At 38.8% G+C, this 288,358-nt stretch overlaps 3 protein-coding genes across 25 annotated transcripts in view; 1 reads left to right on the plus strand and 2 right to left on the minus strand.

Annotated features, from left to right (window-relative positions):
- The window catches only part of LOC117435676 (rho GTPase-activating protein 21-like), a 97,148-nt gene extending 95,879 nt beyond the window's left edge, over positions 1-1,269 (plus strand). For all 9 annotated transcript variants that reach the window (XM_059019793.1, XM_059019794.1, XM_059019795.1 and 6 more), the window contains one exon: positions 1-1,269. This exon is cut by the window's left edge and continues 1,475 nt beyond it. In XM_059019793.1, the coding sequence (XP_058875776.1) occupies positions 1-211 (211 nt within the window). In that variant the 3' untranslated portion in view covers positions 212-1,269.
- Positions 1,270-13,392: 12,123 nt separating this feature from the next.
- Positions 13,393-234,713, minus strand: LOC117435469 (sickle tail protein homolog). Of its 15 annotated transcripts, none has more exons than XM_059019803.1 (21): positions 234,336-234,713; positions 115,474-115,739; positions 73,059-73,254; positions 69,010-69,208; positions 66,077-66,170; positions 50,585-51,423; positions 47,905-48,009; positions 47,357-47,406; positions 41,996-42,129; positions 39,970-40,145; positions 32,103-32,239; positions 31,688-31,835; positions 30,308-30,851; positions 29,842-30,049; positions 27,537-27,694; positions 26,137-26,289; positions 25,699-25,818; positions 18,574-18,654; positions 16,769-18,439; positions 15,932-16,063; positions 13,393-15,070 (listed from the first exon to the last, which is right to left on the minus strand). In XM_059019803.1, the coding sequence occupies exons 1-21, from the start codon at positions 234,406-234,408 to the stop codon at positions 14,549-14,551; spliced, it is 6,006 nt and encodes a 2,001-aa protein (XP_058875786.1). In that variant the 5' UTR covers positions 234,409-234,713; the 3' UTR covers positions 13,393-14,548. The 15 variants fall into 15 exon arrangements, with proteins under 15 accessions (XP_058875786.1, XP_058875785.1, XP_058875783.1 ...); XM_059019802.1 differs by lacking the exon at positions 234,336-234,713 and adding an exon at positions 173,759-174,199 and having other exon boundaries at positions 41,996-42,126; XM_059019800.1 differs by lacking the exon at positions 234,336-234,713 and adding an exon at positions 173,759-174,199.
- Positions 234,714-256,254: 21,541 nt separating this feature from the next.
- Positions 256,255-259,837, minus strand: LOC117394255 (OTU domain-containing protein 1-like). The gene has a single exon (XM_033992366.3). It carries the CDS (start codon positions 259,366-259,368, stop codon positions 257,995-257,997), a length of 1,374 nt encoding a protein of 457 aa, XP_033848257.3. The 5' UTR covers positions 259,369-259,837; the 3' UTR covers positions 256,255-257,994.
- Positions 259,838-288,358: the final 28,521 nt, after the last annotated feature.

The raw sequence follows: 288,358 nt of genomic DNA on the forward strand, positions 1-288,358 counted from the left end.
AGGGTCCAAGCCAGAGATGCCTTTATCTGTTCAGGAAGATGCAGACAGCTCTAGCAGTGTAGCTCAGATCAGTAGGCCATCTCTATCAGAACAACTGAACGGTGACAGTCGGGACAAGAACAAAACAAACTTAAGCCCTGCAGTGGACGCCCATCCTCACAAATTATCTGGCGCCCAAGTGGTTAGGTCACGGTTCTATCAGTATCTTTAAAAAATAAATAAATAAAGAAACAACTCTGTGTGTGTGTGTGTGTGTGTGTGTGTGTGTGTGTGTGTGTGTGTGTATGTATGTGTATATATATATATATATATATATATATATATATATATATATACACACACACTCTATAGACTCTATAGCTAGTTGCTTGTAATAATTGTATTTTTAAACTGTAAATATTTATCTCTGTACTTGAACTGTGTATTTGGGTTCCTGTTTTACAGCCTCTTTAAAGGCTGGTTTCTGTGCTGTGTACTGTGGAAACTCTTTGCAGTGCATTGTGACAGCCAGACATTCTGTGCTCGTAAAATTAAATAAAATATCTTTTATATGACTTTAAAAATAAAAATGTACAAAGCGAGTGCTGAACAACACTTCTGATGCAATATTTCTGTATTAAGGTTTTACCATTATCGACAACTAGCGTCATAATGCAAAAAAAAAAAGGAAAAAAAAACGATATTCATCAGATCTTACAGATGTTTATTCACAAAAGAAAGTGCCTCATTATGATTTGGTTCTGAGATAGTTAGGGTGCCATATTGTCTTTTGCTCAAATATTTAAAATGTACTGTGAATGACTGACTGAATTTTATCTACAGCTCAGTTTTCATGAAGACAGAGTTCAACACAAGCCGAATCAGAGCTTCCATTCTGTAGGCATTCCACTTGGGTCTTAAAGGGTTTTATATTCAGAATTATTATTATTATTATTATTATTATTATTATTATTATTATTATTATTATTTTTTTTTTTTTTTTTTAAATGAGACTTGAAGTTTTTAATATTTCTGTAAAATAAGTAACTTTAATGTACATATTTCATGTCTTCTTTTATTTTCCCCTCAAAGGCCAGATTTAATAAATGTTGTAATATAGGCATGTAGATGGTGGACCCTGGAAGAACTGGTCATTTGATCATTTTTCTTCATCTCTGAAACTGCATGAATAAATGTGTCCTGAAACTGGACATTGTATCATGCCTGTGTACAGCCATGTAGGGGGGAGATGCCCCTAAAACACTGGAAATAAATACAATCTTTCTGTGATCTGTTTTGTTTGGGTATTATGTTGATTAAGTTTAAAAAATAAAAAAATAAATAAATGTATCCAAAACTTCCAAATGTTGCATTAAAGGTAAATGCCCAAAAAATATATTGGTAACAAGATGAAGGGGATCGTACAGAAATATGAACTGAAAGAGAACAGTATAAGCAATACCTCTGAATCCCCATTCTTCATTTCCAAAAGTCTGATCGGAACAGGCAGACATTCTCTTTAATTGGGTGTTTTCTTTTTTCTACAGATCAAAACTGATACGACTTATTCCTGTGTTTTTGTATATTGAGATCAAATACAGGAAAGGTGATATACATATATAAGCACACTTCTGTCATTAAATCAAACGCCCTGTACAAACCTGATCCCAACGATGACTGTATATCAAATGTTACATTATTGGAATATTACCAATACCAACATTAAATAAGCCCTCATGGTCACAGGTGCTTGCTAATCTTTTTAAACAAATCAGCCTCCAGTACATTGCAACACCAATGCCCTATCCAGGCTCCTTATAGTTGTTTTCATTTACAATCTGTTTATTCTGCATTTCTTAGGCAGTGTGGATATGGTTAAGGTGACTGATGACTGCTTGGATTAATGTGTTTCTAAACAAGCACATGTCTAGAGGACACATGCCTCCCCAAATTGGCTTGGGTTTATAATAAATGCCATTGTTTGCATGCACAAAACATCACATCCAATACTGTTGACACAACAATCAGTAACACGTTGCAGACTCTGTGGGTCAAATGCAACGAACTGAAAGCAGTACTAACTGGGGATGATCCTGTGGTTAGTACGCAGCTCCGTACTAAACTAGTATGCAAGTTAAATACCAATTGCAACGAAGTTGGCGGTTGAAGTTAGTCCACAGCTGCGTACTAAAAAAGGTCTTAATTGCAACAAAGCCAAAAATAACTGCTGCTGCCCTCTAGAGGATACCACGTAAGGGACTAACATTAGTCTAACTCTTGCTATGGACTAAGAATTTTAGTTTTGTACTAAATGGAATAGTGGAAGACATGTGAAAGTCCCAGAATGTACTGGCAGTTTATTTTTGCTGAAATAATAATGTGTGCATATAATATACACATATATACAGTATGTCGTCACTATATTTGAAGCATATGCTGCCTGTACGGATACGCTACAATACTGTTAACTACTAATAATGAAGGAAGTTGTCGGCAGCATTGGTCTTGCATGTAGAGCCTGTAGTATGCGCTAGTAGGTTTCGCATTTGAGAGACGTATTTATTTATTTATTTATTTATTTATTTATTTTTTTTTTGGGGGGGGCAGCAAGTCTTTTCTTTCCCTTTAATTTGAAGGGACTCGACACTGGTGGTTCTTAGGGGCGAGCAGGTATATTGAGGAGTAGGGACACAGTGGGTAGAATGTGAGTTAAGTGTTATTTTACGTAGTAGGTCCTGGAGGCACACTGAAAAATAAAATAATCAGTGCTCTTCTCAGGGTGTTTTTAGAAGTGATTATCTATGATACTTCTTTGGAATACCACCTCTTCCCTGTTTTGTACTTGTTGTGGTCCAATGAGAACGGTGTTGTTACAGCCTGTGTGTGTTGACCACGGTTATCCTTTACTCCCTTTAAAACAGCCTGGGCCCCACCGCACGAGCTGCAACTGTCTGTATCATGTATAAAGCTAATGTTGTAATCAAAAACAGAATTCAAAATTAAACCAGCTTTGCTAATTTATTTCATGGCATTGCACTTGGTTGAGTATTTTATAGTCTGTGTGCCCTGATATGGTGTATTTTACCTTGCATATATATCTTAAATAAAAATTTTAAAAAATATTACGTGCACACATATAAATATAAGTTAGAGACGAATTAATATGTATGTATAAATGTCGGCCTATTTGTAACATTGTAAAAATGATTACTTGGCTCATAATATTGTAAAATACATACATTACTGGTACAAATATTTCAAATGTTCTGATTCAGAGCCATCCCGCCTTGCACCGTGTCTGGCTCCCTGTAAAAGGATAAAGCGGTTCCCTTTCAAGTCGAAAATAACCATCAAGGTATGGGATATTGCCGTTAGGCAATAGGGATTGGCTGAGCTTTTATAGCAAAGCTGCCGATAGGCCTCTGCGTGAGCTGCCACGTAAGCCCGCCCCCTTGGGAGCTTCCTATACGCAGCACGCAGAGACTCTGTTCCTCTTTTGCCTTCAGCATATGTAGGACATTGAGCTGGTAAGTTTTCTCTCTGAGAGATTTACATCACTGATTGTACTCGTCAGCCTTGAGCTTGAGAAGCTGGCTACCGCCCCTTCTCTGAGTTGATTTCAGTGTTAGCTCTACTGAGCATTATATATATATATATATTTATATTATATATTGTTTTCACCTTCACGCTTTGCTTCGGCATTGCGTTCTTTCCGCGTTGGCTCTCCGTCTTTCTTACATATTAATATTTTATTAATATTGTTTAAATTTTTTGTTATTGGGTTTTTGGCATTGTCTATTCTCCCCGTAGGTATAGAATAGAGTTTAGAGGACACGTTGCGCGCCTGGCTAGGCCACGCACCTCGACGCTCGGCGCATCGACGCCTCGTCGCTCAGCGCACGCACCTCGACGCTCTGCGCCTCGGCGCTCGGTGCATCGACGCCTCGACGTGCGGTGCACGCTCCTTGACGCTCGACGCTTCGGCGTTTGGTGCACGCTCCTGACGCTCATAGCTTCGATGCTTGGGCGCTCAACGCAACCCATCGACACGCGACGCTTCGGCGATCGGGGTGTCTAAGAATGTCTGGGTTCCATCGTTGCGTCACCTGCGAGGCAAAATTGCCGACGAACGACCCGCATGAGGACTGTGTGGCATGCCTGGGACCAGAGCACGCCACGTCTGCCTTGGCAGACAGATCGTTTTGTGCATTGTGCGCTAATTTTCAGCCGCACACTCTTCGCCAGAGGGCGAGGAAAGCGGTTGGGAGCCACTCCCCCTCCTCCGGGTCGTCTTACACCCTGTCTGTCTACAGCGACTCCGCCCGTCAAACTGTGGATATCCAGGAGACCCTCCCAGCTTACAGCTGGCCAGAGATCCCCAGACCATAGACGTGCTCGGGAACGCTCTCGTAGCCCGTCTATCCGACCCTGAGGCCCCTCCCCTCGCAGGGAACACCCTCGCCGGTCACGGTCTCGCTCCGTGTCACCCCGCCATAGGGGACGCTCCCGTTCCCCTCGTCAGGACAGGCGTTATAGGGACAAGTCAGGCGTGGCAGAGCTCACGTCAAAGATGTCCCAGTTTATGGACATGATGATGGGTCAGCAATTGCTGCTCGTGTCTCTGACAAACATGGCACCATGAGCCACTGACGCACAACTCGGGCCAACTGCCAATCAGCCGCCGTTTCTGCCACAGCCTCCAGCTGCCCAGGTCGTCCAACAACCCCAAGGGGTGTGGGACGTAGATGCCATCTCAAGGGATGCTTCAGAAGGGGAGCCTCTCCTTGAGGAGGACAGTGTGGAAGCTGAACTGCCTCCCAGCACTCAGAGCAAGACACTGAGTTGGAGGTGCTGGACACCAATGATCCCTTGTGGTCACTGGTGGAGCGAGCAACTCGCCACCTGGGGATTGAGTGGCCAGCCATGGAATTACCTCGGCGGTCACTGTTTGAGTCGCCGTCTGTACGGTCTCCACAGCCCAGAATGCTCCCAGCCTTCCCTGATTTTATTAAGGAGGTACAGTCCACCTGGGCCCAGCTTCTTCACTGGCAACTTCGCGGAAGGCTTCCGCGTTTGCCATGCAGGGAGCGAGTGAGGCTGGACTGGTGTCCTTCCCACCAGTTGATGCTGCCTTTGCAGCCCTGGTTAGAACGCCGACGCTCTCGGGTCTAGCTAAAGACCCTGCATGTCCTAACAGACAGTGCAGGACCATGGAGGTTCATTTAAAGAAAGGTTATTCAGCGGCTACAGAGGCAGTTAGGTTGTCCAACGTGGCCAGCCTCCTTTCAGTTTACCAGGCGTCGCTGGTGAAGGATCTCCCGGAGCACCTATCGGTGTCTCTGAGGGCGGAATTGGCATTGGTCGCTCAACTCCTAGTCAAGATAACCCAGCTAAATGCACGGGCTCAAGGCAGGAGTATTGCATCCCTGGTAGTCGCCAGAAGGCAGCTCTGGCTCTCGCAGGCGAGAGTTCAAGAGCCTGACAAGGCCCCATTATTAGATGCTCCCATTACACCGGGGCACACGTTTGGCCCAGCGGTTGAGGAGATGCTACAACGCTCTGCTAAAGCCCGGGAGGCATCTCAGCAGATGGCGAAGATGTGGCCGCATAAGCCCTTCCAGCCTAAGTGCCAACAGGAGCACCAGTGGCGTAGAACACCACCGCAGCACCAGCCGCGGCCACGGGGTGCCAAGACCTCTCCCTCAAGTACAGCAGCACGCGGTCAACCTCCATTTGTAAGACAGCAGCACGGAGGGTGGCGCCCTCGTGGCTCTGGCCAGGCTCCTCGCGAACGAGCGCAGCCGAAACAGCCCTGAAATCTCCAGGCAGCTGTTAACCCACCCCTACACTGTCCCACAGCTCCAGTTCTGGCAACAATGCACCAACGACATCTGGGTGCGCAAAACTATATCCACCGGGTACACCCTTCAGTTCCGGTTAAAGCCTCCCCCTTCTGGGGAGTGGTTGTAACTGCAGTGAAGGACTCTGTTCAGTCCTCAACTCTGAATGTGGAAATACAGGCATTGCTCAAGAAGTGTGCCATTCAACAAGTTGACCCTGCTCTGATCGACCAGGGGTTCTATTCCAAATACTTCCTGGTGCCCAAAAAGAGCGACGGGCTCCGCCCTATTTTAGATCTGTGAGTACTGAACAAATACCTGCGGGTGTTATCGTTCAGGATGCTTACGCACAGGCACATCATCCAGTCAGTCCGACATGGCGACTGGTTCACCACCGTGGACCTGACAGATGCGTACTTTCACGTTCCCATCAGCCCGGGTCACAGGAAGTATCTGCGTTTCGCATTTCAGAGCAGGGTATACGAGTTTTGTGTCCTTCCATTTGGCCTGTCTCTAGCTCCTCGAACCTTTTCTAAATGTATGGATGCCATTCTAGCTCCCTTGCGGGCTCAAGGCGTCCGACTGCTGAACTATCTGGACGACTGGCTCGTCTGCGCGCAGTCGAAGGAGCAGTTGGCACAGCACACAGTGATGGTTACAGACCATCTTCAGCGGCTAGGTCTGAACGTCAATTCAGAAAAGAGCCGCCTCGTGCCGAGCCAACTGACGAATTCTTGGGTCTGCATCTGGACTCAGTGTCTATGGAAGCGACCCTGTCGACACAAAGAGTTGCCTCGCTGGAGCGGTGTCTCTCCCTATTCAGGTTGAGAGAAACAGTCAGCATGGAGCTGTGTCAGCGCATGCTGGGGTTGATGGCTGCCGCCTCGCAAGCCCTTCCTTTGGGCTTACTACACCAGAGACCTCTGCAGGCTTGGTTCAATGCCTTCGCGTTGCATCCGCGGAGAGACAAACACCGCAGGTTGAGGGTATCCCGAACCTGCTGGGAAGCACTGCGCTGGTGGAAAGTTCCGTCGAACACCCGCCAGGGCGTACGCTTGGGTCCCATCTTCCGAAGGGAGGTTATTAGACCGACGTTTCCAACCAGGGTTGGGGAGCAGTCTGGAATGGGTCAGGGACTCGCGGAGTGTGGTCAGAGCGGTGGACCTCGCCCTTCGGGACTTCTTGCCAGTGCTTCTAGGCAAGCATGTGTTAGTGCGGTCAGACAACACCACAGTTGTGGCGTACATCAACCGCCAGGGCGGCTTGCGGTCCCCCGGTCTTCACCGGATGGTAACACAGATGTTGCTATGGGCACAACCGCGTTTAACCTGTCTGCGTGCGGTTCACCTACCGGGCAGAGTCAGTTACGCAGCGTATCTCCTATCCAGAGGAGGCCCTCTTCCCGGCGAATGGCGTCTTCACCCTCAGGTGGTAGAGCTCATCTGGGAATGGTTTGGCACAGCGCAAGTAGATCTCTTTGCTTCGCGAGAGACCACGCACTGCCCCCTATGGTTCTCGGTGAAGGACCTCGACAGCCCCCTAGGAGTCGATGCACTGGCTCACGAATGGCCACCAGGGCTCCTATATGCACGTACAAATGGCAGTTGTTTCAGGATTGGTGTCTGGCAGAGGGCCACGACCCAATATCCTGCCCTATGGCAGTGATATTACATTTTCTACAGAAACTGTTAGATGAAGGGAAATCTCCCTCTACACTTAAAGTGTATTTAGCCGCCATATCGGCTTGCCATGTACGCATTGACGGTTTATCACCAGGTTGCCATTTTCTTGTGTCTATAAAAACTGTGTTTTTGCTGTCAGTGGTATCAGCCAAACGCGTGAGCGAGTTACATGCACTGTCAGTGCATTCATCATGTACTCGTTTCGCAGGAGACGGTTCTAAGGTCTCCATGCGCCCAAATCCGGCCTTTTTACCCAAGGTCATATCCCCGTTTCATATGAACCAACCAGTCGAGTTGATGGCGTTCCATCCTCCTCCTTTTTCTTCCCCAGAGGAAGAACGGTTACACATGCTCTGCCCTAGAACAGTTGTTCATATGCCATGGTTCTAGGACTTTGGGTCAGCCGTTGTCTAAACAACGCTTTTCCCACTGGATAGTGGATGCTATTAAATTAGCTTATGAATCTGCAGGCCTTCCGCCACCAGGGCAGTTGAAGGCGCATTCCACTAGGGGTATGGCGACATCCTGGGCCCTCTTTAGAGGGGTGCCGTTGTCTGACTTGCACGGCAGCCAGTTGGGCTACACCGCATACTTTCATGAGGTTTTACCGGTTGAACGTACTGGATTCCTCTGCTCCACTATTTGGAGCATCTGTGCTACACTCTAGGACGCCTCAGGATGCGGACGTATAGAGTGGTTGACAACATGGTGTTGACTATTCCACCTTAGGACAGGTGTCATTGCGAGCATAGACGCTGAGGCGCAGCTCCGCATATGCGTAGATGTACTGCCTACGCAGTTGCGTTATGACGTAAGTCTGTCCTACTGCCAAGAATCCTCCCTCGCGACGGCTTGGGTACACTGTTCCCATACCTTGATGGTTATTTTCGACTTGAAAGGGAACGATAGGTTGCGGATGCAACCCCGGTTCCCTGAAAGAGAAAATAACCATCAAGCCGCGAGGTCGCTCCGGAAGCCTTCACGGCCTGAAGAGCAAAAGAGGAAGAGAGTCTCTGCGGGCTGCGTATAGGAAGCTCCCAAGGAGGCGGGCTTACGTGGCAGCTCACGCAGAGGCCTATCGGCAGCTTTGCTATAAAAGCTCAGCCAATCCCTACTGCCTGACGGCAATATCCCATACCTTGATGGTTATTTTCTCTTTCAGGGAACCGGGGTTGCATCCCCAACCTATCGTTCTGATAATGAATGAATGAATGAAAGCATGATTTAGAGCCCCCTTCTGTTCCTGTTTGGTAACAACAACAATGCTTTATCCTTAGTACCGTACTAAAGCTTGGGATCAGCTAGTCTCCAACTTTGATCCGCTTGTTTTTTTGATGCAATTGGTACTAACTTAGTACGCAGCTGGTGATGATCCCGAGATAGTACCGTACTAACTAGTAAGCAACTTAGTACGCAGCTCCGTACTAACTCTGCAAGTTCGTTGCAATTGACCCTGTGAGACTAATTTGACTATTAGTCTTGGATTCAACACCTGTTGATCCTCCATGCTGATACATGAGAAATAAAATAAAATCATGCATTTTTAATTCCGTTCCAGTGTACCTTTTTAAAACCCCTGATTAAGATATTTGAAGTTGATGGTCAGAGATAAAGGATAGCTGAATACTCTTCTGTGTGCCAGGCATAACTGAATTTAATCCTACTCAGGAACTACAAAAACAATAAGGTAGGTGTGGGAACTTCTGAGATGTTTTCCAGATGTATCCCAATCTGTGCTTCCGTCATTTGTTCACTGCTGCTACTTTGTGGTTGCCGTGGCAACATATTTATCCTCAACACCCTTGAGCATGCAGGACAAGGCAGGCAGGAAATAGAGGTGGTTTGGTCCAGTGAAAGGAAGCCACAGCCCAGCCTGGAATTCCTATCAGTGGATTAAAAAACGCTGTGGGTAAACAAGGGGGTTTTAAATAACGCTGTGGGTACACAAAGAACACAAGCTCAACCATTTTCCACAGGGATTGGTGTTTTAATTATGCGATTGATTGAATTTATCTCATAAGCTTCAAGGCCTTTTCAGATTACAATGCAAGTAAACACTGGTTTGTATCGATTCACACTCCGTCTTATGTACTATCAGTAGAATTAAGGTGGAAAAGAATAGTTAGATATTAACCTTATTTTCAACAACAAAGCCTACTTTCATATTCAAAGTGATGAAAGTTGACCTGCACTTTACAAACTGTTATTTATCTATGAAGTCCCATTTAAATTATTATTATTATTTGTTTATTTAGCAGACACCTTTATCCAAGGCGACTTACTGAGACTAGGGTGTATGAACTATGCATCAGCTGCAGAGTCACTTACAAGTGCGTCTCACCCGAAAGACGGAGCACAAGGAGGTCAAGTGACTTACTCTGGGTTACACAATGAGTCAGGGGCTGAAGTGGGATTTGAACCAGGGACCTCCTTGGTTACAAGCCCTTTTCTTTAACCACTGGACCACACAGCCTCCGTTAAAACCTGATAAACATTTAATATGCTTTAGCCTCTGTGATTAATGTGTTTAAGCAGAGGGAAGCTTCCCAATTGCTGTACTGTACCCATGGAACAATTTTGACATGATAAAAACAATACATGTTTATCTGTCTTTTTGTACCAATGTTTTGTTGGTATTACACGGTTACACTTTTTTGTTAAGGTTTGCCTATGGTACTTTTTAATGTATTGTTTCACTGCTGCAGTAAGAAATTGGAGTCATTGACACAAGTTAACTCAAACATTATCAAGGGTATTTAATTGTAGTACAATACCTGCTTCCCCCTGCATTGTGTTTATATTTCATACTACAGTACTGCACTCTACTTAGTGTCCCAGGAAGACTGGCAGCTAAACACTGCCATCTAGTGTAAAACACAGGGATGTGCCTTTATAAAACTTGATTTACTAACTAACATTACTGTGAAAACAATAATTGCCTCTACATTTATGAGCATTCACATTTTCCATATAGTTTCAAACAATTGTCTAGCATATTAATCTTTAAACATGTCATATACAGTCAGGGACGTGCAAAGGGGTTTTAACGGTTCAACTGGACTTGGGCCATACAAAAAAAAAAAATTATTGATTTTTTTGGCTTTGTTTTTTTGTTCTTCCTCACTCTTTTCTTCCGTGGTGGGGTCTGGGTGTTGGATTTATTATTATTATTACAGTTTATTCCTTATGCACTGTTCAGAAATGGAAACAGAATGGATTGTTCAACAGCAGTATTAGTGGCAGGCTGGCTTGTGCACACTTTCTGCCGTTGTTCAGGCCTCTGATAGTTACTCCAGTTTGGTCATCGTTGGGTTCGTGTGCTTTCACTGTATTGGCAGAGGCCCATGTGTTATAGTAGATAAGCAATCAACAGCCATTGCTTGTGTGTTTTTTCATGTCAAAGCCTATAAGTGTAAATACAGTATGTAGTGCACCCCACCTCAGGTGACTGACCATACATAATATAAATAAAAAAGGTGTTATCCCAAAATGTCCCACCTTTAACAGTGGTTACTCACACAGGACTCCCACAGCTTTACTTGCACTGCTCCTGTACCGCAGCACGCCTTCATCAACTGAAAGCAATCAGTCTTCAGTCTCAGTGCAATATTATTTCACTCTTCATGCAACAACGTTGCTGCTTGGTTGTAGCGTTGTGTTTGAAATCTGCATCCCAACACAACGTTACTGGGATAGCGACAAACTACAGATTGCATGTGATCTCACTGTTACATCCTCAGCAGGTTGCAGGCAAGTTCAAATGTATCTGAAGCCAAACCATTTCTGATGATGGTCTCAGGCAAGATGCATCATATCACTAAAATAATGGTTCAAGTAAGGGGACTGGCTACTAGAGTTAAGAAACCCTGTAGCTTGTGGTTACAGGCTGGAGCCCACGAGGTGGCAGTATAAGCGCGCACACACACACAACAAAAACCATTATAGCTTTTTAATAAGATTTTACTCTTCTAGAAATATAGGACATTAGTATGCAACTTAACAGGCTATAAAAACACAGAATTACTCAACAATTACTTTAGACCATATTGGTACTGGTAGTAATTCAATTGCATTCCCAATGCTTGTAAGTGGGTCAGAGACAGATGTTAGTACAGTATGTACAGTACTTGTGAAGGGTTGCATTTCATTAGACGTGAAGAGTCAGTTTTTAACCACTGGCCGGTTTCACAGACCCAGATTAAAAGCTAATTAATGTTCATTTTGGTAAGGTAGTCCAAGTGCTACATCAATGGTAACAGCTGCTCCCACTTTTGTTCCCACTTCTTCTGTCCTGTGTATTTTCCAGAGAATAAGACGGCACACTGAGGTTAACTGCCCTGCTTCTTTACTAGGAGTACCACAGGATTCTTATGATTTTAGCCTCATATGAAAAGACAGCGATAACACTATGTAACACAATTTTTGTTCCTGGGTAGTAATTGTTATTTCCTAATTGCTTATGCCTCAAAAGTATAGAAAATGGCTATTATTCCCCACAAACTTTGCTTTTGTGACCAGGACAGTGATATTTTGAAATTTACCTATTTCCAATGAGAAAACGGGCGAATTTGTGTCTTTTCGTTCACATAAAGTAAGAAAAAAACAACATATGAATCCAAATTAAGATGTATTTATACTAAAGTAATACAAAAATGACTACAAAAGATTTAGAAGTGAGTAGTTTTTCGAGATTTACGATTATACTGTAAATCACTTTCACGAATCAGCCCCCAAATGTAGTCTCCCATCATGTTCTCGTTATACTGTCCTTCACTGACAGCTCATCCAGGAGCCTCAAAGCCGTGCTGCTCCATAATGGTAACAAGTACCCGTCTCTTCCCCTGGCTCACTCGGTGCACCTCAAAGAGGATTACAACAGCATCAAGACCTTGCTGGACGCCTTGAAGTATGATGAGTACGGCTGGGACCCCCGGAAGGTGCTGATGCCACCACTGCACATTAAATTGGGCCTTATGAAACAATTTGTCAGCGCTCTAGATAAGGAATCGGCAGCCTTCAAGTACCTTCAAGACTTCTTCCCTAAGCTGTCTGAGGCAAAGGTCAAAGCCGGTGTCTTCGTCGGACCACAGATAAAGAAGATCCTGGAGTGCAATGAATTCCCCAAGAAGCTCACTAGTAAGGAGAAAGCGGCTTGGAACAGCTTTGTCGCAGTGGTTCGGGGCTTCCTGGGCAATCACAAGGCCGAAAACTATGTGGAGCTGGTTGAGACTCTGGTGAAGAACTACGGCACAATGGGCTGTAGGATGTCCCTCAAAGTCCATATCCTTGATGCTCATCTTGATAAATTCAAGGAGAACATGGGAGCGTACTCGGAGGAGCAAGGCGAGCGCTTCCACCAGGATATACTGGACTTTGAACGGCGCTACCAAGGACAGTATAATGAGAACATGATGGGAGACTACATTTGGGGGCTGATTCGTGAAAGTGATTTACAGTATAATCGTAAATCTCGAAAAACTACTCACTTCTAAATCTTGTGTAGTCATTTTTGTATTACTTTAGTATAAATACATGTTAATTTGGATTCATATGTTGTTTTTTTCTGACTTTAAATGAACAAAAAGACACAAATTCGCCCGTTTTCTCATTGGAAATAGGTAAATTTCAAAATATCACTCCTGGTCACAAAAGCAAAGTTTGTGGGGAATAATAGCCATTTTCTATACTTTTGAGGCATAAGCAATTAGGAAATAACACTTACTACCCAGGAACCAAAAAAAAATAAAAAATTTGTTACACGGTGTTATGGAAGCACAGTTCCCCACCACTAGAGGGCAGAATTTCCCTCAAAATAACAAAGAATTAAAGACCAGAATCCTTGGTCATATGACACTCACAGAAAAAAAAAATAACATAAAACAAAACACAGATTTACAAGCATGCAGCCCTTTATTTTACCATCGCTTCACAATTATCGGTTTTCCATAGAGCTGTATTATACAACACGGTTTACTGCTTTACAAAAAGAAAAAGGAAGAAGAAAACCCATATTTACAACATATCTCTGTGCAAACATCATTTACCTCTTACATCAGCAATGTTCACCTCATCCACAATATCAGAAAGGCATGCATAGAAATAAACTTTGATATGTTAACAAAACTATACTAGGTTTCCCCAGGGTTATATATGCATTTATATACACATGTCTGCTAGTATGTAAAGTACTATCGTTTAGTATATATTTAAACATCAAGAACCATTGACTGCAGTTGCACAGATTAAAGCTATTAAGGTAATGGTTGGGAAATAGCCCAATTTAGGTTCAAAATTAAAACACCCACACAACGTTTTTATTAATAGAAGCTATAAGATGGATATTAGGTACAACATAACTTTGGCAGATAGGCAGTATAACTACTGGAAACAGAAAAAGGGAGATCTGCCTCATTAATCTAAGTATCATGTATACTTTTAAACAAAGTAAACAGGCAGTGCATAGGAAGCTTACCACAAAATATTTTTCTTACTCAGACTTGAAATACCAGCACTTCTTAAATGGATATTTCTAATGTTTATTTTTGTATTTTTTTAAGATCTAGCATTAAAACAAAACACCACGACGCTAGCAAATCAAAGACTAAAACTAAAATCAAAAGTCAAACTAAAACCTAACCCATCTTTTAATATTTTCTTTTTTTTATTATTATTATTTTTTTCACATTGTTTTCATACATGATACAAACTTAAATTAATGTATACTCTTTCCCCAACACGTCAATTAAAAAATATATTCAATCTTAACACCATCGAAAAGAAACCTGTAACCACAAAAACATTGCTGTACAATGCAGAACACATTTACTTTAACCCCTGTTAAGTAAACGCAAACACTGTTTTTTTTCTGTACAGGTAGTAATAGACTTACTGAGATCTGGAAAACGGGTATGTTGCAGATGTTAAGCAAAAATAAAGATGTCATAAAATTAAATAAAAGCATGTTGATGCAGTATGAAACCAAAGCAAATAAGAACAACAACAACAGTAATACAATCAATGGACATTAAAGCAAGCCCAGTGTATTAATTAAGTGTGGTTTTGGGCTGATTCCTTGGCAGATGAAGACGATGGAGTGGGCTTCCCGTTCTGCCCCTTGTAGCTGATGAAGCTGGGTGTGTGTATGGTCCGGATGCTCTTCACACCTTGACTCAGGGAGGTGGAGGAGACTGGGGAAGGGGAAGAGGAGGAGGAGGAGGAGGAGGAAGGAGGTGGCCGGCCATTTTGAGTCTGTGGTGAGATGGAAAGACTTTGACCTTTCCCAGTGTGAGTGGGGCTCTGAAGCCTCAGAGAGCCGTTAGAGCCAGAGGGGATGTGGGAGGATGAGGAGGGGTGATGGGGAGCAGAGCGACTGGCATGGGGGTTCAAGAGGGTAGAAGGAATGGAAGACTTAGAGGAAGAGGAATTAATAGGGTTAGTGCTGTCTGAGCTAGGAGCAGACGCAGAGCTGCCTTTCCCAGAGTTAGGGGAAAAGGCTGGGATCTTAGAAGCAGGTAAAGTAGGGGAAGTAGCTTTATAATCCCCACCAGCTTTCTTAGCACTTCCGTTAGCCTGCAAACAAAGATGGCAGGAGACACGGTTTGTCAAAAAAAAAAAAAATGAAGAAATAAAAAAGAAACATCGTAAACCACAAAGGGCCTGCGAAACAGGTCCGCCAAGAAAGAAAAAAAATTACACTAAACTGACATTATTAAACAAGGCCTTCACATAATTTAGTAGACCTGATGAAACCATAATTAGGGAGTGGAAAGAAAGAGAGGGGGGCAAGGCAGTGGGAAGAGTCGCTGCAGTGGGGAGGGTTGCTGCAGTGGGGAGGGTTGCTGCAGTGGGGAGGTTCCTGCAGTGGGAAGAGTCGCTGCAGTGGGGAGGTTCCTGCAGTGGGGAGGGTTGCTGCAGTGGTTGCCCCTATATTAGTAATGGTGATTGCCATGCTCTGGGGGGTGTAGATGAATAATGACAGCCTGGTGAGAATAGTAGATCATTATGTCTGGTTCAGTAATTAGTACAGGTGTGTTTAGCCCAAGCATTCTATAAGCAGGGTACTAAGGCACAGAGAGGGAACGTACTAGGAACGATGGAACGATCTAGGAACACAGCTTTTGATGAGATTTGATTTTTCTTTCCCGTTTAGTTAAGATGCAAACATGCACCTGTGGTGATGGAGATGTTACAGAAATGTTAAATCAGAACTCTTGAAACATGCCATCCAAGCCAATGAAAAAAAAAAAAGAAAAAAAGAAAAAAGGTTGGTCTACTTAATTCCATTTAACAACATGCTCAGCCTTTGGTTTCTTTTTAGGTTTAACAACTCAAGCTATTCCACTTTTTATCATCGTCATATTTTCTTTATTTCAGTATTTTTGTAACACAATTTAAATGTCCTTTTCAAAGACTGGTCTACAGTAAAACTACCTGTCGGAACTGCCTCTGGGGGTCCTGGAGCTTCTGTTGTGTTCCAGCTTTGTCTGGGCTCCCTGGCTGCTGTCTGGATTTTGAAGACATTGGCACTGGCATCCTGCTGGTTGATGAGATTGTACTGCTGCTCTGCAAAAATTCAAAAACAAAAATAATTAAAAATGACACTGGAGACAGAAGACAAAAAGATACCCAAACCATTCATTTTATGAGTTGATCCCGACTATAATACACCACACCGGAATACAGCATGCATGCAACAGTAACCCAACATTCAGAAACAAAGACACCCACTGAACAAAATAGATTTTATTCAGCCCCCGGCTTCATCCCTTGGGAACACCAATCACAGCGTCACTTCTAGAGCTGGCCTGAGAAAGGTTCAGCGATGAGCCTGCTGTCAGGTGGGGGTAGGGGATGTGATTGGCTGAATGATGCCAGGTACTGATTATAAGATTATTTGGGAGTATTTCGAAAGAAAATGAAAGCCACAAATCAGGGGCGGTTCATCCAGTAAATCAACTGCTTTCCCAGGAAAACCTACATGCTCATTAAATAAATAAATAAATAAATAAATAAATACCAGTTAAAGTCAAAATTACAGCCTGAACCCGAGTTAGAGTTTTAGCCAAATCAAAATACAGTATAGCCACTGATAAATGCCAGTTCACAATCATGACAACAACCATAAATCACACACCAAAGGGTTAAAGCATCAGATTCCCAGCTTTTCCTAGCACCGGCAAGATACATTAACCGCTGAGTCAGCTGTTAGAAAATACCCAAAAAGAAACCAAGCCACCTGCGCGAAGCAAGAAGAGCTTAAAAAGAGACCTGTTCACAGGTGACGGGGGTGGTGATGGCTGAAGGCCTTGGCAATAGCTGTGGTTTGGACTTCTTCCACTGCAGGCCCTTTTGGGTATAATAGACTGGAGTTGCCGACTCCTGGACAGAACCAAGCTCCACCTGCGGCTCGGCTTGTTCTGCGGATTCAGCTTTCTGAAAAGAGAAGGTTCTAGATTCCTGCAGTACAGTTTCTTCAGGCGATTTGGGACCCATCTCACTTATTGTCGTTTCCAGCTGTTTAATGGTTTGCTCCAGGCTGTCAAGGGTCTTGTATGTATTCTTACGAATTTCATCAGTCCTGTACTGAGAATTTGAAGATGCCTGTTGTACTGTGGTAATAGTTTTGGTAGTGGTGGTGGTGGTTTCGTCGTCTTTGGACTTTGACCTAATTTCAAATCTCTTGGCTTCCTTCTGCTGTTTTACGGTTCCGTCCGGCTCCTCCTCTTCTTCATAAACCACCACCTGCAGCGTTTTCTTGCCAGTCTTTGTACCTGTGCGAATGGCTTGAGTAAGAGCCGCCAACTGCTTTTTGGGGAACTTGAATTTGAACTTTTTCTTAGCGTCTTGCTTGCTGCCATCTAGAACATCAGGCTTTGCTTCTGCAGCCGACCCTCCAGGAGGCTCTAGTAAATAAGCATGATCGTGTTGAAGACTGTTATAGCTGTCAACGCTTGATACTTGATCTGCTCTTTCCACTCGATCAGCTCTGCTTTCGAGAGAGGCCTCCTTTCTATCTGAATCGGTCTCCTCAGCTTCCTCATTTTCCTCGTCGATCCTTTCCTCAGCCATCATCCTCTCCAGCTCCTCTTCAGACTCAAATATAGTGGACAGCCTCTTGTAAGCTGATCGGATATCCATTGGCTCATCGAATATGATGATGACTGGCTTCCTGTCCAGGCCGGCAGCTGGGTCTTCAGTATCCAGCGGCCCGTGGCTGTAATCCTGGGTCGTCATTTCCCTGTTACCATCAACGTTTACAGTTTGTACATTTTCTCCCTTGTTCTTTACTATTTCTTGACATTCTCCGCAGGAAAGAGCCTGCACCTCTGTGTCCGTGATCATGAATGCTATGTTATCAATGGGTGTAGGGCTTTCTTCGATAGGAGAACTAGGGTTAGGGTCTGCATCCTCAGAATACTTGATCTTTACCTTAGATGATTTGGATCTGAGTACTACCTGTTCACTGTGTCCATCATCTTCTGTCCATTCTTGAGGGGACTCGAGAATCACAGGAGCCTCTTGGTTTTTGATTAAGGAGTCCAGCTGGCTTACAGACATTTCTGTAGGCAAAGGGCTTGCATTATTTGTTTCAAACTTCTCTGTAGACACTTTTATCATGGCGTCTTCAATGCTACCGTTCTGTGGTATGGTTTTGGTTGGTTCTTCTTTCTGATGGTAATGGATAGTTTGCATTTCTTGTTTTTGTTCCACATCGGGTACTTCCTGCTGGGTTTCAGTATAGGAAATCTGGGACTGATGTTGTCTATCTGGGCAGTTCCCTTGGCTTTCCACATATGAACACTCTTGCAAAATAAATGGTTCGTTAACCACAAACTGATGGTTGCTTCCTGCAGTTCCATCCGTATTGGGTTCCTTTAGCTGCTCCATTTGTAGTGAAGGGAGTTCATTTGAAATCTGTCCAGTGACATAATATATAACCTGTAAAAAGAAACCAAAACAAAGGTGCTTAGTTAAACACGGTTCTTTTGTGTAGGGCAAGATGAAATCTGCATCAGATAAACAAACTGCATCAGATGCTGCACAGCATGTTCCAGAGACTACTTTACACCTACCCCACAGCTATCCAGCGAGGTCTCGTTGCCATTCTCATCAGTGTCTGTTTGTTTCTCTTCACCAAGTATCTCCATGCTCTGCTAGGACAGTTCATGAGGAGAACATTATTGCACAATGGCTTCTGTGCAAGACCCAAAGGATTGCAGCTTTTAAATAAAGGGTAAAAGTGCACCTGGGGTCTCCAAGAAACATTGTGCAATAAAATCCTTGTAACACACCTCAATAATACATTTTGGATGTATTGAAATACAAGGTTTAATTTAACATAGCATTACAATAGTTCTAAAAAAAATGAGATCATTATTTATTTATTTCCAGTGCATACAGCTATGACCAAGAGTGTTGCATCACTCTATATAATTAACTAATTTTGCTTCATAAAGTCAAATGAAACCTGCTGAATAAAGTTACATTAACATATTGAAAAACTGACAAATTGAAAAATGTGACATTTCGAGATCTAACATGAAATGCTGTACTAATATTATGACCTTTGCGATATCACTGTAGTTTCTTTGACTACATGATGCTAAATAAAAGATTTAAAATGATGTTCATATAGTTTTTTTCTATTTTTAATGAATGTCTCACTCCTAAAATTCTAGGTGATGCAAAACTTTTGGCCGTAGCTGTACACTGAGGGGGTTACTTTTAAAGCTTGGTAAAATGTTGCGTAAATGTCATTCTCAACTCTACCTACACATTGTGCTTATTTACTTGAACACAGTTACACTGATCTTGAAATATAAAAGCAAAATGGATTTATGCTAGGTGAGTACATTTACTCCACTTTTCAAGTTTGTAAATAACCCCCTTGTACAGTACAGGAATGGAAAGAAGACTCCAATTCCATAGCAGTTTCACCCTTTCCAGGTTTTACTACGAGCTTGATTAGCCACTGTTCATAGGTAGCAAGCTCAGGTGTGTTCTATTAAACTCATAGTAAAACCAGGAATGGAACAGGAGTCTTCTGTCCATCCCTGCAGTACATCGATTGGAATCATATTACTGCATTTAATTTAGCGAGAAGAAAATCACCTCATTAGGGTCAGTATTTACACATTCAATTCCATCTTGACTAGATCTACATGACTACTGATGTGACCTGCTATCTATTGTTGTAAAGCAGGGAGGAGTTAATTAGCATGATTACTGTGCTTTAAAGAACCTCTATTTCCTGGATTATGGGTTATCAGGAGGCATCCAATGATTTAGTGAAACACTGATGAACTTTAGTTCTACAGTCTGGGGGAGGCAACTATATCGCAAATTTAATGCAGCTTTATATACGTGCAGATTTGATTGTAGAAACTGTTTTCACCTGAATTAAAAAAAAAATAAATGATACAGACATTAGAATTTGTTTTGCAGCAATCAAATAATTATTGCTATCCCCTAAAACACCAACATTAAAAGCAGCCCAGATGAAAAATAAATAAATAAATAAATAAATAAATAAAAAGGTTAGGTGCATCAATTCAAGATCCATTGCCAGCATTAAATATAGTAACAACATTCTCTTTTGGAAAAAAAAAAAAACATATAATGAGGAGACCAAGAAAGGTTAGAAGTACAAAGCTTGCATATTTAAGAGCTACAATATTACAATATTCAAATCGTTATCTACAGTCAACATTTCCATTTGTCAATTTCACAGTCTAAATTATTTTGAATCAACATAATACATGAAGCAAGAGTGCAACATCTCTTTCCCTCACATGTTCAGTGTGTCCAGAATGTCAAAACAAGCGCTCCGTCATGGAAACTTGTATCAAACGACCAAAATGTGTCCAAGAGACTACTGGCCCAATTCAATGAACATTTAGTTGGAAAAGGGTTTTCATCCAAAACTATTAAACAAATGCTCAAGAGTCTTTTTCAACGGCTTTCTATGGGGAGATTTTTTTTTTTAATTATTTGATTCAGTAAACAACATTAGCACTGATGAATTGAAATGAAAAAAATCAAAAGAAGGGATTGCTAAACCATAGAGTCACTGCTGCTGATCAGATCAGCGCCTCGGCCTCATCGATTCATTGACTCTGCAACGTTCTCATCCCGTGGTAAGCGACGTAAATGCAGTCAGCCATTCAGCGCCTCAGTTTCATGTTGCGTGTCAGTTACCATGGTAACCCAGACCGCTTTACGAGGCTGTACTCGGTGCTGCTGTAGCTTTCAGCCTCGCATTATTCTTTGCAACCTGACAGCTTCTTCCGCTGCGCTTTCACGACTACAGAGAGTTCTGCTCAAACCTTTGCATCCGCAGTGTTCGCGCCATTGCGCCAATGTCCCGCTGAAATTCTCTTAACGGGCCCGTGTGTCCCCCTTCTCTGACCAGACGCAATCAATATCGATACGCAGTAAATGAATGTATTTTGTATTACCATGACATGTCTGACGACAGGCTAATCTTTTTTACTTGTTTGTTTACACTTGCGTTTTCATAATTAAACTCCTGTGTTTTATTCTCCAGTCAGTAGAATGCGCTCACACAACCTCCCTGGTTACAGTCAGTTTCACAGTAATTTAAAGCTTGGACGACAACATCAGGCTTGTTGACAACATAGCCCAGCGCAAATATAACCTCGTATCCCTGTTACACCCGATCATTACTTCTGGAAGAATATGTAATAAGCTTCGGCAGTGACTGCTGAAATATAGGTTATTATAGTTGTGCTTAAAAATACTGTGTGCAGAAGATTTGTGAACCGAAAACGCATCATTAACTAAAAAAAAAAAAAAAGAATGCCGACGGTAAAGTTATAAAATATGTTAAATGTATCTTTTCTATGACCAAAAATGCTAAAATTCAGGGCCAAAATTATTCCGTATGTGTTAAGCACCAACTGTCACTTGACCATTTCGCCAGTAGGCGTATTGTTATGCGGTCTAGTTTGACATGCCGTTACGTCTGGTGTGAGCGTAGTAAGAGTTTTTAGCTTTCAATCCAGTGAAAAAATGTGGATTGTTTGCTCAATACCCGTACATTACTAGCAAAGGGCGATCAAGACGAAATACCATAAATGTCTTGCGACTGAAGCTCTCTCCAATTTCCCTGCCATTATCAGTGATTTGTGTGGTAACAAGCAGGGACATCCATCACATTGATACTAGGTAAGCGTTTTATTATTCTTTTTTAATTAGCATCAGTACTGTACGTTTTAGTCACCAATAATTTAAAAATGCCAGTAATATGTTTTCGTATTGAGGTCAGCTGTAGAGATGTGTGGATAGTGAACTTTTCTTTGCCTTCTTTTCTATAACTTTATCATCAGTATAAATACATGATTGCGGTAAACTTGTGCGCGCGAATTAAAAAACAAAACTGTTAGCTAATACTGTAAAATGTCGCAGAAGAAAATCCACTAGTTTTTTCAGCAAGAGTGAAATAGAACAAACAGAACAACAAGTTGTAGAAAATGAAGACTTGGATTCGGAACACCAGAAAAAAAAGAACAAAGCTCACATGCGTCAGATAAAAGAAAAAGAAAACAAGCAGCAAAGTTTCAGCCTTATTGCAAAACTCTGTTTCCATGGGTTGTATATAATATTCTAACACTGTTTTTTTTTCTTTTTATTGTAAAAAGACATACATGGTATAAGTAATTCATAATGCATTCTGTGTCTGTATGTAGCTTTTCAGGGCAAAAAAATCTGGTTCTTGAGTTTTAATGTTCTAAAACTTTACAGCTGTAAATTACCAATTTATTTAAACTGTAGAGCATTATTAAAATGGTTTAATTAAATAATTGTTTTGGTCAATACAGTGATTTAAGGTATAACATAAAAAAAACAGGATTCATAACACCCTTGAAGACTTGAGCTGTGCGCCAGTAGTGACTACTGAATATCTGGAGTGACTAATGTTTTTAGAAAGTATTAGTTACTAGTGACTACAAAAATTTAGAACCCAGGGGAAACCCTGATTACAACAGAACCTAAACCAGAGCAGAGCGCAGCAGCGATCTGGATTACAACAGAACCTAAACCAGCACAGAAGCGATCTGGATACAACAGAACCTAAACCAGCACAGCAGCGATCTGGATTACAACAGAACCTAAACCAGCGCAGAGCGCAGCAGTGATCTGGATTACAACAGAACCTAAACCAGCGCAGAGCGCAGCAGCGATCTGGATTACAACAGAACCTAAACCAGCGCAGAGCGCAGCAGCGATCTGGATTACAACAGAACCTAAACCAGCGCAGAGCGCAGCAGCGATCTGGATTACAACAGAACCTAAACCAGCGCAGAGCGCAGCAGCGATCTGGATTACAAAAGAACCTAAACCAGCGCAGAAGCGATTTGGATTACAACAGAACCTAAACCAGCGCAGAAGCGATCTGGATTACAACAGAACCTAAACCAGCGCAGAGCGCAGCAGCGATCTGGATTACAAAAGAACCTAAACCAGCGCAGAAGCGATCTGGATTACAAAAGAACCTAAACCAGCGCAGAGCGCAGCAGCGATCTGGATTACAACAGAACCTAAACCAGAGCAGAGTACAGCAGCGATCTGGATTACAACAGAACCTAAACCAGTACAGAAGCGATCTGGATTACAACAGAACCTAAACCAGAGCAGAGCACAGCAGCGATCTGGATTACAACAGAACCTAAACCAGTACAGAAGCGATCTGGATTACAACAGAACCTAAACCAGCGCAGAAGCGATCTGGATTACAACAGAACCTAAACCAGCGCAGAAGCGATCTGGATTACAACAGAACCTAAACCAGCGCAGAGCGCAGCAGCGATCTGGATTACAAAAAAACCTAAACCAGCGCAGAAGCGATCTGGATTACAACAGAACCTAAACCAGCACAACAACGATCTGGATTACAACAGAACCTAAACCAGCGCAGAAGCGATCTGGATTACAACAGAACCTAAACCAGCACAACAACGATCTGGATTACAACAGAACCTAAACCAGCGCAGAGCGCAGCAGCGATCTGGATTACAAAAGAACCTAAACCAGCGCAGAAGCGATCTGGATTACAACAGAACCTAAACCAGCACAGAAGTGATCTGGATTACAACAGAACCTAAACCAGCGCAGAGCGCAGCAGCGATCTGGATTACAAAAGAACCTAAACCAGCGCAGAAGCGATCTGGATTACAACAGAACCTAAACCAGCGCAGAGCGCAGCAGCGATCTGGATTACAAAAGAACCTAAACCAGCGCAGAAGCGATCTGGATTACAACAGAACCTAAACCAGCACAACAACGATCTGGATTACAACAGAACCTAAACCAGCGCAGAAGCGATCTGGATTACAACAGAACCTAAACCAGCACAACAACGATCTGGATTACAACAGAACCTAAACCAGCGCAGAGCGCAGCAGCGATCTGGATTACAAAAGAACCTAAACCAGCGCAGAAGCGATCTGGATTACAACAGAACCTAAACCAGCACAACAACGATCTGGATTACAACAGAACCTAAACCAGCACAGAAGTGATCTGGATTACAACAGAACCTAAACCAGCGCAGAGCGCAGCAGCGATCTGGATTACAGCAGAACCTAAACCAGCGCAGAAGCGATCTGGATTACAACAGAACCTAAACCAGCGCAGAGCGCAGCAGCGATCTGGATTACAAAAGAACCTAAAACAGCGCAGAAGCGATCTGGATTACAACAGAACCTAAACCAGCACAACAACGATCTGGATTACAACAGAACCTAAACCAGCGCAGAAGCGATCTGGATTACAACAGAACCTAAACCAGCACAACAACGATCTGGATTACAACAGAACCTAAACCAGCGCAGAGCGCAGCAGCGATCTGGATTACAAAAGAACCTAAACCAGCGCAGAAGCGATCTGGATTACAACAGAACCTAAACCAGCACAACAACGATCTGGATTACAACAGAACCTAAACCAGCACAGAAGTGATCTGGATTACAACAGAACCTAAACCAGCGCAGAGCGCAGCAGCGATCTGGATTACAGCAGAACCTAAACCAGAGCAGAGCGCAGCAGCGATCTGGATTACAACAGAACCTAAACCAGCGCAGAGCGCAGCAGCGATCTGGATTACAAAAGAACCTAAACCAGCGCAGAAGCGATCTGGATTACAACAGAACCTAAACCAGCACAACAACGATCTGGATTACAACAGAACCTAAACCAGCGCAGAAGCGATCTGGATTACAACAGAACCTAAACCAGTGCAGAGCGCAGCAACGATCTGGGAAGTGGAAATGTTAAAAAGGTGCAAGACAATCAGAACCAATTCTGCAAGAAAATTTGTTTTCGTTATTTAATTGACAAGATCCTTGATGCCTACAATATCATCAATTCCATGAATTCTTAGGCCTCCTCCTGGTAACAGCAGGGTCAGTTCCAGCTCTCCCATGTTTTTTTGTTTTGTTTAATAATACAGTATTGCTGCCCTGGATTTATAGCCCATGTAGATAAAGATAAACTGCCCTCATAACAAACTCACTTGTGTTCCCTAAGGGGAATAGTTTCAAAACTTTGAGTAGATTCACTTTCAGTTTCTTTAAAATACAGATATTATTTTCTTTAGTATTTTAACATTGAGGTTATGCTTTGCTCGGTTACGTGATGATGTTTTATTAGGCCTGAATAAAATCTAATTAGATTTTTTATATTTATTTATTTTTTGTTCGAGAGCAAATATTCACCCTAAAAATGATCAAGCTTTGAAAATACCCTCCAAGTGGAATAAGATAATGAGGTCTGTGCTGCTTACAATACTGCACAGCTCAGTCAGTGGGTCAGTTTAATTAAAGGCAACAAGGAGCATTGTTGCCTTTATCGGCCTTTATCGGCACTGGCTTGATTGATTTCATTCTGTTGCTGAATTCATCACATGCTTTGAGTGGGTTTTACCAGGATCCCTGTCAGTTCTGTTCTAGATGTTTGACACGTGAATAATGTTTCCTGCAGAGTCAGGTGTATAAATATTAATGAAACAGAAAGACAAAAATAACAACTAGCACCAAGCAAATCGACACATTCAAAAGGACAGAGGTTGCAGAGTGAGAGAGAGGTAAAGAGTTCAAAGAGTGCGTGACCGGTGTTCGAAGCAGAAAGGGAGTTGAGCCAGGCGATTGTGGCAAGCTCTACAGAGCCACACATATTACCTTCTTTTCTTTGGGTGATATTAAGGCCCCAGGCCTTATCTCTCTGACTTGGGTTTCAACTCTGGGATGCTCAACAATACTTTTTGTCCCTACATCCATAAAAGTGCACTTCTGGAAAACCTAAGAAATCAAAATACACTAGGGATTAGCACTCTGAAATAGTTTTATACATGTTTATATATATGAAAAAAAAGAAAAGTCAACATTGCTTGTTTTATTTCCATGCTGAAGTAGTCACAATACTGTCTCCATAATTGGACAGTACCTCAACTGCAACTTTACAGCAGGAATTCAAAAGGTTAAGGATTAAAGTTCCTTATTTGTAAACCCCACCACACACCTATTGCTTTCCTCCCACACACACACTGTTTCAAATACAGACAGAGGGGTCCTTAACTAATGAAGATCACCCTGCTTTTCCAGGACAGCTGTCCTTACCTGCAGCTCCGCCATGATCTTGTCTCCCTCATCTTCCTCCTCCCGGCTGGATGAGGCAGCGATGGGGGGCGGCATTTGTGGCGGTGGTTTGCTTTCGCTCGGACTTCTGGGTAATTTGGTCTGCTGAACTTGTGCTGCTGCTTCTTCTGCCTCCTTTGAAGGAAACAAGACCAATTAATTATAGATTTTTACAGTTCCTTTAGCTAAGCACAATTATGTTTACAAGTTTATAACTAAGCCACTGAATGTTGAAATGTATTTGGAATACGTTTTACCAAAGCCATTGGAAAAAGAGCCCTAGTGTGTAGCTCCAAAAACGGGGTGCCTAGAAACACATCTAAAGTGGGCAAATTGGGGTCCTTTTAGGAGAGTGAGTTAATGTTATAGGACTTTATACATCTTTAGGTCTTTTTTTCTAATCAAGTGTCATCTATATCAATCTACATCGCATGGCTTGTTTCCAAGGAGACCATGTTGAGCCATGTGAAATTAACTATTTGCTCAGCTGACTGAATTTATTCTCAGCCGTGTGCTCTCACAGTATGCTGTGTTGCACGATTCAGCCAGACAACATTTCCAGAACCATTCGGACAGTATGTCAGGGGCATCGGTTTAATAAATCCTGCTCTTGGAGTCAGACCTTTGCTGTGCACTTACAGCTGAGCACAACAGCCCTATTTGTACTTCCATTCATTTGAGATGTTTTAGATTTGTCTTTAATATCTCCTCTGACCTTGCATGACTCCATTGCCATTGATTTTTTGCAGTGATTTATATTTTGTTAAGGCACTGAAACAAAATATTTCACACCTGAATCTGTTTCCAGGTCTTCCAAATCTCTGCATGTCTTTGAAACAAAGCCTTGCACTCTCAAAACAAAGAGGATTTACTGCTATCATCTGTGCAAGTACATGTTATTTGAATGTATCGCCTTTTTTAGGTAAATGGCTTTAATGGAAGACACAACTGAAGTTTCTTGTGCATTGCTTATGGTGCCATTTTAGAGTCTATTACAATCACATCTCGTCATAGAAGTGTGTCATCTCAGGAGTGAATTGTGGTACTGTGGTTATCTCTGATTAAACGTGACAAGGAAACACATATCCCAGAGCTGAGTTGAACGAAAGGTCACATTTATGTGACAAATCAGTTGCATTTGTTAGTTTTACAACACATTTTCATTGTCAGTATATGGCCTCGACATTTTCATAAATTGGTGTGTTCTGATGTATTTATACCTTCCAACAAATACATTTTAAAGGTAATTACTCATATATCAGCACAGCCCTAGTGGACATCAGGGATCTTGCATAGTTTAATCTCTCCCTAATGAGTGAAGGTATACAGCATGTCTAGAAATATTTTTTAACTAGAAGTAATGCTACTGGAGGTGTGCATACCTGAGCACTGACTGCCTCCTGCCTGGTGGTGAATATCACTTCTCCCGATCTCCCGGTGGTCAGACCAGACCCTGGAGGATAAGTTCTTCGAGGAGGGGGAGGAGGAGGGGGAGACTTCACTGCCTTCTCGATGCCTAGCTCTGTGTGTGGGGCCTCCTCTGCAGCAGACAAACAAGCACGAGCGGGGTGAGAGAAAGACGCCAAAGAAATGTTGTAAAAAGATAGTGCTGAAGCAGCATTTGTAAGGGGCTCAAAATGACCTGGAGGCGGCAATACAACCACAGGAATTTGGGGCAGTGTTTAACCAAGAATCAGGTGACTACAATGGCATTCTAATAGGGTGACTTTACTGGGAATTTGAGTGCAAGGAATGTATTAGTTACAAAGTCATCACCCTCCTAAATATTGCGGAAGCCCAGCAGGTGAACCTGAACCCGACTAACCAAGAGCGTGTGAAACTGACATGACTTTGTGTTGAAAGAAGGTTTCAAATGAATTCTGGTTCAGTGTTCCGCGCTATGATACAATATATAGTTTGCAACCCATAGGATGGTAATACATATATGGTTAAGGGGGATTCGGGAGAGTAAAAAAATGACTGCACTTGGAAAGGTGGGTCAAAAATAAAATACTGCAGTATTTGTTTTGATCTCTTAGAGCAGCAGTTGAATTGCACTATTGACTGTCTCTGGCAACTGGCATTGCTGGCCTTTCTTGGACATTTTTTTTTATTTTGTTTTATTTTTTATAAATTTAGTCGTTGCCAATGATTTTTACTCAGTTTTCTCCCCAATTTAGAATCGCCAATTGTGTTGTTATTAATCCTGGTTCAACGCTGCAACCCCCTGGCGACTCGGGAAATGGCGGCTGACACACGCGTCCTCTGAAACCGTCATTTTTCGCACTGCGGATCCACAGTGAAGCCATCAGACCTGTAGTGCCGGAGGACAACACAGATCGGAATGGCTCCACTGCAGACCCACAGGCGCCCTATCAGCCACAGGGGTCACTGGTGCGCGGTGAACCGTGGATTGCCCTGCCGACCTAAGCCCTCCCTACCAGGGCATCGCTCGGCCAATTGTGCGCAATGACATAGCCTGGATTCAAACCTGTGATCTCCTGGCTATAGGGCGCATCCTGCACTCCACGCGGAGCGCCTTTACTGGATGCACCACTCGGAAGCCCATTTCCTGGACATTATTAATCGAACTGTAAGTTTTGCTTGTGTTTGAATGATGATTTTTGTAGTTTCTTTGCCACAAGCCAAGTTCCTGAGCCGGAATAATAAGCCCCCTGTGGAGAAAGGCAGATGGTGCATTACCATGGAGCGCATGGGAGTAACTACTGTAAATGCTTTTGTGGCTGTGCCACAATATGCAATTGTAAGTTTAATTAATTGAGATTCTTCATTTCAGCTATTATGGCTCAGGAACTGGGGAGTTCCCAAGAGCCACAGACTTTCCTAGTTACTTTTCCCAATCAAGTCTGTTTTCTAATGAAGTACTGCAGATTTTAATAAATATATTTACTGTAGTTTACAAAATCCTTGTGTGTTGCTCGAGGGACAGAAACGTCACCATTCCAATGTTAAGAGCACTACACAATCAACTCCGTTCCTTTTGTCTTCACATGTGCACCTCAGTGCAAAAGAACCCGGTTCACTTCAAAGGGACTCTGTCCTTTTTGCTGGTTCACTTCAAATTTTTTTCTGAACTGACCGTGATTTCACATTGTACTGAAACAAACTAACCAAACTCGGTCCTTTTGCCGAAATGGGCTGAGACCACTGCTTGAGAAGGACTGAGTTTGATTAGAATAAAACAAACACTAAAAGGGACCAAGTTAATTTGGAGTATTCACACATGCTTCCAAAACTAACCGAAGCACACTCAGTTAGATAAAATCAACCCAAACGAACCAAGTTCGAATGCACCCTTAGATAGGGTATGACCTTAACCAAAAGTAAATTTGTGGAAATCCCTCCAGCAATGCTCCCTGACCTGGATCAATAGAGCTTACTCATCAAGCTGTGTTTGATGATCCTCTGTAGCTGTTACCTTCCCTCTGTTACTATATAGACTTAATGCAGACCTATCAGGAGCAATCTTCTGGAATAATTACCTATGGTTTCATTTACAGATTCTACAACTAGTCAGGCAGGCATTTACATTCCTCTCAAAACTAACAAACTGCTGCACTGCACAGGTAATCAGGTGACATGTCATGTGATTCAGTTTTCTTTTTACATGAGCTTCAAGTATTGGGCCCCAGTTGCACCATGCTTTGGGTCCTGCATAGTTCTTACCAGCTTGCGGCTCCAGTATGTGGAGTGTATCCACTTCATCAGGGTTGGGTGGAGGGGGCAGCGGGGGAGGTGCTGCCTCTTGCATCACTTCCAAGCTGGGGATCCCTTTCATCATGTTGGCCTGAGCCTCCTGGAGGAGCTTCTCAAACTGTTTCCCATCATAATGACCCACATTTAGCCTTTTCTCTTCCCATTCCTTTTCTGCTGCCTGTTTACAAAACAAACAAAAAACAACAACAAAAAATCTTTTCATTAATACTTCCAGTACTTTTATTGTTTCCATGTATTCCTTGGGACTTCAGTTATATGTAACACCATGAGATTCATTTGAACGAAGTGTTGCAATCCTCCCTATAAAAATGGCTCCGATTTATTTTTGCCAGATGTAAAATTATTATGTAAGAAAATAACAGCATGGTTGCAAACATCAATGAGATGTGGTAAAACAAAAAATCGACAAAGTTACCTCAATAGACACGACTCGGTTTCTGTTTCTGGTCCTGCTGGTTTGGATTTCTTCAACCAAGAGGCTTTGCGTGGTGGATTCGTTGCTGATGTTCATCGCCTGGGCTGCCTGTTCTGGGTTGGGGCTGGTGTGGTTCTGCTGCAGGATAGCGGTGCTGCTCTCCTGGCTTTGCTGCACAGTGACAGGGGTGCTCTGCAGGCTCTGAACCACCATGGGTGAGGAGTGCAGGCGCAGGGTCGGCGTGGCTGGGGGGCTCTGGGAGTGGTGCAGCAGGGTGGCAGAGTGCTGGGACTGTTGTATGACCACTGGGGCACTCTGGACTCGGTGGATCACCATTGGAGAAGTTGGCATCACCTCGGACTTGGTGGAGGAGCTCTGGGGCTCTGGCAGAGCGCTTGGTGAGTTTGGCTGAGACAGTGTTTGAATGCGCACCCCCTGCTCCTGGGGTTGCATATTCACAGTGATCGGAGCTTCAGATTCAGTGAGACCCACAACATACTCTGTGATTGTGGTTTTTGTAACCTGTGCCGTTTCCGTGGCACATCTGTGTGATTTAAACCAAAACAAAAAACTTTTTTAGAACTGATGCATATCCTATAGCTGCTCGCTCACAAACCTCAGGCTTGCTTTGCATAAAAGCACTCACAGTAATTCTCTGGAAAGTAATTTCATTTTCTCTGTCCGCTGGTCATGCAGGAATGAATTTCCATGTCACTTAAAATCACCAGCTCTAGAGACAAGCCTGCCGCAAATTTATTTAACAATGATTGCTGCTGTAAATAATGTTTTCATCACAATGTACTCTGGCAAAATCAACCGAGAACCCGTTAACCGTATTGTGTTTGTGAGGCAACCGCGTGCAGCTGGTTATAACTCACTGCTGATGGCAGGATATCTACGCAAACTAGATGCTGCATCTCAGAAGCCTATTTCCTCTTCTATAAATGAATAAATCAATTCCTAAAATGTACTGAAAAATGATAGAATCTGCAAAGTGATAGGCTTTTGAAAGTATGCATAATAAAATAGCAGTCAAGACTGTCATTTTTATCATCAAATCACTCCAAGTGATAAAAAAAAAAAAAAGGAAACCAGAATTCTGGCTTATTTTGCCTGTATGTTAACCACAAAAATATAAATGTTGCCTTTGTCTTACATATATCAATTCACATCCATCCATCCACATAATGCAGGTAATGACTGTGCTTCTTCTACTGCACTCGTCTCTTTAAAACTGTAACTAAGGCATACCATCACTGAACTGCAGGCAGCTTTGAACTGTAGGTACAGGGCAGGTTACAGTTTGAGGTGGAGGGCTTCCCTCAGCTCTGCTGTTATTTTCCACATGTTACAACAGTTGAGACACTGTGAGTGGGTTACCTTCTCAAACCCGTGAGTGATTCAGTCAGGGTCTTCACTCTCTTCAGCAAGCTGTCGAGCTTATGAGGCTCCTCCTTCAGAAACCTCACTGCTTCTACTTCCACACGCAGCACGGCCCTCATCTTGTTCTGCAGCGTCGGAAACTCTCCTAGAATGGGTGGGAAAGCTGCTGAGTCAGCAAGGCTGGGCTATACTGGTTTCAATATACAAACCAGGGCGTGCGGATAAAAGCAAAGAGGAAAATTCACAGCTAGGAGTGGCGGATTTAGCAAGGAATGGTACCCCATTATCCACGAATCCACAAATTTATGTGTTTATCTGTAAACGGCCTACTGGAACTTCAGAAATCTGTTTCTAATACATACTGTATATACGTACATGATTCTTGGTAATATGCAATCAAACACAGACTAACCCTTTAATCCTGCCAGTGATTCCCCCACTTTCCTCAGGGAAACAGCCCCGTCTTCCACATCCTTCAGGGTGACGGCTCTGTGCACAGTGGCAGAGGTCGAGTCTCTGTGCAGCTCATCCACGTATCTCTCCAGATTGCTAGTTAAAATAAGAACCGCAATCAGCAACACAGCCTCACATACGTGACATGCAACAAACAGAATGCTGCTGGAGAAGAGATCAATAGAAACATGTGTGAGTGATACATCATCCATTCAATGGGTCACATTTAGCGGACTAGTTTATCTGAGTTTTTCAAACTCTTTACATACTGAAAATTGAGAAAAATGAAATGCAGTATAGTTAGGGCTTCCGTTTTTTGGTTTTTATGAATTTTATTTTTTGGTGCCTTTTTTGAGCTATTTTCGAGTTTTCTATAAATACAGGGATTTCACTTTTTATATACTAATTGAAATTATTGTTTTCAGTTACTTTCCAAAATTCTTGAGCATTTTTTTCTGTCACAATATGTATAGTAACTCTACAGTACCTGCACACTTCAATTGTACCTTTGCTGTCTACCGCAACAAAATCCTCATGGTCATGGGCACATTCTTCTGGGGGTTTTGTGTTTTGCAAATTGTGGTAAAATGTCAAAAACTGCTTATTCTGTTTTAAATGCCCTGAGGATGTAAATGCTATGTACAGTAATATAGCTTTAAATCTCGCGAGCAAACATGTTACAATCCTCCAATATAAATGTAGGATTTTAAGAACATAAGAAGAACATAAGAAAGTTTACAAACGAGAGGAGGCCATTCAGCCCATCTTGCTCGTTTGGTTGTTAGTAGCTTATTGATCCCAGAATCTCATCAAGCAGCTTCTTGAAGGATCCCAGGGTGTCAGCTTCAACAACATTACTGGGGAGTTGGTTCCAGACCCTCACAATTCTCTGTGTAAGAAAGTGCCTCCAATTTTCTGTTCTGAATGCCCCTTTACCTAATCTCCATTTGTGACCCCTGGTCCTTGTTTCTTTTTTCAGGTCAAAGAAGTCCCCTGGGTTGACATTGTCTATACCTTTTAGGATTTTGAATGTTTGAATCAGATCGCCGCTTAGTCTTCTTTGTTCAAGACTGAATAGATTCAATTCTTTAGCCTGTCTGCATACCTGGGATGCAGACAGACCCGGGATAATTCTGGTCGCTCTTCTTTGCACTCTTTCTACAGCAGCAATATCCTTTTTGTAACGAGGTGACCAGAACTGAACACAATATTCTAGATGAGATCTTACTAATGCATTGTAGAGTTTTAACATTACTTTCCTTGATTTAAATTCAACACTTCTCACAATATAGCCGAGCATCTTGTTAGCCTTTTTTACAGCTTCCCCACATTGTCTAGATGAAGACATTTCTGAGTCAACATAAACTCCTAGGTCTTTTTCATAGTTCCCTTCTTCAATTTCACTATCTCCCATATGATATTTATAATGCACATTTTTATTGCCTGCGTGCAGTACCTTACACTTTTCTCTATTAAATTTCATTTGCCATGTGTCTGCCCAATTCTGAATGCTGTCTAGATCATTTTAAATGACCTTTGCTAGTTCAACAGTGTTTGCCACTCCTCCTATTTTTGTGTCGTCTGCAAATTTAACGAGTTTGCTTACTATACCAGAATCTAAATCATTAATGTAGATTAGGAATAGCAGAGGACCTAATACTGATCCCTGTGGTACACCACTGGTTACCTCGCTCCATTCTGAGGTTTCTCCTCTAATGAGTACTTTCTGTTTTCTACCTGTTAACCACTCCCTAATCCATGTGCATGCATTTCCTTGAATCCCTACTGCGTTCAGTTTGAGAATTAATCTTTTATGCGGGACTTTGTCAAAAGCTTTCTGGAAATCTAAATAAACCATGTCGTATGCTTTGCAGTTATCCATTTTCAATGTTGCATCCTCAAAAAAGTCAAGTAGGTTAGTTAGACACGATCTCCCTTTCCTAAAACCATGCTGACTGTCTCCCAGGATATTGTTACCATATCGGTAATTTTCCATTTTGGATCTTATTATAGTTTCCATAAGTTTGCATATAATAGAAGTCAGGCTTATTGGTCTGTAGTTACCTGGTTCGGTTTTGTCTCCCTTTTTGTGGATCGGTATTACGTTTGCTATTTTCCACTCTGTCGGTACAACCCCTGTGTCAAGAGACTGTTGCATGATCTTGGTTAGCGGTTTGTAAATAACTTCTTTCATTTCTTTGAGTACTATTGGGAGGATCTCATCTGGCCCAGGGGATTTGTTTATTTTAAGAGCTCCTAGTCCCTTTAACACTTTTGCTGTCTCTCAGTAGTTGGGATGGGTTTAAAGTATTCAATGCACCAATCAATGCTACATACAAGCCAGGATCCAACTGCACTGGGAGTTTTTTTTTTGTTTTCTTCACGAGGAAAAGGTTAAAGTCAACATGAACTGAGAAACCATTTCCAGTGTTTTCCTGGTGTTTAATGGATATGCACGATTTCATTTTTTTGTATCGGGGGTGTTTTATTGTTTAATCGGTTAAAACCAAAAATCAGAAGCCCCAATTATTAGGGGTGCAACAATTAATCGATGCATCGATTATTGATCATCTGTCCTTAAATTTCCAGAGCTTCAATTGCATATTAGTGAATCGATGCATCAAATTAGAACCCAGTTTGAAGTCTCCTGTTGCCGGCTTGCATTAAAACCTTGAGTGTGTGAGAGTGCGCTTCTTTTAGTGCTAGTATGGTAGATTAGTGCGTTGCTAGGATACACATTTTAGGCCTCTACATTCGCACTGACAAGCCAAATCAGAAGTAGGCCTATATTGTATTCACATTTTCTTGATTTAAAAATTAAGGCAGATAGAAATGACTTCTGTTAAAATATACAGTAGTATTTTTTTATTATTATTACAATGTTAATGGGACATCTGATACGGACGCACGCATATTCTTTTCAGTTGTTAAAAAGTCCTTTGTATTTCTTTTTTTTATAATCGGAAGTATTCTAATTTGAAAATAAGTTGTGCCTGTTTGTTTAACTATTATGCACAACAGTGTTTTTAGTTATAGTTATTTTCTGTTAAAAACAAATGCTTGTTCTTTATTTTGAAAAATAAAATGTCAATGCATTGATTAACGTTAATAAATGTCTATACGATAATTGAATATGAAATTAGGGTGTCGATTGCACTACTAGTAAGCATCGTTTAAGGCAGGGTTTCTCAAACTCGGTCCTGGGGACCCCCTGTGGTTGCTGGTTTTCATTCCAGCCGAGCTCTCACTTACTTAACTATACTCTTAAACAGTTGTAGTTCAAGTTACTTTTCAAATGTTACAGCTAACTTGAAATATGCAACTGTTCAAGAGCTGACAACAAGTAAAAAGGTCTAATTAAGCAAATGATCAGTTCAATTAAGGGTCTTGTTAAGTAACTGAGAACTCGATTGGAATGAAAACCAGCAGCCACAGGGGGTCCCCAGGACCAAGTTTGAGAAGTCCTGGTTTAAGGTATCATAAGCAGCAATACTTGAAGATTGCAGGTGTTTTATTTCAATATGTAAATGTTATAATACTTACTAATGCATCTAATGTACAACATTATTTAATTAGCTTTCAATTACCAGATCTATGAGTAACAGATTCCTGCACAATACCTAAGCATGGCTCTTAGAATGTGTACTGCATGCTATTCCACAGAAAAGCCTCAAGAGGGCAGTATGTGTTCATTTGGCGTAAATTAAGAGATGATGTGGCTGGTTAGGTTACTCCAATACCAGTAATCCTGCAAAAATGTATGTTAAACATGTGTCTTTTTTCATCAAAAGTGTAAACAATCCTTTAAAATGATTTAATTGTAAATACAGTGGTCAGTGGTATATTGCTGTAACATGTGCTGTCATGCCTGCTTCAGTGAATCAACATTAGCATGCATTGTTTTCATACAAGACATGCCAGCACAGCTAATAAAGCCTGGGAGTCTAATAGAAGAAGGCAACACAATCCAGGATACCTGCTGGTCTCTTTTGGTTTTGTTTTGTTTCCTTCTAAACTGTTGATTTAAAAAAAAAAAACAGCAATATATGTCCGCAATCACCAGGAACTGAGGTTGTTGTAAAGTAGCATCAATTATCTATTTTACGTGAGAATGACTCAAAAAACAAAGAGGGAGACTGAGGAGGCAGGTGTTCAAGAGGACACAGAATGCTCACTGAAACCAAACACCCCAAAACAAAGCACAAGCGGAAAGACAGCCGATTTGACCCTTTAGTGTGATCATGCCTTTCCACTAATATGCACCCCTAGCTGTTATAACAGATACACGGAGGGAAGGGGTACACGGTTATTTCCTTAGCACTGGTCTGCTGGTGGGAGGTGATATTGCCTTGGTAATACCATTTTGTAAAGTGCTTTGCTCAGTACGGTGAAGTGTCTTAGTCTACAGCAGTGGTTCTCCACCTGTGGTACGTGTACCAGTACTGGTACGTGACAGGTTTGCAACTGGTACACACCGGCAGCTGTTCTTTATGATGATATGATTCCTCAACCACAACACCACTCCCTCAATCGCACCATTGGAATGTATCACTCTGTTTGTACCACTGAATCACAGAGAGATGAGAAATTAAGATGAGAGGTATTTGTTGTGAACGTTTCAAAGTTACTGATGGGGAACAAAAGCAGCCACTCATGTGTTGTTGATTGTGGTGAACAACTCCTAATTAGATGATGCAGTCAGATTTTCAGTGAGCAAACCGGTTTGTAATGGAATGGGGTAGGTCTCTGTTTTACAACAGCCGTTTAAGGTTGCACATAGTTACTGGTACACCTGGTGGTCTCTGCTGGAAACACTGGTACTGGAGATGAAAAGGTTGAAAACCACTGGTCTACAGGGTCAAAAATCAAAACATAAACAAATGTTGATAGCTGTCTATGCTGAGTTTGCACAAGGCACTACATGGGGCTTATCTGGAAGCTAAACCCAGTCCCTGAGAAATTCAAAACACAAGGACATTTTGATGAAAGAATGAAAACAGGTTGTACTTTTTCAGAGATGACAGTGAGCCAAGTTTTCACTAAAAAGTACACATTAAGCTAGTAAGAAATAGCTGCCAAATATGACACACTTCAGGACATTTATTCTAATTGTTAATAAATGCCTACATGGTGCACTTTGGTTGGAATACAGACAAACATTTTGTGTTAAATAAAACCCAAAACATTTCAGCTTTGAGCTAGAGATTAGATTCCAGCTTCAAAACTAGTCCTGGCACTGCATTCTTCTGTGTTTCTGGATCATTGGTGCCAACACTGATAACACAGAGGTTAGTCTTATCTGTCAAAATGTATTGTTGCATATTTCAGTAGTGTATCAGAAACACACTCTCCCTCTGGAAATACACAAATCCCATTTGTTATTCTTTTCAACAAGCCTGGCCAAATGTGAAACCAGAGGACAAAAGTTTTGCCGATGGCTTCTGTCGGTGTATTGGGAATTGATGACTGATGTTTGAGTGCGTCTATTTTTTTCGTATTTATGTCTTCAATATTTGGAAATTGAACTGCAGTTATCTGTACTTTTACTTCTAGGTTCTACTTTCCAGGGCTCAGGAATAATCAACCCCTAGCATGGTCAAACCTTTTTTTTTCTTTTCCAAAGAACTTGGTACCCATTTAAAATCATCCAAGCCTTGGTTGCACAATAGTCTCTGCATATAGGAACACCTCCTAAGAGAACACTTCGCTTAAGGGAACAACCCTGTGGTGAAACTGATTTTTCCCATTGTAAATGCTCTGGCCAAAGGAACAGGAACTTCGCTTCAAAGAACACATTCTTGGCACTGATAGCGATTCGTTCACAGCGTATACAGTACTGTTTTGTAAAAAAGCGACTTGTCATCACGAAAGTGTCTTCAGGGACACTGATTGGTTTATTAAATCTCATCAGAAACGCCATCATATCATTGAATTGTTTTGTACTCTGATTTCCACGAGTGCACCTCATCGCTACAAAATGACATGCAAACAAACTGCAAATGCGCTGCTGTTTCTCTTGCTACACAAAGTTGGAAATTGTTCGAGCTCTTGAAAAAAACCTGAATCAGACACAAGTCGCCAAGTAATTTGGTGTTTCCTGTTCTGCTGAGTTGCTTCACCATTCTGTTAAATAACGTGCATGCCTTGTAAATTGCTTCTGCATTTTGTAACATGTGTAGGGGTGCTGTGATAATTTAGTTTATTAACGTTAAGTTAACCCTAAGTAGCTTTTTTTTGCCTTTCCAGAGGTGATTCATTTATCCACTTAATTACATACATAACAATTTTGTGAAATGAGCGAAAAATCAGGTTTCTAAATGGTAGGGCGGCGGTATTAGGATCCACTGCTGTTTTTATTAATAGACAGGTGTAAGTCCCACCTGTCTGAGGAATCTCTGTGTATATACATTTCCCATGTTAAATCATGTGCATCTGCAAAAAACACTTTTAGACAGTGTTGCCTATAAACATAATGTAGTACAGTGCACTCCATTTATAAGAATCACATCCATCCTGGATGATTTGATTCTTATAAGCGGTTGATTCTTAAAAGCGGACCAATATGATTACTGTGGTGAAGTGCTGCACAATCAGTATGCTAGTTTGAGAATGAAAGCTTTGTTCCCTGCAGTGTAATGGGTTGACCACTAGATGTCATGAGTTCCCGCAAGTATGCGCAGGGACCACAAAAAGTATTGTTTAGTTAGTGCTCCAACTGAAAGCAAGGTTTATTTTGTTTGTTTTATTAGCGGTTGTTACACTAAGAAAAATAAAACCAGCACCGGTTTTAAAACTATATATCAAGACTCCAGCCTGATCATTTACACTGCCCTCGGCCACGTCACATTACAATTAGAAAAAGCGCCTCCGCGCGTCAGCAGTTTAATACAGTATACAAATGTCAATGGTGCTCAATCACTGAGGACAATGCATCAAAACAAGTCCTCGTGGGTAAGTAACTTGTTATGATCACGATTATGTTTACTCAAACCTGCAGAATCCTATTTTACTCTAGTATACTTGAGAAGCAATCGTCTCATGAGGGTGCCTAGTTTAACTGCTCTGCGGTGTTACGTGTAATGGCCTTTGAATTAAAATGACATTACAGTACAGTATTTTACTGTCAGGACTACCACTGCAATTAAGCATCTGTGACTTACTTATATTCTGTTGTGATGCAAATCTCAGTTTTTCATTAAGCGGAGATGCAAAGCTCTGCATCTGCTCCTCCGCAATCCCACTCCCTCTACATGAATAATGACACTTCCTCAATATCACACAGTAACACTGCTGTACTCGGTATGTATTCAATGAATGTGTATTCACTTTATTGAAACACATTTTCACTAACAGAGAACACAAAAAAACATACCTGCACAATGTAGTGGTGTGGTAATGTTTGATTACAAACAATGCAGTGTTTCCTGTATCACTGCACGATCCACGCGGAGTACCTGCCTAATCACACGAGATGTGATCAAATTCAAATTCAAAAACAGCTTTTATTGGCTGTACACGTCATTGCACTTGATCAAGTACTGTATTACATGTAGTCAGTTTGCCCAGAAATTATTAGTGGATTGCTTGATTCTTACAAGCAGAGTATTTTACATTGGTTGGTATAGGAATGATTTGGTCCCACGGTTTTGATCACTATATGCAGTTGATTCTTATATCAGTGATTCTTATAAACAGACTGCACTGTATTTTGTATTGTTTTGTTTCACAGAATGTAAACATTATAGAAAGAGAAAGATTAGACAGGGAAAAAAAATTAAAAAGCCAAGAGAAGGAAATAGACAATGATTTGCGTGGAGTGTTCTTACCACAGCTGTGTGACGATCTTCTCCTCCTCCCCCAGATATCTCTGCCTCTCCTCCTCCACCACCACTCTCTGTCTCTGCACAGGGTCTTCCAGTCTCTTTACCACCTCCAGCACCTTGCCATTGATCTCTGACTCTGCTCTCTTTAGCATCACCCGCAGCGTCTCCTGATTCTGCAGCTGTCAATCACGCAAACACAGGCCTGATTCAGACGACAGGCCAGAACACTGCCTCTCTGTCCAGGGCAAGGCCGGCCCCCCATCCTCCCCCCACCCCGCCCTGTCCCGCTCAAATGGCCTTCTGTTATTTTTATGTGATCTAGTTACTTGCTGTTATTTTCTTTTTTTCACAGAGAGAGGCACAGTTTAAACTCCATAAAGTACTTTCATAGATTAAAAACCAAACCAACAAACAAAACCTGACAGAAATGGCTTGACAGCATTAAGGTTATTTGTGCCTTAAGTGTCAAACCCATTCTGAGATTAAGAGTCTTGATAGAGGGAAAACAATGCTCGCACAGAATCGAATGATTCATTTATTTATTCTGCAACTCTAATTACAAGGAGTTGCAGGGCTTGTAACAGAATCATCCATACCTCACACCTTTCATGTTCCAATTTAGATTAAATGTGTCATTTTATTTGCTCTCTATCAAGTTTTAATATGAATATACACCCCTTTAAATGAATATTGGGGCTGATGAATAAACGCATAACAGGGTAGGGCCTTATACCTCACTTGGACCTGCTTCTTACTAAACTCTCTGGTGTCCCTGAATAGATAGTTATCAGCTTTTCAATGGCATTGTAAAGTTGATAACCTTTATTATCATTAATCTTGGACCCACATGCTGTAAAGTAGTGAAATGAGCAAACCCTACTGTACAAACCCTACCCAAAGTCATTTTGCACTCCTGGAAAAAAAAAAGAGACAATTTTGAGACTTTATGATTTTCTTCCAGCACCATTGTTATGTTATTCTTTTCAAGGGGAAGAGGTCTAACTCAAATCATAAAAATGTAAATTGACAATATTTTGAAAAGATCTGGAGTTTAATTAGCTAGCGGTTACAAGCTGCTAAAGGCACTTGTGCTAAAGCACAATTAATAAAACCTGGTCAAAAGCCATGAAATAAACATTCTTCAAAAGAAATGAATAGCTCTTAAAACTAAATTAGCCAGCTGGCAATCCATTGTTTTATTCACAGCTAAGAAAGTTAAATAGCTGCAAGCGATTTACAAATATAAAAACAATTTCATAAATATTACACACAAATGGAAAAGCAAAGATTCCCTGAAGGCATTCTGTCTAATTCAATTACCTTTCTTAATTAAGTCCTGGATCCAGTCCATTTTATGCATCCTCCTTATTTCATTTTGCAGCAGAGTATACATTTGCTAATATTAAATCTCCAAAGCAATTTTAATATCATTTTGCTGCTAACCTTCCAGCTACACAGTGCGTGCAATAAATCACTGGTGACAGTAAGGTTGTCTCAAATTTCTACTCATGTTCTCAATTTTCTTTAAAACATAATTTGTAATCCTTATGTACTACATTGTAATGTGACGGTTACGCTATTCAGAAAATTGATGGCACTGATTTTGATTTCCAGTTTATAGAAGCGTATGAAATATTTACTACAAATTTATAGAAATTACATTTTTCAGTCCTCGTTTGACAGACTTACTAGGAATGTAGCCTAAGACACATGGTAACTGCTGGCCTCAAGTAAAAGCTTCAATTAAATAATGGTGGGGCAAAGGTACCCAGCCTCCAGATGTTGTCAAATGTGAAAAGGTTGTGTTTAGGTTGACAGAACGTTTTTTTAGGTCATAAAAGGTCTGTCCTTGCATTCTATCAGTGAATTACGGTACAGAAGGCAAACTTTTAAAGACAACAACTTTGTAATAAAAACAAAAATCAAACCCACACAGCCCAAGAGGAAAAGAGAAAGCCTGGATGTGAATCTGAAAGAGAGACCTCTGATAGATGCCGCAAATAAAGAAGTTCTTGTGAGACGGTGGTACCTGCAGCTGCCTCATGTGATGAAGCTGGAGACGGAGGTCAGAGACGTTCTTTCTGAAATGCAGCAGACTCCCCTGAGCTGGTGCACAGCCCCCGGCAGGAGGGAGAGTGACTGCTGGGATACTGCAGACTGCTGCTGGAGGGACACAACGGCAACAGTGAGGAAAAGAAAATCCCTACAATTGTGTATTCATGTGCCTGTACATACAGCAGTGCTGGGGTTAAAAATTAGTTTCCTAATGGAACATTGCTTAACCCTGTCCAGTGTCTTGGTGCAGCACAACTTTGATTTATATATATATATATATATATATATATATATATATATATATATATATACACACATACACAGTGCAGAGAAAAAGTTTGTGAACCCCTTAGGATTTTCACATATTTCAAACCTAAAATGTTGTTAGATCTTAATCCTAATAATAGATAAAGATAACCTGATTAAACAAATGACACAAAACAGGATACTTTTTCAACATTTATTTATCCAACATTCAATATTCATGTGTGAAAAAGTATGTGAACCTTTAGATTCAGTAACTGGTGGCACCCCCTTGAGCAGCAATGACTTCAACTAAGCGTTTCCTATACCTGTTGGTCAGTCTCTCACATCGGTTTTGAGGAATTTTGGCCCATTCCTCCTTACAGAACTGCTTCAACTCGGTGACATTTGAGGGCTGGCTTCCTTGCATGGACAGCTCGCTTCAGTTCCTGCCACAACATTTCGATGGGGTTTAGGTCTGGACTTTGACTAGGCCATTCTAAATCGCAGAATTTCTTCTTCTGCAGCCATTCTTTTGTAGATCTGCTTGTATGTTTAGGATCATTGTCTTGTTGCATGACCCACTTTCGGTTTAGCTTCAGCTCACGGACAGATGGCCTGACATTCTCCTCTAGAATCTTCTGATACAATGCAGAATTCATGGTTGTGTCAATGATGACAAGCCGTCCAGGTCCTGAGGCAGCAAAGCAGCCCCAAACCATCACACTCCCACCACCATGCTTGACGGTTGGGATGAGGTTCTTCTGTTCGAACGCAGTGTTTGGTTTTCGCCAAACATAACGTTTCTCATTGAGGCCAAAAAGTTCTGCCTTTGACTCGTCTGTCCAGAGAACATTGTTCCAGAAGTCTTGTGGATCATCTATGTGCTCTTTGGCGAACTTCAGATGGGCAGCAATGTTCTTTTTAGAGAGCAGTGGTTTCCTCCTGGCTATCCTTCCATGAACACCATTTTTGTTCAGTCTTTTTCTGATAGTTGAGTCATGAACACTCACATTTGCCAAGGCAAGTGGCCTGCAGATCCTTGGATGTTACTCTGGGGTTCTTTGTGACCCTTGGTGATTTTCTGGTTTGTTCTTCAAGAGATTTTGGTAGGATGACCGCTCCTGGGTAGAGTGACTGTGGTCTTGAACTTTCTCCATTTGTATTTCTTTTGATCGTGGCATGACATGTTTTCACACACCTGTACGGTGAAGACCAAACTCACAAAGTTTCTGATCTTTATATAGGGTGGGGCCTCCCAAACTCACCCCTGAAGATCTGCCTAATTATTTAAACACCTGATTCTAATTATCCCCTTAACCCTTTGCGGTCCATTTATTCAGCGCATCTCAGACGCGTCAGGTCCAATTTATTTCCACACGCACAGTTTATTTTAGACGCACTGTTTAAAAGTATTTTTTTCACAGTAAAACAGGTTTAAAAAGGCACTGCATATCAACAGGACAGTACTGCATCTCCAGCCCCGCCCCACCCCTTATTTGCTGTATTTTTCACATACCTCTACATAGTAGTGCATACCGATTAAATCATCTCCTGATCACTTGTTTTATCACCAAACTCCTCAATAATGCGATCCAAGTCATTATTTTATTACTATAACATCTAAAAAAACTCTGCAAATGTCTGTGATATTCTCTGAGCGCTGGATGCAGAAGCAGCTACCTTGTTTGTTTATGTCCGTGTTATCTATGTGGTGTCGGGGCTATCTGTATTCATGAGATACGCCCCTTTTTTTCGGCTTCTCTCGGCTCTTTGAATGGTTTTCTCTGCTTTTTCCGGAGGAAAAACGACTAGACATAGGACTGCAAAGGGTTAATTGAGCTGATAAAACCAGAGGTTCACTTACTTATTCACATACCCTGAATCTTAATTACTCATTGTTTGTCTAATTCATACAACATTTTGTTTCAAAAGACATGGAATTAGTTAATATAAACCCTATTGGATATTTAAGAAAAAACTGATTTTGATTCAAGAAGGCTATCATGGTAAAACTATGGAATTTCCATAATTATCATTGGGGTTCACAAACTTTTTCTCGGCAGTATATATATATATATATATATATATATATATATATATATATATATATATATGGTTTCTTATGAGCCCAGGGACTCCCGATGTAAATTAGCTTATAGTTAAGTTTGGGTACAATACATCTTGTGACTTGTCATGAATGTTAGAAATTGTACATTGTCCCTATTAAATAAAACATCTGATGATGTCCTAGGAGTTTTCACTGCAGGGAATTTGTAACACAAACAGTTTTATCTTCACATGGTGGCAACGCAGTACAAGAGTTAAGCTACTTCTGTAACTTGCATGGCTGTTGAGTTGTGAGTTGTACTGTTAGTTATGCTCACATTAACATGGGATTCTTTTCTGCTTGTAACTTGCACAGCTCTGCTGCTGTGTTCTAAACTGGGTGGGACATGAATCTCAATGGGCTGCTCGTACACTAGTGTGCAAATGTATTCCAACACCCTGTTGCTTTAGTAGTTTATTGGACTCCATGCTGTTATTGGATGCCGAATGTGGCCATACTAAATATCATCACTAAAGACACTTTTAGACATAGCGGTAACACTTTATTAAGGTGCTGCTTATTAATGTTTTATAAATATATAACATATGCTTAATAACTATGTTGTAGAGTGTTAATACAGCATTATAGATGGTTTATAACCATGCAATAGCCATAGATGGAATTACGTTTAAACATCCCAAAGTACAACAGGTGGCTAAAAACTGTCCCCTTTATAAAAACGTAAATTCCGTCTATGGCCATTGCATGGTTAAACATCCCAAAGTAGAAAAGGTGGCTAAAAACTACCCCCTTTATAAAACTGTAATTCCATCGATGGCTATTGCATAGTTACAAACCATCTATAGTGCTTTATTAACACTCTATAACACAGTTATTACGCATATATGATATATTTATAAAACATTAATAAGCAGCACCTTAATATAAAGTGTTACCGACATAGCTGTGTTTTTAGTTTCATGTAAGAGGAGTTTGCAAAAATGCATAACTAATTTCATAGTAAATGAATACGTTTTGTGTGCAAAGCTCAATAAATGACCAATATTGAGGTGATCTAATACATTTGCACACTACTGTATCTAAATATATAAATATAAGCTTAATCAACTAACTACATGGAATCGTCACTTTACAGCACAATAAGGGGTGCTTCTTGTATATGAATTACCATAAACTTATCATTTTTATCCACACCCAGATTTAACGAATGTCAGTACTATCTTCTTGAGTGCAATGTAACTGAATAATGAACCAATAGCTATAGCCAGCAGTAGTCTGATACAGTTATGTCACCACAGTATGAACTTTGCAAAAATAGCTGAAAAAACATAAAAACAGCATTCCTTGGGATCATAAAGTGATGCTATCCAATATCCTTCATAATGAATCTGGCATTCAGCTAATGCTTCAGGGGGACTTTAATATAACTAACATTTGTCAGCATAGCCAGTATGGGCAAGTACAACTCAAGCTGCTTCTCCCAACAATGTAAATGAGCTTCTGATGTGGTCTGGGTATTAGATACGCTATTATAAAAAGGGATATCACAGCAGGAACACAGTCTATGATCCATTAAGTGGCACGTCAAGACCTCTGTGTGTGTTTGTCCAGGGGCATGGTCCAGTAATCACACATACATGGCTCTTTTTTAATGGATTCCAACAGCATTAGAGCACCTCAGAGAATTGTTAGTATGCCCTCTGACTCTCTTAGAATGCACCTCAATGACAGGCTTCAAACTGTAAACACGTATTTCAAACAAGGACAAGAGTAAGCAGTGGGGGTTGTGGCATCAGTTAAACTGTAGCAAGACACCACACTATCTGAAAATGTTTTTGTTTTTTTGTATTCATATTTTTTATTTTCTGCTATCACTGTCTGCAGAGGGAATGTTCTGAGAATCCCTTAGGCTTCAGAGTTCATAACCTTTAGCTCATCTCAGTCGATCAACTATTGTATCTCCCAATCTAGGAGAAGTTTCTAGAAAAAAACAGATAGGGTGGCACTGCCAAGCCTGAAAAGCAACTGGTAAGACTGAAAACAGACTGCCATGTTAATCACCCTCTCCAACACACTCAAGGAGGTGTTTCCACACTTCAACACAAAGACAGGCTGTACTGTACACTTCAGTATCATTCAATGTCTAAAACAAACACATTGCTCCCAGAGCTGGACCTTACTAAAAAAAATACCTTTTTTGTTCCTTACGAAACATTAGGGGGTCGTTCCTGCATATAACCTCATTCACTGTTGCTTTATTTGACTTAGAATAGTGCAGTGTTGCAGGTATCTCCTTTTCTGAATTCAGTTTCTATAAAATTAACATGTTAAGTTATTATATATATATATATATATATATATATATATATCTTTTTTTATGTGCTAATGTGTCTCCTGTTGCGAGGCAGCAGAATGACGTTGAATCTTTCTACTTTGGGAATTACACTTTTAGGTGTCGTCTGCGTGCTGCAAGGAGAGAGTCTTGTGAAAAGAAGACTTAAAACCAGCTGGATACTGGAAGATGAAAATAGTGCTGGAATTGCAGCACTGAAAGGGACCCTACAGATAATGGGTATTAACTGGATGCATTACATTGAGGGGGTGTCAAGTGTATGAGTGCCATGTGGTGCTTTGATTAAGAGGCTCTTACTGTTGGGGTGTTTCTATGATGTTTGATAGACACTTAGCCGTTACAATGGGGAGAGTAAGAATTGGGGGCACCTTTTAGAGATCTATATTTAACTTTTTCAACACTGAAGACCAGAATAAAGGTACAGTCTAAAAGAATATGACTCTACTCTGGTGAACTGCTCTGATGTCCATATGCCTATGCGTATTATCATTTGTGTTCCAGTGCATGACAAACTATTTTTCCTTAGCACTGTTGCATTACTAGACAGACAGTTTTTTTTAGGTTGACAATTCTAAAGGATGAGCAATATTATTTGTACAGCAGGTCTTTCTCAAATTCCTAAACACTCAAGATTGAATCAAAGGATATCCAGCATAAGACAATCTTACCTCCACTGCTTGTGCTGTTAATGAGGGAGGCAGTCTTCATGGTGTTCTCACTGAAATACAATATATTGACAGTTAATGATTATCAGAACTGTGAACCGATTAGAGTTCAATGAGTCTGATTCATTAAATGCAAATCATTGGCCCGCTTTGCAAAATATTAGATGTATTTAAAATGAATGTCACTGGCATTGCCCATGAGCTGCCCAAATATATATAGCCCCTTGGTTACCCATGCATGTAATTATTATTATTATTATTATTATTATTATTATTATTTTTTTTTTTTTTTTTTAAACACGTTTGCTGAGCTTGCAACCAAAGCTCACACAATTTATTTTCTACTGCTTCTGTGTCACAATTCCTCTTCTAAGTCTATGCCTGTATCTATTAGAAACGCTAAACGAAAGAGAGTACAGGGTTCCTGTCTATATAACAAATGGCTTTGTACAAACTGCACACCCTTTTCCCAGATGTATCCATTTTCTTCATTTAAGGTCGGAAAAATAAAGAACAGCCCATTTACTAGATGGTACTATATTTCGTCATACCTTGAAGCTTCTTTGGCACTGCTGGTATTAGGCCCCTTTAAAAGTGCAGACTGAACAAGTCCAGTCAAACTGGCAATTTGCTTCTCCATGGCCTTCATTCTCTCTCTGCAGTAAAATGAGGAAGCAGTTAGGTAACTCCTGTAACTTACCTGCAGCAAAATCTTAATGCAAAGCAGATGAATTAGGAACAGGACAGGGGCACTGATTTTCAGACTGACGTTTAAGATACGTCAGATACGTAAGACGTTTAAGATAATGCTCCCTGCCTACTACTGTACTTGGTAGTAACTGGCAGTGTCTCATAAAGGTCACGGATTTGACCATTTAAATTGTACTTACGACTGTTTAAAAAGAAAGGTTGATATTTTAAAATGCACATAAACTGAAACCACTTCCAGGGTCTTGCATCATTGAACATTTATTACGAGTGACTCATATCCTACAGGGGGCATGAGTGCTGACAGTTACTTGATATGATACCATTCTGCTGTGGAACCACAAGATACCTGGGTTCAGCTCGGGTGCAGTTTCATCCCCCGCCACCATATAAACACACAATCTCATGTGTTACCTGTATTTTTCTATCAATTATTGTATCCCTGTTTTTTTTTTTGTTTTTTTTTTAACCAATTTTCCCAATTTACCAGAGGACTGAAGGTCAGTGGGAGACATCTGTACCCGATCACCTTTTTTAACCTTCCCTACTGAAGCAACAAATGTTATTAAGCTACTGAACTCTGGATGTCCTGGCGACTGAATTCTCAAGTTCAAGTTCATGTCCAGGCTTACTAATACAAAGTAATGTAAGCTCCCCTAAAATCGTGCAAATGCAATATTTTCAGAGAGGAACAAAATCAATTCAATTGTTATAAAACTATCAAGGACAGTAATTGCACTGCTCTGTCATGCAAGGACAGTAATTGCAATTGTATCTTTTATGAGTTTCTGTCCACCAAAAATATTAAGCAAGACATTTGCCCAACAGCGGAAAATCTGAAAACTAGGTAGACATGTCTCTGATAAACTAAAGATTCACTGATGTTCTTTTAATTATTCCACAGTTATTCTGATTCCACGGTTCATTTCCAAATGTTATAAATAAAACCGTTTCTCCATTTCATGATTGTTAATCTAAAAACTACTTTACGGTTGCAATGAATTATCGTTTCTCATGTCTAAACCTGAATTCTTTTCTACACAGCGTTTTACTGACACTTGAAAGAAAGCAGTGTTTTAGTCAATGGAATGATTAAAGCTAGAGACATAGGCTTCTGTAGAAATTCCTTGTTCTTACGTTTTAAGTACCAGAAAATGAAAAGGCTTCCAAGTATAATTCTCTGTCTGTTTTAACTGCTTGCTACTTCAAAACAGAATTTAATCTTTGCCAGCCTTTAGCAAGGAACTCATGCATATGCAAGCTAACGTTTTTACTTTGAAGCAGTAGACTGATGGCTGTTTTCTCTCATGTAGTTTAACAGTGCATGTAATTACCTGCCCTTTCTTCAGAAATATTGGCTTTTCTTTTCTGTAAGACTGTAACAACTGCAGATTTCAACACAATGTTTTTTTTTCTGCCCACTTTCAGTAAATGACATGCTTACGTGCACAGATGAAAGTAAGGATTTTCAACAAAAAGGGCTGAGAACTGAGAACACATTCTCAATGTTGTATTTTAGGAAAGGGTAACGTTTAGGACAGCAGTTTAGAGTGAAACACATCCCATGAAGACTACATTTACACAATACAATTAAGGAAAAGACTTCAAAGCTAACCTTATTTAACCTGTTTTTCTATTACCCTTTTAGTGAAACCTGAAAAACCCACTATTTATATATTTGTACAGTTCCTGATCACTTCCATCACTCTTGACCTGGTTAGAAGTAATCAGCAGAGGGCTTTATGAAATGACTAAAGAGCTGTTTGTACACTTGGTTCTGAAAAACCTTAAGACATTTATTTCTAACATTTATCCCACAAAATTGTTCTGAAGTACCTACTTGTCAATATTTATTTTGCTGTAGATGAGAATTTGGCTACTCTTGTCCCCCTTGAAATAAAAGCCAATAATACAAAACTCAGACCAAGGATACATGTCTCAGACCATTTCCTATAAATATTTGTTCTGAACTTGGTCAAAAAAGCCACAGCTTTGTTAAATGACTTCAAAAAATTATAAGATATGAATAAAAACGCTTAAAAATGAAAGAGCTAAAACAGCGATTGGGAAATTACTTTCTTGTCTGATCCTTTTCAAGGTTGGCCCACGATGACACTTTTTTTTTTTTGGAGTGGGGGCACAGCTGATTGAGTTCAGGCTGAGAAGATAAAGTAACTTGCCTCCTGGGTTTCACAGTAAAACAGTGGCTAAGCAGGGATTAAAAACCAGGATCATAAGCCTTTAACTACCGTATAACATTTGATTACACTGCCAATGTCATATTGATGAGAATCAGTTCACCCTTGCACAAATATTCAGCAAAATACCTACACTACTAATCCTGAAACATTCCACTCCAAGTAACTGTGTCCAAAATACTAAATTATACCTGCACCACGTACGAAGACTGCGTTCGTATCCTTGTCTTCATACAGAATATATCAGATGACAAATTAAACTGACTATACGGTACAGTATGTGTAAGTCGTACCCTTCATACAAGCTACTACTTTATAACCTTACCTAGTTTTAGGGTCACTAGGTGATGGAGGTGGGCCATGTCCCAGCAACAGCTTGTCTCCTGGCCCTGATGCCAAGTCGAAAACAGGCGAGGTCATGGGGCTCCGTGCCTTGGTTACTGTTTCTATGGCAACCGACGTCCCGGGTTCCTTCTTGAAGGAATGGCGGATGGGAGACGATCTGTCGAGCTGAACGGTCTGAAGAGGGGGCACGTGGGCATTTTGGGCTGTATGAATGTCCATCATCCTCATGTCAGTTATTCTGTGGGGGGAAGGGGGTGGGGTTTTGGAGCCTAAAGTGGGCAAATGGCTGTCTGCGTACTTCCTTGACTTCTGCCTGTACACAGTGTGGTGCTCCATCATTTCCGTCGCCATGGTAGCGCTGGAGTAAGAGCCTGTTGACCTGATGGAGCCGCGGTGATAGCCCATGGAGTGGTCCTGCACGTCCCCCGGATGGCCACTGTGGGAGGAGGCAATGCTCAGCCGACCCTCATGGTGCATGTAAGGGTCTGCATACAGGCCTTCACTGCGCATCAGTGCAACGTTTTTATTGCCCATATCCTCGTCAGGCTTGACGTCCCTTCTCTCCAGAATGGCACTTGGGCTGGGCGAGATAGACCTGGAGGGAGGCACGCTGGACAGCCGGTCCCTTGGGATTGTGGCACTGCCTGGCAGGACCATGGTACGGGGCCCACCGAATGGGATCCTGGAAGGCGAAGGGGGCATAGAATGGGCAGCAGGAGGAGGCAGCGAGCTGGGGATGACATGAGGGGGTGGGGGGCCCATGGGTTGACGCATGGTATGCTGGCCTTCCCTAGTAGTGTAGACTATTTCTCTGTGTATCTGGAATAAAAAAAGAAAAAAAGAAAAAGAGATAGATAGAAAATCAACAAGTATTCATTGCAGCTTGTTTACCCCAAAACAAACATCAAGCACCTTCATTTCTATCCATTAATCCTACATTCTCCCAAGTTTCCACAGGCAAATCCAGTGTGTTTTGTAAATCCCCCCCAGTCTCATTACAGTCAGATCAGAAAAAACAAAGCCTACTATCTTGTATAACTGTGATGTTTACTTTGAACCCCATTTTTGGCAGGAACACGGCAACATCAGCAGATTACAAATTACCTTTATTTGTTTTTATTATGGTGGACAAAAAATAAATATTAGATATGTACCTTGCTGAATTCTTTTGAGGACGAAAATTTGCCTACAAGCATTTTTCGAGCCCTTGTATTAGAAACATATGTCTTCAATTTGTTCCTAAAACAAAATTTGATGCGAATACAGGATATTCACACTGGGTCACAGAAAAGTTATACTGTACTTTTAAAGAAACGTATTAGTTTTTTTTTATGTATTTAAATATAACCACATAGATAGAACATGCAGCTGTCTTCCCTTGAGGCAGCAATGTGCCACTAAACTGATTTGTTTGGGCATTACCCAATTGCAGAAACACCCCTTGTAAAAGTGTACAGCTGCAACGTATAAATCGCATGGCAATGCACAATCAAGCATTGGGATAAAAGACCAGTAAAAACATGGTAATTGGCAAGACTAGTTTGCAGATTTGTATCTTAAAATTTAGACAGAACAGTTTCCCTTCTTCAGTGTAGTGCTGAGACCTGCATCCTGCTCCACAAACAACCTTTTACAATCACTTACTGGAATATATTGTTTTCCTGGCTCATATGTATAGAATTCTGCCTCTTTAACTCAGATCCCTGCCTTTCTTCACTCTAAGCCTGCCAACACAGAAGCCTTGGTGCACCTTTTACGGTGTGCAGCTTTAATTTTCCGAAGTGGTGGCTTCTATCTGCCTAAAAGAGGGTGGCTGATATATTAGGGACAGGCTCAGGGTTAGGATTAGATTAAGGTTTGAGGCCATTGTTCGACTCAGAAATGCAAGCTTTAGGTTGTTTTTAAAAAAAAAAAAACTGGTTTGTGTTTCTTGTAGAATGTGACTGATCTGATCCACCTGATAAGGAGATGTATGGAAACCACCAGCTCATCAAACAGTGATGGGAGTGGCCTTTTAAGCAAGTAGAAGGAAGCATTGTAATGTTTTTAAATGTCAAGGACTACTTGCTTGTCTGTCACGTGTGCTACGTAGCATGCACCTGTGAGTAAATAAATATAGCATCTATCATGGCATGTTCTTTGTATCCCTGATAGACCCTGAGAGAAGGCTGTTAGCAGGTGCTAGTTTGGCAGATACCATCACATTCATGGAGAACAAAGCTGCAGATTTCCACCTCCATATTCCATGAAGGAATCTGAGGAGGCAATAATGCAGGAATAGTCCTGCAATCTTTAGAGCAATGTAAACACCTTGGTGGTGCTATGACAGAGCTTTGTTTATATATACACCGTGCAACAATTATTATTATTTTTTTTGTTCCTGGGTAGTAAGTGTTATTTCCTAATTGCTTATGCCTCAAAAGTATAGAACATGGCTATTATTCCCCACAAACTTTGCTTTTGTGACCAGGACAGTGATATTTTGAAATTTACCTATTTTCCAGAACATTCCAGATAGATTCAGTGCTGAGTAAACTTGGAGTAACTTCTAGAACTTTCTAGAAATTTCCAGTAATATAAATAGTAGTATAAATACAGGAGCCTTAAGCCCACCAGTTCAGTTTAGTTCCAGCTGCCTAAGTGGATACATATCTGCATTTTTCTGAGATGGCATCAAGGTCTAGGAGACTTCAAAATGGTGGCATTCTTGATGGGTCTCCAAGGCGGTTTTACCAAGTTTCCCTGCTATCTTTGCCTTTGGGACAGCAGGGACACCAAGGCGCACTACCACAGGCGGGACTGGCCACAGCGGACCGAGTTCTCTGTGGGGAGGAACAACGTCAAGTGGGAGCCACTGGTGGACCCCCGGAAGGTGCTGATGCCACCACTGCACATCAAATTGGGCCTTATGAAACAATTTGTCAGAGCTCTAGATAAGGAGTCGGCAGCCCTCAAGTACCTTCAAGACTTCTTCCCTAAGCTGTCTGAGGCAAAGGTCAAAGCCGGTGTCTTCGTCGGACCACAGATAAAGAAGATCCTGGAGTGCAATGAATTCCCCAAGAAGCTCACTAGTAAGGAGAAAGCGGCTTGGAACAGCTTTGTCGCAGTGGTTCGGGGCTTCCTGGGCAATCACAAGGCCGAAAACTATGTGGAGCTGGTTGAGACTCTGGTGAAGAACTACGGCACAATGGGCTGTAGGATGTCCCTCAAAGTCCATATCCTTGATGCTCATCTTGATAAATTCAAGGAGAACATGGGAGCATACTCGGAGGAGCAAGGCGAGCGCTTCCACCAGGATATACTGGACTTTGAATGCCGCTACCAAGGACAGTATAACGAGAATATGATGGGAGACTACATTTGGGGGCTGATTCGTGAAAGTGATTTACAGTATAATCGTAAATGTTGAAAAACTACTCACTTCTAAATCTTTTGTAGTCATTTTTGTATTACTTTAGTATAAGTACATGTTAATTTGGATTCATATGTTGTTTTTTCTGACTTTATGTGAACGAAAAGACACAAATTCGCCCGTTTTCTCATTGGAAATAGGTCAATTTCAAAATATCACTGTCCTGGTCACAAAAGCAAAGTTTGTGGGGAATAATAGCCATTTTCTATACGTTTGAGGTATAAGCAATTTGGAAATAACACTTACTACCCAGGAACAAAAATTGTGTTACATAGTGTATATATATATATATATATATATATATATATATATATATATAAATATATTTATATTTTTATAAATGTTATGTTTATATGTTTATATATATATATATATATTAATCCTTTACTACCCAGAGTATGTTCCCATACCCATTTAATGTCAATTTTCTCAATGTCAAATATTTTAGACACTGGGCAGCAACGGGTTAACTGTGTTTCTTTTGAAAATATAGTGCTTTTTAAATGTTAGCTTCATTACTCACCTAACCAAAGCAAGGATTGTAATTATACTGTAATGATGAGTTGTTTCATTGTAGACAAATTACTAGTAGTACATTATTTTATTATAGACAGGACAACATCAATTTCCATCTGCCTCCAGGTATTTCCTAGATAACTTTCTGAATCAATTCCATTCTGCATGAACAGCCACCATACATGTTGACTGTAGCACTGGATGACAATATAACAAGCAACCCATCTGAAGTATAGATATGTATGAAAGTGTGATTCCTGTGCAAAATGTTTACACAGCAATCTATATACCCATTAGACAAAACAAATTACGCACATATAAAAAGATGACTGTGCTCAGATTTCTTTATGATCAATTTCTCACTCACTCATAAAAGGAAAAAACACCACTCATAAAAAAAAAAAATAATTTCAACCAGCACAAGAGTAAAGACAGAGCCCATTCCCTTCCTGTTTTCCCCAGAATACACCAGTGTAACTGTTTTTATACTTTTCACTCACTGAAATAATGCTTAAAGAAGGTTGCAGCAGGGCGTTAGCAAGCCCTGCTGATTAAATGTGTGTTTATTTTAGAACAGGGTTTCCCCCTCCGCCAGTGTTATTTTGTATTTATTTGTTTGTTTGTTTAGTTATTGTATTTATATGACGGCGAAGCGCTGCGTATTTTGTTATTGTTTTGTTCGTGACGGTGTAGCCGAATGTTTTGTTTTTGTGTAGTAGCGTGGAAGGGAAGCCCCATCCACACAGTATTTAATAAACTCGTGCAGATTGTGGCCGAGGGGTAATAGACTAATTACTAGCCAGTTAAACCCCTCGGCCACGCTATAAAAGCCTGCAACTCTCTGCATTCGGGGAGAGAGTAGAGAGAGCGAGAGGAACAAGAGAAAAAACAAAACTTAATAATAATAGACATAGGAACAGTGAAGGCAATCTGCCCAGCCTGACCTGTGTTTTATTTATTGTGTTTGAGATTTATTTTTGTTTACCTTTTTTATTTCGCTCTGTGAGCACAGTGTTTTTGTTAAAATATTTGATTTATTTTTGTATTTAAAAATAAAACGGCAAACGCCGCCTTGAACTTCAGTACTACTGGTGTCAGTGCTTTAGTTCCTGCTTCTGCTGTGACGTCACCGCCCAGCCACCCTGTCACAATGGTCTTTTGTGTTTTTCTTGAAATCAGTGGTATTGCTAGCTTTTGTATATTCTTTTTTAAATGGCAATACAATAAAACACATTAACAATTAGCTACGTAGTAATGAGTAATAAAAGCAATGCAAACCCTAAAGTAGTTAGACTTTTTAGTGCAATTTCAAAAGGTATGTTTTCTTTAAAAGTGTAGTAGTTATATATGTTTACTTCTCCGTGTGTGAAAGAGGAGAAAAACAAAACAAAATAAATCCGGGAGTCCACGCCCCACATCTGCATAATGTTTACAAACCACAGAAGCCTCTGGCAGATCCCCCCCATGTTTATTCAGTGTCTCATCAGAAGATAAATAAAAGTGTATTAGTAAAATGAACGTCTTTACTTTCGATTGACCATGTTTTATTATGTTTAGTTTGTTAATGTTCATGTATGATCTACCATTTCCAGAAATACAAGTCTACTAAGGGGGCATGGGGGGGTGGGGATGTATTATATATCTCTCACATAACTTTAAAACTTCCCAGGGCTATATTTATAAGACCATGATAAATTGATTTTAGGTGAGGAGAGGAAAAACTTGCTACTCAGATTACAATACTGAAGTAACACTGAGAAATACTTCAGGTCTAAACATCAGTCAGGTCTTTTGGTAATACTACATATGCTGCCATTGAGAGCTGTTTTAGTTAAGAATGAACTACCAAAGATAAACCTACCTTAAATATTCAGGTTTTTCTCTCGCCTTATAATTCCCTACATTTATGTTGTTCTCCTTATTCTGTATGAGTTTGTGTCTCACTGCAAGTGACAGAGGCATTGTCTGAAAGACAGGTGCAATCAGTTCTCTTGTTCTCAATTCTGTTCTATCAAACAATAGGCTATTCTATAGTTTGTACACGAGATGAAGCTGCATACTTTCCATTCCTAGGACACGCTTATTGTAAACAGATGTAACCTGTGAAGGGCTGGGAGTCTTTCAACTTTACCAAGTAAGAATTCCTATAAAATATGGAGTACTTCATCAAAATACACTATACCTGAACTATGCATTTCTACAGATATACCATGGTTTAACCTTAAAAGGTAGGGCTAAACAGGCATATCTGGTTCATTAAAAGATGTTAAAAAAAAGTAGCACACCATACCAGGAAGGCATCTGTTTTATATTTCGCAACGTTGTGATTTTAACAGCCAATTGCATACAAGCATTCCATTTCTGAGCACAACACTCTGAAGACTTAGCTTGTCTTGCTAAGGTGATGTGTTATTAGGAACAGATTTGAGAAGGTATTTACTATTTGTTTGGTTTTTCTGGCTCAAACCTTACACAAGCTTAGCAAATCTGGCAATAAGAAACCCTGGAATCCAACACATTTACAGAACAAAGAAACCAATAAAGCATTGTAGTATCTGTCATTAATAAAGTCGATCGGTAGACTTACTGCTTATATGACCCATAAAGCCAAATATAGACTGCTGGGTATCTTACAGCCAACCAGGACACCTGTTTTGCCTGCTGTATGTCACATCACAAAGACACCTCATTCACAAACATATTCCCTGAAAGACCCCTCGAAATTCCCTTCAACTGCAACAATCGTCCATGTATCTCAGCTATTTAACAGTATTCTCTTTATAAACCTTTCCCCCCAATGAAAAATACAATTGTTTAAAAGAAAGGTTTCTTACCAATAGAAAAACATGAAGTTCTATGTATAGTAACAATACATCAGTACTCTATTAGTAAGAATTACAAGACATCGTCCATATAACTCTATAATATGATATATCCTTGAGATAATACTCAAGCCAAACAGGATAGGATGTGCTACTGTATTCCTTTACTGTACAATAAACCAAACAACCACGTTTGCACCACTGATAATAATGGCAGGCTTAAACATGCAATACCCAGTGGTGTATGTCTACTATGCTACAAAATCACTGAATACTAGCAGTGCAGATCAACTTTACTATTTTTTCATGTAATAGGAAAAGCTCATTTTGACAATCAAATTATGGTGAAGGACTTCAACTGGTACACCATCCTATAACTGCCATGGGAGTGATAATGTCCTTGGCTCCAACAGGTCTCCAGCACTATCCTCTCCCTCATGCAATTACCGGAATGCCAAGACAAGATTACTGCTCAAGCTGCATTTGCCAAAAACTTATTTTTCAATAAATCATTATCCTCGTTAAAAACGGCATTGCCTGCAAATCAAAAGCAACATCGATAATGCTGCAGTGTGTGACTTTAGTAATCAATGCTTGCAACAAAATAATGTCTTGCACCATCATAAACTTTGATGATACTGAAACCATTTCTATTGGCAACATGGAGCGGTCAGGCTAATTGGGTTCGCTCACGGCAGAGCTGTACACAGAGACCACAAGGTCACCTCTTTGTGCAATACCAGCTGCTTCCACTCACTGTCTCCATAGTGTGTGCAGAGAGGCTTGAATGTGAGTCTTTTGGAATGCTGCTGCGGCGCTGATAACAGACCTACCTCAGTGCAGTAAACAAACATGTTCACACAAAATCTTTGCAAAGTAAGAGAAATGGCGATGTTGAAAGAACAAGGACCTATTTTCCCCCCGATACAGATATATATATATTTGTTTTGCGTGTTTGTGGATCAGATTCAGAGTCAAGCGCCGTTAGGAGTATGCAGCCCTGGTAGACACCTTGCTGGCCATTCAAGCCACACTGAGCAGCCCCATCGTGTGCCACATAATAATTTGAATGGGATTTTTTTTTCTTTTGCACATTTTCAATGAATCACTTTTTTTTTTGTTTGCTTTTGGTCCCTTTTGCATATATGGCCATAATTCCCTTATTTATTACCCAATTTGTTCATTTTTTTTGTCCATGTTCCCTACATGTTGAAGTTTCATTGTACGCTGTCAGATTTGAGCTGGCCATGCTAAAATATTTTCTACAAACAATAATGTTTTTTTCTAAAAAGCATCTCTCTTTTTTCTGTGTGTTTTGTTATCTGTATTGAACAGGGTGAGTTTCAGACTAATTCACTTTTTTTATGGAAGCCTAGTGTGTGCGCATTCATTTCATGTATGCCATGTACCTGTAACCTTTATAGTTAAAGAGTTATCGGCACAAATCTTACATTAAAAAACAGGTGAAAATGGCTCAGACCCTAAAGGGTTAAATATTTCAACTATAAAATCACATCAATATTGCAGCTTGACAGTTTATGATTATTAGTGCGTGTGGGTGAACAGATTATGCACAAGGACATGTTTTTACTGTATTGCTGGAAGAGTTAGTCTCCTATAAGGACCGGCATATTTAAAACAGATGCAGCTTGTATTCCTGTGACAGAAATTAAAGTGTTTTCATGACAGACACAAAAAAGTCAACTTGGCTGCTGCTAACACAGCAGGGTCTCCAGTTTCACCGTTGTGACAGTCTATAAATATCTCTCTTGAGAAGAGAGCTGTGATTTAAACACTTATTTTGTTACATCCACATGAAAAAAAAGAACTGTAGGTGAAACTGGTATAAACCAATGTCAAGTGTAGCTCAATCTGTTTCACAGACCCAGATTAGAGGTAATCTGGGTCTGTGAAACAAAATTTAGGAGAGCGTTATGATCATGACCTCAGATAAAATAAACAAACAAAGATTCTGTGCAGTAAAAATGCAAATAAAAAAAAGACCAACATGTTTTTTTTTTTTTTTTGCTGAAATAGCTAAAGACCTGTAATTACTGTAAGTGAAGTTGGAGCAGATCTCTGGACTGGACGGGTAGAGAACAGGCTTACAACATTGCTTTTTATACAGGCTGAGCCTCTGGGTGGGGATTCCCAGTGTTTGATAATGAATAATGTACTGCAAGCGTTTGACTGGCCCCATGCCTGTCCTGCATTTTACTGTTTAAACATGAGGGAGGCACTGCTCATTACCACATAAGGGCTTCTATCTGGGTGCTGTTTTAGAGAAAAAAATAAACACTTAATTTAAGCCTGCTGGTTAAGACTAATGTAGAAAAAGTTCAAAACCAAGCTTTCCTCTGCAAATGTCCATCTTCTAATGATTAAACCATAAAGGAATGTGTAGCAAATGACCTTTGGACTTTCATGAAACACCTTGTAAAAATGTTCTGCAGTGCAAGAAGGTTTTATCAGATAAAAGTGGCTTGGTATTGCACTCACCTGGACTGGATTAGTGGGAAAAGGGCATGGTTCCGCAGGATCCTTTTGTTCCGACCAATAAACATGCATTTTAACCAGGTTTACAGTTTAGTATCTACATCAAGCTATGCTTCCCCAGCATATATAATTTGTCTACAAACACACTTAAATAACAGAATTACCACATCATATTTTGACCCTTTTACCAGAAAACAACAGTGTGCAAACTATTTGTGATAAGGAACAGACAGCATTCGAAACCTGCAATTTCTGTTTGAAGCTGAGATTACGGTTGTTTACATTTTCTTTAAAAGGTTAAGTCTGGTGCATTCATGAACCTATTCCCACCCAAGCCATGGTGCTTTTAAAGATTAAGCCCATTCCCACCACCCTTCTAGACAAAACTTTAAAGTAACATCTCATAACAGCCTATCGGCTAAACATGTAGAAATCCTCCTTTTTCTTTCATTGTCATCTTATTACTATTCTGTCTCCTTTCTTTTACAAGATGTACATATTACGATTTCTCCCTTGATATTACGTTGGTCAGTCACGGTTATGCTCAAACTATTTTACTCATTATAATGCTGTGGCATGATAATTTTAATTGTGCAACAAATGCTTAAGAGTAGCAATGTGAATAAACCAAGACTGTCATATGTCCCCACCCCCCACATTTGTCATGAATGTCCCCACATTTTACTTGCATGTTGTATTTGCAATAATATTTCCACTTTCCTTTCCTGGTATTAAATGATTGCTTCCTGGCTCTATACAAGTCCATGCATTTAAAACAGCTTTAATCTTTTAAGCAAAAAACTAAAAATCACATGAATTCCAACCCACTGCTGACCAATTAGATCAAACCCTTGAGAAACCACAACAACCTGGAACCTTCTTACTGTTTGCTTGTAAAGACAAGCTGCCTGAGGCCTATCCCTGGCCAACAAATGATTCAAGGAAATACATCACATATACATATTCCAGCAATCAGCCTTTGCAATTTCCTGGTATGTGTTTATGATTACTTTCCTGTAGGGGATTTAAACCATGTCACAGGATCAGATGGTTCTTAAGTTTCTTATGATAACCCTCCTCCCTGATGACTTTTACAATTGTTACCACATCTTTATTAATAGAATCCACACACAACACATACCGTACCATCAGCCCATCACACAGCTACTCATCCACAGCATTTTGACTGGATTGGATTATAAAAAAAAAAAAACATTTAATGGGAAGACATAAAGGCAAATGAAAGGCAGCTGGAAGACTAGGGTTCGTCATAAATTTCTTGATAGAAATACCCATAATGCCACTAACATTAGGACAACCTTGTTTCTAGTAATCTTGATCTTTAAAACCATCTGTGTGTTTTGGGGGGTGGATCGGGGATGCTTAACCAGATTGTAAAAAAAAAAAAAAAAAAAAAAAATTATATATATATATATATATATGAAGATTTATGACGTCACAGAAACCCTAGTTTAAATTATTTTCCTGTAACTCACTGAAGCCCATCTATTATTATATATATATTATATATACAGACGTGCTCAAATTTGTTGGTACCCCTCCACAAAAAACGAAGAATGCACAATTTTCTCTGAAATAACTTGAAACTGACAAAAGTAATTGGCATCCACCATTGTTTATTCCATATTTAATAGAAATAAGACTTTGCTTTTGATTTTTTATTCAACAGAATATTGTAAATAATAAAACAAATGAAAATGGCATGGACAAAAATGATGGGACCGCTAACCTAATATTTTGTTGCACAACCTTTAGAGGCAATCACTGCAATCAAACGTTTTCTGTAGCTCTCAATGAGACTTCTGCACCTGTTAACAGGTAGTTTGGCCCACTCTTCCTGAGCAAACTGCTCCAGCTGTCTCAGGTTTGATGGGTGCCTTCTCTAGACTGCAAGTTTCAGCTCTTTCCATAGATGTTCGATAGGATTCAGATCAGGACTCATAGAAGGCCACTTCAGAATAGTCCAATGTTTTGTTCTTATCCATTCTTGGGTGCTTTTAGCTGTGTGTTTTGGGTCATTATCCTGTTGGAGGACCCATGACCTGCGACTGAGACAGAGCTTTCTGACACTGGGCAGTACGTTTCGCTCCAGAATGCCTTGATAGTCTTGCGATTTCATTGTGCCCTACACAGATTCAAGGCACCCTGTGCCAGGTGCAGCAAAGCAGTTTTTGTTAATTGTCTTATTGTTTAGTTTAATTGTTTTATTATTCAATTATCCCCTGCACCAGGTGCAGGGTATTTAAGAGGAGCGGTTAGACTGCTAAGGGCTGCTGAGTAGAAGGAGGCAGAAGGAAGGTGCTCTGCTTCCGAGCAGTCCTAATAGTAAGTGCTGTGTTAAACCTGTTTGGTTTGTGTTCTGTGGTGCCAGGTAAACGGCTTAGCCGTCCTTCAAGTTAGTCAGGGAAATTACCTGTGCAGTAAGTGCTCCAAATCGGAGTTAGGTGTTTGTTTTGTTTTGCTGTATTTATTTTTGTGTTTATTAAAATAATAGCGCGACAGCGCGGAAAACTCCATTTCTGTGTTTCTGGGTCGTAATTTAAACCTGTGTGAGCAGCAATCCTTTTACATATGATGGCAGAGTGTGTGGGCACCCCTAAGACTCAGAAGATGGATTTGTGGTACCTGGTGGAGCAGATCACTAGGAATGCCATTGCTCAGAGAGAAAGGAGCGGGAGCCAACCGAGTTGGAGCGGTTGCTGCAGGAGTGGGAGCAGGCTAACGCAGCTCCGCAGTCTCTCGAGCCAGAAAGGGAGGAGCTGCTACCGCCGCTTCCGGAGCCCAGAGGGGAAGAGCCGCCGTTTCCGGAGCCCAGAGGGGAGGAGCCGCCGTTTCCGGAGCCCAGAGGGGAGGAGCCGCCGCTTCCGGAGCCCAGAGGGGAGGAGCCGCCGCTTCCGGAGCCCAGAGGGGAGGAGCCGCCGCTTCCGGAGCCCAGAGGGGAGGAGCCGCCGCTTCCGGAGCCCAGAGGGGAGAAGCCGCCACTTCCGGAGCCCAGAGGGGAGGAGTCGCCGCTTCCGGAGCCCAGAGGGGAGGAGGTGAAGAGCATACCTCCACCACAGCCCCGACCACCACCCCTACGGTCCAGTCCGGCGTCGCTGCGTCCACTCCCTCGCCCCTTGCTCCTGGACACCCTGTCGGTTGGCCTGGACCTCCCTTCACTTGACCTAGAGCCCAGGAGTCGGCAGAATCGGTCACAGTTCTCCACCTGGTCCCCTGCTCCGCTCCTCCCGGACACTAAGACGTCGCTGCGCTGCTCCCAGACGTCTCTTACGCTCCCCCTGGTCACTGCTTTGTTCCCCCTTGGTGACCGGATGTCGCTGCACTGGGTCCCAGCTGCAGACCTCTGCCTGCTGCTGCAGCCTCTAGTGCCCCGGTTGTCGTTCCGGTCGCCCCTGAAAAACCGTTTGGGTCCATCGTCGCCGGTGCGCGGTCCTTACCTGGCTGGGCCGGGACATGGACCGATCCACCCTCAAGTCCGCCCGTGGAAGAGGGCGAAAAAGGACATTTATGGACTCGAGGGTGGGTGGCCGTCGAATGGCCTGTGTCTTGAAAAGACAAGGGGGGGGATATGTAAGACAGCGGGTTGTGTGAGACAGCAGGGAGGGGGTTAAAACCTCCCTGCGAGAGAAACATGTGCGGAATGCACCTTTTTGTTTGATTGTTTCTGCTTATTCAGTTTTTGTTAATTGTCTTATTGTTTAGTTTAATTGTTTTATTATTCAATTATCCCCTGCACCAGGTGCAGGGTATTTAAGAGAAGCGGTTAGACTGCTAAGGGCTGCTGAGTAGAAGGAGGCAGAAGGAAGGTCGTCTGCTTCCGAGCAGTCCTAATAGTAAGTGCTGTGTTAAACCTGTTTGGTTTGTGTTCTGTGGTGCCAGGTGAACAGCTTAGCCGTCCTTCAAGTTAGTCAGGGAAATTACCTGTGTAGTAAGTGCTCCAAATCGGAGTTAGGTGTTTGTTTTGTTTTGCTGTATTTATTTTTGTGTTTATTAAAATAACAGCGCGACAGCGCGGAAAACTCAATTTCTGTGTTTCTGGGTCGTAATTTAAAGGGGGGAGGAAAGATTGCAGGAACAATGTTAATTCTATTGGAATTCACATAGAAATATAAAGGCCGCTACACACCAGACGCAATGCATTTTTTCATCGAGTGTATTTTTGCAGCGACATGACCAAACACACCTGAAGCAACACAGATGCGATGCGACAGATTGGAAAACTGCCAGAGCTATAAAACTATTGCAAATTGCTACTGACAGAAATATGATCAAGACTGGTACATATTCATCAACATGATGTGGAAATTATGAGTGTCTTCTCTGACGGTATTTCAACATATATACGGCAATAAATCATACATATCAAGCTGATCCAGTTCCTTCAAAATGCACACCCGTATATATTATCTTTCACCTGTGTATCTTTATAATTGCAGTTATCTTTGTCATAAAGTTCTGGGTATTTTTCCACGGCAAGTATTATTTTCTCCCCCATCATTTTGGATACTGCGTCACCCTGGCCGACACTAAGCTGCTCTCCGATTGCTCAATTCCCTACCTGTCATGAGAAGAAATTGCAAAATATAGGATCAATCCTGGTGTCGCCCCCGCGTTGCCTGAGGTGTGAAAGATACTTCTCAGAAGTACAGGTTTTATTCATGTTGTCGCACCGCAGCACATTTTCCCTTGTCGCATTGCATCTGGTGTGCAGTGTCCTTTACACTCAATTATAAAGCTTTGGAACACCATGAATCCTGTAACAGTTTTTTTTCCGTATTAAACAGTAGTATATGCATTATTTTAAAAGGTATTGTCCTAGGCACATTACATACATATCATAACTATGAAGGTTATGTTGGACTTTTTTTATTCTTCTGCTCAAAATCATAGCACACACTGTAAAAAGGTTGCTGTATACAAATTGAGCTTCCATGTGTGGTTTGCTTGACAGGGCCACTTATTTATATCAGGCTAGCTCTTGATATTTACAAACATTACTGCACAGCTACAGCTCATTGGTGCCAGGTCTAAATGAAAGCAATTACATAATATAAAGTTAATATGTAACCAGGGAACACAGAATACCAGGTTCAATGGACTATTTTTCAGAAGTTACTTTTTAATTAGCCTAAATTCTCAATCCAATTGTTTTACACAAGTGCACCATTTTATTATTAAAATCAAAACTAAATGAAAGACTGTCTGCTCTCTAGCAGCAGTAAAGGAAATACAGCAGCTTCGAGCTCTGAAGAATATATTTTCAGATATCGTAGTGTACTCCCAAACCTGTAAGAGCCCCTTTCTACTTCTGTGAAGAACTTCCCTTTCTCTCTGCCAGCCACATCAAAACAATTCTGCAACTCAAACAGGTGCCTTGGCTTGCACTCTGCTAAGATTTCTAGGCTGTGCTGTTATAGGGAAGAAAATGCTCATTAAATACTTCGGTAGATTTCACAAAGATCAGAGTACAGAGCAGAAAGGGTACAATTCCAAAATACACTGATTGCAGCTGACAGGAATCCCTCTCCCCCAAAGAAATCAAAAGAAAGGAAAAAAGAAAAATGCAAACACATGGTTTGGAATTGTGTTTGGGTCTGACCAAAGCCTATGGAACCTCCCAATATATTTTGCACTGGTTTTATTTTGAAAGGCTTAACAATGTCAAATAGAACAATGTATATTAAAGCTGGAAAACGCAAAAAATAAAGCTTGTTTCACCAAATGCTTAACACTTGACAAGAGAACACAGTAGTGTGGTCAATGTGGCTGGGTAAAGCTGAATTCTCATATATATCTGTGGGGCCAGGATGATGTTCTGACATTTGAATTGCAAACTCATTTAAGAATCAGAAAGGTGCTGCAGCTTGACAGAATCACAACGAGATAAAAACAATGAGGTTGGCATTTCTTATCAGGACTAAAGAAATCGTGTCTCATGGAAATTGAACCTATGGCCAGTCAGGTGGCTAGAGGATACTATACTATACATATCATAACAATGAAACGAAAGACTTTGTTTGTGAAAAGTAAGCAGACAGACAATCACAAATGGAAATAGGACAAAAGAAGCATTTACATAAATGCAGTCCAGAAGAAATGTCAAACCAAAAAGAAAAAAAGAAAAAAACAGCAAGAAAATCATATTTTACCAACAGTAAAATAGAAGAGTTGCTTAGTAATTAGTGAAGGCCTCCGGTGTACTCACCCTCACGTCTCCGTTTGCAGGTCTGGGATTGTGGTTGAACGCATGGGCAGGGTCCTTGTGGTAAACCTTCAGGCAGGAATGGTCTGTAATGTTCCTGGAATCAAGGACATCAATAACTATAGAGGAGGACAGCTGCTTGATTTGAGCCATTTTTGGTAGCCTATACTTCTAATCAGACACATGCATTAAGGAGGAGGAAAGGTCAAGTGTCACAAAAATGCATGACTTGAATTCAGGGAAAACCTCCAGCTTCAACGAGAACAATTTATAAAACCACCTCTGATTAGCAATGTGCTACATGGCTGTGAGCCAGTGTGGAGGTATTGTGCAGTATTGTAATCCTCAGCTCCAGAAGTGTTATCAAACCTAACGCAGCCACAGGAAATAGAAAGGCAAACACCAAAGCAGACATAAGCACTTTTGTATATATATATATATATATATATAGAGGCTGGCAGTCTTCCAGTGTCCTCACAAAAGGTTTGATTTAGTTTTGTAATACTCAAGGTAAACAAGAGTCACTGAATGATTTTTTTGTTGCAAACAACTAATGAGGCTTTATTTAGATACTAAAATATAAAAGGTGGTGTAGCAGTTCTTACACCAGCACTTACACCAGTACTCTGCACGTGAACAGTACCGCAGCCCCATTAGACATAAAAACCACAAAAGCACTAGGTATTAAATATCCTGCTGTTTTATTTCCTTCACAGTCCTGAAGGGGAGAAGGTTGTTTCAACGGTAACTACTAAGACAATGCCACATTTAAACACAATGAAATCAGATTGATCATTATAAAACATCATGCTAACATTTGAAGATCTGTAAATAATAAGATAAAAAATAAAAACGAATTAAAAAAAAGAGCTTTCAAATCAAGAAGTCAACATTGAGATGTAATAATAATGAACCTCTGTAGGGTTTTACCTTGCAGTTAGGTATCAAGACATGCTCAGACTGGGCTTACCTTTTAATAACAAGCACGTTTAGATGTATCCCAACAAATCTTTTTAACAACAGAGACTAGCCTTGGAGAAAGCAGCTGAAGGGGAGGCTGCAGCTGCACTGTGTTTCCATCGGACTGTATGTTACTGTCAATGACTGGAACTGATCGGCAGTGTACAGTTATTCCAGGTGCGGCCAGAAGCTTTTTTTATTTTTTAAAAGTGAAGTATACTGAAGCATTAGAGGGCTGGTCCCTTCTTACTAACCGTATATTAACCAACAGCAAGGAAAACCCAACCAGCCAGAACATGCCACAGTGCATGAAGCCCAACCCTCAGCACAACATCAAACACAGACTTCCTTTCCCCCTTCGTCACATACTGGCACAGCACGGGGAAATCGCACCAGTCTGGAAACAAATACACTAGATTGTTAAACACCCATTTGAAATAATAAACACATTTCAAGGATTGCTAGAATGTATTTTTGGCCATGCTTTCAATTAAATATTGGTCCCAGTTCAAAAAAGCTTAAACTTAATAGATAAATAGACTGAGAAGGGATTTGCAAAGGCTCATGCTATACAGCAGTAATGACTATTGTCTCTTAATTCACAGCTCCTTGCAAATTAGTATTTCACACGAAGACGGTGGTATACTTGTACATTTCTTAAAAATGTGTTTGTTGTAGAAAACTACGTAGCCCCTGCTTATTTCTTATTAGAAATATCACGTCATGTTCATACGATCCCTAAGCACGTCTTTCCTTCTCATAGGGGTAAACTGTATTATTACAATGTTCTATTTTAAACCCCCTTTTCTTCTCCTATAAACTAATGCCACAAGCAGAGGCAGAACTTCAGAAACTGAAACGATTTCCCGCTGGAGTAATACAATGCTATCTGGGCTGCCAAACCGCCTGTGAATGTTGACAAAAGCAGACTTCACAGGTTACTATGGTAATGCTATGGCTATGGCAAGATCAAAACTTGTTTTGTTTATTTGTTTAATTTCAGTTTGATTGCTTTGCATTTGTAATGGTTGCGTTGCTTCGTATTTTGGTTTTGTTGTTTGTTTTACTTTTTGTGTCTAGGACTTGAAACCAGCCTCTGGTCTCAATGATTTTTATTTCCAAGTAAATCTTTTAATAAGGCGTGCTAACCCTTATCACTTGTCCCCACGCTCTTGTAAATGAAGACATGTTAGCTTGCCTTCATTTACATGTTAGCTTGAATGCAGTAAACTGAGCTCCCTCACAGTAAATGACCGGGCACAAGACAGCAGCAGCAACTTAAACAACTAAAGAAAAGTGGGACCAGTGATAATGCTGCTAGTGCTACAGTAGTAGGAGGTAAGAAAATAGGGTTTCAAACTCCTATTAAGCAAATTAACAGATGAACGAATAGCCTGAAATATTCAGGCTTTCCAAAAGCAAATTAAATCAGAGCTAAACTGTCTCTCATGCACTGCCTACATGGGTTTTGCATGGGTTGCCTGCAGCGAGTGGTGGATTATCCAGTGAAACAAGACAGACATCTCCAGCCTACCCTGGGGAGATAATTGCCACTGAACTTGTCCATGTTAGAAAAGATAAGTGTACCACCTACACCCTTGGGCTTGTGTTAGCTATAAATATGATCATGGGAAAAACAAGCCATACCTCCAATTAATAATTTACAAAGAACAGTGCTATTTAAAATTAACCCCTTGGACTGTAAACAATTCCTTACATAAATACAGCCCGAGAAAAAAAAAAGGAATTCATACAATCAATACAGTGCAGTCTCAGGGCTTGCTTAAGAAGATTTGGCAATGATCCAGTATTTAGGCAAGGCAGAAAACCTTGAATGTGCACAGATGCATAAGAGAGGTCAAATTATTTACAGGTTTCTTCCTCTGCCGACACATGTCATTCAGAATAATCATCAATCTGAAAAGAAAAGGCTTCTGTGTACATAAAGAACCAAAATTTAAAATGTACTCGCGTACCTTACGTCACCAAGTTCGTAGTACATTTTCCGCGCATCATCCTTGATGTATACTGCTACATTAGGAGACTCCAACATCTTCATGTTGAGCTGTTGTGGGAAGGCACTTACAAAGAGGGCACGGATTGTGTCCCCACTCGTTATTTCATTTGGCATCCTTATCTGTTTGGTTTCGTCTCCATATTGCAGATAAAGCACACCTGCAAGAGAAGAACAAGGCAACTGATTGGTTAGTGTAACGACACACGGCCAGGCATTCTTTTATCTTATCATAGTGTGCTGAATCATGGGCCTATAGAATGTACATGACGTTAGGATTTTCTGGTGTGACATGATAAGCCTGATTTTTGAAGTAAAAACGTTTGCCTAGTTTTTTAAAAAAGGAAAACAAGAAAAAACTAAAACTGCTTAAATTGCTTGTAGGACCGGTTCAAACAGTTGTTTTAAAAAACCCTTGTGGCTGGTCTTATGGACCCTAGAAATGAGTGTCTTGGAAGTCTCTTGTATTTTTCTTTTTGCTTTTGAAATATTCCTCTTAGAAAAAAATGGTTCCAACTGTCAATTCGGTCAGGAAAGTTAATGACAGAAATAAAAACGCAGGGAATGAAATGGTTCCAGTATCAGGAGATACAATTCCCTGTAATAATGTGTACACTTCAGTAACATGGCCTTCTCGTGGCGTAACAGCAGTCAGCAGTGTTTTCTCATGGTTTTTTGTTTTTACAAAAACAGATGAACCCTCAGCCCACCTGTCTCACCCACATATACACAATAACTTTTTTACTGTAAACACATTTGTCTAGTTACGAGAGGCTATCATTTTACACCACAAAACAGAGCGATTCACTTACAAGCAGCAACAGCAAAACACACAACCACTCTGTGTGATTGACACCAGCTATATCTAATCTAGGAAAACCCGCCGCCAAGATCCTGAACAGATTAAGGATGAACTGATAACATTTGTAATCCACCTTCAGAATACAGTATATCCCAGTATCATTATTGTCCTTTGAGCAAATTGTTCTAAAACTTGAATCTGCTGCCACAGATCTATGGCTTACTCTTTAAAATCAAGGGGATTTAAAGTTGAAATGTCAGCTACATTGAAATTTTGGATTGAAATGTACAGTACAGCAAATCCTGATAGCATCCTTGGTTACTTTGTGTGATTCTTGCTTGTAAACAACTGGAGTAATTCGATAACAGTTCCTATTTATATTTAGCAAGTGCTGCCACTGTTGAAAACACATTCTCTCTAGCAGTGTCTTACTCATTCACCTTAAAGTCACACCATTAGATTTTGTAACAATCATTGACCCATTTTCTTGTTTAAATTTTCTTTGCTGGTTTGTGAGGTTATGTAACCATTTCTAAGGGGATTATTCTTCAGAGCTCACTTAGTATCGGGGGGGGGGGGGGGGGATTGTTATGCTTGTGGATTACTTGGACAGCCTAATTTCAAGGAAATTAACACAGCTCTCCATTAAAGGTCATACAGTATCTTCTGTAGAATATAATCTGGACCATCTCATATGTAATATGTTAGGTTGTGGCAACTGTATGACTGACCAAGCACAATATGGTGCTCAGGCGAAATCCATCCCACATTTCCCTACCAGACAGACAGCAAATTTACATTGCCTCCTATATTCCCATTTAAATAAATACATAGGCTGAAAGAGAATTAGAAGCCACCTACTCTAAATGCAAATCACAAAGCTCAGGCCTTCTCCTCAGGCCTTTTTAGCCAGGCTTGCGGCCCGACTGGTTAGGTGGTGCCACCCACATGAATAATTAGCTGTCATTGCATTATTGCAAAGGTGTAAATTAGACTGTCAGCAGCCTCAGTCCTTCGCACTAGCCGTTTCTTTTTTTATAGCATTGAAACGCATTGAATGCGTCTACCCACTCCATTCACACCGTGGTAACGTTTCTAACCAATCGCATTGGTTGGGGTGGGCGGGGTATCATTTTAGACACTGCAGCTTGTGGAAGACTAAAATTACTTCTTTTTTTTTAATAGCGGAAACAAGCGTGAAAATAACCAAACCAAAAAAAACTAAGCAAATTATGAAACATGTATAGAAAGTGAAAAGGAACAATATGATACAGCAAACAAAAATAAACAAATCAGAGGAAAGACAGGAGGGGGAGGCTGGGGAGCCTGTGCGAAAAAAACAGAAACTTCGTTATCGTGGGTATGATGTTACACGGGAAAAAATGGAAATGGCTTTTATACAGCACTGAATTAGGTGGAATGAGGCCAAAAACACATACAAAATCAAAAATCTTCGAAATTGAAAGACTGACTTCTAAATTTAATAAATGGTTTTTTTTTTATTATTAAAATTTGTACTAAATAAAAGTATGTTTCATTATTTAAGGTAATATGGTCCATGTAAAACGTATCTGACATGTAAACACACATTTTGTTCTGTTGAAAGTGTTAATGGCTGCTATAGAAACCTCCTGGGGAGAACCCTGTCAGCTGAGAGTAAAAGCAGCCCATGTGTAACACGAACATCCATGCAGTGTACTTCTTTTAACCAACAGATATACCGTTAAACTAAAAGCAGCATACTGTAACAACATTCCGCATGATAACACAACCCAAATTCCAGCCTGTGCCGGTAACAATAGCCCATGCACACCTAGCAGAGGCTTGCTCAATGGCTTTGCTGCCTTCAGAATCCTCTCTCAAACAAATATCATGTTACATGTAATTGCCCTTTTTAAAAAAAGTTATACTGCAATTAAAAGTTACCTCTCCCTTGCTTATTTGTCTTTATGACTTTATTAGAAATCACACAGAATACTGAATAGCTGTGCTCCACCCAACAGCTGGCATGGTTTGGCTTCTCAGACCACAACATGGTCTCATTTGAAGAGATTTTTAAAACCCCAAAAGTAATTACTAAAGCTACGGTTTACAATTTTAGAAAAACAAACTATGAAAGTATGAAACAGAGACTAACAGAAGTAGACTGGAGTAAAATAGAGAAAACATCCACAGAAAAAGGATGGCTGTTTTTTTAAAAATGTAGTACTAGAGGTGCAAAACAATTACATTCCAAAAGTAGACAAATCTAAAACAAAATGGCCAAAATGGTTTAATAGATCAATTAGTCAGTGTGCCTACTTTATAAAGAGCCAGAATACTGAAACCCTATATTTTTCTTAACATATATTTAGACGTTCAGAATTATGATTTGACTTGCCAGTTTGTGGATGGCTCAAGGAAACAAAATGCATCAATGCAGCCAATCAACAATGTATGTGGCACTTTTAATAGGTCTTGAATGAAACAAAAAACTCATGATGAATGTTTTTTTTGGATGACTTATTTTGTTAAGCATAAAGATGGCCAAGGCTTGTTTGGACTGCGTGTTTTTAGGTGTGTTTGCAGATTTATGCAGAGGAGACGTGTGTGTGTGTGTGTGTGTGTGTGTGTGTGTGTGTGTGTCTGGGAGAAAGAGACAGAAATAAAACTTACTGTAAGCCAATGGTTAACATTAGTGCTCTAATCTGAGCCAGAACTTGTGAACGCTTGTCTTTAATTTGAATACAGAAGCTAGCTTGTAATTAATTGTATATGGTAGCATTCCCTAATCTTCAGCCTTGGTGAGCATTGGTAGAAGAGAAAATGAACACTTACATATGCATACTGTAATTGACTAAGTTCAGATAAAGAAAATGCTTCTACAGTATATAAAACAGGATTCATTACTAACATGTCCAGATCAAACAATATGTACCATTCAAACAAAGCATTAGCAGTTCTAGTAGTCATAGTTGTATCTGTATCATGGGAACTAAAATGTATGCCTGCAAAACCGAACAAATGTCTCTCAGCGTTATTGCTTAGGTGGAGCTTGAACCAAGGGTAAAAATAACGAACACACACAGGATCATTTGACAGGGTCTGCATAGAGCACGCAACCGGACAAAAGCGATCTTCATACTGCATCATGTACGACTTATCACCCATGGTGAAAGTGAAAGAAAAAGCCATGGGCTGATATTATTGGAATATGAAATGCACAGTACCTAGTGATCTGTCCTTTGTCTGGTTGGTTGACCTCACCACCGGGAGGCTTGCCCTTGAGCGACTGCCCCTAGTGAAAGCAGTTGGGGCCTCTCCCTCAGACATGACTTCCAACGACTCCTCCGAGACGACCAGCTGATGCTCGGCCTGATCTCCAGGACCAGGCTGCGGGCTTTGGGAGTGCTTCGGGCTTATGATCTGGAGAGAGAGGGAAAAATGAAGGTTTTAGTCTTAACAGCACTACAGCTCAATACAGACATGCGTTTGTAAGATCAGCACTCACACAGACCTCACTCCTGTGCATTGGAATATAAACTGGATATACTTTCAATGAAGTGTATATTACTGCATATGCTGCATCTTGGGATTTGACCTACAACTGAAAACCCTCTAAGGAGTAACGCAATCCTATATTCTACTGCATGCTGCATTGCTCCATGTAACAGACATCAAGCTGAAGATGCATTCCTTTTGTCTGCAAGTTATATTTCTTCTAATGCAAGGACTGCTCTTACACGCGCTTTCAGCATTCCATTCAGGCACATGTTTTAAATTAACACCATGCACGCTGCCTACCAATACAGCTGATATCCACTGCACTTATGTTTTTAATTTACATTTTAAAAACTAATGAAAGAGATGCCAAACCTAGCACAATGCATCAAGGAGGTTATTCAAGTTCTCATAATATACAGGGCTCATAGTATCATAGCATTTTCCTTCGTATCTACTGTAGGTATTTTCATTTTCAACTTTCGCAGCACAACCTGTGATGTGAAAACATATTGTTTTCATTGTGTTTGCTTCTTTCGTTTGGTTACTGAAGTGAGCATATGTCAACTCATTAAACCTAATATACATGCTCCATTTCACTGGCAACGAGCATGTGGGTGAGATTGCTTGAGCATACAGCACTTTGAAGAAAATACTAAAAAAAACAACCGCTACGAAATAGAAATGAACAAAATCAACACAATGATACATAGGGCCCGTAATCTATGATGACATCACGGTCAAGCTAACAACATATAAATATATATCATTTGAAAGAGCACTACTTGCGAAAGAGTGACTTTTTAATTCTGCCCTGGAATTTGGTCAGGAAATATGTAGGACACATTTTTGAGTATCAGAATCTGGGGGAAATACAGACAAACTTGTCCTCCTGCCACAGAACATTTTTACAAGTACATATGTGAATTGTAGGTCAAGGTAATGTACTTTTTCATTATATTGATAGCTCTAATTTTGTATTTACAGCTGTGGTGAGGATGTGTGTTACTATAATACTTGTATAAATGGGTAGTTGTTCTTGTCTTTTTGCTCTATTGAACTAAACATATTCTCCAGGGCACTTTTTGTCATGTGTTAATTCAGTACAAGTCACACAAAAAAATGAAGCGCCTAAATACATGCAGTACAATGCTGAGGTTATTAAATAACGTGCAAGAGGTCATTGAATGTGGAGATAAGAACTTTGAAAGGGCTTTAAACTATAATGCTCGATGCCCGATAAAACAAACGACTACACAAGCCTGTGTCGACGGCTGTGTCAGCTTGTTAGGATTTCTCAACCGCTTGGTTTTTGAAGAGTGCAATGCTGCGTGTTGAGAAGGGCACTGCTGGAGTGCTGGGAGGTTAGCTGGGATGCAGAACAGAATAAAGAGCACACTCAACTGGGAAAGGATGCAGAGAAGAGAAATGATGTACTAACTCTTTGAGATGACTCGATTTTCATCAAGTACCTTTGCATGTCAAGCTCAGAGTGAAGCGAGGCCAACATGCACTGTAAGACCTAATAGATGGTTTCAAGCAAAAAAATATATATATATATCAAAAAATATATAACAAAGATACAGTGACTTAAAAACTATTCATATCTATGTCTCATTAGTTTAACACATGACAGTAATTTAAATGGTAGCCAAGTAATAGTGTTACTATAACGCTATAATGTTTGCCTCAGAAACATTCAAAATCCTAAAAGGTATAGACAATGTCGACCCTGGGGACTTTTTTGACCTGAAAAAAAGAAACAAGGACCAGGGGTCACAAATGGAGATTAGATAAAGGGGCATTCAGAACAGAAAATTGGAGGCACTTTTTTACACAGAGAATTGTGAGGGTCTGGAACCAACTCCCCAGTAATGTTGTTGAAGCTGACACCCTGGGATCCTTCAAGAAGCTGCTTGATGAGATTCTGGGATCAATAAGCTACCAACAACCAAACAAGCAAGATGGGCTGAATGGCCTCCTCTCGTTTGCAAACTTTCTTATGTTCTTTCTTATGTTCTTATACATAAACCACCCCAGTCCATTCTCTGTGTACAAGTGCATCAGTATTTTTGGAAGCCATCACATATATTAACTTTGATTACAAGTACAAATGGTCTTCAATACTTTATTTTAATATAAAATGTTGACGCTTCCCCTTTATTTTTTAGTGGTAAAAAAGAATGAGCACCTCTATTACATCAACAACATAAGAATTATTAATACAGTACATTTCCAAACTATTATTATTATTTAAAAAGGTAATACAGAAAAAAATGGCTAGAATGGATCAAAACTAGCATAACTTTAAAAGTGCAGCAAAAATAGATGAATCCTACAGTAGCTACTGGACGGTTTGGTGGTTCACAAATTATATATACTTAAAGTATCAACTTAAGTAACAGAGACAAAATAATAAAGAAAACTGATTGAAAGTCAAAAAAACCAACTTTATATACTACTACATATGCATCATAAATTGTGAGGTAAATAATCTAAGAGCACACGTGTTTGGACAAGAAGTCTTGGTGAATCTCTTTCATGTTATAACACGAAGTTCTGAAGTGAAATGATACAAGACTTAGGGAGCCATTTCCAGTGTTTCAGCACAAAGCTGTTCTGGACTGTCAATCATCCTGGGGGGGGGGGGGGGGGGGGCAACTCCTGCAAGATCAAATCTATCCTTCAAGAATGGCTGCATTTAAATATTTAAAATAGAATACCACAGTTAGATCGTTTTGACAAAACACTGAAAACATGTTGCCAAAGAATCATCAATATTATGCCAAATGACTAACATTTTTTTTGTTTTGTTTCCACAATCATACATTGCATAACTGATCTCCAGTAACTGCTGAGCTTTTACTGTTCAGCACAATCTGCCACTTATGTCAGCAGTTCCTGTCTGCATTTAGCTTTGCAGAAATCCAGTTTACTGTATTTGTGTGAAACAGACATCAGGAACAATGGCCTGCCTAAAACGTGCTATCTGACAGAGATACAAAACCAGACAACACCAATGATCCTAATCATTGTCTGACTCTTGTTAATTGGTCTCATCTTATTAACTCTAGATGCAGGTTAGTACTGAGAATGATGGACAGGAAATAAAAATGCCACACTGTAAAATGGATTTGCCTTCATTGGAAGCTTATGAACTCCAAGATAAGCCGCACTGTATGCGATAGCTTTGTATATAAAACACAATAAAGCTTATTATTCTTTGAGCCTTCAGGGCAAGGAGTTGACTGGTGGATCAACTTGCAGAGATAGCAATTTTGAAGCAATCAGTGGTTTCAGCAGGTGATTTGTTTCCTTACAGTCGCACACAGTAAGCTACACAATGAGAAAATGGAAAGCTCCATTCCCAAGTTAAAGTACAGATCCAGTACTTCATGTTAATGCAGAAAATGACACGCAAGTTCAATTTACTGTATCTAAAGATGTCAGCTCTGGGTACAGCCCACCAAGCTGCAAAATACAGGTTAGGAATGTAAGAGTACAGTATGCAATATATCCTATGCATGCTTCCAAAAGTGGCGACATCCAGATGAAAATGCATGTTTTCATGACTGTAAACTAAAACGATACCTTAAACAACTGACATGACAAACCCTGTCAAGAAAACTACAATTCATACGCCATGACACCAATTCGTCTCACTTTCGTAGTCAACTGGATTTATCTTTAGCTCTCACACGGCACAGAGGCACCTCTTGTCTAAAAGATATTCATCTAACCCGACCCAGGTTAATGTCAAGGGAATTTTGTTGTTCTATTCCAGTACATACATTTGTCAGATTTTTTTCTAAATTTTCAGAATAGGGACATAGTGATGTGCTTTCCTCAGCTTTCTGGAGAATATGTAAATGTTTATAAAACACAAATAAAAATATGGTGTTAAATCAAATACGATGCAATCATTACAACCTTGTTTTACACTACAGCAGATCTTCTAGATGCTATTTAAATGCTGGGAATTACAACAGCACAGTGCATGTATTGGCAAGGACATGTTTGTTTGGGTCATGCTGTAAGATGCTATTTTGTAGTAAAAAAAAAGTGAGAAGGAGCACGCCCAAGACCTCACTTATGTGGGACACAATCATGAAGTGGAACAAAATTTATTGGATATTTCAAACTTTAACAAATAAAAAACTGAAAAATTGGGCGTGCAAAATTATTCAGCCCCCTTAAGTTAATACTTTGTAGCGCCACCTTTTGCTGCGATTACAGCTGTAAGTCGCTTGGGGTATGTCTCTATCAGTTTTGCACATCGAGAGACTGAAATTTTTGCCCATTCCTCCTTGCAAAACAGCTCGAGCTCAGTGAGGTTGGATGGAGAGCATTTGTGAACAGCAGTTTTCAGTTCTTTCCACAGATTCTCGATTGGATTCAGGTCTGGACTTTGACTTGGCCATTCTAACACCTGGATATGTTTATTTGTGAACCATTCCATTGTAGATTTTGCTTTATGTTTTGGATCATTGTCTTGTTGGAAGACAAATCTCCGTCCCAGTCTCAGGTCTTTTGCAGACTCCATAAGGTTTTCTTCCAGAATGGTCCTGTATTTGGCTCCATCCATCTTCCCATCAATTTTTACCATCTTCCCTGTCCCTGCTGAAGAAAAGCAGACCCAAACCATGATGCTGCCACCACCATGTTTGACAGTGGGGATGGTGTGTTCAGGGTGATGAGCTGTGTTGCTTTTACGCCAAACATAACGTTTTGCATTGTTGCCAAAAAGTTCGATTTTGGTTTCATCTGACCAGAGCACCTTCTTCCACATGTTTGGTGTGTCTCCCAGGTGGCTTGTGGCAAACTGTAAACGACACTTTTTATGGATATCTTTAAGAAATGGCTTTCTTCTTGCCACTCTTCCATAAAGGCCAGATTTGTGCAGTATACGACTGATTGTTGTCCTATGGACAGAGTCTCCCACCTCAGCTGTAGATCTCTGCAGTTCATCCAGAGTGATCATGGGCCTCTTGGCTGCATCTCTGATCAGTCTTCTCCTTGTATGAGCTGAAAGTTTAGAGGGACGGCCAGGTCTTGGTAGATTTGCAGTGGTCTGATACTCCTTCCATTTCAATATTATCGCTGCACAGTGCTCCTTGGGATGTTTAAAGCTTGGGAAATCTTTTTGTATCCAAATCCGGCTTTAAACTTCTCCACAACAGTATCTCGGACCTGCCTGGTGTGTTCCTTGTTCTTCATGATGCTCTCTGCGCTTTAAATGGACCTCTGAGACTATCACAGTGCAGGTGCATTTATACGGAGACTTGATTACACACAGGTGGATTCTATTTATCATCATTAGTCATTTAGGTCAACATTGGATCATTCAGAGATCCTCACTGAACTTCTGGAGAGAGTTTGCTGCACTGAAAGTAAAGGGGCTGAATAATTTTGCACGCCCAATTTTTCAGTTTTTTATTTGTTAAAAAAGTTTGAAATATCCAATAAATTTCGTTCCACTTCATGATTGTGTCCCACTTGTTGTTGATTCTTCACAAAAAATTACAGTTTCATATCTTTATGTTTGAAGCCTGAAATGTGGCAAAAGGTCGCAAAGTTCAAGGGGGCCGAATACTTTCGCAAGGCACTGTAAGCTGAAATATAGTGGTACAGCTCTGGCCACAAGTTTTGCATCAACTTATAGAATTAGCAAATTTTTCTTTATAAAGTCGAATGAAACCTGCTGAATAATGTTATGTTAGCATATTGAATTACATACTGCTATGTAGGTTTCCCATATAGTTAATGAAAAACTGAAAAATGTGAAAACATTTTTTTTTCTCAATCCTAAAATTCTAGGTGATGCAAAACTTTTGACCATTGCTGTACATGTGTGTAAAAAGACAAACTATTGTCATCCATACACCAATTGAGCATCTATTGATTACCTTGTATTGGTTTAAAATGAATACAGTACAGGCTACAGGCGATGTCTGCGTGTGGCATCATGATGAATTATTGCAAAGCAATTATAAAGTGGGGTATTAAAATACCACAGTGCTACATAGGTCAGCATCAATGTAATGTTAAACAAACAGCTTAAACAAAGCTGTTCCTTGGGGGCAAATTCCCAACCATTTGTACATGTGCCTTGATTGAAGTATTGCGAATGGCTCTAAACACTGACATTGGAACCAAGACTGCTACTGTTAGTGGCTCACAGAATGTAGGGATAAAGATCTGAAACTCAAGCAGTCCGTTTTTATTATTGTGAACTAGTTAAACAATATTGCAGGACTCCCAAGCAAATCTTGCGATAGTCTTCACAAAATAAATCTCAGTGTTGGTTAAATACTGTCAAAGGAAACAGAAATTATTACACTAAACTCATTTGAATCCTTTTTCTCATATGACCTCGGGTCAGTGACATGAGAGATCGTAAACCTGCTGACATTACTAAGAGCTGGTAATATTGCTCATAGTGTAGTTCATGACAGGAAAAAAGGAAATCACTGAGCTTCAAGTCAATAAGAGTGGGGTGTTCCAAAGTCCTCATCTTTTGATGAAATAAAAATATTAGCATATACAAATATATCCAGAATAATATTCAAGTCACAAGAATAACAAATACAGCATTTGACTGGAAAAAAAAGTTAAATGTTGTGAGTTTCAAAAAAATAATGTGTACATTGAACAGTAAGCTAAACTTCTCTTCTGCAGCTGTTACGGTTTAAAGTGACCTAACTGAGCGAATGCCACTGGCCACATTTTACAGGAGAGCTGAAACACTGTTGCTACTGTTAAATAATAATAATAATAATAATAATAATAATAATAATAATAATATCTACCTGGTATTGTACAGCAGTTGTTCATAAGCAGAAACAATTATGTAACTGCGATATATAAAATATCACCACTGTCCAAATTTAAAAATCAGTCCTATTTTGCACCTTGGTAAAGTGCTGGTAAGTCTCTTTAGTGTGTTTTTGTCTGTAGAGGTAACGATGTGTACCCTATCTTACCTCATTAAATTAGGGCCATTGTGGGAATCTTAAGTAACAACTCATGTCTTCACTATCCATCACCTTTGGGTTCAAACCTGTAAGTTATACAAAATATCAGCTTGCATGAATTCTGTAAAGTGCTGCACATGTGTTATATGCATGTCAGTGACATGCTGTACAATCCACACCACAACTGTAAATTTAAAATTAAAGCTCTCAGTAACATTAAAACATTGATTGCTATGACCTACATTACATCCACAGTATGCACATGTAAAAAAGAATGTGACACACAGATGCCTTCGTATACTTCCAAATTCTATTCATACAAAGTCCAGAACAATTTTCATCACAAATCTCCCCACCCGGTCTAATTCATTGTCTTTAGCGCAGCACATTTTTTTTCCCTAGAGTAGCCCTCTTAGGAGTCAATCTTATCAAGAAAACCTCTTAGTTTTTCTTCATCTTTTAGCCATCCACACAATGTAGATTCTGTAACATTTCTATCTTTTGAAACTGCTGCTTGAGTTTCACCTTTTCATACTCTGTCCATTGCATCGAGTTTCATTTTAACAGAGAAAGATTGACGTTTTTGTTACTATCTGCCATGCTTCGTACTGTATATCTGGAACGTTCACCCAACGTTGCATTATGGGGGAAATGGGAGCCACGACCTTACCGTGTTGTAACCGATTCCGGTTATAGTTTTTCATTAAGTATATGGAAAACTACAAAGTGGTATGTAATTCAACATGTTAACATAACATTATTCAACAGGTTTCATTCGACTTTATTGCCCCCCATAATTATCAAAAAGAATAATTATTGAATCGCCTGTGTTTTTTTGTAATACCACATTTTGGGGCGATTTCTTTAAAGACGCTATCTGTTGTAAATTGTAACAGCTTTTGCCAAACTGTAGTGTAGGCAAGACTGAGATCATTCTGTGCGTCTTTTTGCTCCAAGTTTACAAATGTCGACATACACCTGACCCTCTGTTTTCTATCGCTTCTTTTACAAACATCTCATTTTCTGCTGCAGACATGTTTAATATTTTCATCATCATTTCTAGGCATGATCTCTGGCCACTGTTTTTGCCTACACCATGAGCAATAAGAATTGTCTCTCTTTCTGTGCAGCTACCTCAGGAGGGTATCTGATATTGGACTGCCATTCTGTCTGCTTTACTATTAATAATAATAATAATAATAATAATAATAATAATAATAATAATAATAATAATAATAATAATAATAATAATAATTACTTAAATTACATATGAGGAGCATAGTACAGCTTAAAACAATATGAAGAGTTTGGGTATGTACTTTAGATACCATCGCATGCCCTGAAAGACTTAAGCATATGCAAACAGGTATCTATTTTTTTTTACCTAGTTGGAGCACTATCAAAATCAATTATTTCATGCAAGCTGGGTAAACAAAAACATCACAGACATTTATTTTGATCTTCATTTTTTGATGATTGGGATGATAGTGACAATGAAAAAGAATACTGGTAAAGTTAGACAGACCGCATTTTCAGTGCATTTCTCTTGGGCTATTTATTAATTGCCTGTTTGAGAGGCTTGATTTTTTCATAGAAATTACCGCTGGGTACTTGCTTTATTGCTCCTATAAAGTGCCTTGCAGTCGGTCAACTTAATTACATGCTTTTATATCCTTACCTTAAAAGAAAAAAAGACAATAACAGTGACTTTCAGAAGTGATCTAGGATTCTTGCACAGTAAATAAACACACATTATCATTCCCCTTCTTGAATGCAGTGTTTTGTACTGTTACCATACTCTTGCTTATCTCTTCTGTGTAACTATTCATTATATTTACCGTCAAGTTAGCAGAATGTTATCATCGCTACAGCTGGCTTTTCCTTGTGTCGCTGGAAAACGTCCTCATTCTGAGCAACAGATTCAGTTGTCCTGCTTTTTGCTCAGCAGTACAGATGGCGATAAATAAAATAATGTGAGATCAGGGTTCACATCCTGCAGAATAGGCTCAATTATCAGGTTTGCTTGGCTGCTCCCCAATGCAATGTGGCCCCAGGTTGTTGACAGAGTGTCACAATATAAGCAGGAACTGGACAAGAGTGAGAATGAACCCAACTGCATAGCCAGCAGCGTCAGTCAGAGAGCTTTAGAAAGTTATCAAACTTGTCATCAACAACTATGGTGCCAGCCAAGCTTCCTGGTGGCTCCTGAACTTCAAAAAGTAACCGTGGGTACTTTCCGTAAGGAGTGACATTTTTCCTAAAGCAAGAATTGCTTCCTCTTCTTCTCCTGTTCTTTAAAAAGCCACCGTCAGGTCACTGCAGGCAGACTGTTAGCCGACCCTGGTTTTAGTTAAAAGTAGATAAGCGCTTTGCCTGGCACCACAGTGGGATTATCTGCCTACTGCAACAATGCCAGTAGTTTAGCTGCCTAATTAATCCTGCAAACTGGGGCAGGGCGTAAAAGGAAACATCCCACCCACAACTCCTGATTGCACTCTCCTGCTCTTCCTTTATTTATCAATGTTAAAAAATGGATAAATCGGGACAAGAGGTTGATCTGACCAACAGCTGCCTTCGCCATTCCTATTCATTTATTTGTAATTGTATTACAAGATCGGTTCAGACACACTGCGATCACAGAATTACTACAACACAGAACATAGTGGAACTTAGTGAATTACTACAACACAGAACATAGTGGAACTTAGTGAATTACTACAACACAGAACATAGTGGAACTTAGTGAATAACTACAACACAGGACATAGTGGAACTTAGTGAATTACTACAACACAGAACATAGTGGAACTTAGTGAATTACTACAACACAGAACATAGTGGAATTTGGCGAACTACTACAACACAGAACATACTGGAACTTAGTGTTTGTGTAAAGCTGAGGGAACACAGAGCCACTTTGTGGCTTGGAACCTGGTTTCAGTTTCAAGCCACTGCATGGCACACCAGGGGAGACTTTGGGTTTGATACAGCAACATTTCCTCAAACTTGGTCTCCTGGAACCAGGTTTCAAGCCACTGTTCCTGAAGAAGTGGCTTTGTGTTCTCTCAGCTTAAGGGCTGGAGAGTCACAGTCACTCAAGTCCTCAACTTATATAAACCAATTAATGACAAACACAGCACTGGGCATCTCTTAACAGGATGCCTTTCTTATCTAGGTCTTATCCTGGTCATCTGCATTTTTTACTAAGTTTACAACACACAGCACCACATTTTGAAGCAAGTGCACCTGCAAAGCCTGTCTAGAGGAGTACAAAAATGGTAAATGGATAAAACACTTTGCAGAAGCTCACAGCAACACTGATTAGTTCTTGGTATTTTTGTACTGCAAAACTTTTTGTATACCTTTGCTTCAACATAGGGCCTATGATTTTATTATAAACTTTGTCACCTCCAGTAACACTTAAGAATTTGTGATTCTTGGTCATGCTTTCACACTTTTAATATCCTAAGCTGTGATATATTTAGCACAGATAAGCTCTGCACTGATAATTATAGGCCCTGATGCACACAATTGGCCTCAAAACTGACAATGCAAGACAGCTCTGCAATAATGAAGAATTCTGATTAATACTGTAGCTATTGAACAGTGGCGATGTGATGTCTACAAATTTGATGAGGAGCCCAGTGCTGTTGAAACAGTTTGCTTTTAAAATCTTGGTCAGAGAGGAAATGATAAATGTGACCTTCAAAAGTACCACTGCCACTGCAGTTTCTAAAACCTTCTATGCCATGTTGCTGAAAAAGCATCCCCTAGTAAGCAACACCTAACAGATCAAAAAGAACACCTAAAAGAACAAAAGGAAGGCAACAAATACTACAAGAAAACCTACACTCCCCTGGTTAAATACAATAAGATTAAGAAACAAATCCCAACAGAGGATTTTCAAGAGGTAATACGGGGGACTTCTAAAAATTGCAGGGAGCACCAATTACAGAAACAAAACATGCAGAGCACTCATAACCAGTACAGTTTTAAAGGTTTGGCCTCATTCCTCTCCCCGTGCACCCCACTTCAACCTGACTTGGTTGTTAGTGGAGAAGACTGGTTCAGGTCAAGCAGAGAAAAACGAATCATAAATAGTGCTGAATTTATACATGTAGGTCAACCCAGTGTTAGAGATAAGTAAAATTATGATATACGTGTACAAATGAAGACCTCTAATGGAAAGTGCCTGCACCTTATAAAAATGAAAAATGGGATTTAACAAAAGCAACCAAGTTTTTATTTTTTTATTTTTATCATTATACTAAAAATGCAGTTATTGGCTGCAATACAATTTAAATAGTGATGGCAGCACATCGCATAAAGCATTTTACAGTACAGGCATAATATGATGCTAAAACTGCAATGTGTGTAATCTTTCCAGAGACAAAAGACTTGTAATACAGCAATTCCTGCTGAGATAATTGCCACACATTCATTCTGAATTGTCAGCTTGAGTTGTGCTTTTTTTCTTAAAATCAGAAAACAATGAACCAGCTATGCAAGTTCTCAAATTTCATCTGAGTTTCACACTTTCTTTTAAAAGACAGTTAGCAGACATCTTATTATAGGTATGTTCCAAGCAAATTGAAGTGTCTGGGGCTTTCAATACAGTAGTATTCACTGAAATCAATGTTAACAAGTGTTGATTTGCATTCATACAAGCACTCAAAACTATTCATTTTAACTTCAACCTTTGACAGCAGTAAAGCTTTTAAATCTTACAAAGGACACATCAACACAAGGGCATTAGATTTAATGCTGCAACATGATGAGCTTCCCTTTCCTTTTTAAAAATGTGTTTAGTGATGTATTTGCAACAGAAGACTTTCAAACAAGTTTGAACCCACATCAGGGAATGCAGGCGATAAGAAAAACAAAAACCTTAAATATATTAAATATTGCTGCACACTTTACAAAAAACAGAAGTGTACATAACTTGTAAAAAGTGAAGCAGCTGTTTTTATTTTGTGGCGATGTCTTTGCAAAACAAAAGCAAATGCTTTCAGTATATCTAAAATCAGACTTTCATTTAAACATCAGTAGCAGAAATAGTATTATTAGCGAAGATTAACACTAGAGAACCTACAGAAAGATCTTCAACAAGACAGAGTTGATATTTTACAATACAACAGATTTTCATAATGTAGTATGCCTTTTATGAGCAGAGTGTGTCATGGGGCCAAACAATAAGACAGGGGAAAAAAATGAAACATCAGCTACTGTATTTGTCTTGGATAGGCCTGGTACACAAAAGTGTGTACTACATCTAACAGGTTTTTTGTTTTTTCTTTAACAAGTTGGACTTGAAGACATTCGTGCAGTTATATTAAAGGATTGTCATGTGCTGCATTCACATTGCCTACATTGCGTGGTCTAGTGGTTAGAGAAACGGGCTTGTAAACAGAAGGTCCCCGGTTCAAATCCCGGCTCAGCCACTGACTCACTGCGTGACTCTGAGCAAGTCACTTAACCTCCTTGTGCCCTGTCTGTAAGTGACTCTGCAGCTGATCCATAGTTCACACATTCTAGTCTCTGTAAGTTGCCTTGGATAACTTAATAACTTAATACCTGAAAGTAATCAAACTCACAAAACTGCCAGCAAGTAAGACAACCAACCAGCCGAACTCCTTGCAATCACAACAGGACCTGGTTAATGTGAAATCAGGCCCTATGCTGAAGGTATTCTGTCCCATGTCATGGCTCTAAGTAGGGAACAGTGTCTGCAATGACCTGTCATGGGGTTCAACACACATCATTCCACCTTTACAAGCTGATATAACATGTACACACAATGTTTCTCTTTTCTACACACCAAGCTGTCTATTACCATACCTCATATTGCAGCAGTTAGTTATCACAGGTACCTATTATTACAGGCATTTTATTATAAGCACATTACCACAAGAAACTTCCAACAAAACTGATAAGCTATTCCTAAGGCTTTCTTCACGTTCCTTCACATTAGCAACAAGACATATTGCCTTGGGACACTCCACTACAGTGCCCAATGCAGTCCAGCGGGCAGGATTACCTGCCTGCTCTTACTAAAAACGTATGGGCTTTGTTTTCATGAGTTTACTATCTGAGCTTTACCTGTGTAAGAGAACAAGGGGTCGCAGTAAATCATATACAGAAACAACATCTTCCAGATGCGCCGTGTCAAGCTTTGCCAGAAAACAAGTCATTGTGCATTTATGTATTCCCCTTGAACAACTTTGAAGTGAAACATGTACCCCAGAGCTGTACTGTGCTAGAATACCAGGTGTGTGCTGGCAAACAGATGGTGCATAGCTGACAAAGCTAATACACATGAATCGAAAGCACCTGTAACTGGGTGCATGCTTATTTACAAGGATGATTTCAAACCTTTATGTGAACCTCAGTATCACTGATTAGTAACACCTTGCAGAGCAAATTTCGGAAAGTTAAAGCCCTCTCTGCATAACCTTTGACTTCATTTCTAAAACACTGATCTTTCATAAATGAGGACAGGTGGAACTCATCAGATCTGGGTTGGAACTTCTCAAAGCTGGATCTACATTCGGTTTGTGTGTCTCAGTGACACCAATAGTCACAGAGCGTTCTCGCTCTTGGACATAGTGTGCTTCAGTGTGCATTAAGCGATTAAAAAAAAGCAGGCAACACCCGACTCCTAGTGAATATGGTGAGTTTATATTTTCAAAAGTCAAATCACTTCAAAAGGTGTGACAGGCGGTTAGACTGACATGTCTCTGCTTGGACGCTGCCACGCCTTTGTAGCTGCAAACGAGATTAAACAGGTTTCACCCGAGGCTAGACCAGAGGTATATTGGCTGCATATGCTACAGCTGAGTAAGGGGCTTGGCTACATCATATAAGAGAGAACAGAGAATTTATTTAGGAGTGTTAATACTGCAGCACAGGCAGAACAATAAAACTAGTTACTTTGCCACTCAAATATGCAATCACTTACCTATATGACTACAATAAATTAGCATTTTTGGCAGCATGATCTAATGTACATTTTAGGACACACAAGCTTCTCAAAGTTCATCATAGTTTGTTTTCATGCACACTTTTATGTTCCATACCTTTTAGTAGCATCTATCACATTCTAAAAGGTAGTGTACTCAATTCTGCAAGACGTTTCCTGTTTTCAGCTCTAAAATATACTGGGAATGTGCAATGCTGTAAATGTACCAATTAGACAGGTTTAGAGAAATTGTAGAAATGTATCAGCAACATAATCTAGAACACAAAATAACTGTGTCACATTATTTAAACATGAATAATGTCAAAGTAAGTTCTTAAGCTTTAACTAATATTCTATAAAAATAAAAATAAAAATGTAAAGAATTAAGACACAAAACCTCCCTTTCAGGCACACACACATGATCTGAACTGACTTTTCAAAGGGGAGACTCCTCATAACAAAGAGGCAGGTCTTTCATAACTAAAAATAAACACAGAACATCCATCTTACAGCAGACATTAAAAGGTACCCTGCTGCTAAAGTCTCTGCTGTTCGCACCTTATTTTGAAACACTTGATCATGTTTATGAAGGAAGCTGACCGCCCTTCCTGCTTCTGAATGATTTCACTCTGACAGATCTTAATATCAGCAAATCTCTGATCTTCTTCTGTGCTGCTGTCACACCTTGCAAAGAGGAGCACTACCAGTAATGGTGCCAGTGGACACAGATCAGATAACACAGTGTTAATTTAACTGCTCCAACTTGCAACATAAAACCTTGCACTGGTTTTATGTTGTTTTTCTGCAACATAATAAACATTTGTACAGAATTCTGCTCATTAACTTCACAGACATTTCATGAAAAGAGCTGTTAGGGAAAAGGTTAAGAAAGTGTCTGAATGACGCAAATCGAACTCTGTTTAACAGCACGATCAATCATTGATCTGAGCAGGATATTTATGCCGTGCCAGCCCAAGACACTCATTTAAAATCAGTTCATTTAAAAATAAGTCAGATAGTTTAGAAACACTGTTTCAACAATCCCTTTTCTTAACCAAAAAAAATCACCTGAGATGAAACATGACTTCTAGTGCATTTACGCTTACAAATGTCTTTTCACATTATAGAACAAATATAAAAAAGTATTTTGGAATCCAGTCTAAGTTTTTGGTTCTGTTGTTCGATCCCAACTTCCTGTTGCTGTTGTCTTAGCCTGTTTGACGCTGACAATGTGGGCATTTGACACGAGTGTACGTGGCAAACGTGAGCCATCTTTGGGACCACTGCCTTCACAATAAAAAAAAAACCGACCAAACAAGGTATAAATGGAAGTGACATGTGGAACCAAACACACTCTTAGGTTTCAAATAGTAATAGTAATTCTTATGCCGATACATTTTCCAAATCAGTCCAGTACAAAAGCACAGATTGACGTTTTTAGACTTTAGCGTTTCTAACACAGCACTTATTCCACTTTTCTGTAAGAGAAATCTCAAGGCTAATGGTAAATGTATCTATAAACAAAAAAAGTTGAAAATATTTGTTATAAAAGACCAATGGCCTTAACTGAGGCCGGAGGCATTCCAGTGTAGATATTGTTTCCACAGCACAAAGGATTCTGAAAGCTGTGCTACTGAGCGTGTGAGATCCCATTAAATCAAAGCTGTGGCGAGCCTTCACTTCGCAGCTTCACACCACTTTAAGAGTGTTCCAATACATCTTTTACAAATCAATCAGAGTGACGATGGTGTGCAGTTCTGATGCGCTGCCAAGACAAACAAATAAGATGAAAAACAAAGGTGTATTAAAACACTGGGGGGAAAGAGTTAAACTATAAAGATATTTTAGGTCAGAGGCACAAGAAACAGCCTGCCTTTTGTGAAGGGATATACAATTATTAAGGTGGTAGACAAGTTATCTGTAAACTCTAATTTCACTTTACTGGCAAACCCTTATTAAGGCTGGTCAGAAACGGTTACCTTACTGTAGGCCACAACAATTTAACCTACATTAACCAAGGCACGTTTGGGAAGACACTAGTGCTGTGTTTCAATACCAAATATTGGTTATGCCCAAGCATGTCAGTCCATTCATGGATTTAGTGGGATTGCATTGACATTACTAAATCACAATATTTCTTTCTTAACAGACAACAGAGGTGTGTATGGACACCAAAAAGCCCATAAAGCTTCATTTAAGGAATTGAGCTTGACATAAGCAGCTTTAAAAGCAATGGGAATCAGCACAAACAATGCCATGATTTCAAATCTTGCCTATACATGTCACTAACTGTTACTTCATACCTGATGCAAATGAGTCAGTGTGTGAACTCTGTTACTCTCTGGCTTATATACAAGATCAAGGACCCAATGCACATGAACCAAAACCGAACTACGCTACCAACCACAGTTAGAGCAATTCCAGATTCCATGAGAATTGAGCTAATATGGTACCTTTGTAATAAACCTCTGTCATCTTATTCCAGCTTGACTGCATCCCATCATGTTACATCTCACTCTTCTCTGAGCAGCTTGGGGGAGTTCACAAGGCTTGAGTAGGCAAAGTCACATTTCAGTGAATGTGATCGTTCAGGGGTTTTCAACCGGGGGTACGCGTACTCAAAAATGCACAAAAGAAAATAATGTTTTTGAATTTATTTTTTTAACAGTATTATATAGTATCTCTAAACCACTGTGCATGAATATTACATTTTTGTTTAGCAGCTCAAAGAGAACTGCAGTTAAAATTAAAAAAACACAGAATATATCACGTCTGTACTTACGCATGCATGGCTTCGATTGAGTGGACAGGATTTCCATTAGGGTGGGTGAAGCAGGCGTTTGGCGGTTGTGTCTATGGACAGCGCTCTGTGCTGCTCATGAACTGTTTTCAACTTCTTGTATAATTGAATACTAATTATTATGAATATTATTTAGTCATTTAGCAGATGCTTTAATCCAAAGCGACTTAGAGACTTGGGGGTGGACCTCCTGGTAATAAGCCCCTTTCTTTAACCACTGGACCACCAAGCCTCCTAATTAGTGAAGCGCAATCTTTCTGCATTTTTTTGAAGTACAGTGTAAATGCTCAGGTAAATATAACTATTAATCATAATACTCGTACTTTGACGGTTTTTGTTTTATTTATCAGGCACGGCTGCATTTTAGTAACAGCAATAGCGTCTGGTTGAATTTGGTTTCAGTGTTTGATGAAATGGATACCTTGCTTACTTGAAAAACAAAGGAAGAGCCTACAGAAAATGCAAAGCAACAGAAAGTTATATTGAATCCCTTTGGATATTTTTTATGTTGGCTTTAATAAAAATGTTTATTACAGTTTTATCTTGAGGTTACTGTTTTTGATATTGTAAACATTTTAAATGGCACACATAATTATTGCGAGATGGGAAGTAAACGTTAACATAAAAAACATTTACAATGCACCCTATTTTGTATTATTTATACTAACTTTGCCGAATATAAATGTAAAAGTTTCCTTTCAAAAAGCTATTGCTGAAAAAAATGCTTACATATTAATAGAAAAATGTATTTGTAGATTTATATGCAAGTCTCCCATCTATTACTGAGCAGCTTTAACCCTTCAAGGCCCTGCCTTATCTTAGCGCCGTTAACATATGCTGTCGGAGATCACATTGCAACCTCACAGGACTCCTAGGTCCCAGCCTGAGGTAGTGTATAAATATATGCAAAAATAAATAAATTAAATGCTTGTCCTGTTCTCATGTATACTCAACAATGGAGTTTATTCTTCAGCTTGACAAAAATAATTCAGGACTGAAAGGGTTAATCCCACTGACCCATGGAAGCTGAAACCGATGCACATCAGCTAAAGTCACAGTGTAGATATTCCTCTTTACATATATCTTCATTTTCAAAGCTTTTGTTTAATTCAGCTATAGCAAAAATCGTCTACGCTTCTATGTTTCTTAGCTCTAGGGCCATGTATAATACAATAGATTTTTTAGATCCCCCCCTATGTTTCTCAGTGTATTTTTTTTTTTAATGGGGGATCAAAGAACATATTTAACACATCACTACAGTTGAATAACTTTGCTCTCCAAACAGACAGGGTTCTTACATTCCAACATCCAGGCTGTAGATAATTCCAAATCAGCTACACGGACTGAATTCAGATAAACTCATTCCAGTTACAATTCAGAAAAGAAACACTAAAGCAATGTTATATTAGTAGCTTAAGATTCAATTTAAAACTCACCAATTGTAACAGTATTTTCTATACTTAATGCAAATCCCAATCCCAACAAGCAATGTAATGCTTTCCATTCATTTAAATGGTCTATAAGAGATTCTGGACTATGAGAAGACTTTCTTCCTCCCTCCACCCCTCACCCCTTTTCCCATCATAACTACAAAACAGCTAGGACCTGCCTGTGCAAGCAGGCTGCTTTGTAAAGCCAATGCACATCATACTCATACAGATCATTTGCAGTCCAATGCATTTCCTATTGTGGTAATAATGTGTATGTGTGGCCCTAGCCTCGCACTCTGGGGGCAGATTCACAAAGCACTTCTACCAACAATATCAACCCCTTCCAAAATTCAGCAGCCTGTTATTTTCCACTTTCTCTTATTAGGTTGTGTTGAAAATCACCTTCCAAGTTACATATCCCAGTTTAAGGGAGGTGGAGTATGACAGCGTATTATTGTTTTTACCTTAACTCATTTAAGTAAAGCCTTATCATTTCAGCAGAGTGGAAAACATGGTCCAGTACTTCAAGACAGAACGGTATCGTTTAAAACATAAACAGAGTTTCTACATGATATTAGTATAAAATGTATTTATTTTATAGAATTAAACTACGCAGATTGTTACCTGTAAGTGGTTTGTGAATCTGTCCTGTCTGTATTGAACTGGCAAAGTCTTACAATTTTTGTTTTTTTTTAAAAATCAGATGCCTATTACGTCAAACTAATAACTCTGATTGAATGTCTTTGTGACCCTAGTTGCTAAACATGAATATATAACGAGCAGCTCAGTCAATGACCCATATTTGTATGGAATTTCTCATTTAAAAAAGTTCAAAGCAAAAGTCTCAATGTTATTCTTTACACAACTTGACTAAATTAGTGCTACGTACACCCAGTGCTCTTAGGTGTTTTAAAGAGGAAGTAGGTCTGACATGCATGGGATTTGAAACTATAAACTATAACCTAATTTGGTAAAACATTAATAAATATTGAAATTAATACAAAAATCAATACATCAGTCTTTTCATTTTCATTAAAAATAGGAGGCTAGAAATCCTAAGTAGAAGGCAGGGGGGTATGGGGGTCCTCCGGCCAGGGCAGATACAGGAGCAACGCCCACCACCAAAAACGAATTTCAGGGTTCTGCAGGGGTCTAAATCCTAAATCTGTCCCCAATAGGGACCCATAATTACAAGTAATTACAAAATTATTTATTTATATTAGAATTTTAAAATCTTAAACTTGTCTTAGCACACAGTAAATTTCAAAGTAAGCAAAGTCCACATATTTAAGCAAACTGTTGGTTTTGCAATAATTTATTACACAGAAAAAAGAGGTGAAAGACAGAACCAGACACCAAAGAAACAGAAAAATTATATTTCAGGCACAAAAACAAACAATGGCGGCGTTTACATGCACAAGTCATGCCAGTTTTCCTCACGTGTTTGTGATACTTTTCAGGAAATGCGTTGCTATGCAGTTCTGATTTAGGGGAAAAAAATCGGCAGTACCAATGCATATTACTCCATTCATAGTCATTTAGGGGAGGGGATATTTAAATGTCTGTGTCTGCTTACTAAGTAGGAAAAGAACGACTCTGAATATCGTGAGGAGAGCTTCATGCGTTGCCATGAAGATAAAAACATTTAACAAAAAAATTAAACCACGTGTTGTCGCCCACATTCAAAATTATGCCGCGCATTAGCTACTTGTTTGTCTGGTTACCTTTCCAACACACACACACACACACACAAAATTAATTTCTACAAATTTTACTACTTAGAATTTATATTTGTGTGTGTGTGTGTTACATCTGAAAGTTACATTTCATTAGAACCACCTTTTAGAATACATGTTTTTATTTTGAATATAACCTGCACTATTACATTTTTTTATATATATATATATATACACAATTCCTTTGTTTTGTACAAGGTAGGAGAGATTTCATCTTGAAGCTAGCCACATCTTGAAGTAGTGCTTTATATGTGGCAAGTTAGAAAATAAACCCTTTTATGTTTAATTGTTCATTTAAATATGGCGTTTCGGCTGTGCAGATGCTTGATATGATGTGCTTGAATAAAACTTTTGAGTTGTATCCAATAGTTTGTCTTTCATTTTAATACTGATGGTGTTTAAAATGTACCTGCGGTTGTAGGTATGAGTATAACCGCAGCGGTTCTAGTGTTGAAGTCGTCCATAAATATACAGTGTGTGTGTGTGTGTGTGTGTGTGTGTGCGCGTGTGCGTGTGCGTGTCTATGTTTTGTATGGCCTTTCTTCTGGAGATTACGTGATATTAAGTCAGAAGAACTGGCTCTTGACTGCTGAAACCTCGTGAGCCACAAGCACGATTCCTGCTCCGGTTTACATGGGTTAGTACAACTATTTTTATCGAGAGAAAGCAACTGACCTGCCCTTAAAGTCGTGCTGCCAAAGGACGTTCTTTTGCTGTTTCACAATGGATTTGCATGACAACGTCACACAGTCATGACTGTAGAGTCGATTTTCAAGTGCATGTACACCAAGCCAATGTCACATTATATAGATACCATAATACCAAGTGAGACACAAGAGAAAAATGTGAAGCAATTTGTAAATTAAAGACAGACGATAAGAAGCAGTAGTAATTGGTAGTAAACTTGAATACAGAAAAGGTAAGCCATTAGCTGTGTTTTGTTTTCGATTTTTTCTTTTGCATTTTATACAAAGAAAAAACACAAAAACAACACAAACAAGAACAAGACCAATTTTAAGTTTGTAAAAATATTCATGGAACCAACCAGTCTTTACATTTATTTTTAGTCTTCCAAGATTCTGAGTATACATACTTTCCCATGTCGCCGTTTCTCATTACCTACTGAGTCCGATATTGCGCAACTGCATTAATTAATAAACAAATAAATAAATAAATAAACACATTTAAAAAAATGCGCTTACGAGAACTGAGATTTCAATCACTGTTTATTTTACTTTTCAGAAGTTTGTTTCTGTTGCACTTTCTGCAAACAATGTGATTTCTACAGAAAGTTGTATATTTTTCTTTCGTTTTTAATATTCTTTTCAATTCTGTTAACTGTTGTTTCATTAAAATAAAACACCAAATAACACTAAATAACGTATTGGCATTTACTTGAACAACATGGTTTGAAATTAAAAGTCCAGTACATAAATATCAAGTAATAGGTATATGAAATGGAAAAACATGGAAATGACTTCTCAAATGGAAAACAGTAATGCTGAAACGGAAAATCACTTTGGTTTACAAATTTCTATACACAAATGGTTTTGGATATTTCTTATTCATTTTTATCAATACAGATTAACACAAACCGACATACCACTTCCTTAGGAGATTAGCATGAGCTGCTTTAGGAAATCTGGAGAAGCTTCCCTTTTTGGCTGGTGCTTGCAGTCTGCCACAGAACACTGCAACACACGGCTTAGTGTATTAAATTCAAGCATGACTACTTACTGTAGAAATCACATTGATATTTATGTAGGACCCTGGAAAATGGTCAAAGTTATTAACGTAGATTGCATACTCTATTTAAGACTTTAAATGTAATATTGTTGCAGCAAAACGTGTCGCCACGAGAGGCACTCAGATCGGTGAGCCAACTCTACAGCTGGTGAGTGTGTAGGAGTAAGAAGTTTCAAAGTGAAAGCAAATGCAGAGTTAACCCATTCATCAATGCCTACATTTTTATACTGTGTATCTATGTTTGCACCATGCCTTTTAGCACCCTAAAGGGCCTGGACACACCAGAGTTTCACGTCGCTTTTTTTCGTACCCAGGCATCAATTCCCTTTCCTGGGTTAAAAAAAAGTACTTTCTAGCATTACATTTAGCTCACCCCCACTGTTGGTCTTACCCAATACAAAGAAAATATGGCTGTTTTGGGAAGACATAGAAAGAAGAGATTCATACTGTACATAAGTCTGAACATACATTTCCATTTGAACTTCTTAAAAAGATAACTAGTCTTCTAAAATAAAGAACCTTTGTCTTTAATCATCTTTAGCACTGTGCAATCACAGAATGTGCTTATGCGTATTTGTACGTGTGCGTGTACTTTTTATCTGTATATACATGTTGTGTGCAAACAGTCAATATTATTAGACCACAAAAATACGCAGCAAAATATCTCACCGGTATATCTTGTAGGTCATATAGGGATATTTTTCGTTTAATAAAGACTAGATCCGCAAAAATAAATAAAACAATCAGTCAAATTAATTAATTGCGCAATGCAAATATCGTTTCCTGAATTAATTGTTTATGCTAGGTTTCAGATCGATATTTTAAGTCACTGCATAATACATTTTACAATGCTATAACATGTGTTACATCTATATTAAGGGGAACGGGTCATGTCATTACTTAGCATGGGAAGGGGGAGTGAGTGAATGAGTGGGGAGAATGTGTGTTGCTGTTTTCAGGGGTTGTAGAACATGGATGTGACTGGTTGACAAGCCGGACAGAGGCGGGAAACGACGGGAGGTTATAAAATAAAAGGGGGTGCATGAGCCTGGGAACTGGAGACAATTTAGCTCTGAACTTTAATCAGAAACTTTGGGTGAGCGAGCTGTGCGGGTGACTGAGCGAGCGTGTGAGCTGTGACCGGACAGACTATGCAGTGAAAATGCCAAGACTAAAACGTAGGGTTTTTATTTTGGTGCCGTGAATTCTGGCCCCTGACATAAAACAAACATTTTGAGAATTCAACACCGTCTCCCTGAGTACTACTTCCTAAACATGAAAACGTTGCAATATACTAAATGAAAGGATCAAGCTTATTATGATAGTTTGCAAAATCAAATGAAAGCGTTCAATACAATCAGGATAATAAATAATCATTATTAAAATCTTGTTTGTCTAGTTACTTGTTAAAAACTGTAACTGTAAAAATGTTGTGAAATGGCAGTACATGTTATGAGAATCACATCCATACCAGATGATTTGATTCTTATAAGTGGACCGATATGATTACTGTGGTGAAGTGCTGCACAATCAGTATGTTAGTTTGAGAATTCAAGCTTTGTTCCCTGCAGTGTAATGGGTTGACCACTAGATGTCATGAGTTCCCGCAAGTATGCGCAGGGACCACAAAAAGTACTGTTTAGTTAGTGCTCCAACTGAAAGCAAAATTTATTTTGTTTGTTTGTTTTATTAGCGGTCGGTTCCCCACCGCACTGCAATAAAAATAAAACCAGCACTGGTTTTAAACTGTAAATCAAGACTCCAGCCTGATCATTTACACTGCCCTCGGCCACGTCACATTACAATTAGCAAAAGTGCCTCCACGCGTCAGCAGTTTAAATGCAGTATACAAATGTCAATGGTGCTCAATCACTGAGGACAATACATCAAAACAAGTCCTCGTGGGTAAGCAACTTGTTATATGATCACGATTATGTTTACTCAAACCTGCAGAATCCTATTTTACTACAGTATACTTGAGAAGCAATTGTCTCGTGAGGGTGCCTAGTTTAACTGCTGTGTGGTGTTATGTGTTGAATTAAAATGACATTACAGTACAATATTTTACTGTCAGGACTACCACTGCATTTAAGCATCTGTGGCTTACTTATTTTCTGTTGCGATACAAATCTCACAGTTTTTCATTAAGCGGAGATGCAAAGACCCACTCCCTCCTCCTCCTCATCACCACCGCGCCGCAATCCCACTCCCTCTACATGCATATCACACAGTAACACTGCTGTACTCACAATGTATTCAATGAATGTGTATTCACTTTATTGAAACAAATATTCTCTAACAGACAAGGATATTTCTGAAATGTAACCTGCAAGACTGGTGCTTCCCACTCAGCGACAAGTTACACAAAGCTCACATACAAGCAAAACAAACTTCGGCAGCCATTGAGAAACATGGGTTGACTGTAAATTCTGTTTTGTTAAATTAGTGCACATCAACAGAACTTACCACAATTATTATTATTATTATTATTATTATTATTATTATTATTATTATTATTATTATTATTTATTTTTATTATTTTTTTATTTTATTTATTTAGAATCTCTAATTATTTTACCCCCGATTTTCCTAATTTGGAATGTCGAGTTATTATTTCTCCTCACCGCGACGATTCCCCACACAGCTCAGGGGACCCAAAAGCTCCACGAGCGTCCTCCCATCTCACAGTCCAAGCCGGTTTCCTTTTTGCACCGAGGAACTCAGATGTCAGCAAGCTACCGGTCTCTAGAGGACAGGGACCAACCCAGCAAATCTCTCACTTGGCCTGTAGAGGTTGCTGTAGAGTAATGAGCAGAAACTGTATCTGCCAGTTCCCACCTCCCCAATCCCAGGAGCGCCCAAGCCAATGCAACGTTCCCCAAGAGTCCCCAGCAAGGACCGTCACCTCGCAAAGCCAGGATTCGAACTGGCGACCAACCACAATCTTTGAAAAATAAATCATTACATTCCAAATACTGCCTTGACTTCTAGCCAGTCGAACCGATACTCTGATACTCACCGGTACGGAGTACCGCCACGTCTCAATTTCAAATATTTGAGTCCCGCCACTTCTGAATTTAAAACATTTGAGTAGCACTTTGGCGCTTATCACTGACTATCTGCCTGTTTTCTTTTCCAAACTGTCAGCTGCATTTATGTGACTTTCTAGTTGTTACTTCGTTGTCCCAGCAGCAGCTGCAAGATTTACGTCACAGCAGAGCATAGACTGCAACTCCCAGAGTGCATTACAAAACAACTGAAACTCCCAGAGTGCATTACAAAACAACTGCAACTCCCAGAGTGTATTGCAAAACAGAGCGGGGGAATTTATTTTGAATGGTCCAGGTCAAGTCGCGATTAGATACTGATTAGATAAGATGAGCTGGACAGGGAGAGAGGGAAAGAGAGACAGCTGGACAGGGTGCCTGAGAGACAGCTGGACAGGGAGACACATAGAGATGGAAAGGGAGACAGAGAGAGAGAGAGAGAAAGAGAAAGAGAAAGTTGGGCAGGGAGACAGAGATAGAGGTGGAAAGGGAGCCTGAGAGTACTGGGAGTACCGCCACTTTTTTCCATTTCAAGTACTGCTGGTAGCCACCAGATGTGAAAACAAAATATTACGGCTCCTCAATTGCAAAAAAATGTGCATTTCACATTTTGAAAATATATGGGCGTTCTACCTTTTAAAACGGTAAGACTGGGTAGAATAGTGTTCGGGGTGTGCAGTAAAAACAAAAGTGTTGGGTACAGGCTGAAATGCAAATCTTCTGACAATTACACAGCCACCTGCACAAGTGAAAAAGTTTTGTTTTTTATCTCAGAATATTTGGCTATGAAAGCAACGCAGCAATAAATTAAGACTGTTTTGATATTGAAATGCCTGGCTCATTCGCAACATGCCAGGAAAGTCGTTGGTAATTCAATACCTTTTTTGTTTTTGTTTTTGTTTTTGTTTATAGCAAGCTTATATCACCCTGAACACAAGACTACGCTTGCCTTTCCACCTAGTGTATAATCACAGTACAGTTAATACCTACAGAGAATCGCTCACTCTGCCACTAATCCCCCATAAAAAAAACATTCAAAATACGATGCCAAATGATATGCATGCTCTTTCTTCGTCATGTAAGAAGCAAAGTACATGGATTACACCTCTAAGATGAGAACATTTGTATTGTGTTAGTGCAGAGGAATACTAGAACAGTGAGCACTGAAATGGGTCTACATGCACGTAAATACCATACGAATGGAAAGAATGTGCTGTGAAATCTGAATAAGAAGATCTACTAATACCAACTAGCTATGCTGTGCAAAATTCCATAGGACCACTATAGAAAGTATTTAAACATACTGAAAATTAATCCAGCCCTCTCCCTGAACAGCCTCGTAATGTAGTTAACAGAAAACTATGACAGCCTTCAAATAGAATATCACAAGAATGTACAGTATTATAAAATACACACACACTAACACACACACAAACATAGAATACTGTGACAAAAGCACAGTGATTTATATCAGTTAAAGCACTTCATACAACACATCTGACAAAGTTTAGACTAGTCTACAAGGCAAGAACATACTACTTACAATACTGCTTTGTGCTCATTACAGTAGCTGATGTCAAGTAGCAGCGTTTATAGTACCCCAAAGAAATGCACAGCATACCTTATGCCTGGAAGAACACCAACTGCTATGTCCTTGAAAGAAGTGCACCATATGAATAAAAATAAATAATTTGCAACTTCAGCATAAACCTTTAAAGTCCCACCTGACAACACTGCAGTTCTCAAATCCACTATATTGAGTCAGTGTATAGAACTGCAAGTTATTACTCGGTTCGTGGATCAAATTGTGTTATGAAAGACCTTACACAATTCTGATATGCACATCAGCGCATTAACCTTGTCAATGGCATACGGTTTGATTTTATGTAGTAATTCACTTCCAAGCAGTACAGTCTGACTTACAGTAAAAAATATAGCATAATTGTATAATTACCACCACTACTACTATGACTACTACTAATAATAATATGTTGTATTTATTATTATTAACAAACAACAATAATAATAATAATAATAATCAATTGTATTATTTAACATTCTGTTATATTTGGGCAAAACTCTAGGGCCTTAAATACCAAAAAAAATGCCAACATTTTCTGAAACATCTGTCAAATACGTTGAAATCTATTTGAGTTATGACATGGATACATTAAGGACTAAAAAGACTGAAGTTTATTCCTGGGCCTCTTTTGTAGGGAAAAAAAAAAACTCCCACTAAAAAACTGCACAGTGCTAGTTCAGCGGTGTGCAATTCATATCGCCCGACGCCCGGGACAACATGTTTTGCTGTTCTACTTTACCCATTGGACAAATAGTTTTTATTTATTTTTCCTATGTTCGTTCTGTTGCTAGAAAGACACTCCGGGTATATTTCTAGAGAGCCACGCAAGTTTCTGAAGACTGAACTGTGGAAGTCTAGCACCGAAGCACAAACAATTTAAAAAATGTTTACGTCTCACCCCTATCGCTTCTGATTGGCTAGCTGTGGAAGAAGCTGATCTTTTATTGGTTACAAAGAAACCCAGACATGGCTGCCTGGCAAGGCAGACTAATGTTTTTAACTTAAGGTATTATTTACGTTTTTTGTAAATTAGTAAATAATTGATACTGCTTTCTTAATACATGAACCTGACATTTAAATGGCATTATAGGGCAAATAGGAGGCATGACCGTACCGCCTTATAACCTGTTCCGCAGTATAAAGGACCACCTTATAAGGTGGAGCACTGTAGTTGGCAATGATGTTGTATCTGTGATGCAACAAACTAAAACACCTGTACATCAGAAGTTGGATTCAGGCAGAAGCTATTATTATTATTATTATTATTTGTTTATTTTGCAGACGCCTTTATCCAAGGCGACTTACAGAGACTAGGGTGTGTGAACTATGCATCAGCTGCAGAGTCACTTACAACTACATCTCACCCGAAAGACGGAGCACAAGGAGGTTAAGTGACTTGCTCAGGGTCACACAGTGAGTCGGTGGCTGAGCTAGGATTTGAACCGGGGACATCTTGGTTACAAGCCCTTTTCTTTAACCACTGGACCACACAGCCTCCTCTATTCTTATATTTGAATAACTCCCAAGCGTTGCTTATTATAGTTCTACTTTAGTATGTTATTAAATTTACTAGCAAATGTGTTCTAAACTGCACTGAATGGAACATTTCCTTAAAGTATGTTATAGATGTGTTGAGATGAGGTGGGGTGGGGTCACAGGGAACCTTTTGTGTATCTTGAAGAATTTAGTGAACCTGTCAAGCCAGAAGGCTAGATCCATGTTCACTGTTAAATAAAATCAAAATCCTACAAGTTATATTCTACTGTGTGTTTGTTTTGTGTGACAGTGAGGGGGCAAGTTGATTTTTCTAGCATTTTGTCCCTTGGACAACAATTCTTTTTTTTTGTTGTTGTTAATTGTACACCCCTGATAATTAACATAAACACTTACAAATTATTACTCTAACATCTAAACATGTTAATAGCTCCATAACGGGCATCCAGGTTATATTTGATTTAACACTAGAAGTATTTATTTAGCTCCAGGAGATGTGCAACTTCAACAGGCAATTACACATACCGTATAATAATTCTAACAGAAAAAAAAGATTGATTTTGGCTTTTTTAAATCCACAAACTGTAAATTACACCTCCCTTTAAACAACACGTTTGGACAAGTATAAATAGCTAGGTAAATTATTCACTTTAGCTAACCACCTTTAAAATGGTTAAACTGCGGCTACCCATTATCAATGCTGCAATCAAATGTTGCTTCTGATTATCTACTTTACACGTATTTAAAGGACTATATGTCAGATGTCATTGCCATCAAATATGTGCCATTTGTGCTACAGCTGAACCACCCCCCAAATCCATATCCCCTTTATATGCGTATCCAAACCATAACGAAAGAACACACTGTATCACATTGCATTGCTAAGCAGCTCTTTACCTAGCTGTTGTTTGCGCAGGCTGTGATTGATTTCATTAGACATTAAGGTGTTTACAAGCCTCTGCTTTATTTTGTAGTACTGCATTTCTCAAATCATCATGTTGTTTTACTGCTTTATTTATTTATTGTTTAAAATAATTAGGGCTTTTTTAAATTTACTTAAAAAATTAGAAGTTTCAGTTACAAAGAGGAACAATCTTAAGATACCGACTTAAAACGATTTCAGTCGTATGAAATGTTTAACTTCTGAAGGCACTCGGGCAAAGCTGATGAACCATCCAGTCAAACTCCTCCCTCAGTCAACAACTTCGCATTTGAAGAGTCTCAAGTAATCACCGAGCAGCGTCGATCTTGCCTGGTTGTCTTAATGATTACGTTTGACCTGTTAATACCTTTATTTATTAATCTGTGAAAATAGATGAACACAGCATGTCTGCAACACCACAAAGCCTGTACAAAAAAAATGAAGCTGTGTTTCAAATGAAAGTATGACGACTTTAACAATGTTCTATTCAGGACATTCCAGAAATTAATAATTGGGACCCCGCTGCGATGATCAAAAGTGTAGCGTTTTTAAACAATCCCCCATAGAAATCTGGCAGCACCAGTACACACTATAGATTAATAAATTAAGAGGTATTAACAGGTAAGCCTTAATCATTAAGACGATCAGGCAAGATAGACGCTCAACTGAACAACAGAAAATAATAATAAACAACACAACTCCACCTTTCTGCCTGGAATGTCTTCAGGAGATAGTGTACGCTTCCTGCACACGCAAATTAGAAACTTATCCCTAACTGATCCAGTTTAATTGTGTTTTAATCAATATCTATATCTATATCTATATATATATATCTATATCTATATATATATATATATATATATATATATATATATATATATATAATTTAAAAAGCGCCCACATGTACACACCGTCAACAACAGCCAAGCTACATTTCACTTTACCTCGATAGCAGATGTGCCGTCAATACTGTAGTTTCTTAAAAGCTCCCTTCCTTTACACTCATAAACAGCTGCGGAGATAATGATCGTAACTCTGTTCTCGATGTTTTGTTGGTAGGAAATCAGCTGTATTCCAGCACAAGTAAGCCTGGGATGAGGTGAGTCTACTCCATGCCTCAACTACATTTGTTGCTTCCTTACTTTCTCTTTGAGTGGCACGCAGTTATTTGCATACAGATCTCAGGCAGCCTATGTTACTCCTAGCAGCCATCCACATGTAAAATGAGCTGCGCTAGCCATGACATCAGGAGATCTCCATGGTTACGTAACTCCGCCTCGCTGCATGGCAAACTTACCTGTCAGACTCGCAGCGCGGCTTCAGCTGAGTTTAGATCTCGGAGCTCGAGGACTGAGCACTGAACAGCGCTTTCCTTTCGGTCCGTGTTTGTTGGGAAGTGTTCCTTCCTTTGCAAAGATTAAATCACCGTGTAAACTACAGACATGATAGCCCTGTGAGAAATAGTTTACAATAGCCTTCTTATTCTAATGTTTGTTTGTTTTTTAAATCAGTAATATATGACAGTAGTTGAGACTTAAATAATATTAAAACATGCATGTTTATCATATTTACGAAATAAACTTTCTTTTCAAAATATTTCTTTTCAAATTTTAGTCGTTAAAAGAGGTGTTGTTTAAAAAATGGAACAGGTTATTTAAATATGAGGTCATTGTTTGATAAAAGTATAAAAGCGAGTTTGTGCAGCATTAAACAAATTCATATCCTGCCAACATGTACCTGCAGTAAACGTTTTGTCATCAACATGACAGTGAAATGTTTTTTAATCTGCCTGTGCTTTAAAATACTGTCACACATTGGCTTATTTTGTGACAGGACCTGCTTGTCTTTACAATTTTCCTTCCCCAGCTGTCCTCAATCCAGTTATCTAACCAGCGGATTTAATTTCATTACACACTGGTTAAGCTGTCTTCAAATTAATTTAAGAGATGTAAAATGTTAAAAGATGTACTGCCCCTGACAGACTTTACATTGTTTTAACCCATAACCCTCCTGGAGATGAAATCCACTTATAAATAACCACTGTTTGTATAATGACACAAAGCAAAACAGCCCTTTTTCAGACTGGTTTGATTGAGTTATCAAGGGTACTATCTGCAGGGTCATACTTGCTGTCAAAGAAAGCCTTGTTATCAGTTGTTAACTGCTGGCATCAAATCTTGGCGACAAGGCAAACAAGGATTAAGCAAAGGTTGTCTTTGTGGAGCAGTATCTTTCTCTGTCTCTCACTTAGTCACACTGGAGATGTTCTACAGGTTACACAGTATTGCTGTACATACCACATACAGGAAATGCTATTCTGCCTTGGGTTTCAGTGAAACCAGTTTGTGCCCTTTAGTTCAATGCTGCTACCAGAGAAGAGAAAGTAACTGAACATTCCAAGTTATTAGATTTGAAGTAGACACCGGCTGATCCCTGTGCAAGCGCAGTCACTACCACACCCTTCCTCGTTCACCTGCATGCATACACAACTTCTTGCCTTTTGGTTGACCTTGTAATGCCCTTTATTCTAAACCGACATCTGCATTCTATAGAAACGTGTGCAGCTGTCATCTTGGCGGACCACACAAAAAACAGTATAGCTTACTGAAAAATAAGCACATAAAAAATAAAATTACTATAATATTAAGAATAACCGTAGACTTACCTTTCTTTGTTTTAATGTGATGGATGGGCCGGCCTGTTTCTGTGAGCAAAGTTATTTTAAAATTGGAGTTTTAAAGAATGGTTCTAGTCTACTTTTCATAACACGAATTTACAGGGGAAAAAAAACGGATTCTATGCTTCAGTGCGTAGTTCGGCTGGTCAAGAGTAGGCTACTCAATGTGTTAGCCTCCGTGCTGCTCGTCTCAATCGCTAAACAGTGCTGATATAAACTGCAATGATAGTCTGTTAGTGCAAGCATTTAAAAATGCCAATAATGTATTTTTGTAATGCGTGGATAGTGAACTTCCTGTATCTTTTCATTATCAACAAAAATACATGACTGGCATTTTTAAATGCTTGGCCACTAACAAGGCAAACATTGCGGGTTATGTCAGCCCTGTTACAGAGCGATTGAGACCTGCATGGAAGCTTCATTCATTTTAATTAATTACAATACATGGAAACATTGAAAACCTCCAGTTTAATGTTTACAGCAAACTTTGTTTGAAGGACTGTGTTTTTTTTTTTCTCCAAAGCGCAAGTATATATAATAAAATTGTAATTATTTTTTTTTAAATATAAAAAGTTATTTTTTTTTTAACTGTATCTGTTTTATAAGCGGGATACACACTCTAGGGCTTGTGCGTTGTGTTGCATTAACATATGGCTCTGCTTCGCTTCGTGCCTCCAACCCAAATACAGCCGTATGTTAATGCAACACAATGCATGCCTGTTGTGTGGTAGTTTACAAGCTCCTGTATTGATTGCACATGACCGCAATACACAGAAACTCCCCAGTAAAGAATACATTTCCTTTCCGTAATTATGTAACCTTTCCATGGAACACCTGAAGGGAGCCGGCAGACCACAGATTGAGAACCACTGCACTAAAGGATTCGCTCATGTAAACCTGCAGGAGGTGGGTCTCTCTAAAATGGGAATATGAGAAACAGGTAAGGTAAAATGTTTTACAATTGAAAAACAGTGCTTGTACAACACTATGAAGGTTAAACTATGATACAGTCTTTAAATGTCACAGATACAAAATGCAAAGCTTTAAACATGCTCATTTATCAATTATAAAACAATAAATGCACATGTCTTTGATTACAAAAATAACCACCGGCAAAGTTTATAGCTCAAAAGCCTATATATATATATATATATATATATATATATATATATATATATATATATATATATATATATATATATATATATATATATATATCTATACAGTGCCGTGAAAAGGTATTTGCCCCTGTCTGATTTTCTGCATTTTTGCACATTTTTCACATTGTATTTGATTAGATTTTTTTGTCGGTTGTAGTAGTATATAGAGGGAGTCTGAGAGAAAAAATGACACAAAAGTTTGGTGCTTCTTTCATTTGTTTGGTGTGCAAGGTAATCAAAGATGCAATCTTCAGGTGTGAAAAAGTTATTGCCTCCCCTAGTTAACTTAACCCAATTAAAGGGATAATTAGGGTCAGCTGTTTGAGTACTTTGGTTAACAACCAGGCCTGATTTGGGCCAGCCCTGCCCAATATAAATCTGACTAACTTTGGCCCTTACACATGTTCTAGAGGCACATCATGCCACGAACAAAAGAAATTCCTGAAGACCTCCGGGAAAAAGTTGTTGATGTCTATCAATCTGGAAAGGGTTACAAAGCCATTTCTAAGGCTCTGGGGCTCCACCGAACCACAGTCAGAGCCATATTGTCCAAATGGAGAAAGTTTGGGACAGTAGTGAATCTTCCCAGGAGTGGCCGTCCTGCCAAAATCTCTCCAAGGCGTAAAATCATCCAGGAAGTCACAAAGAACCCTACAACAACATCCAGGGATCTGCAGGCCTCTCTCGCCTCGGCTAAGGTCAGTGTTCATGACTCCACCATCAGAAAGACACTGGGCAAAAATGGGATTCATGGCAGAGTAGCAAGGCGGAAACCATTGCTCACTAAGAAGAACATGAATGCTTGTCTCAAGTTTGCCAAAAAGCACCTGGATGATCCTCAAGAGTTCTGGAACAATGTTCTATGGATAGATGAGTCAAAAGTGGAACTTTTTGGCTGACATGGGCCCCGTTATGTCTGGCGAAAACCAAACACTGCATTCCACAGTAAGAATCTCATACCAACGGTCAAGCATGATGGTGGTAGTGTCATGGTTTGGGATTACTTTGCTACATCAGGACCTGGTCGCCTTGCCGTCATTAAAGGAACCATGAATTCTGCTCTGTATCAGAGAATTCTACAGGAGAATGTCAGGCCATCCATCCGTGAGCTGAAGCTGAAGCGCAGCTGGGTCATGCAGCAAGACAATGATCCGAAACACACAAGCAAGTCTACATCAGAATGGTTGAAGAACAAGAAATTTAAAGTTTTGGAATGGCCTAGTCAAAGTCCAGACCTAAACCCCATTGAGATGTTGTGGCAGGACCTGAAACGAGCAGTTCATGCTCGAAAACCCACAAATGTCACTGAGTTGAAGCAGTTCTTCATGGAGGAGTGGGCCAAAATTCCTCCGCGGCACTGTGAGAGACTAATCAGTAACTACAGGAAGCGTTTGGTTGCAGTTATTGTTGATAAAGGTGGCGTAACCAGTTACTGAGTCTAAGGGGGCGATTACTTTTTGACACGGGGCATTGGGTGTTGCATAACTTTCTTTACTAAATAAATGAAATATGTATCACATTTTTGTGTTATTTGTTCACTCAGGGTCCCTTTTATCTAATATTAGGTTTTGGTTGAAGATCTGTTAACATTCAGTGTCAAAAATATGCAGAAATGCAGAAAATCAGACAGGGGGCAAATACTTTTTCACGACACTGTATATATGAATCAGTGATCAGAAATCCTGGCCTGTATGGGGCTCCCGAGTGGCGCATCCAGTAAAAGGCGCTCCACGTGGAGTACACAGGATGCGCTCTATAGCCTGGATGTCGCCGGTTCGAGTCCAGGCTATTCCACAACCGACCGTGGACGGGAGCTCCCAGGGGACGGCACTCAATTGGCCGAGCGTCGCCTGGGGAGAGGGAGGGTTAGGTCGGCCAGGGTGTCCTCGGCTCACTGCGCAACAGCGACCCCTGTAGTCTGGCAGTGCGCCTGCGGGCTTGCCTGTAAGCTGCCCAGAGCTGCGTTGTCCTCCGACGCTGTAGCTCTGAGGCGGCTGCACGGTGAGTTCGCAGTGTGTAAAGAAGGGGGTGGCTGACGGCACACGCTTCGGAGGACAGCATGTGTTCATCTTCGCCCCTCCAGTCAGCTCAGGGGTGGTAGCGGTGAGCTGAGCCTAAAAAATAATTGGGCATTTCAAATTGGGGAGAAAAAAAAACAACTAATTGGCAAAGACTAAATTATTTAAAAAAAAAAAAAAGAAATCCTGGCCTGTGATTGCTTAAAAACCTCATCATAGGAGGAAAAATAGATTGAACTATTGCCCTAACATCCTTACAACACTGGTCAATAGTCTCAGTCTGCCATGTGATTGGTTCACATCACTGTCAGTCCCGCCCCTTTTCAAAGGAACGCCTTTCTTCCCTGCAGTCTTCACAAGAGTAAATGGCTAAACACTGATTCTGTGAGTTAACAAAAAATTAATTACAAAAGAAGGATGCTCCAAAAACTAAAATGGTGATTAAAATGTCACTGTCACTGTTTTCTGACTTTCTGAAATTCAAACAAATTCAACTCGATGAAAACAAATATGACGGGTGGAATATAAACTGGATTATGCAGCAGTCAGCAAACCAGACAGAGACAGAGAAAAACATTGCTAACTATACGGTATGAACTTCAGAAACATTTTCTGTTATTTATTTGTTACTGTATTTATTTATTTACGTATGCTGTATCAGCTATATTTAAACAAAATATATAAGTCAATATTTATTTATGTATGCTGTATCAGCTATATTTAAACAAAATATATGTCAATATTAATTTACGTATGCTGTATCAGCTATATTTAAACAAAATATATAAGTCAATATTTATTTACGTATGCTGTATCTGCTATATTTAAACAAAATAAAGTTGTATTTACTATCCAAAATTGCCTCACTTATTTTCTTGACTGACTCATATATTAAATATGTACTGCAAACTCAGCCATAGTGGAAAATGAAATGCCCCTCGGGAAGACAGTTGTTACCTCCAGGGTGCAATGCCCCCAGCCTTAAATACTAGTGTATATAATGTGAAGCTATCACCTTGGAGTGTCTGGAGTTACACTTTCATGTGTGGCTTAATGGTCAGAGGTTTCTCTAGTAAAATGTTGTTAACAGCACACCTATTACATTAAGTGGTACCCACATGCTGTTTTGTCTCACAGAAGTAATCCCGTTGAAAGAAAAATGCTATTGTTGCATTTCCTAAAATAGAACTTTCTTTGGCGGTGAGCTGGACAATATTTGGCTATTGACTTTGACTAACTTGCGGATTTCAAAGTACCTGTAATGTGTACGCGTGCATTTGTGCACATCTCATATCATAATGGACGCTTAACTACACAAGCAGAGTCCATCTTTACAACATAATCATTTTAATGACAGAATCTGGAATACTCAGAAGAGCTGTTCTATATTATACTTGATTTGTTCAATTATTTAATCAGCAGCAGCAGGTGTGTCGGCCCCCCGCCCCCCAGGGTTTTAAAATCCATTTGACCTCTTTTTAGTGCAGTTTACCGCTGGTGCCATCTTTCTTGTGTTAGATATGTGTTTCTTGTTTGTGAAACACATTTTTTTTTAAGTACAGTGCTGTAGAAAAAAATATGAAACTCTTCTGCTATCCAATCACTGCCTTTGTGGTAGGTCAAATGACTCGATGGCTGCTAGACCATTGGAGTGAAATTGAGCTACGATACAGGAAGTGATTTTGTACCATGAAGTCATTGTTGTTGTAAAAGCTGACATATTTGAAATTGGAGTTCAAAAAGTAAATACCCTAAATATCTTCAATAGAGGAAAAGGAAGGCCAGTAATAATTCTGTTACTGCTAATAAGAAAATTGATTTTCAAACATTTGGTTAGCACTCATTTAGCGTATGAAAAACAAATGCAGGTCATCTGTTGAGGTGACAGTACAGTACAGTAGATGCCCTTTTCAGCCTTGTATCGATACAAAATATTGCTTTTTTGTTTGGTCAAAAGCCCTATTCTGATGCACATCATTTGGTTCAACAAACAAAAATGACTCCTGTCTTGACTGAAAGAAACTATTTTATTTTTTCTTACAGCATAATTAAACATATCCCTCTGAAACTTTGACAGATCTTAAGAGGAATAAAACAGTAAGCATGTAGCATAGATAATAGGGAGCTTACACTTTAATTAAATATCATAGTAGACAGCACAGAAATACCTGCAAACGCACACAACCCCAGGTGCAAACTATTCCTGGGCCACAGTCCTTGAACAAAATGAATTCCTGAACACAAAGCTGAAATCAGGGCACTATACAGTAGGACGCCTACGACCATACTTGATTTCAGGATTTCTGCTTTCCAATTGCTCTGTGTAATAACCTCTTATGCACTGATGAATTCTAAGTAGACGGTCAGCACTCATGCTTGTCCTGAAATAACAGCACTTACAACCACTGTCAAGAGGAAGATAGTTTCGTTAGGGCCTGTGGTCAAAATAGCTACGTGCAGTGAGCGGTCCTTGTTTAAAACGTGGGTAGCAAAAGTACATATCAGTATATGATGTCTGTGTATGGGATCTGCACAGGCAGAAAGATCTTGACTTTTCATGTTTAAATTATTCAATTATTCTATGCTTAAAAAGAATTCCTCAAATAACAAAGTTACACAAGCCTGAACCATAGGGTGGAACTGATGTATGCTGCTTTTACTGGAACAAAATGAAGACTCATAATGTTTTGCATTCAACAGAGCAAATCCTATCTGAAACACATTTTTTCCCTTGAGGGATATGAGTTTGTCTCTTCTTTCCACAACATTTTCAAACTCAAACTATTATTGAAACACCGGGGATCAGGAGTTTAAACACTTTCTTTTAGAAACTACCGTCTCAGTTTGGCTGTACCAGATAGCTCAGCAATTAACCTTTCAGATGAGGTCACCAGTATGCATTTTGGGCATTCCTCTGTGTAACTATAAACCCCAAAAGAAATACTGGAAATGTAACCTAAATAGCAGTATAATCCCAGATGTAGGACGTATCACACAAAAGCTCTTTTTACATTAAACGTTAGTAAAGGCCTTGTAACCAGTAGGTCCCCGGTTCAAATCCCACCTCAGCCACTGACTCACTGTGTGACCTTGAGCAAGTCACTTAACCTCCTTGTGCTCCGTCTTTCGGGTCAGACGTAATTGTAAGTGACTCTGCAGCTGATGCATAGTTCACACACCCTAGTCTCTGTAAGTCGCCTTGGATAAAGGCGTCTGCTAAATAAACAAATAATAATAATAATTAAATCATTACATTTTTAGAATAAAGCTGTGAAATCTATGGGGTATGAGAAGTTACCCTGGCAAAGTATATATGCATAAGTAATAAAATATACACTCAGCGATCGAAGGGGATACGGGCAGATTTTATTTATCTTTTTTAGACCAAATTACTTGGTGTATAAGGGACTCTGAAACCCCATACATTTACATTATTAACTATTAATTACCGGTACTAATTCCAAAACATTTGTTTTTAAGAAAAGTGGTGCAAACTTTGAACCTGAGCAAGTCAATCTGCCCCATGCTAGCACTTGCTTACATTTCCTGTACTAGCTTACATTTCCTGGAATGGGGTGCTGTATTTAGACAGATTGCGGCAATCCGAATACCAACATTTATGACAAGAATATTAATAGGCACACGACCCTCATCCTACTCAGACTGAGATTTGTATACATTTTATCTTGCCAAGGTTAACTTAATCAGTTTCTAAAATTCTAGGAGTCAGCCAGTGTCTGAAAAAGCAAAATACAGCCTACGTGACAGCTTTATTAGTGAGATCATGCAGCCACTGAGCTGTGCAGCATATGCCCTTTTGAAACATTTTAATTGAATGAAGAAAGAGGGTTGCAAAAAGATTAAAATTAAGAAGAAAACAAATTGAAGAATACCACAGTCAAATACTTAACCCCTTACAAGCAACTCTTTTTCTGGAATTGTCTGTCTTGTTTTAAATTGACTTATTCATTGAATGCCTTAAGTGCAGTTAGCTTTTGAATGAATTAAATCTGAGTTAGATGTTTTTTCTGTTGTTTAGGTAGAGTGAAAGGAAGATCAAGCGCTCTGTACTCTGAATACGTCAACACCAGTGCCTAAGAGAATGAAAGCATATTGAACATAGCCTTTGATTTGTGTCCTTCAAGAACCCACAAGGTTATTCTGAAAAGTTTTGCTTTTCTTTTTTTGTCAAGAATCATGTATGTTTCAGCAGACATATTTTGTTTTAACTTTAAATTCATATTACAGTGAAGCTATTGATACTGGTGGACACATTGCTGAGTGAGGAGGGGTAACCACATAAAACAAATATTAATAGTACGTAGTTCAACAAATAAACTTCAATGCAGTTAGAAGTATTCCATTATTGGCACAACTATTGCACAGCACATTAACACATCTCTTCTATGCTATGATTAAGACCCCATTTACATTCTGAGATGTAATTGTAATTTTAATAACTAACATCTAATTTGTGTATAGCAACTGTAACTATTAATATAGTAACTGTGTTCTTGCCATGCTAAAGTATTCAGTTTATTAAAGCAGTCAACTAATTTTACACACTATACATAAACAACATACAGCAATAAATAGTCATTACAATGCTTCCATTTCTACCCCATGGTTTATGTAGCATGGTAACACATATATTAAACAGATATCTTTGTATCTTTAGTCATTTACTGTTAGCAAATAATTACTGTGAGATAGTGTAGTCCTGTGTGAAGAGGACTACATCTCCCAGAAGGGCACAGCCTTAATTTGTTAATTGTTTAATTTCATTTGGTAATTGATTCATTGTATTGTTTGATTGAATTATTATTTGTTAATTGTTCTGGCAGTTGGCCTTGTTATTGTGAATTGAGGCCAGCTGCCAGGTATAAAAAGAAAGCAGCCAGTCTGCTCAGGGCTGCTGTGTGAAGAGCCCGCTTGAGAATGCTTGCAGGCGTACAAAGAGAAAAGGTAGTGTGAAACCTTTTGTGGAGTGTGCTGTGTAATATTGTGTTTGTTTTGTTTGGCAACAGGAAAACAGCTTCGCTGTCCTGTTTTTACTTTAGGTTCCTGGGTTGTGTTTAGTTATTGCTCGATTAGAGCTAGGTGTTTTTTTTTTTTGTTTGTTTTTTTTTTGTGTGTGTTTATTATTAAAATATGGTGAATGTGTGTTAAAAAAAACCTCAATTTCTGTGTCCTGGGTCAATTTTTAAAGGGGCGAAGAACCCAAGTGGGTGCAAGTCTTTTACATTACTTAGAAAATAGACCAGAAATGTTGTTTTTGAAACATTTCCATCTATTTTCCCATTACAACTCCCACACAGAAACACCCATTAGACATGGCTGATGTTGAATTTAACATTTTTCAATGACAAAACATTGCAGGGATGGTGGTTAGAACAAGACATTGACCGGGAAACTGAAACAGAAACTGTAAGATTTTTTTTTTTTTTTCTGTTTTGTTTTTAAATTGATTAGGTTGTGGTTTTAGATCAAATCAAACTATCATCAGTAACATTTTTGTTAAAATATTTAGGGCCGTCTATTACGTGACTTTATGGCTATAGTATAAGTTGGAGTTCTATGGCCCTATTCAATCTTCCAAACCTCTTCTGCTAACATTAGGCTGAAAACACACGCATATATAGATTGTGCCTTAGAAAAATGTAATTGATAGAGAGCAATAGATGAGTGACATAAAATGATTTCAGTCCTTTTTATTACTATGTCGCATGAATGTCATCTTTAACCATGTGTATACCCAGTTAAAAATATTTATGTTTTTTCCTTTTTAAATGAAGGCATGAAGGTGATTTTTTTTAAACCATATGAAGCATCCCATTGAATTCCGATAATTGTAGATGCTTTCTTAAATATGTATGAGCAACAAAATGAGTCTGAAGCTGAGATCTGAATGCTTTAAATGCATAGTGGTAAATATTGTTCCAAGTTTTATTCATAGATATTGTTACTAGAGAATGTATATCAAGTTACGCAGCAAGAAATAGCTCTGAATAAAAGAAATAAAGACCTTAATGTCACTGAATCCCGCCCAGCCTGTGCTGCATGTTAGCACACGGTATTTGTATTATGCTCTCATGGTCATGTATGTTTGCAGGACTATCTCTATTTCCTGGCACCAGACTATACAAAAACATTAGAAATGCTTGCAGTAAAACCCTGTCAGTAAGCTAAAGGGTGAACCATTACAGCAATGCAATGCGTTTCAACTGTTCGAGGGACCCTTCTTCACTATTACTGTCTCTGAATGATTCAGGGAAGTGGAAACCACCTACTATACCAGCCCACTACCAAAGTTAGTCTTGTAACTGAAACTGTTTTGCAACAGACTGATGCAGCTTTTGTAACGCCTTCATCATTATTATTATTATTATTATTATTATTATTATTATTTATTTATTTCTTAGACGCCCTTATCCAGGGCGACTTACAATCGTAAGCAAATACATTTCAAGTGTTAGAATGCAAGAAATACAATAACTTTTGTTCAAGTGTGACAAACCACAATTCAATAATATATTCATCATAATTTTCTTATTTCGTTTTTATATATATTTTAAAACTGTTTGTGTGAACTCTATGGAGTTTGAGAAGTTGCACTGCTACAACTTTGGGGGGGGGGGGGGGGAAATATATGCATTATAAAATAGATACATACAGAGGAAACATGGTACAATTGTGCACACAGTGACTGAAGGGGCTATAATTGAGCAGCACGTAATTGACTTCAGTTTGCTTAGTGGTTATAATCCCAAGTTTCCTTCATGGTTATAAAATCAACATAAATCTGAGCTTTTTACTTTGAAAAGGGGGGTTTTAATACTTTTGAGAGGCAGTTCATGTACACAAAATTATTGCAGTTGTTTCCAATTGTGTTTCCAAGGTAAAGTACAGTGTTTGATTTTAAGTAACCTTTTTATTGTTGACTTTTACCCATTTTTAAATGCCTTACCGCTGCAATGCTCAACACCTTACCAATTAAGAGGGCTGACGATCAACAGGCGACCAGCCAATTGCCTCTTTCACCTTTGTAACAAATGTTACCAAGATACATAATCATGGAGGCAAGGCTCAGCTGCTTGGCCAGCAGGGGTAGCTAAAATGTGATGTGGCAAACTATCCCCAGATGATTTCCCTCCCTAACCCACAGGAGAGTAAAGGCCATTGAAGCAGTATTTTACTGAACCCTAGCATTCAGCCTCTGGGCTAGTTCTGTTGCTCTAATCTGTCTGATTTCTCTTGCTATGGATTAATTTAAGCAGAGATGTCAAGAAAACTTACAGCCCTATAAACTTCCATGGCATATTCATAAACAATTACAAAAAATGAAGAATCCTGATTAAATTCTTTCTTCTCTCTGTGCCTCTCAGAAACAATTGCTAAATATATATATAAATATAATGTTAAAGTCTGAGGCTTTTTTTATTGCATTACTTATCTACTGATAATTGTTATCATACCCAGAAGAGAAATAATGGATGGATGGTGCTTTAAAACCTTGACTTTATCAGGAACTCCTCCATACTCCTGAAAAAACACCAGACCAACCTAAAGATAAACAATGGAACAGCTTCAAGTGTCCTACCTGCTCTCTGAGTCGCTCTTGGTGACCCGAAATGGCTGATGCGTGATGTGGATATTTCTGTTTCAAATGCTCTAGAAAAGCCTCTCTTTTTCTATCCATGTCTGAGGTCTGCATTCCTAGTATCTCTTTGGAGCTCCTTGGCCCTCCTACTGTGTGTCTTCGTGGGATATTCCGGGCAGGTTTAGTGTTCAAAGCACTGCTCTGCTTTTTGCTGAGGTGTTGGGCATCCTCTGGTGATGTTACTCGTAAATTACTGTTCCCTTGTTCTGTAACAGAAAAAAAGTTTACTGAGGATTTTACATGATTCTAATTAAACAAAAAGAAACCCTACACCCTGTGTCTGAAAAATGTAAAGATAGCTGGAATCCGAAGGGAACCCCAGAAGACCATAATCACGTACATTACTGCAAAGTTACTGCCAGCAACTCCTACCACCCTGTGCAACTCCCTTCCAATCACTGTGTCTCCTCTGGGTGATGAGATCAGGGTAATATTCTCCCAGGAAATTAAACTGACATAACAAGGGCAAACTGATAACAGTTCATTATATGTTTATAGTTTTACAAAGTGCAGTCTCATATCAAAGGAATTAGCATCAAGAATTATCTTGGTTTATTTGACAAACCAATCCCTCAGGGGTAGACGACCTCCAGATCTTTGTTTCAACCATGTCCTTATAACTTGAACCAATAATTTCTCCGACCAGGTCCTAAAGTATTTAACTATTTTTATTAAACATTAAACCTGTCGTGGAACATGGAACTTAATAAATACTGGTGCAATTTTCAAGTGGATTATTTACAAAGAAACATCATGTTTTCAAGATCAGTCCATTCTTTAGTATCAGCGATCATTAAGCTGAATGGTGGGAGTATAGAAACCACAGAAGGAACAGTGGTACATAATTATGGAACACGACTGCAACAGACTAACAGGGGACACAATGTTTTAAGATGTATTGTTGTTTATCCATCACCAAGGTCTGTGTATAATTACCAAAGTAAACAGAATCTGGGCAGAGTGATCTAAAGATAACAATGCAACTGAGGGAGAGGGCATAATAAAATAACACTTTCAAGGATTATCGTGTGCCAACTATTTCATGAGTCAGAAGGTCAATAGTTTTCTCATTATAAGAGTCCACAATGACAGGCTTTAGTGTTCATTTTGTTGTCAAACACAATGAAATACTGGTTGGGATTTCCTTTCCTAGTTTGCTGCTGGGAGCGACCAAAAGAAGCTGACACTGACCTGCTCTACATCATTTCAATTTCTTAACTAGACCTATCTTTGCAGGTAAAGGGAGGCTATGATGAGGTTGTGCAATGCCCTGGTGAGACCATGTACATTGGACACACGTTGAGGTTGTGTGGAGACAAATGCAGGACAGAGTGCAGAAGGCAGTTCTTTACACAGAGTGTTGGGTGTATAATACGTTCTTTGCAGCTTATTCAAGAGCCGTCTGGTTGCTGTTCTGGGAAGTTCTATGGGCCCCATAACCTCTCGTTCATATCTTTTTTATGTTTTTATGTTTGTAATATTGGAAAAGTTATGCATTTTCCACACAATTTTACTATCTACACAGGCATTATAACGAGAAAAAATGCATTCACAAAGCTGTATATATGTGTGTGTGTATATATATATATATATATATATATATACATACACATATTCGCTTAGCATGTTACAACAAAATCTGTTCCTGGCCTACATGCAGTTTTTTTTTAAAAAATCTGTATCTGTTACAGCTTGTTCACTACAGGTACTTCAATGTCAACAATGCAGTTAAGAGTTTCTAATATTGGTAACTTGTGTAATAAAATCAGCAAACTAAACACATTTTATCCCAACTCTGCTGTTTCCATGTGCCATCTTACTTGATCCTTCTACTTCAAAGATACACATTTGAATTTGAATCTGCATATCTCAATGACCTGGTAAGCTCCAGGCTGCACCTTGAGATTTGCAGATACCTGTTTTTATTTTTTATTTGTTTTGCTTTGTTTTATTGAAGTATGTGGGTGGTGCAGATCTTTTGTAATACGGTATGGACCATTAATCTGGAATGTCCTTCCTTGAAAACATTGTTTGTCTGCTGCTGTGTTCAACAATTCAAGACCGACCACACGTGTATATTGTGCAGCACACAGGAATATCCCCTAGAAAGTGTCCTGAGGGCATCAGATGATTCTTAATGGTTAGGTTTAGGGTTAGTTATTGGGTTTGAGGTTAAGTTTTAGAGCAGGGGTTGCATAAGGTTAGGGTTGGGGTTGGGTTAGGGACAGGGTGCCTTGATTTCGTAGAGTTGCCGAGCTCTGGAAGTGAAAGGTGGGAGTAAATGGCAAATGCCCTCGAATCATCTGATGCCCTCAGAACACTTTCTAGGGGATATTCCTTTATGCTGCTGTATATTGTAGCTTATCTGTATTCTTACTTTAGTAGAATGAACCACATCTTGTTTTCTATATGCATTCACAGCCCTGTGACAGAGGTCTTGCTACATGTGATGATGGGAGACGTGATTTTGATGATTGATTGAATGATCTGGATGACGTGGATGTGTGTTCGTTGCTTGATTGACGGGAGACGCAGACTAGAAGGTTGTGATTGACAAGCCTCACAGGTGTGCAGGTTTATTTTACGTAGTACAGACAAACCCCACGTGACGCTACCAGCAATGGTAGCTCACGGGGGACATATGTCCTGGTGTACAAAAGGCAAAACAGACACTGTATAAAATAAACTGTCAAATAAAAGGTGCTGTGACGATGGCTCACGCTACTCCGCTAACAAATGGAGGTCCCGCTTCCACACCTGTCTGCTATACTGGGTGGGATCTACTATCCCGAAACTAACTCCCTGTCCCACGGGCAGTTCACCCAACTCCAACCTCATATACACACGGTCGTTGGCGCATTGCAGCATCCTTCACCTCCCGACTTCAGAATATGCACACAATCGCCTTTAGAGGTGGTCGCTTCGTTTCCTGAACCCAGTCATTCAGCAGCACAGACGGACCGATACTTCGGCAGCAGTAGTGCTCTGACCTCTATGGCTTACCGCAGCCTTGATCTGTGTAATCGGGACCCTTTCGTTCCTGGCGCTCCGCTGCACCACGCCCACCTGCTGATTAGAAGCTCGCAGCTGGTCAACAAACACACACGCTGCTCGGTCCAGCAGCTATTAACACAGCAGCCAGGCTGCTACACACAGAGCGTCAGGTTCCCCATTAAAACTAATCCCGTTCTTATTTACACAATCACAACACTCGTATGTACAATAAACAACTCAGAAGCCCCCTCCTTATTGCATTGCCCTAGCCCTGCCACAAGCACCATTGGTGTAAGGTAAAGTTTGTAACTAAAACATAAAAAAGTATTTCATATGAAATTTGACAGCAATTAACTAGTGCTTTTAAAACTATAAACCCTTCCATTGAAGTTTTTGTCCCAGTATAATCCCTACTTGGAGGGAGGGAGGCTAGCGTACATATATACCATACATCACAGTGGAATGGGGGTGCTTAGATATAATTTTACAAGCCAAGCAATGTGCCAGGGGCCATGCTATACACTTTAAGCCAGAAATCAGCAATAATACATTTTGAGAGAGTCAGGCAAGTGGCTTGACAAAACAGGTTTGTTTCAGTACTTCAGTATTCCTGGATGAGCCTGCCTCGTTAGCTCATACTACATTTTTGCATGTACATGGGCTGAATTAAATATTGAGCTATATGTAGAATGTCTAAAATGAAAGACAACACAAAGATAATGTTTAGCTACCTTTCTAAATAAGTTATAGAACAGACAATGGCAAAAATAACATTATACAGTATTAGCATAATCTGATTCAATCTGATACAAAAAAAAAACTAAATAACAATATTTAAACTATTATGATGTTGATATTTGCAATTATAGGCTACACCATTATATGTTAACTTTGTTAAGTAAAATAAATAAATAAACAAATACATAAATAAATAAAATACCCCCCCCCCCCCGCCATCCCCAACTTCTCTACCACCATTCAAAAGTGATTGGTCCACAGGCAATATCTTAACCTATGACCTTATTGAAGTTAATAGGCATGACTGCTGCTGACTACACAGAGCTGAGGGCACTATGACTTAAATTACTCCCACACAGTAATGATATTCCTTTTACTTAGGTAGTCCAAAACCATGTTGATGAACCTATTCATTTCAACTTTAATTAAAAGGGAATTAAAGCCGAATGGGACTGTATCATAACAACTGCTCTTGTTTGAAACAGTAAAGGTCTGTAGCCAGGATTAAATGAAACTGACTGATAGTTTATCTCCCGAGGCAACTGCTAATGCCAAACAATCATCATTGGAAATAGCCTCCTTGCTGTGCAGTGGGTACAACCAAGACAATATTCTATTCCTTACAATGGTGAGAGGCATAAGCGTCAGCCAGATTTCTGGATAAGTGTGTTGAGTGGACCTTTACTAGCACCCCCCCCCCCCTTCTGCCCCTTCTCCCCCATCCCACCTTGTTACCCTGGCTAAAACAAAGCTGGCTACTTGTCTTCTCTCCCTCCTAGAAAATCTCCCATCCCAAACTCCTTTGTAAACCAAGAAGAAAGAACCAAGATACAGTCTAAAGTATAACGTTAGACACGGCAAGCCTACAGAAAGATTTTACTTTTTCCTCCTTTGAGGCCAGTCTGTTAGGTATCACATTGCAGCAGGCGTTAAATTTACATGAAATCTATATACCATACCCTGGTCTGCAGTTGGTATTGAGTACTACAAAAAAAAAAAACTTTCCCTGGAATGATGGCTCATTTTCAGTCCCATTTTTAACACACAAACGCACCACTGCCTGCTTTCCCACTACGTTCCCCGACAGTCTATTAAATAGTAAAGAAAAAAAAGCAGTCAAGGCCCACGCTTACAGCAGCTCAATACTCTGGAGAGTACGTCGCTTACCTTCAAAAAGGTCGGCTGTCTGAACACATCAAGCTCTCCTCAGATGTTTGGGCTGAATTTCCTTCCATTGGTTATTGGCAAAAAGAAAAAGAAAAAACAAAGAAAAAAAAACAGTCTGCAAAAGATTCAAAGCTGAGTTGCCAAGGAAAGGTTTCACAGCATCTACCCCATGTACAATGCCCACTGGGGGCTTTCAAAGTTAACTGCATTCCTCAGCAGCGAATGTCTACCATTGAGCAGTAATGGCACACAGCATGACTGGAGTCGTGGGCAGAGCTTTAAGAGTCTATTGCTAAAATGGTCCCTGAGCTGCTCTGTGAGGGCCCCAACAGGTGTCAGTCTGTGATGCAGAATCTAGTTGGACTACTTTTTCCACTGAAATGCTGTAGTACCGAGGTCATTGAGCTGGCACACAATTAGTCTTATGAGCAACATTCATGTGTGTATGTATGTTTCACTTAACATATGGTGATTCAATGTCGGGATCATGACTGCTTGTATGGTTATGGTGAGAGTGGTCGCTGGTCCACAGCCTGTTACAAGGAGAAGAAGCCACCGCCCTCTGAAAGAGGAACTGATCTGGCAATGCCAGGTCAGCAGGGTGGACCATGAGAAAGCCCTTCCCCCCCAAAAGCCGAACACCGAGCGGAACCGCCAACTCCACTTAAGTGAGAGATGGAGAGATGGCCCCCACTCCAGGCATACTAGCAATATTCTGTTTGACCGAATAGATATCAGACTGATATCTGATAAGGTACTGGTTAATGTTTATGTAGTGAAGCTCAGGTAATGACTGCTACAGAGGGTATTACTGATCAAACTCAGTTAATGACCCTGCTGGGGGTATTACTTCTGTTATAAATGGCGAGCACAAAGCAACAAGGTGTAGCAGAAAAACAAATTCCTCCAAAATAGAAAAACTAACCAAACCAAATATATAGATTTCACGTTTAAATCGACTATGTTCACCAAAACTGCAAGAACCTGTTCGTGACTGGAGAATTTCACTCTCGGGAAGAAGGAGTCCCCTAACGGCAGAAACTGACAATGGCTCAACTTACGATGAAAAAAGGAAGGATAGAACAATCAGTCTCATGGTTTAAATGTGCTATCCCATGATTCAATGCGCGTATCACTACGGGTGCCATTGGTGGAGGGCAAAGCATATGACAGACAGCAGAAGAAACAGACTTTCCTACAATTTCAAATTTTGTAATATAATTTATTACCAAAATTGCATAGGGAAGTATTGCAAGCCAGAACGTGTATCCATGCTGCCATAATTAATGTAGACAGAGCAAACTCAGTCGTAAGCGTAGAGGTAATGAAACACCTCAGTAAGAATGAATGTGTTGCTACCAATTCTGGAGCCTGAATGGGTCAGTGGGGTTGATGCAACAGGCTTGGGACTGTACAAACAAGTTAAAGCACAACAAAACACAGAGCATGGCGGAACATATGCGGCACTGTAAAGCCGAGAGAGTCATGGTGAGCCCCCAAACAAAACGCATGTAGACAAACCAGGGCGAACCGCTCCTACAAAGTTTCTCACAACCAAAGCACAGAAAAATAACAATGTAAGCAAAACCCTGGCGATGCAAGGGTAAGCACGGACTGCAGACACAAAAACGACAAGTGGGATCTATTTTTTTTTTTATCGGTAGCGCAGTTGTAGGGTTAGAACTGGGATTGTGATGGCAACGCCCAGGTGAGTTTTCCAGAGATTTATATAACATACGAGGAAGCGATCTGATGAGAGAACAATTATTCAGAGATCCTAATGAGAGAGCAATTATTCAATAATCCCTCCCCCGAATTTCAGCCTAAGCTTCTAATGTAACATGAAACATAATATGACCTGTATGTGCAGGTGCGCAGTGAGAAGGGGACACAGCTGTGGCAGTAATTAAAATGCTTTGAATTAATTTGTAAATCCTGTTTAATGAACTATTTAATGAAATAACTATTGTAATCAATTAATAAAACTAATGGACGAACTTGACCGCTGTTTTAATAAAAAGGAGAACATTCTGTCTAACTTCTCTGGTCTCTACAAATGCACTACACTTTGAACTGCAGTTGTCATTAATGTGGTCTCACAAGGTCTGCAGAGCTGGAAGTAACTCAATATGTCATTTTGTTACTCATATTTATAATTTAATCTATTAAAGCCCTGATTATATCTTAGGGGAATCATAAATAGTACAGACTAGTACTGCTTGGCAAAGGAATGAACCTGAAAAAGAATTATTAGAACACTCCAAAAACAATGGCATTCTGGTACAGATGACTAATTCTAGCTAGTGACTTTCTAATTATACCATAAAAACCTTGGAGCCTGTAAGTGGGATAGCATGTAATGCATATTTACTATCCACTGGGGATCTGCCACGGTATACCGGTATACAGAAGCTTGTCTAGACTGTTCACATGTAAAAACTGGTAACAAAAGTGGCACAATCCTTATTTATTTTTGTTTAACTGCTTAGCAAGACATAAAATGATGGCCTGCTGGTAATTACTGGAAAACGCTGGAATGTAATGCTGCCTAATTTCTCCTCATCTTTCATGCCTTGTTGTGAGGCACAGTAACACTGTATTGTGTGGAACGCAATGAGATTCAAGGTTTACTGCTTATAACAGATGAGGCACTTCATGTGGTGGAAAAGTTTAACCCTACCGCCATACAAACTGCTGAAATAAAAGGTTCTCTTTTTCGAAGAATAAACAGATGTTCATATGCAGTATGACACAAACGAGCCAAGTGCTATCAGATGCCACATGTTAGTGTGGGTTAATTTGGAGAGCTGTCAAACAAACGTCATTGCAGGTTGATTTGTACAAGTTGTTGTACTTGCTTGCACATGTTATATCAGCTGAGAAAGTGCATTCCATTTGCCGTTCCATCAGAATGCAGTCAGGTGAAACGGCACTCTGGCTCGGTCCAGCCATTGTTCCTACTTGTCTATTGCATTTTTACTGAACCTCACTTCTTAAAATGTACATACTTGTATTGGCATACCATTGCTAAAAAAAAAAAAAGAAAAAAAAAGGATATGTATATTTTGAAGAAGGGACAAACACATCACAAACATACAGAGGAATTTACAAAAAGGCATCAGAATTCAATTTCACAGAAACAGAGCTCAGGAGACCCTGAAGGTGAGTTAGTACAGTCAGCACTCAGTTATACAACACTCAATACCCTGTGTTACTATATCTAATCCTAATTCTAGCCTCAAATCTGTCCAGGTACTGAACCTCAAACCCTGTAACCCAGTAGCACTGACACTAACCATTAAGGTATTTTGCTTTTCGTGTATGCCTCTGAAATGTGTTTCTATATGAGATAACTTTTTATCTCTCTCTCTAATTGATTTGGACTCTTATGAGCTACTTTTTTTTCAATCCTTATCTTTTATTTATTTGCTGCTCCCAGCAATCACATGTGTCGTTCTATCACTAACTGGTGCCATTGCATTCATCTAGAGCTGTTCAATCGCATTACAGGAGCTAAATATAGAAAGCCCTTCATTTCAATCTGGGTTGTTAATGGCAGTTTTTAGTTTCTGAGTAATGCTGTAACTTGTGGCTGATGCACTCCAGCTCTGGTGGTTGATTCTGACTTCAATCCCTATCTGCCCAGGCGTTTTCTGTTTTTTTGTGCTGCACTTTTGACCTTGCAGGTGGCATAACGTGCAACAAACTTGAGCAGGGAAACCAGCCATGAAGATAAGATGGTAATACACCTTTCTTGTGTTCTTTGGAAGAATCCCATTTAAAGACTTAAACCTCAAACTAAATGGTGGTGATGACAAGGCGATTACTGAGGCCCATTGTGTTGAGTGACAGATAGTAACTGCTTTCACACCCTGCCCAACTGAAGGAGTGGTGCCAGACAATTTAGCATGTGCTACACAATGGGAAACGCTTGAGGTCTTGACCAAATAGATAAGACATGGTGATGAAACCTTGCTTGATGCAAAGAACAATACCATTAGCATCACTCTACTCTGATTTAAGCTTCTACTTAAAATAAAATGGAAACCAGTTGCATTGATGATTAAAAGCCCATTTTGTTAAAGATACACTTAATTATCTGAGACCTAGATTTTCAGTCCAGGTCCCAGTGAAGCTACCATAAAATCCAGCATGGTTTCATTTCTGCTGACCAGAGCGGTCTCTCAAAAGTATAGGAACATGAAGTTCCTTAGGGCTGTGTTAGCAGAGTTTACTGTACTTGTATTGATGACTAACAGTATGTTTTCTATGTAGGCATCTAGCTTTTTTTTTACATGAGCAACCTATCAGTTATACCTTGACATGAAAAACTTGCAGGTACAGTCTTGTAATTTGCCAAATATAAAACCACCATATGTTTGAGGTTATCTTAATTTCAAAAGACTTTGTGGAAAGCAAAATATAACATAATACAAAGACTTTTTTGCTTGGAAGAACCTCAAGGGTATTTAAGCTGTTTTCTATTTATTTTGGTTTTACAGTAGCTGATACACTGAAAAAATCAACAATTATATATATATATATATATATATATATATATATATATATATATATATATATATATATATATATATATATATAATGTAATGAGCCCTGGGCTCTTTGTCTGCTGTTGGCGATGGCATATGTTGCTATTTCACTTTAACCCAGTATGGTATAAGACGTACATCTTTACATTAAAAATATACATTAAAAATATTTTAAAAGGTGGACAGGTAATATGTATTGGATTATGTCACAAACTGCAGTATAACACCTATATTCTGGTTCATTACTACATTTGACCTTTTATTGTGTCTTTTTAATAATTTATAGTGTTTGGTTGTGTTCCAACCACCATTTTCTTTTAATATTAGGCACATATGAAATAACATTATATCCTACCATCAGAAATGCTGATTCCCTGGCAAAGTTTGAGTCATGGCTGAAGGCCTATTTGTTGGAGTGTTAGGGTTAGGGCTCCCAGGATACTGTTACCATATAGGTAATTTTCCATTTTGGATCTTATTATAGTTTCCATAAGTTTACATATAATAGAAGTCAGGCTTATTGGTCTGTAGTTACCTGGTTGGGTTTTGTCTCCCTTTTTACGGATCGGTATTACATTTGCAATTTTCCAGTCTGTCGGTACAACCCCTGTGTCAAGAGACTGTTGCATGATCTTGGTTAGAGTTTGCCAATGGCTCCCTGACCACTGTTTTAGTTATTCTGTTTTCGTTATTTGAAAAGACTAAATCAAGGCATGCCTCCCCTCTAGTCGGTGCCTTGACAAATTGCGTTAGGAAGCAGTCATTTGTCATTTCCACCATTTCAATTTTGTCTGTCGTGCTCCCCATCAGGTTTTCCCATTTTATATGAGGGAAGTTGAAATCCCCCATTAGTATGGCTTCTCCTTTGTAACAGAACCATGGTTACAGTCTTCAGCATAGAATAGAAAGGATCACGACTGGTGGCAAATATTGAAAATAAAAATCCAGCTTGAAACTTAAACAGCATAACTTATAAGAACAAACACAGAACACAAAACCTTGCTTATCAGCAACTGACAGTTTTTTTTTTCCTCAGCGCCAAATTAAGATGTCCTAAGTGGAAGACTGCATCTAAAAATAACTGAACTCCTGGATACAATATATCAGATCAAGTATGCTGTGGAAAATGCCAGAAAATCAGTTTATATTGCATTTAAACATATTTAAAGTAGAATAAAGAGGGGGATGGGGAGCTAAATATGTTTTGTTGACATAAACAGCTGCTCCACAGATCCGCCTATTCACTGAGCCTGAATCCCAGTAGCTTGGGTTACTAGTTTCCTGCCAATGAAATACATTTCCTTTTAGGAAGCCACTCACTTTGTGGAAAGCCCCAGTGAATTCAGCACCATAAACTTCAATTTTAGCTGTATGGTCTGCTAATCTCTTCCTCTCTCTCTCTCCCACAGAAATTCTCACAGTGCTAAACAGGAGAGGAGGTACAAGGATTGCACTGTCAAATTGTCCGACATATGCGTACAAGCTTTAAGGCAAGCAGCAAACAGGATATCCTTTGCTCCTCATCAAAACACAGTTGTGAATTCCAGTGCTGTTATGACTGATACATTTCCACATTAGGTCGCCAAGTTAAAGTGAAACATGGAAAGTAGCTGGTGACAAGCATAACAAGTCAGCTAAATGAAGAAGCTGTTGGAAACAGTATAGATTAAATAAAATTCAAATAAATGTATGACTGACATACAACAAAATATAGCCACACGACTACACTGACTCTATTCAACCTCCAAAGGTCTTTTGGAATTTCCTTTCCATGCCCTGTCTCCCTATGGATCTCCTATCAATCAAGTGATTATATCCAGCGTGCCAACATTAGACAAACTAAAACATCCTTCTTCATAATTAGCTGTTGATTTTTAAGAATGTACGATTAAAATATTGCTTTAATGAAGTATGTTTCTTTCAAGCCATGAAAGCAAGCATAGAAAATAGCACCACATTCAAGCTAAGAATGACTTAATTTGTTTATTTGCTACCCAGAGAAGAAAGAGCTGAAATGAATGAATAGGCCAAATTTCTATTGACAGTCCAGCCACAGATATGTCTCACAAACTGTGCCCACAACATGAGTACCAGTGCAGTCAATTACATCTGATATCAGCCGTGCTACTCTCTGGGACAGCTACAATATGATTGTTTAATAGAAGGAAATGTTTTACTTTTATTTGAAAGTTAAGTTCAGTGATGGACAGCCCATTCTTTGTTGAAACTAAAACGTTTCCAATCTAGCACAAACAGAGTTTACTTTTTTGGCTGGTTTTCTTCTTGTCTCCTCTGCTGAATTAGTGCTTAACAGCTGATAGATTAAAGCTGCTCTGAACAGATGAGAGCATTTAGCTGTAACTTTGCTTAAGTGTACATGAGTGACTGTGATAAGCCAGGTAGTTGTTGTGCAACACTGGGTTAGTAGGTCATTGCTGCCAGGATATTATGCCCGTTGTTTGCCAGGTTATTTTTGTCTGGATTAAAATGAACCAATGCAAAGATGTATAGGTCTAACTAAAAAAACCCCAGTATAGACTAGTTCCAGGGTTAAGAAATAAACACTTGGGACACAATGGCTCAGTGTGGTGGATTTATTCCAGTCTATCTTTATGCAATGGCTGCTAGCATAAACACCCCTACTAATTGAAAACATCTTTACAGCTGACCTAAATGTTGAAGGTTAGCTAGCAAGTGTTAATGGGTTAACTTATGTATCTAGCAGAAGTTACAAGCCAGAGCCTTTTAACCTTTCGACACAAACTGTTACTGACAGTACTACACTACATTATTAATCCGAATGCACAAAAGCTGTTTGTTAGATTTCGTGACTGGAGCAGTGCCAAAAAAGGGTACGCTTTCAGAACCCGCAGATTACTTGTGTGACGGAAAGAAAATCTATTGAAGATTAACATGTAGTCATTTGAATGTAGGGTACAGTAACAATGTAACTGCAGATCTGAATGGGTTTTGCTTTCTTAGGTAAAACTTTCAAGAAACAATAAAAAAATAAACGTGACCTCAGAATTTATGATTGCGTGTTTAAAGTTATGGTTGGGTTGTGCTTTATCAATTTGTATCCTTCTTTAATTGTTTACCACCCAACGTAGCATGATTGCATTTGAATTGAACCTGTTTAGGAGTGAATGTATGGCTAAGGCAGGAAAAGCACATTTCATTGCTGACTGCATTTCAACTGAACCCGTTTAGGAGTGAATGTATGGCTAGGGCAGGAAGAGCTCATTTCATGTTGTCATTGGCAGGCGCACCCCAGCAGGAGCAATAAGCCAGCCTGTGGGAGAACAGGAAGCCTGCTGGGATCCCTTGCTCTCTCCATCTCTCTGAATTTCAACATGAGCTTCACTGCCTACAATAAACTTAGATCAATCAACTTAGATTAGCTACTCTAACCTTAACCTCATTAACCAAAAGGGGAGGGGTTAGGTCGGCCAGGGTCTCCTCGGCTCACCGCGCATCAGCGACCCATGTGGTCTGGTCGGGCGCCTTGCGGGCTTGCCTGTAAGCTGACCAGAGCTGCGTTGTCCTCCGATGCTGTAGCTCTGATGTGGGTGGGCCTGCAGTGTGTAAAAGAAGCGGTCGGCTGACGGCACACGCTTCAGAGGACAGCGTGTGTTCGTCTTCGCCGCTCCCGTCAGTGCGGGGGTGGTAGCGGTGACCTGAGCCTAAAAAAATTCCAATCATTTTCTCCCCAATTCCAAATTAGGGAGAAAATGATAAAAACAGTTTGCGACTACTAAAATTAAAAAAAAAAAAAAAAATTACCAACTTCTAAAATGTTTTTTTTAAAAATGAACAATAAAAGCAATAAGTATCATTATCAAAAATAATTTATTGTTTAATCTCAAATTTGTACATTGTTAATACATTGTTAGTACATTGTTAATACAAAATACACCAAGAGGTTTGTATCTGGTCTACTTTCAGCATGCTTAAAATTTTCAAAACTTTTAAAAACGTAATAACTGCATTAAACAAATATGCATTACATATAGGCCTATGTTAAATTATGTTTTCTATTATTATTATTTATTAATCCTGAGAGTCACGTTCATCGGTGTCATTTATTAGCAGTTCATTACACTCAAGCTCCTCCTCATCTTCCTCAGCTTCAATTTCAATGACAGAGACCCGGCGTTTATTTACATTATTTGCCAGCAGACCCGGCGCATATTGGAGACCACATCTTAATGTACACATACAAATCCACAATGATTGGGTTAGGAGCTGAATCTCAGAAATACAAATAAATCAGCAATATTCATCAAATGTGCCCAGCATACTGCAGTGCTGCTGAGTAAAACAGCACTAAGAAGTGGACAATGCATAGCCAACAGAGAGGACAGCAACATGTTGCTGTGCAATACAACAGTGGAACCAAGCACTCAAAGCTGGTGTTGGTTCATTGACCACTAATTCAAGCGCTGTTTTCTGAATGGCTTGAGGGTTTTATGGTGCGTGTTCGAGAAAACAGCTGCGCGTCTTGCCCCCTCACAACTGGATCCCTGTGTAATTAACAGCATCTTTATACTGAAGAAAATACAGGCCCACCTTCCATTGCCACTTTCAGAAGTTAGAAAGGGGATTACGGGTGTCTAAACAAGCAAAATGTTTGGCTGAGTTTATTCAACATTTTCTCTCTTTCATCATTTCTGCAGAAATGTTTTACATTATAAGAAACATCAATAATGAATGATCTGCCTGATATCGTGTTAATACTTCAAAACAAACAGGTTGATGCTCCATTTTAAAAACAAATGAGGGGACATGCACACTTCCCCTGGGTACAGACATCATTTACCCAAATGAACATTGTTACATCTTTTTAATATCAAATACATCAAGTTTGACATACCAGAGATATATGATTTTTCTGTACTAAAACAAATTCCTAAGGATTTGAACTGTGCTGTTACAGTAAGAGTCTGTGCTGTATTACAACAATGAGGCCGCAATCACACAGTAACTGAGAGAAGAACCACTGTCCCAAATGAGACAGGGCTGTGCTAGAAAGAAGAACTCTATAGGACAGTTGTAGCACAAGTCTACTTCAAAAGGTCGTTGAGATAATGGCAGGCACCACATTGGTAACCTTTTTAAAATGAATTTGATATAACAACTTCATGACAATGGTAGGAACCAATACACACAGATCCACTACAGTACGGTGACACCACATCAATACCTTTCAGGTTTCAGGATAACTCTGCAATATTTGTTCCAAATCCATTGTGTTCCCCTTGCTGGCAATGCTGTGGTCTGCTGACGGTTCTGTTGGGGTTTCTGTATGGTAATTCTCAGAACTGTGAAATTATAATGGGATCAAATGTAAGGGTACAGCCTTTTTCTTTATCCCTCCCTCTCAAACAAGGCTTCATCTTTGACAAGTGCAATGTGCCGTTAAAGCCTGTCTCTTTTGTTCTGCTTTTCTCTGCTCTAAACACGTCACTCAGATTGCATGAATTGTGAATCATCCCTTCTTATGTTCTGATGATTTGGGACAGCTCATTAAACGTAACCCCACAGATACAGTATGAGGGATATTTCTGCCATGGTATTATAAAACTATTTTTAAGGTGGGTGCATTTTTTTTTTTTTTTTGCTGCAGTCTAAAAGGAAAATGTATGAGCAACGTTGAGTACTGTACATATATCCACTGCATACAGTATAAACTTGTAATGCCCTTGCATTAACCCTCCATAACCACACCCTGCCTATGCTTTACCTATGCAGTATCAATAGGGGCGCTTTACCAAGGCAGCATTCTGCAGTAGATTGTTGTAAGGGCAGTTTCCTTTTCACATTTTTTTTTGGTGAAAAGATACTTAAGTTAACTTAATGGATATCCATAACTTTACCAATTGATCCAAAATAATATATATATTTTGAAGTTGGGGACATCAAAAATCATCTTTTTAGTCAATGTCCAATAATAAAGATGTTTTCAGACCTTAATTCATATCACACATCAGGTATACATGCTGTATTCTTTAGGACCTAACCTTTGTGACATCATCACAAGGTCATGGCTAACAAACCCAACTGCACTCTACAACAGGTCTGAGAAATGCATGCCTACAGTAAAGCAAGAGGATGTGTGTTCAGTGTGCTATCAGTAAAATGTTATGCAATTAGTTATGAAATTAGTCATAAATTCATTAAAAAAAAAAAAACCTTTGCAGGCAAAATAAATGTAATTGTACCTTTACATATACTATAAATTTGAAAACTGACAAAATAATTGATGCTCACATCTGATGGATCTTCAAGTTCTAAGCCTCCTGACATAAAACAAAGCTGACAGCACTGTGATGTGTTCGAAACAAAGGCTCAAAGGAACAGGGGAGTCAGGGAATCGTCAACTGTCCATTTGGCCAGTCAGACTGTTTATTTTAGAAACTGATATTTGTGCACCCTTGCATGGACTTTTATATATTCAGAATGCCTGTTTGCATACTTGGGAGAGCAGCAAAAAATATAAAATCAAAAAAGGAGAAGTTGCAGCTACTTAATATCTAAAATGGAGAACAGAAATGTGACTCCAGACAGACAGCTACATGCCTGAATACAAGCTGCACCTGCCTGACACATGTTAGCTGATGAATATTTTGGGTTTTTATTTTCCAGGTGTACCTTCCAACTCAAAAGTTTTGCTGCAGTAAAACACTATCAATCTAAACAGGGACATTCAGCCCACGTTTAAAAAAAAAAGAAGAATAAATAAAGAGGAGGAATTATGTTTATTTAAGCTCTTTGTGTGTGTGCTACAGGCTGTAAAATAAGATGGCTGTGCTGTCTCTATCTGAATGCAGAAGCCTAATTATCTGCCTTATGATTCCAGAACACTAGAAGTGGGTGGTTAGGGTCTAACTTTTGCAAGGCGAGCTACGTGTATTAGCGACAATGGGGGAAGTAGTTTAGTCTAGTGGTTAAAGCAAATGAACAATAACCAAAAGATACTACAACCACTAACCTTGGTCACGTTGTTTGAACTTAGTGGGCTTGAATGAGTAAATGAGTGAATGAATAAACGAACAAAGCAACTGGAACCACTCGAAACTGCTACAGGTTTGAATTGCAAGAGTGTTTCAGTATGGGAAAATCCAAACATGTATATGAAGGAATTTCATATGGGATAAGCAGTGCTTAAAGTGGAAATTTGGAGCGGGATGGGGGGGTCGGGGGAGGGGGAGGGGGGCATTTGCCTAACCCACTAGGTCAGGGCTTCTCAAACCTGGTACTTAGGACACCAGTGTCTTCTGGCTTTAATTCCAACTGAGCTCTCAATTACTTAGCTATACCCTTAATTGAACTAATAATTTGCTTAATTAGGTTGTTTTAACTTTTCTCAGCTCCTATGACAGCTCCTAATAACACATTCAGAAATAGGCCAAAAAGGCTAAAAGAGGAGACTAAATCGCAGACACACTGAAGTCTGGCCAGTGTGAGTGTCTGTAAAGAAACGTTGATTCATGTGAAATGAATCCCTAATATCACCCAAAGTGATACATTGCATGGAATACTGAACAAACAAGGTGGTGTACCGGTAACACTTTAAAATAAGTGTCTGTTCATGATTAGTTCATGTGTATTAAGGGAAATGTTATAAAGTCATGAAAAGTATGTCATGAAGTCATGCTTGTGACTTGAATTCAATAGGAATTTAATTTGAAATCAGTAGGAAATCATGTGTTAGTTACTTTGGACTTACAGACACTTATTTTAAAGTGTTACCGTGGCGACAATCTGTTAAAGTTTGAAATTCAACAGAATACAGCTACACCTCATCTATTCACAGTAATTCTGGGGTCCTTTGCGCATTAAGATACATGCATATCCATATGGACGCACATCATGGCTGTCACTGATAATTGTACCCTGGCAATTGTACAAAGAGTACATTTCAAACCATTCCTGCGTTTAGTTTTCTGAGTAGGAGCGGTTGAAGCTGGCACTATAATTGTATTATAGGGTGTACTGCAAATGTCCAATATCAAAACAACTTCAGCCTGGTGTCAGAAAATGACGATGTATCGGGTAGAAATGGTTGTTGGAAAGAATAGGGCAGATATTGGCATGTACTGATGAAAATATCGAGGCAGGTGCAATAACTAACCTGCAGACAATTCGTCATCAAATCCTACACACCTATATATCAATACCAGTGGCAGTAATATATCAGTAGCAGAATAAGACGTCAGCTTCTCTTAGCATTTGTGAAATTGGTTTAGACATTTTTGAGAATACAGTACATATATCGAGGGGTTTGTTATAGTGAAAGGACAAAATGATTGGAGTAAGTTAATGAGATGAGATTGTGAATAAAAGTAGAATTACATGTACCTGTTCGTCACATGTATGCAGTATTCGCTTTGCTTTATTCTATTCTTTAAATAATCTATTCTTTAAACCTGAATCGAAACCAAACTTTTACTCTAAATCAATCCAACATGAAACGATTCAAAGGGCACCAAATCTTAAATATTTAGTTTGGTTTCAATCCAACATGCAAGTAATCCCAAACTGAAAGAGTTTCTCTTCCAAATCAATCCCACATGAAAAGTTTGAAATATCAAAGTTCATCAGATGCTTGAGTCAGGTTTTTCTTTTTTCTTTAATCAATTTTGCTTTGCCGCGTCTGTTGCATGGTAGCTAAATGAGCCAAAAAGAGTGCTTTTTCCCATATTTTCTGACAAACAATATTCACAGCAGATATAAGAACATAAGAACACAAGAAAGTTTACAAACGAGAGGAGGCCAATCGGCCCATCTTGCTCGTTTGGTCGTTAGTAGCTTATTGATCCCAGAATCTCATCAAGCAGCTTCTTGAAGGATCCCAGGTGTCAGCTTCAGTATGCCTGTGTTGCTACTTTTTTCAATCGATCAATAATTTCCAGCTTTGTTGCAATATAAAATTATTTTTGTTTTGAAGACATAGTAACACAGTGCGCACTGTTTTATGACAGTGAAAAGTTAACTTCCCTGTAGTGAAAAATCTATTGTTTAGTTGGGATCCAGGTTCATTACAGCCGAAGGTTTGTTATTATGTTATTATTAGGGCGTTATAGCGAGGGTGTGTTGTATTACTGTATCACTACTGCTTCTTCTCCATTCTAAGTTGACTCAAACGTGGCAGACCAGTTAGTAGATAATCGAATGCCCCAACGTATTGTCCCGCCCTTCCAGTATGATTGAAGCTAATGAGAAATATCAGTGTGAAAAGATTGTGCCAAAATGAAAAACGAAATAAATGAATAAATAAATGTATGTAATGTATTTCATTTATTTATTGATTTATTTCATGTTTTATTTATTTATTTATGTATTTTCGTTTTTTATGTATTTATTTATTTATGTATTTTGGGTTTTTTTTCTTATTTATTGATGTATTTAGGCTTATTTTTTATTTATTTATTTATTTATTTATTTATTTTTATTTTAGACCAAATTATCCTCCATAGGTCTTGCTGCATACTGAATGTTAACAAAAACTATTGCATAGTTTCTCTTAACAATATAAAAATCTGAATGGGTAACCACGGCTTAGCATGGGGATTTGCTGTGTGGGCAGCACTAGGAAACTGCTGATGGATTCATTTCTTTTGAAACTTGTAAATGTTTGTGTCCGTGTTTGTAATCGACACACAGTTACTTCAGTCCAAGGACAAGACCTTGGAATCATTGGAAATGCTGGGAAGAACGAATCATTTAACATAACTAGAATTCAAAGTAATCTTGATTTGTGTGTCAAGGGTATCACTTAACGTTTGCCCAGGGATGTAACAACAGCAACAACAGGCTCTTTCCCAGTTGATTATGCATGTCTACCAACTTACCAAGGACAAAGTACATGGGAATGCGTTATTTTGAGTGGCATGAAGAAGTATGTCTTTAATATGCAATTACCATTTGCTGAACTTTAGTTACCTGTTAATACACAGTCAATAGACATGACATGCATGTGTGTGTATCAATCATTAGAGCTTGTATTTCACATGTATGTTGAGTATGATTTTTGGTAGGTTCCTGCTCCAGTAAAAAGACATACGGTACAAAGACTGGTATGCAGCATTGCTGATATTATTCTATAAGCTATCCACACTACATAAATAATGTGCATTTAAACCACATGGTTGCCATTCACAATCATGTTTGCAAATGTGAACAGGGTATTAGCAGATTTACATAGCAGTCTTTGTACTGTATATATTTCTATACTGGAGCAGAAAACTACCAAGTCTCAAAAAGCATACTCAACATACAGTACATGTGAAATATGAGCTTAAACTGCAGTCTAATGATAGAAATAAATGGCAAATCTATTGACTATGTATTAACATTTAACTAAACTTCAGGAAGTGGTTAATATATATATAATTATACACACACACAAAGTAGAAAGCACTGTTAAAAAAACATATATATATATAAAAAAAACTATACTACAAAAAAATCTGTTCCTTCAAGGTCCCAGCCTTAAGAATGTATTTTTAGTCACTAACTGTAGGTGAACCAGTTTTGAAAATCTTAAACATCCCTGCTGATTCAAGTGAAACACAGCCCCTGCATGCCTGCTTCAATGGTGCTGTTTTCTCAGTGCCATCTAGTGTTGGAAAGGTACATTCTGGGGAACTGTATTTGGTCATTATTGCAAATAGCAAGATATTATTTTTATATCAAATTAATTGAGTTCTCCACCACGATTCATGGACAGGAAAGTATAGTATACATTACGTTGAGAAGCGAGTGAGAGAAGACAGCAGCTATATGTGGTACAGATGAAATTCCTTTCTGTTTGACAGCTCGTGCTGCGGTTTCCCGTAATAACCAGCCGGTTGAAAATTGTTCACCACTTATTATATAAAGTGAATATAGGTTATTATCACATTCATATAAGAGCAACATTCGATTGCCTGCCGCTGGGATAGGCGAAAGTCAATTTTGAATATGGCACTTTTGTTTTACAATAAACAAATGTAATTAAAATAGGCATTTTTAGATTAACGCACTGGTGTTTTTAATTTACTGTTTAACGTCAATGTGGGTGAACCCTGAAGGCACTCTCTTCTTTCACAATACTATATTGGGCTCATAAAATAACACCATCTCTGTATCTTGTTAAAATCCTTGACCGCTCTGCACGGTCTTTAAGAAATGACTGAAACTTGATGCAATGCATCTGGGACTGGGCAGACCCCTCAGGAAAATCAATTAAATGTATGCAGTAGCAAACCAGCAAAATCAACTGACTCAGTGTCCCGGATTGTGAAATTTATGATCTACAGGAGTAAAAAAATAAATACAAATTACTGCATGTGCTCGAACACACGACTACAGCCCTATCAAACGATACTGTAAAATGCTACCATTTAATATTGCCTGATTGTTGACATAGATCAGACACTACATATATAACCAACCTGTTTACAAGGCTTGTATAAAGTTTTGCTGGCATATCAACACATGCTGTATCTTACCTGGCTGATGTAGGGTGCTGAAGTTTGGACTGGCACAGAACATGGGGAACACAATGTGGAATATAGACAAGAGGTGCTGTTGGAGCCAATATATGCATATCACTTGGATAATAAACTATGAATAGATATAAAGCAGTGAGTTTGAGGTCTCAGTGCATTCATTCAGCATTGCTCCCCTGGTGAGCATTCTTTAAAATTCACGATGGCTATTTCTATCAGTACTAACATTTTGCCCTCATCGTCAGCTAGACAGCCGCATGTGTGGATCTGCAGTGTTGAAAATGTCGGGGAACCACTTTAAATTAAATAGACTTACAAAATGTATTCTTTAAATAATCTTTGTGGACAGATCTTTTAACTTGAAGTTCAAGCAGAAAAATGAAATTTGTCACCAGCACTAATGCATGCTTAATGAAGCACATACAATAAGTAAATGCCATTATTATAAAATGCAAATACTTTAGGTTCCTGGGCAAAACACTGTGGACAAACTTCTACTTTTGTATGTAACCAGCAACTTGCACATCATTTTCTGGATAATTAGCATTGCAAATGCTTAAAGTTCATGGACTCTTGCACTTTGTAAACAGGACTGTTTAATTAGGAGAATTCATTAATATAACCGAGTGCTTTAAAAAGTTGGCAATCACATACATGTTTTTAGACACTCTGAAAATGCATTCAGATTAAAGCCATCTAATCTATCAGAGCTATGCAAAGAAACTAGGACACATATGCTATCTTCAAACAGCCAGGCCCTTGTACATGTTATATCCTGACATCTTCTTAATCGACCCACATATGGCTGCTGTTAAACTGACATGGTGCCCTGGCTCAGTTTTAACATCGAGTCGTGACAAAGATTTGTCGCTTGGCGGGAGTCAAAGGTTACCGATTCACAGCTGGTATCCTGAATCCAAGATGCCCCACTAATCTACCACACAGGAGAGGAAGAAAAACATTTAATACAATGCTGGTTGTTATTTCATATTTGTCAATCCTCACTTCAACTGGCAAGAACAGACAAGCTGTTTCTTCACAAAAAAAGTCACAATGTGATCTCTATATTATCAAAGCATTTAATCAAAACAGTACAAGTAAGACAAGTGGATAAATAAAAGTGAAGCACGCCAACCTTATTAAGATAAATCACCTGTCTGCTCTCCATTCCTTTGCAGGGGAAAACTTGTTGACATGAGCTGTGAACTTCATCATTGTGTTTAAGCACTTCTTTAGGTGAATATGTGTGTGTGTGTGTGTGTGTGTGTGTGCATGCGTGAGTGTGTGTGTCTGTGCGTGTGAGAGTGTGTGTGCGTGTGTGTATGTATGTGCGTGTGTGTGTGTGTGTGTGTGTGTGTGTGTGTGCATGCGTGAGTGTGTGTGTCTGTGCGTGTGAGAGTGTGTGTGCGTGTGTGTATGTATGTGTGTGTGTGTGTGTGTGTGTGTGTGCATGCGTGAGTGTGTGTGTCTGTGCGTGTGAGAGTGTGTGTGTGTGTGTGTGCGTGAGTGTGTGTGTGTGTGTGTGCGTGTGCGTGTGCGTGTGTGTGCGTGCGTGAGCGTGTGTGTGCATGCGTGAGTGTATGTGAGACATATTTCTTAGGGCCCAAACTATTTCCGCCTGTTATTTTACTGTTGATAGATTTGTGGCTATAACTCTTTAACTATAAAGGTTACAGGTACATGGCATACATGAAATGAATGTGCACACGCTAGGCTTCCATTAAAAAAAGTTAAATCGTCTGGGTCACTGTTTAGTACAGATAACAAAATCAGAGAAAAAAAAAAAGACACTTTTTAGAAAAAAACATTATTTATTGTTTATAAAATGTATTTTAGCATGGCCAGCTCAAATCTGACAGTGTACAATGAAACTTCAACATGTAGGGAACATGGTTTTTTTTTGTGTTTTTTTTACAAATTGGATAAAAAATAAAGGAATTATGGCCATATATACAAAAGCAACCAAATTAACAATTGAAAAAAAAATAAAATAAAAACGCATTCAAATTACATCCCAGGGACCCTGATCATGTGGTGCAAGATGGAGCTATTTACTGCGGCTGAAAGCTGTGCAAAGTAGCAACCCTGGCAACCTAACCCTAACAGCGGATATGTCTCATGCATCAGATCCACAAACACTATATATATATATATATATATATATATATATATATATCGGAACCGAGGTAGGTTTGTCTTACAGTGCAGTGGTTACATTGCAAAACACTGACGTTCACGGCTCGTTTTGAAGCTCTGACTCTGCTCTTTCGAACGGTGCCCTGCCAGCAGGGCTGTCTCTTACAGTGCCTGAGTAAAAAGATTTAAGGGCCAGGTCGTTGGCGGGATTTTTAACATTAGGCGGACTCTAAAGAGTTAAAAAGTGAGAATGTGTTAAAACAAACCACCCCTTTTTTATTCAGTATATCATTCTGCTTTTTATTTCAGATGTAACGGCGCAGGCTGGACGCACCACATGCAAGCGTTTAAACCACAATGCAAAAGAGCCGGGCTCGTCTGCATTGTGGATTTAGAGCTTTTAACCTCATCAATATCTCACTGACAGGGGACTGGACAGAATCCGTAAAGGCTGTGTATCACACAACACTGCCCATTACACATACTAAGGGAAAACTCCAAATATCAAATTAAGTACAGCTTTCGGTAAAAAGAATGGGGAAGTTTGTACTGAGATATGAAACAGATTTTTGCAACAGTCTCTCCAAACAGTGGGATCTGATAACTGGCAACTATAAAATCCTGCTTCAATATCTCATCCTCATCTCAGACACTGGCTGACTCACAGTGGGATAACATGGGTGGGTTGCTGCACTAACAGCACCTCTCTCCACACAGCTGGGAAAGAACTCTGCATAGGAGGTCACCGCTGAACAGGAGCAACCCTGAAACACGCAATCATAAAACGTTGTATTACGAAGTTAAAACTTTTTTTTTTTTTTTTTAATTGACGCAAGGTGGTTGTATCATTGTCGTCATTAGTATTTATTCAAAGCTTCCTAAACGAGAGGATCAAGCTGTTACTAGCCTCGATTGAGCTTCACAGTGGAGCCTAATCCCAACCTTAGCTGAGCAGGAAACACTGACGAATATCATCCTTCCCTTTAGGACAGGCCTTACTTGGCCCAGTCAGTCTTCATGTACAGTAATCCTCAAATTGTTACCGTAGTAATGTTTAGCAAATTAAATCAGGTTTTTCTTAGTCTTAACCACAATGCACACGAGCCGGCTCATCTGCATTTGTGGTGATAGTGTTGTAGAACTTTTAACCTCAGTTCACAGACAGGGAACAGAATCCGTAAGGGCAGGGCATCCCAAAACGTTACATTCGTTTATAAAGATCTTAATGTTTAACCCTTAGTTCAAAACTAACAATGTTCGTTAACAGTTAATAAACAATAAAAAAAAAGTGGCCCTTAAGCCCTTAATTACTCAGAATTTGATGTAGACCCTGCTTGTTTAAAAAAAATAATAATAATTTTCCACAGGTTTCAATTCCAGAACATATGTAAATATCTTGGGTTTCTATTATATTAATCACTAAAACACATGTTGTAATTACTTATTGTACATTTTGTCCTCGTGTTGATTTTGGTAGTGCGTTAGGAAAACAAGGGGGACAAAATAAAAGCAGCAAGAACTGTGTCAAAAAGGCAGGTCTCGCTGACGCAACCATTATTGTTCAAATTGTTTGTGTGTCCCTCACATCCTGTGATTATTTTGGCTGAAACCCATGGAATTCTGTGCTTTCCTCACACCCAGGTGTAAACCAAAACAAGTTTACTCTTAAAAAAAACAAAACCAACTATTGTATATAGTGGTTTGGTGTATTTTTACAGATGATATAGTTAGAGAGTCTGCACAGATATGATAAAAATGAATTTAGAAATCTCAATATAAGAGCAAGAGAAAGCAGAACTACTCAGAATGGTTGCAGTCCTCATAAAGCAATTTTAGTTACACTACTGCAGTATATATGTTTTACCATTGTATAGTATATTTTTCTGAGGGATGAGCTATTTCAATGCTTACACTGTGTCAGTCTAACTTAAAGGGTATATAAGGACCTTTTTATTTTATTTACATGTTCCCACAACTGTTTAAGTAAGGTTTGTGTATTGTTTTAATTATTATTTTTTTTAGATCTTGACCACTTTTTTCACGTTTAAATTGAGTGCTCTCTGGCTGTTTCTGTTATAGCTACAAGATGGCCTCTGATGTATTTCTCAGAACTACATTGCCCATTATTACTGGTAAATCCATCTCAGTTACATATGTGAGCAGAGGATGATGGGAAATGTAGTTTGAGTGGTCCATGCAGGTCCACGTGAAGCCATCTTGGAGGCAGTGGAATGCAATTTAAAAGATTAAAAAATGATCAAAATGTAAATAAAATAAAATAAAACACCTTATGTAAACAGTTGTAGCAACACACAATAAAATAAAAAGGTCTTTATATACCCTTTAAGGAGTAAGTAGTGGGGTTCTTTAAATGGTATTGCTGCTGTTTAAAAAACGTACCTGCAATATTTTCTTGACAACTTGTTACACTTACATACCTCACAACTTTTGAAAATCGGTACCATCGTGCAGCGGTGGGTGCTGAATTAAGATATATACATACCATTTTTTATAGTTTCCCCTGTTGGGAGAGTGAGCCATCGGGGGTGGGGTGATGGAGTGCTGTTGAGCAAGCAAGCCGGCGGGGGGCAGGGGCTGGTGGTGTTCAATTAAGATATATACATAGCTTTTTTTACTGTTTCCCCTGTAGAGCAAGCGAGACAGCGAGCGAGTGGGGCACTTGTTAGAGAACATTTACTTAATGTTATAATACATTACAATTGGCAAATCTACAAAATGGAGAGTTTCTTGAGTCTCATCGGGAGACGGGAGAATCATTCTCTGAATCGGGAGTCTTGGCATGTATGCACTTGTAACTTTAAAGTCTGTTTCACTGGGACTTGAGATCTGCCCTCCAAATCACTGCAGGAAGAGCAACTAAATTATATATATATATATATAACAAGTGCTCTGGCTTTTCTTTTCCATACCACATCATTTGATCGTTATTTCTGTTTTACCTGTTTGACAATGTGGGCGATAATCCTTATACTATCAGTGCACTAGCATGGCTATTTTGAAAATAGCTTTGAAACAGACTTTAAAGTGTAAACAGTTGTCAGGATGTTTACAATGAAAAGAAAAAATACAGGTACGTTATTTAAACAGTTGTAGCAACATGTGGGGACATGAATTGCTATATTTTTCGAAACCCCACTACTTAGGCCTACTTTAACTGTCTGTGACAGGGTGGCTGAGTCGGTGACGTCACGGCAGAAGCAGGAACGTAAATAAACTGACACCAATACTGCAGTTTCAAAAAGAAAGACGCGGCTGACCGCTGTTTTATTTAAATACAAAAATAAATCAAAGGTTTGAACAGAAACGAAACTTGCTCACAGCAAAATAAAAGGTGTAAACAAAAGGGCGGCAGGGCGGCAAAGGCAGCAGGGCCTCCTCCCTGTCTGGCGGCGAAGGCGGCAGGGGATCCTCCCCTGGCTGCGAAGGCGGCAGGGGCTCCTCCCCTTCTGGCTGCGAAGGCAGCAGGGGCTCCTCCCCTTCTGGCTGCAAAGGCTGCAGGGGCTCCTCCCCTTCTGGCTGCAGCAGGGAAACCAGCAGGCATGCTACCTGTGCTGGTGGCGGCGATGGAGGCGGAACCAACAGGTACTCTACCTCTGTTGGTGGCGGCGATGGAGGTAGAACCAGCAGGTATTCTACCTCTGCTGGTGGAGGTGGAACCAGCAGGAACTCTCCCTCTGCTGGTGGAGACGTGGGCTGTAGACGTTCGGCCTTCCCCCTTTTGAGCTGTGGACGCACTGACTCCTTCCCCTTGTCTCCTCTCCTATAGGTGTAACTCCGCTCTTCGGGGAGGGGGCAATTAACTGGAAAATGCCCCCGCTCTCCAGAGATGCAACAACAGTAGGTTTTACTTATGCTGTGGAGGAGGTCTTCTCAGCTGATCTCCTCCTGTGCCTGCTGTTGCTGTTGTCTGCAGCTCTTCCTCCTTCCCATCCTCTTTCCTCCCATTCTCCTTCCTCCCCTTCTTCCTTCTCACTCCACAAGTAATAATCGAAAAAATGAAAAACAAAAAAAACTGCAGTACCCTACTTCTGCCTGAGTCTAGGAGGCGTTGGTGATACCACCTGGACACCACGAGTCGTCTGACGTCAGGCCAGAAGCAGGAACTAAAAACAAACTGACACCAGGCACTGCAGTTTCAAAAGAAAGACACGGCTGGGCGCCGTTTTATTTTTAAATAACAAAAATAAATAAAATATTTAAACACAAAAACACTTGCTCAAAGGGCAAAATAAAAATGTTAAACCAAAAATAATCACGGGCAGTCACTGTTCCTGTATATATATATATATATATATATATATATATATATATATATATATATATTTAAGTTTCGTTTTGTTTTGTTTTGTTTTATTTCGTTTTGTTTCTTTCTCTCTCGTTCCTCTCGCTCTCTCCGCTCCTAACACACCCACCACGAGTGCAGTGAGCTGCAGGCTTTTATGCAGGTGACCATCTCCCGATTAGCAACAAAATTAATCAATTAATTAATTCGGGAGATGGCCATCTTCTGCACGAGTTTATTGATTATTCCTGGCAGAGGAGGAGCACCAATCTCGCCTCTGCCAGAACACGTTTTAAAATAAACAAAACCGCACGGTTATTCCGTCATCTATAAATAACAAAAACAATAACAAAATACGTGGCGCTTTGCAGTCATATAAATACAATAACACAGCGGTACGCCGCCACAAATACAATAAATAAATCATAACAAACTAATACAAAATAACACAGGGGCGGAGGGGGAAACCCCGTTCTATAAATAAACAAAAAACAGTTACACAGCAGGGCTCTCTACCGCCCGGCTACACTGTCATTTAGTTTTTATCTGAAAAACAATTTTCTTGAAATTGCTTCTGTAAAGAATAGATACTTTCAAACATAGAACATTATACTTTCAATCAATAAAGGCTGTATGACAGGGTGACCAGACGTCCCAGTTCAGCCGGGACAGTCCCGGTTTTCCATCAAAGGCCTTTGTAGCTGTTCAGTATGTAACACATCAACAACGTCAATAAAGAGAGCTTGACACAGTCAGTAAGGAAAGAAAGAAAGAAAGAAAAATGCCAAAATATAAATGTATTTTAATGATTTAATTGTATTATTATTATTATTATTATTATTATTATTATTATTATTATTATTATTATTATTATTCAACTCAATATAAAAGTCTGCAACACATATAACACAATATGGCTATTTAAACTAGCCACAAACTATACACCCAGGAGTGTACTGAAATTAGCTAGCTGCTTAAAAAAAAAAAAAAAAAGATAATACTAAGAGTGAAAGGATGGCTATTTAAATGGTTTAATTAGTCTTATCAATTATTTAACAATGTGTCCCGGTTTTGAACTTTGAAAATCTGGTCACCCTACTTCATGGTGGCCTCAATATTTCAGACAAAAACAAATGGGAGTACAACAATCTAGAAATATTAAAGGGTACATAAGGACCGTTTTATTTTATTTTCCATCATCCTCCTGCTCACATATGTAACAGATGGATTTAACAGTGAGCAGGAGGATGATGGGAAATGTAGTTCTGAGAGGTCCATGTGGTTATATGTGAAGCCATCTTGAGGCAGGGAATGCAATTTAAAAGTTTAAAAAAGTGGTCAAAATGTACCAAAAAATAAAAATAAAACAATACACACACCTTACGTAAACAGTTGTAGCAACACATGGGAACATGTAACACAATAAAATAAAAACTTTACTTTTAAAATAAAAACAGCAGAAAGGTCATTGCTATTTTTTTTTTTTATCAGAAGGTGAACTTTCAGCAGATAAAATGGTACAGCTATCAAAAGCAATGAGTGCCTTTTACTGTACAAATGCCGTTGCAAAATATGATTGCATCAACATTTAAAAAATGCCAACAATCTTGTAGTAGGGGCAATCCAATTACATGCATTAGGATTAGTGTTAAAAAAAAATAAAACCACCCAAACTGGCATCTACTGATTTTCTTCTTCTCTGCAATAACTTTTTTACACATTTAATAAATATTGCTTAGCAGAATTATCCCAGTCGACTGTTCATGTTGTTTCCATAGTCAGTCTTCAATAGTCAAAGGTTCTATTGGACCCCTGCACAAATATTAATTTAAAAAAAATACACATTTTAAGAAATGACTTGTCCTAGGGAGCTCTCTGAAAAATACCCTGCCCTAAAGGATTGCTTCACAGGAGGGGGACCAGCAGAGAACCTTCACTGCAAGAATATTGAGGCAAAATTACAGACACACTATCATGACTGGCACAGATATGTGAAAATCTTCTGTAATCACGTTAAAGACTGAGCACAGTGTATGCAGCTCTTGTATCTCTAGTTCCAGGACAGTATTTTCACTTTTTTTTTTTTTTGTTTGACTGTTTCTTCACAGAAATGTAACCACCCATTACAGGCAGTTAAACTGGACCTTTGTTAAGAAGCTGGAATTAAATTAAATGCTTGGAGCAACAATTATTCACTAATAAAGCTCACGGAGAGAAAAGCTACAGTAGCAGGTATTTTCAGTGCTCAAAATAATAAACAAGAAGTAAAATATAAGAATTGGGAACAGGTGACAGGGAATTATTATAGGTTAATTATCACCAAAAAAGCCTTGTGTTTTAAAAGCAATCAATAAATAAAAAGTGTATGAGCAATCGATAAATAATTAAACATAAATGAATGGACACTGTACGTTCACAGCATTTCTTATTTATTATTAACGACACAGTACTGTAGCTAATTTAAAGTGTTTGTAGACTGCATCTTGGTCATGATGAGGTCATTGTCATGTGTAGCAATAATCGACCATTTACTGTATATTGAATATATACGTTGATTTATTCCCTTTAATCTATTCATAACCACCCCCCCACCCCCCCCCAACAGCTTTTACCAGGAATAGTCAGTAACCGTGCATTGTACTGTGTTAGTGACTAAAGTTAAACACATATTGTACTGTATGTTTATAGAGAAAAGCCAGGGTTTTTTATAAGCTGTATTATAAAATCCTTAACTCAATCTTTTTTTAGCAGAAGGACCATTCAGGAAGTACTTCTAGTTCGCTTTATAATATAAAATGAGCTTGTTACAAGATCTTGTATGGCATTGCAGACAACGGTTTCATTGCCTGTTTGAGCTCTGAAAGGTCTTTTCTGGTCTTACCCCAAACAAAGATGGCACAGAGGTGGTGCTTTGAAGGTCCAGCCTATGCAACCTCTTGCAGGCAGTGTAACGAGATGGCACAAGTTTGTCATGGTGTGTGAGATCCAATATACAGAAGAAATTCAAACATATATGTCTAGAATTTTAAAACATTACCATATAATATTTGTGCATTTGAGAAAATCAAAAATATAATTATGTTAAAATGAAGTGGGGCCATTTCTGTGCATTTGATATTTTGCTACGAGTGATCTTAACCCTTTGCAGTCCTATCTCGGACCAGGTCCGACATTACAATTTTTCCTTTCCGGTCCGGACGTAAAAAAAGACGTAAAGCATAGGTCCCTAGTTGTTTTTTCTCGGGATAAAAACGAGAAAAGCTTTCCATGGCCGAGTGAGGCCGATAGAAGCTGATCTGAGCAATACACCCTTCACCACAGACGTATGCACTACTATGAAGAGATATGTGATGCCGCGAACAAGGAGTGGGGCAGGGCTGGAGATGCAGTACTGAGTGTCCTGTTGATATGCAGTGCCTTTTAAACCTGTTTTACTGTGAATAAAATTACTTTTAAACAGTGTGTGTAAAATAAATCACACATCTCTCAAATGGGGTACTTTGTCAGGCTTCAGCGATCACAGAGGAGACTCATAACTGGATAGTCAAAGGGCCACATACTGGGAGCAGCAGCTCAGTATTGATGTGGAAACAAATGTTAATGGTCTGTAATGTATGATAAACATCTGAAGCATTTTTGTTTGCTCCATTAATATCTTCAATTGGGAAAATCAAGGTCATACTTTTTTTTTTTTTTAAGAATTAGTCTGATCTGATTTGAATACCAGGGCCCTAACAAATAATCTGCATGTGAAATGCTGGATAGCTTTATGAAGTATTTCCTTAAGTTGAGGGAACATGAAGCCACTTTGTGGCTTGAACTTGGTTTTAGGAGACTAGGTTTCAGGCTGCTTTATGGCACACCAGGGGAGACTTGGGGTTTGATACAGCAAAGTTGCCTTAAACTAGGTCTCCCGACCAGGTTACAAGCAACTGTTCCTGAAAACGTAGGCGTGTGTGTTCCCTCAGCTTTAGACTTCATAGAAACATTACTGCACTGGAAGGGTCATAAAAAAACACAGATCAACACAACTGATAAGTTGAGAGACATTAGATATACTGGCCAATAAAACTTAGAGCATCTTCTTTATTACATAGTGATGTTCAGAAACAGAAATTGGACATCACAGCTTCATACAGAATTCAAGATGCAGTCAACAATGGTGTTCTGATTGCTGTAGTGCTGTACTTAGTTAACACTTCAACTATGAAATAGCAATAAGCTTATCACTTTGAGAACAGGACACTTGCTGGAAAATTGCAAATGATTTGGTCATTCAAAGCAGCAATCATCAGAGTGCCCCAACCTCCCCTTCTCAACGCATAACTAGTGATTAGGGTACTGTTTTTTTGGTTTTTTTTAATAAATCCTTATGATTCACTAGTCATCTGCTCATGGATTTAAAAAAAAAAAAAAAACAACACGAAAGGCTTTGAAATAAGTTTAAAAATGACATATTATATTAAAATAGGCAATACTGGTGGATAATCTTCAAATGCCACAAGCTCATCAGCTGCACAACCCTCCTTGTGCAGTATAGCAGGACACACACTTAAACCTCACTGTTTAATTATGGTAGTACTGTATATCATTTCAGACTGCTTGTCAGAAGTGATTACATTTTGTGCTGACCCTCCGTTGTTGTTTTTCAGTATGTCAGTGTTTTCAGTGGGAAGTTCCAAATACAGAGAGCCAGAAACAGACATGTCTAAGACAAACTATATGAAGTAGATATGCAGAAAGTGTGAGAACAATTACCTTTGATAGCTGTTGTGTTGAATGGATCTGCATGTTAAAGCAAAGCAGTATTTATTTGTAGGAACTGTAAAATGGGGGGGGGAGGGGGGAGTAGAAGTAAATATTTACTAGTTGGGACATCTGCATCAGTGGACAGCTACTGTAACCAGTAAACCAAGGGCCACTGTGCCACATACATGTATTTAAGGAGTGGCAAACATCACAGAACACAATACTAAACAGTACACTTCAGAAGAGGCTTGTGACTGATAGTAAAACTTAGTTTTTATATCTGGAATTATGACTTTATTTGAATGCCACCACAACATCTGCAAGTGTAAATTAGGACTAATTCACAGCAGCACTGCTTCACAAGCTAACTGTTTTACACAAATAATGATTTCCCCCCCTAAAATACCAGCTGCTGTCAGAATTTCTACTGGCAAGGGTAATCTAGGTCATATGCTTTATCACACAGAGAATTTGGAAAAAAACCCAGCTTTTTACAGAAGGCCCCTGGCTTCAATACCTTCCTGACACTTCACATTGCACAAATAACCCATGGCAAACAAAAACAAGTGAAGATGATTTTGGCAATGGCAATATTCATATTCTCATGCGCAAACTGTCTGCCTGAATCAGACATACCAAACTAAGGGGGTTGAATGTGTTTTAGTTGGTTTATTTGCTTTATTTATTTATGCATTCTTTTCACTCTTCTTTGGTATCCCCACTCCTGCTTTGGTACCTAAGCTATTGTACATTTACACTAGCAGCCTTTGAGCTGACACAGCATACAAACAGGGATTTCATAACAAAATAAAGACACTGCTGTGATGCATAAGGAAAGCGTTAAGGCCCTCATTAACTGTGCAAACACTGTCTTTAATGGTATCCCCTGGAGACAAGAACAATAGACTAGAGCCGAGAAGCCAGGAGTCTGAATGCTACTTCCATAGCTATTGTATCCTAATGGATTGGGAAAACTCAATGGAGACTGACACACATAATCATGCCAGACATCAATGGTCTAGTACAGTAGGTATCACACTTGTTTCTGAACCGGGTACTTAGATGATAGGGGTACTTGAGCGCACCCCCAAAATGTATTAAGTGGTGCTGAGAAGCACTTTGTAAGTTTTTGTGTAAGTTGATGCAAATGTTTAAGATGATATTCATTTGTAATGTAGTCAATCTGAATACCAACACTTGCTTAATCAAGTAAGTATTATTAAGGTAGTATAATATACACTGCTGTTTTAAAAAGCATAAATGCTTGCTGTCATGACACTCAATACTGGTATTTTGTTTACAGGCAACACAAAGTATTGAATGACTTTGCTTGTTTATAACATGTAGTGCCTTAATTAGAAATTCCACCTTCCTCCTTAAAACGAATCTAGTTCTTTAATAAAAACAGCACTCAGCACACTGGCGATCTAAAAATAAAAAGGGTGCAGGAAGTTCCCCAAGTAAGAAAGAACGTGGAGTAAGCACTTCATTCCAAACACCCTCTCTAGTTTCTCTTCATCGTGTGAACCTCTCCTTAGAGAATTAAAATGACTGTGGGGGTCGATTTCAATAATGTAAACAGCCAAGGATCTTTAAATACTACAGCAGTTTCATTCTATTCTAACCCGTGCTGGTGTTTTACTGAATAACCTAATACAATAAAAATGCAGTGTAAAAAGATTTACAGGGGTAATTATCCCCGAACAATCAAAAGCTTACAATGGCCTACCGAGATGAAATGTTTATTCACATAACAAGCTAAACAAACAAAAAAAAAAATCTCCAGCCCTCAGAAAATACAAAACATCCACTAGTGAGAGGTGTTCGTTTTGCCAATGAAGCATCCAAGTGCTAAAGCTACGTGTGAGGCAGCTAGTGATGTTTACCCGTGAAAAGTAAGCATGAGTCGTATGGAATAAACTTCACAAAAACGTGTGATTCCCATTTCACTTAACTTCAATTTACATAGTTCTTTAGCATACAGGACTGGCAGAGTTCCCCACAGTGGATATTTACAGTCTGCAATATTACACATCAGTGTTCAGCATTACATTGACAACTTTGCTACAACAAAAGCAGTACAGTATTCATAATAGAATGCATCTCATGATGGGAAAATTAGAGGGTTAACAGATGTTCAAACATAAAAAATGTAATGTGGCTTCACAAGAACTGTTCTGTAAAGTCACACTTTAACAGCAACTCACAACGCAGGAGTTTAATATAGGAATACCTGCTGCATACATCAATAACGGAAGATTAATCATTTAATAACACATCATCAACTGCTTTGCATTATATAATTACATGTGTAGGTTTTACCAATCCAGTAGAATCCTTTTACCTCTCAATACTCCATAGGAACATTTATATGTGTGTGTGTGTGAATGATACAACACACCAAATAGAACAATCAGCAAAAATGTATTTGATTCGATGATATACGGGTTATTATTTTGCTTGACAGATTTTAAGATTTTGTAGAAGAGTGCTTATTAAGATCAATTAATGCGTAGAGACGGGTTTTACCAAGGACCTATATTACATTATTTTGCAAATATTACACTTTTTTCTGTAGACGTTGTGCAGCAATTAGAATGCAATTATTAATAGGAGACTGCAATTACTGTTAGGTGACATCCCAGTCTTGCATTACATTATAACTGCTTAAAATACCATATTTGATATAATTATTCATGAGAAAAAGGCGTGGTCTGTGTCTGGTCTGAGATACTTTAGAAGCATAGAATAATGGTTGGAGCTGAAGAGTGGGAGCAGGGCATCACTGGTTCTGAATCCCAAGTAAGCCGCTAACCTATTGAATTTTTGATGTGGTTTCTCTGTTAGGAGATCCTACCTAACAAATGAAAGACATAAAATTGACTACTGCAAGAGGCTATTTATTTATGACTATGTTTATTACCTCTTTAAAATGTCTTGTCGAAATATATAAAGAAACAATTATACCTTTACTGGATAGCCAATACATGTACTGTATTTAAAAAATAAATAAATAAATAAAAAAGGCACAGGCTTTTGGGCCTGCCGAATTGTCTTCATCTGGCTTCAAAGAGAAAAATGAATGAAGTCTTAACAACTCCCCTTTTTGAAATTGTCAGTCCAATAAAGACATTGTTCATCTTTATGAACGTGGTTATTGTTTGCCTGCGATGGCAATTATTTATTATGTTGTTTTCTTTCAGGCAGTTTTCCCTTTTACGGCCTGGCTGTGAATAACATTAGCTTGGAAAGCTGTCGGAAATAGGGACAGAAAAGCCATAAAAACACAAATGAACGGCCAGTGGAAGTCAGCAGTACAGGCTGATACTGCTGATACAAGTGATCTACTGTAAAAACAGCAGGGTACAAATACAGCTGCCCTTTTACTCTATATCCCCAGGGATGATTTGTTTACCCTCTGCTCACTAAAGATCATACAAAAATAATGAACATGGTCTGCATAATACAAAATAAATAAATTAAACAGCTCAGATGTGATCCCACTTCTACACAGTGGAAGCCTCGGACCCTACACCTTGCACCATTAAAGGCTTACATCAAGAATGAAACAGCAACATGAAGGTTAAAGCTACAGTTAGAGCCCGACTCCAATTCTGTAAAGTTTGCGCGTTGATGCTCCTGGAGTGCAGCCTTGTTCATTGGACGAATCATCAACCTGTATCTATTTCAGATCGCTATGTACAGGATTCAATTTACCCAATGATGTGAAACAGACACTTTATTTTCCATTCCAGGCTTTAATATTTTCTGTGATTATATACAAATTCACTGGCTTGGGGCTGAAGGACTTAAATGCAGTCACCAGTCTAGATCAAGATCCAGTTTCAGTTCATTTTTACTCAATTTTGCCTCACGCAGAAACTTTTTTGCCCTTCAACATACGGGCCATATGGGCAACTGTGACGCTTAAAACAATTACAGTCAACAACAGCAGTGCTTGTTTGGTAAAGTTGTAAACCAAAAAGCTTGATGGTTACAGTGTGTTAGGAGCTAAAAACAGCACTGTGTCGCCGACACCTTTGTTCAGAAAACAGCTGAACCTGTTCCTTACATTGGCCCAGACAGTGTTCTCCTAATTTCCCCCGATGCTCATTTGTTAAGTGCTGTTCTCCAGTGATCCATCCCAGGGCCAGATGTCCTTGGGATATTTAAACTTTTTTTTTTTTTTTTTAAATCTAATCCTAAAGAAGCCAACTTTCCAAAACAACACTTTCCCATCAACTCCCTCTACAAGAGCTGCAGCCCTGAACCAGCTGTTTCTCTGGCCTTGCCCTGTACATCATCCTTGGCACATGCCACAAGAATTGTGCCCTGGTTCCTCTGGGGGCCTTCATGCTTATTAGTCATAGTGTACCAACTAAAAACCGCTGTCAGCAAACCAAAGGAATGTGACAAAGTGCATGTACAACCAGGAAACCTATGATACAGATCAACAGAATTGTAGGGCAGGGTAGTAGCTCTAGGGTCAACACTTTTTAAAGTAAATTAATTAAATGAAATAAAAAAGAAAGTAAAAAATCAATGAAATAAAAATATTTAGTACTCCAGACACATACAGGGGTTGGAATATGTTGAACACGACTATGTGTAAATACCTGACCTGTACTATATATTAAACAAAATCAGTATTAGTCACAATGAGCCAGACAGCATATCTGAAAGGCTTTTTTTTTTCAAAGAAAGAAAAGACTTCCAATCCCATATAGGTCCTTGGTGTCATAACTTTTCAAACACAGAGGTCAGTATTCCTTGATATGCTCAAGGACCAGTTTAAACACTGCTATACAGACTCCTCATGATATTTTGTATGCATATTTGACCTTGTAAATATATTTAACCACCTGGGAGGTGGTGATGAGGAAGACAAACTCCTTTCAAAATTCACCAATATTTCTGTCAAGATTGTGAAGAAATTAGAACACAGAAAGCAATACTGGATGCTGTCAAGTTTTATAATTAGAAACCCTGTTCCCGGCAGAAAAAAGGTCCCCAGATTCTGCTTATCCTACACACTCTCCTGCTCCCCAAGGTAACGTGTTTCATCTCAAGCATAAAACCAAACACACTGGCTGAATGATACCGTCAGACAACTGCTGACACAATACAGCAACCTAACATCCCTCAAGTCTGTTTGCAAATTCCAAGAACAGCCGATTGGGACTTCTCTTAGCATCTGTATCGTGGTCCAATGCAATCGGTGCAATCAAGTTATCAGTTTAAATTGACTAGGCAGCATGGTCTTCTGAGCATCCTTCTGTGGAAAATCATACAGTATACTGGTTACCTATGGAAAGTAAATGACACTGCAATTGTACAGTTCTTTGGTTGGATAGTTTATCGCAGGAGAGGCTTTATGCTGAGTCCTCAGTTGAAAAAAAAGGGAGTTACAACATGTTTCCCACTTGTGTTAACTCTAGTATGTTGTCAACCAGATGTGTGTGTAACAATTGCTTGCTATCCTTCCAGATGGACTGACAGCCGTTACAACTTTAGGGATGCCTAGACATGAACAGAGAATACCACATACAAGGTTTAGGTTCTCCTTGTGCACAGCCTTAATAAAACATAAAACTTAAATACGCATTACCGGTAAAAGTCCTATAAATCGATTAGCTTAGGAAGCAGAAACATGACAGTACTGTATTTTCATTAGTCCTTTACATTAGTTATATATAGCATAGCACCCAGAACTGCACATTAACATATTTACTGTACTTCACAAGTGTTAGGGTTATAATTCAACATACATTCACTTCTTAACCAAACACAACTTGCTGTGAGTCTGCATCAAGTTAATAAAGGTACTACAAGTACATCCCTTAAAATACATTTTAAAAATACATTAAATGTACTTTAAAATACTATAACTCCCTCAAATGAATGACTGTAACAACAAAATCATATAACAACTCATCAACATCTATTGATTTAAGTTCTTAATTCAAGCACCAGCTCAGGCAATGTGTAACTAATGAAACCACAACAGGTGAAGTTCTCCAACAAAGCCTTTCCTTTTTTTTTTCTTTTTTTTTTACAATGGTAGGAATTCACCACTAAGCTGACACATCTTTTATTCTCACTGTAGTGGTACAAACACCAACACAGTCCTTAGTAAGTCTGACATTTTTTGAGTCAACAGCAGAGCATGAATAACAGCACATTACTCAGCATGGAACGATCAAATTAATGCATAACACTACGCAGCACTGGTCACGCATACAGGTGTACAGAGACGCAGCTGGGGTAGATTGTCTCCTTACCTGCATTCTCTGCAGCTAAACAAAATCCAAGTCCAGGGCTAGCTGAGAATGGGTCCTGTGTAACACTTTCAGTTTAATTGTGCCCCCTTTCCAGCGCTTCCTTAACTTTCTGTGATCCAACTGTCTGATTGTTGAATCAATCTACCTTCTCCAATGGGGCTATTATTCAGCAGCCTAGGAGGATGAATTTTTCATTACACGAGTTTGCAGTCTGCCCTCCTGAACAAGTTCTTTGTAATCCTGATGACACGTATCCCTGCACGGCTCACCTCACCTCACAGCGGCAGCCCCAGCAGTGGTGTGGAGGATGGGTTAGTGCTGAAGCAGGCCTGTGGACTCCTCCACTGGCAAAGGAAAAACATTTGGAGGATTTCCTGCTGTGGACTCCCATTGAGGCACACATTTAAGGGGGTGTGGAATGTACGTGTTGAGTCCCTCTGTTTGCTGTTATAAACAGTGTGAGAGGTGGACTGTCTCAAGATGAATTAGCTCATTACTACCTTTTAAAGCATTGCTTCTCTACTTATTTACTGACTATAGTCACCTCCCAGCCTATCAAAAAAATAAATAAACAGACTGAAGGCACTACTATTAATTAAGAGCTTAATTTACGGACCCTGTTCGATCCCTATTGAGCACCTGAGGCAAACATTGTCCACTGTAAGTCATACTTGTATGATTTTGCTCTCCAAATAGTTGTTGGTAAAGTGTTAGATTTACATCTCAGATGTTACACAAGGGTCAAAAGCAGACCTAACTGTATTTCACTGACAGTTTAACTAAGCATTTCTTTGATCTTGTGTTTTTTTTTTGGTGGTTGGGGTTTTGCGCGTCGTTGTAATGCAATTCTGTATGTGAAACTTATTTGCTTGTTTTGGTTTATTTTGCACCTCAGGGAAAACATCTTAATTTCCTTTTCAGTCAAAAGCCTGAAGAATGTTTTTCCCCTATCCCCAAGATACAATAAAATATTGATAATAAATAATAAGGAAGGTTTTGCACCACTGCTCACCAAAGAATAAACAAGACGGGACTTTAGACAGTGCAGCCAAGTCCATCTGCTCAAAACAAACTGGCTCTCTTTCACCCACCAGTGGTTGATTGAAGCTGGATTCCGAACACTGGGAACTGGGATCCCTGAGGCTGTCGTACTCCAGTCTCGTTCAGGCACAAACCACACAGGACCACAGAAAAGTATTGCATTTCACTAAAGATATTCATTATTGAAAGAGACATCCCTTAATAAAATATTCATATCAAAACACACAGGCAAACTGTATGTCATCAAGAACTACTGTTTTAAAACTGCTGTTCATTTATAACACACACACATGCAACGACACACTCTGCACAGGAGAAGAAACATAATGAACAAATACAGAAAACTTTTATTACATGCTGTATACAATACTGTATAAATCAAGTATATGATACAGTCCTTGCTATACCTCCAAGTACACGACAGGGCAAACTGTCCATGTAGTGAGGCTGGGAAGATAAGGAGGGTCATTCAAATCCAACAAAAAAAAATGCATTTAGATAATCTGCTTCAGTGCTACACCATACAGGGTAAGAATCATTTTACAAACTGCTTAGTTTTTAATAAGATTAAACTTTTTACTGTAGCTGGCTCAGGGAAGCAGGGTTTTTACCTAACCTAGATAACTCCTCTTGACTGAATCAACCCTTATCCAGGGATTTAAAACACCTCCACCTCCACATAATATACTCTACATTCTGAACAGTTGCATCTTCCTAGGGTGCACAAAAAGAAGTGTTTAATCAAACAGCAAATGTTTACTATGGAGACAATGTGGATCAGGAGAATAAAAAGATCCCTTTTAATTTAATGTTGTTAATCCTGTTATCATTTTCCTTTCCTCTCAAACATGCACAAATCTTAAATCATAAATGCAGTAACTTTGATGCTGAAGATCCTTCATAATTTACTGCATCGTAACTTTAAAGGCAGTACACTCAAATGACCTTATTTGTTCACCCTCAAGGGACTAACAAATACAATTTAATTCCTTTACATCATCAGAATGTATTCACTGATTAATGAACTGAATGTGTTTACCACGCATCAGTGGTAACCAAGAAGAATTATTGTGACTGATTTCTATTTGTAAAAATCTTGATTAGTTGGGATTACAATGCCATTATCCAAACAGTAGATGTTAAGTTTTTTATGTAAATGCCATTTGCTCACCAAGGGTGATGGTTGATTGGTTCAATTAACAATCATTGATGTACGACTTTCATTATGTGAGAGTAACTGTTATTTACTTCATGCTAATATTGGACAAACCAAGATAAAGTGAGATAGTAAAATGTAATCATACAAGATGCTATCCCTGTCTAGTGAAAACTGAAACATTTGTTAAGATGGAAAACTTGCACGTCCTGGCTGTGCAAAGTCACCGGTCTTCGCTGGGGATTCCGAAGGGAGCATCGCATTGGCTCTGGCGCTCCCCTGGGTTAGGGAGGCAAAAACATGAGGGACTGTTTCTCCTCATTGTGCTACAGCGAACCCTGCTGGCCAGGCGCCCAGTGAGCTCAGAGCAGACACCTGCAGGGCTGGCCTTTGTCCTCCAGGGGCTGGTAGCTTACTGACATCCGCTCTCAAATTCCTGGGTGAAAAAGAGGAAGCTGGCTTGGTCGTAGGATTGGAGGACGTCCACTGAACCTTCAGGTCTCCTGAGCTGTGTGGGGAATTGCTGTGGGGAGGGGAAAAATGACTGGACATTCCAAATTGGGGAGAAGATTGGGGGTAAAATAATTGGGCACACTGCATTTAGAACTAATCTAAATCTCATATTTGAATCAAGTTCTTTGGCTGGGTTTATGAAGCACTTGGTAGTATTGACTTCTTGACCTTTTTTTCCTCAACATTATTTTCGTGCCAGACAAACATTCAGTTTATAAATGATGGTTGAACAAACCCTGGCAATCAGTTATTCAAAAATGTGAAACTAAATGTATTGATATGCTGTCAAAATGAGTGGCAAGAATAGCTGCAGAAAATGCATGTTATGAGTTCATCACGTGACCCTATCACTGGGATGGCTGCTTGTTGTTAGAGCTCCTGCTACCACTTTGCAATTTTCATTTATAATCAAAGAATTTACGCTCTTATATTATTTTTTGATTATTTTCTATATAAACATTATCTGCTTACCGCAGGAGACCCGTTCCTTCCCCTCAATCCACGCCAGAGGGAAAGCATATGAAGAGACATCCGCTTGGCAGAGGTTGCACGCACTTTCCGTGGATCAGTTCAGGAAGCAATTGACGCGGCTTTGTGGCCTGTGATTCAAAACGTAACCGAAACAGCGACCATCCTCAGCGCTCTTAAACAGGAGGCTGCTGATATTGCTTCCTCTTTGAGGCAGCTAACTGCGAGACAGGATATCACCAGAGCTGATCTTCGACAACAGAAAGAAGAAATTAATCAATGCAACGTTCGTATTGATGCTACGCAAGATAAGATGGCGGACTTTGAGGACAGAAATCGTCGGTGTAACGTCATACTGGCGGGGCTTCCTGAAGGGGCTGAAGGTGATGACCCCATCCACTTTCTTCAGCAGAAAATTCCACATTGGTATCCGACCCTGAAACCGTCCAAAGAACACCCTTTTCTGGAGTTAAATAGAGCACATTGAGTATACACAGATGGCACTCGGGATTCCAATAAACTACGCACCATAATATTTCAATGCCTTTGTTATACTGATCAACAATGACTCCTCCGGGCTGCTCGAAAATCCGCTCCGGTCATCGTTCAGGGATAAAAGTCTTTTTATGTGGATTAAGCCTAGGACACACATGAACAGCGGGCACCACTAGCAGGGATGGCAAAATGCTGCACATATCGCTCACCTTTTATTTCAATTAGAGTAAACACACATTGAAGGAAAAATGACGTTGCGGAAAAGTGTCGCAGCGGCAGAATTTTAGGACTGCAAAATATCGCTCGGCAAGCGATATTTTGCTGCTCAAACATTTTCCTGCAGCGGCAAATCTGGGTCTAGCCAATCAGGTCCATGGTGTGGGATACGTCATGTCTTGATGAACTCGAATATCCATCAACATGGAGGAGCTACTGATAGCTGAAGTTTCACAGCATCTCAAGCTATTTGATTATAAAAATAAGAATTTCAAGGACGTTGGTAATGGGCCTATTGAATGATCCAAAACAAATACTAACCGCTTACACCCCGCATTAATCCAGTTACTTGACATCCTGTATCATTTGTCAGATATTAAGAATGTGATCCCTTTTTTCCTTAATAATAGCAGCCCTTATACAATATATAACTACAGATACAGTACCACAGTCCAGTCTTGTTAAGTGCAGTGCTGGATATATAATAGCTGTTTCTTTGTAGAAAAATGCTTTCACATTGTATCCCAAAATAAATATCATATTTTACATACATATCCTTCGGTAAATAAAAGGCAAATGTTTCTGAGTGGTGTTCTGATATGGGAACGTTAGAGCCTGATAAAAAATTCTGGAGATGGACATGGTTGTTCACTCTGGGTTCAAGCAGTAAAAGTTCAAGAATGTTATACATTTTTGGGGTTGTTGTACAGTGCTAGGAGGTAGTGGGCGGTCTTTCTTTTTTGTATCAGTGCTTCACAACGTTGATGTGTGTGCACCAAGCAAAGTGGTACTGCCGCATGCCGCCCTGCTTCACTCCCTGGAAGCGGTGCCACGCCGCTCATGTGTGTCCGAGGCTTTACTCTGCTATCACTGCTGCAAAGAGGAGACCCTTTGATGAAGTGAGAGTGAAGCTTCACTCCCAGGGAGTGGACAACTTCTTTGTGTATCCAGCTGTACTGAAAGTCATTTATGGAGGGCAGCGTCTGTCTTTCACTACTCCAGGGGCCAGTTGTACTAAACGGATCCGATCCTGGATCCAGGCTCCAATCTTGCTCCTATGACGTATTGGGTTGCACTAAAATGATTTTCTTTTTTAATGCATAGGGTGGTCATTTCTTTCCAATTCCTTTTTTCTCAATAACTTAAGCTTCATTTGACAGCCTCAATCTCCCCCTGTCCGAGACATTTTCTAGTTGCAGCTGTCTGTCAGCACTTGATTACATTTGCTCAAAATGTGTTGATAATTTGCCCTGAACCGACGTTGCAGCTAGCTGTTTGTGTGTATGGTGGCTATACCGCTGTAAAATAATATCTGTGTGTCCATCAGAAAATACACACGACCGGGATTACGGTAACATTTATTAAAACATTTTCAGAAGTTAAAAAACAAAACAAACCAAGATACCTGTATTAATATACTGTTTTTATAGAATCATTTTAAATTATACATGTACAGTAGTTACTTCTGATTTATGTCGTTTAAATTAAATGCACTTCATTTTCTGACATTCAGAATCTTCAATCTCTGCGCCACGCATATTCGCTTCTCATTGGTCAGTTTCCCTAGTTACGGCTGCGCAGCTCCAGGATCGGAAACAAGATTTCGGATCAGTACAGCTTGATCCTGATTCGCTTAGTACAATGCCTTTTCATGATCCGGCTCCATTGAGCCCGGATGCGATCCTGTTTTTTGATCTCGTTAGTACAACTGGTCCCTGAAGAGGTTGATTCCTTCTTCGCTCAACATTTTCAGGACACAACAGGTCTATTGATCCCCTGCGCTTCTCATCCCTTAATGCAGATGAAACATCTGCATCGATGAACTAACTTTGCTCCGGATTACTACTTTTCATACCTTCACAGAATGGAAATGGAAACATCTTGCTCCTTCTATGATTGACAGTGACCCTTGTCTGCACATTTCCACTTGTTGTTTCTTGACATTGATCTAGTCATCATGGAAGGTCCTCTACACTGCAGAGGGAATGATAACCCTATTAAGAATACTACTGCGGTTCATTATTAATAATATGGATACGTGTCTGTTAATTCCCACAATCTTTATTAATATATGTGGCATTAATGTTATAGTTGGTGACAATCGGTACTTTAATTAGTTCCCTAAACACTGAATACATGGGCTACTAGATTATATGCATGTTTACAGTTGTTCAATTTGCGGTTCATTTTTTCTATTCGCAAGGTTGTTTAGCTCACAGCAAGCCCCCTCAGGGTAGTCTGGTTCACCATGACAACTGTTGGATTGGGTGGGGAGGGAGGCTGCGGAGGTGGAAGTAGGGAAGGGGAGGCTGGGATTTGGGGGTAGATAGGGAGCGGAATCAGTGAGTGAGAGGGAGTACAGATGTTAACTGTGGCTTGAGATTTATGACATGCAGCGTGCTCCCTCTGGCTCTCTTCTGTATCATCCTAAATCTTTGTAATCACACTCCCCTCTCAGTTTATTTTACTGTGTTTTTGTCATTACTATGCTACTGTCCTATAGGGTATTGCCATGTGATGAGTGCCGAGTAGGTGATCTTTCTCCATGTCTCATATCTTTGTTTTCTGAGTGCTATGTCTTTTACTCGTTCACTCTCCCTGATCTTTATTCCTATCTTTGACCATGGCTAGTGTTGTCATTAACTGCTGGAATTTACAAGGGGCCAGTCATCCTATTGAGACCACACAGTGCTTAGATTATATTGCATGTTTGCAGGAAACACATTTGGTTTCAGGTGATGTTGCTCATTTTCAAAATAAACATTACAAGGTAATTCCATATTAATCTACTCAGAATAAACATAGGGGTGTCCTTATTCTTGCCAAGAGACAGTTAAACCTTAAAATTTGTCTTCAAGTTAATGATTCGCAGGGGAGATTTTGCTATGTGACTATGCTGTTGAATAACGTAGAGGTCTGTATTGCTGTTCTCTATGCATCAAATATCTTCAACGCACAGTTTTTCATCCAGATTAAACATACATTGGCCTAATTGGGGAATATCCCTGTTATATTGGTGGGAGATTTCAAGTAGCTATTCAATCCGGTGTTAGACACATCTCACCCTTCAGCCACACATTCTCCTAAAATTACTTAATTATTAAACGAATGTGTCTTTTCTTTATCTGGTTAGACTATTTACACAATATTATTTATTTGGAAAGATCTACGGCACGGCTACACTTAACTCTTGTTTTTGTCTGAATATTATGTTGTATTTCTGTATTAATGTGACATTTTTTTTAATTGTACTGTCTCCCCCATTTCCCTGTTCCCAAAGGGTAGGGGAAAAGAAAGGAAAAAAATAATAAAAATAATTGTTCACAAAAACTGTGGTAAAAAAAAAAGTTCAGAAGTTCAAGGTTTTGATCTGAAAGGGTATGATGAGGCTGTCTAATGGTAATACTTTAATTCCCTGCAAATTCTTGTGTTGGATAGACTTGAATCCCTTCTCTACTCAGCGAGGAGCTGATAAGATCAATCAATGTCTCTGAGAGAGACAGACAGCGCTAAAGTGAATTACTGCAGCTCTAAATATAGATTTACTTTTTTTTTTTTTTTAAACCAAAGTTGAGCATTTGAGTCACATGCACCTTAAAACTGCACACCCTTTTGACATTTACCATATGATTTGCATCAATACAAATATAAATACAGTGTGAAAACAAGACGCCTGTGAACTGCAACAATGTTCCCAGCATAACTGTGAACCTTTAATGAGTTGATTCGATAAAGCAAAAGATATTTAGCATCTGTTAGACGACTCACACATATGTACATGCATATTGTATTTGTATCACACAGATGTGTTAGTTTGTATTTTATTGTAACAGAAAGGTTTATCTGTATCCCTGTGGATAAACCTGTGAAGTTCTCAGGAATATGTGTCTCTTGAGTCTCATTCCTTCCACTGCCTGCACTTTGAAACCCATCTGAGACTCCTTGATCTTTACAGTTTGTACAGTGTGGTGTAAAACTCCCAGTACAGTGCATCCTTCCACTGGACTGCGTCGCACTGGTCAGTGAACATGAGACGACGCACCACATCCAGTAATCAAGCGTGACACACAGCCCCAGTGCCCACTTTCTGTGCACAAACATTACTGTGCAGTGCGATTAGAATAGTTCTCATGCATGACTTCTGACATTAAATTAGGCAATTAAAATAACTCCTTCAATGCCCTTAGGGAAATACATACTTTTCAACGCTGCTGTTCCAGTTTGGGTACATTTTCAATAAATTAAGTTGCAGATATAACACAGTCATTCAAACAGGTGCTTTTGAATGTCATTTGCAAACTTTATTGTGATGTTCATTGTGAAGCAAAAAACTGTACTAACACACTAACTGCAATTTCATTGGGCCTCATTCACTAAATGGTGGTAAATGCCCAGAACTACCGCGTGGCAGGAGGAAGCCACACCGCGTGCACAAATGAAGCAGCGGTAGCAAATAAAGCGAGCTAAATGATTCATTTGCAAGGAGGCTGTGTGGTCCAGTGGTTAAAGAAAAGGGCTTGTAACCAGGAGGTCCCGGTTCAAATCCCACCTCAGCCACTGACTCATTGTGTGACCCTGAGCAAGTCACTTAACCTCCTTGTGCTCCGTCTTTCGGGTGAGATGTAATTGTAAGTGACTCTGCAGCTGATGCATTCACACACCCTAGTCTCTGTAAGTCGCCTTGGATAAAGGCGTCTGCAAAATAAACAAATAATAATAAAGTTATCACAATGCGCAGAATTATGCATGAGGTTTCCACACACTGTATTATAGTTTATACTGTATGTATGTATATATATATATATATATATATATATATATATATATATATCAGGGTGCTCGAAAGCAAAGATAAGTACGATTCTGAGTTTGTCACAATGACAGCAACCAAGGAGGACAGAGTGAGGAATCTAAAGTTTACACACCAGGAGCTAAATATTTTGGCAGAAGTGGAGGGGGATTACGAACTCACAGCGTCCTGTGAGACAGTCAAAGCAGAGAAAGCAATTGTTAATGGAACTTTTATGTTTAACTCTGCAAATCAAATAAATATTTGTTTTTTCAACTTGATCTCCCTCTGATTTATTTTGTAATATTAATCCAAAGTCAGTGAAGCACTCGCTCAGTCAATTAAAAGTTCACTCTTTACATTTCAAAAGCTGTTTGGCGAAACGATACTTTAACATTAGATGCCGTTCGATGGCTTGTATTTATGACTGCACCTCAACTCGCACTCTGTGTACATTCATTTATTGGACATTCACAGTTTACTTTGTATATTTTAAAGCTATTTTAAGCATAGCCTACTTAAATATCACACGTACATGGTGCCTATATAAATATATTAACATAGCCGGAAGTGTTGCATATACACCTGCCTCGTAATCTTCAGATATCCCAGACTGTCCGAGGATGTACGAGTACATTGGAACATTGGAACTCGAGTCACTATTGAACAGAATTATTAGTAAAACTGACCTTTCTCTTTTGCTTTTTGTAACACAACATACACAAACGCCTGCTATCATTAATTTTGGATTTAAACAAATGTAAATTATCGTAATAACTTGGGAGAGGCTGTTGCTATGACTTTTTTTTGGGCAGAACAATTTTAAAACATAGTAGTAGCACTGCAGTTTTTGGCAAGAAAAAAGCCTTTTAACTTCTCACAGAAACTGCCATTTGGGGGCCCCCTGGCAAGCTTGGCAGGGGCGGCCGCCCCTGTCGGCCTTCCCAAAATGACGCCCCTGCCTCCTCACACAGCCCTAGTAATGTCTGCCTGGTCCGAAATACTCTCTCCCTGACTCTTCTTCTCGCTCTCCTGTGCAGCTCTTCTGCTGGTTCCTTGACACTGCCTGGTTTCAATAAGTGATACTTTTAACACACGGTGAGGCACCTAGTAAAGTTAGCGCCCTTTGTGAGTATGGCTTGCATATCAAATACCTCCCAAGCAGTATTTTGTGATGTAATTTGCATACATTTCCACACATTAACATTATTCATTATATTTAGAAGACTGGAACACAGTACTTTTTCCACACGCTTTTTTTCCACAGGCTAGTATTGCCTGACACTAGTTAGTGAATACAGCAGGTGTACAAAGCACGCAGTAAACCGCTGTTTAGTGAATTAGGCTTATACCAGGAGGTCCCCGGTTCAAATCCCAACTCAGCCACTGACCCACTGTGTGACCCTGAGCAAGTCACTTGACCTCCTTGTGCTCCGTCTTTCAGGTGAGACGTAGTTGTAAGTGACTCTGCAGCTGATGCACAGTTCACACACCCTAGTCTCTGTAAGTCGCCTTGGATAAAGGCGTCTGCTAAATAAACAAATAATAATAATAATGATTGTGTCTCCAGGCGGTCAGAGGAAAGCACCAGGGCCCCTGATGTAACTAAACATATCTAAAGTGCAAGGATTTTATAAAAACAACCGCAAAGTGACAGAATAGCAAGGAAAGAAAAAAGGAAGATAAAAAACATGCATTCTACTATTCCAAGGAGTACACCATTATGTAATGTTTTTTAATATCATCACTGCTTAAGAATACATAGGCTTAGTGAGAAAAAATACATTAACAGGAAAAAAATAAAAAACAGGCAACACAATTCTAATTAAGCCAAAACTATTTCTCCTCTATGCCCACACAATTTTATAAATTCTTGTACTTTAAGCCCTTATTTATTATTAATTTTTTTCTTTACTTTTTCAGAATGACCTCTTGTACATCCTGCCAGTTCCAAGCCTGTGTTCACCAATGATGTAACCCTTTACACTTCTTTTCCAAACCGACTGGCCAGAGGGGTAAGAAACAAGAACTAACATTTACAGAGGCAAGGCCTCGTTCTTATCAGGATCTTCTTATTCCATTCTTCTGAATTCATTGAAGCTTCTGAGCTTTGCACCACTTCAGAAGCTAGCAGCACGGTATTAGGGTTAGCTGGCTGGCTTAAAGCACAAATTACATATGGATGACATGATATGGCATGGGCCTGGTTTACTGAAGGGCCTTTTTGAAGATTTATGAGAATTACAGTCAGTTAGGGTTGAAATATATAACTAGATAACTTAAGAAAATACTGAACATTTGCTCATACTCATGTTATAAATGCAGCCCATTTTAGAGGGATAGCAAAGGGGGAAGGAAAACAAAAATGAACACATTGAAAACACATGTGATATTGATCTTTGACAGTGTCCTGCAAAGGGCACTGAAGGGGCATCCCTGGGACTGGCATACAGTGCAACACAAAAAGCCATTGAAGTATTGATTGTTTATTTGGTTTTATGTAAAAAAACAAGCTGAGTACTGGCCGCACACCACATAATCATCCAACATGCAAACATCAGTGATATCCGCTGCTTCAGTTTGGGCTGCAGAAGTGAAAACATCTATAACAATATTGTAGCGTTCAAAGGATGGAGACGGAAGCAGGCGTAATTTCAAAAGGCTCAAGCCAAATTTATTTAACAATAAAAAGATAAACAAAAGCAAGGGAAGGGGAACTGGGAGTAAAATAACAGAACTATGCTGACCAATTCTCCTGTTGCTCCGGAACACACTAACACCCACTGGAGACCCTACTTGCACTTCCGCTCTCTCAGACAACCCGGACTGCAGCCCGTTCGAACCTCTATATCCTCGGGGCTGTCACTCAGGCTCCCCCAACCCCAGGCACTCGCTCACACACCCCATGACTCACCCAATCATCTTGCACGCTCGCACCCTACAGCAAAACCCCTTCCTGCCATGAACACAACAACACAACAAACCCCTTCTCCCTCACAATCTAACAGAACACCCGTCGCTTCCACTATCGGATAACTTACTTTCTAGTTCTTACGGCCCTTTGCTATGTCTCACCAGGGTCAAATGTTTCCCCTGAAACAAGATGACTGCCACATGGAGAGTGAACAAACTTAAAAACTCAAAAGGGTGCAAACAGTTTTACAGCCAAGTTTCCCTGGGAATCAGTCAGTCCTTTATTCTATACGGTATACTGTAACTGCAACACAGCCTGGGCACACAATACTACCTGAAGGACTGGGAACACACTGTGCATTTTTCTAATTCCTCAGACCTGTCTTGGTGCAGTTCACCACAACTTCCAACACCAGAGGAAGAAAAAATATTGAGCACCATCAGCTACTGTGCTTTTTATAGCATTTTTTATTCATTACCCTCCAGTATACTAAAACCAAAAAGTTTACGGTTACAGTATAAAATATACGCGTCGTTCAAAATGGTATTTGACCTTTTAAGTTTTTGTAGTTTGGTATCTTTAATATATTGTCTATGGTTTCAATACTATAAAAATATTTTCAATTTGAACATTGGGGTCTTATTGTGTAGAGTAGCTGATGAAATTCCCCCTCCTGTCCTCCGAAGAGGGAGTTCTCAACCAATCTGAATGAAATGTACATTTATTTGAATTGTATTACTATATGTCCCAGCTACAGAAACTGCCCCCTCCACTTTCTAAACTAAAGTTACACCACTGACTGGAGGTACTGTATTGTAGGCAATCATTTCAGTAGAAGTCAATGCAAGTATTGTCAAAATTATTTTTTTGTTTCTAGTTGGGGCAATACTTTTATTTCATTATTGAAATGAGCCACCCAGAAAATTATGGAAAACAAAATGTAAGAAGAGATGCTGTTGAAAGATTTATTTATATATATGCTGATAACATGTAATGTTCTAAAAGCTTGCTAAAGCAGATGAGAAGTGATTTCCCTTGTTGTAACTTGAAAAAAAGCAACCTCAATCTACTGTTATAAATGTTATTTTCATAATGTATTTTATAGATTTAATAGAAAAGCTTAAATCTTTTTAATATTATATTATATTACCTCTTGAAAAACAGCTTATGTTGGAATATTACTTTTTGCAACTCAGTGTGTAATGGAAAAACACATTTAATAAGTTTTCCAATTACTAGAAGCCAGGTCTACTGAAGTCTATTTTTGATTGTTTGTTCAAGCCTGTTCAGCAGGTGCTGCTCTTAGTAACAGCATGGGAAAACATTCTTGGTGACAAAGCTAAAGTTTTCAGACTTTAGTTTTCAGGTGCAGCCTTTGAGAATAAGAGGCATCAGAACATCTAGGATAAATATATCACAATTGAAAATAATATGGCCATATGCTCTCACATTTAGTACATTTTTAAAGTGTCTAGTGTTTTGTACTAATCTGTTTTGTATGACTGAAGTGCTTGTATGCTCACAGATTACCACATAGAAAAATCAAGCAGAACTTGTTTTTAGGGGTTGTGCTGATACTTGTTTTTTCAGAGTAATTGCCATTGAGTAGTATTTGTTGGCAGGTACTAAATCAATCCAAATCCACCTATTTAATGTATACAACTGAGTACTAATCAATGGGAAATAACCTGCTTTAAGTGTTTTAGAAGACGTTTGGAAGTGAATTTCCCGCTCATCTGGGGCGCTGACATTTTTACTGCTATACCAAAGCTGTAAAGTGACAATGAAAATATGTTGCAAAACAAGCAAATGCAACTGATTTGTACGGTGCCCAGGAGGGGACATGAGAGAAAAAATATGTATCTCATGGTCACGAGATACCTACGTCGTGCGTGCGAGATATATATATATTTTTTCCCCTCCTGGGCTCTGTAGAGTCGTCACTTAAAAGTGACCTTGCATTCAAACTAACTCGAGCTACCATTGTGAAAACCTGAGATATGTATTTCTTTATAGATAACACGTTGCCCAGGACTTCAATCCCACAATTCACTGCAGAGATGATTTATTTCTATGGAAACTAAGGAAAGGTAAGACAAATTGTCGCTTATAAAATATAAAAGAGTTTTAGTTATTTTTGATCACGACAGGTTCTATATTGAATAACGCTGCCAGATTGGTATTGACTGATACTCAATAACTCAATAAATTCCATTTATCTAACAACTTCCAATTTCTTAAAGGTAATAACTCAGAAAATACAAGCTTCAGCACACCCTGCTTGTTTTATTACATGTTATAAACCTGTCTGAATCACCTTTAGCTTCATACAGGGCTCTGCATCTTTAAGAAAAACGTTTTTTGGTGCGGGAGGGTTAAACAAAGCAGTTTATGCTTTTAAGAAACATACATCTACACATTGAGCCATATTAATTAAACAAAACCAGTCCCATAATACAGCAAGTAGGACAACAGTGAACCAGCTGGTACAGTGTTTTATGAATACATAATGCCATAACATTAAAAGGGGGTAATTATTATGAATACAAACACTGTTGGAATTGTAGGTTAGCTCTTTACGATGTCTCTAGGTGGTGACGACTGGTATTGTGATTGGGACCTGACATTCAAAAGACAGCAGCTGTCTTCATTTCAAAGAGGCAGCTTAATTTGACAGGAGACACTAATGCTTCGCTCAGCAGTAATCCATAGGGTCACTTGACACTACACTGTAGCTACCAACCACTAGAGGGAGCCTTGTCACACCACCTATTAATGCAGCACAGAAAAGCTTTTAAACACAAGACCTCTGACTTCCTCACATGCACTTCAGACAAATCCAGAAATGAAATGATAGGGCCAATGGAGAGATGGCAAGGCAAAACCGAAAGGAAGCTACAAAGTAACGAAAATTAACATTTAAAACACATGCATTCATTATAACTGAACATTACAGCCATCACTGGCTAGACATGCTCTGAATGCAAATATACTATCTGCATGTAGACGTGCATTTTGATATTACAATACAACCCCCCAAAACAGTGCAGAATTTGTTGCAGTGGAAGCAAAATATTATTTTTGGAATGCAGTTTCAATACCAACATTAAAGAAATCTTGAAAGAATGCATTTAGATAATACATTAGGTTATAACTAGGGTTTGTATTTTTATCACTGTAAAAATGGCTTATTTCACAGCATTTCACGGTCTAAAAATAGGTAGATGCTTAACTTTAGAATATTTAGTTTTTTATGTCCACTTTCTGACATTCTATTTTCACCATCAGTGAAAATAAAAACATAAATACATGTAAAAATAACAACACGTGAAATATGCACTTCTTGTACTGGACAGAGTAATCTTTAGCAGAAATATTCCCAATCTTTGATTCAACTGGTGTCTTTTTCATTGAAGACATTTTAAAGAAATGGTGCAGCTCTATGCAGTGTGTGTTCAATCATTTACCGGAAGCAAACTAAACTGGCTGCCAGGTTCCTAAATGCAGTGCAATAAGGCAAATATTTGCTGTATTTATTCTTAAATGGGAATTTTCACAGGGTGACTACATTTACGCTATGGCTAAATTTCAAGGAAATTAATGGAGTGACTCTACCACAATACCCCTTCAAAGACACCCGGTCCTTTATACACTGGGTGTAGATGCTTGGGGCTCTGGGGCTGTGGTTACTGGCTTGTGCCCTGCCTCTGCCTTCTTGACTATGATTTCAAATGCTTTCAATATACCTTCATCATGCTGTGCTGTAGTTAACTTATAAGTAAAAGAAAACTAAAGGGCACATGAAGCGCATGTGATGATAATAGTCTTCCAAGTGGAACCAATCTGAGACGGAGCTGCTACTGAGCGAGACTCCAAATGCACACATGCTCTGACTACAGCTATTAAAAGACATGTGCTTTGAGCCCGGATTGCAATTACAAAAAGCCAAGCATTCGGCAACAGGCTTTGTTATGCTGTCAATGCAGACGCGTGTTTATTGAAACTGTACTGAGTCCTGTTATCGCATTGGAACCCCCATGAAAGTAAACGGCAGAGATTCCACTCTTCAGTAGCATATTTAAAAAAGGGCTCATGTCTCATAATGCGTTCTTTACAAATAAGGCAGAAGAAAAAAGAACACTGTGAATTAAACTCGCATGGGATTTCATTATTGTGAGCTCTATGCACCTTGTGTTTGACCTACATAACCAGTCTTCCCTGCGGAGGCTCTACTAATGAGGCCATAATCACTTGACACTTCAGTCTCGCATTCATTAAAAAAACAAACAAACTGTGACTTAGTCTCTTTCTGCTTAATTACTGGATGTAATTCAAGTGTAGCTACTCCCTGTGCCACACGTGTTAATACTCAATTAGTATTACATTCACTATTCATTATTTCTACAAGGTACAGAAAAATATAAGAAAAACAAAACGTCAGAATCTGAAGCATAACTTGACTAACATATCAAAATCAATTAACTAACTTGTTAATGGCAGCATTAAATATTTAAGATACAGTATGATTACGAAGGAATTCACTAAATCCATGTGGATAAAACGTTATATTATGCGCTGGTAATCAATGTACTTATATCCTAACTAACTTGATATTGATGTTATGAGGCAAACATCAATACAATGTAGCACTTTCTCATACAGTATTAACCTCTACTGCATACTATTTTAAAGTGTGACTAAACTACATCTCTGTATATTTGAATGTAAGTTAAACAACCCTAGGCACTGGCTTACTCTATGTGTGATGATGTTGGTGCTAATTGATCCCGGTTAAATTGTCTATAGAGGTTATAATTAAGGCTGTATTTTCTTTACGGTTATCCTAGATTTCACTGTAGAGAATATGGTCAGTTTTCCATGTGGCAACGTTATTTTTTTCTGCTTTTATAAATATTATGTTTAATCGTGAAATATCTTTAAATACCTATTTTTAGACCATGAGCTATTTTTTACAGTGAAAAAAATACAGCCCTACCTATGAGGTACCTGGTTAAGCCTCTGAAAGTTATATTGGTGCTGTGACAAAGATGATTTGATGAGCTGTAGAGGATGGTGAATTGCTATTGGCTGTATGTGCAGTGTACCCCTGTATTTCATATCTTGGCAGTTACTGTGAGTTGAATCAGCATAATTCAATTTGGTTCTTAGCTGGATACACTCACAGCCAACCTCTCAAGTGGCTCGTGTGAAAGATCTTTGGATCTGAACTCACAGTATGCAGTTACCGGGACTCTGCAACAACAGGACTTAAAGGACTAGTTCCTCTAGTTTTAAAACCTATTTTTCAACCCTGACTTCGCTTCAGTCCCCTTTTCACTGCCCTTCTCATCGTTGTGTAGTTCAACTTTTCATTTCATTTCATAGTCAAGAGTTCATGTTTCCAGTAGGGGTGTGCAGAAACTCTTACTCTTACTCAGAATTGTCTTTAAGAAGTATTATGTTGCAGTTATTCTATAAATCCATTCATTAATGCGTTGATTTCAAATGAAGAAAAAACGTCCTTCCCTCACATTTACAATTGAGTACCAATCAATGGCAATTAACTTCTGCATTGAGTGTTCTAAAAGCAGACTGGGACGCTGACATCTTTCCTGCCATATTGGCGTACCAAGACCATAAATTGACAGGACCTCAGCTTGTTAGTACAGCAGCAAAACCCAGTATGACAGAGGCCCTCAAAGAGGCTTGCATGCAGGGCAATGTGGGGAAGCCAAAGGAATTATATAATTGAAAGAGTCATTGTTCACAGAAATAGTATTAACTATTGTACCTCGTAAAATACCTCATTTTCACAGTACAGGATGGAAACAAATACAAAAAAGATGCCAAATTTACAGTAAAATGTCTTAAATGATCAAACAAGACTGAAGAGTAGTGCTTTTGTTTTGTTGGTAATAGATCTGTTACAGAATTAGACTGTATTTGAAATCCAATACATGTGTTAGTGATACAGCTCATTCACAGACCACTGAAGGTGAGGAAACCAAACAAATATTTAGGTGAAAACAGGTAAATGCATGTCCGGCACACCTTCAAGAAGCAGCAAAGACAGGAATTTGACATAGCCTTTTACAAACACAATTACTGTCTGTGCGACTTCCTCTCACGTGTCAATACAAAAGGCTCTAACGTCTTAAAAAAAAAAAAAAATATCCAGATTCCTATCACAGATATGTTACAGAATGAACAAAAACAAATACAGTCATAATCATGTATGAACAAATCCCTTGTACATTCTTGCCAGGCTGTCCAGGCTGCAACATCTGGAGAAAGTTTGCAGTTGATTGTTTGATGAATCAAAGCTGGGTATTGGACACTAGTCTTTTTTTAATGCTATACTGCCAGGGGTTAGGTTGAAAGAACCATTCCTGAACTTTGTTCTTATCTACTGACTTCTACCTCAGTCTTAACCTCTGGGTCCACCCCCTCCCCTTGTTCAAAGTGCACACACCATCATTCAAACTAAGCCAAACAAGGTGTCACCACCTCTCTGTCTCCAGTGGGCTCTCTGCAGGACAAACTGGAATGCTAACTTCAGGGACCCAGGTACCGGCAACAAACACGCTGCCTAACAATCCCCGACAATATCTTTCTTGGCAGTACAAATTCCCCAAGAGAGCTACAGAAGATTCTGTCATACAAATACATTATTTGTTTCACAGAATAACTCGGCCCCTGTGTTTACAAAAGACTGATATGGCATAATAAGCTTGCATCAGGCCTCTGGTTATGGTGATTTTCAAAGTGAGGATTCGGTTTTTAAAGGATAAGGCAGCCTTTCAAGTGACTAAAATCCACACTGCTTGTAGGCATTGTCAACAGAAAGGGGTTTTAAAAAATCAAGATACTTTTGAGTGGCATGACACATACAAATAAACCCCATATCCCGGGTCAACTTAGAGAATGCATTTTGTGCTTAAATCCTTCTGCAATGCTCACCTACTTCATGTCCCAGTGCAGTGCATGCAGCATACTGTATGTACACAACATGTATGTTTAAATATAAGGAAGCACACACATGTAAATGTGTTGGGTGATAAACTGCCTTCCTGAAAAACCAACATGTTTCCACATTCCCTTTTTAAAATCAGATTAAAACCCAGCTGGGTGGGAGACTGGTTTCCAGCAGGGTCCCTGTTGTAACCAGTTTTACAGTTGTGTGGCTCTGTGGCACCGGGAGGTAAAGGTGGTACAGTAAATCAGGAGCTCCTGGCATCCAGTCACTCAGCAAGTTCTCACCACTGCATTCCTTCATTTATAATATGTTCCACAGGAAAATAACTAAACAGGTCCTATCAACAAACATAACCCTCTGTCAATTCATAGAAACGTCATGAGTTTAATCTGACTGCCATTTGCCTGAGATGCTGTATGTGATTGGCAGAGTACATTATTAGCTTAAGGAAGGTGACAATATAACACAACCCTGATTTGTGTATGCTGAGAGAAATGCCTGTCTTTCAGAATCACTGCAGTGGAAGTAGATTCATAACTCCTCTGGGGATTTAGGGCATATTACAGTAGATGTATTCTGCTGGTGAAAGGCTACCTGAAAAAGTTATGAGTTGTATGTAATATTCTTTAATATCATAGAAATTATATAGCTTGTATTGTCAGAGTTTTGCAAAAATAGATACCAGGCTGTGCCAAACTGCTGCTGTAGACTGTATAACAAATGTCTGTAAAAAACATAGGAATTAAAGCAACACAGTTGAAAGAAATGTGATGATCAGGAGAACTAACTAATCAGCTACACCATGTAGCTAATGCCTATCTCCCGCTCTAATCCAGACTCCACTGTGATGGGATTCAGAACACAATGTAGGTGGCTCATGTGCTTCCGCGATAGGAATGCTTTTGAATCCAGTTTCAAAACAGGGGGAGAACTTTTAAGGAAAGAATTAACAAACTGAGCAAACGTACACTTGTATCACCAGACACCACAAACAATCCTGCTGTACAAGCACCAAAATCAGCAAGGTGCTCGATCGATCTGGAAAAGATTTACAGCACTGTACAACTGGATGACAACAACCTAAAAACTTACCGCCGTTTGATGGGATTTCTGTGCTGCAGCAATTTTACCTCCCAGATTAGTTGCTAGCCCAGCACATGTACAGTATAAACCACACCGGCATTGAGTTGTACAGTTTTGAGGGACACAGGTCCCCTAACCCAGAGCCCTACTGGAAATCCTACCTTTGTGTACAGCTCTCCTGTGCATAGACACTGGTGCCATCTGCACCTGCTGCTTCGGCTGCTTTTTGACCAGGGTCCCCTCGCTGCCAGTCCTCAGCAGCTTTTCACCTAAGCTGATTGTTTTTGATCTGCTGCCGAAATCTTCTTTCCTGGCTGAAGGAAGCTTAGAAGCTGCTCCAGCTGATGAGGGTCTGACTAAGCGGGAAGGCTTGGACATCTTGCCTGTTCCTGAGTCCTTCTTTTCCCTCCTGCCCTGTGCTCTTCAGTTCCAGTGTTTAATTTCTGATTCCTCTAGTGGAGTTAAGAGGGGGAGGAGTGAGGGTGGGGGGCTCTGCTGTGAAAGGTGCGTTCCTGCAGCTGGATTAGAGCAGCGTGCCTCTGGAGCTCATCTTCTCTTCGGAACAATAAAGGCACTGTATGGTCAGCTGACAGTTTATCAGACCTGTGGAATGTGAGGATGTTGTTGGGATGAAAACAGATGACTGGTCTGCCCCTGTGTTAGTGATTTCTCTCTCTCTCTCTCTCTCTCTCTCTCTCTCTCTCTCTCTCTCTCTCTGACTGCTCACTGGAGAACAGCTGCTCTGTCAGTGACTGTTAAAACCCTCTAGCAAGCACAGACCAGACACAGGGCACAACTAAAGAATTCCAGCAGAGCCCACCCCCTCAGGTACACCATTAGAAGCCAATACAGATGTGAGCTCTTCTTTTCAAATGTTATTATTACGGTTTCCCAATCCAGCCGGCAGATTTATAATAAGCAGTTATCACTCTTTTCCCCCCTTTCTCTTAACTTTCCTGTATATTTATAGATGCAAAAATTACAGATCTCTCTTTTTTTTTTTTAAATAGCAGTCTCCATTCATCCTGGATACACAGCAACTTGCTTTTTAAGAATATTTATGCTACATGAACAAAAAAAAAAAAAAACAGGGTTAGCAGATTTCAGTGGGAAGGATTACAGTTTAACCAATGCACAGTGTTGTGTTCGACTTCTTTCTGTATAAACCTAATGAGACATAAAGATATGCAGTCATGTGTGCTGCTCAGATAGGCTGGTGCTGTAGTTAATCTCTGACCAATGCAGTCCACTGCATGCAGGAAAATCACAATAGCTGAATACTGTGCTGGATTCAAACGAAAAGATGGAAAGTGAAAAGCAACCAATTCACACAACAGCCCTGCTTTTAATAATAATAATAATAATAATAATAATAATAATAATAATAATAATAATAATAATAATAATAATAATAATAGCCACTTTTTTTTATTCTATTCTATTGTGTTACTGAGATGCTCACGGTGACTATATTGAATCGGGTATACCTGTGTGGTTACCTGCTCTCTTCCAGCAGGTTGTTTATTGAAGACTAACACAGTCAGGTGGGATTCCCTGGTTGAAAACTTCCTGTAATAAGTCAGACCATTTCACAGAAGATTAAAGAAACCTGATTGCTCACTATTGTGGGACGGATCTCAATAAAGCAGTTTAAAAAAAAACAAGACTGATATTTTGACCTCAGAAATTATGTAACAAAAAGAGCTTCCTAGAAACACTGCTACCCATAGTCACAGCACAGTATAAGCCACAGGCTACCCCAGTGGAAAAGTGAAAAATGTGAGCTGCAGGTAATGAGATGCCCCCTGCTGCAGGGTACCTCAAGAGTTAGAGGAGTCACATGCTATGAAGCCTGACAAGCCAAAAAACACAAATTAGATGTGATAATACACATTTTTTATTCTTTTTTTTTATTCTTTGTTTTTTCTTCAAAAAAAGTTGGCAATGCCCTAGCAATGTCCAGAGCGTAATGGGACTTATATCATTATACAGATATATGAGTCAAGTAGACAAATCGATGAAGACATTGGGATGGACATTTTGTTGCAATGCTTTTCTTTAGTTTAGCCACAGAACTGATGAATGAGAGTTTATAGGATCTTTTTTCTCCAAAAAAGGAGAAAAAGAATGGCAAATACTAAAGTCCACCTAAACAATTTCCTTGCAGTACAAAGGAAGCGTGCAGTTTAACACTGTACAAACCCTTTAGCAGAACCCTAAACACATCTCCCTTTTAGTCTCGGCAGAATCAACGCTTGCCCGAGGGCACAAATTTGAATCCATCTAATCTTAGATGCCACCTAATTTATACTGACATGAATGAGAACATAATGATAATGTTGGTTCACTTTACTGCACTTTTGTCAATCCCCACTACAAAATACAGACCCCCCCAAACATGAGATAAAAAAGAGGTCAATGAAACCTGCTGAATAATGTTAAGTTAACATATTTAAGTACATACTGCTTTGTAGTTTTCTACTGACACAAGATGAAAAATGTGACATTTCAAAATCTAACATGAAATACTATACTACTATTATGGCTTCCGATAGACTTTTGGAATACCATTGTAGTTTTTTTGATTACATTATGTTAAATAAAATACCTAAATTATGTTCATATACAGTAGTTAAAAAAAAAAGAAAAAAGTGTCTCAATCCTAAAATTCTAGGTGATGCAAAACTTTTGGCCATAGCTGTATTCTGCAAAACAAAACATCAAAATGGGATTGTAATATCAATGCAGTTTAAATCTCACAATCTAAAATATGTTAAACAGGATAACTCTTTGAAGCTGACCCGACTACAAACCCCTACAGACTGTTTATAATTTATTTCAGCAGTCAGATGTGACAAAAGGCTAACCCTTGTTTTTGTATAGTTGCCTAAAGGTGTGCTGAAATTAATTTGAAGTAGTGGGTAGATAGCAATAACCGCATCCCACACTAGACATTAAAGTGAGCTGCAGTGTGTTAGCAAGTTTAATGGTAAATTGACTTATATATGTCAATGTAGCCAAGTGGCTGGTATGTGGTATACCTTATGAGTTGTAATCTACTGGCTCTTAGTCTATTGACCAAACAATTTATTTTCTTGGTTACACCTAGAACCAACCATAAGTATATACTTCAACGCCACCTGCTGGACAGTCAATAATTAGCAGCTGAATTTAACACACTACCTAGGAATAACGATGTACAAGCTGAATAAATGAAAGTTTTTGTATTGCCTATGGGTAGTTAATTTAGGCTGCCATTTCAAAACATTTCTACAATGGTGACAGGCCTCCCTAATCATGACTGTGTGTTGAACCTTACACCCCATTCTACAACCATTGTTTAACCTGACGACTGCTACCTGAAGCACTGCTTTAACCAGAAAGCTGAACAGAAACAATCCATTTCTGAAGATATCATCATATGGAACATGTGCCAAGTAGAGGGTTTACCTCACAGAAAAAAGGAGGCAGCTGAATTAGAAAGAAACATGACATATTAGTCTTCACCACGCGTTTCTAATGTGAAAAAAGTACATCTTCCTGTCAAAGCATGATCAATTATTAACATTAATATATTTACATTCTCACGTGTCATAAAAGTATAGTATAACGCAATACTAAAACTTCATAATTTAAACCTAAAATATAATGTGTAAATCTATGGAAATATAAAACATAGAGGAATTTTTTAATTAGTATCTTGGGCTCAGCTGAAGGCTACTTTTAAGTTTTTGCCAAAACTTACAATGAAAAGGGTTCACTAACTCGCTGTTATCTGTTGTCACAATGCCCATGTTCCACTTCAGGTACAGGGTGAGGTAATTGGTTCAAGCTGTTAGGTATTTAATAATAAACCTGCTCTTAGTTGACCCAGACATTGAATGGACATTTATGTTAAAAGACTTGCGTGAAAGTCAATTGGGTGTAAGACTAGACCTGTCAAAGCCTTGTGTGCAGGGGCCTCAAATAAAAAGAAAGCCATGTGACAGGACTCTGAAAAGAAACAATTCAACTGAAAACTACTCATTGACCCCTGCATAGTATGTTAGTCCGTGTTTTAGCCACTGCACCTAAAATCTCATTTACATTACTTTCAGATTTTAATGTACAGTACTGTATGAAACAATGACATCTTTTGATGATGATCAGACTTGCTAAGTGCCTTCTTTACCACATGTTATTGCATATATCATAATCTGGGGGGAAAGGGAGGCTGTTTTTCTGTATGTACTGTAACTATGTATGTACAGTTTTACATATATCTTGTTCAGATTATGAAGCACTTTCATTCGGTTCACACAACTGGAATTAACTACCAAGATATCGCAAAAGAATCAATCAGTTAAGAGAGTTTCAGGTGGCGCCGATGACATACCTGTATATTGCTTTTGAACTCCCACTGTAATGAATGGGTATCTTAGCCACTAGGAGGAGATCCATTACACTACACACATGTTATAAATGATACGCCTTACTGAACTGTAGCAATATCATTGATGACATTACAACTGTTATACAATGTTACGTTTACATTGTTCTACAGCTGGGTCTTCACTGTTCAATCAATGAGCAGTCCAAGGCATAAAACCTTCAGATGCTCTGAATATTTGTTGATTTCATATTGCCTTCTTGAACTCGACTTCTGCTTTTGATAAGCTTGTTTTGTTTATTTTTCTAGCAGAACTTTCTATTCTTTGTTTACTTCTAACAGAAGCGCCCCCCCACCCCACCCCCCCCAGGTTTCGCTAATTTCGCTATTTAAAAAAAAAAATTTGGGCCAATATCGGCTCACAATCATAACACTGTTAACATTTTAACAAAAAAAAAAAAAAACCCAAAAAACATGAAATGAATTGTTTCGGTCTGACTAAACGATTTATCCCAAAACAGCTGGACAATATTCGTATTATGCTTCACTTGTGAGTCAAACATGACTCACCAAACTGATTACATTCCATGAGAATTAAGGTGAGTCATTACCTACTGTACTTATCTTTCATTTCCTGCTGTCTGTGAGATTTACTACAAGTGTCATTTTTAAAATCAAAATAAGTCTACAGACACACACAAATACTGCATATATATATATATATATATATATATATATATATATATATATATATATATATATATATACAGTGCCTTGCAAAAGTATTCAGACCCCTAACCAATTCTCTCATATTACTGAATTACAAATGGTAAGGTGACATTGGTTTTATGTTGGGAAATATTTTTAAGAAAAATAAAAAACTGAAATATCTTGCTTGCATAAGTATTCAACCCTTGTGCTGTGGAAGCTCCCAGTTTACACCGATGAAAGAAATTGCCCTAATGAGGACACAATTACCTTACCATTAGCCTCCACCTGTGAACCATTAAAGTTGCCGTCACATTTTCTGGATAAAAACCCCACTGTTGAAGGATCATTGGTCAGGCTGTGAATCTGAAGGAAAATGAAGACCAAAGAGCATTCTACAGAAGTTAGAGATAAAGTAATATAAATGCATAGATTAGGGAAAGGGTACAAAATAATATCCAAGTGTTTGGATATCCCAGTGAGCACAGTTGGATCAATAATCAGGAAGTGGAAGCTGCATCACACCACCCAGGCACTGCCAAGAAAAGGCCGTCCCTCAAAACTCAGCGCTCAAACAAGAAGGAGACTTGTGAGAGAACCCCAGAGAGGCCAACAATCACTTTGAAGGAGCTACAGAGTTCAGTGGCTGGGAGTGGAGTAATGGTTCAGAAACACTGGCCTGTATGGGAGGGTGGCAAGAAAGAAGCTGTTACTCAACAAGTACCATCGGAAAGCACGTCTGGAGTTTGCCAGAAAGCATGAGAGTGACCCAGCTGCGATGTGGGAAAAGGTTTTGTGGTCAGATGAGACCAAGATAGAGCTTTTTGGCCAAAACTCAAAGCGCTATGTGTGGCGCAAACCTAACACTGCCCATGCCTCAAGACACACCATCCCTACAGTGAAGTATGGTGGTGGCAGCATCATGCTGTGGGGATGCTTCTCATCAGCAGGGACTGGGCATCTTGTTAAAATTGAAGGAAGAATGGATGGAGCAAAATACAGGGAAATACTTCAAGAGAACCTGCTTCAGTCCGCTAAAAAACTGAAGCTTGGGAGGAAATTCACCTTTCAGCAGGACAATGATCCTAGGTACAAGGCCAAAGCAACATTGGAGTGGCTCAAGAACAAAAAGGTGAATGTCCTACAGTGGCCCAGTCAAAGTCCTGATCTCAATCCCATTGAGAATCTGTGGCACTATTTGAAAATTGCGGTCCACAAGCGTCGACCAACCAACCTGAACAACCTGGAGCAAATCTGCCAAGAAGAATGGGCCAAAATCACTCCGACACTGTGTGTAAAGCTGGTACATACTTACCCCAAAAGACTTAAAGCTGGTATTGCAGCGAAAGGTGGCTCTACCAAATATTAATGTGTGGAGGTAGAATACTTATGCAAGCAAGATATTTCAGTTTTTTATTTTTCTTAAAAATATTTCCCAACATAAAACCAATATCACCTTACAATAATTGATTTTGAGTTTCAGTGTTTTAAAATAAAATATCAAACAGAACGAGAATTGGTCAGGGGTCTGAATACTTTTGCAAGGCACTGTATATATATAGTATAATGCACAGTGCTTTACAAATGTTGTGAGAATTGCTGCATGTAATACACAGGTTACATGCAATATAAGGGGTGTTTGGGATACTTGATAATAACATTCTACATAGTATATAATAGACTCGGTATCTGTCAACCAATCAGAGCCAGTTCCGTCTGATGGATGCCGCGACACAGACAAACCCCATTCATGACATCATCTGCACCACAGTGAGTTTATACCATGATTTGTTTTCAAAATCAGTATGGTTGACACCACCTGCTTGAAAACTAGTACATTTCATTAAATTCAACAGTGGCATCTCAATCAGGCACATACTGTACATTAGCCACTTTAATGGAACTCCTGACATTTACCTTTTCCCTCTTTTGCATACAAATACCAATGGACTAAATCAAGGTTTGCTATGGTCTGAAACACACTTCTAATTGGATTTTGTAACACATTGTATATAACAACAGTAAAGCAGTATACAGTAGTATTTAAGAGTATTTATGTATGGCTTATATCAGCACCAGTAAGAGTTCTACTTGTGACAATTTTATCTGTCCTATAATCTATACTGTGGCGTTTCTGATATGGTAAGAGCTAACAAAACAATTCCTTACATGTTCCACTCTAAGCATTTTTTATTTATGGCTTCTAATTCAGAGCTGCTTAAAAAACAGACCGTGGATACAAGGGGTTTACAGTAAACAAAATCCTTTCTAGTTTAAGTGCCTCGTTCAGTTAATATCTTTTAAAAGCTGCTACTCCTGTTTTTCATGCACATCACTGCAATTGCTGGGAATGAAAAGCATAAAGAGAAGGACAGGACATGAATTTTATTTCCAATTTTTTGCCTTAGAGCAAGTACTTTCCTGTCTAGTTTTGTGCTAATACTGTTTCTCATTACAATCCTTTGCAGCTGTCAGCACTGTTATTGTACCAGGTCAACCATAGGCTGAGCAGCTACTAGATGGGTCGCAACGAAAGGAAGCTTAAAATGGATTCAGACTTCATTTCTTCAAGTTAAGAACAAATAGATGAGATCATTTCAGACTTCATTTCTTCAAGTTAAGAACAAATAGATGAGATCATTTCATGGTTAATAATCTACACAATTCCCTGTTACAAAGATTATGCAAAGCACAGAACTGTGCTTTCCCAGAGTAATACAGAATACAAAATGTCCCTATTAGGAATATTATCAGCTCCCTGCTTACAGCTGAGTTGGCTGCATTAAGGTTCACAGCCTGCCCAGGGAATGGCAGTTCTGGGACAGCTGTACCTGGAAGACATCAAGGCCAGGTGAACTGATGGCATCCGAGAGATACTGTAGAGTTTAAAGGTCAATGCCTTCTACCAATGGAAAAGACCATCAAGAATCCAGTTCAGCAAAATGATTGAAGTGTGCATTTATGAAGTGTATGCATATCGCAGTTGCTGTTTTAAAAATACATTTATAACAAGTTCCTCAAATGGCAGATCTCTATTTTGTAGATAATCTACCAGAATCTATCTAGCCAGTACAAGACTAATGGAGTTGTAATTCTGTTTAGGTATAATCTATATGGGCATTACATCTTTAATTGAATTGCCTTACAACAATCCACACCATTGTTTATATGAAATGACGGCGTATAAAGTATGTACTGTATACAGGTTGTGCATATATTTCATGTTAAGATTAAAATGTACATTATTGTAAGTTTACTGTGGTAACGTAACTTGGAGATTCCGGATGTTATTATAAAAATGTCTTGTTTGTCAGTTTGAAGTGTTTATTCTAGTATGTTCAAGTTTTAAATGTGTGACAACAATCAAGCTGGAATTACAGGTGCAGTTGACACTTGTATGATCTAGTCATGACATGACTTATAATTATCCTTTTGACAGCTTTAGTGGTTGTTCACCTGCTTGACAGCCACATAAAGCTCATGCAAATTGTTGATTACACTGCACACAGGACTTTCTGGAATATGGAGCGGCTTTTTTAAAATTCAACTTAAATAGACTTTTTTATGTCAACACTGTAGAAAATCAATTAGACAGTTCTGCTTCTGTTGAAAGCAAACAGCAGTAATTAAAGCTCCATGTGTGCTCATTATTTTGAATTGGTCCTGTTTTTTGCATTCCGCTGTTGTTGCAGCTTGTTTTTCGTATAAAGATTTTATAACTTTCATTCTGCATTTCTCAGAGTTTGTGGCTGGCTGGCTGGGTTTCATGGTGGCTTGGTTTAAAAGCAGCACTGACGCAGCCAGTTGCCACAGACTTTCCATTGCCAAGTGTGCAGACCTTTTTGCTGCTCAAGCCTGCATTCCTCCATGGTACCATGCTTGGACATGGAAAGTCTTTGGTAATAGGTCACGTTCATTTGGTTTCTAAACCTCTGTACTCCTTAACTCAGCCAGCCAGTCAGGAAGACTCCGAAAAGCCATTAAAAAAGTTAGCGAGTCTTAACCAACTGACCAAAAGAAGCAGAATAAGAAGAACAGCTGCAGGGAAAGGGACAAATTCCATTTACCGGCCAGCAGTAAGAAACTGCAATAAACTCAATCATACGTAGTTGTGAGGATTTGTTGCTGTAAAGGTGGTAATCTACCCAATTAGGTGGCCCAAGACCCAAAGGGTCTAATACCACTCTTTATATCACTCAGGAGTCATTTAATTTCAAGGGGGTTAGTGGGGGGGGGGGGGGGGGGGGGCAATGGGGTAGGGGTCATATTTGAAACCCTTTTTATCTATCCTTATTTAAAACATTCTTATTTGAAATTTCCTCACTGCTGCAACCAACAAATATACACATCTAGGCGCCAATCTAGTTTCAATGGGACTCTGGACTTTCATCTTCACTTGAGAGAAATTGCACTAGTTGGGAGGGAGATTTACAACTGAGAATCATTGTATTTCTGTCACAGTCGGTAAGAAGGAATGAACAATTATTTTCAACCTCAGTGCATGATAGGAGCTCTCCCAGCATGTCTGCAGCAGAAGATGAAAGGAACTATTTAAAAGACAAAACATACTATTTTCTATTCATAACTACGAGGAAAGCTAAGCAATGTGCCACTAATGATACCTCCACTAAAGAACTATATTAAAGCTGTGTCATACAGTAGATGCATGTTTTCCCCAATGTAATACAAATGTATTAATGTAAAATCGCTGATTAACTACTGATATTGGCAAGATATCACGTCCATATGGGCAACATGTTAAACTATGTCAATTTCAAACAAAAAATAAGTTAAACAGTACATTACAGTAGAAGTCAATGTGGCACAATAATTGACAAGAAAGGTGAATTCTCTTGATAGAATAATCAATGTTTTTTTACTTTTTTTTTTTTTTTACAGTTTACAATTCCATGAACCCAGCAGAATTAAAGTATCCTTCATGAATAATGTGAAGGAGTTAGACTAAATAAAATAAAACACCTGTGATGTGTAGCACACACTTTACATGTAACAGCAGATGTGTAGCAGCAGATTTTAACTCCTTCTTCACTGAACATTGAGGCAGTAATCACTGAGGAATGGCCACGTATCCCTTTGAAACAATGTAAACACCTTGAAGACTTGTCAAACCAGTGGCATCCTGGCTCCCCATGTTTACCCTATATCCTATGGATGGTGGTTTCCCTGTAAAATCCTGTCTCAGAATTATTAACAACTGCCACTCCACAGAAGAGCTTGCATTTATTTACAAAATATACTCTGTAGATTCAAATAAAACATAAACTCCATTACCTGTGGCTCCAACATGCCCAAGCTTGCTACTTACAGAATATAATAAATAGTTAATGATAATTACTCAGAAATGGGGGATATTTAAAATGTTACTTAAAAGTAAAACTGCCTTTCCAATTTGCCAAAAAAAATTGCTAGTTTTTGGTATTCTGCAAAAGTCACTATCATTAAGTCCTAATTCGCTTACAAAGCTGGGCTGTGACTCATTGAACAGTGGGTGTAAAAAGCCTTCCAATAACACCTTACAGTGTTCTAAAGGACCTCACTTACTGTTTTTACACACTTTACACCAGGCAATGCACTCTGCAGCTCAGTCACCCGCTGTAGGTATTTAAGTATATTCCCTTCCAAATGTTTACAGCAGTAGACTGTGGTAAATTGTAGGATACAGAAAAAACAGAGAAATGGTTCCACTAAGAAACTTACAGACATAATGTTAAAAGTTTAAATGGCTGGAAACAAACACACTGTAATTAACATGCAGCACAGAAATGAAAACCCATCAATGTGTTTAAGCTATTCATCTCCACAGACTTTTAATAAATGGTTCAACAAGCAACTAAGCAGTATGCACATCTCAGCCCAATTTCTCATTTGAGTTGTCTGAAGACATGTCTGGTATATACAATTAAAATGATAATCAATTTCCTTGGAAATCTCAAAAACATGATGTGTTCGACCGCCCCAAGATCTCCTGGTGGATCTGGAAGCAGTGTATGAAAAAACTAACAAACAAAAAAAAAAACCCTAGGTTCAGATTGTAAAGCTGACGGTTCAAGAATGTGCTTTAAAAGTAAAATGCATTACAGTAATTGAATTCTCTTTTGTGGAATACATTATCATGTAAACACAGTGTTTGCAATTTGTCTGTTTGCAATCCCACTGAAATATAGCTTCTAGGACAGAGAAGGATAAAACACAATGCAAATACTACTACTAAAACACAATGCAAATACTACTACTACTATTACTACCACTACTACTACTATTACTACTACTACTACTACTACTACTACTACTACTGGAAGCGTAAGATGATCGGGGAGGGTCTCTTTGACTGTGGGGCCATGTTCAGGGCACTTGCCCGATCCCGGGTTAAGTTAGAGCACGCCCACGCGGAGTCTGCTGGCGACATGACATCTTTTGTCGACCAGTGGGATCTGGGGGGCGTGCTCTGTTCCACCTCCACTTTTGTTATAAACATTTAATTTACAGTCCTTTTTACCAGGTTTTCTGTTTATTAGTTAAGGCCTAGTCCTTGTTGGCACCCCTATTTTAGGGGTGCTAAATTGAATTTTTTCTCCGGCCGCCATTGGACAGTCGGTGTAGTCCGGCCATCAGGCCTTAAATAGGACGACTACTACTACTACTACTACTACTACTACTACTACTACTAATAATAATAATAATAATAATAATAATAATAATAATAGTAATAATAATAATAATAATAATAATAATAATAATAATAATAATAATAATAATAATATTACAACTCAAATAAACAATTGAACAATATAGGAAATGAATAAGAAGGATAAAACACAAGATTACAAAAATAAGAAAATAAAATAGATAAAAACCATTTATATTTGTAAGTCAGGCTGAAAATACTAAACTATCAAAGTAAGTCTTTAATCTTGACTTCAAAATATCACCCGAAGCAGCATCTCTAATAGAAAAGGGCACCGAGTTCTATTATCTGGGGGCATTATAACTTTGGTTTACAAAAAGCCACACAGATTGTGATCTGACTTCACTGGCTTTCTCCGCCTTTTGAATCATTTTTAATAGGATTCCAATGTACTGTACACTCTCCTTCATGGCAGGGCTCCAGTCTCCAGCTTATTTCTATAGTATCTAATTCTCAGAGATCTCAGGGATAATTTATATTTATCTCGCACAAACATACAAAAAGAAATAGCTATGTAGTTGATAATTTGGCTGTTTCGGGTCTAGATGTAACAGTAAGCTTGACCTCTGTATGTCCCGTGTTACCAGGCACCTTCCTGTCTCTTCTCTATGGTTTTCAATGTTAATCTACTGGCTGTTGCAGGTTTCAAGCCACCAGCCAATGGAAGGTCATGAATCTATTTAGCCTGCCAGTTATTGAGAGACCTGTCATTCTGAATTCATCCACCCAAGGAGTCTGTATATTTATTGGATATAATTCAGCTATTCAGGAAATACAGTTCAAAGGTACATACTGTATCCTTGTAATGTAGGAAGCTTCAAGTTATTTCATAAGAAACAAGAAGATGTGATGTGCTTTGCTGGTGATTGAGGCCTGTAAGAAATGACAGCTCTGTGAAGTGTGCTAGCTTCATGAGGATATTCCCTTTTACAACTCAATACAGATACGATTCACTTACTGTTTATGGGGTTTAAAAACAATGTAGTATGCCATTGTATACCAACCAACAAAGCTGATGTGATTGGTCTGCTAAGCATGTCTACTGACCAATCAATGTGAAAGATTTTAAATAAAACCACATGTATTTGATCTATAATCATTTATTTTGCAAGAAAGTGAATTCCTACTCAACCCTTGGTTACGCCTTTTTTATTATTTATTGTTTTCATTGGTTGAACTGACTGCTGTTTCACAGTGTCGTTTTCAACACATTTGATTGTAAATGATTATAGAGAAGATATGTGTGCTGTTATTTAATACGCTAGGTGGTGTTCGATTTTTGATTTTTCCTCACTTTGTTAACGTTGTAAACCCTTTCCTCACGCAGAAGCACATGACCTGTTGAACAGACAGGAAATGATGACAGGGATTAACTTAATGAAACAATTACAGTCGTGTTAGGTGTTAATTAAAATACGTTGTGTAAAATAAATCAATTTTAGACTTTAAAGGGAAAAAAGCATAAGGCACTAATGTGGATAAAGTCAAAGGGGACAAGTATGGGTGGCTCAATTTGAGAGAGCATAAAAATCAGCCAACCTCTTGTATTCCCAAATTATATTATTATTTGTTTAGCTAGCAGACGCCTTTATCCAAGGCGACTTACAGAAACTAGGGTGTGTGAACTATGCATCAGCTGCAGAGTCACTTACAACAACATCTCACCCGAAAGACGGAGCACAAGGAGGTTAAGTGACTTACTGAGGGTCACACAATGAGTCAGAGGCTGAGGTGGGATTTGAACCGGGGACCTCCTGGTTACAAACCCTTTTCTTTAACCACTGGATCACACAGCCACCTTCATTCAAGTGTGTGACAAATATTGGAAATATTTCTCATGGAATTGATTCAATAAATTGATTCAATGTCTGCATAATTGTGCCATATGTTATAGTAATTCTCTGCCATGAAAAAGCGAAAACAATTTAAAGCAATTTAACCTAGAATAAATCTACTTGACAATGACAAGCAATTATTCTGTATCTTCATTATATTTTGTATCTAATAGTACAAACTGGCTTGCTATTGATATAAAAAGTGTGTTGGGTTTATTGAGACTGGGCACTATCTTAGCAAATTTAAATAGCGACCTTTAGGTTTACATTAGATTTAAATAACAGAAATATGTATTTAGACAGGTCCCTCTATTATTCCACAGGTAATCCTTTTAGGAAATATGTACCTAATAACTGAAGTGCCTGTACCACTTAGCACTGACTATAAAGACAAACATGTTACCTTTTAGTAGGCCTATAACAATTGAATTCATTACAGTGTCACATTTCATTTCCAGAAGGGTGTTTAACATGTGCAAAGAGGCTCTGATAAACATGTATGTACAAGGAGCATGGCAAGAGTTACTGAAGGGTTTATTACGAGGTCTTGAGTGTAAAGTGAGTGTGTGGATGTGTGTAAATGAAGATCAGAGAAATGGAAATACTGTCATCACTACAATGCATAAGGCTGGTGCTGAAAAAGTTAAAACAGGAACACACTTCATTGAGGAAAGAATCCCTTTAAGGGCCAAATTGAATTTGATTTGACTGTTGACCTATTTGTATTATGACCATAAAATAGTTATGTTAATGTATGATTGAATGGTTTTAAAATGATATTAATACAAATAAAAAATAAACATATTAGGCAGCTCAATTAAAGATCCTGAGCTGCTTCTTCTTGTATTAAGCACAATATGTTGTTTTTTGTTAATTTTGGGAAGAATACAGGGCTGTATAATTATCTGAAACTCTGGAAGTACAAAGCTGGATGAAACTTAAAAAGTAATAACTATTTAGTAGGTGTTAAGATCTTGTCATGTTTGTACATCCCAGTTTTTCTCAATAACAGGAGAAATATGATCTGTGTTAGTGTAAACTAAAAATGGGTTCAGCAGAGCTTTCTACAATGAAAAACAGATTGTCACGTGGGCCTACTCCAGCACACCCAAATATTAGAACTAAAATAATGAAGGCAAAAATCTGAGATTATCACAGAGGAAGACTGAGAGACACTGAAGAGAAGCAGGTGAAGGAGAATGGGAGTGAAAGGCTTTATCGGGGCTTATTGAACAATCAATGGGGTGTAACTTAGGAGAGCATGTTGCCTCCAAAGGATGAACAACTTCTAACAAGGAAGCACCTTAATAATCAACACCTTCAAAAGCACAGTATGGTCCAGCCGCAGCTGGCACTTGTAAAGCTACATTATCAACTATATCTGCTCAAAAATGCTGTTGGTGTTGTTTGCAGGGTGATGTTCACTAAATAATCAGCTGATTTTTTGAAAAGTCAACGTACATCATCTAAAATGTTTAATGTAAATATATTATCTTAATGGATCTTTACATCTTAATACAAAATGCACAACTTTAATCAGGAATTAGCATTACTATGCTAGGAACTTTATGTACAGCACTATATACTTATATTTAATTGAGTGCTTTGCAGTGAAAAAACAAACAAACGAACAACAACAAAAGACTAATGGGATTCTGTTCTGTACCAGCAGAACATTCATTTATATAAGACAGCCTGCAGCTTCTCTAAGCCAGCTGCGAAAAGGGCAACTGTGAAAGCATAGAGGTAGCAAAATGTACCTTTTCCACTTAAAGGAAGCTTAAAGAGTAACTAGCAGGGTTCCGAAAAATATGTTTAAATATATTTTTTAATAACGTACCTGAAATTTTTTCTTTTCATTGTTAACATCCTGACAACTTTTTACACTTTAAAGTCTGTCTGAATGTCCGCTCTAGTGCACTGGGGTTTGAGATCTGTCCTCTAAAACACTGCAGGAAGTGATTAAAAAAAAACAAAAAAAACAGCATGCTCTGGTTTTTCTGTTCCGTACCACATCGTGGATCGTTATTGTTGCGTTACCTGTTTGACAATGTGGGCAATAATCCTTACACTAGAGCGGACATTTTGAAAAGAGCTTCGAAACAGACTTTAGAAGTTATAAGTGTAAAAAGTTGTGAGGATGTTAACAATGAGAAGAACAAATGACAGGTCCGTTATTTGAACAGTTGTAGCAGCACGTGGGGACGTGGAATGCTATAATTTCCGGAACCCCACTACTTACTCTTCAGCACCATTTCTGGTCATGTAGTTTTGTTATTGTGCACTACGGCAGCCTGTATTGTATGAGCTGCCCACGAGTGCCTTTCACAAAGGTTCTTATAAATGTTTAGCCTCTGCTGTATTCTCTAAAGTGTCAAGACTATTTGGATAATAAATGTGCCTCATAATCTCACATTCCTACTGGAAGCAGCGAGAGCTCTTGGCTACACACACTGTGATTGTGTGGTAATCAGAAGGCTGGGTTGAACTTCAGGCTGCTTTGCATTTTCCTTCTAAATAAAGGAAGCTTTCAAAACCTGTAGAAAGAGCTGTCAGATGCCAGACTCTTGGACACCCAGTGTAAATATTTTTTTTGGACAAATAAAGTCCTTTTTATTTTATTTTTTTCCAGAGCTTCCATGGAATGATAAAGGATGCTTGGTTAAGAGCATCACTAAATTGCACTATGTAACAGGTGCAGGTGTCTACAGCTATGGCCAAAAGTTTTGCATCACTTTTAGGATTGAGACATAATAAAAAAAAAAAAAAAAACTATATAAACATAATTTAGATCTTTTATTTTCAATATGCTAACATAACATTATTCAACAGGTTTCATTTGACTTATTGAAGCAAAATGAGTTAATTCTATAGGGTGACGCAAAACTTTTGTCCATAGCTGTACTGGTTTCACTGATCATGTAGCTGTGGTACCCACAGCTGTGGGTATATATGATACGTTACCATATTGAATTACACACCGCTTTGTAGTTTTCCATATATTTAACAAAAAGCTAACAAAAATTAAAAAAATTGACATTTCAAATCTAACATGAAATACTTAGAGAATGGGTGGGCCTTTCTGGTAGTGTCCTAAACTGGTTCATATCCTATTTAATGAATAGACAGTATTTTGTTGCCTTAGGAGAATCTACATCTGGACTAGCTAATATTACATGTGGTGTTCCGCAGGGCTCCATTCTTGGTCCCATGTTATTTTCTTTATACATGCTACCTCTCGGGGAGGTTATTCATAAACATGGGGTGAATTTCCACAGCTATGCAGATGACACACAGATTTATATATCTGTTAAACCAGGTGACACAACAGCTATCAATGTTCTTTTCAAATGTCTAGCTGATATTAGAAGCTGGATGTCTCAGAATTTCTTACAGTTAAATTCTGATAAGACAGAAGTCTTACTTTTAGGCTCTAATCAACAGATGGACTCGACAAATATTGATCTAGGTATGCTAAAATTAAATGTAAAATCTGAAGTGAAAAACCTGGGGGTTATTTTTGATTCTGCACTTTCCTTCGAACCACATATAAAAGACATTACTAGAGTGTCCTTCTATCATTTAAGAAACATTGTGAAAGTTAGATCATTCTTGTCTTTGGATGATGCAAAGAAATTAGTACATGTTTTTATTTTTTCTAGGTTAGATTTCTGTAATGCTTTATTCTCTGGACTTACAAGTCATGCTATATCACTTCTACAGCTAGTGCAAAATGATGCTGCTAGAATGCTAACTAGAACAAAAAAAAGGGCTCACATTACACCTGTGTTGGCATCATTGCATTGGCTTCCTGTGCATTACAGAATTGATTTTAAAATTCTATTACTAGTTTTTAAAGCACTGAATGGACTATCTCCACAATATCTAAATGATATGCTAATTCCTTACCAGCGTGAACACACTCTGAGATCTGCAAATGCTGGCCTTTTATGTATTCCGAGGGTGAATGGTAAAAGGATGGGAGAGGCTGCTTTCTGTTTTAATGCCCCCACACTCTGGAACTCCTTACCCCCTTTTATCAGAGATTCACCTTCAATTGCAATCTTCAAATCTCGATTAAAACATACCTTTTTAATATAGCTTTTCCATAACATTTTCATGTTTTATTCTGAGTTTTATTGTTACTTCTGTTTTTAATAACTGTACTCTTTTATTATTATTATTATTATTATTATTATTATTATTATTATTATTATTATTATTATTATTATTTATTTCTTAGCAGACGCCCTTATCCAGGGCGACTTACAATCGTAAGCAAAAACATTTCAAGCGTATTTTATTACTGTTTATTATTGCATTTTTGTATTTTTTTCTTCTGTATGTAAAGCACTTTGAATTGTATTGTACACGGATTGCGCTATATAAATAATGGTTTATTATTATTATTATTATTATTATTATTATTATTATTATTATTATTATTATTATACTGTACTACTAGTATGGTTCTTTTGCAATATCATTTTGTAGTTTCCTTGCTTACATGATCTAAGATCTAAATTATGTTCATATATGTTTTTTTTTTAAATGTGTCAATCCTAAAATTCTAGGTGATGCAAACCTTTTGGCCACAGCTGTACAGTGAGGTTCAGTGGTCTGTGTTGTGTCAAATCTTCCTACCAAAACTACAAGTTTTAAAGACTAGCATAATATAACTGTATAACCATGAGTTGAACACTGAAAGCCGAAAGCATCAACTTACCTTGTTTATGGAACAACATTAACATATCAAACCATTAAGTCACAGTTCACATCATTATGTATTGTTATCCTCTCAATATTGCAAGCACATTTAAACAGCATGAAACTAAATATAACAAATCCAGAATAACATTATCATTTTTTTATATGATCTTGAATTGGTATGCATATTTTATTAAAATAATTTGCATTTAGCATATGTAATAAATACAGGAATATGTAGTGTGTATGCGTGTGTATTTATTCAAATGAACGATCTTTAGTTAGTCTACAGAATGAATACTGTATGTTCTGCTGTGCCCTTATTTCATTAAAATGGATCTGTGCATCGAGCAGAACTAAAAAGAAGTCAATGAAAGCCTTGGGCGCTGGAATGGCACATGGGTAATGAATATGTTTACTAACTTGTTTTACTTCTATGAAAACAATTCAACACTTACAAACCAGTGCATTTTTTTAAAATACACAATGCATCTCCTTGCTTATTAGTCAAGTAAAGGCTCAGTTTAAACACTGAACAGTGCGGGTCTTTGCATGCTGGCTGGAGGGGCTATAAAGGGTACAGTGCTGGCAGTGAACCCTTTCCAGTATGACTGTGTCCTTCTGCAGTTGTGCTGCCTGCACTATGAATTCTAGATTGGGATCCCTTTAAACTAGGGCTGCTACGATTAAATTGATAAATCGTTTTTTCAATCAATTCCATTCATTATATACATCAAGATTATTTAATTCAATAATTACAACTTCCTGTGGCCGGTACAATCATCGATATTTTTTCGAACGATTATATTTTGTGTGCCCTATTAATCAATTGCTATTTGGAGGCTTAACTGACAGCCCTACTTTAAACACTGTAAATATAGGGACGTGTGCTGTAGCTCACAGTGCATTGTTTGAGTAGAAAGAGGTGTTTCTCGTCGTGTTGAAGGTTGTCTTTTTATGGGCCACTGTGCATGACTCACTTGCAACCGTGCTTTCTTGTGGTGGTTTTCTCCAAATGTTGCCATTCCAGAAACACCCCAGAGACGGTCTTGGTGGGCACATTATGCAATGCAACTAGTATTTTGAGGGACGAGCTGGATGCATGTTTTGGCCAGTCGATAATGGTTGGCTGTGCACAAAGTCAAAGCTCAAATCCTCAACCATAATGAATTTACATGCTCTACCAATAACACATATACAACATATTGTTCTTCTCTTCCCCTCCCCTTCTTCTGATTGACAACACTGCCTTTTGGATTCTTAATTCTAAGCCCGATTAGACTGAATTTTTAAATTCTGAATGTATGACTGTAAGCAAGTAACATGTTCCTTCAACCTTCCTTTTAATCTGGGCTGCACAGTGACTCTCATCAGTAGTCTATCATTACATTGACGATGGCATTAGCCAAAATTACTTGAGCTGTCTTATAATGTAACCCTTTTATCAAATGTCTGCAGCACAACTAAAGAGGTGGATCATTCTTAACTATCTATTGAAACCACCCACTCCTTTATATGCATTTAATTTGAATGCTCGTCTGGCCAACAGCCCCTACTGGAATGAACAACCGTCTGCACTGCAGATCAACAGTTATAGTTCAAAGCCAGCTCCATGCCAAGATAATATATCATTATTTTTGTCCAATTAAAAAAAAACATAATATTGTGTTACCATTTGGCATTGTATGAACTGAACCTTCAAATAAACAAAGAGCAAGCCACTAACTGAAGAATTCACTGAGATTTATTACACATACCCTGTACTTGGAAGGCAATCAAAGAAAATCCTGAAACTAATTAGCCTCGTCTGTAACCTTATGAAAAAATTACCTCTCATAAAGATAAGAAGGCCATTCTGAGTATATGCAGTATATAAAAATCATTTAGAATGCATTGCTTTGAGGTAAAAAGAAGACATGGTGACAACAAAATTTTATAACTCACAATTTTTCTGTCTGAACAGTTTTTGTAATTCAACGAGTGTAAATTAACTTTTAAAGCAGTATTCCTAAATCTGTGATCAAACCTCACTGCACACTAATAATGCGTCCTCACTATCTGTGATCAAACCTCACTGCACACTAATAATGCGTCCTCACTATCTGTGATCAAACCTCACTGCACACTAATAATGCGTCCTCACTATCTGTGATCAAACCTCACTGCACACTAATAATGCGTCCTCACTATCTGTGATCAAACCTCACTGCACACTAATAATGCGTCCTCACTATCTGTGATCAAACCTCACTGCACACTAATAATGCGTCCTCACTATCTGTGATCAAACCTCACTGCACACTAATAATGCGTCCTCACTATCTGTGACCAAACCTCACTGCACACTAATAATGCGTCCTCACTATCTGTGATCAAACCTCACTGCACACTAATAATGCGTCCTCACTATCTGTGATCAAACCTCACTGCACACTAATAATGCGTCCTCACTATCTGTGATCAAACCTCACTGCACACTAATAATGCGTCCTCACTATCTGTGATCAAACCTCACTGCACACTAATAATGCGTCCTCACTATCTGTGATCAAACCTCACTGCACACTAATAATGCGTCCTCACTATCTGTGATCAAACCTCACTGCACACTAATAATGCGTCCTCACTATCTGTGATCAAACCTCACTGGACACTAATAATGCGTCCTCACTATCTGTGATCAAACCTCACTGCACACTAATAATGCGTCCTCACTATCTGCATTAAGTGTGTGCATTACAATGCTCATTGGTTAACACCTTTCACATGTCACAATCTTCTACTTCTGTTTTTTTTATTTGCCAAACTATTCCATAATACCTTGTAATTCCAGATTTGGAGGCAGTGGTGTAGTCGATGGTATATGCAGGTAAACGGCTTTTACCCACTTTTAATTTGGGCAATATAGCGTTTACCCACTTCTCATATAAGGGATACAGAGTTTACTCGTTTCTACTCTGTGATATGCAAATCCTGTGTTAAAGACAAGATATTTTAACGGTGAGGGTCTGTATTGTGTTGCTGCGTGTGAGACTGACAGCTGAGCGCTTAGTCAGAACTGTGGCACGAGCAGGGGGGCGTGGCCACTGGACTGCGTGTTCTGTTTGTGTGTGTGTGTATGAGAGTGTTAGGGAGTGTGTGTGAGTGTTCTGTGATTGGTTGTTTATGTTCTGTTCTTAGGCACACTGGACCTGCAGGGCGGTGCTAGTAGCCTTCATCCTAGACTGTGAAAGGATGCTCACAGAACTGTTCACATGAAGCGCAGCTTCGGGTCTGTGACTGTTCACACGCAATGCAACAGGACTGCAACTCATCTTATAAAACACTGTTGATTTTAGCTTATTTTTTTACTTTCAGACTAGCGGTTGATATTTGTATGTCATTAATCTTTAGGCAGCAGAAGTGGCAGTAGCATCAGGCTGGGTATGACTTTTAACATCGGTCCTGAGTGGAGTAACACAGAGAATAATGGTGAGGATGTTGTGCCATCTGTTTATTTTTCTGGGAGATTTAGGCACACAGAAGCCAAGCCTGAAGGCATCATTGCAAATCTAAATCAATCTGTGAACGCACCAGTCGATAGCTGCAAAACCACCAACACTCAAAGAAAATCCTGTTAATACTGAGGTTCCTTACAAATGTGCTGAAGAATTGCATCAGTGCTTAGGAATTGTCACAGGCTTGAAACATCTCTAAATGGTCTATAAAACACATACTATATAGAATAGGCATTGACAGTGAAAGCCTTTCATACTAGCTTGCCAGCATGAAAATAAATGGTTCTTAATACTGCTCTGTTCATTTTAAAAATGTGAATGGGACTTTGATGTCTATCAACAAGGCATTCGTCTGTGACGACTAAAACAAATTTCACACTTGCCAGCAAAAATATAACATCATATAAACATGAGTATATTGCTTTTATTTCTTAACAACATGGTCGAAAGGGGTTTACTTCTTCTGGCAGCAAAAAGTGACACATGTATTTTGCATATTTATCTCAGTACCAAATCTAATGATTTACAGCAATGGTAAATATCCATACTAGTCCCCTATATATCGTATTTATTTGTAGGGGACGGCCAATTTTTTACAAAACCAAATCTAAAAATAAATCAGTTGCTATAATAATCTATAAAACTTTTGAAAAAAGCTGTGTTATTATCACCGTGTAACAATTTTTTTTTTTTTTTTTTTTTTTGTTCCTGGGTAGTAAGTGTTATTTCCTAATTACTTATGCCTCAAAAGTATAGAAAATGGCTATTATTACCCACAAACTTTGCTTTTGTGACCAGGACAGTGATATTTTGAAATTTACCTATTTTCCAGAACATTCCAGATAGATTCAGTGCTGAGTAAACGGAGTAACTTCTAGAACTTTCCAGTAATATAAATAGTAGTATAAATACAGGGGCCTTAAGCCCACCAGTTCAGTTTAGTTCCAGCTGCCTAAATGGATACATAACTGCATTTTTGGCATCAAGAGGCTGCAAGCATCCGGCAGACGCATTTTGCTATGTCTGCGGCCAATTTATCAAGACAAGAGCGAAAAAGTACTCTGTGGAAGCATCTGCTAAGATGTGTGAGGCCTACAAGGCATATTTCGGCATGCCTGTTGGGGATCAAGACAAACCCTGGGCACCTCATTTCACCTGCGAGCACTGCAAAAAAACTCTGGAAGGTAAGATGGACAATTGTTGCTTGGAATTTTATGTTATAAAATTTGTTAAAATTTTTAAAATTGTAAAAGTTTTTAATTTTAAAATGTTTTACAATTGTCAATGTTATTGAAAAAATATATCATATATGAAAAATGTTGCGAGAATCTCTTACACATTAGTCATGGGTGAAATAAATGTATTTTTGTAGGATGGTACAGAGGGGAAAAGAGAGCCATGAAGTTCGCTATCCCAAGAATTTGGCGGGAACCCACTGACCACTCAAGCAACTGCTACTTCTGCATGGTGGACCCTTCCAAACATCGGACTGGCAAGAATGCACCTGCTATCATGTATCCGGACCTTCCTTCATCCATCGCCCCGGTGCCACACTGCCATGAGCTCCCCGTACCCACTCCTCCGGAGAGAGAGCAGCCGTCTTTAGAAGAGAGCAGCAAGTCAGAGAGTGAGGAAGACGTTGTAGATCCAGATGACAATTTCAGAGGTGGAGCTGAGGAGAGAAACCCATACTACCCCAACCAAAAAGACCTCAACGACTTGATTAGAGATCTTGGTCTCACCAAGTCCAATGCCGAGCTTTTGACGTCTAGGCTCAAGCAGTGGAACTTGTTGGATGAAAGTGTGCAAGTCGCAGATCAGAGGAAGCGTCACCAACCTTTTTCCAGCTTCTTCATCCGTCAAGATGGGCTCTGCCACAATGTGACCAGTCTGTTCGAGGCAATCGGAATCGCCTGTAACCAGAATGAGTGGTGCCTCTTCATTGACAGCTCATCCAGGAGTCTCAAAGCCGTGCTGCTCCATAATGGTAACAAGTACCCGTCTCTTCCCCTGGCTCACTCGGTGCACCTCAAAGAGGATTACAACAGCATCAAGACCTTGCTGGACGCCTTGAAGTATGATGAGTACGGCTGGGAGGTCATAGGAGACTTAAAAATGGTGGCATTCCTGATGGGTCCCCAAGGCGGTTTTACCAAGTTTCCCTGCTATCTTTGCCTTTGGGACAGCAGGGACACCAAGGCGCACTACCACAGGCGGGACTGGCCACAGCGGACAGAGTTCTCGGTGGGAAGGAACAACGTCAAGTGGGAGCCACTGGTGGACCCCCGGAAGGTGCTGATGCCACCACTACACATCAAATTGGGCCTTATGAAACAATTTGTCAGAGCTCTAGATAAGGAGTCAGCAGCCTTCAAGTACCTTCAAGACTTCTTCCCTAAGCTGTCTGAGGCAAAGGTCAAAGCCGGTGTCTTCGTCGGACCACAGATGAAGAAGATCCTGGAGTGCAATGAATTCCCCAAGAACCTCACTAGTAAGGAGAAAGCGGCTTGGAACAGCTTTGTCGCAGTGGTTCGGGGCTTCCTGGGCAATCACAAGGCCGAAAACTATGTGGAGCTGGTTGAGACTCTGGTGAAGAACTACGACACAATGGGCTGTAGGATGTCCCTCAAAGTCCATATCCTTGATGCTCATCTTGATAAATTCAAGGAGAACATGGGAGCGTACTCGGAGGAGCAAGGCGAGCGCTTCCACCAGGATATACTGGACTTTGAACGGCGCTACCAAGGACAGTATAACGAGAACATGATGGGAGACTACATTTGGGGGCTGATTCATGAAAGTGATCATAAATCTCGAAAAACTACTCACTTCTAAATCTTTTGTAGTCATTTTTGTATTACTTTAGTATAAATACATGTTAATTTGGATTCATATGTTGTTTTTTTCTTACTTTATGTGAACAAAAAGACACAAATTCACCCGTTTTCTCATTGGAAATAGGTACATTTCAAAATATCACTGTCCTGGTCACAAAAGCAAAGTTTGTGGGGAATAATAGCCATTTTCTATACTTTTGAGGCATAAGCAATTAGGAAATAACACTTACTACCCAGGAACAAAAATTGTGTTACATAGTGTGTGACAAGGAATGACCGAGGTTGCGGCTCAGAGACAGTTTAAAAGTTCAAAATAAAGTTTTTAATTCACAAAAATACAAAATAAACAGGCACAAGGGCCAAACAAAAAGGTTTCAAACAGAAAATACACACAAAACAAAACTTACAAATAAAGCTTCCAGGCTGGGCGTTGCCTTCACTGGTTTAGCAAAAACAAAAAACCAGCACACACAGAACAACACAGTTGCTTCCTCTCCTAAAACTCTCTCCCCCAAATGGGAGGCTGAGGCCTCCTTTTATGCCAGGTGGCTGGGTCCTTAATTGGATAATTAATTAACCGATTGCTCCCACCTGACACAATCAACCTGGGCAGGGAGGAGAATTTAACTCCTTCCCTGCCAGTATTTCTAAGGGCAGAGCCCTGCTCTGCCACATTGTGTTATTGCTGTGAAATGTTAGAACACTGTGCTAGGGTACACGCAATCAGAAACTATAATCCCAAACAGCTTTGGAGTTGAGAGCACAGCACTAAAGTTCTGTTGTACAGTAGGTTATTTTTTCTGATGCCATTTAATAGATGCATATCATACCAAATAGCCTGAAATCAGCAGAATGTTTTGTAACACCAAGATCTAGTGCAACTGTTGTTTTTTTTTTTTAAATCAAAATGGTAAAATTAGCATGTTATTGGTTGTAAACCGTGAATAGATTTCACAAATTAGACTGTAGGTTTCTCCAAACACAAGGTGGAGCTTTGGGGCAGTGTTTTACATTTGGTACAACAGAGGTATCATTTTAGATTCAGAGGCTTAATCGGCTCCAGTCAAATCTGATTTTTACTGAGCAGGTGTTAGAAAATATTATTAGATTTTGTGTTGTGTATATATACTGTATATACAGTACATTTACCTCCAGGCCGTTGACCTGACATATTTGAAAAGAGCAGAACACCTGTCACTGCATGTTTACTGCTGTTCTGGAATGCCAGTCCTGACAAAGAACCAACATTAACGATTAACAATTATTTATGTGAACATCATTTTCTACAATTTAATTGTAATTCATATACTGACGTTTCTGTTGTAATAAGAAAAATTATTATTATTATTATTTGAGCTACAGACCAAAGTTTGTACATTAGTGTCCCTGGATTCAGTGATTGAGGTGACCTCTGTATCCTACCCCTCCATGATACAAAAGGCATTCCCAGGAAGGCCCATCTGCAGTCTCTCTGATGTAGATTTGTAATTTTAGACAGTGAAAATGTTTCTTCCTCTACCATTCCAATTAGTACTGTTTCTGTAACATCCTTTTTCTATCAACATTCCCCAGTTCCTCTTAACAAACATTTGAGTCTGCCAACTGAAACAAATTAAATGAAGTTTCAGGCTTCATCAAAAAAAAAAAAAACATCCTCTGCCACAGTACATGGAAAAAATCTGACACAAACACAAAGCAATGGAAACCAAAACAGGTACTCTGAGTAAGCTTCCAAATCTAAAATGATTTCCTGCAAACATTTGTAATGAATTCTTATTTTTTTAAAAAGTGGTAGAAATGATAAACTGTAACAGCTGGCTTTTCAACTGCAATCTTGCTACCTTGGCAGCATGTTCAGTCTTGTATCAACAGTTACATTTTTGTTTTGTCTGAGATCATTTCTTTGTCTAAGTGCTCGGCAGAAAATACAATGCTGATTTTGAATGTTGGGGGTGATGTAAAATAGGAATGTCAGTTGTGTCTGCAGAGTAACAGAGATTGAGTGTGAGTGGAGGATGAAATGTATTAAAAACCCTTTAGGAGTCTAAACGTTTTTGGAATACAATAATCCGCATCATAAAAATGTCATAATATAACAGTATAAAATGTGGTTTTAATTATCCAGAAGGCGGGCAAAATGAATCATGGATAAATCTGAACGTTTGGACAGTGCTTGTTCCGAATGCAGCTTTTCTAACTACAGATAAAACATGTTCCTACTTGTATCCACGCCTTGCTGGTTTATGATCGCTCTCATCTTATAATTAAGGCCGGATCTTGCCTGGTTAGTTCAACACCCGAGTTGGAGATCTCCAAGTTATGCCAGGGCTATATATTACAGGTGAGTAATGAAGTACAGGATAATCGCTTCTGTGAGTATACAGAGTATGTCTTCTGCCCAGTGTCTATCAGTGTTTTAAAAAGAGATGCTTGCAGCCTATCTTCAAGGACATTATAGAGAATGTGTGATGGTTCTATTAACCCCAATAACCTACATACTCTATTTATAAGCAATCACAAATATTGACACACACTGTTGACTTAAAGAGATTTCTTTATTTTTTCTTTAATTAGTAACTGGTACAGTACTTCCCTGTGTAGTCCAGTTTATCTCCGCAGTTTTGTTTTAAAAGAAAACGGCCTACAGTAATAGCCAGGACAGATGCAGCATTTCTTCAGAGGCAAGAGCATGTATTTTAGTTGTCAGAGTGGCTATTCTATTGCAGCTATACCGTACTATTTCAATAAATAACACCCACAGCCTACAAACAATCAGCAAGAGGAACACAGTAGAATACGGATAAGCCACAAGACTGCCTGGCCAGAAGTGTGGGTGTCATGGACAGTAATGAGAGCAACATTATTCACCCTGTGCATTGCTTTATTTTCATCATAAGGACAGCATGTCAACTAATTTTGTAAACCAGTAGTAAGCCTGTTAGTCTTTTAACCTTGGTGAAATTTAGCTAAATATTTATCGGTGTGGAGGACGTCACTGGATGAGTCACCATCCTTTGCGGTTTGCCTTGCATCTGTAAGCTTACATAAGGGTGCAAAACTTCTCTGTGGTTTTGCACTTTGTATCGTTGTATTGCACAGCACATCATTCCTTGTATGCCATGGCTGTTGTTTATTACTCTCCAGGTGTTTATGCCGAGCCAGCTCTTTAACCTTTCCCATTCTTGTATACATTTTTTTTAAGTTACTTAACGTAAAGCACAAAGTAACTTTACAGAAAAACTACACTTAGGAGAAGAAATTAAATAGTTTCAGGGTCTGATACTCATTCTTTAGCCATTATTTAGTTTGGTGTATTTCCAACAGGAACGGTTGCACAGGACATTAGAAAGTGGACTGGAAAGAAACACCTGTCAAAGCAATGCTGTTTTGAAGGCAAAGGGTGGTCACACCAAATATGGATTTGATTTAGATTTTTCTTCTGTTCACTCACTTTGCATTTAGTTAACTGATAAATATAATCTATTAACATGTCTATTTTTGAAAGCATTCTTACTTTACAGCATTTTTTCACACCTGCCTAAAACTTTTGCACAGTACTGTATATATATATATTTATATATATTTGCCCCGTCTGATTTTCTGCATTTTTGCATATTTTTGACACTGAATTTTATCAGATCTTCAACCAAAACCTAATATTAGATAAAAGGGACCCTGAGTGAACAAATAACACAAAAAATTGATACATATTTCATTTATTTATTAAAGAAAGTTATGCAACACCCAATGCCCCCGTTGTGAAAAAGTAATCACCCCTTTAGACTCAATAACTGGTTACGCCACCTTTAGCAGCAATAACTGCAACCAAACGCTTCCTGTAGTTATTGATTAGTCTCTCACAGCGCCGTGGAGGAATTTTGGCCCACTCCTCCATGCAGAACTGCTTCAACTCAGTGACATTTGTGGGTTTTCAAGTATGAACTGCTCGTTTCAGGTCCTGCCACAACATCTCAATGGGGTTTAGGTCTGGACTTTGACTAGGCCACTCCAAAACTTAAAATTTCTTGTTCTTCAACCATTCTGATGTAGACTTGCTTGTGTGTTTCGGATCATTGTCTTGCTGCATGACCCAGCTGCGCTTCAGCTTCAGCTCACGGATGGATGGCCTGACATTCTCCTGTAGAATTCTCTGATACAGAGCAGAATTCATGGTTCCTTTAATGACGGCAAGGCGACCAGGTCCTGATGCAGTAATCCCAAACCATGACACTACCACCACCATGCTTGACCGTTGGTATGAGATTCTTACTGTGGAATGCAGTGTTTGGTTTTCGCCAGACATAACGGGGCCCATGTCAGCCAAAAAGTTCCACTTTTGACTCATCTATCCATAGAACATTGTTCCAGAACTCTTCAGGATCATCCAGGTACTTTTTGGCAAACTTGAGACGAGCATTCATGTTCTTCTTAGTGAGCAATGGTTTCCGCCTTGCTACTCTGCCATGAATCCCATTTTTGCCCAGTGTCTTTCTGATGGTGGAGTCATGAACACTGACCTTAGCCGAGGCGAGAGAGGCCTGCAGATCCCTGGATGTTGTTCTAGGGTTCTTTGTGACTTCCTGGATGATTTTACGCCTTGTTCTTGGAGAGATTTTGTCAGGACGGCCACTCCTGGGAAGATTCACTACTGTCCCAAACTTTCTCCATTTGGACAATATGGCTCTGACTGTGGTTCGGTGGAGCCCCAGAGCCTTAGAAATGGCTTTGTAACCCTTTCCAGACCGATAGGCATCAACAACTTTTTTCCGGAGGTCTTCAGGAATTTCTTTTGTTCGTGGCATGATGTGCCTCTAGAACCTGTGTGCTGACAACTTCACTCTGATGGTAAGGGCCAAAGTTAGCTAGATTTATATTGGGCAGGGCTGGCCCAAATCAGGCCTGGTTGTTAATCAAAGTACTCAAACAGATGACCCTAATTATCCCTTTAATTGGGTTGAGTTAACTAGGGGGGGCAATAACTTTTTCACACCTGAAAATTGCATGTTTGATTACCTTGCACACCAAACAAATGAAAGAAGCACCAAGCTTTGGTGTCATTTTTTCTCTCAGACTCTCTCTATATACTACTACAACCCACAGAAAAATCTGACCAAATACAATGTGAAAAATGTGCAAAAATGCAGAAAATCAGACAGGGGGCAAATACTTTTTCACGGCACTATTCCAGTTGCCACCCAGAATTCACAGACACAAAATTGCTTTAGACATAAAGAAAAAAGCATTGGCCACTACTCTCCTGTCGTGCCACCTGTATTTAAAGAGATACAATTACAAGAATGAGTTCACATTCTGATCAGGTTGTGACCCTCACCATAGGCTTACCTGGAGACTCAACTTCTCTGCGTAAAGCACTGCCGCGCTTTCACATTCTTACCTTCCTCAGAGACGATTCACAATTCAAGTATTTATTTAAAGAATATTCCCAACGTGTCTGCTCGGAGCAAAGCTTTAACAGCTACGTGACTGGAATACAAATAGCCCAGAACTTTATACTTTTAGATTTTGACAACCAAATTAGAGATGATTTATAGAGTGGAATGTTCTATTGCATGATGAGAATGCCACTTATAGTAACCCAAGGGCATCTAATAAAGGACTAATTTGGGGTTAATATTATGACGATGAGAACTGAACTTTTATGGGCATTGTTCTACAGGGCTACAAAACAAGTCTTTGATATATCTAACAATATCTCACTACCAGTCTCCCAGAAAGTAAACCAAAGCTTTCTAAGCAGTACAAAACGACCATACAAATGGAGAGCAAACAAAAAATAAATAGAATAAAAACAACAGACATCCCTCTACCTACAGATTGCTGCACGTTATATATTCAATAACAAATAAAAAAAAAAAGCATTATGACATCACAGCTTGCAGTCTCACTGTGTCTGGATTGTGCTTCCAGGGATACAACAGAAATATCACAAAAATAATGCTGATCAGGTTCCTTTTGAAACAAAGGTTAGAATGTGGCCCCTTTTGCAGATATCACATATAAAATACAGCTAATCACTAAAATACTTGGCCATTGCTTCAGACCATTAGCCAATGCTGACTTCCTAAATTTCTGTTTCATTTTTTCCAAACACGTCCACACTATAACCACACCCTAGTGGCCATGGATGTAATCATTCAAAACAAGAAATATCAATCTTATTCCCCCTAAAAATGTATTTTGAATGTGGTGTTTGTGTTGTCTAGGTCTGTACAGAAACAGAAGTAGAATGCAATTTACAAACATGGTATTGTTGTGGCAGTACTCCCAGTTTCCATGTATTTTGGTCCTGTATAGAGTCATGGTAGTTGCTCCAGTCAATATTCACTCATTATATTATTATTTGTTTATTTAGCAGACACCTTTATCCAAGGCAACTTACTGAGACTAGGGTATGTGAACTATGCATCAGCTGCAGAGTCACTTACAACTACGTCTCACCTGAAAGACAGAGCACAAGGAGGTTAAATGACTTGCTCAGGGTCACACAATGAATCAGTGGTTGAGGTGGGATTTGAACTGGAGACCTCCTGGTTACAAGCCCTTTTCTTTAACCATTGGACCACACAGCCTCCCAAGTGCACAATTATAACACAAGTGCAGTTATACTTCCTGTAGTAATATAGGTTTATAGGACAGTGAACGTCTCCGTGTGGCGGAAAATCATCCCGAGTAGAAGTGAACAGAGCGAGGCTGAAAGATGAGACCCATTTAAGCCGAGTGTCAATATAACCCACACACAGCCCTTCACTGTCCTATAACTGTTATATACTACTTTATTATTAGTACACCAGTTTAAAATTCAGCTATATTTGTTTTCTAATCATTCAAACCAGTATTTAATCCATTGTCAATTAAATTGAAAAGAGGGATAAGGTTGAGGAAGAGAAAACCGTTCAGTGGCTGAGGTACACGTCTGATTGTGACATCACCAATTTGAAAAGACTTTGCAGTTGAATGGAATTCCAAGAGGTGTCTCAGGCATTATTTTTTTAAAGCAGGTAACGTCAACAGTGCCGATATGGAGAATACAGCACGATAAAAGCTGATGTCATGAATAGGGTTTCTCCATGATGTGTCGTGGAATACAGAAGGTGAAATGTGAGCTCTGATAGGCTGAATAATCCTGAGCAGCCTGGATAATGTACTGTATTATACATAGTAAGTAATATTGGGCCCTATTCATTCATCTTGAGTAATTTAGTTTCAAAGTCTGTTTTTATTGATAAAATCAAGTCAAGATATCAAGATGTAAAATCAAGATATACATGGGTGTGCTCTAAAGTCACACTAGAAATGTTTCGTTAATATTAAAATGTATTTTTTTTACATACTATATGTTACCTTACAGTATATTATGGACTATATCATGAAGCCTGTGAAAAGGGCCTGTAAGAGATACAATGTGCATCTCAAATGTTTTGTTTTGTATTATTTAAAAAAGGAGACAACATTCTGTAAAACCGGTAATGGAAAAGGTACAGACTAGACCTCAGGGTGTGTTGTGCATCCTGCTCTCAGTCAGACCAGTGTAGTGTATCTGGCATGAAGCAATGATGTAAGGCTTGTCAGGAGATCATAGGAAGAAACAAAATCTGCTAACAGATGTTTTGGGATTAATCCGAGGCACTACATAAATCAATTTAAAAACCTACTGATTTGCAGTACTTTTCCAATTGACTACAACTTGCATCTGTTAGCAAACAACATCTGCAAAGCTTTCTCTCATTTTAGCTTAAACACATTCATTAACACATTTTATTAACATAGCTCTCAGTATTGCAACCTCCCTATCGTTTAAAGAAACTCAAACTGTGTGTGTATTAAGTCAGGAAGATCTCATGTCTTGCAGCTCATTAAAAGCTAGTTTTGGGTGACACCAGCTGTTTCTTGTTTTAATGAATCATAATGGTGACAGTGGGAACCAGCTTAAAGGACCATGGCATTCCCACTTTAGAAACATCTCCTGAAATGGACAGAACAGCAGATTGACTTCCTGACACTTTATTGAAGTATGGCAATGACAAGTGTTTCCATTTGTTATTGGGGCCTAAAGTACACAATCTTAATTAGGACCTAAAGTGCACAGTCTTTGTTTATAACCTTTTCTCCAGTACGTTTAGCCCCCAAAGTCAATTAAAACTTCCATGTTACTGTATTAGGCTTGCTTTTTGAACAACAGATATTAAATGCCCTTTAAACATTTTTTTAAAATATGTGCAGTAACCCAAATGTAATGCTATACTGTACTGTATGCATTTGGTTGTAAATTCTATGCTAAATATTCTTGTTTGTTATTTGTAAATTATATTTTTTGTGTAAATTTGTTATGGAAATGGAATGCTTTCTGCAGTCTATGAAGTCAGTTTTATTCACAACATCTAAGACACCTGATCTAACAGACCTAGTTGGAGCAAAAAGAACAGTTCTAGTTGTAGCTGGTTTGGTTGCACAACATCTTGCAGACCCATCATGCTCGGTGCTGTCCCTGAGACACCCAATTGACAGGGTCATGTTTTCAACTCTGAACTGAATAACATTCTCTTCACTTTATAATGATCTCATACCATAATGTCATCTACAATTAAAAATAATTGTAGATGACATTAATTCAGTAGAATGCTTTGAGATGAAGTGTCTCATTTAAAGAGTACAAACTGAATTTTCATTTGATCCAAATTTCCAGTGAGAACATGTGAACATGACAAAAGGAAGGCTATCTGCATCTTCTTCTTTTCTATTAAAAGCAAGCACAACATGATATGGGTCTATAAGAGCAAAACACCCTAAAAATCTTTAATAATGAAGTTGGCATGCAAAGAAGTCAAAGCCTATAGGCTCGTCAAAAAAAGAGGTTTTCCATGTGCAGAGATACTTGTTGATATGGGGTTCAATGCCTACATTCAGTTTTAGATGCTTAAATTATCAAAACAAACTACACATTACTGTAACTGTGAAACAAGCGCTTAGGTTTCATTATCACATGTGCTGGGAATCTGTTGTAAACTACAGTTCTGAGAAATTATAACTAATGATTGAGGGTGCAATTAAAATGGTTATGATCCAAGTCAGACAGCTTGTTATGATTTGCAATGGAAAATATCCCAGAAACTCAGAGGGGAAGAAATTACCGGGAAACCGCCCCCCCCCCCCTACTGTTCATTTTTATCCTGGCCTCAGTCCAGAAATTCCACCTTGCTAGGGCTCGTTCAGAGACCCAAAGGTGAAATACATTGGTGACTTTATTAAACATGGTCAATATCTATGACTGTAGAAACAGCAACAAATGGAGTGGAACATAACTGTTGAAGGGAGCCTCCAAGTTGTTGGAAGTATTGTTTAACTAAAATATTTTCTAGTTTTCAAATCACTGAAATGCAATTTGGATTAAACAGCTTTGTCAAATGATTGCTTTGCTATGCTGATCATCATACATTTCTGTTGAAAAACTATATCATAGCAAAACATTCAGACTGCATAGGGGTAAACAACATCACATTGAAAAAAAAAAAGTGCAGTCAGATTTTACAGAAATTAGATTACAGAAATATGGCGCAACATACAACCTAATATTTGAAGCTTGACTTCAATCACACTGTACCTTACATTCAGAGTTCAGTTTGTTAGGGATCATTCATTTACCACCAACATCCCCAATAACATCACATCAATCAGGTTCCTTCTTAGTGCTGAAGAAACTCATTTTAAAATATGGTTCTGGGAAACAACCATCTACACTTCTGACATTAAAAAGTGATGCAAATTCCTAAACTGTCAAAAACATCCAGAAGGCACATGATCATTAAAATGTAATTCATATTATAATCTATTTAAGTCATTCCTTAATATTCTCATAAATCCATAATATTAAACCCATAATACAGGATATGTATATCTTGTTTCAATGACAACCAATGGTGTAACACGCTTTGATGTAATTGATCCACTGAAATGCTGTCTGTCGTGGGTGTTGAATTCACAGATGTTCACTTGTATTCACTTGTGTTTTTAATGAACATGTAAACACTGTAAAACTTGCCTGGCTTCTTCTTAATGCAATGCCCACACCCTTTGTACAGAATAAATATTTGAAATGGTCCCGTTCTTAACAGTAGTGCTGTCTTTGTTATTATGCCTTTCACTTATTTACTTGTGAGGTACATTTTCCAGGTCTTGGTACATTTTCCAGGTCTTGTTACTGTACTTGTTAATTCAGATCGTGTTATTATGGCATACGATACAAGGCCTGTGAAAGGAATACAGTCGCCACCGCTTAGAACGGGTGCGTTTGTGTTGACGTGATTCACCCGCAGTAAGCGATGGACAGTATAAACTCCCACACAATAACCTGGCATTCAAAATGTCCCCTAATCACCGGTACAGTAATCAAAACAAACAAGCGTGTATGTGGTTTAAAATCTTTATTAAGACATTCATTACACTAATAAAAAATATGTATTAAAACCTATGAATGTAATAAAAAAGTACAGTAATCTGTCGCGTTTCCGACTGTGGTGGGACCAGAGTAAGGGCGGATATGTAAAAAGGCAGATAAATGAATCCTGTTTTAAATACCATTATACACAGCTGTAAAACATTATTACTGTTTTGAAATTCAGCTTTTATTAGGGAGCTCCCCTAAATCCCTTGTTTAGAAAGATACATGGTATTAATGCTTGTGACAGAGTAGCCATCTGCTGTGTGGATGCGTCCATTCGCTGCTGAGTGACAGGCAGGAGATCAAGACGGAGGTTGAAGTTGATACGCCCCGCAGGCGAACAGGATTTATTTAGATATTGTAGCGCTGAGCTGTGGGGTTTCCAGGATATAATGAGACAGACAACAGTTGCGGTTCAAAGCAGCAGGGAACCGCTGTATTTATTTATTTTTTTTTAGCTTTTAGTGAACAATGGCTCTCCTCTCACTCACAAACTCAACCTCTTAACTCTCTCTCTCAAGTCTCCCACCGCCAGATCCTGCTTCTCTCTTTCAAACTGTCATCTCCACATACACACCCAAGTCCCCCTTCCTCACTCATTGGCCTAACACTCATTATCTCTGACTGGTCGTGTCAGACCTGCTCCCACCCACCTCAGTGACGCACTCACACACAGAGACAGTCTTTCAGCTCTAGTCACATAAGCATCAAAACACACATAGAACGCAACAGATCTGAGAATAACACAGTTTACAAACACATGTTATTTCCCCAGTCTCCTCCTCAACTACAGAAACCCCAGCTTTTTGAAGCAACCTTGCATTGTTTGCTGACTGACAGTTCCAAGCATGCTTTAGCAAGCGCACAGCATCTAACAGATTTTATTTACCCTGAATTTTCGTGATGATGCTCATCGCTTTTCTCTTTCCAGCCAAGCTTGCTGTTGCAGTCAGTTCTGTTTTTTCAAACTGTAAACCCAACACTGCGTACAGGGATTAAATAGCCAAGGTACAGTGCAGGGGGAATCGCTTAGTAATGCAAACAGATGCAACAGATGCAGCCTTTTGTATTGAAATCTATGTGAATGGCAAGGTAACAAGATGAAAACATCTTATTTGTGGATCAGTAATAGGGATTACTACAGTATAAGCAGTGTGTTTGTTATTTAAATCTATGTGGATGGCACATAACGAGATCCAAACAGCTGAGTTTGCCCGAAATATACAGCATGCTTAACAGGGTATAAACAATGCCTTTGTTATTGAAATCAATGGGAATGGCAAACGCTATACGGTGTAAGTGGTGGATACTGTAACACATTACTTTGTATTATGCAAGCAATGCCTCATCATTAGTCTTCACAAGATACTGGATGTATGTGTCAATACAAACTGCTAACTGTTTATACATTAAAAATAGATCAATAATGCCATGCAAATTATTTGCAAGATGCTCACCCTACAGTTTTTGTTATGTCACTTGAGCCCTAAACCTGAATCTTCCACTCCAGTAAACGGAACATTACAGGTCACGGTCTGCTATTACTGTACCATGCCTGGAACTGAAGATCAAGGAGGAGACAGAGCCAGTGACTGCTGTTTCAGAGCTCAACCAACACATAATATTTCACTCATCAGTTATCAAATAGGCAGGAGAATAGGAGCAATTTCCAACACTGGGAAATAATAATTTCATCTAAACACTACAATGTATAGAAGTGTGAAAGCGGTGTTCTACAAATACAAAAAATGAACCACTTGGACCAAAAAAGTGTGTGTGTGTATATATATATATGCACAAGATGAATGACTGTGACCAATATTTAACTGAGACAGTTCTTCAGTTATTGACATTGCCTTATATTGGTCTGCACCACTGTTAAAATGAAGCATTGTACTTCATGGACAGTATTTCTTTGCTTGGAATATATATGGGAACATATGTTTTCAGTTTAGAATATACTGATACGATATCACTTTCTGTCCTAATTCACTTTTCAACACTTGTTGTGCCATACCTGTCCTCATTTAAGCTGGTTGATATCGATGCAGGGTTGTGGGATAGAGCTGAGGGGAAGATTTTCAACTGAGTCAGTGGAGCACTGCCTGATTGAGCTTATTTTATAACGATACCAGCATAAAATAGGGCTTTAATTATAGGGCTGTGAATACGGCTTTAGTTAGATTGCACATGTGTATTGTATGTAATACATTTGTGCTTCTATGTGTTGTAATACAATATCTTCAGTTTTGTGTTCTTATTTATTATTGGTGCCTAAGCAAAGATATCAGACCATTGTGAGTGTATGTGATTTTTCATGTTCTTCACATGCCCATAAACTAATCCCATGTCAACTGGAAAGTTACAGTCACAAGATATTTCCTGTACCTAAATTGGCCCTTTAGCAGTATCAAACTATTATATTGGATTTTTCAACCTTTTATTGTAATGTAGAGTACTGCAAGCAAACACTTTTATAGACATTACAATTATTCAGCACTTCTAGTACTTTTATGATGCAATAATTGTTTGACAAATTATTTTAAATAATGATGAACAGTTTGGACACACAAGTGGGTGTTTTTAATTTGCATCACATTTATTTTGACACTTGATTCATGGTTAAAAGAAATGACTAATGTTAATAATTCAAAATGTATGCAAAAAATAATGCATGCCTTCTGTAAACAACATAAACATTTTTGAAAAATGATGGACAGTTTTAAAACTGGAATGGATGTTTTTCATCAGCATCAATTTTATTTTGACACTTGATTAATGCATGAAATAAATGGCCGATGTAATATAAAATAATGAATGCCTTCGGTAGAGTCGACAGAGCCCTTTTGTTTGCAGTTATGAAGAAAAGCTTATATTGAATACAGCAGCTAATCTGACAACTGAAAGACAGCTCCACCTACTGAAACTGAGGCACTCAAAATGAGCTACAAACGATATTACCTGTTCTGATAAGACTTTTAACACACTTACCATCAATTACTAGTTGAGTAGGAAACCACAGAGGCACGCGTGTGTGAGTCAGTGAATTACATACTCTCATTGTAATGCAGCTTCCACTCTAATAAGCTTAGGGTAATTCATTAAAAAACCAAAAAAAAAACCAACAGTTTTCAGACACTCACACAACTAAATGTATAAACGTTTTCTGTACAGTATAGCTAAATGGATATGGAGTATTTCAAAAACATATAAACATGACACATGTGGTGGGTATGTGATTAGCTTTAAGTACATTTTCTTTGTCTGTCCCTCTCCTTTCTTTGTCTGTCCCAAAGTTGTGTGTTTACTGTTTATATAGTTAACCATTTCAAGGAAATTTACAGGAAATACTGTAATTGTACCGCACTGAAAAAAAGCTGAAAAAAAAACAAAAACAAACTGAACTTTGCTGTTCGAAGCAATGAAGGTACAGAACTTAGGGCCAGTTAAGACTGTGAAATTATTAAAAAATTATTATTTCCTACTTTTTTTTAATACATTAAAATGCTTCCAGACACTGACAAATATGTTTGGAAGGGGCACTAAATCAATCAGAAATGTCTAATTATACTAATCGATTAAAGAAGTTTGAACTCATATAATGATCATGCCATTTAAAATATAGAGGCAGAGTCATCGTGTGCTATAGTTTTCAAGATGTTTCACACTGTTTTAGTGCCCCGCCCAGGCAGTTTTATCTTCTCCCAGCTTTCACCCACTATCCAGATAACGTGAATACTGTTTCAACTGTTCCATGGGATATAGATTATATTAAAGAAAGATATTTTGATTTTAAATTTGAGTTAAAGAAAAACTTCTCGGATTGGAACATCTGCCAAATCCAGTGTTGGAGGACCTGCCTTGGAGCCAGTCACTTTAACAAACAATTCCCAGAGAGGTTGGGAACGCTTTGGGCACAGCTAAACCATCAGTGCTTGTTCCTTTTACCACGCTCTCAGTTTCAGATGCTGTGGCATAACATCTGCTTTTACTGAACCAGCACCTGAAACTGAAAGCTTACCTGGGGCATCAGCATCCTCTGTTGGTGCAGTTGGAGCTGCAGGCATCTTAGAGGGAGTGTGTCGAGACACAGGTATCTATTTTTTATACATAACATTACATTATACAGAAAATAACATTTTTTTTATTTTTGATTTAGCGACAGTATCTATTTGTTTTTTCTAGAATACATCCATCCATCCATCCATCCATTATCATTAACCACTTGCTCCTTTACAGGGTCGCGGTGAGCCGGAGCCTAACCCGGCATACACAGGGCGCAAGGCGAGACTACACCCTGGACGGGGTGCCAGTCCATCGCAGGGCAACACACACACACTCACTCACACAGAAGGCAATTTAGAGTGACCAATCAACCTGGACAGCATGTCTTTCGACTGTGGGAAGAAACCGGAGTACCCGGAGAACACGGGGAGAACATGCAAACTCCACACACACAGTACCCTAGGCCGGATTCGAACCTAGGACCCTGGCGCTGTGAGGCAGCAGCGCTAACCACTACGCCACCGTGCCACCCTTCTAGAATACAGGTAAACTTAATTTAAACAAAGCTGAGTGAGCTCTACGCTCCCTCTTGATAGGAGTAAATGGTATTTTAATTGTATTTTAGCTTGTTTGTTAAATTAAGTCAAAAACATGCAACGAATTTATCCGGAACATTGTAATTTGTGGAAAACGTACTTTGAATTTTGCACTTCTAGGTGGGCTTGTATAATTATTCATAACTCCTCTTCCAGAGTTGAGGAAAAAACACTAAGCAAGAAAAAAATGAGCAATTCCCGATTTACATTTCACTCGAAGGCACAACTTTTACTCAAGGCAGAATTGAGGTGGAAAATCCCTGCCACTGCCCTTGCGAAACTCGCATCTCTTTAGAATGTCGCTTAGATCTTCTTTGGAAAGGAAGTTCTTTTTGGCACAAGAATGACTATAATGTTCCAGATTCCAAAATGTTTCAGTCTCTGCTGTTGGTTTCTTAGGTACAGGAGTCATTCTTCATAGTAAATATATAGCAGGATCATAGCCCCCGTGGCATATTAATTGCCTACATGTTATTTTTCTTTCATTTATATTATTTGCTGAATGCCCTTTTACTGAATTGACATTCGGTTGAACTTTACTCAGAATTGGTGAAAACAGAAACTTCCTTTAACCTGATTGGCCAATAGTCTATTCCTAAAAACTAGTAGAGTCCCTCTTCAGTGCCACATTTACATTTAGTGTCACTTCCTATGTGCGGTTGGGACAGTGATTGAGAATCGTAGTGGCGCAGAATCACAAAGAAATTCAGATGTATGTCAAATTTGATTAATTAGCTCCAGATCTCTGCTCCAGTTATTGTTCCTCTTCTGTACTTATTTTGCTGTATCAACTTGTATTGCACCTAAACTACCATCACTGAATGTATCTCCCACTGAATGTATTTACCACGCTTCAATGCAAAGGCGTACATTTTACATGATACAATGTGACGCTGTACCACGTGCCCAGTCACACTCACCAATCAATAACCTACTGTAGGAAGCAGTCACTATCATCTGACAATGCCCTTTACGTTATGTTAAACTCGCTTGCATTTAGCCCCCTAACAGGCTCTTTCTTTTTAATTACAGAAAAATCAGCTTATGACTGATCAAATATTAGGAGAATAACATTTTTGCTAGCAGGGTTAATTGTTTTGAAAAAGAAAACTTTCTGCTAACAGAACAGCAATAAACCAAACAAATACATTTTAAATGTGAGCTTAATCCACAGTAGGACATTCAAACGAATACATTTTAAATGTGAGGTTAATCCACAGTAGGGCATTCAGTGCTGTCAACTATCCAAGCAGCACAGCTCCGGTCCTAATTTTCAGGGTATGTTTGTCTTTATTCTTTACTCTGTTATTTTTTTTATCACAATTGTGATATGTGATATTATTATCTAATTCAGTAAGGACAGTTGCGTAATAAGTGATAAGGCATTAACTTTGTAGTATATTCAAGGCTACAACATTCTTACTTTCTACCAGTAAATTACTGCACCACATAAATAAATGTCTTATTTTGTTCACTAGCCTGTCTGTGAGCCACAGCTCTTGATCTGGCTGATGGGATACTAACTAAGCTCTGGCCATTGATCAGAAAGCTTGAAACCCTCACAAACATAGAAACATTAAGAGATTTACTGCACCTGGTCAAGCATTCATACGGTATGGATTATACAGAAAGTATTGGGACAATGTGGGCTTATTTCTCAAAGCCCTTCTCCAGTCAAACAGCAGGATTTGAGAGCAGAAGCTTGCAAGGTGTGAATGTTTGTTTTTTAATATTAAAGTGCGCAGTACCAAGCTTGTTTCCCAAGCCTGGAGCCGTCAAGCTTACAGTAAAGAGCTTGGGGTGAAGGTCAACACAAAAATTAATTCAGCTATAAACTGTATAAACATACACCGTTTTATTCCTCTGTGTCAGAGGAATAAAACAGTGTAAACTAAAACAAATCTTTTTTTTTGGGCCAGTTATGCAAAAACAATACCTATAGTGTCATTACAAAGATTGTAATCACGTCTTATAGTAAATAGGTGATATTTTGCTAACATGTAACCCACTTGCTCTACAAACCCAAGAATGGGCTAACCATTGCAGTAATAAAAAAAGACACCAGTAAAGGCATTTCCTAATGCTAAATTAGTGCCAGCATGACAGCATTTATGACGTTACATCCCAATCATACAATAATCTCTATTAAATTAACAGCATGCATAACATTATTTGAAGGTTAAATCAAACTCGACCTACGACTGAACCCAAACATATCACTCCAAGGCTCATAACCGCTATACCATCTGGTTGGAATTTTCTATTGTTAACCGAAATGAAATACAAGTTCTACAGTAGAACTGCACGTTGCAGCCTAGAAAATGAATTCCTGTCTGTCACCGTGGGAGAACCTTAAAACAGAACAGGCTGTAAATATTGACACATTATATTAGACAATGTTGTCAGTTTAATTACACTGCAACGTAAAAGAACAGTAATTTCAAAACTTGGTCGTCTTCCAATGAAATATGTGTGCATAGTGAGCACGGCCACACATTCCGGATTAGTTTACTTTGAAAGTCAAAGAAAGAAGTAGCTTAACAACAAGTCACATAAACATTAAGGGCTGTTTAAAATAGGGATGTCTCTCCTGTTTTTAATAAAACAATTGTGCTTTATTTAGCAAAATGTGTGCTGATCCTATCAACTAGGAATAATGGAAAATAATGTAGCCATACAGTACAGTTTAACACCACTCCAGCTAAACACCCCTTACAAATGCATAACTAGTCTACTACTGTTCCTCCTCTTTGTGTTTGTTATCTGATGGAAAGCTCGTTTCATGTGGTTTGGAGATACATTGCAGCTATACCTGAAACCTACAGTACCTGCAGTTAGAGCAGCGACTGTGCTGCCATGTCTTTGACCTGAGGGAACCTGTTCAGATCGGGTCAGGGGACGAAGGTGAATTGAGTTTCAGTGGAATTGGGGGCGATAGTGAATTGAGTTTCAGTGGAATTGGGGGTGACAGTGAATTGAGTTTCAGTGGAATAGGGGACGAAGGTGAATTGAGTTTCAGTGGAATTGGCGATAACAGTGAATTGAGTTTCAGTGGAATTGGCGATGACAGTGAATTGAGTTTCAGTGGAATTGGTGGTGCAATTATAAAGGTTAACCATGAAACAGGGGTCACAGTAAGTCATAACAAAAACAAGGAGAAAATGGGAAAAACATTATGTGCGTGAATAAAAGAGTGGCAAAACTGCAAATTTACCATGCAATTGTACCAAATAAGTTTTATATGGGTGATCTCATGCCAGTCCTGAGTATTACTAATGAAACAACACTGGCACTGAGACAAAGTCAGATAACTCTAATGAAAACATACTGATAGTTACTGTATATATGATATGCCACATTTGCCTATTTCCAGTCAGTGTGCTATGATATTAATGTAACTTGCATAACTGTTGAAAATGTGCTAAATGTTGAAAAGGCTGTTACTCTTTTTAAACACAATATGTTTAAATAAAATAGTTACTGTTACAGCTAATTGTGCTTGTGTTCAGTCTTAGATTGTTGTGTTACAATAGACCACAACCAGCCCACTTCAGTGTGAGAGGACCCTTTGATCTAATTACTACCACTTGTTAAGCAATAACATCATTCTGTTTGTATTCATTTAGTTTTGCATAGCTACTGTCCCACATGCACAGCATTATGAGCCACACCTGGCATGGCTTGCATTACGAGGTTTGCACTGGCAGAATGCCAAAGTGCCTAAAAGACAATTCCTTCCAGATAAAAACAAATCCCCATTGAAAAGTTACACACATTGTAATAAAATGGAAACTGAGTGCCCTTTATAAAAGCTGACCATACAGTAGTAAAAGCATATCAAACTGTGCATTGTGAAAGCATGGTAAAGCATAGGCTATCATAGTTAAAAAGAGCAAGGTATGTTAAAGCAAACATGGCGAGCCTGGGTAAACTATCATAAATGTGTCGCATAACCATAACATACGATGGTAAGCTTTTTTTAAGGGACTGTACATTAGCCATTCAGAGCTGTCCAACATTTCTGACTAAAAATAACCTTAGGGATGGCAGGGTTCTTACAGTACAGTATATATACAGTATGTATAGCCCTGCTGCAAATAGAAATATACATACATACTATAGCAACGCATATCCGATGTTGCAGGAGAACAAAATATACAGTATAGCAGTATTGTTTATAAAGACTTCTCGCTGACCTGTTTTCCCAGTTGTGCAATGTGAGCTTTTCTACCCCATGCAAAGCTTTATGACACACGCCCAGATATACCGCATAGTGTTTTTGCCCTCAAGATAGCGTTTGCATATGTTGTGCAGGCCTGCGCTGAGGCCTGCAGAATGGAGTGTATTGTAACCTCACTTGATTACTAGCAATCATTTTACATTCCATTTCGTGCCCTTTTGTGCCATACAAAATATGTTTCTGCTTAAACTTTAGTGGTTACTGTATGCTGAAGCTACCAGCTGGAATTCAGCCCTGATTTCATTCCACTTCAAATTATCCTATTGTTTATTATAACAGCAATTACCACAGTGTATTGACACCACTAAGGCTTTGTTCTTCTAATAATATTCCACAATGAAATGCACAAATGTGATACCACTCAGTTCAAACTGACCTTGTGGATATTCAGTTCATTAGCACAGTCACTGCTAGGCTTCAGTTTTAAGCGGAATGAAGTACAGCAGGATCATTCATCCCCACTATAACCCTCAATTCTAGTTCAGCATGATTGGTGGAAAATGGGGAATAACATGTGTTGCATTATTTCTGAAGATTATTTTCTAATAGTTGTTGTGCTTTCAGTGGAAGTCTTTGTAAACAATAATAGTAAGCTTTTTATTACTCACATGTATATAGAGATATATAAATACCTATAGTCTGAACACACACTCTGCACTGGTCTGGTGGTTAGACCTAAGAGCTGGCAGGCCTCAGATCCTGGTTTTAGGATGCCAGTACGACCACAGCTTTAAAGTGGGGCCCAGGAGATAGTGACTTCACCACCAACTGTCTCAAGTCGGCTCAGCTGTAAAACTGCTATACTCTTAACTTATAGCGTATCGGTCAAAACATGCAAAACAAACTGTCCTGACCTTTATACTGGAAATGAGAAGAAATAAAATATTATCTGCCTGTACTTACTTGGGTGGAGTCAACAAGCATGAATTACTGTGTAATTCAGAAAACTGATCGTAAATTGTGGTTTAAAATAAAGGGTGAAAGGTATTTTAGCTCTGATGCTTGCATGACAAGAAGCTTGATGCAATAATATTAATATAACACAAGGAGAGCAAAGAAGAAAACTTCTTTTCCTCTAGAGTAATAATACAAAACATGCAATATTAAAAAAAAAAACCCTACAGACTACAGTAGGTCACCGTTGCCAAAAATCACAGCATATTTAATAGCATCTCATAACAAATGGCTTTTTGAAGCCATAAAACCATCAGCAGTTTTCTACTGGGCTAAGTCCTTAAAGCTTTTATCAATTGACTAACAGCTATTGCTCAAGTCCCTACCTATTGCACAGGGATCAGAGGGAGGGTTCACAAGAGGGAGTTAAGCTGGATCTTAACTCACCCCCACATGAACTGAATACAGATCCCCAAACAGATCACTCAGGAAGCTGCACCTCCCTTTCAATAGCGCTTGCTGTTTTACACTCGCTGGTAGCGGTTGTGTGTTTAAGTCATATTACAAATTCTTGCTGGTGGATTGTTAACATCTGCTCTTAATTTTAGAGGTGGGGTTCACTCAGGCCTGCTGGTTTAAAGCCTGGTAATGATTTATGTACATATTACATTTCCTGACTGGTAACAGCATCCAACAAATATGTGACCCTACAGGAAAATCAAACATATGTTCACTGATTGCATTTTAATACGAGCATTCTTTAAATATTTTGAAATAAAAACAAATCTTGAAACTGTGCTTTACAAGATTAATGGGGTTTTTGTTTTGTCTGTAACATAGACCCCCCACCACGGCTGTAAATACAAGATTAAAACCTTTAGCGTCATGAAAAATGAATCAGTGTGACCTACAGCACATCCCCCACATGCACATGTGAAAAGTGACATACAAACAGACACACCCAGGAGCTCCACAGATTGTGCTGGATAAACACTGCAATGGATGTTTACATGGTGCTGCTTTGTTAATGAATTAGGATGTGTGTGATGTATTTATATAAGCTACAGTACTTGTTTGCATATATTGACTCAACCCCATTGTCTTGCCCAGGTTTCCAATAATTAGAACACAGTAAGTGACATTTCTTCATTTTCCTGGAGAAGTAATATTGTGCTAACGCCAAGTAATAAAGACTCATGTATATTTCTTCTCTGTTCAATTAATTGTTTACACGTCAGCTTCTTGGCACCGAACAGGAGATCACCTCAGTTTAAATGTAATTAATGTGAAACGCTTGGCATTCTTTAGTCAATGTCAGCGCTGTGGGTAATTATAAAGATTGCAGTGACAGTAATCGTATTATAAAAGTATACTATTTCATTTCCAGCTCATAATGTCACACAGCAAAGAGTAAAGCCATCAGTTTAACAGCTTTATTTGCAGACTATAAATAAATCCCTTCTTTTGACAAAGAGGAAAAAGTCTATGAATTTGTAATATGCCAGAATTCAATACTTCAGAACTTTGTTGTAATTTATGAGGAATAGACTATTGATGTCTGAAGAGCCTTTTTTTTCTTTGTTTTATTTAAATAGACTACAGTATTAACTTTAGTATTAACTTAACCCCCTGCACGATCCCAGGTTACAGCAACAGAAACATGCAATAACAATAAAACTACAACAACAAATACATAGACAGTAAGCCTATACAGGGATTTATTTGCAAACGGACACATTAGTATTAATCTTCATTTTTAAGTTATTGAGACTGCCTGTTATTATTATTATTATACAATTTAGACGCAATCTAGCCTATATTCACAACAACAATGAAAGGATTGGTATACTGCTACATACAAACATTATGAGAGTGATGCTTCAGATGATACATTATGAGAGTCTGGAGAATTCATGTTTTCTTCCCATCTCTTGTTGTTATGCTCCTAATGCAGTTTTGTGTGAGGTTCCATACCCTTCTTTTATTTCTATGGAAATTGTAACGTCAGTTTCCTTACAGTATATAACCCTGCATTATATCTCTCCTCATTCTGTGGCAGCCTAATCAAATGTTATGCTCCAGTAGAGAAATTGCAAAATGGAAAGTCTTAGTATTCGATTTACTGTAATCTACCCCCTTCTTTCTGTTGCAGAGCCTATTTGTCATTTACTTCAGCACTTGTAGTTTCAGCGCTCAGCTCCAATCCAAACAAGCATGCATTTAAAGGTGCTGTGCTCTGCACTTGTTTAAATAAAAGCTACAATATCTAACCCTTTAACCTATAGTCCCTATTTTAGAAGATATAGTCTATATGGTGAGCCGATAAGATCTATGCATATTCCCTAAAGAGTGTTATCAGTATTGCAAAGACAGGCATGGAATAAATGGGGATTTCGTTGATTACTTCTATGAGTGTAGGAGCCTGCGCATTCTCACTGGAGTTCCAATCAAAAATACCGCTGTAGAGCTGCAGTCAAGAAATCCACCCTCTCCCATTGTTATATCAATAACATACATGTTGTAGAATTCACTTCACTTGCATTGGAATGCCAAATGATAAAAGCCTTCCATTCACATGTGGCACTGCATGGCTGATTCGGAAGCAGAAGCAGCAGTTAAGTGACTTTTTCTTTAATAATAAAAGCGAGTCCAAGCATAGGTCACAGCTAGAACTAGAGGATACGTGAGGTGTTCTTGGAGACAACCGTGTCCCTTACAGGAACCAAAACCTTGGACCTCTGCCACTCCATAGGCTGCTATCTCTTTGTAAGCTTCATGAACCTTAGTTATTGCTTAATTATGAAGCGTTCATGCAGTTTGTGAGTTACTCAGTGGGTAATGAATATTGCAACATTTAGACTGCCATATTTCTGTCCAAAGAGTTCCTATTAAATAAGTGTCAAAGTGTACTTTGTGACTGTAGAGCAATCCCAAATGTTAGGTTTCTTTCCAACATTGATTTCTTGCAGCAACAGAATTTGTTACCAGTTGTTCACATATGGGCACCCTTCATGACCATCTGGCTGGAACACTAGCCTATTGTTACTTAGCACAGCGCACATTAAAATCTGAACAATAAAATAGCTGACTTATCTTTGAAAGACCTTGCATTACTTGTCTGCATTGTGTTTACAAATATCCAGTTCCCTTTTGAATACAGAACTGCTATGCAACTACCACAACTATATAAAGCTCATCAGAGAAAGATGGTCAGGCAGTATAAGACTGCATTTCTAAATATTTCCAACACAATTACATTAATTCAGTTGCTGTATATAAACAACATTTTGTTTTTCATTGTTATGGTAGTTGATTGTATCTTGTCCCCTAAGCCAAAAAAGTTCATTTAAAACCCTCATAGCCTCAGTTTCACCCTGTAGGTAGCATATTGAAATACTGATTTGCATTGAACTCACCGGTTGAAGCTACTTGCATTTAAAGTGTTGCTGCAAAGAATATTAATCATATCAAGGGAATATGACAAATATAGCTTAATTATGGCTAGTTCAAACCACCCTTTTACAGGTATGAAGAACTGGAACTAAGGAAATACTTTAAACACACACACACACAAGGGAACTCTCTTTTAATCATATATCAAAGCACGTAAATATTAAGCATATTTAGATGCTTCCAATACCTGAGCAAATTGTCAGTCGAATAGCTAGTATCTTATTGGTCTTAGGATAAACAATACATCCAATGAACAGCAAGGAAAGGATTTATATCCATTACATCCCTGGTGTGTCAGAGCTCGCCTCCTCCCCAGCCTCCATCTGCTTTTGGCTTTGTCTAATGGGAAGGGCAGCTACCCTGCTCCCCTGCCCATGGCTTCCCTAAGGCAAGCCACTCCACTTATCTGCAAGCTAATTTATGGGCAGGGGTACTCGAAAGGCGTGGCCAAAAACTGTACTGTAAAATATGTATAATGTAGTAGTGTTGTCTAGTCTATGTTTTAAAAAAGAATCTATGGCATGAGTTTCCTGGCTGAAGTTCCAATCTTGTTGGGGATGCTTCCATGGTTATATTTTACCAATCTTACTAACTGCAATGTTAACACAAAGTCACAAATGGCCTTTGCTGCATCTTTACACCATGGCGCTGGGGCCTGGGCTTTGTCCCATGTTTTTCCTCCATTACCTATTTGGGATGCTCCCTTGCACATGACCTCTTCTGCAACTTCAAATGGAGATTATCTGACTGTAAAAACCAATTTCATTTCCAAAGCCTAATAACAATGTTATCAGGACTGGCTTATGGATCATTAAAGTTTAAAGCTGTATGCGGTGTATTTTACCACAATGTGTTTTTATGTGTGTGTTAATAAAAATTATAACATTCATTGTAAGTGTAACTGTCTCTACATAGTTACAGCATGATGCCGTACTTTTTGATGCCGTTTCTTGAATAAAAAAGGTTTAATGACGTCCAGGTCTGTAATGTGTGCACATTCCACAGCTGAGAGGTGCATTACTGAAGCTCAGAGAAACCTCTCAATCTAATGAGGTTCCATTTGTTCTGCAAGCCAAGGCAAAGTTATAGGAATATAAACATAATTGAGAAACAAGATAAAGCAGTGCCTCCATACACAGGGTTACAGAATTATCATCATTTTGTAATGCATACCGTAATGCACACAACTAAGAAGCCTTGGGTTATATCTCTTGTATAACACACACCTCTTGAATACTACACTATCTAAATCATCATGATAAACTAAATAATACTGTAACTGTGCACACCTAATATAATGTGTTACCATTTATAACACACATAATACTACTGCTAATAATAATAATAATAATAATAATAATAATAATAATAATAATAATAATATACTGGTCTCAAGTAAGACCGCGCTAACATCAAGAACATTTCTTAACTTTTCTTAATGGACACCGTCCTTCAAGTTGCTTAGCAATGGGATATTTTTAAGGATGGTACCATCACACCATGAATCATGGGTACATGGTTTTTATGTTCTATATCAATAAAGAAATGTTGATAAGCACTGAAAGAAAACAAGACTTTTATTACTATTTTGGAATTGTTTAGCTCTGCTAAGATACAACATACGGGACATTTTACATTGAAATTCGCCTTCCAATCCGTTTTCACAGCTCTTGGTTCTTTTTGACCAGCAATGTACAGATACTGTAAATCCAAAAGTTCTTCTACGTCTGTACTAGAAAAGCATGGGGCCAAAAGCGATTCACAGTATGCATGGTAAACATGAACTCAATATTCATTATCAGATTAGTATTATTAACACAAACTGGAGGCTCATTGAGTGGACAATACAATATCTTATTGAGGGTACTGGGGTATGGATGACACCAGTGGATTAGCAATGCAGCGTTTGGGGCTCAGTGGCTTCCGGCTCAATAGATGGCATGCGAACACTGGACTGTATGCTGTTCATCGCTTTGACAGTAGGGTAGAGCAGTCACTGGGTTTTCAATTGAATCTAAATACAGTGTTGCTCCATATTTTCTCCATCAGTTGTATAAACTGATCCTTTCACTACAGCTACAAAGCTACAGGAATATTGGACCCTCGCTATTATATACTGTACATTTGATGTAAACTGTATCTGATATTAATTTCAGAACTGCCTATATAGAACTTTGATTTGTGACAAAACACAAGTTACAGTAGCTCTTTCAATAATAACATTTCAAAAATCCTTTCTTTAAAGGATAGATTCTTTAGATACCACAGTGCACATGAACAGAGTGAAAACCAGGTTGTCTATCACAACCACAATTTGAATTTAGCCAGGACACAGGTGTTAACACCTTGCTGTTCCTAGAAAGACTACAGTGGGATCTTTACTGTCCAGTAGACAGGACCTCAACTGGCTTATCCATCAACACAGTGGATGCGTTGACCTATGTGTCCTGGAATGGTAACGTTTTCAGTAAACCACTTTGTGACATGTACAATGTATTGTGACAAGGAACAACCGTGCTACAGTGACAGAAACCCAGAAATTTTCAACACTGGACAAATTATACCTTTTTCAAACAACGCGCCTCGAGCTTAATATTGTGGGCTCTTACGTTAGTGTAATATCCACTTTATTTAAATACAGCCCCTTAGAGCTTAAAAGAAAATGTATTGTAATAAAAGTCAACTACAACAATATGTATCTGAAATGCAAAATGCCCTAGGCTAAATGTAACTTTAATTGCTGAACTTTATTGTCTGAATTTTATCACTTGTATTTAGTCAGAAATATTTGTGGCAAGACATATAAAATGCAGCACAGTGCTTTCTTAAGCTACAGATAAACCAGAACAATTTGAGCAAGCACTGCAACTGAAAACACAAAAGTCTGCATGACTAAGTTGAAGGCAAAAAAATAAAAAAAATAAAAATAATAATTGAATAATAAGGTCAGCAAGAAAAAGGCCTATGGTTAAAAAAAAAAAAACCCTTCCCAGTTTGCAGGTTGGAATTACAGGGCAAGTTTACACAGTATATGAACAGGAAGTCATGTGAGTAATAGAAATAGAGATAGGAGTCTTTTCTTTTCACTTAGTTTCTGCTACATTAAATGCAAAGCATACAAAAATAACATATCAATAAAAACTTTTAATGCCCAACAAATAAGTGAAAACTGCCCGCAATGACGGAAGGGTAATTTGGTCATGTGTGGGCCTATTATATCCTACCAACTGTCTATAGCACACACTTAGAGTAGATTCCCGATGAGACTGGGTAGAGTTGATCAAAAAAGAAGAAAAAAGATTGATATCTGATGAAAATACATTCAGATTTGATTTGGCCTCAGAGTGCATGCTCAAAGAGCAGGCATGATATATTAAGAAGTGGTTTTCTCAAAGGTATACATTTCCATTTCCCTCTAAGAAGCACAGAGGTTCACAAGTTCACTTACTCTTCTTACAAGACTTAAATGGTAACTGTAAACACCACCTGGAAAAGAGAGCACACTAAAAAGCTTTGAAAACAGCTGGCTTATCATTTCAAAAGAGGAATGCCTGACGCACAATGAAGCCTGCACAGGTTTAAAAATTTGAGGACTACTTCAAATTTAGATCCATCTGTACACTTTAATGCTGTTTTTAAGAAACAACTAATTTCACACCAAAGAAAAAAATAACAAGAACAAGAGCTTTCAATCCTCTACTAACACAAGCTAAATAAATTGTTCCTTAACTACTGTAGTGAGCATTAGATGTGTAATACCCATCCATAAAAGCAATACACATTTAGTGTTTTCAGCGGTGAGAATTTCCAAAATCATCTGTGGTTTATTCCAGCAAAATAAGCACTGATATAGCACCCCATTCCAAGCTTATAAAACTAGCCAAAAAACATTTCTGTGCTTATAAGTAAAAGTAAAAATATGTTTCAAACCTTATCACTACCATATTTATTGAAAAAGTAACTAGAAACCCAACTAATCCACATACAATCACAATATAGTTCACTATAGTACCAGTATGTAACAAGGTTATATACAACACTGAATCAGTTTATAATCCCCATTATTCAGCATAGAAGTGAGGCAAGGCAGATAGCAACAGTTAATCATGTGGAACAGTATAGTTGAGACATTGCTCAACAGTGCTCCCTGTAATGTGATGAGCCAAGTTTCATTACTTTATGGAGAATACTTGCTCCCCAGCATAACTGGGAACTGGATTCAGTGACTTTTACCAGTGTACTGAAGTTTATAGAGTTTATATCACTTCTCGCTATACGTTTAGTGCTCTGTACAAAGGCAAATTGTAACATTATTGCTTTTGTAATTGGAAACTTCTTCAATAAACACGGTGAATGAACTGGGAAATAGGAAACACAGCTATCCGTGACCTTGTCCTGCTAAATGAAATTCAATCAAACTGCTTTAGAAGGTCAAATATATCACAGATACATTCTGTCTTCTGCTACTTGGCAGGGCCCCTTGGCACTGCATTCCTCCTTGTCCACACAGAAGGGTTCAGTATTTAAATTTACAGAATTAGAACCCTTTCTAAAACCACAAAATAATACACTGACATTCTCCACGATGATTTCAGTATTTGTGGGGAATGTTGGCCTACACAAACAGAACAGGCCTACAATTTGAGTCTCAAAACTTAAATTCAAAGGCTTTTGTGGCTGACTGTCCCAGTAAATTTGCCAATCCCAGTTAATCATGTGGAGTAGCGGTTAGGGCTTTGGACTCTTGACCGGAGGGTCGTGGGTTCAATCCCCGGTGGGGGACACTGCTGCTGTACCCTTGAGCAAGGTACTTTACCTAGATTGCTCCAGTAAAAACCCAGCTGTATAAATGGGTAATTGTACGTAAAAAAAATATATATAATGTGATATCTTGTAACAATTGTAAGTTGCCCTGGATAAGGGCGTCTGCTAAGAAATAAATAATAATAATCATACATAACTCTTAGATTTCACTGGTCCCTTTTCCAAACAAAGTAACAACAAGGTGTGGCACATAATTCACAGGGCTCCTGTCACCCAGTTCAGAGCTGTTGCATTTGTCTATTAGTGTAGTGTGCAATTGTGTCAGGGATGGTGGAGCTGATAAATCCAGTGCTCAATAAGAAGATTGAACAGCTTCGTCCAACACAATATATGCTATAGATTAGAAATGGGTCAGTTCATTATTTATTCCCAATTGTTTTTAACGCGTCAGTTTGTTTATTTCTATTATTATTATTGGATAAAGTCTACTTCTGATAAACATTATCGTCAGAATTAATTCTGTGCAACCCCGTGCTCACATACTATACTTTAAATGCACGTGCAGTGATGTGCAATCCCGTGCCTAAATATACAATATACAATTTAAATCACATGTGAAACACAGACCCGTTTATATCCCGTGTACCAATCTCTATACACCAACATTAACACACACATGCACACAGGGGCGGGGCACATTGCCACATGTTCTTACGTTCTTATGTCTACATATGAATATTACACAACTGGCAGTGTGTGCTGCTGTTCTGTGATATCGGCACACATGCGTTATGAAGCACAAGGTCTAGCTGAGTGTCCTCATCTACTTGAGGTGTGCTCATAGCACAGCAAAGACCTGCATGTGTTTCATTACACATGTTTGTGATGGGTCATCTGAAGTGGGTAGGGAACGGAGACTGAACCACCAACTCCTAGTAAAATGAACAGTATAGAGCAATCTAATATTTATATTTCTAAAAGCAATAAGGCCCTCCACAGTAGTCTCAGGCACATACAGTGTCAGGGCTGTTTCATATGGTTCATTATTATTATTATTATTTATTTCTTAGCAGACACCCTTATCCAGGGCGACTTACAATTGTTACAAGATATCACATTATTTTTACATACAATTACCCATTTATACAGTTGGGTTTTTACTGGAGCAATCTAGGTAAAGTACCTTGCTCAAGAGTACAGCAGCAGTGTCCCCCCCCCTGGGATTGAACCCACGACCCTCTGGTCAAGAGACCTAACCACTACAGAACAAGCAACAGTTCACTCTTAAGAGTCAAGTCTAGTTAGTTTTCCTCACTGGTGGTTTCTACAGATGTTTGGCTGAGTGACTAAACTCTTTGCATTAAAAAGCCCTGCCATGCTGTGCTTGTAGTCTGCCGTCCTGCAACTCTGCAACTGCACATCGACTGAAATGGCTGAACTCCTTTATGAACTTACTGTGATCTGGATGACGTGGTTCCTTGTACAGTTGTGTGTTATTCACAGTTATCACCAAATCAATAGAATTAAATATGTTTATATTTATAAAAACATGTTGCATTTCATGTGTTTTATTTATTAACACAAAACTGCGTGACACTGTATTTCATAATCCAAGGAAATGGATAATGAAATTGCATTACCCCCAATCAATACTGCAGTCACAAATAACAACAAACAACAAAGATCATTTCCCTTGGGTTAAACTTATGGGAACACACCTGTCATGATTGTGCAGTATTTAATGAACTAACAATGAATTATCAGTGACAATAATAATCAATACTAAATATTACCATATCACACAGGTCGATTATTGTCTCAACACAAGTTCCCTCCACCTCTGACCGCAGTACCTCCCAACCGTTACCAATGACTCTTACTGAGACACTCTTAGAGGTTTGACTTGTGAACTGTTAAGATGCTCAAACTGTTGGCATGTCCCAGATGAAAAAACTACAGAATGATAATGGTGATTGCTGTGTCTCAGCTATAACATATATACTGTATCTAAAGCCAAGATTATTCATTTATTTATTTATTTGTTATTATTATTATTATTATTATTATTATTATTATTATTATTATTATTATTATTATTATTATTTCTTAGCAGACTCCCTTATCCAAGGTGACTTACAGTTGTTACAAAATATCACAGTACAAAATATCACATTATACAATATCACATTACAGAATATCACATATCAGATAAGGGTAGATATAAAGTACAGTAAAATCAGTAGAAAATAAGAGAATACAGTAAATAATTACATTTAAGAGTGAGTTCGACTAAGAGCAGCGTGAAGGCAGGAATCACAATAACAGTAGAAAGAGTTATGCATTTTTATTTTTCACAGATAAAATAAAACACGCGCAAATGATGCCTCGACAGCCATTACGGAACCCCAGGTTCAGACATCTTCTCCGCTGCTGAGCCTCCATCAGCGCTTCCAGATCTTGAATGTTCCTACAGTCAACCACCCTAACATGGGAGTCAGTCTCTCCCTATATGTCTGAGGCAGCTCTGATGGAAATTCGGTACCAACAATTGGCATATGCATGTGGAATTAATCATTCTACATTCATATGCAGAACTGCCACACAAATACGGACAAGTTGACTGGCACACAATTAACTTGATACTCGTACTCAGAACTGATTTCAAAACAAGAAAAGCTGTCCTTCCCTCAGTTTCCAATTAAGTACCAATCAATAGCAATTACCTGTAACTTCCGCACTGAATGCTTTAAAAGCCAATTGGAAGAATATTTTCCTTTCATCCTGGGCACTGACATTTTTAACTGCCGTACATGGCCATGGTTCACCAGTACTGCTGTAAAAACATCTGTGCCCCGAATGAGCAACAAATTATATTATATACATTAATTAATTGATTTATTGAATACCTGCCGAAAAAGCAAATCTGAGTAGTTAACTGTATCTACATTTTATAGTCGAGGAAGCGTTTGACTTTTTAATGTGATTCCCGTGGTTCCCCTTACCCCTGCCTCAGATTTTGAAGCCCATTATAAAGTGGGTGTTGTAAAGGGTAGTAAAGCTACAACAAGTAGTTTGAGGGATTTTTTCCAACCCTACCCTCATTTTTTTTCCCTTGCAACTAGAAACCAATGCATTTTATTTTTGGCCTTACCAGTGAATAAGAACGAAACTTAAACAGTGAGTTGCATTCATAGTTTTTCAACAGCTAATAAAGGCAATTTCTTAGATAATAATGGAAGTGGAAAATATGTTGCTAACTCTGTATTCATCAGTATTCAACAGATGGCTCAAAATGTAAATACCGTATTGTGACAGAGATCAAATGACCTGTGAGGGTGCTGTGTAAAGGGAACAGAGTACCCTGGACTGGATTGCCCGACAGTTCATTCCCAGGGTTAGGGTCGGCCATCTAGAAAGGGGACTGAGCTACGGTACACTAAATCATTGACCCAGAAGGTTAACGGTGTGGCATCTGCGGATTGGAGGATCGGGCGTGATCATTAACCAAGGGGTCATGGTTGACGGTATATTAAGGGGACGTAGTGAGGTGATCTGTTTCTTTGTGAATGGTTAAACTTTGAACCAAAAGGAGACCGCTGTGCTGTTAATCGTGAGTGTTTTGCTTGTTTGTCTAAAAATACTGTCTGTTATTGTCTAGACGGCTAACACGATCTGGAGCTGTCGCCAAAGGCCAGCACTAAACCCAGATCAAGATCACAGCACTTTGTATCACTCAGGACTGTATATTCACAAAGAGCACTAGAGCACGCACTGTGGACTTGTGTTTGTGTTACGTTTTATGTTATGTGCAGGTCGTATGTGATGCTCATTGTATCATCACCGATGTAGCTGCCAAGTACCCTGGCGGATGCCAGGATTCATTCATTCTACAGAACAGTGGTTTATTTAGAAAATGTGAACAGGGGGTTCTAAGAGGAGGCTGGCAATAACATATTGCACTTGAAGTTGTTTAAATATCTTACTAAAAGTATGTTTGCAGGTGACAGCGCATACCCACTAAAACCATGGCTGATGACCTCAATAATTTTAAATCCAAACACAGATCCAGAAACAAAATACAACAGTGCTCACATTTCTACTCGAAACACTATTGAGAGGTGTTTTGGGATTCTGAAAAATAGATTTGGATGTCTACATAAATCTACTGGTGAGCTACATTATAACCCTGCTAAGGTATGCAAGATCATTGTGGTGTTTTTGCATACTGCACAATATTGCCACTCAACGTGGTCTGGAGCTTGCTCTGGATCACAGTGAGGAAATGTTACCAGGGGACATAGATGACAATGATGAAATCCTACACAACCCTGTGCCACAGGCAAGGCAGACACGTACGTAGTAAGTATGATCATTTACCTTAGTTATGTATATGTAAAAAATTATTTATATATCATCAGTTCTAACAATTAACATATGATCTGGTTAAAACACAGATATGTAACAAACTTTAGTGTAACAGTTTTTATTTTGAGTTTTCAGCGACAATATAGAATATTGATTGATTACAAGCATGTAACGTACTGTGCTTCTAACCATTTGGTGGCTTCTTTCCCTGGGGCTCTGGTGCAGTGGGGGCAGTGCAAGGCTCTGGTGCAACAGGGGCAGTGCAGGGCTCTGGTGCAACAGGGGCAGTGCAGGGCTCTGGTGCAACAGGGGCAATGCAGGGCTCTGGTGCAAAGGGGGCAGTGCAGGGCTCTGGTGCAGCAGGGGCAGTGCAGGGCTCTGGTGCAGCGGGGGCAGTGCAGGGCTCTGGTGCAACGGGGGCAGTGCAGGGCTCTGGTGCAGCGGGGGCAGTGCAGGGCTCTGGTGCAACGGGGGCAGTGCAGGGCTCTGGTGCAGCGGGGGCAGTGCAGGGCTTGATGAAAGAATGGCTCTAATGCATACTGTATGATTCAGAGATTCTCACAATATACTATTGAAACATGTGTCATTATGTATTAGTCTACCACTCTATCAATACTTGGTTCACCTTTCCCGATTCTTGTGCTGTAATTATTTTGTACTATTACTGTATTAGCCCTCTATTACATGAGTTTTTGTTTGTAACAAAAAAAAATCCCTATTGTTTCCTGCTATTTAGGGCTTTCTGAAGCTAAATATATATAGGCTATTATATAATTTTTTTATTTTTACCCCTCCCTCTATTTTGTTGCTCCAAAGCAATGCTGTTTAGTTAAGGCAGTAAAAACTCTAAACATGTTTTAACATTTACAATAAAAAAGTTTGCTTTCTTCCGTAAAAAGTTCCAGTATCCATGGTATTACTTTTGCCTGTGAATATAATTGACATAATATAATGAAAACATTATTATGTTTTACATTGGTTTTAACACACACACACAGAATTTATATATTAACCTGTGTTAGGCAACTCGTCTCTCGACCCCTCGGATTCCATTAGATCAGCCCCATTGGGTATCCCCAATACAGTGGCTGCGTTGATCAGGGGATGAATTTTAATCTCCAAAGCTGTAAAGTGTGCTGGAGTCGATGGTCCTCCACCTGTTCCCCTACAACATCGATTATAGTCCCAGAATCTTTTAGGCCCTCCTTTGTCGACCCTTTTATAGCAGATGTTGCATGTATCTTTTCGGTTATTTCAGTCCCTATTTTCAGTTTAGCAGCTGATCCAGACCTTTTGCCAAAAAGCAAAAGCTCAACTTGAGGGGCTAGGAATTTTTTTTTCCCTTTCTGTTGGATTCATTCTTTTCTTTCCGTTTGTGACTCCCTGTGCGCTTCCCCGGTGTTAGGCAGTGGAATGGAAGTCTTGGTTATTTACTTGTGACTAATTACCTTGTTAAGGCACCTGAAATCAATTGCCGTTTCAATTACAGGGGTCGTAAAAACTACTCTCAAAGGGCTTTGCAAGCCCATTGCTCCTTTTGAAAATAGAGGCGTATAATTAGCGAGCAAAAAAAGTCATAGTGAAAATGCACTGCAACCTCTATTTTTGCTGTAAATGTGCCCCTTCTGAAAATCAGGCTGAAAGTGTCTTTATACAAAGTTCCGTTTTGTATTGCTGACAACACAACACACCATCTGCAGTAGTGCACAGCTGTGTGTTGTTAGCAATACACAATTAAACTTGACCCTTAATACTAGATTACTACTTAATACTAGACTACTACCGGTTTACTAGATGGTGCTGGCCTTTATTCTATAAAGACTGGCTGATCCAGTCTGGGATACATATTGTTAAGGCAAGCAGCCTTGAAGAAGCTGACACCCTGGGATCCTTCAAGAAGCTGCTTGATGAGATTCTGGGATCAATAAGCTACTAACAACCAAAACGAGCACGATGTGCTGAATGGCCTCCTCTTGTTTGTAAACTTTCTTATGTTCTTAAGAACAACACAACTGTGAACTCAGGTCAAAACCACTCTACACATAAAATATCAAAAAGCAAAAGAAAACTATACTTAATATTTAAGTCTTTAACAATAATGTTCTACTTTTATAACGATGTCCGTTTAGCACAGCTGAAGTCATTTATTTGCTATTTAAATTATAGTAAAATGTTGACATCTATGGGGCACTTCAGCAGCCTTGCCAAATGCAATAACAGATGAGCTCACATGTCATTTTCTACTGTAAAGAAAACTACAGTCAAACCTGCTCATGCGACCACCTGGTCTAAGTGACCACTTTAAATTCCTTCCAGTAATACCTGTGCTTGAATTTACCTGTATTAAGAGACTATCTGTCTAACGTGTCCACAAGTCTCTTACCCAGCAATGGCCTCAGACCTGTATTAAGCAACCATTTTAGCGGGCTTGTATCTGTAATCAATAAAACTATAAAACTAAGCTTTCTTGTAAAGGAAGGGAGAAAACACGGAGAAACGAACGGTCCTCCTCACCCTAGATGACAGAATTAAAGTTACTGAGCTTGGAAAGACAGAAAGTAGCAGAAAAATGCTGAAAAATTTGGCGTTGGAAAGACGCAGTTACAGAACATTTTGAAACGGAAAGCAGAACTGGACATATTCACTGCTTTCACAAAATAATTCCTTTGTAAATGCATTATCTAAATGAATGTGATTCAATTACAGTGCTTCCTTCTGTTCATATTCCGTCTTGGAGTCTTTTACAGTTTAATATACATACAGAATTACAGGAAGGCATGTGAGAGACACATGATAGAAAAATGTATGGGTCCTCTTAAGAGACCACCTGTGTTAAGAGGCCACTTGACTGTCCCTTGAGTGGTCTCTGGATACAGGTTAGACTACATAAATAAACGAAAAAGGTTGGGGAACAACGTATTTAAAATAATAATCTAGCAGTAGCCCCTCTTGTTTTCTGTATGTCATATTCACAAGGTTACACCTTTGGTGGATTACTTCGTTAAATGTTAGTAAGGAACTACCAGGCTCAACATCTGGAAGCGATGTTCCTATATAAATTGATCAACCACAACGTTTAATGCGTGTAATAATAATAATAATAATAATAATAATAATAATAATAATAATAATAATAATAATAATAATAATAATAATAACATGTTTAAAAAAATAAACAAAAAAAGTTTCACTTACACACATTTCAAAAATACTGCAAATTCATGATATCGCATTACACGGTCAGCAAGAACGTGATTTTATTAACCCAGCAGAAGCACAAAGTCAAGAGAAATTAAAAGTTCTTACTAGTTAATTTCAGACTCCCCTTTCGCTCGCTCTGGGGCGGGAGTTCTGCAAACTGCACCCGGTTCCCAGACATCGCCAGCACCTTTAAAGAGATAGCTCTGTTATCGCTCAAACTGCGTTCAAGTGTCCCAAAAACTAAAGCATCTAAAAAGAGAAATGACAGTTTTGTTTAGGAAACGCCTCTCCTTCATGCGCTATAACCATTTGCTCACTCGCTCGCTGTCCCGTTTCCTTGCTATTTCTGTCAGAGTTGCAGTTTCATCTGATGCCAATACTGCAGTGACTGCACTGTCTATCGTCTCCGGAAACAGCGTTTTTCAGTTCACCTGATGGGTGAGAATGGGACCAAAGTCATGTCAGTGCTTTGCGGAAAGACGGTGGCATAATCGAACTGTAGAGATGTTTGACTGAGTCCGGTAAAAAAAAAAAAAAAAAAAAAAAAACTTCAACCTTCACATGACTGCGGGAATTACGTCACCATAGTTCTAAGCTGCTTTTCTGTTGTTGAAAGAGGTACTGTACATACCTTATATCCGTGATGATGATTGAAAACATCAGTGTAGATTTGTAAGCGACTGCTTCTTCACCAGGGGCTCAGCATGCATTACTGGTAATGCTCTGGAATAAAAATGGCACATGTGAAGTTCCCTTCGTTTTAAAAAACCAAAGTACTACAAAACATTATGAAACATATACTAAATATAAAGTAAGTAAAAGTAATTAATCAGCACGTATTCATGAACGAACGTGAATTCAGTGCGAATGCCTTAAGCAAAAAAAGTGGGAGAAACCGCAATCGTGAATGATTTATGTAATCTAATCTATAGTGCATGAAAACATACACATGCATGGGTAGGGGTTGCAATACCTAATGATATTTACTGTACTAAATTTGCAATGTAACCGCTCATCAGTCTAAAATGAAACGTTGATTAAGTGATGTTGAATACTGGTGACAGGCCACAAAACCCCCATCTTTAAATGGTTAAAGCAGATAAGTAATACAGTTCGTTATTTGGTGTGCACGAATTTAATATGTCAGATAACCTCACAGGGTTCTTAAAAATCTCTGCGGGGAATCCTGCTGAAAAGAGTGGAGTCAGGCCCCCAGAGAATAAATATCTAGAGAACCAGCCTATGAAATCCAGAGTGCTCTTAGATATGCATTGGACAGGGCTGCATGCTGCTGCCCTCACTGTGTGTCTGCTGAAAGTCACAGGCAGTTTTTTTCACATGTATTCAGCATCCAGGCAGAAACATTTAGAATCCCACCGAGCCCAGTCGATAAGCCCTGAAAGAAGTTCATTCATGTCCTTGAACAGGTATACATCAAAATAACCGTAAGATTAAACCAAGCCATTCTCGTGTGGCGGGTTAAAGGGTCTATTGCAGCGTATTACTGAAATGACAGGCTTTGGGAAGGATTGTGGATTAACCTGCGACAGGCTGCTGTCTGTGCATTTTCTATTTATTTGTTATAAAAATCTGTATCGGGATAAGAGATTCACAATGCCAATGTAAGGGTGACAGCATCAATTACACGTAAACATGTTACACTAGAACATCTTACAGCCGTTAGCAACATCAGAGGGATTCATATCAGTACATGTTTCCATCACATCAGCATTGGCTCCGCAGGTACACTGAAGACAAATGAGGGGATTTGTTATAAGTTTTGTCATGGTTAATCACTGTATAGTATGCAAGTCTCTTCATTTTTTTAATGGTAAGATAAAATGGTTCTTGTGCATTTAAAGTCCTATTACTGTACATTTGTAAGTCAAGTGATTGCTTTTTAAACCATTTCTGTAAACCAGTGATGGGTTTTTATAGACTAGGTATCCAGTTAAGAAACCAGAAAGCTGTATTACAATTCACAGCTCTTGCTGTTCACCAGCTCTCCAACAATGTTCATTACATTCCAAATGAAAACGTGCAGCTAAACACAGTAGCTGTGTAAGGAAACAAATGGGATGTCTGCGAATGAGTGTGCACAATACCAGTTGTTATGTTAGTAAGTTTCCATTTATTGAGTCCAATATTCAAAAATTACACGCATACAGATTCAACATTTATCATTAGACACAACAATGTAGCACCAGGTTATAAACAGAAATCAGATATTTATCAGTTACCTAATGTTCTAGGAGAAAGCTCAGGTACGACAATGGTCTGTCGTCAGGCGAGGATTCAAGTAGCTTTTCTCACTCGCACTCTCAAGTGCCTTCTTAAATATCTTGCCTAACTGTGCGTGTGTGAAGCTGAACTTTGTGAACTATGCTTACATTCTGTTTTCCTGACAATATCTAAACGCTTTCAATTTCCTGGCATGAGTCACAATGTTGTCCCAGACACAGAACACACATCTCTTCTACACAAGGTCAAATGTACCCCACTTTATCAATTCCATGTTCCTCTGTGTCCTGGGCTGGTTATGTTGGAAACATTCTCCTGCCTTGCAGCTGAGCTTGAGCACAGCGTTCTCAAGTGTGCTCACAATATGTATTTAAACTTCATTGAGCCCTACAGTCGACTATCCACAAGATGAGTTTGGTGTCCTAGTGCTACCAAATATTACTGCTGCATTGAGATCTGTGCTAAATGATGTGACAATAAATAATGAGCTAATGAGCTCTAATACCAGTACTTTGTTAGAGGCAAGTGAGGTGTCATTAGTGCTGAGCTGAAACATAAGCACTGGGAGTCTTAGAACTCGTTCACACTTGCAATTTGAGGCAGCCCAGGGCCTTTTCTCATTTGTGAATGCTCCAAAAAAAGAAAAGGCAGCTCAGGGCTGGCCCAGATTTAGGCCGCCGTTTCGATGTGGCCCAGGGCCTGCAATCCAGGACCAATATACGAGCTGCAGTGCATTCATAATTATGCTTCATTTGTCACAATTGAATTTTCTTCCTGTTATTTAGTAACTACGCAATAAATATAATTCACATTAAAATGCCGATTCTTTTAGCTGCTTGCTTTTACACATAAAATACTGTTCTCATCCACACATATTAGATGCACCATGTGAGGGCCAGACCCTCACTGTAATATCTCAGTGCCTGTTATTGTGATTATTGTTGTTAATGTTATTCTACTGACACTAGAGCAGTGGTTTATTATGTATCGTACATGTTGTTGAGCAAAGTGTATTTGAGATGTGACGGCGTATTGCTGTATTTAAATTAGGGCGATTCCCTTAATGAAGTATTCCTTTACATGTGGAACAAGGGTTTTGTTATAGCCATATATTCGGTAATCTTCCAAGAGAAGGTGTAATGCTAATGTTCAGTCTTTTCTGGTAATGGTTAGGGACTAGAGAAAGGCAAGGGCGCCTTAAAAATGCAAATGTGAACGGGGTTGCAGACCTAAATATGGGGCGGCCCTGGGTGAACGGGGTCTTACTAGCTCATGTTGATTTTAGGCTTCTAACTTGCAGTCTGACCAATTTACTCAAACAATAAAAGGCCCCATTCTGAAGATAGTAGCATTGAGGAAAGGTCGTCTATCCCTCCAGAACAATGTGAACACCTTGCAGACCTTTGTTAGAAACCTAACTAGATACCTTATTGAATGTTATGACCGGTGTTTCTAATGTGTTGTCTATAACTCCTTTTATATGAAGTTAACATATTCATTACAACAAAACAAACGTTTAAAAATGTAAAGAGAACATGTCACAAAGTGTTTGTGTTCCAAACGACATAACTCTACCCCCTACCATTGCCAAGATATTAATGATTGAAAATCAGAGTTTAACATAGAAATCAAGTTGAAACCATTACCACTATTGTGCCGCTATAATGTTGCATACACAATGAAAGAATGAAAGTCTGTGTGTTGGCAATATGAGCCCCAGGAAACAGGAAATGCTTCTAATGAATGACACTATTATGTATGTTGTGCAGAAGTATTTAAATAATATATTATATTGTTGAATATTGCTGAACAACATTAATGCTGTTTAAGGCTATAGAAACAAAGGGGAGAACTGCTATTATGAATGCCTAATAGATTAAAAATAATGTTTGATGTTTACTGGGAAAATACATTTGTTATCTACATTGATAGTGGTGAGTTCCAGTCTGAGTTCAGCTTGCATAGTTAGTTGTCATCCGAAATCCACAAGCATTAAGTTCCAATCTTTAAAAAGAAAGCTGAGGAGTACTGTCCTTTGTAATTAAAAGCTGAATAATTTACAGACTGCAATTATACTTGTACAATATACGACTAATTAAAAAGTCAGTATCCTGTGTGGTGGAAATGAGTATGTGATTTATTCGTGGTGTTATTAAAGCCATGTCTTAGTTATTTTTAAGTTAGGATCCCATTCTTACTGCATCATGAGCACAAGGAATAATTCCAGAACCTTCTCTTCAACCCGGCTCCGGACAGCACACCACTGTGTGAGCACTCGATCGCATTGATATCGAGTGCTTGGCCTAAAGCAAGGCATTGTACAATCAGGGAGGGATGTTATTGACACTCAAATTGGGTTGGGTGGTCTGATTTGAACCAGGTAGTATTTCTCACACCCACTGGTTAATGGTTACTCTATGCTGTACCAGGTGACCATGAAGGTAAGACCTGGTTCTGAGGGTCACGGGGGTGCTTCAGAGTGACTTCTTCGTTTTAAAAGGTCACCATGAAGTGCTGAGTGAAACAGAAAACGATACGAAGAAACTCTAAACAACAAGTTGAGATAACCCTGATATTTCAGCTTACTCATTTATTATTATTATTATTTTTTATTTAGTAGTCGCCAATTTGTTTTTTGCTGTTTTCTCCCCAATTTAGTAGTGTCCAAGTAGTGTGTTTTGTTTAGCTCAGCTCACCGCTACCACCCCTGCGCTGACTCGGGAGAGCGAAGACGAACACATGCTGTCCTTTGAAGCAAGGGCGTAGGTTTGGTTTGAACATTGTTGGGGACACCATTTTTTAGGGGGGCGGAGTTGCGGTCGCTAGGGGGCTTCAGGGGCGTGCCCCCCCAGGAAGAAATTTTTTAGGCTGCCATTCTGCTTTAGTCACCTAAAGCCAAATTGAAGTGATTAGCTAACGTTAGTTGGTTGACGATATCAAAACATGCTCACGCACACACACTCTCTCTCACACACACACATAATGATTAGCTGTGAAACAAGCTAGCTAGCCACCAAAGACGTGGGGTTAGCAGCTAGCAATGGGTCGCTAATGTAATAAACCTACTTACCTACCCATTAGGTAGGTCGGTAGGTTTATTCTCTCAAACTATGTTGCTGACGAGCTGACAATACCTTCAGCCCCGGTACCTGGCTTTCATTCAGTCAGTGGCTCACACTCATATCAGACTGACCGGCAAGCGGCAGCTTCAGATGAGCGTCTTTCCAGAGTCCAGCCTAAGCCAGCGAGCCTCAATCTTTTTTTACTCACGCCCCACTGAAATTTATTTTTATATCTGCCCACCTCCCCGTTTAATTTGACTTTTTAATATCTATTTTTTTATGACTGCCTATATAATATAGAGCGTTTATTTAGCTGCCTGGATAGTCACACTGTCCATTCAATCAAATACATATGTTCGTGTTCGCTTTTTACACACACGATACAAAAATATCAAGCAAGGAGTAAGTTAGTTACAAAGGGAGGAAGGAGGAGGACTGAAATAATGCGACAACTCATTAACCAACAAACACAACATAAATATCGAATTAAACTGATTATATTTATTCTTATTTTTTAAAATAAATGTGAAAAATGTGGCACAATATACACCGTTTAAGATTGAGTAGAATTTTCCTTATTGTAAACCCGGAGAATCACCTTTCACTCCCGAGTCCTTGTGCACTTTCGCGCCTCAATGAAAACAGAACACTCTTGGTCCCTGACGTCAGCCGCGCACTGAGTCCGTGTTACAGTGATGCATTATGGAACTTGTAGTTTTCTTGTCTCCTGATTACAACCCAAAACCCCACCAAACACCTACATATCCCAGGGTGCCATTCTTTTTAAAGCTATCTCTTTTTCTCTCTTTAATAACTCGCTGCACTCAAAGGGCGAAATCGGGAGTATCGTTTGGCACGTCACTGTTATTATTACTAGTACGTTATTATTCAAACGTTCAAGGCCCCCCCCCCCCCCCCCCCAGTTGTTGTGAACCTAGGGCCTAAGCCAATCAAATTAGCGTTTTTTTTTGTTTGTTTGTTTTTTTGGAGGAGGGAGGAGCAACGAGGGGATCTTGAGAGAGTTAACCCTCTGTGGAGCGGATAAAATGATTTGACAAAAGACGTTTCAGATTTATTAACATTATTGGTAGGGACAATTCAACGGTCCCTTGACATTGGTAGGGACATGTCCCTACCGTCCCTAGCTAAATCTACGCCGGTGCTCTGAAGCATGTGCTGTTAGTCGCCTGCTTTTTTACACATTGCAGGCTCACCATGCAGCCACCCAGACCTACAATGTCGGAGGACAACGCAGCCCCGGGCAGCTTACAGGCAAGCCCGCAGGCGCCTAGCCAGACCATAGGGGTCGCTGTTGTGCGGTGAGCCAAGGAGACCCTGGCCGACCTAACCCTCCCTTCCCCTGGGCGGCACACGACCAATTGTGCACCACCCCATGGAAGCGCCCGTCCTCTGTCAGCAAAGGAATATCCTGGACTCTACGTGAGTGCTTTTAATGGATGCGGCACTCGGGAGCCGTGTTTGCTCATTTAATAAACATATAATATCATATAACTTCAGAAAATGTCTACAATGAAAGTGATATTCTACTTTAATATATATCTATATATGTTCTGTTTGATGTAACAAACGATGTTTGCTAAAAGGTTAAATAGTAAGGCATGTTTCTTAAGGAGAATTAGGCATGTACCCTGAAGACAGCCAGAGATGGATGTCAGGGGTTTTGTGTAGCACGGCTACTGCAGTGAAAGGAGTCAGTGTTGCTCCAGGTGCAGAGTTTATTGTGATTTCATTGTGGGTGGCTAATATAAAGTTAGCTGAAATGTACAATTACCGCAGTGACTCAGTGTGCTTGTTCATAAAGTTTGATTCATTAAATAAAGTTTGATATTCCTGAAAATGGTTAGTTTGTTTAACAATTTAAGGAAAGCTCTCCAGTCAGCACTCAGGTTGTTTGTTAATGCCTATCTTTGTTAAAATACCAGCTAACAACATTGACAGAACACAGAGTAAAGTCAATGTTACACTTGTATTAGCTTATTATTTAACACTCTTTGGCTTGATACCATAATGCATTCCTAGTTAAATGTAAGACATCAGTATGCACTGGCTAATCCACACCACATTGTGACTTTAACAGGAGCGACAAGTGCTGCCACCTGTTGGTAGACTCCAGTATCATCACAACACCATTACTCTTGCACTCCATAATGTACTTACAGTGAACTATATTAAAAATATAAGCATGCTTATTCCGTTTTTTAATGAGTAGTTTTTCGTTCTCAATAAAATAGTGCAACTCTCTGTTTCATTTGTGTGGGCCAGCAGAACATCTTTGCATATTCCCAGTCCACCAAATTTCCTTTAAAATTAAGGACTTTTTCAAAGAATAACATTAAAAAAAATCTAACATGGTTTGACTGACAGGAAATGGTAAATTATTCAAAGTATTACCACATGAAATTGTGTGCACACCTGTTAATACTGTTTACCGTCTTTAACCTTGCCACAAGGAGTTTCCAGCTTGCAGTGCCAGATTAAAAGGAGAGTACTACACAAGGCCATGCTGGCAAAACATTTTCTGACAACAGCAAGCAATTAGATTCCCACTGTTGGGCAGGTTAAAATAAGTTCTTTTATAGGCTCATGCTGGGAGCCACAGCAAGAAATCAACCCACGTTTTCAATGTCAAAGTTGGGATAGTGATGTTCAGACATTCTGGAACTCCCAGATCTGAACGCAGGTGGAGGACAGATTTCCACATTGCATGCACAGTGTGTGGGGCTGCAGAGGGGCTGGGAATGGGAATAAGAGGGTCGATACACAGGACAAGACATTCTGTTTCACTGGAAGGGGGACCACACAAGCGAAACAGAGACTTGTACTATTTTATCAGAAGAAGAAAAAATACTCTGATTGCAAACCTGGTTTCCAAAACAATAATCTTTTGTGCTGTGTGCTGACAGATGACAGCAGCCACAACAATGTATCCTTCCATAAGGGTGTCTAGTGTGGCAATCCTGTCAACATTATGGGATGCATAAATAGCAACCACAGAGCTGCTGAAGCAAATGGTGGAAAAAATTAAATGGCAACAATAACACAGTTTTATAAATCTGTGTATACCCAGTCAATTGTAGTTTTTAAAGATGGTCTTTATATACAGGTGGTTGGACATTTAACATATATATTGCATAGATTTTTGAGAATAGTGATTAAGATCTCCTCATGCTGGGACATAATTTCAACATTGGATGCCAATAGAGGCACAGCTCTGCAGACTAGAGATTCCTCAAGCAAGCCCTGGAATGGAGGCTCAGTGTGCACAAGTAATACAGCACAAAATACCCCCCCAAAAACGCGTGCAAAGATAGCAGGTGGTATAAAGGCTGAGTTCACTCTGGAGCCCTGACAGCCCATCCCAGGAATGTAGTGCAGATATTCATTACATTCTGCAGGGACTGAATGCAGAGGGTCAGGACTGAGGTAAGCTGCAGTTCAGAGCACCGTGACTGACTGTAGCCAGTGCTATCATCCGCCCTCCACATGGCCGTCTTATTAGGTCAGAGGTCAATGTCATGGTCATTAACACATTCAGCTAATACAAATTTGGCTTTTGACATTTTCATTTTTCTTTTACAATATCGTAGGTTGAACTTACTCAATCATAAAATAATGTTGTGTACTGACTGAGAATATAGCCAATATTTCAAGGAGTTCAGTAATTATCATCCGAAAACCAAAAATGCAAATTCCCACAACATGGCAGCCATATTTTGTCACAGGGCAAAGTACTGTCAGATTTTATCAAAAGGATTTCTGTTGAGATCATGAAGGAAGCAGCTGATTTACAAATAATACTGTACTAGCTCCCTTAACAAGGAAAGCTAAATAAATTCACTAGTTTTAGGTTTAAATTACACTATGTAACACAATTTTGGTTCCTGGGTAGTAAGTGTTATTTCCTAATTGCTTATGCCTCAAAAGTATAGAAAATGGCTATTATTCCCCACAAACTTTGCTTTTGTGACCAGGACAGTAATATTTTGAAATGTACCTATTTCCAATGAGAAAATGGGTGAATTTGTGTCTTTTCGTTCACATAAAGTCAGAAAAAATCAACATATGTATCCAAATTAACATGTATTTATACTAAAGTAATACAAAAATGACTACAAAAGATTTAGAAGTGAGTAGTTTTTCGAGATTTACGATTATACTGTAAATCACTTTCACGAATCAGCCCCCAAATGTAGTCTCCCATCATGTTCTCGTTATACTGTCCTTGGTAGCGGCGTTCAAAGTCCAGTATATCCTGGTGGAAGCGCTCGCCTTGCTCCTCCGAGTACGCTCCCATGTTCTCCTTGAATTTATCAAGATGAGCATCAAGGATATGGACTTTGAGGGACATCCTACAGCCCATTGTGCCGTAGTTCTTCACCAGAGTCTCAACCAGCTCCACATAGTTTTCGGCCTTGTGATTGCCCAGGAAGCCCCGAACCACTGCGACAAAGCAGTTCCAAGCCGCTTTCTCCTTACTAGTGAGCTTCTTAGGTAATTCATTGCACTCCAGGATCTTCTTTATCTGTGGTCCGACGAAGACACCGGCTTTGACCTTTGCCTCAGACAGCTTAGGGAAGAAGTCTTGAAGGTACTTGAAGGCTGCCGACTCCTTATCTAGAGCTCTGACAAATTGTTTCATAAGGCCCAATTTGATGTGCAGTGGTGGCATCAGCACCTTCCGGGGGTCCACCAGTGGCTCCCACTTGACGTTGTTCCTCCCCACAGAGAACTCGGTCCGCTGTGGCCAGTCCCGCCTGTGGTAGTGCGCCTTGGTGTCCCTGCTGTCCCAAAGGCAAAGATAGCAGGGAAACTTGGTAAAACCGCCTTGGAGACCCATCAGGAATGCCACCATTTTGAAGTCTCCTATGACCTTGATGCCATCTCAGAAAAATGCAGATATGTATCCACTTAGGCAGCTGGAACTAAACTGAACTGGTGGGCTTAAGGCCCCTGTATTTATACTACTATTTATATTACTGGAAAGTTCTAGAAAGTTCTAGAAGTTACTCCAAGTTTACTCAGCACTGAATCTATCTGGAATGTTCTGGAAAATAGGTACATTTCAAAATATCACTGTCCTGGTCACAAAAGCAAAGTTTGTGGTTAATAATAGCCATTTTCTATACTTTTGAGGCATAAGCAATTAGGAAATAACACTTACTACCCAGGAACCAAAAAAAAATAAAAAATTTGTTACACGGTGTTATCAAAACAATGATCATTTATTTAATTTTCATATCAGGAAATATATCACAGCCTTTTAAATGCAATATAATACTACGTAATGCAATATATATATATATATATATATATATATATATATATATATACTTGTCTTTGTACACAAACCTACATTATCAATTTTTTGTGCTTTGGCTGGTATCTGAAATTGCTGGAGGGGAAACATGTTTGCCGAAGTCACGTTTTAAGTCTCCTAATATTATTGTAATGTGCTTCTGCATACCATCACTCATATCTGTGTGATTGTTGATAATATTGGATGCACAATATTGGATTCATGTGATATGAGGACCTTTAGAAAGTACTATGGGATGCCCCAAATTCACGTGCATCAAGGAATAAAGAGCAGCTTTCAGAAACGTGCCTACGATTGCCTGTCCAGACAGAGCTTCAGCTTTATATGTACAGCAGGAATACATGTGTCATCAGCAACCGCCCTTTGCTTCTCCTTTGCCATATATCTAAAAATATATATTTTAGTGTTTTAACCCCCGCAATTTAAAACGTAACTATTCCTACTACCAGTTTAAACATTGTCATTGTTGCTATACAAGGGATCTCTGAGAAGGGTTACAATCTCTCCAGTTAGAAAATGAGATCTGCTACCTCATGGGATTGGAATGTCCTCAGTGAAGATACAGGAAGCCGTTCAATACGTTTGGTTAACCATGCTTTCCATGTGCATATTTCCATGCCCTTGCCATACTTTGGTTGACTGTTTGTTCTATACCTTCTTATTTTTATCTTGCTCGCCTATATGCTTTACTGTGTTTACATTTAAAAGTACTCAATAGGCGTCAGCCAGGAATGTCGTAAATTATTTCCATGTGTTCAGGGCCAGAACGTTGTTCTTGGAATTGTCTTTTACCACTATAAGAGGAAATATTTACTTAACCGATTTTCCTGTGCAGTTTAAGAAGAATTTATTAATTACGGGTGTGTCTGAGAATTACAACTGAGAATTATTATTATTATTATTATTAGTATTATTGTTATTATTATAATAATAATAATAATAATAATAATAATAATAATAATAATAATAATAATAATAATAATTCTCTGACACATCTGTAATTAATAAATAGTTCTTATACTGCACAGGAAAATCAGTAAATATCTGGGAAGTCTGGGAAGAATTGTGAAGTTTTCCATCCGACTCTGGGCTACATACTCATTAGAATAATAGTAATAAGGGATCCCCAAGTGGCTCGTCTGGTAAAGACTTGGCTGCTTGGTGTGCAGGACGAGTCATACAGCTAGGGGAGAGTTCAAGTTCAAGTTTTGGCTGTGCAAAGTTGCGATGTTCATTGGGGATTCTACAGGGAGCGTTACATTGGCCCTGGGCATCCTGCGGTATCGGCATCACAGCGCTACAGTGACCAACACTGGCCAGGCACCCGGTTTGCTCAAGCTGACACCTGCAGGGTTGGCCTCCACCAGCTCACCAAGATCCTGGGTGTGAACAGGCAACTGGGAGTGGCGGACATCCAGTGACCTTCAGTTCTACTGAGCTGTTGTGGGGAGTTTCTGTGGTAAGAATGTAATTGGACATTCTATATTGGAGAGAAAAATAGGAGTAAATATAAATTACTACTACTACTAATAATAATAATAATAATAATAATAATAATAATAATCCTCTTTTTTAATAAAAATAATAATTAAGCCTTATAAGTGTGGTATACACAGTGCCTTGCATAAGTATTCACCCCCCCTTGGACTTTTCCACATTTTGTAGTGTTACAGCCTGGAATTAAAATGGATTTAACTGGGATTTTTACGATATGATTTACATACTTAACACTTTGAAGGTGCAAAATATTTTTTATTGTGACACAAAAGTTAATTAAACAAAAAAAAGACATTTGTTGGTTGCATAAGTATTCACCCCCCTGAGTCAATACTTGGTAGAAGCAACTTTAGCAGCAATTACAGCTGTGAGTCTTTTTGGGTAAGTCTCTACCAGCTTTGCACATCTGGATCCTGCAATTTTTGCCCATTCTTCTTGGCAAAATTGCTTAAGCTCTGTCAAGTTGGATGGGGACCGTTGGTGAACAGCAGTTTTCAAGTATTGCAACAGATTCTCAATCGGATTGAGGTCTGGGCTTTGACTGGGCCATTCTAAGACATTCAGGTTCTTGTTTTTAAACCACTCCAGTGTAGCTTTGGCTGTGTGTTTAGGGTCATTGTCCTGCTGGAAGGTGAACCTCCGCCCCAGTCCCAGGTCTCTTGCAGACTGAAACAGGTTTTCCTCTAGAATTTCCCTGTATTTGGCTCCATCCATCTTGCCCTCAATCCTGACCAGTTTCCCAGTCCCTGTCAATGAAAAGCATCCCCATAACATGATGCTGCCACCACCATGCTTCACCGTGGGGATGGTGTTCTCAGGGTGATGAGCTGTGTTGGCTTTGCGCCACACATAGCGTTTTGCACTAAGGCCAAAAAGTTCAATTTTGGTCTCATCAGACCAGAGAACCTTTTTCCACGTTTGCTGTGTCTTCCACATGACTTTTGGCAAAATCCAAACGGGATTTGATATGGGTTTTTTTCAGCAATGGCTTTCTCTCGCCACTCTTCCATAAAGCCCAGCTTTGTGGAGCGTCCAGGTTATAGTTGTCCCATGGACGGTTTCTCCCATCTCAGCTGTGGATCTCTCCAGCTCCTTCAGAGTTACCATTGGCCTCTTGATTGCTTCTCTGACTAATTATTATTATTATTATTATTTGTTTATTTAGCAGACGCCTTTATCCAAGGCGACTTACAGAGACTAGGGTGTGTGAACTATGCATCAGCTGCAGAGTCACTTACAATTACGTCTCACCCGAAAGACGGAGCACAAGGAGGTGAAGTGACTTGCTCAGGGTCACACCTCCTGGTTACAAGCCCTTTTCTTTAACCACTGGACCACACAGCCTCCTATAATGCCCTCCTTACCTGGTCACTGAGTTTTGGTGGATGGCCTTCTCTAGGCAGAGTCACGGTTGTGCCATATTCTTTCCATTTTTTAATAATGGATTTAACGGTGCTCCGGGGGATGTTCAAAGTTTGGGATATTTTTTTTATAACCCAACCCTGATTGGTGCTTCCCCAGAACTTTATCCCAGACTTGTTTTGATAGCTCCTTGGTCTTCATGATGCTGTTTGTTTAGATATGCTCTCTAACAAACTCTGAGGCCTTCCAGAAACAGGTGTATTTAATCTGAGATCATGTGACACTTTAATTATTATTATTATTATTATTATTATTATTATTATTATTATTTATTTCTTAGCAGACGCCCTTATCCAGGGCGACTTACAATCGTAAGCAAATACATTTCAAGTGTTACAATACAAGTAATACAATAAGAGCAAGAAATACAATAACTTTTGTTCAAGCATACAAACCACAATTCAATAATACAGCAGATATAATTGCACACAGGTGGACTCCATTCAACTAATTATGTGACTTCTGAAGGCAATTGGTTGCACCAGAGCTTATTTAGGGGTGTCACAGCAAAGGGGGTGAATATTTATGCAATCAAGACTTTTCAGTTTTTTATTTGTAAATAATTTTGAAAAATATGTAGATTTTTTTCCCCTACTTCGACATTATGGACTATTTTGTGTAGATCAGTGACAAAAAATCCTAATTAAATCCATTTTAATTCCAGGTTGTAACGCTACAAAATGTGGAAAAGTCCAAGGGGGGTGAATACTTATGCAAGGCACTGTATATATCTATCTATCTATCTATCTATCTATCTATCTATATATATATATATATATATATATATATATATATATATATATATATATATATATATATATATCTTTACCTAAGCTTGTTCTATTTTGTTGGGCCATGTTAGGGGTTTCCATGTGTTTCATGTGATTGTATAAATGCTGATTTGATATTCACAAACAGAAACATCATGCAGGTGCATTTACAATACGTGTGGTCTGAATCTGCGGCCGCTTCTTGCTTCATGACAACGTAGGTGGTTCCAACAGGCTGAGGCCTAATTGAACTTTTGCAGGATTTCTTTCCTAATGTCTCTGATGTTTTGAAGTGCATCTGTTTGATTGTCCGCTGTTATTATCTCAAGAGAATTATCCTGATGAGCTAAATAAGGCTGAGGCCTTGCACAATAAAAAACAATGTAGCCATACAAACATATGTTCTGAACTACTAGAGCGGATACATGCTGTTTTAACTTATATTAACAAGAATAATTTAATCAAAGAGAAATGAACTTACATTGCTGCAAGAAAGCAGTTGCATAGTATACACTCAAATATAAAGTGTAAAAATGTATTATAGCAATGATTTTTGTGTAATATAACAAAGTAATGAATTTACTTTCTGTATAAAATTACTTTTTCAAAAACAATAAAAAGAAAATACTGAAGTGTATATATTATGTGTGTGTGATTGTTTCTAATTCTTGGAAATACTGTCTTTGTTTAAAAGCAGTGATTTTAGTTTGAATCCCTGCATGGTGTCTCGGTTCCTCCTCCACAGCCAGACATGTGAGGGTTTGCAGTGGGGAGGACTGAGAGCAGCTGGGCGTGCTCATTGTCCTTGCACAGCTTGGGTGCATCGTTTTGTTTATTCATTTTGTTTGTTTAATTGTCTAATAAAAGTGTGCACAGAAAGTGTTAAACTGCAACCCGTTTCCTGCGTTTGCTGCTCTCACCACTAGCCTGCTTGGCCGCGATACTTGGGGGGGAATTGTGGCAAAAAACAATGGAGATTACAGAAGAGCTTTCAACACAACCCTTCCACGCTGGCATATAAAGCAAGTCATTTTAAAACATAATCAATATTGTGCTTATTCATACATAACTTAAAAATTGTAAATCAAAACATAAGGAAAAACTTACTCAAGCAGACAAACGTTTTGGCTAGTGTTTTCATCATGTGTATATATATATATATATATATATATATATATATATATATATATATATATTCTAATTTACAACACTTTACAAAGAAATGACCCATATGCAACATAAACCTGATAATTAAGTATATGTGTCATATGCTTTAATACACTTTTTTCCTGAATTACTTTTGCATAAAGATGCATGTGTTTATCACAGCATGGTGGCAATGTGCTTCAAATACATGTCACAACAGATTTAGTTATTGTTTTTGAATGGGAAAGCTGCTTCCTGTGTGTAATCATGTGTGCTGCGCTCAGATCCCATGGGGTTAATTGGCTTCCCAAGTGCATGGAATTGTCCTGCTGTGTTTTTGGCATACACAGAACAGGTCATATGCTCTGCTAATCTAGTTCATGTGACATTGAAATAAATTGTTAGCAGTTGCACTGTGTTGCACTGAGCTGTAGCTATAATAGCTTGTTCATCCCTTCACAGTGTCCACGCTAACACAATTTGTTTGATAAATACTTTCACTGGTAGAAATGGTACGCTAATAATCCTGTAATATACTCTCAGTGCTAGTATCTGCAGAAATACAGCACAATGCATGTATCTATATACTGTACTAGGTAAACTACAGCACTGAATGGATCTGGGGTGTCAGTGAAATACAGCACAATGCATGTATCTATACACTGTACTAGGTAAACTACAGCACTGAATGGATCTGGGGTGTCAGTGAAATACAGCAGAATGCATGTATCTATATACTGTACTAGGTAAACTACAGCACTGAATGGATCTGGGGTGTCAGTGAAATACAGCAGAATGCATGTATCTATATACTGTACTAGGTAAACTACAGCACTGAATGGATCTGGGGTGTCAGTGAAATACAGCAGAATGCATGTATCTATATACTGTACTAGGTAAACTACAGCACTGAATGGATCTGGGGTGTCAGTGAAATACAGCACAATGCATGTATCTATATACTGTACTAGGTAAACTACAGCACTGAATGGATCTGGGGTGTCAGTGAAATACAGCACAATGCATGTATCTATATACTGTACTAGGTAAACTACAGCACTGAATGGACCTGGGGTGTCAGTGAAATACAGCAGAATGCATGTATCTATATACTGTACTAGGTAAACTACAGCACTGAATGGATCTGGGGTGTCAGTGAAATACAGCAGAATGCATGTATCTATATACTGTACTAGGTAAACTACAGCACTGAATGGACCTGGGGTGTCAGTGAAATACAGCAGAATGCATGTATCTATATACTGTACTAGGTAAACTACAGCACTGAATGGACCTGGGGTGTCAGTGAAATACAGCAGAATGCATGTATCTATATAATGTACTAGGTAAACTACAGCACTGAATGGACCTGGGGTGTCAGTGAAATACAGCAGAATGCATGTATCTATATACTGTACTAGGTAAACTACAGCACTGAATGGACCTGGGGTGTCAGTGAAATACAGCACAATGCATGTATCTATATACTGTACTAGGTAAACTACAGCACTGAATGGACCTGGGGTGTCAGTGAAATACAGCAGAATGCATGTATCTATATACTGTACTAGGTAAACTACAGCACTGAATGGACCTGGGGTGTCAGTGAAATACAGCAGAATGCATGTATCTATATACTGTACTAGGTAGGGTGTCAGTGAAATACAGCACAATGCATGTATCTATATACTGTACTATCAAACAAGAAAGAAGCAATTTAGTAGTAGGGTGTAACAAGGAGCAGTTCATTTCTTTGCTCATTACTATTCATTTATTATTATTATTATTATTATTATTATTATTATTATTATTATTATTATTATTAGTATTAGTATTATTATTATTATTATTATTATTATTATTATTATTATTATTTCTATCTTTAGAAGTGTCTTTGCCTTTGTAAAACTGGGTCCAGAGTGTTGTACTTAAAACGTCTGAATACAGTGGTCTTTAAACAATGATTATGCTAAAACGAGCGGAGGTTTACAGTTGTATATTTCAAATGTGTCAAGAAGTCAAACTCAGATAATGCAGAAAAGACTCAATTTCACAGGGAATTAATATAGATCCTGTCACCTGTAATATATCTAAGAGGCCACGTTTAGTTATTAAGGATTTGGAAAGAATAACATGCTGACCATGGGTAGATTTCCCTAATAAAGGCAGTAAAATATAACCCAATGATTTATTTCAGTCATAAACTCACCATTTGTAATGTTAATGTTTTTTTGGCTTCAGGCCCATTTGGAAGTTTGTGCTGAGAAACAGCAGCCGTCAGACAGATTGCTGACCTCATTTCTGGAGAATAAAAGCCGTGATGATGTACAACTAACCTGTTGTATAATTCTAAAACGATAGCTGCAAATGAAATAAACTAATCAATAAAATAAATACTAAATAAAGGATATTTGTATCTCATATATATATATATATATATATATATATATATATATATATATATATATATATATATATGAGGCACACAATGCTGTTCAATGTAATTTCTTTTATTACATTTGTTTTACTGCATTTCTGTTTTTGACCACTAGGTGGCCTGCTGATCTGATTCACTGGGCCCTATTTACAAAGCGTCACATGTGAACCTCTGCTGCAACTTTGCTGTCACCCTGGACACCCTCATGCTACATTCTCAAAGGATTTATTTATTTTTTGTTAAAAAAAACAGACGCTAAAAACAACTTTAAATAAGCTTTGTGAGCAAGGCCCCTTTGAATGGCCTTCAGTACAAACCATCAGAAAGTATAACTATTTTACATTGCTTTTACATGCGATCCCATGTCTGCAATAGTTTAAACAATGAAGATACACGTGTATAAATTAATGAAGATACACGTGTATAAATTAATGAAGATACACGTGTATAAATTAATGAAGATACACGTGTATAAATTAATGAAGATACACGTGTATAAATTAATGAAGATACACGTGTATAAATTAATGACGATACACGTGTATAAATTAATGAAGACACACATGTATAAATTAATGAAGATACACGTGTATAAATTAATGAAGATACACATGTATAAATTAATGAAGATACACGTATAAATTAATGAAGATACACGTGTATAAATCAATGAAGATACACGTGTATAAATTAATGAAGATACACGTGTATAAATTAATGAAGATACACGTGTATAAATTAATGAAGATACATGTGTATAAATTAATGAAGATAGACATGTGTAAAAATAAATGAAGATACACATGTATAAATTAATGAAGATACACATGTATAAATTAATTGGATGGAGAAAGTTTGCAAATTGCACACTGTGCTGTTTGTATTGAATTACTATACTGTATAGTTAATGGTTATGGTTGTAGGGTTTGCTGGTTATATGCATATGTAGCAATGTGCAAATGTATTAAAACACTGCATTGTTTCTGTAGGTTTGATTTGTTGTGAATATGAAGTCAAACCACTGGAACTGAAAATCATGGAAAATTAGCAAATTACTGATTGTCTAATGATTACTTTAATAGGCCACACAGAGAATATGAACACCTAGCCACAAATGATAAAATGCATGAGACGTTTTGGAAGTTGTTTAAGATGCCTAATTAAAGCACAAAGTGGTCTAGCAGTTTCACACATGGGTGCCTATTCAAATTCTCACCCCCTGAGGTTTTCATGCAGGTAGGTATATAAAGGATATAAATGACAGATCTTGAGGTGTTCTAATACATTTCCACACTACTGTACTTATTAAAGAGATGAAACTTTTGGATCAATACATATTTTTTCCATATATCTAGCTCTCCTCTTTTTTTGATTCAACTAATTATAGTTTCCACTTGAGCTTTAACTGCAGTATACACAACTACCACTAGAGGGACACACTTAAACAGAAATGCAGCAAATGATTCCAGGAATCTAGGTAGTGAAGGCCATGTTGCTGCACAAATATAGTGTTACAAATACAATTAAACCAAATTGTGCAAATTGAGAGATGATATAATATACCCTAAATGCCATTTAGTTTCTTAAAGTTACCAAAAGATGTTGCTCATGAACCTACATTTGAGTACAGGCGGTCACTGTGATTTATGTCATGAATACTGAGTACATATCTTATCATGACAAATAACACAGATTCAGCGTTTGTTATGTTCCTCTTATGGTTATGTAGCCATGACAGCTAATGCCTTCCATTTATTGCAGGTGTAAAAATATTTTATGATGCCAAGTCTTTTTACTGCCAGTTGCAATTAATGCCTTCATGTGCAGCCAACATGCTTGCAGGGGCTCCCTTTTAAGACAGGTGAGCAAGAAAATCAATTAGTGACACGTGACTGACGGTTCCTCGTGTTTGTCAGTTAATGAAACGTACTTCCCTATTATTCTTTGGCTTTCCTGGAATTCTTCAAAGATCCAACAGCACTGGAGTTAGGCCTGTTACAAAAGACAATGACATTTATTATGACAGCCTGCTGAAGAATGTGTAAGGTGCCGGTATACTGGGTGGGCCCACTGGTCTCAACGTCTGGAATTAACACAATCATTCCAATACCAGCAGGTGCTTCACAGCTCATGGTATTTTCTGCTCATGGTCCGGATTTAACAATTGCACAAGTCTAGCAATTGCTTCTGGCTGCTGAGCTTATATTCTTTGACACTTAACTTTATGGCATTGCAATGCAGACCATATGTGTAAACCTACGAAATAAATTGTTGCACAATCTGGAGTTGTCAGAATGGTGCTGTCAGTGGTACCACTGTAGAGTGTCCCCTTATTGAAATAAAAAATATGGTTCATACAATTAATACATACAGTAAGAGATGCAATTTCAGTACGTATTGCAGACTTTTAATATTATTTGATGTGCAATGCGTAATAAATTAAATCAATCAGTAATGTTAAAAGGCAAAACTTAACTGGATCAGGAGCATGTTTCCAGGTTAACTGCATCTCACATTCTAACTCATTCGAGAATCATTTGATGATCTACAAGTAGTTTAGTAGTCCTTTTGGTATTATAATACACACACTCGATAAACACATCATGTAAGAAAATATCACAATCAGTGGCTGAAAATGGATTCAAAACAGATAGCTGTTTGTTCCTGTGTCTTTGCCCCAACTCGAAGACCCCTTCAGACTCCACACTCCTTTACAAGCAAGTCTAAATTAGTCCTGGTATCAGTACATCCAACCTCTGTGGCTGTATAGATAACTACTTGATTATATGATGTAAATTGGTGTTTAGAAAAAGAAGAACATGGATTTTTATAAGTTGCCATCCACTGTAAATGCTGGTATGAGACTGTTTGAATATGAGGTTTAATACTCCCTCATACAATGTGTGACATTGTTCTTGGCTGCAGATGGTCTATTGTTCGCATATAGTAGGGGTCCTTTAAATGATGCCTTTGGGTTCACTCAGACATGGCTTGTTAATGCAAAATAACTATAACTTCAGTAAATCCCAAGCCACAGTTGACATTAGTAGGAAGATGATAATAGGCTGTACTAATCTTCATGGTATGTACACACACATAAAAAAAACTTAGATCACCGAAAACAGTTTGTGAAAATTGTCTGTGCTTTGTGTGATATTTAATGCAAACACTGAGCCCTTAAACACAAGTGGTTTTGTCCTAAATTAAACCCATTCTTAAGATTGTAATGTTTTTTACAGCATAGGCTGCATTTTAACATACACAGTGCTCAGTTTGTATTCTACAATTTGATAATTCATGAATTCTGTTCTTTCACAATTAGGTTAGTCCATGCTGACATTAAATTGTACATGTCTGTATATGGGCCCTTCAGCAATTTACTGCAGCGATATAAACAATATTCTACTTGCAGCAAAAGTAAATCCTTTATATATGATAAATGAAATATTTGTTTTGTAAGGTAATGTTTAATATAAAAAAAACATACTGCAGAACAGAACTAGCTGGTATCCGCATCATTGTCTTCTTTCTTATACAATACTTTTGTAGAACCGCGTCCCTCTGGCTGTACGCTGCCTTGGAATTTGTCAACCGACTGAACAGTACACGTTGTCCAGTCCACAAATGGGTAACTCATCTCCCTTTTCAAACAAGCTTTGAAGTGCATTCTGCATACACTCAACATGGAGGGAAAAACAATAGGCATGGATTATTTTACCTCAGAACTGAAATAACCGTTTCAATTAATAAGCCTCACATATTGTCTATCCCTGGATCCATAAAGCAAAGCCTTATGCTGAGGGGGGCATACCAAAAGTCAGCTATTGTATTTTTTACAGACACTGAGCATCATGCTGACGAGTACCTCTCATGTAATGCACAGAAGCTTAAAGCTCTATGATCCCAACTGCCTTTTCATTTGGTCGTTTTCCAAAGGCAGATCATTCGGATTAACTTTAGAGAACAGCAAAGAAGAGCTACAGGTACTACAAGTACAGGAACCCATGGCACTCTTTATTTGGAAAAACAGGCTGGAATATTTTCTTTCCCTTAATGTATGCCTAGTTATGGATAACAAAGGCTATTCATTTTAAAGAAAAAGCTATACAGACCTATTTAGTTTTTATTTATTTTCTTATTTACCAGAATAAAAAAGACACTTGAGAATGTCTAAAAAATGATAATCTTGGTTCACACCACAAAATGTATATTTAGAAAATATAAATGTATTTATTTTTCCCCCTACGGATTTGTCATTTCCTTTTTTTCTCATGTTAATGGAGGACACTATTACAAATACAAACCTCTGCCTCTATTTCTTTTTGTAACCTTTTTTTTGTTTTTTTTAGAATAGTAAGGCATATATTTCCCATGATGTGTTTTTCGCCCATGCCAGTTGCCTGAAACAAAAACAGTATAAATGCAGTTTATCATTGCACCTACATTAGTCATAAAATGCAGGAGGTTAGCCAGGAATTCTGAAAACCAAAAATGGGTGACTCATTGTGTACTTTGTACTGTACAGCCATAAAAAGGCTGTAATCTTCAGTTATTTTCAAAACTTGGTAAATTGTGTTGAGTAAATCTATTTTTGCTCTGGAACTAAAAAGCAAACTTGGGAGCATGAAAGCACGAAAACTAAAACAATCACGTTTAATTGAACAAACAAAGTGTAAACACGAGTTAAATGCAAAAGCAGAGAAGATTTAGACTCAATACTAAAAGACTTACTCAAAATCTGTTGTCCAAGTTTTCAAAATAGCTCCCAAATTGACACAATTCACTAACTCCTAACCCAAGTTAACACACCTTTCTGCCTTTAAATGTGCCAATGAGCTGACTTATTAATAGCAGTAGTAGTATTCATAATAATAATAATAACAATAATACATTATGGCTATGCATCATAAACATTATTTTTTATGCATAAAAACACATCCAGGTTTTTTTTCGTTCTTTCTTTAAACAAAACTAAAAAATATGAAAATGATATAAATTAAAAAAAAAAAAAAACACAGTTCACTGAAATTATCAATCCAATGTATTCATTCCATCCAAGTGATATTAAAATCATATAAACACAGTACATTCAGTCTGAAAGGTTTACATGTTCGACCCAGCAAACCACTTGGAAAATGATGCAATTTGCCACAATGATTTCCAATAGAATAGACACACTATTTTAACAATAGTATTCCATGACACAAAACAAGCTCCACAATCAAACTGTTACTGAATTGTAAATGTTCGACCCAGCAAACCGTAAAAGGGAACTAAGTAAACTGCAACATTATGCAATAGTCAAGTCCCGCCACCTCCCCTAGTATGCATTGCAGTAAGCCACTAGTATTTTTACTGCAGTCCATTTTTATACGGGATAGAGTAAACATTTTAAAACGCAATAGCGAGTTACATAGTGTGGTACAGAAAAGACCTATTCAGGACCTGTATAACTGAAATTCAGTTCCACGCCATGACATACCTAAGACAAGAGAAGAGGTATTACAAATCAAGCACACTCTCTCTTTCTCTCTGACACGAACACAAACATTACAAAAATAGGAATCAGTTTTAAGAATACCTCCAATGTATAGGAATAGGTACATATTAAATCAAGTTGAGTATTCTGTATATATTTAAAAAGCATTTTAAAAAATGGAAGGAAAGAAAGTTCCAATAATATTATACTGCAGGTGGCACCGCAACCTTCAGTAGCTTTGCTTTAAAAACATTCAGTTTAGAAAAATAATAATAAGTTAAGGCAATATTTATATAAACAGATACACTAAAATAAATTGCTGTAAGGTTACAATTCTGCACATTCTGATTTAAATCTTTTTTTTTCTTTTCCTCAGGAACTGCCGTTCTGTTCGATGTACATTTTGGAAAGAGAAGCAGCCATGGATTTTGCCAGTTCTTCGTCCCTTTTCCTTTGCACCTGGGTCTGTCTGCACCAGTTCTCATACTCAGGATTGGGCAAGGGTCGATCGGACACCGTATCATAGTGTCCACTGCTGAGCCAGGTTAACCAAATGCTCTGCTTGGAAGGCTCCTCGTCGCCCAGGTAATGCACCATAGTGGATACTGTGGGGCTTTCCAAGCTGCCTCCGGTAGTGAGGTGGATGTTAATATTCAACATCTGGCTCATTGCTAACAGCTCTGGATAGCCGGCCCACGCTCCATCCTGGGCAGCGTTAATCAAAAATTCCCCGACATCGCCTTCAATAATTGGGTTAAACTCATCCAGGTGATCCGCTATGTGGTGGAGAGTTTGCTCCCTCAAATCTTTGTGCATGGACTGCTCCCCATACACTGCTTTACTGACAGCCCTGTACAAGCAGTTACCATCTGGGATGATGTGAAACCTGTACTTCTGCCTTTCGTGGAGGTATTTGTTTTGCTTTTCCACTTCAGCAAAATAATGTACGATTTTCTCATTTTTGTCAGTTTTATTTTCAGCAACAGCGACAGGAGCAGGCTTGGCTAAATGTGCGATATTAACTTCAGGCGCTAAGGAGTCAATATCCTTGTTGTCTTCATAACTATCCTGATAACTTTGGTGAATACTTTGTGCTGGTTCCAAAACTTTGCGTCCTCTATCGTTTAAAAGTATGGGCTCTGCCTCCGCATCATTTAGCGCTTCGGTAGTACTGTTAGGCTTAAAGCCGGATTCTTTTTCCAAACCAGTATCCTTTGGTTCGCAAACTTTGACATAATATGGCATCCTGTCTATGTTGATCATGTGATATTGCTCAAACACGTCCACTTTGTTATTCATGTTCTCAATAACATCATCCAGCCACCCGGTCTCTGGTGTATAGTTCTCCCTTTCCAGGACAGGGAAGCTCCGGGGGCTTCGGAAATAATTTCTCGACGTGGGTTCAGTGCTACTTCTCGAGTCCTTTATAATCTGTACAGGCACGAACGTTTCCACTCCAGTGGGCCTGGTGGTAATCGTGATCTGTGCAGTAGAGGTAAAGTAGGCTGGCTTGTTCGCTGAGCCAGTAACAGCTTCATAACAAAACGCAGGCATGTTTGCAACAGACGCGTTGTTTTTAACTGGATCCTCGCCGTTTTCTGTAGCACTCTTCTTAGTAGTACTTGTAGCAATAGTAGTAGCAGAAGTACCAGTGACAGGCACGTTATCTAGAACAGTTGCTATAGGAATCGAAACTTTACAAGCACATCCAGGGAAATGTGTCAACACACTGCTGTAGAGCTGCATTTTAAACTTGCACCCACCCCTTTTTATAAAAGCCCCGGTAACAACACAGGATGAGAATGGCAGTTAAAAATACTCACGGTCATCACAGGCAACGTAAATGAAGTGAAGCATGTATCCACAGCTCTGATCCTAATTCTTGCAGTCACAGTCAGAACATCCCACTTTAGCCATCTTGCGTCACCGCTGAGCGCTCCCCTAATTATAGCGCGGAAGAATGCAACAGGACCCTACTCTATCCCGATCCTCTTAATGCACTCACCGAGTGGCTGCTTCGATTGCTGACTGTGCATATGGAATTCAAAGTATTTGATGTGTCACAGGACACTTTTGGAACTACATTCGTTGAAACGCGAATCCTGTTTACTCTGTAATGTCTAAAACGTCAGGACGTTGGAATGCGAAAAGCTCGCCAAGGCACACAAAATATGATGACGCGTACATTTTAAAACAACCTACACTGGCCAGAATATAAAAAAAGTCCCGCCTCGGTGCTGTTTTTATTGGTCATATTATTCTATTTTTGCTAGTTAAAGCCATCATTTGTTATATATTATTATTTACTAGTCTGTATAGCCACATATATTACACAACAGGCGTTCCTAGTTGAGTAAAAATGGCCATACTGATAGGAAAACAAAACCATTTTTGTGTACAACTAGTTACCCACCACTATCCTGAGAGTAGGGCAGTGATGAGATCATGATCTACCCAGCAACTGGCTGACATCAATCTGTGATGAGGTAGTTACAAAGTGATCTATTACCTAGGGTGTACAGAATTACTTAAGCTGTTAAGCATCTAATTTCACCACAGATTACAACCCGTCCCAGTCACCTAAAGAGTTTGGGAAGTATCTAAGGAACATTATTATTTTAATAGTTACACATCATGTGTGTACCATGGTTTTAAAACATGTTTACAATACCTTGTATACTTTTCATGTGTTTACTATGTTTGACTGCTGCCAGAGTAACTCATTTTTGACTGGGGCCATATTACAGAACAATTTCCTAACTTGCTTTCCTATCTTATCTTTCATGGCTAAGATAGGATTCTTCCTATCTTGGTACTACAGAAGCGATTCCTAAGTCACAGGTGGCGATACTTTCCAAAGTGCTCCATTCTATCCTGACTTAAGTTAGGAATTCCTATCTATAGGTTTAAAATATTATCGAATGTTAACTATTACTGAAAAAATGGCTTTGTGTTCCCTCAGCTTTATAGAGGCATACGACACCTTAAAGGTTTGTAGGATTTGTTTTACCTTTAGTTTGCTGCAGCTAGGAGCCCCCTAAAGTAACTTAACCAAGCTAACAGTATATTTAAATGTCAGGCAGACTGAACAATATTAACACTGTCAATTAATTATATTGAATCAAACACATGAAAGCCCCTGTTCTCCATATCCTTTTGTGAGGAGCATGGTATCTTTACTGACATATTTAGCTAAATTTTTCTAACAAAATCTGTACAAGACAAGCTGATAAGAAAGACCCCACCCCCTTCATACAACATAAAGACAGGTTTAGGAATTTCAGTAAGGCAGTATTTAAGATCAGTCATTGTTTAGTTTAGATCATTCAAATAGACACCAGTGACTAAGATGTACTCCTGCCATGCACAGAGCCAGTGGAGTGTGCCAGACGCATCTACGCTAAAAGCAGAAGTTCTAAATGACATTGTTTATTCAGCAACTCAAAAGTCATGGAAATATGAGCTGAGGATGCTACTGGAACGTCCAGTATGGCATGCAAGCTTGTGGCAATGGCTTTAACTAACTGACAAGCTAATTCTAACCCTTATATTAGCCAACTCATATCCTACTATCATTTTTTAATTGCCATTAAAGTCTTTAGAAAGTACTCATAACCAGGGACCCTAGTTTTCCACAATAAAAAAAGAAATTATCCAATAAAAAACAATACAAATCCATCACATTATAAGATACACAAACAGTACTATTGAATAACAGTTAACACAGAAAGTATTTATTGGTACACTTAAATTCTACGGCTGTTACAGCTAGCTGAAGTTAGACATGTATTTAGTGTTTATTGTTTAACTGATTATTTGGGATAAGAACGCTTTCTGAAGCAACATGTATATATGATGTAATAAATCAAAAGCAACCGCCCCCCCACGTTTATTGCCGTTGCTCCCTTCACTAAAAAGGCTTCTTTTCATAAAATAATGATATTCAAATTCCTTTCTTAGGAAAACGAGCTGCTGTGTCACTTAACCACTACTGCCACATTAAAGTACACACTCTGCACAAAATATTGATACCACATTTATTGGCCCCAGAAGAGTGCCCCAAAATCACAGGCAAATAACCTGTCACCCGACAGTAAAAAAGATGACATTCCAATGCCTTTCTTAGGTAAAGAAGCCGCTGTATCAACCACTAATGCCACATGAAAGTACACACTCTACAGACAAAAGCGATATCAAATGTATTACCCTTGCCCCCGGAAGAGCTTTATATATATATATATATATATATATATATATATATATATATATATATATATATAATGGTATGAAAATGCCTTTCTTATGTGAATGAGCTGCTGTGCCACTTATTTTCAAAAACGTTGGGTAAATGAAACGCGTGAAACATAGTGCACATTACGATCCTGTTTGTTTTCTTAGCAATACAGGGCCTATTTTTTTATTGTATGCCTAAGCAATTTGATTATCATTATTTTATGAAAAAAAAAACATTTTTACTGACAGGGGCCAGGGTATTTGCCTGTGATTTTGGGGGCCTCATCTTGGGGCAAGGCCAATAAATGTGGTATCAATATTTTGTGTAGTGAGTGTACTTTCATGTGGCAGTTGTGGTTAAGTGACACAGCGGCTCGTTTTTCTAAGAAATGAATTTGAATATCATTACTGTATGAACAAAAATGTATTTTTAGTGAAGGGAGCAACGTCAATAAACACTAAATAATAAATACACTAACTTCAGGTTTCAGTCACATCCAAATATCGAATAAGTGTCTAACTTCAGCTGGCTGGAAGACGCAAGCCAACAAGATGCTCGGATATATTGTTAAGAGTGTTGAATTTAAATCAAGGGAAGTAATGTTAAAACTTTACTATGCAGTGGACGGGAGCTCCCAGGGGGCGGTGCTCAATTGGCAGAGCGTCGCCCGGGGGGAGGGAGGGTTAGGTCGGCCAGGGTGTCCTCGGCTCACCGTGCACCAGCGACCCCTGTAGTCTGGCCGGGCGCCTGCGGGCTTGCCTGTAAGCTGCCCAGATCTGCGTTGTCCTCCGACGCTGTAGCTCTGAGGCAGCTGCACGGTGAGTCTGCAGAGTGTAAAGAAGCGGGCGGCTGACGGCACACGCTTCGGAGGACAGCGTGTTCATCTTCGCCCCTCCTGAGTCAGCGCAGGGGTGGTAGTGGTGAGCTGAGCCTAAAAATAATTGGCCATTTCAAATTGGGGAGAAAATAATAAAAACTAATTGGCAACGACTAAATTAAAAAAAAAAAAAAAAAAAAACTTTACAATGCATTAGTAAGACTTAACCTAGAATATTGTGTTCAGTTCTGGTCACCTCGTTACAAAAAAGAGATTGCTGCTCTAGAAAGAGTGCAAAGAAGAGCAACCAGAATTATCCCGGGTTTAAAAGGCATGTCGTATGCAGACAGGCTAAAATAATTGAATCTGTTCAGTCTTGAACAAAGAAGACTACGCGGTGATATGATTCAAGCACTCAAAATTGTAAAAGGTATTGACAATGTCGACCCAGGGGACTTTTTCAACCTGAAAAAAGAAACAAGGACCGGGGTCACAAATGGAGATTTGATAAAGGGGCATTCAGAACAGAAAATAGGTGGCACTTTTTTACATAGTGAATTGTGAGGGTCTGGAACCAACTCCCCAATAATGTTGTTGAAGCTAATAACACCCTGGGATCCTTGAATAAGCTGCTTGATGAGATTCTCGGATCAATAAGCTACTAACAACCTAACGAGCAAGATGGGCCAAATGGCCTCCTCTCGTTTGTAAACTTTCTTATGTTCTTAAGCTCACCAGTGTCATCAATCAATAATATAAACAAACTTACCATTTTACTTTAAACATTACAAATACGTATGTGTAGTAGTAATAATAATAATAATAATAATAATAATAATAATAATAATAATAATAATAATAAAATAGCATTCATACTAGTTTATCTCGAATTAGTCTTTGTTATCTGGATGGCTATTGCCAAACTCCTTGACCCGATTTTATGATTTTTTTTTATTTTTTTTTTTTTATCGTTTTCAGCATCTTTAAACAGTTTGTTCAGTAGTAACAACCCACTATACTGAAGTTAACTGGAGCTACACTTTCAGCATGAATGTTGACAATGCGCCTCGTTCAACCTTGACCTATGTACACCAGAAGCACTTTTATTGCGTAAATTTAAAGCGAAATTGCATGTTGATGATTATATTTGATAAGTGTATTGATTTGGTTATCAAACAAACAAACAAAAAACCTTGCATGTTTTCTGCCCCGCCCCAAGACAAGAGTAAAACTAAAAATGTTCCGACAGCATTGAAAATCCGTTTTTTTCCGCGTTATTTGGCAGCAAACGGATTCCTAGGATCCCTGATGATAACCACAGAGACCGACATGCTAAACTGCTTTATGAGGACGACACACATCTCTCCTCACGGTTTACTGCAATTAACCAAAACAAACAAAAAAATGTAACGTGCATCTTCCTAACACTACTTCAGAGAAATGCTAGATGCAAAGCGAAGATGTGGCTAAAGCGGATTCACCAAACCGTTGTTAAATTCACCAGGAGTTGTTGAACGAACTGTTGTTAAATTCACCGGTGCGTCCCAGCTGAAGCAGCCGATTCACCGGGGATGAGAGTCGGTGAACTGCAGCAAAACCGAAATGGCCGCTCCACTGTGGAAGTTTGTCTTGTACGGAGATACTATTATCAATGTAATTGTAGATTCAGAGACTCCAAATCTTTTGAAAATGGGTATGGAGTTGTGTATTTTTAATAAATATATAATAGCGCTAATAAACATATTGATAAACAATATCACATTTGTCAATTTATCCAGATTAGCCGACTGAGAAAAAACAGATTTATTTTTTTGTTATCGTGTATGTTATTTGTCCTTTTATACTTCAAACAAATATGTTACAAAGTTACGAAAAGTGGGCGAACTGTATTTGAAAGTGTATCCATTCATATGTTTATAAATATGTACAGCAGGCTAGCTGCTTTCTACATTTAATGTAACAACACACTGGCTCCTAATCAGTCAGTTAAAGATAACTAAACCTTTGTCCCAATAACCTTTCAGCTCGCACAGGTCAGCCACAGCCTTGCATGCCGCAGCAGCAACCTTTCTAAAATGTGATTATCAGCTCTGTTGATTCACGAAACTGTTGTTAAATCCTCGCACCAATACGCGCCAAGTGATGTCACTTCCGACTCAGCGACGCTGCGCGCCAACGAATTTAACAACGCACCCTGTCTCAAATTTGTAATCATCCTTTGCTTTAAACTTCATATCCGGTCTACTTCGAAGGCAGTGGCGTCACCATAGAAACGGACGCGGGCAGTAACCGAGAGGAGGAGGGTAAATACACAGAAACCCGCAGAAAAACGTGGATGCGATTGTACCCAGTTTGAAAACTACGTGAGTGACGATGAACGGGAAACCGAGGAATTAATTTCGAAAGAAATCGAAGAATATTCTAGGTACCAGTATCAATATTTTTTAGACCAGTTGAACATCCTGAAATAATAATAATAATAATAATAATAATAATAATAATAATAATTTATTATTATTATTATTATTATTATTATTATTATTATTATTATTATTATTATTATTATTTGTCAAAGAGTTCTGTAGAGTTGTATTTGCAGGAACTGACCAATGGTATTTTGTGTAGGCATGACCATCTACTGTTATTAACAAAGTTAAGCTGGCTATATTTGTTCAATCAGGATGGAAAATCAACAAAACCTGGTTGGTGGATTTATTATAACGTCCAGGCAAATTAGAAAACAGTTTCAAAAGTAAGCTACCATTTCAAAACTACATGTTTCTACTTGGAAATTGTAGACAGCTGTCAGATTTAAACTAAATGCAATAATCATATATATATATATATATATATATATATATATATATATATATATATATATATATATATATATATATATATTCTAATCTTTAAACTGTACAAACTAGCCGAAATGTCACAACCCGTTTTTACTATTCATGAGTCTTTTACTTCCACCAGTAAAGGAATAGTATACTGCATTGGTTGTGTGAATTGTAACAAACTGTACATCAGAGAAACAAAACGGCGTTTAGCTGATCGCTTCGTGCAACATCTACGAAGTATAGAATTAATGCATCTATATCTCATGTTGCCAGATTAACACAAGTGACCATACTGCAGAAGACATCACAAGGGAAGCAAAAATAAGCCGAATTAATTTTCAAATGAGGCACTTTGGAATCTCTTGGAATGAACATTCTATTCTGAAGTCAACATGTCATCATCCTCCAAACATTTAGGTTTGAAAGACAACTTGTTTATAACAACAGCTTGTTTACAACACTGCTTTTTCCATCCAGCTAAAGAAGGACTTGTATTCCAAAACGTCCTGATATGATAATAAAAAATCAAAAATCAGTTATTCTCATTTTTTGTGTACCTACATTACCTTTTTCTTTTTGATTTCGCACCTTTTGCTACACAGCATGTTTTCCTTTTACAGTGTACAAAATTGAAGGCATATGAAAGAAAAGGTTTTTTAAAAAATGTAAACAAAAGGTTTCATTTTCAGGATGTTTTGGGGAAAAGCCCTTCTTCAGCTGTTTAAAAAGAAAAGAAGATATTTTTAAATCTTTTGAAACTTTTGTGTACATTTAAAAAAAATATTTCATATCTTTTTGTATTCATATTTCCGTAGATATTCCCTAGCAAACAAGCTGAGAAATGGCTATTTTGGAAAAGATGAGTGCACACAGATTAATTCCACTGAAATACTGCAAGTAAAGGATCTGGCTGAAGTTACAGATACTTTAGAAAAGGTAATGAAATTGCCCGCATGATTGCACATTTTAAATGTGGGTACTGGATTAGCTCAGTTGTAGTGTTTTCCATAGTGTCTGTAAAATGACATTTAGAGTCATGCAGTCTGATACAATGATTTCTAACAAGTATTGGCAATGATGAATAAATGCAGATGGGTATATTTGTTTCCTGTTTTACCCTCCCGCTCTCCTAGAAAACGGATAGCATTTGCATATTGAAGAGGATCCATTCAGCCAAGAATAGCCTTGACTTTATGCAATGGAAGGTAATGGAATAATTGCATTAAAATGGTATACCTTATTTGCCAACTCTCTTATATTCATTGTTGGGGTATTTATAATACTTAAACACAATACATCTTTATAACGTAGTGCAGGATAATGTTTGCTTTTAAAGCTAATTTTGTTATAAAAATGTGGTTGTGAAAGTTCTTAAACTATCTGAACAATAATGGAATAAAAGAAGAGCACCATACACATTATAAAAAGAACGAAAAAGTTTATATGCTAATTTACCACTTGAGGCAAAAATCGCTTTTATCCTAAAAGAAAAGCATTATTGTTGGTCTGGTGCAATGCTTTGTACTATTCCACTTGTTGTTCTTGGTCTAAAAAAGGAAATTCCATTTCTAGGCAGGCTCATTGTGAAGTGCAATAAATTACATGCACAGGAAGAAACAATCTGTTTTCATTACAATTGTGCTGCCCTGGTGATGAGGAGGTCACCATAGAGTTTAGAACCCTTTCTTTGTTGGTAGGACTGGGATAAAACCTGTCATAGGGTGGTGTTTTTCCGGATCGCACACCAGCATGGCAAAGCTGTCACTTTCCTCTGGTGGCACAGGGGGTAAAATAACACACATTCTTGGACTCAGCCCACTGATTGCAAAAAAAAAAAAATCTGAGGCTTCTTCAGCTTCTTCTCTCCCAGCAGGGATCAGCATTGAGTAAAGTGAAAGAAGCAGGAGCACAGCTTTGCTATTCACTGAATAGGAACCCTCCTGTGTGAATATGAAATGTGCCATACGATGGTTTCATTGACTTATTTACTAAGCCTTTGCTCCAGTGCAAAGTTTGTTGCCGTTTTTGTTCTCAAAATAATAAGATAGAAGAAAGGTGGTTTGGAGACTTTTCACTGGAACACTGTAAAAGCTTAGTAAATATGGCTCTTCACTTGAAAAGTTTGGAAGAAGAAGCATTCAGGCTACTTGATGCATTCTATGCGTGGATACATTAACTTGCTTATTTGACAGACTAAATTATAAAAGGTCCTACATCACAACTCACAGTCATGCATGTGAGATGCTGTACTGTGATCTTTACATAGTTTTAAAATGTTGAGATCCCAAACTATTCTATCTTGTGATCTCAACGTAGCATTCATTTTTTATTGAGTAACTACAGACGTATGACCCAAGCTATCCTTTTATTCTGAATATCATGTGACAGATTTTTTTTTTAAATTGTTGTTTTAAAAATCCTACAATATGACCTGTAAAGCTTCTGTTTACTGAAAAAATGGATTAGGTAAAATTCAGTTTTTCCTTGAATTAATACTTCCTGGAAAAATAATTTACGCCATGCATTGTTTAAACAGTAAAATAATATGCAAAAGACCATTTGTATAATGAGTGAGAACTAACTAAATTAGCAAACTATAACATATTATTTATTCTTGCAATGGTGGCTTTACTAAATATATTTCCCCATGGCATTTTGGTAACTTAGGGTTTGTAGATATTTCCAGATTTAGCACTATTGAGTGTTAATAGTTATGAATAACTGGTTTGTGATAAGTATAATTTAATATGTGAATTCTGAACACAAAAATTAGGAAATACATTTTCTTAGCTCAGTTCTTACTCTGCCAGTGTAACTTTTATGTATATTTAGCTCCCTGTCTGTAAAACACAATAGAAAATAGACAACAGATATATGAAAAGTATTGTCAAAACTCTGATATGCCAAAAACATGGTCCAAGGAATATGCATGTAGATCCTGCATACAGCTGAACAGATAATCTTGATATTACTATGAGAGTAGCAATTTAAAGAAGTAAAGTGATACGAGTCACCCATGGATCTAGGTTTCCACTGTTTATTAATTCAGGATGAACTCATTTTATTTTCAACAGCAAATTCCAATATATAACTTCAATTCATTATGAAGTGCCCTGCACATACCTTGCATCATGCTCTGTGGACATATGGGAGATCTGCTGTGATAAAGCCATGCAATGCTACTTCTGAAAGGTCACAAGGCTCGTACCAAGAAGTAGCAGGGAAGGCTCTTGACAACACAAGACATATGATTTTGTTCCTGTGTTATTCCTCCCTGCAGGGATAAACAAATTGTAGGCCAGCAAGTGTCTAGGACAGGGTATCCCAACGTTTTTTTTTTTGTTTGTTTGTTTTGTAACCTGAGGTCCACTTTTTGATCTCCTACTGCTACAATAGTTCACCATAGCACTTGATGTAAAAACATTAAAGCTTAATGTAAAGTGTTCATTCAAACAAACATTTTGTACATCATGGCCCACCTTTGAACTACTAGCCTAGGTGTATGTAAAATTGAACACTGGGAGACCAATTTGCAGCTCTGTATTTCTTGTCATTATTATTGCCCCAGAAATACAGTCCAAAATGGTCTCACAAAAACAGTGCTCTTATTTATTTCAACCTAAGTCAAACACAAATTATGAAAGTAAGATTTTTTGACTAACATTATAGCATCACATGCTTGGGTAAAGATCTCTCTTAAGTCATCCTAAAATGTTCAGTTTGTGAGGGGCAGGTTTAAAAGCAGGACTTTACAGTATTATTGGAATGAGATCTAACTTTTATAGTTTTTTAAAGGCAATTCGACTTATGAAGTTATTTATTGCTAATTTGATGACTGTCAGAGTTTATTAACTGAATTCATCTTTTGGAATCTAATATTCTTAGATCACAATTGTGTTGTGTTATTTCCAGGGCCCTAATAGAAATGTTGAAAGAATACTCTCCTGGTTAAAAAAAAAATTGAGAGAGTTAAAACTATGTGAAATGTGTGTTTTTTGTTTTTTTTAAAAAAACATTGGTTTAGTTGATGGAAAATCTTCCTTATTCTACCTTATATTGATATGTACCTTAAAATGCGCTTATTCTTAAATATTAACAGGGATTACAACAATTTGTCATAACTAATGGGGTGACATAATAAACCAAAAAATAAACTTAGATTAAGAGAATCTTTCTTGACAAGACATCTATCAGAAATGAAGGTGCTGTAACCTACAGAGCATGTTGACAGTCAGAGAAGAACGAATACAATCTAACAGGGATGTCTACTCTGGTACAGCTCTTTCTGACCAGGCCCCAGCAGTTAAGGGTTAAAGTGAGTTTCTTGAATGCCTGCTAGATTCCTGCTGTTAAGCTGCTGTTTCCAGTTATTCTTAGGGGCCCTCTGCATCCTCTATTGTTGTGATCTCTGGGGATAGATCAGACCACCAAAGTACTTCATCTGTGAACTGTGGTTAGTTTTATGAGATAATGGCATTATTTTAGCAAAAAATATCACAATTAACATTTATCTATATACCGGTATATATAGAAAACCCAGAGAAATAACGTACACATTTGATTTTCCGAATACATTAAACCTAGAAAGTATGACTGGACACCAAAACATAATCTAACATAATGGGTTATGGGGAAATGTTACCACCAACAAATAATACAATCTGATTAAAAAAAAGTATTACATTTCATCACTGGGAAGTAATAATGGATTATCAGCCATGTATACATGCCTGTAGTCAGCTTTGCAGTTTGGTTGAACCATGCACAGGGAGGGTCACAAGGTGATAGATGTTTTCCAATCAGACAGAAGGCAGTGTGGTATTTGCAGATCTGAAACAGTATTTTTCTCCCTGTATTATAAGGGTAATACCAATGTAATAAACAATGAAATCTGTTGCATATTAAAAAATAGTTTGGAAATGACAGGACACATGGCCCCAGTGATATCAGAAAGACACCAGTTGTTTATCATCATATAGGTCCAGTTACAGTGCCTTGCGAAAGTATTCGGCCCCCTTGAACTTTGCGACCTTTTGCCACATTTCAGGCTTCAAACATAAAGATATGAAACTGTAATTTTTTGTGAAGAATCAACAACAAGTGGGACACAATCATGAAGTGGAACGAAATTTATTGGATATTTCAAACTTTTTTAACAAATAAAAAACTGAAAAATTGGGCGTGCAAAATTATTCAGCCCCCTTAAGTTAATACTTTGTAGCGCCACCTTTTGCTGCGATTACAGCTGTAAGTCGCTTGGGGTATGTCTCTGTCAGTTTTGCACATCGAGAGACTGACATTTTTGCCCATTCCTCCTTGCAAAACAGCTCGAGCTCAGTGAGGTTGGATGGAGAGCATTTGTGAACAGCAGTTTTCAGTTCTTTCCACAGATTCTCGATTGGATTCAGGTCTGGACTTTGACTTGGCCATTCTAACACCTGGATATGTTTATTTGTGAACCATTCCATTGTAGATTTTGCTTTATGTTTTGGATCATTGTCTTGTTGGAAGACAAATCTCCGTCCCAGTCTCAGGTCTTTTGCAGACTCCATCAGGTTTTCTTCCAGAATGGTCCTGTATTTGGCTCCATCCATCTTCCCATCAATTTTAACCATCTTCCCTGTCCCTGCTGAAGAAAAGCAGGCCCAAACCATGATGCTGCCACCACCATGTTTGACAGTGGGGATGGTGTGTTCAGGGTGATGAGCTGTGTTGCTTTTACGCCAAACATAACGTTTTGCATTGTTGCCAAAAAGTTCGATTTTGGTTTCATCTGACCAGAGCACCTTCTTCCACATGTTTGGTGTGTCTCCCAGGTGGCTTGTGGCAAACTGTAAAACAACACTTTTTATGGATATCTTTAAGAAATGGCTTTCTTCTTGCCACTCTTCCATAAAGGCCAGATTTGTGCAGTATATGACTGATTGTTGTCCTATGGACAGAGTCTCCCACCTCAGCTGTAGATCTCTGCAGTTCATCCAGAGTGATCATGGGCCTCTTGGCTGCATCTCTGATCAGTCTTCTTCTTGTATGAGCTGAAAGTTTAGAGGGACGGCCAGGTCTTGGTAGATTTGCAGTGGTCTGATACTCCTTCCATTTCAATATTATCGCTTGCACAGTGCTCCTTGGGATGTTTAAAGCTTGGGAAATCTTTTTGTATCCAAATCCGGCTTTAAACTTCTCCACAACAGTATCTCGGACCTGCCTGGTGTGTTCCTTGTTCTTCATGATGCTCTCTGCGCTTTAAACGGACCTCTGAGACTATCACAGTGCAGGTGCATTTATACGGAGACTTGATTACACACAGGTGGATTCTATTTGTCATCATTAGTCATTTAGGTCAACATTGGATCATTCAGAGATCCTCACTGAACTTCTGGAGAGAGTTTGCTGCACTGAAAGTAAAGGGGCTGAATAATTTTGCACGCCCAATTTTTCAGTTTTTTATTTGTTAAAAAAGTTTGAAATATCCAATAAATTTCGTTCCACTTCATGATTGTGTCCCACTTGTTGTTGATTCTTCACAAAAAATTACAGTTTCATATCTTTATGTTTGAAGCCTGAAATGTGGCAAAAGGTCGCAAAGTTCAAGGGGGCCGAATACTTTCGCAAGGCACTGTATGTGCTGTGGTTATGTAAAAGTTTGAAAATTGGGATGTGATGTTCCAAAAATATTTTCCACCTAATTTCATAAAGAATAAATAAATACATAATATTCAACTGTGTTCATGACTAAATTTGTGGTATACAATAAGTTTAAAGTGTAGCAACATTATAATTAAGCAAGACGCGAATAATTTGTTTATTCCTAGTATAATAATTTATTAAATAATTGTGGTAATTACATGCACTTCTCCAAATAGATGGTCTTTGTATTTTAACATTATTCCAGCTCTGTAATTTCTGTTTATAATTAGTTACAATAATAAGAATATTCATCAGGAAGAGCCTTATTGTTTACTGTCTAGTTTAATAATCTTGATGCTGGATTTGCTTGTAATTGTTATAACTGCAACGTCTGTGATTTTTGGTAATAACCTGGGCCTAATGTATTATTTTGTCTGAATCAATTTAGAAATGTGCAATGCTACGAAAGTCTTACAGGCAACAGCTCCATGATGCAATTGCGGTGCTGCGAGGCAGCCACAAGGTAGGGATCACTATCGTTGAGATTTGCAGATTAGAAAAATGATGGTGATATTGGTTAATTCATGTGGCCTCTCTTATTTTCACAGTGCGCTTTCTGCTGCATGTGCAGACACCACAAGACTTGAAGTCTGATATTGTTTCAATATTTGGTTTCAGGATCAAAAAAGTTCACCTGGCTGATTTTTAAATCTAAGCTATAATTAATTTTGCTAGGGGTTACAATGTTCCAATAAAAAACTGTAAATATGACCAGGAGAGATGTTCAGTACTGTAGAGTTATGTATTTGTACATAGTCTTCAGATACTCTCTCTCTCTCTCTCTCTCTCTCTCTCTTGCTCGCTGTATTTCTCCATCAGACAATCTTGTATAAATTAGAAATGTAAATTAAAATAATCAGAAAGTAGGTTAAAACAATTTTGTAATTAGCAAATGCATGTATGAAATGAGAATATTTCCTTATTGAACTAGAAACACTACCCAGGAAACAAAAAGGAAGGGTCTGAATTGAAGCCACAAAGAATGCGGGAACTGATTAATGAGCTCCAGCAGAAAGACATTATAATTGAGTGTCTAAATGGACAGTTGCAGGAATGCCAGAATGGAAAAGAAGTTAAGGTAAGTATATATTATGGTTTCATTGCAATCATTTCAAAATACCACCCAGGCTGAACTTGATTTTTGTCTATTTTAATAATCTAAAGAGTGGATGGCATAAATATCACCCTCCTTTAACATAATAGATTCCTAATGGTGTTTCCATTCTTAACATTGCAAAACCCAATGAAAATCCAGTAGATTGAAGTCTGTGACAGAACTGGTTTCTAAATTTAAGGTTGGCAGTATTTAAATCTGCCACTGTTTATATTATCAAAAAAAGTTTAGTTTTTGTTTTGATGAGACAAACGACTGATTGTCAGCTGAGTCATTAGAGTGATAGCACACAAAAAAATTAGTGCCTACATTTAGGAATCACAGTGAATCCTAACGACAGCAGAATAATTAGTTTATACTGTAATTTTTTTTTACAGCCCTAAAGGTCTCCATACACCAGACGCGATGCAATTTTTTAATTGGCTACGAGACACTTTCGTAGCAACATGACCATACACACCAGAAGCGACACAGAGGCGATGCGACAGGTTTGAAAACTGCCAGAACTATACAACTGTTCAAAATTGCTATTGACAAAACTATGATCAAGACTGGTACATGTTCGTGTCTTCTCTGATGGTATTTTAACACATAAGGCACTAAATCGTACACACCAGGCTTATCCAGTTCCTTCGAAATGGACCCCATATGTGATCTTTCAGATCTGTATCTTTATAACTGTGATGCCCTTTGTCATAAAGCTCTGGGGATTTTTTTCAACAAGTATTATTGTTTTCTCCATCATTTTGGATGCTGCTTCACCATGCTGGACCACGTGCATTGAAGCTGCAATCCCCTAGGTGACGCACGTCAAACCGCAAAAAATAGGATTCAATCCTATTTATTTTGCGCCGCTCGTGTGCCGTCCCAGGTGCCGCGCCTGCGTCGCCTGTCTTGTCGCGTCGCGTGTGGCGTGAAAGATACTTAACAGTATAGGTTCTATTCATTTTGTCACATCGCTGCACAGTTCCGCTTGCCGCATCGCGTCTGGTGCTTAGCAGCCTTAATGGTGGCATTTTTCTCGGGTCTTACTATAAATATAAGCACAACGTGGGATTTCTGACAAGTATTGTCATTTTTGTTTTCTTGTGCCAAATCAAAACATGCTTTCAGATTTTCCGAAGGCATAGCAAGCAGTGCTTTGTGTTGTACTGAGAGAAATCACAGTCTCATCACACCTTCACTCATGTCTTTATGTTATTATAAATAATTGAGCATAAGGGGTTAATTAGTAAGATATTAGGTGTCAAAAGGTGAGGTGCCTTCCTGTAATTACTGTTTTTTAATGGATTTCACAAGCCCTCTCCCAACTCTGCTTGCTCTTAGTGTTTTAGTTTTATCAAACCAAAGACTGCTGCTGTGGGCAGATGGTGGAGAGAACACCAGCACAAAACCTGCCACTCAAAGTGTAACAGATGACTGTAGCTACAGAGAACTGTCCCTTTGTTCATTTTGCTAATGAGCGTACTTTGCGACAGGAGACTGAATAGTTAATTATCTGCAGTTCTGCTCTACAACAGATGGTGGAGCTAGAGCTAAAGGATACTCGTTCAAAGCACAGGCTAAATTGCTGCTTTATCAGGGGAGAGACAACTCCAGTTTCCCTCTAAATTATCATCATGAGACATTCGCAGATAACAAAAACACATTTACTGTACACTGTTAAAAAAAATGTTTCTCATGTGTTACTTATAATAAAGCCAATCCTCATACAGTACACATTTAAATATCCAAAAGTCTATAAAGCAGATCGACACTCCCCATTAGTCTGGTTAATGTTGTACTGTATAATCAGCTGTTAACGCTAAAACTCTGCCAAGGAAATGATGCCCAAGCCTATTAAGCTGACTAACAGTTGCTGTTGATCCTTATTAATCGTTTGTTTTGTTTTTGATATTTCCATCATTTTCATGTGGTACTGTTTTTGTATTTTGGACGACTGGCTCAGAGCTAAATGAAAAACACAAAACAAATACAAATTTGGATCTCTCTTTTAAAGATATTTTTGTTTATTATGAACTTCTTCAATTATGAGGGCCCCCACACATAGGCTGTAGGACCCTTTGCAATGGTTTTCCACTAGCAACCCTGTTCAGTGTCTTGCGTTTGGTGTTAGTTGCACTATGGTAATATTCCTTTTGAGTTTTGATTAGTTTTTACAGTCACATTTGTAAATTGCACATTACTTTACATTGATTCTACATATGATTGACACTTTATAAATCTGAGATTGTTGTTGTCCATGGGAAAATGCCACCAATGATCTTTACATTGATAGGTCACAACACTGACCTGCCACGGGAGAATAGACAATTTTATTTTATGAAATATATATATACTAAAACATAATTGAGTTTTCTATTAAGAACCTCTTCTGTTCATAAACAGAAAATACAGTTTATGTTGTATAAAAAGGGCTTGTCTCCAGTTTGACAGTCCCCACACATTCTGTTTTGCTATAGCAGTAGCATTACGGATTAACATTCTAAATGATGGATTAACTCAAATCATAACTGTAGGATATTCTCCATCTGTACAGTACAGCACAATAAGTTAGTTAAAGATTAAAAGACTGGCTAATATAAGGAGGATGCTTAGCAAGGGAAGTATTAGATAGAAAAAAACAAATTATACCAGAAGTGATCGCCCCGACATGTGGAATTATGGATGGCTTTTTTTTTAAAAAGAAGGTGAGTATTGTATTATTATATTATACGTTAATTTAAGGAATAATGTACACCCGTCTGTATATAATAAGGTTTTTGGTAAAATATAAAATATGAGAGAACAAGCTTGAGTGATATATATGTGTACCATAAGGTGCAGTGTATTTGTTATATTTAGTTGAAAATTATTTGGTGAGTTTTTCATTGTTGTATCATTTTCTTTAATTTTATTTCCTTTTTTCTTCTTTTAAATCAAAATAATGTGGACATCATTTAGCTATTCTGGTTTGTAAAGCTGTTCTGTGGTGAAGTCAAGGAAGGCGTTACTGGTGGTAAATTTGGGGAAGACGTTACTGGTGGTAAATTAGGGGAAGACGTTACTGGTGGTAAATTAGGGGAAGACGTTACTGATGGTGAAGTTGTGGGAGACGTTACTGGTGGTGAAGTCGGGGAAGACGTTACTGGTGGTGAATTTGGGGAAGACGTTACTGGTGGTGAATTCGGGGAAGACATTAATGGTGGTGAAGTCGAGGAAGACGTTACTGGTGTTGAAGTCGGGGAAGACGTTACTGATGGTGAAGTATGGGAAGACGTTACTGGTGGTGAAGTTGGGGAGGACGTTACTGGTGGTGAAGTATGGGAAGACGTTACTGATGGTGAAGTATGGGAAGACATTACTGGTGGTGAAGTTGGGGAAGGCGTTACTGGTGGTGAAGTATGGGAAGACGTTACTGATGGTGAAGTATGGGAAGACATTACTGGTGGTGAAGTTGGGGAAGGCGTTACTGGTGGTGAAGTCGGGGAAGACATTACTGATGGTGAAGTCGGGGAAGACGTTACTGGTGGTGAAGTCAGGGAAGACGTTACTGGTGGTGAAGTCGGGGAAGACGTTACTGATGGTGAAGTCGGGGAAGACGTTACTGATGGTGAAGTCAGGGAAGACGTTACTGGTGGTGAAGTCGGGGAAGGCGTTACTGGTGGTGAAGTCGGGGAAGACGTTACTGATGGTGAAGTCGGGGAAGACGTTACTGATGGTGAAGTCGGGGAAGGCGTTACTGATGGTGAAGTCAGGGAAGACATTACTGGTGGTGAAGTCGGGGAAGACATTACTGGTGGTGAAGTCGGGGAAGGCGTTACTGATGGTGAAGTCGGGGAAGGCGTTACTGATGGTGAAGTCGGGGAAGACGTTACTGATGGTGAAGTCGGGGAAGACGTTACTGATGGTGAAGTCGGGGAAGACGTTACTGATGGTGAAGTCGGGGAAGACGTTACTGGTGGTGAAGTCGGGGAAGACGTTACTGGTGGTGAAGTCGGGGAAGGCGTTTCTGGTGGTGAAGTCGGGGAAGGCGTTACTGGTGGTGAAGTCGGGGAAGGCGTTACTGGTGGTGAAGTCGGGGAAGACGTTACTGGTGGTGAAGTCGGGGAAGACGTTACTGGTGGTGAAGTCGGGGAAGACGTTACTGGTGGTGAAGTCGGGGAAGACGTTACTGGTGGTGAAGTCGGGGAAGACGTTACTGATGGTGAAGTCAGGGAAGGCGTTACTGGTGGTGAAGTCGGGGAAGGCGTTACTGGTGGTGAAGTCGGGGAAGATGTTACTGGTGGTGAAGTCGGGGAAGGCGTTACTGATGGTGAAGTCGGGGAAGACGTTACTGGTGGTGAAGTCGGGGAAGACGTTACTGATGGTGAAGTCGGGGAAGGCGTTACTGGTGGTGAAGTCGGGGAAGGCGTTACTGATGGTGAAGTCGGGGAAGACGTTACTGGTGGTGAAGTCGGGGAAGATGTTACTGGTGGTGAAGTCGGGGAAGACGTTACTGGTGGTGAATTCGGGGAAGACATTAATGGTGGTGAAGTCGGGGAAGACGTTACTGATGGTGAAGTTGTGGGAGACGTTACTGGTGGTGAAGTCGGGGAAGACGTTACTGGTGGTGAATTTGGGGAAGACGTTACTGGTGGTGAATTCGGGGAAGACATTAATGGTGGTGAAGTCGAGGAAGACGTTACTGGTGTTGAAGTCGGGGAAGACGTTACTGATGGTGAAGTATGGGAAGACGTTACTGGTGGTGAAGTTGGGGAGGACGTTAGTGGTGGTGAAGTATGGGAAGACGTTACTGATGGTGAAGTATGGGAAGACATTACTGGTGGTGAAGTTGGGGAAGGCGTTACTGGTGGTGAAGTATGGGAAGACGTTACTGATGGTGAAGTATGGGAAGACATTACTGGTGGTGAAGTATGGGAAGACATTACTGGTGGTGAAGTTGGGGAAGGCGTTACTGGTGGTGAAGTCGGGGAAGACGTTACTGATGGTGAAGTCGGGGAAGACGTTACTGATGGTGAAGTCAGGGAAGACGTTACTGGTGGTGAAGTCGGGGAAGGCGTTACTGGTGGTGAAGTCGGGGAAGACGTTACTGATGGTGAAGTCGGGGAAGACGTTACTGATGGTGAAGTCGGGGAAGACGTTACTGATGGTGAAGTCAGGGAAGACGTTACTGGTGGTGAAGTCGGGGAAGGCGTTACTGGTGGTGAAGTCGGGGAAGACGTTACTGATGGTGAAGTCGGGGAAGACGTTACTGATGGTGAAGTCGGGGAAGGCGTTACTGATGGTGAAGTCAGGGAAGACGTTACTGGTGGTGAAGTCGGGGAAGGCGTTACTGATGGTGAAGTCGGGGAAGGCGTTACTGGTGGTGAAGTCGGGGAAGACATTACTGGTGGTGAAGTCGGGGAAGGCGTTACTGGTGGTGAAGTCGGGGAAGGCGTTACTGGTGGTGAAGTCGGGGAAGGCGTTACTGATGGTGAAGTCGGGGAAGACGTTACTGGTGGTGAAGTCGGGGAAGACGTTACTGATGGTGAAGTCGGGGAAGACGTTACTGGTGGTGAAGTCGGGGAAGGCGTTACTGGTGGTGAAGTCGGGGAAGGCGTTACTGGTGGTGAAGTCGGGGAAGGCGTTACTGATGGTGAAGTCGGGGAAGACGTTACTGGTGGTGAAGTCGGGGAAGACGTTACTGATGGTGAAGTCGGGGAAGACGTTACTGGTGGTGAAGTCGGGGAAGGCGTTACTGGTGGTGAAGTCGGGGAAGGCGTTACTGGTGGTGAAGTCGGGGAAGGCGTTACTGGTGGTGAAGTCGGGGAAGACGTTACTGATGGTGAAGTATGGGAAGACATTACTGGTGGTGAAGTCGGGGAAGACGTTACTGGTGGTGAAGTCGGGGAAGACGTTACTGGTGGTGAAGTTGGGGAAGACGTTACTGGTGGTGAAGTCGGGGAAGACGTTACTGATGGTGAAGTATGGGAAGACATTACTGGTGGTGAAGTCGGGGAAGGCGTTACTGATGGTGAAGTCGAGGAAGACGTTACTGGTGGTGAAGTCGGGGAAGACATTACTGGTGGTGAAGTCAGGGAAGGGGTTACTGGTTGCCCGTTCTGTCTTATAATCTTACAGGGTTTGCACATCAACTGTAAATATTAAAGCTGTAAACTCCTGTAGTTTATACACATGTAAATGTTTCTGAGTAATACTATTTAGTATTTATTTATTTTGTATTTATAAGAAATAAGTCTCACAGTAACATCAAAATACAGTTTCGGCCAAAAGTTTTGCATCACCCTATAGAATAAACTAATTTGACTTCTTAAAGTCGAATGAAACCTGCTGAATAATGTTACGGTAACATATTGAATTACACACCGCTTTGAAGTTTTCTATACTAATTAAAAAACGTATCGCACATTATCCACAGTATCAAAATCTCTATATATCCATTTTTTTTTGTTTAAATGATTACAGTGTTCTACAGAAAGTTTCAAGGAACACAAAAAGGTCAGGCTTTCTCCCGCTCTTCAGAAAATGTATTATATTATACAACCAATTGAAACACATACATAATAAAATCATAAACGCAACCTTCTAAATTAAAAGATACATTTAAAAAAATGTAAAAAATAAATTTATTTAGTCCATGGAGTGCATATGCAAATGTCAAAGCAAACACGCCCCATAAAAAGTTGACTGAATACTTTTGTTGTGTTTTGTTCTGAACTCCTCTTACAAGGTAACCACTTCTGGCAGGGAGATTCTAACAGGAGCATTCAATTGCTTTGAACGCCTGCACAGTTTATGTGTGACAGGCATGGAAAGCCATGTTAATGTTCAGAATATGAATTGCCTCCGGGTGGCTCCAGCACAAAGTGGAAAACCAACTGCGTAGATATCACAGGACCTGATGGACTCCATGCGGCTTCCAGTCTGCAAACCTCACCACATTGACATGTGATGTGATCCTCGTGACACTGGCAGCACTGTCACTGGGGAATGGTACAAAGGCAACAAGCCCCCCTCCTAAGCTGTGCACTTTGCAAACCCCCTGGTGCTGCCCAAGCAAACCCCCCCTCCCTGCATAGTTACGAAGAGCACTTGTTAAACGCACAGGGAGAAATGTGGGTGGAAAGGCCCCAGCTGCCTCCCTGGACTTCCATAATAAATTGACCTGAATGACAGGGGCACACAAACAGTATGATATGTATTATTCCTGTCAATAAAAATATCCCCATGAATTATGGTCTTTGTATATAATGTACTGGCCTCTTTCTTCCGGCAAAACTCTTTTAAGCCCAAGTTTTCCTTTTTGTGCGTTTCCTATTATTATTCTGCATAAATCATAGGCGGCAGAAAGTTGTACGATAGCTTTGTTTCTGAATACCACTCATATTTGCTACGCAGCTTGATTTGTGTGCCTTTTGTTTTCGCACTCTGGAGTTAAAAGGGGATTCTGTAATCTTTCAGATTATGCTTGAGTCAGAAGAGGACCCTGAAAAAGAAAGTCTTGGAGAGGAAAACAAGATTTTAAAAAAGGATGTGACACACTGCAAGAGAAGATTGAGAAAATGTTCGACACACTTCAAAACCAAAAAATGCAAATAAGAGATCCAGGTAACATGAACCACAAAATATCCCGGTGTAAGAATATTGTACATTTGAAAACAGATTATTGCTTTAGATCAGTGGTCCTCAAACTTGTTGAATAAGTGAACTCTTTTACACAGCAAGCCTCTGAATGTGACCCCCTTATAGATTAAAAACACATTTTTTATAGTTAGGTAATTGATTGACTGTACATAGTTAAATAATGTTTTATAGTTGATAAATTTGAAATTGACAGTTATATTTGTAAACATTTTCAATTGTCCGGAGGTAAGTTGTACAGGTAAATGTGAAATAAGATAAGTTGTCAATTTAGTTTTTAAACAGAACCATGCCCTGTATTTTAAATAATATGCTTAGTATAAGCAATGGACTTTAGGTCAGTTAATACTTTTGAAAAGAAGATGTTGAAAATGTACTTATTTAAAAAAGAAATACTATGGCCATGGCAAAAAAAAAAACATTATAGTATACTACAGCTAGTAAGTAAGACACGTCATTAGTCATTTCCAGATATATCTTTTCATAGGGTCATGTAAGAAATAGTAAATATTTGACAGGTGCATTTTGACCACAGAATACATTAATGCAGGTGCTTGAGTTTATAAGTAATTATACCTTTTCCTTTATCTCAGTGCTTCCCTCACTGAGATAACCATATGAATAAAGCTTGTTTTGTATCTGTTGGCCAAACAAACACAGTAGTAGTGTGTCCATTATTTTATCCTGCTCTTATTGGGGAAAAAAGAAATGTGTGGGAAAAAAAAAATATGTTTGCCTACACAAACCCCACACTTTTGTACTGAATTGGATTAGGCACAGAAGCAAGTAAATATTAAAAAGATGAATTTGACATAGACCATATTACTTATTGCTGTTTGTTATCTAATTTAATGGTGCATCCCATCTTTTGATACAAAGTTCTTTGAGGAGATAAAGAACCACCTGCTAAAGCAGTTTATATTGGCTGTGACTAACACTAAGGATGTCCAGGGTTAGTATTGATGAAGAGAATTGGGCACATAGCCACACTTGGCCCTTGAACTTACTCTTCATATCTATCGGTCCAGCCGGCTGAACAGCGGGAAGAAGCCAGTGAATGTCAAGGGCGGTTCTTAGGGTCACAGTTTTGCCAGGACCTCCGTCCACTGTGGATTCAAGTAGCCTTTTCATGCCCATGTCCTTTTGTATTCAGGCTGAATACAAAAGGACATGGGCATGTAATTTCATGGTCTGCCTTTTCCCTCTTTTGTTTACAGAAAAGAATATTCAGAAAATGAAAGAAAAAATTGAAAAAGATCAAATCACAATAAACAAGGTATAGGCCACTGTTCTAAAGATCATTAGTAGTTTTGTTCCCTATTCGGTGACAAAGAGCATCTGCACACAGTAGTTCTGGGAATTGAGCGATTAATGTTCGGTTTTCTTGGGGTCACAAAGATGTGATGTTTCTGCACTAGATGGTGTGCCAAATCATCAGCAAATAGCAGTATAGCATTGTTTTCTTTACTGTAATTCCTGTGGTTCATCTTGTTATTTCAGAAATGTTAGGAGCTAAACTGAGAAATCGGCTTCCCTAGGGACTGATAACCTGAATTGTTAAAAAAAAAAAAACTTGCTGTGTGGTTTGAAATGCAATGAAAGCAACATAAACAATACAAGAGGCACAGTGTAACAGAGCTTGTCTAGAACTAAAAAAACTGTACTTTTAGGTGTAATATATACACCTGGACCTTATCAATTGAATTGAATAATGTCATATTTTTGTTCATAAAAGTTCTAACTGCCTCTGACTCTTACGTCACTACAAAAGATGCAGTTCCCTCACTACACTTGCAAGCATCCGTTCCGTGGAACAAAAATAAATGTATTCTCCATAAACCTTAATAAACTAAATACAAAAGCAAACATACTGTTTGACACCATATACTGGCCAGCTTCCTTCGTTTTATGTCCCCCATGTCTTAGCAAAATCACAAAATGATATTTGTACTATCTTGTATATTGCATCCATCCTATTACATATTTTGTTTTTATCTTGTATATTTTAGCCATCCTGTTTAATTTTTGCCTGGATCTGTATTTGTGAAATCTAAGCAGAAATATGTAGTCTATAAAGAATGCTTATCTGCAACATTCAGAATCTAGTGTGAACCACACAAAGGTTCAAGTGGTCTTCAGTACTTTACTGTATTTATATCCATCTGTGGATGCATGTCATCTCTGGGAGAGTATTGAGAGGGATATAAAGTCATCTATCCAGGTATTGGTATAATAAACTTCAATTGTGTGTGCATACAGGATACAGGTCATGCTGATCTACTTTCTCTTGTTACTCATTGATCTAATTTTGAATTTGCATCTGTGGCAGGGGATGGATTGGCATGTTATTATATATTAGCAAGTTATCTCCACTAGTTTTCACTTGGAAATGGAACGTGCCTTTACTGAATTAATATGCTGTTATATATGATGTACAGTATTCTTCATTTTGACTCACAAGCTACCCCCATAGTTCTAAATACTCTCATTGGGGTTTGTGTGTACATTGGCGCTTGATAGGATGTTTTGATTACAGGAAGTTTGTCCTGTTGCCGTTTACGTTTTTTCTCTCGTATGATCACTGTGTTAAAATCGTCAAGATCAGTTCCTTATTAAGGTAATGATTCATGAGAGCATACTTTGAGCATCATGTATTAATGCATTGTTTATATCATGCTTTAACACTGACGTTATTGTTGCATTTCAGTTAACTGCTACAAATGAAAGACTGAAAATTGACCTAGAGGATGATCACAACACATTTCTGGGAATGGTTACATAATTATGCTGATAAGCACTTAATAACATGCAGTTGATCTACTCTTTAGGTAGCTCAAGATTTAGATAAAATGCCAATGGTGTATATTTTTACCTACTCCAAATCAGTAGTAAATGAATCCTTTCCAAAAATTTGAATTACATTTGACACAGCAGCCTTCTGGGAATTTGACCCTATATGTGTTATATATGACTGGAATTGTTTTCTTTTAAATTATGGATTTTAAAAAAAGGATATCATCTATTTCTACTTTGTATTTATAATTTGTGTTCTCAAAGGTATATTCCATAAAAGACATTTCCTCACAAAAGGCTCAAAATGAGGAAATCATATTAAAGCAACATTCTTCATTCAGATTCACAAGATCATATTGAGATCAGGGGCTCACTGAACTCATTGGGTCCAAAGCCAGTGAAGGTTTCTGGTGAACGAGAACAGCTGGTACATCCATTCTAATTTTGATGTGGCAAAGAAATTGCAATGTATGAAAACTTTTGTCCATTTTTTTTTCTTATTTAAAGTCAACTATGCTGCTCAATTGTCCAGCATTTTTGGATGAGTGTCAGCACACTGCAGCTCCATTTTCTATTTTATATAGTTAAAAAAAAATTAACAAAATGGGGGGGAGCTTTAGGGCTTCCTGCAGGCTAATCTTTTCTTTGCCTTTCTCACTGCTCTCAGCCTGTGGTTCTCACTAGATTGCTTGCTGATCAGCTGTGGCAGAGACACTTTTGTGCATGTTTATTATGCACAGTGAAAACAAAATGATAAGCCTGACATAAATAGAAAAAAGGAATGAATACAATATTATTCTTCTGTATCATAAGAAAACCAATACTGCTTTAGATGTTGTTGTTTCACTTTATAACTGCCCAGCCGTCACACTTGTACCAAGTTAATTTAAGGCTACTCATTTGATTGAGATTGCTGCACAGTAAAATGATTGATTACTCAAAGACACTTGTACTGTGTAGTAACTGGTAAATGAAGCATATTAGCTCTATATTGTTTTATGGTTTCTTATCAACCTGAAATGCTGAAGTTAATAGTTACACATATCAATGTGATCCATCACATTGTAGATAGTGATAATACATTTACACCCTTCTTCTTTAATCAGGGATTTGCAGAACACCATTTGGTGACCGAGCTTTGTCGGCAGTATTTGATGTGTATTTGGAAGGTATCAGTGAGATATTTTATAACTATGATAAAGGATAATTATCTTTTTGATGGTAAACAGTGTTAGGCCATACAGTGGAAAAATTCTGATAAAAATCCAGTGGTTAAAGAAAAGGGCTTGTAACTAGGAGGTCCTTGGTTCAAATCCCGGTTCACTCACTGACTCATTGTGTGAGCCTGAGCAAGTCACTTAACCTCCTTGTGCTCTGTCCTTAGGGTGAGACGTTCTTGTAAGTGACTCTGCAGCTGATGCATAGTTCACACACCCTAGTCTCTGTAAGCCACCTTGGATAAAGGCATCTGCTAAATAAACAAATAATAATAAAACTATTAAACAGAATTACTGTACAGTAAGTACAATTACTGTACAGTATGTAACTTGTCAATAAAGCACAATAGTTTACATTATAGTCGTCGAGTTCTATCATATTTATTCTCAATATTGTGTAGTTGATAATAAGGGTTAATGTCATCTACTTTAACAAATAACACCTACATTACAAAGTCAGTTCAAAACAAGACATCACAAGTGGTCACGTTTGTTATAATTACAACAGTTGGCTATTCCCAACTATGCAGATGTTTGTCAACCTAAAATTCTACTACCCTATTATAATAATGTAATATTCACTTATTCTCAATTATTGCATAATGTAGTGTTGTATTAAAAATGCTTAAAAATGTTTGTTCTACATTAATTTGATCAATAAACCCTTTATTATCAACATAGAAAAACTGTGGTCTACACCCATGGTCACGCATGAGCAGACTATGTTTCCACCCATGGTGGTCTGTGGGTATTCTGTGATTTGGAAATGTTATAGTCAGTGCGCATGGGCACTCAGGCAGAACAGAAATGGCCATTGATGTCAATAGATTAGTCTCAACATGAAACAGTACATAGCATTGAATCATGTGATGCCCTGCGTTGCTTTGAACACTTTGACATCTTTCTTTACATTTTTTATTTTGCATTTTGCTTTAACACATATAACAACTTTCACATAAGCCAATCCTCAGCATGTTTTACAAGTACTGAGAAATCAGTAGTACAGTACTAGTCATACAGAAATTCTGTAGCAACCCCAGCAGTACCACTGTCCAGTTGCCAACTCAAGAAGGAGGGAGGGGGCGCTGCGCCAAAAAGTTTTGAAAATAACTGTCCTAATCCAACACAAAGAATATATAAATAAACTTAAATATTTTTGCCTGTTGCCACATATCAGTATCTTCTGCATGTCTTTGTGATTTTGCAAATAAAACAGTTACTTATTAGACATCTTTTAAATATTATCTTCATCCCTCTAGATTTTTCTGTAAAAAATACACTGAAACGTTAAAGTGGGAGCTGATCTTTGTGACTTTGTGGTCAGAAGTCAAGTGGTTAGGCTGTGGCTGTTAAGTCTTTTCACCAGAAAAAAAGCTTACATCCAACTGTGCTATCTTAGCAAAACACCAGGAAAGGCTATGGTTTGTCACTGGAAACCTCCCTCACAGATTTAAAGCTGTGGAAACACCAGGAAAGGCTATGGTTTGTCACTGGAAACCTCCCTCACAGATTTAAAGCTATGGAAACAAATGTTCTGCATCATTGATCAAAGCCACAAAAACTAATGTGAAAAAGTACCTTTTTCATTTTTTTTTATGCGAAATACTTTGCAGAACTTAACATTGAGTTTGTCAGTCACTACACAATGGATACAATGGCAAAAGAAGACAAAAGGGAAAAACCTGAATTGCTGCACTAAAATGTGTAATCCCTTTCACTGATGATTGAAATGACATTAAGAAAGGCTTTATTAGTAGTTTTGCTGGGTTTTCTCATATTAAAGGTCTGGGGACCATCTGCTCTCATGCCACAACCTTTCCATTCCTCATTGTTTTGTGTTTGTTTTTTAAGAGCATAAAATATCTCAGCTGACTCGATCCTTCCTGAGAGAGGTGGTCTTGGTATGGCTGCATCCGTACTCAGTAAAGTTCACTTATTTTTGCTATAATGTGAAAGTAAATGTACTCTGTTTGTGAATGCATCAAACTATCAACCTTCTGTTTTATATTTGTAATTAATTTAGAACAATTTGTAGATTTTATTTTTCACTTCGACATTATGGACTTTTTTTGTGTTGATCAGTGGCAAAAACTCCTAATTAAATCCATTTTGAGTCCATGTTGTAACACAATAAAATGTGGAAAAGTCCAAGGGAGGGCGAATACTTTTGAGAGCCACTGTGTGTGTGTGTGTGTGTGTGTGTGTGTGTGTGTGTGTGTGTGTGTGTATATATATATATATATATATATATATATATATATATATATATATACAGACGTGCTCAAATTTGTTGGTACCCCTACAGCTCATTGAAATAATGCTTCATTCCTCCTGAAAAGTGATGAAATTCTATCATGTATACTTGCATGCCTTTGGTATGTCATAGAATAAAGCAAAGAAGCTGTTAAAGGAGATGAATTATTGCTTATTCTACAAAGATTTTCTAAAATGGCCTGGACACATTTGTTGGTACCCCTTAGAAAAGATAATAAATAATTGGATTATAGTGATATTTCAAACTAATTAGTTTCTTTAATTAGTATCACACATGTCTCCAGTCTTGTAATCAGTCATTCAGCCTATTTAAATGGAGAAAAGTAGTCACTGTGCTGTTTGGTATCATTGTGTGCACCACACTGAACATGGACCAGAGAAAGCAAAGGAGAGAGTTGTCTGAGGAGATCAGAAAGAAAATAACAGACAAGCATGGTAAAGGTAAAGGCTACAAGACCATCTCCAAGCAGCTTGATGTTCCTGTGACAACAGTTGCAAATATTATTAAGAAGTTTAAGGTCCATGGAACTGTAGCCAACCTCCCTGGGCGCGGCCGCAAGAGGAAAATCGACCCCAAATTGAACAGAAGGATAGTGTGAATGGTAGAAAAAGAACCAAGGATAACTGTCAAAGAGATACAAGCTGAACTCCAAGGTGAAGGTACGTCAGTTTCTGATCACACCATCCGTCGCTTTTTGAGCGAAAGTGGGCTCCATGGAAGAAGACCCAGGAGGACTCCACTTTTGAAAGAAAAACATAAAAAAGCCAGACTGGAATTTGCTAAAATGCATATTGACAAGCCACAATCCTTCTGGGAGAATATCCTTTGGACAGATGAGTCAAAACTGGAGCTTTTTTGGCAAGTCACATCAGATCTATATTCACAGATGAAAAAATGAAGTTTTCAAAGAAAAGAACACCATACCTACAGTGAAACATGGAGGAAGCTCGGTTATGTTTTGGGGCTGCTTTGCTGCGCCTAGCACAGGGTGCCTTGAATCTGTGCAGGGCACAATGAAATCTCAAGACTATCAAGGCATTCTGGAGCGAAACGTACTGCCCAGTGTCAGAAAGCTTTGTCTCAGTCGCAGGTCATGGGTCCTCCAACAGGATAATGACCCAAAACACACAGCT

This window comes from Acipenser ruthenus, chromosome 3 (genome assembly GCF_902713425.1).
Source record: "Acipenser ruthenus chromosome 3, fAciRut3.2 maternal haplotype, whole genome shotgun sequence".
NCBI classification, from domain to species: Eukaryota; Metazoa; Chordata; class Actinopteri; order Acipenseriformes; family Acipenseridae; genus Acipenser; species Acipenser ruthenus.

What these genes read in the sequence shown, in the direction of transcription:
- LOC117394255 (XM_033992366.3), bottom strand. Translation starts at nt 259,368, where the DNA reads ATGCAGCTCTACAGCAGTGTGTTGACACATTTCCCTGGATGTGCTTGT.
- LOC117435469 (XM_059019800.1), bottom strand. Translation starts at nt 173,975, where the DNA reads ATGTCCAAGCCTTCCCGCTTAGTCAGACCCTCATCAGCTGGAGCAGCT. An exon ending in AGTGCCAAAGAAGCTTCAAG is followed by an intron (nt 47,407 to 47,904) that starts GTATGACGAAAT and finishes ATTGTATTTCAG; the next exon opens with TGAGAACACCATGAAGACTG. An exon ending in CCCCCGTCACCTGTGAACAG is followed by an intron (nt 16,064 to 16,768) that starts GTCTCTTTTTAA and finishes GAATTTTTGCAG; the next exon opens with AGCAGCAGTACAATCTCATC.